At 41.7% G+C, this 288,358-nt stretch overlaps 3 protein-coding genes across 9 annotated transcripts in view; 1 reads left to right on the top strand and 2 right to left on the bottom strand.

The window, feature by feature from the left end:
* Musk (muscle associated receptor tyrosine kinase) overlaps positions 1–80,425 on the top strand; it is a 95,684-nt gene extending 15,259 nt beyond the window's left edge. Inside the window, 13 exon segments of the mRNA XM_037202632.1 lie at positions 1,168–1,295; positions 3,777–3,918; positions 34,790–34,914; positions 43,465–43,624; positions 52,281–52,287; positions 58,368–58,631; positions 60,238–60,413; positions 61,076–61,099; positions 70,225–70,423; positions 70,866–71,057; positions 72,462–72,610; positions 78,290–78,777; positions 78,779–80,425. Coding sequence (XP_037058527.1) covers positions 1,168–1,295; positions 3,777–3,918; positions 34,790–34,914; positions 43,465–43,624; positions 52,281–52,287; positions 58,368–58,631; positions 60,238–60,413; positions 61,076–61,099; positions 70,225–70,423; positions 70,866–71,057; positions 72,462–72,610; positions 78,290–78,777; positions 78,779–78,973 — 2,249 coding nt within the window. The 3' untranslated portion in view covers positions 78,974–80,425.
* LOC114683464 (histone H1.8-like) lies at positions 76,160–77,746 on the bottom strand. The gene has a single exon (XM_028857784.2). It carries the CDS (start codon positions 77,159–77,161, stop codon positions 76,160–76,162), a length of 1,002 nt encoding a protein of 333 aa, XP_028713617.1. The 5' UTR covers positions 77,162–77,746.
* Positions 80,426–136,873: 56,448 nt separating the features above from the next.
* On the bottom strand, positions 136,874–262,695 carry Lpar1 (lysophosphatidic acid receptor 1). Of its 7 annotated transcripts, none has more exons than XM_028857772.2 (4): positions 262,526–262,695; positions 211,472–211,630; positions 190,992–191,739; positions 136,874–139,294 (listed from the first exon to the last, which is right to left on the bottom strand). In XM_028857772.2, exons 2-4 carry the CDS (start codon positions 211,514–211,516, stop codon positions 138,993–138,995), a joined length of 1,095 nt encoding a protein of 364 aa, XP_028713605.1. In that variant the 5' UTR covers positions 211,517–211,630; positions 262,526–262,695; the 3' UTR covers positions 136,874–138,992. The 7 variants fall into 7 exon arrangements, with proteins under 7 accessions (XP_028713605.1, XP_028713607.1, XP_037058526.1 ...); XM_028857774.2 differs by lacking the exon at positions 262,526–262,695 and adding an exon at positions 261,957–262,046; XM_037202631.1 differs by lacking the exon at positions 262,526–262,695 and adding an exon at positions 261,756–261,780.
* Positions 262,696–288,358: the final 25,663 nt, after the last annotated feature.

Genomic DNA, 288,358 nt, shown 5'->3' with positions numbered 1-288,358 from the left:
TTTTCCTATATAGTATTTTAAGCCTGTCTTGTACTTTTGCTACAGTGTAGAACCATATTAACTGGAAGGGGAAATAAATGCCTTAATTAAAAACCAACAGGCATTTAATCTTTGTAGATATGGCTGACAATGGACACAAAAGGCTCCACAGCCCTCCCATATACTCACATGTGAGGAAAAAGAGAAGTCTATCCCTTGCTTATCTCTATCAAGGTGGCCTAACGCGCGCGCACACACACACACCCTTCAGAAATCTGTCCCACATAGGCACCTCTCTGTTCTGTATCTACTATATGAGATCACTAGGGACACAAGGCCACTTAATTACTTTGAGTACTTTGAGGCATTTGAACTTCTCAGTTCTACATGTTAGATTTAATAACTTCTTTTCAAAGCTTCCTAGTGGAGAATAAAAGTGAACCAATATCACCTGTTTCTTCAGACACACTGGCCTGAGTGCTGGCAGAAGGGTAAACTTCTCTTTGTAGAATTTTGATTCTCCAAAATGTGTCAGAAGCTTTTTCTACCTACTAACATGCTTTCTAGAGGAAGCATCACATTTAGTAGTCAAAATAAGGTGAGAACCAGACCTGGAAACAGACGCAGTTTCAGCACCTGGGAGCAGAGGCAGGAGGATCCCCTCAAAGTTGAGGCCAGTCTCTTCACTACAGTGAGTTCAGGGTCATACAGAGCTATGTATCGAGACCTTAACTCAGAGAAAAGTCAACGAAAAAATGGAAACTAAAGGGAAAGTAGGCCATAATTCAAAATGATATGATTAACTTAGGATAATTTTCAAGTGTTTCACATCTATGGTATAAAGAATACAATATTGAATTATTATGGGGACATTTAATACTGATTGACTTTTTATTAAGTGTCATTAAAATATGGAATACTAAGAAATTTCAGATATCAAATATACTTTATAAATATGAGTTTTGCAAAAGAAAATAGATATTTTAACAAAATGGATCTAGCCATCCTTTAAGGTAGATTTCCATTTAGTACCTACTAATGAACCATCTTAGCCTTTGGCAAACTTTCTAATTCAAGACCCCAAAGATGATTCTTGGAATGAATATCAAGAATTAATTAGAAAGCTAGAAGCCCTATTTCAATATTGATACATTGTCTTTTTATGTTCGACTTTCATTTTCCCCACAGAACCTAAAATAACTCGCCCTCCCATTAATGTAAAAATAATCGAGGGACTGAAAGCAGTATTACCATGCACAACAATGGGCAACCCCAAGCCATCCGTCTCCTGGATCAAGGGGGACAGTGCTCTCAGGGTAAGTGATTAGTGTATTAAAATCTGTGTGTAAGACATCCTTTTTAAAGATGTATGTTTTACTTTTATTCGTGTGTGTGTGTGTGTGTGTGTGTGTGTGTGTGTGTGTGTGCATAAATGGATATGAGTACCCATGGAGGTCAGGAGAGAGTATCAGATCCTTTGGAACTAGAATTGAAGACAGTGTGAGCCACCCAATGTGGGTGCTGGGAACTCAACTCCAGTCTTCTGGAAGAACAGCATGCACTCTTAATGGCTGAGCTCTCATTCCAACCAGTATAAGTCATATTTTAAATATAATTATCTCTAAACATCTACTTACATACTAACAAACTTCTAGTATATATTTTTCTCCATACACATTAGCCAAACTTAAATTATTCGATTACTAATTATGCACCCTTGCTCTAGGGCATTCCAGTACGGACTGTCTTGGAGACAGAAAAGATAGAAATCAGCAGCATTGGAGATGAAATGGGGGCTGAGCCCAAGCAAAGCAAGGCTTGCTTTTCTTTCTCAGCTGAACAGCTTATTACTATTTTTTTTTCACCATCTTGATAATGTAGTTTATTTAAATTTTAACAGGCTTGTAGTTTTGTTTTGTTTTTTTTTTTCTTTTCTTTTTTTTTTTATTTTAAGTAAATTTATTTTACAACATCATTTAGTTCAACATAATAGCCACAGATTCCCCTGTTCTCCCACTCTCGCCCCCCTCCCCCTCCCCCCATCCCACCCCCCATTCCCACCTCCTCCAGATCAAGGTCTCCCCTGAGGACCGGGATCGACCTGGTAGACTCAGTCCAGCCAGGACCAGTCCCCCCCTCCCAGACCGAGCCAAGTGTCCCTGCATAAGTCCCAGGATTCAAACAGCCAACTCATGCAACAAGCCCAGGACCCGGCACCAACACACGGCTGCCTCCCAAACAGATCAAGCCAAATGACTGTCTCACCCGTTCAGGGGGCCTGATGCAGTTGGGGGCCCCTCAGCCTTTATTTTTTAAATTTTATTTTACAATATAATTTAGTTCTACGTATCAGCCACAGATTCCCTTGTTCTCCCCCCTCCCACCCTCCACTATTATTTTTTAACATTGAATGTTTGAGACTTTAGGGATACCAAAGCTGAACCAACACCCAAGTTTTAGAACTGGCAGTTTCTGGAAGGAGAGAGATGAGGATTGGAGGGAAGAAAATGAGAAAACAAAGGCGAGAAATTAGGGCAAGGAGACTGGGAATGATGAGCAGAGGCAAACACATCTCAGCAATGAGAAGTTAAAGCTGTGTCCTTTAGGCTGGAGAGATGGTTTCCCGGGTCAGAGTGCTTGCTGTACATGAGAACTTGAGCTCATATGCATCCACATAAATGTGTGCCTGTAAGCCCAGTGCTTGGGAGGAGGAGACAGGCAGATGGTGGGGTTTGCTGTCCACCAGTCTAGCTCCAAACTCAGTGAAGATCTTGGCTCAAAGGAATGAAGCAGAGAGCAATAGACCACGACATCTGAAATCCACCTCTGGCCACATACATGCACAATAGATGCACACACCTGCACAGGCATGTAGATATACCACATTCACACACACACACACACACACACACACACACACACACACACACACACACAAAAGATGTACTATTTATTGGCTTAGCTTGTAACGCTTCTGTGTATTGTCTTCATGCTTACTAATAAATTATTATTCTGCATCATGATCATCTCAATGACTTTGTCTTACCTAAAAATGAGATTACAGATTCTGTTCCCATCTTACCAGGCCATGCACACTCCATGGGAAATAATACATAGTTGTCAGCATATATCAAATAACTGAAACAAGCTATAAATCTGATGAGCTTTGCCAACTTTAATGACAATATTTACAAACCATGGCTTTCCTTTTGTTATAAGTCTGGATGCATTTTCTACAATAAAAAGCAAAATGACTGACTCTGTCCACCTTACTCAAGTTACAGTGAATTCAAAAAGAGAAGATAAATCTCACATCTGAATTCCAAGGAGTAATTTTGAAATCCTCAAAGGATATGCATTCTCCTAAGGCTACCCTAAGGGTGTATGGTAAAACGTGGTAACTGAAAGCAATGTTTTAAATTTTTGTCTTGCTTCATGTTTTATTCTGGGGGTGAAATCATGGCTGTGTGTATACTAAGCACATTTTCCACCACTGAGCTACACCTCCAGACCAAAGCACAATACTTTCAATCAAACAGACATAAACATGACTTTTGGAAGTCATGATTAGTGTTGTGTTTTAATGAGTTGAGGGGGGTAAAGGATAGATGCAATCTCATGAGATCACTGAGATGGTGAATTTACATTATTTTGCATGGTCTCAGTAGTCTATGTTAACATGCATAGGTAGGATAGAGGCTGATATTTTGGGTATTAAGGACAGTGATAAATCAATGGAATAAGGCAAGTGTGTCTTTGACTGAGGCTGTTTTCAAACATGTCCCTGTCTTTGGCAGGAAAATTCCCGCATTGCAATTCTGGAATCGGGGAGTCTAAGGATCCATAATGTGCAAAAGGAAGATGCAGGACAGTACCGATGTGTGGCAAAGAACAGCCTGGGCACAGCTTATTCCAAACTTGTGAAGTTGGAAGTTGAGGGTAAGAGGCAGCATGCGTCCATCACCGTCTGCTGGGAAGGCTGTGCTCTGGACTAAGAAAGTTGTGACATAAGAAGCTGTGATTCATCAGCTCTGAGGGCAAGACTATGACAATAAAGAAGTCAGAAGACATATCCCTAGCATAAAAGACCAGGTTCTATCTATTGCCCCAGCTGCTGATAAGTTTGACCATTGCAGCAAACAAAATTCATGATAATGATAAAATAACATGGCACCATTTTAGTGTGACTTTTTGGTTTGGACAATTGCCTTATTTATAAATTTGGAGACAGTAATTTTATCTTTTAATACATTTGGATTGATTTCTAAACAATAGAAAAATGGAAAAATCTTTTTCAAATTAGGGCTTCACAAAAGATGAGAAAAATAAGATAATGAATCAAATATATAAAACATGGTCTTAATTCTGTGAACCATGTAGCAATTAATGCTTTCAACATAGTAATTGTTTGTAAAGTGTTTTTTATTAGTTAATTCAATAAATTGGTGGGAAAGATCCTTACTGAGAAACCAGAATCCAAACAAATTTTAGTGTTCTATTCCCTATTCATCTGGTTCTTTACCTAAAATTTTATCGCATTTGGTTAAAAATAGGAACTAGGATCCAGATGGGAGGGGGGGGGGGGAGGAATGGGGAGGAGTAGAGGGAAGAAAAACTGTAATCAGGGTGTATTATGTGAGAAAGTAAATCTATTATCCACAAAGGGGGCAGGGGCGGGGGCGGGGGCGGGGGCGGGGGCAGGGGCGGGGACTGCCAGCAGACCTGGACTGTGTGAGCTTCTCAGGTGTGAAATCCTTTCTAACTTGTCCTGTTCTGAGCCACCGATTCAAGAGCTCTGACATTTTTTCTCCTCTGTAAAATCAAGTTTAAGGAATTAATAAGCTTTTGATTATACCAGCAGTCTGGCCTTGAATGTACTTCACAGACAATGGCTACAGATTTTTCTGCTTTTTTTTTTTTTTTTTTTCTGACTGATGAAATGTTGCATTAGATATACAAGCAGAAACAGTGATTACATCAAGAAAGATTTTGATGGATCCCAGATTTTTGAGCCACCCCATTCTGCTTTGGCTAAAATCTATGCTTTGCTGCAGTTTCTCTTCTGACTCAGGACTTTTATTGAAGTTATTTTTATTTCCTGAGTAGCCCCATGTCCTTTCCTCACAGTGTTAATTATTCCTTTTCCATATCTGTCTCTAGTAGGGGCAACATTTTTATGGAGTCATTACACCAACTGCTCATAAAATTTCCATTAGGAAATGGCAAATAATACATATAATGTATAATATATCTTAGATAAGAACACATATTATAGATATATATCATGACATAGTTCTCAATATAGTCAGTATAATTTAATACCTTCTAAACTATCAATTTTAAGTAAGGATTAGAATGCAATTGACATTTTTTTCCAGTGAAATCTAAATAAACATACAACTGCATTCAGAAACCTACCTCAGATACACTGAATTCCTGCCTAGGTCCAGGATTGTTCGAATGCTCTGTAGAATGGTGTAGAATGAATGTTGTCCATTCACATAAAATTCCACAAAAAGCATCCCTTATCAATCTATCAAATTCGAGCTTCCTGTCTTCCCAGCTATTAAAACAATTTGTTGCAAATTGACTTAGAGAAATTCATCACCAATACTAATTCGCTGCAACCCATTTACACAGTCTGCTCTTTCCCTGCCACTTAATTTTGAAACAATAAGATGGGACACCACGTCTGTCTTCCTAACACTGAAATGATCACGCTTGTTGCTTTGACTGTTAACATATGCTGGAGGTTTTTTAAACCTTCATTGTGGCTGAGAGCACATGCTAACATTTGAAGCTTCTCTAACAGTGGGTAAGACAATCATTTCAGCTCCTATGTCTATTCGACTTCCTTTGTTTCTGATGCCCCCAAAGTGTGGTATACTTATACTAGTAGGTCATAAGCATAGCATAAATGATATCTGTCATAATTTTTATTGCCATTAAGACATAAAAAGACCACAGCAAATCTGTTTTGGCTCAGGAAGTTCCTAAAAGTTGAAGTTGATTTCCTTGTTCACAAAGAGCTGGATATATGCACAAGTTAAGTTCTGACAGAACCTACTCAAGGAAGAGTTGGTTCAACCTACAACTCAAAATGCATGGAAAAGTGATAGCAGGATAGTTGGGAGATGCCTCAAAATGCCTGCAAGTGCCTGCTGGTCCTGAAGAGGTGAGGGCCGAAGGCAAGGCTGGGCCATGTTCGCTTGGAACTGATAAATGTATGTCTCCACCCACTTAATAACTCCATGTTAGTTATGGGATTGCTCGTTGGAAGCAGAACTCCACCCTGCTGTTTGAGGCTGTTTTATGCTAGCTACAGATGGGCATACCACTAGGAGCCTCTAGCCAAAAAAAAAAAAAAAAAAAAAAAAAAAAAAAAAAAATACACCAGGCATATCAACACACTGGGTACAGTGCACTAAGTACATCTTAGCTGCCATAGCAAACCATGAAAGAAATACCTTGTCACATGGGATGTACAACTCTTTTTAAATTACCATCTTCAGGCTTCCAGGTCTCTAAAGTGACAGACAGTAGAGGCAGACAAATAACTACCTCTATTAGTTACTTTACTGTTGCTGTGACAAAACACCATGACCAAAGCAACTCATAAAAGAAGGCATTTGATTTGGCTTAGAGTTTCAGAGAGTTGGAGTCTATAATGATGAAGCAAAGGCATGGCAGTAGGAACAACTGAGAGCTCACATCTTGATTCACAAGCAGAGGCAGAGAAGGAACACTGGGATTGAAATCTCAAAACCTAACCCTCAGTGACACACCTCCTCCAACAAGGCCATACTTCTGAATCCTTCCCAAACAGTTCTGTCAACTGGGAACCATATATTGAAAGATATGAGCCTATTTGGGTCATTCTCACCCAAACCACCATATTACCCTTCTGTCTTATGTCAAAAGATACTACCTGTGACATGCAGAATTCCCGATGAAACTCAAGCTGGTCCAGTGAGTATGCCTTTCAGAAGGGATGGGATGCCTAGAATGTTAAAGTGTCCTGTTGAACTAAATGCTTTACATTGAGGACCTCGTATACTTCTTCTCACTCAGAGCACTTGTCAAAATAAGAAGGTCCTAGGTTGTGCCATTTTAGGAAATCAAGGAACAGTGAGGGTTAAGGACAAGACGGTTCTCCATGATATTGTCTAGAGCAGCACCAGGATGGAAGCGAGAGAAGAAGAATCCAGAATCCTGTAAATGCAGAGAGAAAAAGAGGAGCGGGCAACAAGTTTTTCAATGAGCTTGGCACAAAGAGGCAAGGAGTCAGACTAGGGAGTGGCTAGAAAGACGGAGCATGTTAAAATAGCATAAGAAGGGAAATTTGACCGTACAGAGGAGGGGGGCACGGTCCAAGGAGCATGGTACTTTGGCACACACAGGGGTTACATCCAGGGTTCAGGTGGAACTACAAACTTTATACGACCACATGTCCTGTTTTCCCAGGACAGTTCCGCTTCACACCTGTTGTCCTGGAATAATTATTAATAGAATCCCGCTTTTGCTTTCTGAAGTGACTAGGCTTCCGTGATACATTATACAGCTGCTCTCCTTAGGGGCAAGAAAACTTTCTTCCTTAGAGTAAGAAGGGAAATGGAGACATTTTCCAATATGAATCAGTTTATAAATCAGGCATTTTGGGTTTCAGAAGGCTGTCCTCATGGTCTCTGTTCCCTTTAGGGAGTAGATGGTAGGTTATCCTCTGTAAGGAGGGCATGGGGTGGGGGCAGGGGCAAGGAGAGTGGAAAGATTTTAAAATAGCTGTGGGATGGGAGGATGACTCAGAAGGAAATGTGGGATTGTGGAACAACTTTAAGGTTTTAGCAGAGCACAGGATCATGAATATGGAAGGAGGGGCCTCCTCTGCATGACTGAAGCATGGCCGAATCACGCTCCTCCCCAACAACATGAATTTTGATCTACTCTACATATATGTGTTTAGAAAAAGTATGTTTACATTACGTTTAAAGGCAAGACATGAGTATTGGGATCTTGGCAGAAAGGAGAATAGGGTAAAAGAAAATATCCCCCAAGAGAGTGAAGCTCTGAATCTAGAATCTTTATGCATGAAATTCATGTAGCTTAATATCCAAATGCTAAATCTAGGCAGGGGGGGGGGACACCTGGGCTTAGATCTTAGAGCTCTAGCAATAGGACAGATATGATGACATGAAAGCCTTCCTACTATAACGGTTTAGAAATTCAGGATTAGTGACACAATTCACGGTGATAAATTGTCAATATTTGGACACCAGAAATCATTAGAAATTGAGCAACTTTGTTAGTAAGCTCCCGAGCAGGTTCCCCATTGCTCTGAGGTGGTGGGTGAGGTGCCCGTCTCCATCTCCCCAGTCTTAAGATCCATAGAGATGAGGAGACAAGGTTTGGGACCCCATGAGAAGTAGAAGCAAACACTGAGATCCTTGCTTAGGGCTGAGAAGATTAGTGATGGCAAGAGGGGCCAGGACAATTCATGGTGTGCACAGACAGACAGACACACAGACACACACACACACACACACACACACACACACACACACACACACACGTGCACGCACCCACATTTGTATATCTTTTTCTGAATTTTAATTATGAGAGAGTAAAAGAAAGTCTTCTTAGAAACAAATATTAAACACTCTGAACACAGAGGTATGTAATTAAATTGATACAACAATGCAGTCTGGGATCTCTGGAGGGAGAAGTGAACATAAAGCATAAGTTGTAAGTGAAAAGTTTAACAAGAAAAAATATTGAAAATGGAAGTGCCCTTCCCAGGGGACACAATAGTTTGATGGGTGAAAACACAGTAAGGATGAATTCACAGCATGAATTGTAGCTGTGTGGGAAGGGACTCAAGCAAGTGTGAGTCAGCAAAATGAAAAGGAATTCAGTCAGCAGAATTACATAGTAGGGAACATAAATAAATATGCTCAAGCAATTAAAGACACAAAAAAGCAAAAAAAGAAAAAAAAAAAAAAGTATGTTTCCAGATTAAAATTCCAACCCGGAGGAGAGGGGCTTCTGAAGTCTCATCCCCACAGAGTAGCTATTGGCAGTTGTCACAGCTGTTGGGGAGGGAGAGACACTTTTCTTTTGGGGAGGTCATGCCTCAGTAGGTGACCTCACATCCATGCAAATAAGGACATCATTGATTGGACCCATTGTGAGATAAGAAAATAAATTAATAAGAAGAGGATGTGAAGTGAGGAGTGGGGATATAAATGAGCAAGTTGTATTGTGTGCATGAGGGAAATTTTCAAAGAATAAATTAAACAGTATTTTAGAAAGATGAAAGGCAATTTTGAGCTGGCAGTGGTGGCACACCCCTTTAATCCCAGCACTCATGGAAGCTGAGGCAGGTGAATCTCTGAGTTCGAGGCCAATCTGATCTACTGAGTGAGTTCCAGGAGAGCCAGGGCTACACAGAGAAACCCTGTCTTGAAAAAAAAAGAGAGAAAAGAAAGAAAAAAGAAAAGAAAAGAAAAAGAAAGTGGAAAAGCAATTTTGAGAAAATAATTTTAATAATGAAAAAATATAATGGATGAAATTGAAATCTATGGAAGAGTAATGATAGAGACAAAGAGATCATTAACTCATTTAAGAAACCACTTTAGAATTTAGACACCAGTGCAACTAGATTTAAAAAGATGGAAAAGATTAAATGAGTTTAGAAATAATGAAAAATGTGATAGCAGAAAATTAAAAAACAACAACAAAAACAACCAGTCCTCAAGAGCATGATTGAGAATGTACCAGATGTAATGGAAGACTTAAACCCTCGAGCAGGCCATGAACATCAAGTCCTTATCAGTCACCAGAGTCAGTTTTATCCAGACATATCATAATAAAACAACAAGAACTAGATGTTATTGAAATGTTGAAGAAAAGACAGATTACATGCAAAGAGTAATACACTGAGCAATCACTTTCAAATTAGCTGGTAATTTGGGATAGTTTAGTGGTGGTCTTTTAGGAAAAAAAAAACAATCAACCTTTAAGATTTACACAGATTTGTCAAAATAACTTAAATTCTGACCTGTCTAAATAAAAATATATATAAGTAGCCGGGTGGCAGTGGCACACACCATTAATCCCAGCACTCCGGAGACAGAGCCAGGCAGATCTTTGTGAGTTTGAGGCCAGCCTGGTCTACAGAGTGAGATCCAGGGCAGGCACCAAAACTACACAGAGAAACCCTGTCTCGAAAAACCACACAGACAAAAATTATATAAGTATGTTTGAGATTAGTTGCTACAAAGTTGCATATAATAGCAAAAATTAAAAAGAATTATAATGTATATCAATAAAAAGGGAGACTATGATGAAATTCTATCCAGCCATTAAAAAGGAGTGAAATAGATTTTTATGTCTAAGAATATCCATCACATATATTCTGAGTCTCATTTATTTCTAAAATACAAACAAAACCACCACCTACATCTTAAGTTGCCATGCGCATTGGTTAATACAGGCACATAGTGAACAATACATAATTATTTTCAGGCTATATTATTTTTCTTCTTTAATAAGTCCTTGCACTGGGATTACCACATACTTGAAAAATACCAATTAATTACCTGTATAATTGTTCATAAGTTAAAAAAAAGTTAAACACCATCTCATGTTGTAAGATATGCTAGAGTAAATATATATCAGAGCTAGTAGCCTGCATCTTCCTGTATAGAACTTTGTGAGCAGCTACTTGGATTATACAATTCAAATAGTCCTATGCTTTTTGAACCTTTGTAAAGAGACTTTTGTAATTAGAAACAGTTAATACACATGTTCATGCTTTGAAAAGGTATACCTTCCAAATATTGTACTGCTCTGATAAGATATCATGAGCCTTTCCATTCATCAATGTGATGTGATGTTTTTGCAGACTTGTTCCATGCTGTTCTAGAACAAATTCAAGGATGGGAAAAGTTTAGTCAAAAGCCATCTATCTAGCCTAGAGGTTGACTAGCACTCGCTTTCAGTTGAAGAATATTGGGGTGAAGACCTGGGTGAGCAGAATACAAAGCATGCCCTTCCCTCAGGGAAGGAAATCAATCCAAGAAGCCATCTGCCTGACATTTACAGAGAAAGTAGACAGAGCTTTCTAGATAGAGTAGGTGAAGGGGTCATAGAACAGGTACATGCCTAGATTCTCTGTGCACCTGGCTCCTTTTTGTACTGACAAGCAGAAACCTGAAATTTTTGTTCCCGTTCTCTAGTAGTTTGGAGGCTCCAGCATGAACACTGAGTTTGGGCTCTGATCTTTACGAGTGCTTTCCAGCTTCATTGGCTATGGACTTACAGCAAAAAGGAAAATACTAAACAAATAAAAGTTCCCATAGAATAGAGCAGCACTCTTCTAGGTGAGACCTGAGGAGGTACACTGGTTAGACATTTTCAGGGAGTTTCTGCTGTTTCCCAAATTCTATAGTCATCTGGTCTGCAGAAAAGGGCTGTTAGTCTCATGACTGTGCCCATCCTCCTATGGAAGGTTGACTTTGTCTCTGGGACCTCGGGGACAATGGATTTAGGATAAGTTTCTTGGCAGGATACAACCAGGAAAATCTATTTGACCTCTTACATGAAGTCCAAACTGCTCATTTTTAGTATTTGGCCATATATCTTGGTCACATCATAGAATCTTACAATCATGGGTGGCTATTTTTATCCCTTTACTGTTCACGTCATTTATTTATTTGTTTGTTTGTTTGTTTGGTTGGTTGGTTGGTTTTTCGAGACATGGTTTCTCTGTGTAGTTTTGGTAACTGTCCTAGAATTTGCTCTGTAGACCATGCTGGCCTGGAACTCACAGAGATCCGCCTCGTTCTGCCTCCAGAGTGCTGGGATTAAAGGCATGTGCCACCACTGCCCAGCCACTGTGCATGTCAATTCTTATTGGAATTGATCTTACAGATGCTAAAGGAAGACGTACCTAGACTGTGGTTTTCAGCCTTTAGCTATGGCCATTCCTTAACTATCTCCAAATATGAAAATTAATATCCAGCTATCAGGAATAAGCTAAGCAAGCATGCTAGCTTATAAAGCTGTCTTCTCTTAGACTAGAAATTATCCTTCTCCTAGCCATCACTTATCTTAACCAAGTCCCATAGAAGCAAGAATCCCATTTTCCCCAGTAGAATGGTACCATACAGAGTTTTGCTCCCCAAAGAATTGTTACTCATTATGTTATTTTTGTTAGGTTGAAATCAGAGACAGTAACTTTCCAGTGCTGTAGAGTAGGAATATTTTTCTCAAGGGCAAGTACTACCTATCTAATAGGCTCTACATTTTACTTAGATATGGTTCACATTCAAAGAGTCAGCCAAAGTGTTTTCTTGTGTATCTGAAGGTTTCCCCCCTGGAGCACCTCTAAAGCCAGGGGCAGATACTCAATGGTCCAGGGAAATGACACTGGAAAGTGCTGATGTGAATGGGAAGGCTGGCTTTCAAAGTCGGATGGTCAGTGGGGACAACTCTGTAGGGAAAGATTGAATTTCGTCTCCCATTTTCCCTTTAAACAGATTCATTTTCTTATTTTATGAGTACGTATGTGTGGTTCCTGAGTGTATGTGTGTACATCACATGTTTGCAGGTAACAACAGAGTTGAGAAGAGGGTGTCAGACCCCCCAGAGCTGGAGTTACAATCAATTGAGAGCTACCTGTCCTGGGTGCTAGGAACTGAACCCTGACCCTCTGCAAGAGCAGCAAGTGCTCTTCACCTGTAAGCCATCTCTCCAGCCCCTTTGCTCCTATTCTTAGCCAGTGGCATAAACCTCTTTAAAATATATTTAATAAACAGTAATTAACCCTACAGAACTGAAACATTTTTAGTATGATGTTTTGTTTTTTTTTTTTTTGTTTTTTTTTTTTTTTTTTTTTTTTTTTGTGGTCATATGGGTCTTTGCTATAAGCCTTTTCATCATTGGGAAGAACCCTGCTGCAATGAAAGTTTTTTTAAAAAATTTTGTTTTTGTTTTGTTTTCGTTTCCTTGTGTTCTTGACTTAACCATGGGTGACAGGATTTCTTTATCTGGCACTGAAATTAGATCTTACTACATCATGTAGATATCACATCCACATGAGTCCTGTTAGATGAAGAAAAATGAAATGAGTGGAGAGTTCTCAAGACCCAAATTAAAACAGATTGATGTTGGAATGTGCCAAGATCCCTGGTGATGGCATTATCTCTTACGAGCTGGTTTGCTTCTGGCATTTTAAGCTATGGAGAAATAAAAGTTGGACAGAAAGGAACCTGGAGCTCTCACTGTGTGATGTGGCTTGATCTCTATACAAAAGGGTCACATGAGAGCCAGAGGGGGCTGGAAGCGGACAAGAATGTGTACAGAGTCCTTCTATGTCAAGGGCTGCTGTATGCTTCCCTAACATTTAGCTTCTCCTGTTTCCACGAGGCTTTGAGAAGCAGCATCTTATCTCCACATGAACAGGAATGTTGGCAGCAGGGAGGGAAAGCAAGCAGTGTGGAAATTTTAAGTGGCTCCAGGACATGAGTCTCTGTTCCTAGTCTGGGCACCCGAGAGCTATCAACAGTTTTCCTGCAGTCTGGAAGGCTTTACTTGCATACCCTTGCAGCTGGCCAAGTCTATTTAGAAACTTGTCTCCTCGAGATTTTTTTTCAAACAACCAAGTAGATCCTCCTAAACTAAATAAACAACAATGTCTCTCTGTCTGCCTGTCTGTCTACCTATCTGTCCATCTATCCACCCACCTATCTATCTATCTATCTATCTATCTATCTATCTATCTATCTATCCATCCATCCATCCATCCATCCATCCATCTATCTATCTATCTATCTATCTATCTATCTATCTATCTATCTACAACTTATCCACCCACTTAGTTATCCATCTACCCACCCACCTACCACCTACCTACCTTTCTATCTACCTATTTACCTATCTTCCACTCACATCCATCCATCCATCCATCCATCCATCCAACCAACTATCATCTATCTATGACATTGATCTACTTAGCTACGAGCCCACCAATCTCTTGATCATCTGTCATATTTCTGAAGTTTATATTAATAAACATACATATAATAGATAGCACTGTTTTCACAATCTTAGATTTCTGCCTGCCTCCTCTGTTGGAGATCAGATTTTCCTGTTGCATTTACAAGAGTGGAAGCAATTGTGCAATGTTTATACCACATTTGACTTGCTTTTTCCTTTGTTTATGCTACAGCTCTTAATATGACAAATGCCACAGAGAGAGGTATTTAACCCCATGTGTGCTGTGTCTCAGTGATTGCAGTTTTAATAGATGTGCAGTGGTCCTGTTCTCAGCATCAGGTCTACTTGTTTGATGCCACTAACAGGTTTGCTTTGCTGTCATGAGTAGATCCTGCATTTAAAATGAAACAAAAGAAAAAGGACTAAGCCTCTGATATCCCTAGGAGGTATCTTTGGCAAAACTAAATCTGCATGATTTGATAGGTGCATGCTCCAAGAAGAGTCTGACCTACTGATTTGGATATTCTGTGGGGTTTCCTAGAGTTCTGTAAGACCTTAGGGGAAGAATGTGACAATGGCTCTGTCTTTGTAGGCTTGTGACTAAAGACTCCAAGGAATAGAAGGTATATTAATAATTATAATTAATAATTATAATAATTAATAATTAATAATAACCATGTAAGTCAGAGAGATAGGTAGGCCCTTTTAATCTACTCTAAAGAAAATAGGCTTGAAAACAAGTAAATGGTTTGTTCAATGTTTATTTATTTATTAATTATTTGAAATGAAAAGTAAGTTTGAACAGAAATTGATGGTCTCTAGTTGGAGGAAGTTTTGATTTTCACTTTCTGTGTATTAAAATGGCAGGTCTCATTTTAATACACAGACATACAAATATATAGAATAGGAAACTTTAAAAAAATAATATACCCAACAAACATGACCGATCAATGTTCCAGGTGCTAAGTGATAGATAAAAGTTACTCTGTTTTTTTTTGGGGGGGAGGGCTTAAATTCAAATTGAAAATTCATGTATTTGGATGCAAAGAGACCATGGAAAGCTTTATAAATTCTATGATGAGCAGGAATCCAAGTAATTTTACCTTTAGTTATTTTCCTCAAATACCAAATGTATAGTTTTGAGATTTGAATTAGTATATCTGCCTCCATGAATGAGAGTCTATGTAATGTATGATTCTTGGAGGGAACATACTGTCTGGTTAACAGCATATGCTCCAGATTGTCATGGAAACTGGATGGGCTCCAGAGCCTAGGATAAACTTCCTGAGTTCAAAACCTGGGTCCTCCACTTGCCACTTAAGTAGGGTTAATTAAATATTTTTTACAACCCCAAACAATGATGTTAACACTCATGAAGATGGTAACTGTCCTTTATTTCATGTATCAACTTCATCTTTGAGGCAGAAATAATGCAATTCATCAATGGCAAAACAGAAAATTTTATTTAAAACAGAGATCATTTTTATTGTTTGAGTCTATTAGAATTGTAATCATGACTCTACATCTGGAATGGGGGGGCATAGGAAATACTCAAATAAGTTAATTTGCAGATAATGAAATTTGACACCAAGGTTAGCAATAGAATGCGGTGGCCCTGGTTTGCTAGACCTTCTTCCACCATCCATTTGTGACTCCTTTTTTTACACAGAAGTACATGGATCAGTCCTCTGGAGTGGTTGCATACTAATTGGCTGGACCTGAGTGTTAATCTTGGTTCTGCTTACTAGTTACAAAAGTTTGAATAACTTATTTGACCTTTAAAAGTCTATTCTTCATGTGTAAAGAAAGAGAGGGAGGGATGAGGATACTGAGAGCAGAGTTTTCCAGATGAGAAGAGCAGTGTCCACGGCAGTTTCTTATAAATACTAGCTGTGCTCAAGCATTGTTATAAAGCTCGATGACTTCTATCCAGAGCAAGCTTCTGGTTAGGTTTCTCATATTTCATAAACAGAATGTCAACATTCCCAACTGCTCATCTGGGTTCCAAAGAACATAAATCCACCTTCAATCAGCATTGCCTTGCACCTGCATGCCTGCTGCTTGTTAGAGATTATAGCTTTGCTTTGGCCCCACTGTGATGAGTGGTGTTGGAAAGCTTATGGAAGGAGGTGTATGAAAGAGGAACGTGTCTTTAGTAGCACACCAGAAAGAAGCTATGTGGGGACAACTTCTCTGAAAAAAAGAAAAATATATATAACACGAATACAAGAACAACTTGTGTTTCCCAAGCTTGCATCACTTTTCATTCTTTTTTTTTTTTTTTCAAAACAGAGCTCACTTTGCCCTCCTGACCACAGAGTGCTTGTCTAGTGAATGATTAGGGTGCGCATTTTTCATTCTATAAAACAGATTTTGCCTAAGTAAATAGTTCTATCAAGTTCAATAAATTAAAAAAACTGATTTAAAACCATAGCAACTGAAGGAAATGGACAAAATAGCATGTCTAAGCTCCGTCCAGTAATGTCTCATATGCCTCATCATCTTGCACTGTTTCCAGCTCCCCAACCCCCTCTTCTGGGATGTATCTCAGAATAGGGTTTGCATCTTAGTTGTGTCTAGTAAGCTGAATGGATCAGAAATACTAATTTTTTTTTTTTTTATTTCATGACTGGATTGTACCCATCTCAATGCCTGTATGGAAAAGCTGCCTGTAAAGAGGATTCAGTGTCTGAAAGTACTCACTGCTGCTCTTGGAGAGTACTAAAGTCTGGTCCCAGTACTCACATGAGGTAGCTAATACCCACCTATAAACACAGCTCCAGGAAAGCCAGCACACCTCTTCTGGCTTGCTGGGCCATCTGAAGGTGATCCATGAGCTACATTTTGAGAAACAGTGAGTTGAAGATGTCTACTTCGAATATCACTAATCGTTATGCATCTTAAAAGTCTAAGCAGATAGCTTACCCACAAGTAAGAAGACATATATATCATAATTTAAAATTATTACATTTGTTTAGTGCTTACTATCTTTAATATAATGAGATAGCGTAGAAAGATAAGAAAAAATTAAGATGTGTATCAGTCAGCTTTCTGTTACTGTGACAAAATGCCCAAGACAACCAACTTAAAGGGAGGAAAGGCTTGTTTTGACTAGCAGTTCAGAGGATTTTTGTCAATGGTCACTTAGCCTTGTGGTGGCCTTGAGTCTAGGGCAGCATAATACATTATGTAGGGAATATGTAAGGAAGGAGACTTGTGTCCATTTAAGAATAGCCTGGAAGCAAGACTGGGTTCCATATCTTCTTCAAGGGTGGTTCCAGTGACCTAAATTCTTCCCATCAAGTTCCACCTCCTAAAAGATTCACCACTTCCTATTAGAGAACCTCATAACACATAGGCCATTGGGAGATATTCAAGGTCCAACCTATGACAAATGGGTTCATGTCTTGAATATTTCCAAAAGGAGTGAAAGATCATGAGAACTTCAGAGCTTCAGAAAGGTGGGACCCAACAGGGCTTTGACAATGAACAGCCATCTGTTGTGTGGCTCACACCTCAGTAAGAGAGGAAAAGAAGATGAACAGGGGTGAGGAATGTAGATCTATCGTGCACAGAGAGAGCCTGACTCTGACCCATGCTCAGAGTAGTAAGAAGGGAGAGTTTGGGGCAACATCTATTAGTGGTACCACAAGAGCCACTAAGGCCTGTGACTTGAATCAGGCTCTCACTGAAGTCCTTTTTGATTCAGTTATATATCGAATGTATTTTTTAAATGATGGTGTGAGTGTGGAAATCTACAGTTTGGAGGCAGATGGCCTTATTAGACACCCAGAATCCCACCTAAAAAGTCACAGATATTACCAGCCCAAGTCATTTAGTAAACCAGAATACTGTGGTGCTATTTTAGACTAAGGTGATTAAGGCTGATAGGCTCCTATTTATTTTTCCAGCTAAAAGTTCTAGTTGAAAAATAAAAGAAAATAATTGATTTTCTGAGCTTCAATCAAGAAGAAAATTTGATTGATGACCCAAATTTTTATTTATGCCTGCCATGGCTATATAAGATTAGAAGTTGGGTAGATGACACGTGGAACTTTCTATGTTTGCAAATCTTTTGTGAGTGGAAAATTATTTCAGCTACAGAAGTTTTAGAAGGGTAGCCTTCAAAGGATTTCTCCTCCTGTAATTAACTAGTTCAGCATCTCTTTTTACCAAAGCTGAAGGTGATTTTTCTTTGAAAAAGTACTTTGGAACTGAAGCCCAAGTCTTTATTAGCTGATAGCTAAAGTGAGGTATTTTCAGGACCAACTTAATAAAAGGAAAATTCTTTTTCATCATTGTACGACCTACAGATAAACCTAAGCATCCAACAAGTGAGTTCACTAGGCTCTGCTCTGATCAACTCGGTAAATATTCATTTCTCATGCTTGTTAGTCACCAATCCTATTTATGAGCTAGAAAAATGCTATGATCCTAAAGGCCACGGACATGTCTTCAATGCCAGCTACAACAGAGTCTTGGTCTTATGAGGTGGTAGCTCTTCCTTTGAGGACTCAGTTGCAGAGGCATGGTGAGGATGGGGTTTTCAGTCCACTTCCTCCAGAGATGGAGCCACAGTGGGAACTGCCTCATGCCTGCTCTGCCCTGCTTCAAAAGAGACAGAGAGTAATACCGGGATCCTCTTTTTTTTTGGTTCCAAGGGTCAAAAGGAGAATCCAAGCTTTTTTTTTTTTTTTTAAAGTTTGTTATTATTTCCAGATTTTCTTTTAATAATTGAAAAACAAAAGTGGAATCTGTTGAGAAACAGAGTTCTGTGGAGCCACAGCACAATTCCTCTTCAACCCTCTTTTGTTCAAATAATGAAAAATAAATAAATGAAAACTATTAAAATGATCCCTTAGGCTATTGATAGCATTTGTCTACTAAGAGGCATCTCCTATTCAATGATTCTTAGAAAACAATTCTAGAAGAGATTCAAATGACCTACAGAGATTCACATCCATGATTTAGCATCACTATCTATAGAATCAATTTATCTTTCCACAGAGTAGTTCCTATCTTAGATATTTTAGTTTAGGAATGAATTTGAGAACATGCTTTTAAAAGCTACAAAAAAAAAAAAGTCACACATAACATGATCAATATCCAAGAAACAGTGAGCTAAAGCAGGCCAACGTTAAACATAAAATAAAACCTCTTGTGAAGTCTGTTGAAGGGACAGAACAGCCTTCATGTGTCAGAAGGGTAACCTAGATAGATAGATAGATAGATAGATAGATAGATAGATAGATAGATAGTCAGATAGATGATAATAGACAGATAAACAGATAGATGATAGACAATTGATAGATGATAGATAGATAGATATAGATAGATAGATATAGATATATGATAGATAGATAGATGAAAGGATGGATGGATAGATAGATAGATAGATAGATAGATAGATAGAAGATAGATGATAGATAGATAGATAGATAGATAGATAGATAGATAGATAGAAATCTCACTTCAAACTTTGCCTCTGGTGCTTTGTAGCTGTATCCTCAATCAGTGGTTTATAATTATTTATTATTATTATTATTATTGATTGGTTCATAAAATCCTTCCTTTTTATTTTTAAAAATTAATATTTTATTAATAATTTATCATTAAATTAATAATTTATTCTTTTACAAATTTGTTGTGTTTATAATATATTTTGGTCACCTCACTAAGTCCAGCACTCTCTCACCTCCCTCTCACCTCCACATAGTCCCCTTTCCTCCCATTAAGTTCCTCTCCATATTTTATATCTTTGAAAATATTTTTGAAAAATTTATACATGTGCTCAATGTTTCTTGATTATATGCATACCCCATTCCCTCCCTCAAGCTTCCCCCATTTGCCCCCAAGTATTTCCCATCTTTTTATGATTTTTCAATCTCTACAATTCTGGGTTGGGAGTCAATCACTCTGTTTTTTTCTTCTGGATGAAAAAACTGAAATTTGCAGAAGTCGAGCAAGAACCAGATCAAAAAACCAGCAAGCAGTAAAACTAAAATTAAAATTTTCAGATCCAACACTGGGGTGGTTCCAGGGTATCATATATAAACACAAGGAGATTATTTTAGTCATGAGTACGCTTTCCCAGTTTCTGAGATTGTCCTTAGCAAAATCCCCAGAATTAGGTAAAGCTGTGGTACCAGAGTCAGGATTCTCTGAGGCACTAACTGCAAGGAAAGCTACAAACATCTAAAGGAACTCTACAGAGCAGAGAGATGATCTTCAGAAGAGAGGATCTTTTTAAAAGGCAAATAAAATCCCAGTGTTTTATATGGGTGGGATAATTTTTATTTCTCCTTGACAAACACTTTAGGAATTCTTTTTAATCTTCGTCTTTAATACAATGACCACATGAAATCTCCATGTAACAGGATGGTCAGGACCTCTATTTGGAAGGAGCACGTAGAAGCCAGGGAACCTTGACTTACAGCGTGCTATTTTGAGAAGGGGCTTTGTAACATTCATAATTGTTCTATTTTAGCTTTATGGTCCATAAATTTATACTGTGGCACAAAAGTAAATTGCACTTGGACCAGAGTAGAAGACATAGTTTTCTTTTTCTCCTTCATTTACATTTTTAAAAAATTGTGACTTTCCCTTTTAAAGGTTGCCCTTGTCATCTAAAATAGGTCCCTTAGCCTCACATTGAACAATTAACTCTCAACATGCTCCTGTTAACAGCTTCATTTGATAATGACCTCTCTTAAATTTACCAGTTTGTGTTTTACATGTTTTGAAATTATTTTATTGAATGCATGTACATTATTATTCTAAATCCCCTTTATAAGTTGTGGTTTTAACCTTTGGGCAATGTTGCTCTTGTTCTCTATGATTTTTTTAATCATAAATTCTGTTCTATTTGATATTAATTTTGTTGATACATTTTCACTTGAGGTTTTCTCATTGCTTTGTCATCTTTGATTGCTTCATATCTAACCTTGTTATGATGTAAGCAGAAGACAGCTTGATTTGTAAAAATAATCCAGTCCAAGAGAATTGGTTAGTTTTAGTAGATAAGTTTAGTCATCTATACTTTATTTGAAAACTTATTTCTAATATTTGTTGTTGCTGGAAGGCTTCTCTCCAGGTTCCACTAAGCCCCACAGTCCCACAATCCACGTATAAAATAATCACTCAGACGCTTATATCACTTATAAACTGTATGGCCGTGGCAGGCTTTTTGCTAACTGTTTTTATATCTTAAATTAACCCATTTCTATAAATCTATACCTTGCCACGTGACTGGTGGCTTACCGGCGTCTTTACATGCTGCTTGTCCTGGCGGTGGCTGCAGTGTCTCTCCTTCCTTCTTCCTGTTTCCCCAATTCTCTTCTCTCCTTGTCCCACCTATACTTCCTGTCTGGTCACTGGCCATCAGTGTTTTATTTATATAGAACGATATCCACAGCAATTTGTAGAGTTAAGCAATTAACCAATTAATTAATTTACATGGCCTTTCTAGGTAGCTCAGGCTAGCCTTGAACTTACAATCCTTTTGCTTCAGCCTCAGGATTCTACTTATCTTTACCATGTGTTGATTTTGCTGTTTCTTTTATCTGCTTCCTTTTTATCCCAATCCCTCTCCCTGCTGAATGTATTTTCCCCTCTTTTTTCCCTTCCACACAGATTGCTGATTCTGACATTAGAGTCACCCTTTCTGCTTTGATGGTGACTTTGGCATTTTTAACACAGAGATGGTGCTTTTTGTTCTAACAGTTCTACGTCACAGGATATCACAGTTAATATTCCTGCTAAGATGAAACACCAGGTTCTATACCCACTATTTCTTTCTCATGTTTCTTTTCTCTTTATATGTTCAATTTCTCATTTCTTAAATACAGTCTTCATTAGTTCCTTCCGTGGTAATCTATGGGTACTAGACTTTGTCTTCTTTTATTTCAGATTTTTAAAATGTATTTTATGTATGTAGGTGTTTTGTCTGCATGTCTGTCTGTGTACCACATGCTTGCCTGGTACCTGAAGAGGCTAAAGAGGGCATCAGATCCCCTGGAAATGGAGCTACTGTTGTGAGCTTTCCTGTGGGGGCTGGGAATTGAACCCTGTCCTCTGCAAGGGAGGCTAGCTCTCTTAACCTCTGAGCCATTTCTCCCTGTCTTCTTTTACATGGAATCATTCTTGGTTTACCCTCATTCTTTACATGAGCTTTGAAATGCCAATTGGCAGATGTTTTCTCTCAGTGTTATCCCATGACTTCACATAATAAATGATGGAAAACTCTTGGTCATTCTTGTTCTGTTGTTGGTAAACCGGCTCCGGTTTCTGGTAGCTTTGGCATTTTTCTTTTGATCTTTGACAATCAATGCTTTTATCCTAGCTTGTCATAGGGCCCATGTCAGTTATTTATTAATGTGTAATAATTCACATGAAAACTCAATGGCTAGCCAGGCAGTGGTGGCACACGCCTTTAATCCCAGCATTCAGAAGGCAGAGCCAGGCAGATCTCTGTGAGTTCGAGGCCAGCCTGGTCTACAGAGCAAGATCCAGGACAGGCACCAAAACTACACAGAGAAACTCTGTCTTGAAAAACCAAAAAGAAAAAACTCAGTGGCTAAAGACAACAGACAACATCGTTGCCATGTGTCAGGAATCATGGAGTGATTTTGCTGGGATACTCTGGGTCATATGTACAGTTTAAACGTTGACTACTTCACTGTTTTGAAAGCTTGATAAGTTGGAAGAGCCAGGTCCAACTTGACATGCCCACAGATTAGTTCTAGTTGATTCTGGCTGTGACAATCCTCAGTTCCTTGTTGTGTGGGTCCATGTACAGGGCAGCTTGAGTGTCCTCACAACAACTTACAGCTTTACTTAGTGTTTTCCTGAGACCCACTGGAGAACAGGATGGATTTTCTTTTTCTCTTTAACAGTCCTGACTCAGAAGCCATGCAGTCACTTCTGCCACCTTCTATGTGTTAGAAATGAGTCATTAAATTCAGCGTGCTTCTGAAGGAGAGAAACCAGGCAACTTTCTTTTCCTTAGGGAGGACACAGTTCAAAGCACAAATGTCAGCTTATTTTTTTATTAATCTTCCTACACGCTCATTTCCTAAGTGACTTATAATTCTACTTCTAGTGGGAATGACGAAGACATTTTCAAGTATTTTGGTAAAGAAAGAGCTCTGAGACCGAGGCAAAACCATTGGGCTCCACCATACAGCTTGTATTTCCTGTAGTGTTGTTCTAAGGCCTCACAAGTGATGGTGAGTTTCTGATTTCAACAGCCACAACTTTAGTATTTCTAGCGATCCAGATGTTTGGTGCTTCCAGAGATCCAGTTGTTGCTACAAGTGGAGACAGTTACAACATCATCTCTTCACACACTGCCTCTCTGCCCTTCCTCTCTTCTAAGTCTTTCATGCTCTTGTGATGTCAGGAGACCTTCGAATCTCTTCCACAATCTTCCCAGGTCTTTCATGATCTCCCCTCCCTCTCTGTAAGCACCGAGGGCTTCATGATTTCTTAAGTGTCAACTTCTTTCTCGGTGATTCTTCAGTCGGCTTGTCCAAGTCCAAATTTATTATATGTGTCGTTGGTACATGAATTTTAGCTGTTCTGTTTTTTTCTTTTGAAAGCTTTTATTCTGTTTTGATTTCTAGCATTTGTATTGCTTTCTTCAGTATTACGAATTTGTGCTTGAACTTGGCCTTTCCTCTCATCACTGCCCATTGTTTTTAATGCTATGGCTTATTCACTGAGGTTTGTACTATCTTTTCATAATGCTTTATTTTCTTCCAGAGTGATTTATTACCTAATTACTACTTGCATTGGATTTCTTAGCATTTTTATTCCCAATGTCCTATGAAATTATGGATCATCACTCCTAATTAGTCTTCCTTTAAGATATTTTTTTTCTTTTTCAATAATTGTGAAGGTTGCTCTCAGAAAGTTTCCCAGTTACTTCTTCCTAATAAAGATGTTATAAGTAGAATTTAGGGCCCCAGTCTGTAATGTTCTGGAGTCCAACCCAGAAGTCCCATAGGCACCTGAATTCTGCAATACTGTGGGTGTTCCCCCTTCCTTTCAAATGGAGGGGCATCTCATCCTTGCCTTTGTTTTCAAGCAATGAGCTACTTCCAACCTCAGGTGGAAACTACTTTCTATCTATCTATCTATCTATCTATCTATCTATCTATCTATCTATCTACCTATCTATCTACCTACCTACCTACCTATCATCTAAATCAGACCTCAATTGCTATTGAGAGACTCAAGACTCAACAGTTCCTGCCTATCTATTGTGTTCTGCCTATCTTCTTGTTGGCTGAGATACTAGTTTAGTGTTGACATCCTCTCTACTACTGCTGTGTGTTTGTTCTAATGAGATGATTTTGCACTGTGAACCCAGCACTGCCTTGAACATAGTCTCCATGCAATGTTTATGTATCATTATATACATTTGACCCTAGTGAAAGGGCTGAGATGCAATTCCATCCTCATGGAAATTCTATTTCACAGACTGAGTAAAAAGTGGGGGTGTGTATTATTGTTTGAAAAGAGTAAAGGAAAGTACTGGTTAAAGGTGTGCTTTTTATCCATCTAGAAAACAGGATACTTTAGTTGGCATATGTACAGGTAACGAAAGTACAAGCACACACACACACACACACACACACACACACACACACACACACACACACACTAGCATCTTTTGTAGTAGAAACACCCATTATGAGTCTATTGTACAGCATGGACTTGTAACCAGGAAGCCTAGACCGAGAGGCTGCTTTAACTTCTGTACCGTTGCTATGTGCTGCATCCCTTGCATTGATTGGGTCCTAGTCACTGAGCTAAGAAAAGGACTAGGAGAACTGTAAACTCCGAAATGCTCACGTTCAAAGTAGCATCTCACACACATGTCAGACTCTTTCCTTTCATGATTTCAGGACTTTGCTATTGCTCAAACTTCTCTAAAATACCTAACACTTTCCAATAGAGCTGGCCAGGCCACAACTGGCTTTTCCTCCAAGTGCTCTCTGCCTTCTTTTCATACATCTTTTTTTGTGTGTATGATAATTTCTTCCCAGAAACATGAGGTCTCAGTGCCATCCAACCAGGAAGAGAGAATGTGTGTGTTCAGCTCTCTGAAGCCTCAACTTTACTAGTCGAATTCCTGTTATCTTCTTGGCTCCTCTCACTCTTGTGGCCAGAAAACTTCAGGCTATCCGTGCATTTCAGTCTGCTTTCTTCTGGTTCTTCATTCACTCCACAGGGTCCACATGGCCTTGTGTGATTTTACCATTTGTCCCTTTAGTCTTTTCTCAGGGGATCTTCACTTTTCTTCTTCCTGCATAACATTTGATAACCCTTCCAATTTTCTCCTCATTCCATGAACTGATGAATAATCTTATAAATGCACATGCATAGATGAATTTGGGGAGATACCTTAATAAGTAAAAGAATGAAATTGAGTGGAGGATATTTGCGATCTTCAGTGGCATCGATTGGCTGACTGTATCATACAACTTCAAATAAAAGCATGCAGATTTATATCCACAGACATAAAGTGTGTAGAATGCTTCTTATCCTTAGAGTTACTAGACTCATCATGTATATTAGTGAATTCCAAGTAACTAAAGATAAGAAGAACTAAGGAAGTTCAAAAAATTAACAATCAGATTGAGGAGCTGTGGCTATTACATCTGGAAACATGAAAAAATTCACTGGAAATTTTTTCTCTTGCCCAGTAGGTAGAAGTGGGAAATGGGTCTTATGGGTAGTAATTATAAGGAGACTGATTTAGAGTATATTTCTCTCCTCTTTTTTTAAAAGAGTTGGTCAAAATAGTTTGCTGAAATGATCTTGAGTTCTCTATTAATGAACATACTGAAAATATGTCAACTGATACTGAACTTAGTTGTTGAAATAAAGTGAATAGACCATGTCAGTCAAGGCAGGGACTGGTTGTCCATCCTAACTGCCCTCCTGAACTAGTCTAAGGAAGCAGAAGGCAAGTCATCCCTTAAACAACTGACAAAGAACTTTTAAAAAATGGTAGTATTTTATTTTAAACAGTTCTGTACTTCAAGGAAAAAAATAACAACAGAAGTTTGTTGTTGCCCTGGTTCTAACATTATACCTTCCCCAGAAGATTAAAAACTATTTGGAAGATAAAACAGAGCATAACATGTAAAGCAATTAGATGAGAATTTAAATCAGAATGAAGACCATAAGGTGGGATTTTCAAAATTGGTAGAAAACAAGTTCAGAAGTCACAAGGAAACACTACAGACATCTGGGTCATATGGAGAAATTAGGACTGCAATTTGGCCTTGTAATGGTCACTAAGCTGACTCACAGAGTGCATACAAGCTTCAATAGGTTCTCATAGATTAGCCTTCCATACTTATCTCTAAGATAACCTCAGTTATGTATGCATGTATTTGTGTGTGTGTGTGTGTGTGTGTGTGTGTGTGTGTGTGTGTGTGTTAATGCCAAAGCATGTAAGCCATTTGTGGAGATTTGCATCTATGCATAGGAAGGAGTTTCCATAGTAGACATATGAAAGCAAAACTCCCAGGCTAACCCCTTAAGCTTGCTCTTTGGAAAACAGCAAGTCTCAGACAGTTACATCTCTTCGCCTGGTTTTGTTTAGCTGCAGTATGTGTCTGTCAGGGGCATCCTTTCACAATTTGTCAGACACAATGTGGCCCAAAGATGAACCTCTGTTTATCTCCTCTGGTAATATCTGTGATACACTCAGAGACTCTTCCTAGGTGTGGTGGGGCATACCTAAAGAGCTAGCATTCAGGATGGGAAGACAGGGTTCAGGCAGAGGCTAGGATACTCAGTGAGACCTTGTCCCGAAACAAACCAAACAATAAAAATGCAGCAAAAGCAAAACAGAGACTCCAGTTTCCAAGTACAGAAGAAACAAATGCTTCTTCGGTGCTTTACCTAGCACTGTTAGGAATGCTATAAAAAACCCAATTCTCCATCTAGATTCAAGGTTCATCCTTTAATGTAATTAACATTAATTTATAAATTGTAAGTAGCCTCTAGTCTGGATTTTTAAAGCAAGAAATAAAACTAAATGCCACTGACTTCTTTGGTGAAGGCAGGAGAGTTCAGACAGAGTCAAATCTAATAGGAGATTTTATGCACATTTCACTTTAAGGGGATTGGGTGTGTAGTATGAAATGGAGATGTTTCTATGACACCAAGTTAAAGCAGAGGATGCCATGTCTGAACCTGAATGCAGATGTTGCATTCCTGGTTCTGTCCTGGCAGTAGACCTCTGAGTCTTTTTGTTTTGTTTTGTTTTGTTTTAATTTGTAAAATAGGCCCAGGCAAATCAATAATGTTCACTCATAAGTTTGCTTGCAAAAAAAAAAAAAAAAAGTACAGGCAAGAGCTCAGTGAATGGTGTATGACGTGTACAGAAATATACACCATCTGTGAAGAACCATACTAGGCTATTCCTGTCAAAAAACTGGTTACCAACAGCATCACTATTTTTCCATATACACACATATTACAACTGGCTTATCTAGTTAATTCTTAAAAAGGTATAAATAGATTTGAACAAATGAGCCCTTGGAAAGGAAAATTAGGGTTCTGTGTAGGTGTTTGCATGTGTTTTGGTCATAGTAAACATTTTAGAACAACTAATTTATTTTCTATTTACCCTTGGCTAGAGTTTCTAAAAGTACACAAATTCTCAATTATTTCTAACCAATTCAGAGTTTTGGGTTTTTTTTCCTTCTTTTTTCTTCTTCTTCTTTTTTAAAAATTTTCTCCCAGAGCAATCTTGGCTAATCTGTTCCCAGAATGCTTTGTTCTTCTCTATTCTCTGAGCTGCCTCTGGGGGTTAAATGAGAGCTGCAGATCTTTGTTGGTGGTAGGCTTTGGTTCTGCAGAAACCCCCTAATCCCCTGTTTACCACAACATGAGTCTATTGCCATAGAAATGATAGCTGAGATCCCACAGTCCACACCACTGACTTCACAGCAGGGCCTGGTAAGACGAGAAGCCAAGCTAGCAGAGGAACAGAATTCACTAGAATAGTAGGGACTCTGTTGACTTGAAAGAAAGGAGGAATTGTCCTTGTCCACATTAAAACAAAAATGCATGAGTGAGCTACGTCTTCGGGTATGCTGTAGTTTATTTTCTGTTTAATACTGCCTGACTACAAGTAGTAATTTGGAATCCTATGCCATGGGATAAGTTTGCTTGCAAAAAAAGGTCAGCACTTTCCCTTCATGGCATTTGTTTCTGATTGAAATAAGAAACAAATTGATTCTAATGAGTCGTGCACAGTTGACGTCTAAGATCTCCTTTCTCACGATGCATTGTTTTGTTTGTGTTGTTCTCTGTGTGTCCGTTTTGTCCCGTTCCTATTAACAGAAGACAGTGAACCTGAGCAGGACACTAAAGGTATTTCCCCCCTTATTTCTGCCTTGCCGCCTCTTTTTACATGCACAGTGTATTTCAGTTGCTTATTTTCCTGACCTAAAGTGCTATTATTTTGTCAAGAATTGACAACTGCCCTGTGGGAAGAAGAAGCCGTAGCCTTAAACAGTATACCTGAGGAAGGGCTGCTTCCCTGTAGACTGGGGTTATGGACCAATCACATCTCATAGGAGAACATTGACTCCAGAGACATGTTGGAATCATGCAGTCCAAATTCTAAAATCGCAACATGAAATAAAATAAAAAGAATGGGCAGGAGAATGAACACACACAGGTCGGAGCAGAAGTTTATTTGGGGTGGTGGTGGCTGTGTTAAAATTTTGGAGAACTGTTAAGACTGACATAGGTGTTTGGTTACCAACATTTCAGTCCGATGAGGAGTTTAATGCATTCTCTAAGTCAATAAAAATAAAGTGGTTTTATTTTCATTGACATGGAAATGTACAGTTCGTGAACTATATTCAGGAAGAGAAAGCAGCTGGAAATGAAATTTGTCTGGGAAACTGCTCGTGTACAACAAGTCTCCCATCGTGAGAAGTGCCTGTCTCCCAGTGAGGCTAGGCTTGGCGCTCTTGTCACCCAAACTCTGATAATCTCAGCATACAAACCACAGTCCTCAGCTCATACAGTTTGGTTCTGGGGATCTATCTTAGGCTGCTCTTGTTTAAAACAACGTCTCCTCATTTTACAGACACAAATATAATCGATTAAGTACCCTTTGCTTCAAATGCTTGGGAGCATAAGTGTTTCAGGTTTCAGAGTTTTTCAGATTCTGGACTGTTTGCTCAGACTTGAGCAGCTGGGCATTCTAAATCTGAAGATCTGAATTCGATCTAGCATGCTTCAAAATGGAAACTTGTTGAGAGTCAAGTTGGCATTGCAAAACTTTTAGATTTTAAAATTTCAGATGAGGGACACTGTATTAGCTATTTGCCTCACTGCCATGACAAGATAACTGACCGATGCAGCCTTAAGCAGGAGAGGGTTCACTTGCCTAGAGATCCAGGGGATGCAAATCATCTCCGCAGGGAAGACATCATGGCTGCTGTACTCCATCTGTAGCTGCAAGAGTGTGAGATAACAGCCCCTCACCTCATGGTGGATCAGGAAGCAGAGAGCTTGAACCAGCACCACAAAACGCAGCCTGTCTTCAAGGTCTGCCCCCAGTGACCTAGTTCTGCTAGCTAACCTACATGTCCTTAAGAATCCAGACCCTGGGCCTGAGAGATCGCTCAGTGGTTAAGAGCATGCATTGCTTTTACAGAGGACCCAACTTTCATTCATATTGGGAGGTTCACGACTGCCTCTAGCTCCAGCACCAGGGGATCTGACATCCTTTTCTGGATTCCTCAGGCACCTGCAATCATAGGAGCACATCCTATATACATACCCACACATGTACACATAATTAAAATAAAAAAATACCTCTTCAAAAGAAGAATCCCAAACCTCCCAAAGCAGTATTAGCAGTTGCAGACAAAGGGTTCGATCATGTGAACACGTGGAGGACATTTAGATTTAAACCATAAGAGGTGTTTAATCCATTTTTGAAATGTTTTCCTTTTTCTAGAAACTAGGTTGTTTACAACACAAATCAAGTAAAGGCACCCCACCTGGTACTCTGGGTCAGTTTTTAGTCTTCTCCCTCTTCCCTTTACTCCTGTCAGTCACGGGTGATTTGGAACCTTAAAGCAAAACAAAACAAACAGAAAGCATCTTCAAGGGAGGGTAGGAAATAATACAGAAGGGAAAGAGTAAGAGAAAATAAAACTCATGAGATCTCATTGTATCCTTTGAAAGAACCCTCAGAAATAAAAACAGCCCAAACTTGAGAAATCCTCTTGAACTGCCCTCTACCCAAGAAGGGGCTACACTCTAGCCACTAGGGCATCTGTTATTTCTGGACTTTGTCTAGGTCTCCTGTTCCCTGAGTTTTTCATGGCTTTACAAGAACAATTTTGGACTGTACAATGGCCTTATCTCCGGAATACATATCACCCTTTAAAAGGACAACAATAGGGCTGACTATGGATCTGAAAGTAATTTGAAAAACGGAGGTGGCAGGTGCTCAGGGTGAGGCCAGAAGGACTATAGCTGTGTTTGTTATAAACAACGTGGACATCGCTGGCCCCGTAAGCACAGTTTTGATGGCGAGTTTCCAACCTTCAGATAAGTCCGCAAATTTGCCCAAGAGATATAAAGTCCAAAGCATGTGACTAGTTCCCTAAGAGAAAACCAGGGGTTAAATATTGCCTATGCCTGTTTTTTCATGGAACTGGTGAATAATAGCATACTTGCCCATAGGACGTGAATAAGAAAGAGAGAACTAGTGAGTTGGACAATGATAAATAAGATTATCAGTAGCAAGAGGAGTGGTATAATGTCAGAATACTTACAAAGTTTCCCCAAAATTATTAAATAATTTCAAACTTCTGTTCAGCAGTTTGTTTATATAACAAAACATATTTTCTGACATAAAAATAAACTACAAAATGAAGACATTTGACGTGCATTTTATTGGCTAAGAAACGGATCACATTGTGCTTTGGACAGATGACCTAGAACACATTTCAGCTTGTGGCTACCCACTAAGGCAATGGGATTTGATATCGAACTATATCCAAGTTCATTATCGCAGGGGATGAAGTTAGCCTGACTTGTATTGTTGATTGCAGCTGCTAGGATTGTTGTCAGTGGCTGTTAAATGGTTGAATTTCTCTCAGCCATCTTCACCTTTCACATTTAGAACTGGAAACAAATACAGAAGGGCAAAAACATGTGCGCTTCACTGCTGATAAAGCTGAATTCAAAAACAAAGCTCTCTGGCCCAACTAACAAGGAGACTCACGTAACTTCTGCTTTTCATTCTTACCTTCCCAACCTTTCACATCTCACGTCTTAATGTTTGGATGGAGAAGTCCTGATCTGGTAAGCTTTCAACCGCATGGCAAGCTCTCTCCCTTCATTTAGGTAGGGTACCCAAGAGAATGGTGGTCCAACCGTGCTGAGATGCACATATTATAGAGAACTTCATTTGCCTGATGTCACCAGAAAAGTCACTCACTCACTCACTCGCCTGCTCATTCACTCACTCATCTACTCACTCCCTCATTTAATAAATATTAATTGATTACATATCCTGTCCCAGGGCACATCTGGAGATAGACACAGACTAACATATATATAAGTCAGCCTGCAATAATGAACAAAACAAAACCAGACATTGCTATGTTTCCATTGCATGGAGAGGGACAATCAAAATACACATAAATAAAGGGATCCACAGGTGTCAGTGGTGCTAAGTATATGATGAAACATAAACAGACTGAGGAGGCATGAAGGACAGTATGATAACAAGACATCTCAGTGCAAACCAAAAGACATGAATGGCATTTAGAAGCCCCTTTGGGAGTAGAGGAAAAGGGAAGGGAAGGGTCGAAGCTGTCTGTCAATACTGCAAAGGGAGAGCTGAGTCCTACCTCTCGGAGAGAACCCAAGAGTGTGGCATGGACCTGCTTCACTGTAACCGCCAGCCACTTTCTTCTCTCAGCACACTGCACGGAATGATGAAGCCCACTTTGGAGAAAGCAAATAACTTTATTAGCAGTTTTACATTCATGGAGCTGCTACCTATGTGGCCAACAGCACCCATCACATGTACCCAAATGGAGCCCAGAGAAAGTTGGGGATGAGGCAGTACAGGGAATCAATTAAGTTCAAAATCATGATGAACTGTGCAAGAACAGCTGGCTGGTCTATTCACCATCTCACTTTATGACTAGCTGTGTTGTGCAGTATGGATGGATCATCAAGGGTTTTGCAATGAGCCTAAACGACAATCCACATAATGCATTAGCAGCCAAAAGGAAAAGAAAAGCTGTGAATCAGAACACAATACACCCACCCTGGTTACTGAATTTCCAAGAAGAATTCCAAGTTCCCCCAATTAAAATATTTGCTTCTATAAATCAAAACAGTAGAAGGAATCTAGATTCCCTATTTCTCCATTTTCTTTATTGTCCTAATCTCCATCCAAAAGGCCCTCATTTCAAATCCAAGGGCACAGTCAAGTCATTAGAGTACTTTTCTGGTATGAATGAGACCAAAATGATGCAACTCCAAGTCTCAAGCATCTCCCTGTTTTCAGTGCTCAGAGGCCGTGGACGCCATGTGGTACTGATTACAGTGACTCAACTCAAAAATTGCAGTGCCAATCCCTGCATGCACTACCCCATCCACACGTGACAAATGGGATCAGATGTGGGCCTGGCCTAGGTCTCGATTGCTATCACTAAGAACAAGAAGAGTATGTAGATGCCCCCTGCTAGGATGCCTCTCAGCCTAGGGCTGGCCATCAAAAGCACACAGCCTGTGAACTAGGATTAAGTTCAGCAAACAAGAATTCAAAAGAGCGCTTGGGAAATACTGTCCTTAAACCTCCCTCAGCCTGTAACACATCGCTTTCCTCCTGCTACTTATTGATCGAGGCAACTAAATAATCTACCATTTTAAGTTTTCTGCATTCTGGGTTTGACAGACATGATCTCCAGGGTGTTGTTTCCTGTGTTCCTGAACTCCGATTCTTGTTGCATGTTTAATTAGACCTCAAGACTTTCTAAAGCCAGGGTATTGTTGTATTTGTTGTTGTTGTTATTATTATTATTATTATTATTAGACATCATCTCATGTGGTCCAGGATGGCCTCAAATTCCCCTGTAGCTGAGGAAGACTTTGGACTCCAAATCCTCCTGCCTCCACCTCCCCAGTGACGGGATTACAGACCTGTGCTATTACAGCATCTGGTTTTTATGGTGCTAGGGACTGAACCCAGGGCTTTGTATAGCCTAGGCAATCACTCTACCAGTTGAACTATATCTCTAGCCCTCAATTTTGGTTTTAAGAGTCAGGTTCAACTTCATGCTAAACATTCAACACATTTTTTTGAAACTTCTTATTTCTTAACCACTGTTGTTTTTGAAGATGACACTTTTCTGTTCTCCTCCTGGCTTTTGCATACAACATTTACATATTTAAATAGACCGTCAGAGATTTTGCAATCAGCCCAAATGATGTTATAAATAATGCATGTCTTGGAGTCTTCAATATCAAAAGATAGGAAGCCAAGTTAATTCAATTTTGCACTGAAGACCCATTGTCAAGAAAGATCACATTTTTATACCTTTGAATTATGTAACCTTATAAAGAGTTTATCGAAAGTCAGAAATACTCCTGCCAAGCTCTAGCCTTGCTATTATTGTTCTGTGTGTTTCCTGCCTTGTCCACGCAAACTCCATGGATTTCGGTTAACTAGAAGAACGAAGTTTCAAAGTGCTGTGCTAACTGGGGTTTAGAATCCCTGTCATGCTCTGGGCTCATGCCCTAGAAAACAACAGAAGAGAGCATAAAATATGTTGACAATATAATAGGAAAACAAAAAGATTTCATAATAGTTTAAAAGAACACTGGATTTGACATCAGAAGACCTGAGACCAAGCTTATTACCATCCCTGTTTTTACTCTGAGGAAATAAAATTAATGGGGATTCAGTTTATAAAGAAGAGCAGAAATCTAGCCAATCTTGTATACTGTGCTCTCCAGTTCATTCTGAGTTTCCACCTCTCTCTTTAATTCAAGATAAAACTGCTAAATCCGAAGAACTGATTTTTTTTTTTTAAATCGGCGAAGATTGTAACCTTAAGGAATGCAAATGGCTAATCCTCCTCCTCACATGTATCTAAAATATCCCTTTCCTTTTCTCCAGTATATCATCCAACTCTCTGAAATGTGTGATATATTTGGATTTATCCTCCCTGCTATGCTATGATAGAGTTAAGGGTAAAAAACATTAATCATTTCTTTAATTCACTAAAATAGTGTCCTGTGTTCATTTTGATCCTGAATGCCTCTGGGCACTTAATCCAGTAGTGAACAAAACAGGCTAAGACAATCTAATGTGGGAACTGAAGAACAGATAAGTAGGAACTGACTGAGGGAATATCAGATAGCAGTGGATGTGTAAAGATCATACAATAGAATGACAAAGATGTACTATGTGTTGGATGACTACAGTCTAAAAAAATGTCTTTTAAAATGAGACCTGAGTTATACATATAAGGAACCCATCACATGAAGACATGAGCATGAATGTTCTAGACTGGGAAATAACAAATATACACTTCTATGTTGGAAATAAGCTCAGTGTGGCCTGGGGTGGTGAGAAAAGCAAGATCATAGACCAAAGAGCCTGGAGGCCAAGCCCAGCAACACTGAAGGGTTGATCACGCTCAGGGGCATATCACGTGACTGCAGTTTTGAAAGTCCTATCTTGCTTAACCATTTCATAAGGAACAATCTCTCATGCTCTTTGTCTTCCTAACAGTTTTTGCAAGAATCCTGCGTGCTCCTGAGTCCCACAATGTCACCTTTGGTTCCTTTGTAACCCTACGCTGCACAGCAATAGGCATCCCTGTCCCCACCATCAGCTGGATTGAAAACGGAAATGCTGTGAGTGTCTTGTGCTTGGGATTATTTGGGGAAGACCCACTGGTGATGAATTTATGAACATAGCATGTACCTGTAGTGTGTGGTGATTTCAATGAGAACAGCTCCCATAGCCTCACATGGTTGACTACTTGAGCCCAACTTGAAGGAACTGTTTGAGAAGAATTAGGAGGTGTGGCTTTTTGAGGAAGTGTGTCACCGGGGGCAGGCTTTGGGGTTTCAAAAGGCTATTCCCTCTGTCACTCTCTCTCTCTCTCTCTGCTTCCAACTTGTGAATCAAGATGTAAGTTCAGCTATTCCTAGCATGCTTTTGCTCCACCATCATGGATTCTACCTCTCTGAAACTATAAGCCCCAAGTTAAATGTTATCTTTCATAAACTACCTTTGTCATAGCATTTTTATCACAGCAATAGAAAAGTCACTGTGACTAATGTTACATTTCTATCTATGTCTATATACTTGTACCAGTATTTGAAGCTATTTTCTGTTCCAAAAACCACTGGATTAAACCCTGGGAGTTTGTGTTTTTCCATGTATCATGTAAAAAGCAGAATACTTCCTTTGGTTTTTTTTTTTTTTTTTTTTTTTTTGTATAAAAGAGAAATGCTTACAAGTCCTTCCCACAACTGAAATAATTTTCATAAAATGTACCAGGAAAAGACCAGTTCATTGATGGCGATTACTTTAATAGAAAGTAATGCAGAATTATAACCCATCTATACCAGTTCAATATGTTTTTCTGCATTTTAAACAGTTATAATAATAGCTAATGTGATTACATGATTAATTTGAGCCAGGCCCTCTTCTAAGCACTTTATTAGAATTCACTCATTCATTTTACAAACCCATGTTGAGCATCTGAATATCAAGTACTAGCCTAGGCCCCGTGGAAACAACAAGCAAGCAAAATAGGAGACCTTCCCTGATGTCAAAGAGCTTCCATTCTGGTGAGAAAGGACAGAGAATAAAATCAGAGAGAGAATGTATACTGTGTGTGGACTGTGTCAACTATGACAAAAAAATAATAAACATAAAGCCAGGAATGAGACACAAAGTCGAACCTTAAAAGAAAGATTCCAGTTTGAATAGAGTGGTTGAGTTTAACGGAGACAAAGACAATGGGCAGAGGTCTGGGTATGATGACAGGCGAGGCTATGAAGATACATGCTGGAAGATTACTAGATGAAGTCTCTGAGATGAGGGTGTAGACATGGTCTGTTGGAGGAGCATCAAGGAGGTTAGTGTGAGTACAGATGAGTGAGTGTATAGATAAGGGGTGTGGTGGCCACTGTGAGTCAGAAAGGCCCGCAGAGGTCCCTGAAGCAACTTCTGCTTCCCTTTGTCTAACATGGGACTCAGTTGCAAGGATGCTTCTATTGTCTATTGACCCGTGGGTTTTCTTCATTGTGTGTCTAGTTATCTTTGAGTAACCACTATTCATTGTATTAGAAAGAAGATGTCGAATTTGAGGGCTGGAGGGTGGTACTTTCCTCTGGAAATGATTCTTGCTCCATTCTGTCAGGATCTAAGGACTACCTCTAATCTTGGACCACTTTAGTTTCGAAGCTCCTTGGATACACTCAGTGATTATTGCATGGATGTAATACTTTACATGGACTATTTCACTTACAGCTCACACTAACATGATCCTGATAACTAGCACTTTGAGACATTTCTTTATGATTGTTACATTTTAATTTCTCTTCTCACTCCTTAAAGACAACCAAAGGGAAATCTGAACTTTCTGAAGTTGGGAAGTGTCTCAGGGGAAGTAGAATACTCTAATTTTTTTACCTGTTAAACTTTTTTCTAGAATTTAAATTTCTTTTGAGTATGAAGGTTCGTATATAATAGCTAGTTTATGGTATCTAGAAAGGGAAATTAATCAGAACTATTATTCTCATATATTTTAAACATTGCCTGATGTCTATTTGTGTTTGGTGTAAATATACTTTTTGTTTTATCTTAGTTTGCTTTCTGTTGCTGTGATAAAAATGCTGTGACCAATAGCAACTTGAGTAAGAAAGGTTTTATTTAAGCTGACAGCTTATAGTCCATCATGTCAGGAAGGCAGGAACTCAAGCAGAAACCTGGAGGCAAGAACTGAAGCAGAAGTCATGATGGAATGCTGCTTACTTGCTTACTCTCCATAGCTTGCTCAGTCTGTTTTCTTATACACCCCTGAACTCCTGCCTAGGGATGGTAACACCCACAGTAGGCTGGTCCCTTCCATATCAACTATTAATCAAGAAAATGTCCCCACAGACTTGCCTATAGGCCAATATGATAGAGGCAACTCTTCAATTGAGGTTCACTCCTCCCAGATGCTTGTGTCAATTTGACAAAACAAAAGACAAACCTAAGTAGCACTGTTTTGAGATTGTAATTATGAGGTAAAGAAACGTATTTTCATTGATTTGGTGTAGATGCAATTGAAGTCAGTATAACTCCTCTTCATCAATTGTGTCAATTACTGGAGAGCATGGCATTTCCATAGTGATGGTACCCTTGTGTGGCACCATCCCTTCACTCCCTACAGCACCACTTTTTTGTTTCACTGTGCTGTTTCATCTTGCTCTATTTTCTGTTCTGGATTATTGTATCTATTTTCTAAACTGGGAGCAGCCTGTTCTTTCAGTGAGCTATCAAGATCATGTTCCAAGGTCAATGTTAAGCCAGTCTTATGGAATCGCCTGGCAAGCTTGCGTATTTTTCTTTGGTGCAGGGCCTGAAGTGAAGAGGGTACAATGCAAATCTCTAAAACTCTGAGACACTTACCCTGCTGTACCTTTAAGGATAGTTTCTCTCTCCTCTACATTCTTTCTACTCAGACTCCCAGTCAACAGATTCCTCTCTGTGATGGATAATAATCAGAGTCAACTTGACTAGATTTAGAATCCCTCAGGAGAGTATGGAAACATCAGAATATTAGGATAACTAATATTGAATAACTAAGGATGTTATGCAAAGTGCTCATGGGACTCACGATGGCTAGTCACATTAAACTCCCAACATGGTAATAAGCCTATAACTACAGAAGATGAGACTGTTCCCCATCCCCCATGCAAACTGAAACACTGGACAGCCAGAGACACAAGAGTAGAAGAAAGCCAAGCAATGTTCCTCAACTTGATGAAGACACATCTTCTTTCTTCCCATGGAAATGTTATTTTTTCATGGAAACTTGTAGTCAGATAAACTTGGGCATGACAGATTTGTTTATTTTCTTTTACTATATTGAATATAGTAATTTGATGGGTATAAAGAATAGTTTGCTATTTTAAAAAATGATTTCTTTTTTATTTTAGTTTTTGAGATGGGGTTTCCTCTGTGTAGCCCTGGCTGTCCTGGAATTCACTGTGTAGACCAGGCTGTCCTAGAGCTCACTGAGATCTGCCTGCTTTTGCTGCCCAAGTGCTAGGGTTAATGGCATGTGCCACCATGCCTGGGAGCTTACAATTTTAAAAAAGAAAGTCTTTGTATGTTCTAGAACCAAATTTATTGAAAGTTATTCTAATAAGAACTGTTATATAAACATTTAACTAAAAAATTAGAAAAACTATCTTTCTTGCTTTGTCCAGTACACGAGATTCCTAAAAATTTATAAAAGTTGACATAGTTTTGTTTAAAAAATTTTGTAAAAAAAATAGATAGTACATATATTTTGAAGATTGTGTTTTTAAATATTCTTATAGATAACCATATTTCACCCAGATTTTTAAAGTGACATGATTTTGGTTTCGAGTATGTGAACTTTGGAGTGTTCAGGTGAAGTTATGAAATTACCCAACTATCTATGGCTATAGGTAGATTATCTCAAGATGGCATTGTTAATGGATTAATGATGCATACAAATGCTGTACAGGTATTCATTATCTCAGGTGTTATTATATGATAGAACTTCCTTTTTCAGCTGCCTCTTTCAAAAGTATTTCTCTTAAAAAATTTATTTTAGTTTTCATTCCGTGTATATGTATGTGTGTGTGCTTGTGGGTTTGTGTATGTGTGAGTGCGGTACCCATGGAGTTCAGAAAAGAGCATCAGATTCTCTGGAGCTGAAGTTACAGGCAACTGTATACTGCCCATTGTGCTGTGGGTGCTGAGATCCGAACTCAGGTCTTCTGCAAGAGCACTCCATGCTTCAACCACTGAGCCATTTCTGCAGTTCCCAAATATTTCTCTATTATATTTTTCTGTAATATTTTTAAGGTATAAGAATGATATTTTTATGCCATATGCTTGGTGAAATAATTGCCACAGTCAAGCAAATGAACAGATCCATCTACCTCCTTACAAAAGTCATCACCATCAGAAAGACAGAATGTTCTAGCCAGAGAAGGGAATTCACTCTAGCTTCTTTAGTTAAATAAATCTGAGTGACTTGGCAAAAACATCCTCACTATAAATGCCAGATATAATCACCTGAGTTAAGTCCAGCCAGCCACTGCTTAACGTGGGATAATGGTTCTAGGCCCTCCATGGATAACAAAATACCTTGGATGCTCAAGTCCCTTATGTCCAACGGTGTACTATTTGTGCATATTTTAAATCTTCTCTTGGTACAAATGCTATGGAAATAACTATTACACAATTTTATTTAGGGGATAATGACAGGTTAAAAAAATCTCATACATGTTCAACATAAACATACTTTTGAAAATATTTTCAATACAAAGTTAGTCAGATCCATACAGGCCACGGGTAAACTTGCAAGGCCACTGTACCAGTAGTCCTTGAGCATACCTTGGTAAAAGGTCATGACAATAATCTGAACTCATCCCTTTGATCTTTTAAAACCCAGCAAGGGGGCAAAATGATCCAAATAGAGGGCAGAAGGTTGCTTTTATTTTTAGATCATCAAAAATACTAAACTGTTAGTCGGGGTGAGCGATGAAGAAAGAAAAACAGACTCAAACTATGACTAACAAGGCCTGCTGTGCGTGAGTCACCGAGGGAGTCAAGCGAGGCCTCTGGACGCAGGAGGAAAAGCGCTTAGAAGCCACATCATCCTTGAGCTTTGGATGGTCTGCTCTCTCCACGGAACTATTTCAGCACTTGGAGGGAGCCCCCTGGAGAGGTCAGGCCACTTGAAGAGCCCTTCTTCTTTCTGGGAGGCATGCTTTCACTGACCTCTTGACCTCCGGGAAGTGTTGAGGAATGACATGCTTAGGTGTGAACAGGAAATGCGTTGGCAGCCTAGGCAGCATTGGGGGGCTGTTCATTTCTCAGTGCTGCGATGCCCTGCACAGCTTTTCTTCTCTAAGGAGGGAACCAGCTTGGCAAAGAAGGAAAGAAACAGTTCCCCTCGCTTCACTTCTATAAACTGGAAAGGGATGATCCTCATAAACAAGACAGAAAATGCAAAACACACCCAGCACGCCGACTGACCGTAGAAGTTCAGACTTCAGCCTGTCTCGCATTGCTGTTTTGCAGTAAAATCAGGGAGAGGTTGTGTTTAAAGATGTCCAGCTGCTTAGACCTAACACAGAAACTTATATCTATAAGATGTTGGTCTTCTGAGAAATATGATAACAAAGAATTCAGCAGAAATTCCTGAATGCATACTTCATGTGTGTGGAGAGGGGCAGGAAAGAGAGGCTCAGAGTGTCAATTGTCTAGGCTTCTCCAGTTCTGGAATTACAAGCACACATCAGTTTTTGTTTTTGTTTTTGATTTTGATTTTTGTTTTTTGATGTGTGTGTGTGTGTGTGTGTGTGTGTGTGAGAGAGAGAGAGAGAGAGAGAGAGAGAGAGAGAGAGAGAGAGAGAGAGTTCTGGAGATCAAACTCAGGTTATCACGCTACTAAGCCAAGCTCTTTGCTGGTTGAGCTCTTCTGCTAGTGTGGATGCATACCTCTTAAAGATAGTTCTCTCTGCTTCTTCAGTTTCCATAGAGACCAGGCTACTTACATGAGGGGAATACCATAATGCTTGATCTGACCTGGAAAGTTTTCCCATTGATTGAGACTAGTAATGAGGGTAGAGGATGGCAAGACAGAGGAGATACTTGGACAACATTTTTACGTAATTGCTATGGACAATGTCCAGTGCTAGAGACAGCTAGCCATCACATTTAAGAACACTCATCATAGACTGGGGAAGAGTGTAGCTGAAAAGCACATGGTGTGAGGACAGTTTGGATCCCCAGAACCCACATAAAAGTTGGAAGTGAAAGCTTGCATCTGTAATCCCAGAGCCACTACCGGGAGGTAGGAGGAAGAGATGGACAGTTTCCAAAGCTGCTGTACATAGTAGGCATGAGACGCTGTCTCATACAATGTAGAAAGCAAGGCTAGACATCCAAAGTTGTCCTCTGACCTCCACACATGCACTGTGGCACCCCAGCCTTGCCCATGTACACATACACACATCACAGAGAGTTGGGGGGAGAAGAAGAAGAAGAAGAAGAAGAAGAAGAAGAAGAAGAAGAAGAAGAAGAAGAAGAAGAAGAAGAAGAAGAAGAAGAAGAAGAAAAGAAGAGAGATTTAAGAAGTAAAGAAAGCTGATCACATCTCAGACTTTCCCTGCGGGGACACCCCCCACCCCAACACACACCAATCTAAGAGAGCCTGCATGTGAAATAGTAAGAAAACTCTCTTCAAATTTCCTGTTCTTCACCATATTCACATTGAGGAACTTATTCCATGGAAGCCAAGCTCATGTCACCCTGGGCCCAACATCTAGTCCTCAAAAATAACATTGGCTAATTCTTTAATTTTCCTCAATCATTTGAATTTCCTTCAAACTGGTATTGCTTTCCCCTCACCTAAAGAGTGGTGATGAATGAATAATTTATTGAAAATGTGTCATAGTGCTTAAGAAAACAGAAGAAAGAATTGCCATTTCAAAATTAGCCACAGTCTTTACAATGGCATTTGTTGGTTGATTTGTTAACGTTGTAGAGTTGGCTTGCTGTTGCTGTGACAAGTGCCTGAGAAACACAACATAGCAAGGAAGACAGACTCCTCTCAGCTCATGGTTTCAGAGGTCTGAGGCTACAGTCCTCTGGCCTCCTCTCTTGTGTGTGATTCAGCATACGGATGTCCAGCTGTCAGAGTGTGTGGACGAGGCTGCTCTCCTCAGCTGTGAAGTAGAGAGGAAAAGGCGAGCAAGGGTCCAACATCCCCTTCAAGGCCACATGCTTGATGATGCAACTTCTTCTAGGTTCTACCTCCTAACGCTCCTGTAGCTCCCTAACCTTACCAAGACTTCAACCATCCCTTTCACACATGAGGCTTTGGAAACATTCAAGATTCATGCTATTATGCTTGTTTGATGATGACTCATTTGCTTTCTCTTCAAGGACTAGGGAACATAATGTTTACAAACCATGGGCTTTGGTGTCAGACCAACAGGGGTACAGTTCTAACTCTCAGCTGAATAGAACCTGTAGACAGTCTTGGGTCGGTGGAACGCCAGTTTAGAAGGTAAAGGTGCCTGCCAGTTCAGTCCTTGAGTTCAATAACCTGAGTTCAGTCCTTGAGAGCGACACCATGGAAAGAGAGAGCCAACTCACCCTCTTACCCATGCCATGGCATGAGTGTGCCCACACACTTACACAAAAATAAATAAATGAAATATAATTAAAAATTTAAAAAAAGAAAGTGTAGGCAGTCTTAACTACATAGTTGGAATGATGACTAGTGAATAAGCATTTGTATAATTAATCTTGTCAATTACATGCTAATATATTGATAGTCTGGTTCTTTAAGGACATTTGACTTCTGGTTTAAGGGCCCAGCATAGTTTGTATGAGTGTCTTGGACCCATAAACAACTTTTCTTACTATATATCTATCAATATGATGTCCATTTATAGAGAAGTGATCTGATATAATGAAGTCTAAACCTCTTAATCTTGTCTGCTCCTATCTGCAGAACAGGATAAATCCTGGAGCACCTCCAAAGAGTATCATTGGAGCTCGATTGTTTGTTTCAAAGCTGAGTGAATTAAAACAATAACTGTTAGTGGTCACAAGTCTGTGGGGTCAACTGGATGGTTTTGCTGATTTGAGCTAGGATTGACAAATGCTGGACTAGTCTATTCTTATGACTGGCAGCTGGGGTGGGTCCTGGTTAGTCCAGAATAGCTTTCCTCATGTTTGGTGGCTTGGGGCTTTTACTGGGAGAAAGATGGACCATATTTCTTTCTTCCTCCAGTGTCCTAAGGTTTCTACTGTGAAGAGACACCATGACTACAGCAACTCTTATAAAGGAAAATATTTCATTGGGGCTGGCTTACAGTTCAGAGGTTCAGTCCATTATCATCATGGTGGGGAGCATGGAGGAGTACACACAGACTTGGTGCTGGAGAACGAGCCAAGAGTTCCACATCTTGATTGGCAGGCAGCAGGAATTGGAAGAGACACTGGGCCTGGCTTGAGTATCTGAAGCCTCAAAAGGCCTCGGGGACAGGGAACTTGTGTTTATGTTTGCAGCTCTTTCCTAATGCCTGTTGATCATAACTGAAATGCTTTATCCTTCCAGACTACCAGTGTGGCGTAGGAGGAAAGGGTAATCTAGTTCTGCCTTTTATTTCTCTCATACCCATCAGGTTTCCTCAGGATCCATTCAAGAGAGTGTGAAAGACCGGGTGATTGACTCAAGACTCCAGCTCTTTATCACCAAGCCGGGACTCTACACGTGCATCGCCACCAATAAGCACGGGGAGAAATTCAGTACGGCCAAGGCTGCAGCCACTGTCAGCATAGTAGGTAGGTGCTGCTTGTTTGCACTGCTCCAGGAGAGCGCCACTGGCACTCCACACCATCTGGACTAGAGACAGCCTCTTTTACCACCCCAGTCCCTTTGAGGCTAATTCCTTGTTCATTTTGACGCGCTTGAGTGATGGAGACATAGACTGTAACTTAGTTGTATCAAAAATTAAATCTCAACATTCTTGTTCAAATGATGGATACCAATTTATAGGACCTTATTTTTTCTCTCTTTCTTTCCTTTTTTTCTATTTTCCTTCCCTCTGCCCATCTCCTCCCTGTCCCTATCCGTAAGTCCTCCCTCCCTCTGCTTCTGTCTCCCTCCTTTCCTCTGCCCCATCCCTTCCTCACCCCCCTTCTCCCTTTCTGAGTTCCTTCCATCCTTCCCTCCCTTCTTCCTTTTCACACCTCCTCCCCCACCCTCATCTGGATTAAGCAAACTTCCCAAGGCTCTCAGAAAGGAGAGAGATATTTAACATGGATGAACCAATTTCCACATGGCTGTTTCTTGAAGGCATTTTTACAGTGTGTGTGTGTGTGTGTGTGTGTGTGTGTGTGTGTGTGTGTGTGTCCACTTCCTGTGTTTATCTATGTGACAGCAGGACTTGCAGGTATTTTCATGGGAAACAGCTGACATGCGGGTTTCTAGGCTATCTACATTGTGTTATGAAGGGTTATTTTTAAAAGTTAAATATCTAAAAGGCTTCTAGGCACATTTGTGGAATTCCTAGAGGTGGAAATAATCCTTGTATCAGGAAATGCCAGACATGTTAGACTCATAGCAGTCCTACTGTTCAAGGACCAGTCGAGAGGTAGTTGGCCTGACATGTGAGGCCAGCACTGGAGGACTCAGGGCCAGCTCCTGGAACTTGCTGTTTCTTATTACAGACTATTCCTTTGATCTTCCATGATGGAGAACTTTCCAATAGTGCCTACAATTTTTAATCTAAAATGAGTAGAGGCCAAAGAGTGTAAGTAGCAGTAGACAAGGCTGGACCTTGGGGACATGTCCACAAAGGCAAGAAATAGGCTGCCCATACCATCTCCTAAGAGGATCTGTCTATCTACAGGGTTTTTGGTCAGTCCATCAGTTCAAGGATACCATTTTATCCAGGCAATGACAAGATGCCAAAAAGCGAATTGAATTCAATATGTTAAAGAGAATAATAAAATGATTACCACTTATACTGCACTCTGCTGTTTATAATGGGCTTTATATGCATTGATTAAATATGATGGTTGTGGCCCATTCTGTGGAGAAGAATAGAAACAAAAACTGATTAACAATGGATCTTGCTTTCCAAGGACCAGCATCGAGAAGGGAAGCTTGTCAGCCATGTGCATGCTGGCGCAGACTCTGTTCTGTCCCACAACAGGATAGCAAGAGAGCTCAGAAGGAGAGAGACCATTTAGATGGACATGGCTATGAGATGGAGAGGTTGAAGTGTGTTCAGAAGGCAGCTAGTCATTGTGCTGGAGACCAGGAGGAGGTAGAAAGTAGCAAGACAGATTTGAAATGTAAAGTGCAGCCAGCTTATGAAGAGTCTGCATTGGGTTAATTCATTTCTCCATAAATGGGAAGTCATTTTTTCATTGCAGAGGTGGAAGCAAATGCTCTGGCCAGATACACCCTTCAGCAAATCAGCACGTAGAAAGTGACATGAGGCTGGCGAGCATGCCCAGCCGGAGACTCCTCCATGAGCCTAGAATATAGTAGCAATGATAGGCAATGAGAGAAGAGGAGGGACTATCAGACTAAAATTGAGATTTGCAAGGACTCGAATGTGCCACTGAAGTGGGGGGGTTAGTTAATAAATGCTTGGGATTCCAGTATGTCACGTGGGAAGGAAGAACACATTTACACAGGGGTATTGCAGGTGTATAAGCTGACGGGCTTCGGTTCAGCTTGTTCTTCCACTAGACAGAGATAAACACTAGTGCTGCCAGTCTTCAGAGAGTCTCATTTACACAAGCTCTTGGTTTTGCAGTGATAATTCCTTGCTAGAGTTTCCCCTTCTTCCATCTCTCCCCTGGATGGCAAAGAAGAAAGGGACTTCACACTTCAGGGGTGTCCTCCAATCCTTGGATCTAGACAATCCGAAGCTGGAGAACTTGTGATTCCATCTCTTAGCTGGGTTACAACCCAAACAACTTCCCTGGAATGACTTGCTGCCTTTGGGAACCTTCTAGAGAGTCTTAGCTCTCAGCAGCACGCCATATCCATCATCAAATCCTCATATAGAGTCTGCTCTGTAGCCTTAACAGTGAGGACACCTTGTGTATCTTCACTTCACAAGCGACCTGAAGGCAGGCTTGATGACTCTACTCAGCTGCCTGTGTCCTCCATGGACCTGAAACCACCTCTGTATCTCTTGCAAGGTGTGTAAAATCAAAGTACAATTTAGACTTCGTCACCCAGTCTGTTGCCCGTGCACCCATATCATGCTGTTCCAATGACAGGAGTGCGGTCACCCCATGTCAGGACTTTAGAATTTCAAATGAAAAGTTGAAAAAAAAAAAACACCTCTCTGTCTGTCTCTCTCTCTCTCAGCTTTTTTCCTAATGACTATTTGGTATGTAAAGATTAGGGTCCACAATCTACAAAAATGTATATTCCAATTCTTCACCTCTTTACCTTCCTCTTGTCCACAGCAGATCAGCTGGGAGGACCTCCCCCACCCCAGTGTGGTAATCTTTAATCTATAGCCTCTTCATCATAGATACCAAGATGGTTGTAGAGACAGCACTATGAGCAACAAGGAAAGAACCTAGGAAAACGGCTATTGCTACCCTACCAAAAAAGCACATCCATCCCATGGCATGATCTTGCAGAACCTATAAAGGCTTCTGAGCACAACGGGCACATGTCTTATAGTGTAGAAGCATCTCTCTGTCCCTGTCCTAACCAGCAAGAACCAGATCCAATTCCATTAACAATGGAATATACCAACAGAGAGATGCATAGTCCTAACATGTAGTCATATCTTCTTTTAAAAAATTAAGCAATTATGATTATTTGTGCAGGGGTGGGGTGTGTGGGTGTGCACATGCCATGGTGTACATAGAGGTCACAGGACAACTCTGTGGATTCAGTTCTATATTTCCATCTTCACATGCATTCTGGAGCTGGAACTCAGATTGTCAGTACAGCAAGCACTTTGACCCACTGAACCAACCACCTTGCCCTCCCAGTGGAATCTTTTTGTGGTACAGAGCTCCGTAAGTTATGAGATAGTCAATAGAGAGGGCAATGTCCAGGGGTAAGGGATAGGGATAACCAGCAAGAAAAGACCAGAGTAAACCACAGTGGGACAGGGATGGGAGTGATGCCTAGCTTGGCAGGCAGCAGCAGATAAGGGTTTTCAAACTGCTGTAGCAGCAGAGCTAAATGCAGATGACTGATGAACATCAGTCACCTCGGTAGGACCAATCAATGGCCAGCAAGACTGGTACCAGGGATGATGTCAGTAGCCCATGGCTCTGACAATAAGGTTGTATGGAAGTCACTTTAGAGTTGGGAAGAACAGGTCCCTAGGAATGAGACTTGAAACTATCCTGGAAAGTGTGATCTGTAAGAGCTGGAAAAGGACCATCAAGGTAGAGCACACAGCAGCAGGAAGGGCTTCGTCTATAACCCCATTAAGTCAAGCCCTTCCTGGCTCCACACCTGCCTCTGAACTTCATGAGAAATGTCTGAATCTGTCTCTCTGCATGGCCATAATGTTGCCCAATGTTGGGGTTCAAGCAAAGAAATGTGAGTATAGAGAAAAAACAGAAAAGAAAAAAGAAAAAGACTTAGAAGGACTACAGTGGCCATGGCCAGTGAGAGCCATGCCCAACTGTTGGGGAAATCACTACATATCCTATGCTGTTACCTGCCCTTGTTCCCAGCTCCTCATCTGTCCTCTGGTAGGTGCCACTGATTCTCTGACCTTCCTCCACTCTCCCCCAGGCAGTCCTAATGAGTATCCTTAGTGTGGTTGACTAAGACCTCTCATTTACAGGGCTCTATGGCATTTTCTCCTTAACTCTTTTTAATGGCTTGATGCCTCATAAAGACCTTTCTGGATTCCCAAAGAAACTACCTTCTAACTCTGGAGTTCTGTTTTGCTCATTATTCCAGGGAGGGGAGGTCACTGTGATGAAAAAGAGATCTTTAGCACAACATTAATTCAGGGGTTGGAGAGAGGACGGATTTCTAGCCAGGATGTCCGTACTCTCCTCAGATGTCCAGGAGCGGAATGACACCTGCTCTCCAGACGGTCCTGACTCTGATGGCCTCTCGTGGCATTGCTAGAAGTGGGGCTTCAGTCAGACAGAGTATCTCCTCTTGCTCTCCCGTCAGGGCCCCTCACCTCTGCTCCTGCCGCCTTCTATTTCAGCCTTGCCTCCCCCCATGCCCTGCATTGGTTCCCTGGCACAAGCGTTGTTGCGCTTGGAAGCCTGGTCTCTGTTATTTACTCAGCAGCAGGAAAACGGGATGTGGAAAGACTGGTAACCCATTGTGGTTAGGGTTTTGTCTCATGATATTTCTAGGGTTTGAAGGACAATGAAAAGAAAGATCAGCCTCCACTGTCCCAGCAACCATCCATGTGTTGCCTAGACCCTCACCCGTTGTCTGAGAAATACGTTTATTTCTGGGACATTTACACCTGTTATTAGTCATCAATAGGAGCCATAAAAGTTCCTGAGCCTCTCCCCATGAACCAGGAAACTTAGCTTCCCTTCATCACAACCCCAAAAGGCTCAAGTTATGATTTAAACTCACAGGATGACATGTATTTAGCAAGATGTCTTCTCTTTGTCACTTGACCCTCAATCCTGGGGTAGAGAATAAGACAGCCATGATCCTTGGAATGAGCATGGTCCTGGATCAGCCAGAGACCATCAGAATAATCACAGAGATACACACAGCTGCATTTCCCATGTTCAGTGGCATTAGTAAATCCCTGTTCTAGCTTCATTTCTGGTCATGTGACAAATAGCCTGGCCAAAACAATTTAGGAAAGAAAAGGAAGTTGTTCCCTCTGTTACTGAGGGAAGTCAAGGCAGGAGCTTGCATACAGGCCTGCTTGTCTCTGCATTGGCTCTGACCAGGAACTTACTTCTCAGCCAGGAAGGACAGTGGGAACCATGAAGGACAATGCTTGCTGGCTGAGTCTCCAGCCAGTTATACTCAGTTGCCTTTCTTATACAACCCAGAAACATCTGCCTAAGGATGGTGCTGCCCAGAGTGGGCTGGTCCCTCCTATAAATTAACAATCAAGATAATCTCCCACGGGCCAATCTGCTCTAGGCAATTCCATTATTAGAGATCTCTTCTCAGATGACTCTAGGCTTGTCAAGTTGGCAGTTAGAGCTAACCAGGACCGTCTTTTATATCAGTGAGTTCCAGGGTTCTGAGCCACTTATTCGGTCTCAGAGACACTGGGATGAACCTGTGGCTACTTCTTCCTCCTTCTACCATTCCACACTTCGTACAAACAAGTAGAGAGCATCTTCTTCTACAAAGTGCTCTGGCATTTCATTGTAACATTATCTGGTTTTTAGAGTGACGAAAAGTGCTTTGTGTTTGCCCTTATCAAACAGGGAAAGAATAAATGAACACCAGCCTGCAGCCACACTCAATTGTTAGCAGATGTTCTGCGGTGAGACGTACAAGGCGCAACCAGGAAGCTTTCTGGCATTACAAATGATGTGTGTTTTAGAAGAGGACCATTATTTTACTGATTTTTCAAGATAATTTTAAAAATACTGCAACCATGTTGGAAATTTCAGAAACTGAAAAAAAAAATATAGTTTGGGAAATAAAATAATTTATTATAAAGTACAAGTTTCATGGACTCCATCGCTGGTTCCTTAATCATCCAGATCAGGAAAAAAAAAAAGAGAGAGAGAGAGTGAGAGAGGAAGGAGAGAAAGAGGAAGGAGAAGAGGAGAGGAAAGAAGGGGGTGGAGAGGCACTTCTGTACCTTTGTTACAGAAACACAGGGGCACCCAGTGAGTGAGGGCACCCCCAATTTTCTTAGGGTCACCCTTGAATTGTCATCGCTTCTCTTTGCACACTTGTCCTCGACCTGGAAGTGTCTCAACGGCTTCTCCTCTCAGGTGCTGTGGCTGGGTCCTCTTTGGCATTTGCTCATGCTGTTAAGGACCCCATAGTAATTTAGAGTTGGGGCATCATTACACACGTGACCTCAGGTTCCTCATGGGTCAGTGTCTGCCTGCTCAGCTGCTCGTAGAATCTGCCTCTGTTCTTCCTCATCAGAGCAATTTCCTATTGTCCCCTTCCATATGCTTCTGCCTGTATAGTGAAGAATTGTCGCGAGAACCTTTGGGAGTTTTCGTTCATTCAGGAGTCCCTGCTTGCTTCTCTACAATTCAGTAAAATCTAAATCCTAATTCTTAAGTCAAAATTTGTGGAAAGGATTAGCAAACCCCCTCTTCCTTTTTCCATGTTCCATGTATCTTTTCCTACATGTGTGTAGGTGAACGTGTGTGGATGCACAAACAGTGACTTGAAGTTGATGTTAGGAACTATTCTCGTTGCACATCCTCTGTACAAACTGGAGCAGGGTCTCAAATCTAGCTACACTAATTTAGCTAGTCTTGCTAGCCAGCTTGCTTTGGGGACCCCCTGACTCTGCCTTCTGAGGCTGGGGTTACAGGCAGCCATCACACCCTCTGGGCATTTATGTCGATGTCTAGGGCTCCAAACCTCCTCCACTCTCGTTTGGCAAGTGTTTTAACTGCTGAGCCATCTCCTCAGCCCCAGTGACATCTCTTAAATAAAAATGAGAACCCGTCAGCCTAACCTGCCTAACTCAGCAAAAGACTTAGTAGATTTTATTTTTCAGAATGGATATGAAGTCTGAGGTATTTCTATAATGACTGTCCAGCATAGCACGAATCTTAAAAGTTCTTATTAATAAAATCAAACCTGAATGCTGGAAGATCAGAGAAGCAGAACAAGCCACAGCTTCCTCACCTCACCAATTCCTCAGCTGATCCTGTTTCCTCAGACTGGATGCCTCTCAGCTGAACTGTGCTGCTCAAAAGCCTAAAAGCTTAACAAGCACTAGTTCTTGGGTTTCATGCCTTATATACCTTTCTGCTTCCTGCCATAACTTCCTGGGGTTAAAGGCGTGAGTCATCATGCCTGGTTGTTTCCAGTGGCTTTAAACTCACAGAGATCCGGATGGCTAGGATTAAAGGTGTGTGGGCCACCATTTTCTGGCCTCTGTATCTAGTGGCTGTTCTGTTCTCTGACCCCAGATAAGTTTATTAGGGTGCACAATATTTTGGGGAACATAATATATTACCACAGTCCAGTGACTCCCTAGTGGAATGGATCTCACAGACTTTACATGGCTCTTGGCACTTCTCTCATGGTCTCTCGGGAGCCTGCCAGTTCCCATTACTGGATGTAGTTGGGGATGTGTCCTAAAGGGATCCAGCTCTCCTTAGCACTAGAAGGATGCAGGCTTCTGTCTCTCAGATTGGCAATTCATTAGGAAGGGACAGGTATTTGGAGGTATTTGCTAGCCAGCATCATGATCTGTATTAAAAGTGTGTGTGTGTGTGTGTGTGTGTGTGTGTGTGTGTGTGTGTGTGTGTGTTTATTGTGAATTTCAGAACAAGCTTGAATGGCTCGTAAATTCAAGAGGAAACAGCAAGGTGGCAAAGTCTCAAGATGACATGTGCAACCAGTGTATTGAAATCTAGACTTGACATGCACTTGGTCCCCAGTGACTGGGGACCAAGAAATGATGCTTTCTAAAATCTTCTTTTCCTTTGGGGAACCATATTCATTCCAAGCTTTTAGGCAGATTCTACAACTCTTAGGTGATGTTTAAGAATGAACTATAGCAATCTGCTCTAGTTTAAACTCCAGTCTTATCATCCACTTTGACATTCCTCTGCTTTGTTCCACCCACTGCTAAGCAACCATTCTTTCAGGACCTTGGGGAACAGATGAAATGTGGCCTGCTGCTGTTGTACAGCTAGCTCCCCTTCTTCCTCTGTTCTAGCTCCTTTAAATCAAAAGAGAAGACGACTTCTAGAGGAAAGAGCAAATGGCTTTCCCGAATAGACACTCAGTCCTCTCTGTGCTGCCGCTGCTGCAGTTTCTGTGACGAAGAATACTACAGCTAGTGATTAGAAACCACATCCCAGTGCCAGTAACACCCGTTAACATCTATCATCTGTCTATCCATATCTATCATCTATCTATTATTTATCTATCATCTATCTATCTATGTATCTATCATCTATCTATCTAATCTACTATCATCTGTCTATCTATCTGTCTATCTATCTATCTATCTGTCTATCATCTCTTCTATTTTCCTATCTGCTTGTCTACCTTATTTACTAAATTAATTGCAAAATTTGATGAAATGGGTATTTTCTTTCATGTGTGACTGGTGGTGCCATGGCAGCCACCATCTGAAAAGATTACAGCTTTTGGGGACAGCACTGTCTTAGTCTCCCCCAATTCCACCTGTAGTCTCCCGCCTCCCAGTAGAAGCAGAGAACTTCTCAGAACCTTTGGTTTTAGTGGTTAAACTGTCAGATGAGTGTGTGCTAACTTTCCTCTGTTCTTTTTCTTTGTCTGTGGTTTCCTATGGGCACACACTTCCTTTCCTGTTACCAGAGTGGAGGTAAGAATCCATTATTATTCCACTGTTTCATGTCACTTGGGGTTTTTATTCGATACACCAATGATTTTTCTACTGAGCACTATAAACTTTTTGAACATTTTTAATGTCTAATGCTATTTAATGTTTTATAAGATGATGAAAAAAATAAAGATAAAGGTAGCTAATGTCAACTGAATATTTACTGTGTGTCAGATGCTCTACACAAGTTATTTGCATCCTCGAGATATCCCCATCACATAGGGACCATGATTGTCTCCATTTTAAGAAAAGAAACCAAGAAACTCTTTGCACTGGAAACTCACTCAGGCAGAGATGATGCAAGTTTGAAATGCAACTCAAGACCCACTCCAAAACTCTCCTTCTTGTGTTTTTCCAAAAGATTAAAAAATATCAACTTACAAAAGTTTTTATGTATAGTGTTTTACATTAAATTGACTTTCATAAAAACTCTATGTGGTAACCTGGCATAGAAGTTCATGCCTATAATCCCAGAACCCCAAAGGCTGAGTCAGGAGGATCAGAAGTTTAAGACCAGACTGGGCTGCATAGCATGTCTGAGGACAGCCGGGGCTACATAATGAATTTGAGACCAATCTATACTACATGACACTTTGTCTCAAGACAAGCAAATGAAGGAAAAAAATACCAATCAAACAATTCACCAGGTATGGTGGTGTCTACTTGTCAGACATGGAACACAAAACCAGAAGGATTGGAGTTCAAAACCAGCCTTAGCTTAATGAAACCCTGTCTTGGAAAACCAAAAAACAAGTGATTAAACAAACCTCAATAGCTTTAAAAATTCTATGGCGTAGCATAAGTACAAATGATTAATCCATAATATCAATAATGGTCATTGCAGCTAGTGTTATGATACCTGTTCTCATTTTAACATTATAGGGATTTTAGGGAGAGGTATTATTATTCATACTTTTCCATACAAGGTACCAGATGCAGCAAAGATTGCTAGACACAGGTCACAAAGTGATAGGCCTCCATCAACATTTGGACAGACAGACTCCAGATCTCAGACTCACAACCACTGCACAGCAGTGTCTTACCAAGGAGACTAGAAACTGAGAATATAAAATCTAGGCACTGATTTGAATTCCATGGAGTAAAATAACTTGATGCACAATAACATGTGGTTCCTTCTAAATCTCATCTCTGATATACAGCTCTACCATTCTGCTGTGAGGTGACTTGTTAGTTCTTAAGTGGTTCTCACAGTTCTTAGAGGCAGTAGACTGACCTCTCTCAGCAGCGAAGAACTCAGCAGTGAAGCCCAGTGTCTACTGAAGGGCCATATGATGTGAGCACGGTATGAGTTGAAACACAAGCCATTTGACAATAAGACACACACGCCACCTTTTGTTCCCATGCCTGTTAACGTAACTGTTCTACAGCCTCTTTTAAAACCAAGTACTCTATTCCTGGGAATATATTAGAAATGGAGACACAAAGCCAATTTCACTATCCCATGCCCCTGGAGGATTTATATTTTCCTGCACATAAAAATTAATTGTAAGATAGCATTAATACTGAAATCATAAATTCCAAGGGCTTCAAGAATAGACATAGATCATCTTCATGCAAGTGAATTCAAATAAAGAAGTTTAAGTATGCTGGTAGATAAATAAATGCTAATCAAAGAATAACTTCTAACTGGTGTGGTAACAACACAGGTCATCCCAAGCCTCAGAAGGTTGAGACAGAAGGGTGTGAAGTTTTGAGGCTGGCTAGGCAACAAAGTGAGACCACATCTCAAAAAATAAAATGAACCACCCCATCCACTTTTCTCTTGTGATAATGTAAACACTCTCAAACTCAGATGATAGTGAGAAAAATCATTGGTTTTATAATTTTCAACTTAGAAATTTTTATTAGTCTTAAAATGGTTGTATCTATAGACAAAAACATCCACTTTTAGAAATCTATTCTAATGAAATAATAAGATTTATGAACACTAGTCACAACTGCTGACACTCATGGATATAACATATAAACATTATGTGTATCTACTGATAAAGGAAATTGATTAGAAGCTCTGTTTTTTTTTCTTAAGGCACAGGAAAAAGTTTGTAATATGCTTGAGGCAAAAATGCAGGATGCAAAAATATATTTACAGTTCAATTCTGATATTTCTGTATATAAAGAATATAACCTATTATACACAAATATATGATGTATAAAATACCTGTCTAAAGGACTGGCATTATTCACTTTTAGTTTATAAATATATCTATATTTATTTTTATTTGTTCTTTGAGAATTCCATGTGGTATATTTTTTTATCACATTCTCTCCCTGTTTCCCAGCTCCTCTTAGCTCCTCCCCGACCTCCTTATCCACCCAACCTCATGTTCTTCCTCTCTCTCAGCTTCTGAGAGAGACAAAAATCAATTTTCTCCATTTCTTTGGTTTTTGATAAAAAGTGTTTCTTCTGTATACTCTAGTGCATTTTGTATAGAAAACCGCTCTTAGCTTTTGCTCACAGGAAGCACGAGAGGTCATGTCCTCCTCACTGAGAACATTGCGCTTGGCAGTTCAGCAAAGTGACATTTGATCGGCATACTGCAGCGGAGGTTGGCTAACATTTTCTGTAAAGGGTCAGATATTAATATGTTCACCCAGGGAGCCACACAGACATCGCTGAGGCTGCTCAGCCTGTCGGTTTAGCACCAAACAGCCATGGGAAGTGTATCAAAGACAGTGGCTTCTTTTAGAATAAAACTTGACTTGTGAACAACACTTGACACTCATGCAGTTTTCAAGCATCTAAATATTCTTCTTTCAAGTTTTTACAACCCCTTAAAATGTAGATATCATTCTTAGCTCTCAGGAGAAAATAAAAAGTCTGTAAAACAAAAGTATAAACTTTAAATATGAACAATATGAATTCAGCCATACATAGGAACAGGTTAAAGAGACTTTTCGTAGGACGTGTGGACTAGTGGTAATAACAACGTAGCATTCTTTTTAAAAAATTCACTAAATAGATTTTAAGTGTTCTTACCACAAATGGTAATATGCATCTGAGATAATACATGTTTATTAATTTAACTTAGCCTTTCCATGATATATGCAAATTTCAAAGTATCATGTCGTACACACCATACAAAACTTCTGTCAGTTAAGTGTTAGTTAAAAAGAAAATTTTGCTTAAACAAAAGACTGAAAAATGTCATTTATCTGCTACTTTGAAGAAAGAGTGCCCCTCATGGTACACGTATGTGAACATTTAAATTGGTTTTAAGTACATCTAATTATGAGTAGCTATAGTTGACCACATTCCAAGGTTGTAAAATATTATCAATTTTTGAATCTGGGTGTTTCTTTAAGAATTGAGTCTGACAGGTCTTGAGTTTTCATTTGCTGGTCTCTGCCTTAGCACATGAATCATGTACAGACAACGGGCAGCTGCTTTGAAGACGGAATGGCTCAGAACCTCGGCCATCACCTTTGTAGGGGAAACTCGACAGTTGTTATGTAAGGGAAGATCCGAGGAGAGGGACAGCTATCAGGTGTACCTCCACTCCAGGAGGGCCGTCATAAACCAAACAGGACATAGCTGGGCCTCTGTATATGCCTTTGGACAAAGTTCAAAGGGAAGAGATGGTGCCTCCTTTGTAGAAACGGAAAGGTAGTGTTTCACAATGTGATTCAGACATGCTTTAGTGGAGAGAAAAGGGAGGGAGAATCGCATGAATGTTCCAGTCGACTTCAGGGCCGTCCTTCATAAGAGAAGGCGAAGGAGGGGTCTGGGATCAAATACCCATTCTTGTCACTACAGAAGGTGCGCGACCAGGTTCAGATGGTCGGGAGGTAAAAGAGGAATGGGTGCCATATGCAACATTAACTTGTAAGTTTAAGAGATGGTCTTATATTTTTATTTATTTATTTGTTTGTTTGTTTGTTTGTTTTCGAGACAGGGTTTCTCTGTGTAGCTTTGGTGCCTGTCCTGGATCTCTACCGGAACAGTCCAGAATAATCAGCATTCTGTAAAGGGAGCCCTGTGACCTCTGGCCCACTGTTCAAAAGAGCAGCAGAATCAGCTGCCCATAAGACATCCCTGTCAGTGCAGAAACTGTGCCAGAGACACACAGCTTCAGATAGGCAGGCAAAAGTCCACAGAAAACATGGGGGGTGGGAGGGTGGTCTTTCTATTCACCTCAACTCCCAGTTTTTGCTAGGAGCACCATTCAGCATTTTTATTATTATTACTTAATGATAGATTTAGAAAGTCTCTGGACTAAAGAATTCACTTTGTATCCATTTCTGAGATCTAAAATTTGATAGCTGTGTAAAATTTGAGTTTTATAAATATCTTCAAAAAAAAAGGCAAATATCTTCAAAAAAAAAAAAGGGCAAAAAAGTTAAAATGCCAAAACTGTAACTAGGCAGTTCATAGGTAGGTAGATAGAGGGGTCATCTCTCTCTCTCTCTCTCTCTCTCTCTCTCTTCTCTCTCTCTCTCTCTCTCTCTCTCTCTCTCTTTCCCTCTCTCTTTCTTCCTCCCTCCCTCCCTCCCTCTCTCTCTATGTATATGTATATATGTACATTAATAATATATATCTACATAACAAACATTAGTTTGCTTGGGCTGTGGACCTAATCAAAGCATATTGTGCTATCTACAGCTTTTACTCAAAACCTGTTCAACTCCCCTCTTTTGCTCTTTAATTCTTCGATGACTAATTCCTTATTTCTGAGACCATTTATTGGTTTTCTGTAGTGTCTTTTTCTTTTCCAAAAAGATGTGTTGTCTGTGCAGTCAAAGGAAAAGCACCAATGTGTGTTATATTTCAGTGTTCAGAGAAAAACAAAAATTTGCTTCATTCAGTAATTAACACTCAACATTAGAACCTGGAAGAGTCAGCCTGAGGTCAGAGACATTGTGAGAATTATTCGTCTTTTACAGGGTACAGGGTTTTGTTTTTTCTCCTCTTATTCACTATCTCATTTTACCAAGATGTAACAATATGAGACCCATTGCAAACCAGGATGAGCTACTTCTGGTCATTAGTTATTAGTCTGTTATTTTTGAGCTACAACAACCAAATTTTTTTTTTTTTTTTTTTGTCTTAGTGCCACCACAGACTGCATTTACTAAGTGGGTTATTTTCTTATTCAAGGGTTTTTATTTTAAATATCCCCCATGAATTAAATGGTACATTAGTGATCCTGCTGACTAATTAGTAATTGACCAATCCAAACTGAAACTATCTTGTGAAACATGATTTTATTTGGATTCATTGTGTCTTGTCTAACGGGTTTGTTTCAAAGACCTGACAGTGTTGATTTATAGAGTATCAATTTTTTGAATTCAAATAGTGTTCCCTAACCATTTAAAAGTTCACAAATTTCAGTGTGTTGAATTTCCTTACTCAAAATCTTTTATCCAATGGTAATGAAAAGCTAAGTCTTAATAGTAAATATCTAAAATTAAAAGTATACATTTAAATGGGAAATATGATTGAAGTTTTCCACCCTGTTAGTGACTGAGATCTTATGGAAACCATAAGAATACGGAAGACCATGATGGGACCTACACATGATAAATATTCAATAATTGTCTGTGAGTTTATGAGTTATTATTGTCCCAGTAAACAAGTGGCATGGCCAAGATTGGATTGTATTGACCACTTCGGGTATTTAGCTACGGTAACGTACAAATTGTTCTTAAAGCTGCTGACTTTTTCCATGGGCACAATTGATATGTTCTCTCATCTGTTATCCATCACAATTAATGTCTTTCTTGGAGTATATCAGTTTATGTGCAAGAAGTATGTGATCTGATGGTAGTGAGAACAATCACTCGGTGTACAACATAAAACAAACAAAATGCCCGAATTCATTCAGCCCGTGATCATTTCCAAAGCTTTCCACAGCCTGAGGTATCTAGAAATGACACCGTTGCTGCTGGAAATGGGGAGACTATCTGGATACAATGTTTCAACACGTTTGCCAGGGCAGTTTCTCCCTATTTCCGTGATGCTGACGTGAGGGGTGGTGGAGGCAGAGAGGCTGCCAAGAAATTGCGTCTGACTGACTGGTTATGCGGTTCATCGCTTCTTTCAGTACATCCCAGAGAGAGAGCAAAGGCTACTGCGCCCAGTACAGAGGGGAGGTGTGCGGTACCGTTCTGGCCAAAGATGCGCTTGTCTTTTTCAACACCTCCTACTCGGACCCTGAGGAGGCCCAAGAGCTGCTGATCCACACGGCGTGGAGTGAACTGAAGGCGGTGAGCCCACTGTGCCGGCCCGCCGCCGAGGCTCTGCTCTGTCAGCACCTCTTCCAGGAGTGCGGCCCTGGAGCCGTACCTACTCCCATGCCCGTTTGCAGGTAAAACTTTGAAAACGAGGACGAAATTCCAGTCTTTGTCTGTATGCCAACAGTTTGCAAAAGAAGACACCGTTGTGTGCAGGAGGCCTAGCAAAATTTGCCATTCATCCGAAAGAAGCAATTGAAAGGACGAAATTTCTCCCATTTAAACCATTGACGGCAAACTATGATACTAGCACTCTGAACTTACAGAAAACATTAGAGTCTGGCTCAGTCAAAAGGTGTCTTGCACACCACAAAAAGAGCCCTGTGACACATCTGTGCATATGCACACACACGAACAAAATTCCCTCCTTGATAGGGACATAGGACACCTGTTACATTCTGCGTGTATATGTATGTGTGTATATGTGTGTGAGCGTGCATGCATGCACATTCATGTGCTTGCTACGTAAGCTTGGGCTGTACCCAAGCCCTTATGTATTTTAATTATTTTCCCTCTTAAATTACTTTCTCCTTTTATTATCAGCCCTAACAATCTTCATTTGGAATTACTCAGGTTTGTCTTGAGGCAATTTGTCCTAGTAAGCCTAAACAAAAATGAACTTCCAAATTCCAATTAGTCCAGCCAGCCTTTCTTCAGCTCAACAACTCATTACACAACCTATCCAAACATAACAGTGTCCCACTGGGTCATCCCTCTGGTGTCTCAGGTGGAAGCGGGGATACCCTCAGGGCAGAACTCTGCTTCTCAGGCAAGGGCTGCCAAGAAACCCAGAGTGCTCCTGTAAAATGGTAGTTGGAGCTGCTGCTGGATTCCAGCGAGCAGAGCAAGCAGAAGTTCAGAGTGTGTCCTTTCCCAAGCCCTGCCCATTAGGCCTGAGGTGATGGCCCATGCCCCTTAGTTTGTATGTTCTTTAAACTATCGACCTTGTTTCTGTATCTTTGTTTTTAATTTTTTTTTTTTTTTTTTTTTTTTTTTTTTTTTTTTTTTTTTTTTTTTTTTTTTTTTTTTGGTTTTTCGAGACAGGGTTTCTCTGTGTAGCTTTGCGCCTTTCCTGGAACTCGCTTTGGAGACCAGGCTGGCCTCGAACTCACAGAGATCCGCCTGCCTCTGCCTCCCGAGTGCTGGGATTAAAGGCGTGCGCCACCACCGCCCGGCCTTGTTTTTAATTTTTAAAGGTTTGTTGATTTTATTTTATGTGTAGGAATGTTTTTTCTGCATGCATGTGTGTTCACCATGCCTATTGGCTCCCCTGAAACTACAGTTACAGATGACTGAGCCAGCATATGGCTGCTGGGAACTGAACCTGGATCTTCTGCAATGGCAACAAGTGCTCTTAACCTCTGAGCTATCTCTTCAGCCTCTGTATCTTTATTTTTAATATGAACTTCAAGAGACGATATATCAGGGACTCTTATCTAATTTATTCCAAATTAAAAAAAAAAAAAAAACTAAACAAGATAGTATTACCTCTCACAGTACAGTACACCATATCCTATCATGTCTTGCATTATTTAAGTCAAGAAGAGCTATTTCAAAAATACTTTTGTAAGCAACGACACTACGATGTGATGATGCTTCAAGAATACAAAATTTAAGCCTCACAGCAAATTTCTCCTTAGTAATGATTCATCAAGTCTTGCTCCCCTTTCGACATTTCAGAGAGTACTGCTTGGCAGTAAAGGAGCTTTTCTGTGCAAAAGAATGGCTGGCAATGGAAGGAAAGACCCACCGAGGACTCTACAGCTCAGGGATGCACCTCCTCCCGGTGCCAGACTGCAGCAAGCTTCCCAGCATGCACCGGGACCCCATGGCCTGCACAAGACTGCCATATTTAGGTAACAAAGAATTCCCTCCGGACTTTGGAAGTTAAAGAAAATTTACTGTTTTGAGTAAAGTAAGGTGTGTACTTAAAGCTCCTAACATTTTCAGGCTTTCTAGGCCGTTCTAATGTTTTTCGCTTTGCCAGCTCCACACGCGTAACAGCAGAATCCTAATATTGCCCTGATTATAGAGGTTAGAATAAAGATGCATTTCATTTGTTTTCAAATAAATCAAAGGGCACTGTTAACTGCTGCTTGGATCTTGCTTTATTTCATAGGGGATTCTGTGAGTGTAACATTTTCTGGAATGTATGGGAAAATGGCTAAGAAACATCTCATAGTTTGTCAGCGGAATGGCGTAAAGGAATAAATAATCCTCTTTCTTAGCCAGCGATGCACATTTTTTAAGCATGCAGAAAACAAGCCACATGTTTGAAAACGCTGACCTCACAAAACAAAACCCGAGCCTCTGCATGGTGCTTTGTGAATTTCTTTTGTAAGGACGATGTTCCCCTAACAGCTAGTTTAATTTCAAAGATGCACTCTTCACATTCGAATGCTTTTCTGTCACTCATTTAAACACTGGCAGGGAAAGTCGCATTTCTTAGCGGTAGCTCAAGGGTCTAGGAGATAACTTAACGCTTACTTAAAACCAATTTTTATCCTTTCCCCCTCAGATTATAAAAAGGAAAACATAACAAGTAAGTAATTCCGTTTGTGCCTCTGCAATCTTCTGTGTCTGTCAGTGGATTTGTGCATGTCTATTTACATTACACTTCCCGTATCCAGAACAGAATGTACTGAGCGGCGTCAGCACCCACGCACAGTGGCTGGGCTCATCCCCTCCCTCAGCTTATAGCCGAGGAGAACGTGACAGTCAGTGAATGGAGCAAGTACTATCTCCTTCTTCAAGATGTTGGCCCGTTTTATGCGTCACATGTTTGCAAACTCAGCCAAGTTTAAAGGAAGGCTTTTAATTCTGCAGTGACAATTTTGTGTTATGTAATTAGTTTTGGATGGAAACAAATACTATTTTTTCTCTGTTGAGCTGTTTTGTGATCTTCATTTGTAATGAGTCTTTCTTTTTTTTTTTTTTTTTTTTGAGAATAGGTATGCTGGGTTTTTTTTTTTCTTTTTTCTTAATCTTCTTTTAGTCTGTAAATTTTTATACACAAATTCTATATTATAGAACCTCTTGTCATTTGGGCCAATGGGGAAAAATGAAAAGGAAATAAGTCATCTATAATCCTACTTCTCTGAATATTTTGCTTATCATTCGACTAGTAACAAAGAGAAAATTCTTAGTATGTCATTGGAATCTCGTTTTCTTGTTGTGTTTATTTATTAGTAATTCTTTGAGACTTTTCTACAACATATTCTGATCATGTTCACCCCTATACTCAACTCTTTACCAGATACACCTCCCTCCCCTACCCATCCAACTTTGTGTCCTTTAAAAATCAAACCTTCACAACCAATTTGTTCCATTGTTTTTTCTGAAGAATTAGAAAAGTTCTATCCTTCTGAAAAGGCGCTCAAATATAGTGGAGTTTTTGATGGTGATGGGGAACAAATGACCAACTCAATGCCAGACAAGCATTATGCATCTGAGCTGCAGCATCCTAACTACTGGATTTTTTTTTTTTTTTTTTTTTTTTTTTTTTTTTTGACATGGTCTCTTTAAGTAGCTCAGGCTGGCCTCAAGCTTTCTGGCTTCGATTCTTCTGAAATTGCAGATGTTGGCTCAGAGTGACTCTTCATCCATTCTACACATTGAGATCAACTGGAAAACTTTAGAAAGTATAGCTACCTGGGTTCCCCACATATACATTCTGGGGTATTTGGTGTGGAGTGCAGTCTAGGATTTGAGATTCCACTTAATTTTTTTTTTAACTTGACACATAAAATTGGACATATTTGAAGAGTATTGTGTGATGGTTTCATTTCCTGCCTTACGTTCAAATCCAGATAAGCCTGTCTCCTCATCTACCTATTTATCATTTCTTTGAGGTAAAAAGCCTCAAAATCCTTTCTCTTAACTTCTCTGTAATATAGAATACTGTCCTCTGACTGTGGAGTAGAGCAAGGATTGGTTTTCATTTGGTTGGTTGGTTTTTATTGCTGCTTGCAATGTCAAGCGAAATCATTTTAGGAGGGTCATCAGGAGGGCCAGCAAGACAGCTCAGAGGGTAAAGGCACTTGCTGCCAATCCTGGCGGTCAATCCGGGGACCCACGAAGGAGAAAGAAACTGCTGCAAGTTGAGACACTGAGCAGCACAAACTGGCTACACACACTAATTTCCTTGTCTTCAGAAAATGATTTTGTGAGATCTTGGATACACTGGAGAAAGTTAGCTCCAACTCCTGTAAAAGGATCATTTTCTCTGCACATAGGTGGGGTATGCCTGTCCTCTCTGAGTTAAAAGCAAGGAATCTTCTCTGCTGTCTTATAGAGGGTTAATTCTAGCAAGGAAAGTGTCCTGATTACACACACCAACTCGTGTTCTATGGAAATGCATTAAGCCCTCAAATGTTCCTCATTTTATGATTTCTTTTTTAAAAAAGATCTTATTATATTTATTTACTCTCTCTCTCTCTCTCTCTCTCTCTCTGTGTGTGTGTGTGTGTGTGCGCGCGCGCGCGCGCGCGCGCGCGCGCGTGTGTGTGCGCGTGTGTGTGCAGAGAGGACAACTTATGAGAGTCAGTTTCTACCACTGGGTCTTGGGAATCAAGCTCAGTTCATCAGTCTCGGTGATAAATGCCTTTACACATTGGGCCGTCTTGCTGGCCCTGCTCTATGGCTTCTTAGTAAATTCCAAATATCATTACTAGTTCACTTGAGGGGCAATTGAATTTTTTTTAAAACCCTTCTTTATATTTGCATTATTTTTTACTTGCTCAAACACGGGAACTAGAATTTCAGCAGTTTCTGGGTTTGTTTTATTTTAATGTCGTCTTTTGCTGAAGTGAAATATCTCCTTGAACACGCCATGACTTTGCCATATTTACATTACTGTGTGCTAAGCATAGTGTTTGTCCCTTCTGTGGGATTTCACTTCCAGGCACACTCAGCAGTGAGCCTGCCTTCTGTTTCAGACTTCTGGAGAAAAGAAATGCATTCTGGCTTACTCTGGTAATGGAGAGCTACATCTCTTCCATCCTCTCATCCCTCCAACTTCTCTCCCACCATCTATCACCTGAAGAGTGAATGGCTGTGCACCCCAATCCTGCCAAACTGATTAATGTGGTGGTACACAGTCTCTTGTAAGTTCCCCAACAGCCCTATGAAAGTAGGTGCCATGAGCACGCTCCATTCTCCATACTAGTCAATGTGAGAAACAGACCAACTGACTTTCAACCCCTTCCCCTCTGTGTAGTGTGGGGTTAAACCAGTATTCAAGCCCCAATCTGTCTGACTTTGGCTTCATCTTCAGAGTCTAATTTCTAAATAGAAAATGCTGATGCTTCTCTATTACCTTCTTTTTCAATTTCCCAGACCGACCTCACATGAAAAGTTTGCCTGGTTGTTCTAAAGGAGACATTGACGACTTTTCATGTTCATTATGAGAGACTGTTCTTGAGAAACTCCTCCCACTGACCAAAATATTCCTAATTCTAAATCATCCAGACAACCTGACAATCCTCTTATCAGCAGTTAGATAAATGTATTCTTTGCTTCTAAAATTCACTTTCCATAATAGTCGCTACTATTTTGGCCACCAATGAAGTATGTGTGTGTGAGGGGGGGAGGAGGGAGAGTTATGTAACGCACTAATATTTTAATCATTTAATCATTGAAGTGCTGATTGGGCCTGTCTTGTGAGGGATGAGAAAGCTAGAAAGTCACAGAAACGGAATTGGAAGTGATTTTAACAGTTCTTTCACACAAATTCTCCCACAGGGGGAGAATACCTTCGGCATTGTCTCTGCAGACATTCCCTTTCCTGACTCTAGTTCACTCCGTTAATTGGGAGAACATTTTGGCCATGTTGAACTAAACTTGGTCCTCTGGAGCTCCTAATAGCTGGTGTTTTTTCCATCCCTCTGCCTCACCCTCCATGGCACAGACTTTGAAAATACTTGGAGACACCTGCCCCATCTCCCTGTAGCTTCTTCCTCTTCCCATTAAACATCCCCAGTTTCCAGCTTCTCCTTTTGTGAGCTGAGCTCCAAAGTCCTCACCTTCATGTCTACCCTACGCTGGCATGGAGGATGGAGGATGATGAAACGTGCAGAACGGAATGCAGTAGACAGAACACGATCCGGTGAGATTTAGAATGCGGCCATTTCCTGTGATTAGGCTTGTTCTTTCATTCGTGTTGAGTCAGCTCTTGCTAATTGCCTAGCCATCTCTCTCTTGGGCTTGGCGGGAGGTGGCTCAAATGCAGAGTGCTTGTTGAGCAAGCGCGATGATGTAAGTTCAACGCCGGGAACCCGTGTAAAAGAGAACCGGGATGGCATACACCTGTAGCGCCAGAGCTGGAGAGGCAGAGGCAGGACAGTCCCTAGGACTCATTTTTTACTGACTTTTGGCTAGTTATGTTTCCACTTTTCTATGAAAGCCAGATCTAGCTTTTCCTTCACAGAAGTTCCTCCTTCTGCCCACCACCGAACCGTTACTCTCTAGTGAGACCCCCAGAATGCTTTTCTCTTGTTCTTTGCTTCCCTGGCATCAGGTGCTTCCTTGCAGAACGACTCTCTCTTGAGTCTTATTTAGAGAATTAGACGAAGTTCCCAGTCATGGCATCATTATCTATCTAGGTTAAAAACTATGTATTTTTTATTATTAGTCTTTATTCTTATCTTGAAGTCTCTCAGATTCAGTTGGTCTTGAGTGTGATGTTCTATATATACATCCTAAAAGGAGGTCTTGAGAGTTAATTCTTAAGGTGGTGAACATCACCTAAAAGTCTTCTTTTACCACAATAACTGAGGTGAAATAGCACAATAGGAAGATCTTGAGTGACATCACATTTCTCTAACCAGCCTGTAGATGAAATTGCATATTTTCTAGCTTGGAAAGCACATGGTTTAATGTGCCTGGCTATTTTTCTTGTAATTTTTTTTCCTGTCTGGAAAGAGGCTTTTATACTTTTCTCTTTATTGGTGGTGTGTGTAGTAGAAATCCTGCCCAATGGTGAGCGTCAAACATCTCTTTCTGGCTCCTTACTTAGGAGGTCCTGTTAGGAGCTTGAGATCAGGTCTGGTGGGGATGATGTCATAGAAGTCAGGGGTGCGGCTGAGACATCTTTCTGATGTACAGAGCTGACCAATTGGTGCATGCTTAAAGCCCTCCTGTGGTTTTTCTCCACTTGCTGCAAGGCAAAGGCCAAATAACTCCCCTTGGCACAGGAGACCTTCTTATGACAATCTTAGACCTTCTTATGATAATCTCTGCACTAACTGTAGAAGTTCCCATCTGCAACAACGAAACTGTCAGGTGCACGTGTATTTCTTCGTTGTCAAACCTTGTTTCTTCACTATCACTCCATTCAGCTCTCGGCAGCGCCCCCCACCCCAGCAGGAGTGTTGGTTTGGGGCCTATCAGGATGCAATAACAAAGCACACTAGAGGGAGCAGCTGATAAGCCACAGAAGTCTGCTGGGCGGTGGTGGCGCACGCCTTTAATCTCAGCACTCAGGAGGCAGAACCAGGCAAATCTCTGTGAGTTCAAGGCCAGCCTGGGCTACCAAGTGAGTCCCAGGAAAGGCGCAAAGCTACACAGAGAAACCCTGTCTCGAAAAACCAAAAAAAAAAAAAAAAAAAAAAAAGCCACAGAAGTCTGTTGCTCAGAGTTCTGGAAGTTGGCTGTCCAGGATTAAGGCACAGGTGTATTTGGTGCTAGATGAGGATCATACACATGGCTGCCATAGACATAGCTTCAGACATTGCTATCTTCTCACCATGACTCCACAAAGCAGATGGGAAGGGCTCTCAGACCCCTCTTATAAAGGCATAAGTCACATCTGGCTTTTCAGGAGGCAAATGCTCAGACTAGAGTAGCTTTCTACTGGTGTTGCCTCTTCATTATTTACATCTAATTTAACTTTACATTAGAAGGCCCGCCTAGACCTAACTGGTACTGCCCCTAATTGTTCACAAGTACTTGTTACTGTTCCCACAACGTCCTCTTGCGTTTTGTTGCTAATAATCTTAGCAATTGGTTTGTGCCTCCTTGGCAAGTAAGGCTACAACGCTCCTGTTTCCTAAGAATCATTAACAGTAATCAGTGTATGGATGAGCGAATACTTGGTGATCATAGGGAAAAGATAAAGATATAAAGTTTATTAAAGAAAAATTAAGGATAGAAAGGAAATACAATGGAAATCTGATTGGGTCATTTGGTCCCAGACAAGTGATTGGCACAGCTCTGGAGAAAACCAGAGCAACTTGTTCTTCTGAGCAACAATCAAAGAATCATAATAGAACTATCCAGAAAGGAAGAAATGTTTAAAACCACACAGAAGTACTACTGGTCAAACTATGCAAATTCTTGCATTTAAAAAAAAATCTTATAGAATGATCATGGATTTAAAAAACACCATTAAAATCTACTTTATAATAATTTAGTGTGTGTTTGTGTGTATGTGGGTGTGGATGGGTGAGTGGATGGTTTTTTTTTTGTGTGTGTGTGTGTGTGTATGCACATGTGTTTATGAGTAGATACACCTGTGTGCACATATGTGGAGACTAGACATTGGTTTCTTCATCACTATTCACCTTATTTTTTAAGACAAAGACTCTCAATGATCCAGGTGCTCACTCATTGGCTAGATGGGCCAGTCAGTAAGCTCTGGGACCGAGCTGTCTGTGCCCCTTCCCAGCACTGGGGTTACAAGTGCATGCCACCACATTTCACTTGGGTTCTGGAGATCCAAACTCCCTTCCTCATTCTTTTTTTTTTTGTTTTGTTTTTCGAGACAGGGTTTCTCTGTGTAGCTTTGCGCCTTTCCTGGAACTCACTTGGTAGCCCAGGCTGGCCTCGAACTCACAGAGATCCGCCTGGCTCTGCCTCCCGAGTGCTGGGGTTAAAGGCGTGCGCCACCACCGCCCGGCTCCCTTCCTCATTCTTATGTAGCAAAGGCTTTATCCACTGAACTGATTTTCTGATATTTTTTTGAGAAAAAAATTACTCATATATTTCCTGATTATGTCATATCAACTTTACAAATTATATTATATTATCTCACATGTTATATATAATATGAACAGCTCTTTAAAATCCATGCATAAATAGACATTAATCTGTATCTTTTACTAATGATTCCTTGCCGTATTTAGAATGAGGAGTTTAGCTGACTCTTTTAAGACTTCCTTTGGATTGAAAAAGCTGGGGGTGACTGTGGACCAGTGTTAGAACTGGGAGGCCTAAGCCCACCACTGCTGTGCCTTGATAAAGCACACTATCACCAATCCCATGCAGATGTTTACTGCTGTATTGAATGTTTTCCCGTCCCATATGCCTTCCTGAATCACAGCAGTGACCAAGCTTGACCTCTACAATCCAAAACCACTTGCTTAGTCACCGGTAGACAGGAGTGTTCACTATGCTCACTCCTAGACTAGAACTCATACATCAACACCCCTTATAACCTACACTTTCACGAATGCTGTGTTTCAAATGGCCTCTTGTGTTAAAGGTTTTCTTTTGTTCAGCTGGCAGTAGTGAGCTGTGCCCACTTCAAACTAAGAAGGCAGACGCAGACACTTCTTATAACCATCACTTGAAAAAATGTCCTTTTCCAGTGTTGTTGGCTCCTGTTGAAATATAGTTTTCTTTTGTGTTTTTGATATTTTTATATGAATATCTTCCTGCTTGTGAAACCTGTATTCTCTTACTGTATTGGGATCAGTCAGCAATTGCTCACTTAGGCGCTTCTAAATCTCTGTCAGATAACTGGCGTGGCTTTCTCTTTCATGCTGATATTGCTGGGTTGCACCCTAGCACAGTAGCTTCCTTAATGGGTTAAAAGTGTGTCCTCTAGATGGGACATATTGTGATAACTCGAATTTTACCTCTTCCAAGTCTCAAAGAGTATGTTTGACATTACACAATGTTTTTTTTAAGGGAATTTCTTGGTTACTTATGGTTCTACTCCTGTACATTTTTTATTCATATTTGGTAACTACTGTATTCCTATCATTTTTCTCTGTGATTGCATAATTATGTTCTATGTTGTTTTCATTGATCTTTGAGTCTGTCGAGATAACCCTTCTTAATTGCTACATCTGTGGCTTTCTTGTCTTTTTCCAATTAAAATCCCACTCGTCAAACCATGTTCTAAATATTTAAACAACTGGGACCTTGACTCATCTCTGTCATTGTGGTGTGTGTAGTCTCACTGAGTGGCTTCTGCTTGCATATGGGCATCGCTGTGTCCCGTTTCCCTTTGTTCTCAAGAGTTACTGTTGCTCGTCTAAAGTCTCACATTCCAGTCACTCTCTTCCTCGTGTGAAACAGGAAAAGATAAAACCGTGAGTTTATCAATGAATACAACTTTAGCCAGATTTCATACATGCCATTAAGACTTTTGTTTTCTGACCTATGCCAATGGTTACTTCTAACTTTTAAACCAAAAAAAGTTACAGATCTTTCTTTTTCTTAGTAGTCCTGTTGCATTTTATGTAATCTCTCGCTATATGCATTTTGGGTGAGAGAACAGAGCTCTATAATTTATGCTTTTGAAATTTATTGAGGTTTATCTTTGTGGCCTAACATCAGCCACGTCTGTCAGTCTTTCCCAGATATTTGTTTGTTTGCTTGTTTGTTTTTTAAGGATGTATTTATGTATTATGTATACAGTGTTCTGCCTGCATGTATGCCTGCAAGCCAGAAGAGGGCACCAGATCTCATTACAGATGGTTGTGAGCCACCATGTGGGTGCTGGGAATTGAACTCAGGACCTCTGCAAGAGCAGCCAATGCTCTTAACCTCTGAGCCATCTCTCCAGCCCGTTCCCCAGATATTTGAAGAAATGATCTTCTCTTTTTAGGCTACAAAGTTGATTCTTAGCTGTCAAGACTGTTTTTGGTTATGCATAAAACATTGTTTCCGTGTTTTTTTGTTTCTGTTTTTGTCTTTACTCACTCTACAAAGAAGGTTTCAAGGTATTCATAATAAGGTTGTTTATCTATGTCCACCATGGACTTGCAAGCTGCATGCAGAGCAACACAGGTGTAGCATCTGCTGGTTTCCAGCACAAATGCAGATTTGACTTGTTTTTTTAATCCCGTTGGCATTTTTACATGGGAGTTTAATGAGAATTCAAGTTTTAGACGAATTGACTTCTGCTCCTTTATGTTCCAGTGGTTTCATTTTTCATCTTTTCCCATTACTTTTTATTATTTGCAAATCCACTACACACACACACACACACACACACACACACACACACACACACCTCTCTCTCTCTCTCTCTCTCTCTCTCTCTCTCTCTCACACACACACACACACACACACACACACACACACACACCACAAAGACACAAGCTCAGCTCAGATGTTCCCACCTTCAGTCTCATTATGTGAAAATATTTTTAGTGCATAATTTAGTGCATATTTTGAGTGCTGTCAATCACAGATAGGACATAAGGAACCTAAGCCTGGGATTTGTATTTCTTTCAGAAAAGCATATTTCTCCACTGAGTGTCCTCTTCCTTGCAAATGGACCTTATTGGATTCTTAATACTGGACTTTATAGACAGATAACCAAGGAGATCCTGATACACCATCATATTCTTAATGCTGTGGTAGTGAGTGCATCAGCTCAAAAAATGATTCTTAAAGTTTCCAAAATAAGCAAAACGAATGATTGTTCCCTTGCAGCATTCCCACCAATCACGTCCTCCAAGCCAAGTGTGGACATTCCAAACCTGCCTTCCTCCACCTCGTCCTTCGCCGTCTCTCCCGCATACTCCATGACGGTCATCATCTCCATCATGTCCAGCTTTGCCCTCTTTGCTCTTCTTACCATCGCGACTCTTTACTGCTGCCGAAGAAGGAAAGAGTGGAAAAATAAGAAAAGGTGAGATTCGAGTTGAAGCCCATCACGTAAAGTCATGCCTTGAAACCACACACTCAACTCTGGAATTGGGGGTTAGAAGAGGAGTGAGGAGTGTCTGCCACACCACCCTTGCCTTACTAACATCCATGCCCTGGCTTTAAAATCAGACACCCCTACCTTGAGCTTTAAAAAGGTCCCATGTACCAAAGTCAGTTTTAACAACAGAAAGAACTTAATCATTCGGCTGAAAATGGCTACTCCTGTATCCTGCCTTCTCCCACCACTGCTGCTGATATGGATGGTGATAAAAGGTGCCTCTTGACTGGAGACCAAGCCACATACTTCATTGTTCTCAAGCCCAAGAGTCCTCAGCTAACTCAGTATTATATACTCTATGTATTTCTAACTGTCTTGAAGGATCTAGGTCAAAGGCCATTGTTGATCTCACCTCTCTCACCTGCAGAGAGTCAACAGCGGTGACCCTCACCACACTGCCTTCCGAGCTCCTACTGGACAGACTCCATCCCAACCCCATGTACCAGAGGATGCCGCTCCTTCTGAATCCCAAGTTGCTCAGCCTGGAGTATCCCAGGAATAACATTGAGTATGTCAGAGACATCGGAGAGGGAGCATTTGGAAGGGTCTTTCAAGCAAGGTAAAATCAACCATGAGGGGAAGGGAGGAGTCTCTGTTGAAAAATTACAGCATCATTAGACTGATCTACTCTGTCTAAAATTGTTATCAAGTTACTTAATTCTTTATATCATTTGTTTGTATTGAATGCTATTTTTGAAGGTTTTTTAATTTTTTAATTTACATGGGTTGGTGTTTTGCCTGCATGTATGTATGTGCATCATGTGGGTGCAGTGCCCTCAGAGACCAGAGGAGGATGTTGGATGCCCTGGAACTGGAGTTACAGATGGGTGTGAGCCACTGTGTGGGTCCTCAAAGCAGTCAGTGTTCTGAGCCATCTCTACTACCACATGCTTTATTGTGATTCTTACTATCCCTCCCAGTCTTTACTGGGAAATAGTATACCTAGAAAGAATGTAGTTTGCTGCATTTAAATTCGTAATTTATAGGAAATTTAATATATATTAATTATATATTATATAAATTTAAAATCAATAAGCAGTTTACAAGAAGTTGCTAGTAATTCAATCATATTTCCTTTCTAGAAAATTATTTCCTATACATTTTAGCCATAATTTCTTCCGTTGTTTTGGTAATAATCCCTATTTACTTCCTTTTCTTCTTTCTACTGTCATTCTCTGCTTCATTTAAAGTTCCCTTTGAATTACTGTTTCAAAACTCAGAATCTGACTTCTGTAGACGTTAAATAGACATTCAGAGAGTAACAAAACAGAAAGGGAAAATGTAAATATTCAAAAATCAGTGAGTTCAGGAAAGGGTTGTATATTATAGTCAATCATAGCCCATTTCTTGACTTGGTGTGAAATGGAATAAAATACCCACGCTGTGTGGACGCAGCTCCACAGACACATAGCTGGGCAACAGGATGTAGAGTTGGATTTAGTCACCAGTTGTCAGTCTTGTCCTTAAGCAGGCATAGCCCTGCTTCCATTTAAAGTAGCTTTGATATCGAGGTTTCATTTAAAGTGAAAAGTCTTACAAACTTACTGTGAGATTTGGCAAGAAGCAACTTTAGACTGTATGGGGAACATAAAAGCAGTCAGTCGTGACTCCACCCTCAAGGAATTTAGATTCAGGCTAATCAGTAGGGGATCACAAAGGACATGTTAAGTCTGTGTGTGTGTGTGTGTGTGTGTGTGTGTGTGTGTGTGTCCTCTAGTTGTTAAATAATATATTTAACATGTATGTTAAATTTTATATATTAACATAATTTATTTAAATAATCTATGTTGAAAATAACTAATGAATTTCCTAATTGGCATAATGAAGTTTAAGCCTGACTTACTTTCATCTTCCTTCGGTTTGGGCTCCAGAAAAGGCTGCGTAAGCATGGTGGGGGGACTCTATAAATCTGAGTAAATATAATCATGGGGATAAACATTCCTGCCTTGGGTTTATCTCTCAGGGCTCCTGGCTTACTGCCTTACGAACCTTTCACTATGGTGGCCGTGAAGATGCTTAAGGAGGAGGCCTCTGCGGACATGCAAGCAGACTTTCAGAGGGAGGCAGCCCTCATGGCCGAGTTTGACAACCCCAACATCGTGAAGCTCTTAGGTATGAAAATATGACTGAAGGAAAACTGTTCCTCAGCAAGGAGGCTTTCTGAGCTTTCCTTCCTTGGTATCTCACTTATTTAGTCTGCTGTCTTTCTCGCCAATCAGTGGGACCTGGCTCTCTCCTCCTTCCCTAGTTCGGCCTCTTCCCCTCCTTTCTGACGTTCCTTCTACCCCAGCTCTCAGGACGCTGTGCCTCACAGATACCTTTAACCCCATCACTTCCGACTGTCTCATCCCTGCTGTCTCTTCTCTGGTTAGAAAGTTTTCAAGTGTCTCCACATAAAATAAATTCCCTTGACACTAATTCACCATCACAGAATTTATTAAGGCCGAAAAGTATGTATAGCTCATTTGCCCATTTCACTTTTTCCTTAAACTAGAACATCATGATTTAAATCGTATTTTGTTCATTGTTGTGCCCCCATTTCATCATAAATTTAACAAGTATTCACTGAATAGTTTAAATACTTACTTAGAAATAAATAAACCTTTAACATTATCTGGCCTTGTGCAGCTTACATTCTTTTTGGGAGACAGCAGAAGTAAACATGTGTAAATGTGGCTTATATGCTTCTGATTTGTTTTAAAACTCCAAGTAAAGGGAAACTTTTTGGAACATGAGCTTTGAAGACATCAGTGTGCAGGTGATATTTGTGTACGGACTTAGCCGAGATAAGAGAATGGCAGTGTGGATAGATTGGAGAATGAGCCGCTCCTGCACAGGTCTCATGGCGAGCTTGGCTAGTGCTTAAAGAACACCAGACAGGGCTGGGAAGAGGGTGTGCTGTAAATAGTGTCCACTGTGCCAACATGAAGGCCTGCGTTTGGATTCCCTGAACCCACAGAAAGGCTGGGTATGGTGACACATGCCTGTGAATCCCAACACTAGGGAAGTAGAGAGGGGAGGATCCCTGGGACTTGAAGGCAGCTCACCTAGAGGGATTGGCAAGTGTAGTGATATATTATGTACCCTAATAAACTTGCCTGGGGATCAGAGGACAGAGCCAGCCACTAGATTAGACATAGAGGCCAGGCAGTGGTGGCACACATTCTTAATCCTACCACTCGGGAGACAGAGAGCCATCTGGACCTCTGTGAGTTCAAGGCCACACTGGAAACAGAGCCAGGCAGTGGTGGCACACACCTTTAATCTCAGTACTGGGAAGCACACATGCCTTTAATTCCAGAAAGTGACATGGCTGGGCAGGGAAAGGTATATACAGTGTGAGGAAGTAGAAACTAAGACAGTTCAGCTGAGACCCTTTTGGATGAGGACTCGGAAACTTTCAGTCTGAGGAAACAGCATTGGCTGAGGAGTTGACGAGGTGAGGTTGGCTGTGGCTTGTTCTGTTTCTCTGATCTTTCAGCTTTCACCCCAGTATCTGGCTCTGGTTTTTTATATTAAAAGACTACCTAAGATTCGAGCAACAGGCGAGCTCCAGGATCAGTGAGAGACTCTGTCTCGGGAAAATAAGGTCAGCAGCAATTAAGGAAGACACTTGACATTGGTGTCTATATGCCATACACATCCATGTGCACACATCCTACCCACATGTACCCTTACACACAAACAGAAACATGTGTACATACACACAGAGAGAGAATAGAGAATAATAAGGTGATGGGGAGGGTTTGAGAGAGTTGTGTAAGACTAGATTCCATAGTAAATGCAGTGGGGTAGTTGGAAGATCCTGCAAGACCTTCACACAAAGAACTAAAGAATACTGAGACTGGAGAAATAGTCTTCCTTAGGAAAGAGCTCACCAACTCTTATCTAATACCAGATGTTCGGCCCTGACAATATACATACAAGTAACATTATACAGATAAGACAGACCAGGTTGTATTTAGGAATATATATAAATATATAAATATATATATTCATATGCATGTAATAACAATTAATGAAAAGAGGCCATAAATTTGAAATGAATATATTTGAAAGTAAGAAGAGGGAAATGATGTAATTACAGTATGATCTCAAAAATTAAAGAAAAACCCCTGACTTTTACTGTAAGTAAAATGGGAATCACATGGAAAGTCTGAGCCGAGCAGTGCCAAGACATGGCATGATGTGATTCACATTTTCCCCCAGAAGGCCTCTGTCTGGTTTGTTGAGTGGAGTTGCAGAGGAGGCAGTGAAAACATGGAGACAGTGAATGGGGTCTTTCAGTATGCAAAAAAAAAAAGAAGATGTGGCACAGGGTCAGGGAGATGTGGTGGGGTAATGAGAAGGTGTAGTCGGAGGGTTTCTCTGGTCCCACCAGACCCCTGAAGTCCCATGGCCCACTTATAAAATAATCACTCAGAAGCTTATATTAATTATAACTACTCTGCCATTAGCTCAGACTTATTACTGACTAGCTCTTACACTTAAATTAACCCACAATTCTTATTTATGTTTAGCCACGTGGCTTGGTACCTTTTCTCAGTTCTGCCTTGTCATCTTGCTTCCTCTGGCGTCTCCTGACTCAGCCCTTCCTCTTCCAAGAATTCTCCTTGTCTGCTTATCCCACCTATACTTCCCGCCTGGCTACTGGCCAATCAGTATTTTATTTATCAACCAACCAGAGCAACGCACATTCACAGCATACAGAACGACATTCCACAGCAAGAAGAGATGGGGGTCTGTGTGCAATTCGAAGGCAGAACCAAATAATTCCTAGAGAGAGCGAATGTGAATTGTGCAACAAGGAAGGGAGCTGAGGAGAAGACCGCATGCTTTGTTTAGGTTTTGCTGAACTCTGGAGTGAGGATAGCAATGGGACATTCAAGTGTGGTGAGCTAGAACCATGCGCAAGAGCTGAGAATACATGTGGAAAGCCAGATCCCTCCTACTGCGTTGGTCTAAACTTCCTGCTCAACACTGATCAGGCTCAGAAAACATAGCAATAGAGCTATAGTGAGGTACTCAGAAGAGAAAGATGGCATTTTTTGCTTTTTAAATTTTGTATAACTTGAAAGCCTTTGACAATGATCCACAATGAGAACCGAACTGAGACACTTTTTTGTTGTTGTTGCAAACTAATTTGAACTATTCCTTAAAGTCTGGCTGTATTCATATGTGTGTCTGCAATTTTACAGCATTCTCTGTTCCTGGGGTTGATTCTGACTCAAGCCAGGTACAACACACTGACCCATGGTTACTGGGAAATGTGTTTCTTCATCACCAATAAGAGTTTCTTACCCAACAAGAACTAAGATTCACACTGCCTATAATAATTGGAGGTAGAAGAAGGATCAAGATTTCAAAGTCACAGTTGGCTCAAAGTGGATCTGAGGACAGCCACAAGACTATGTAACACACATGTGCGCGTGCTTGTGACAGCGCACTGTGACAGCGCACGCGTGCGTGCGCGCGTACACAAACACACACAATTTTTTTTCTTGAGAGGCATATGTTATCTTGAGCTTCCTAATGTAAGAATTCTTTTTTTTTGTGTGTGAACAGAAAGAAGTCTTTATTGATAAATAAATTATGATTAAACATTGTGACAGTTAGGGAATAAAAAAAGCTCAGAGTTGCCCTCTCCTCAATCCTGCCCCCCTAGCTACCAGCCTCGGCCTTCTTGCTAGGCACCTTGAATGAGGTCTTGGGGGGTAACCCAGGCCTTTTGGAGTTCTCGGGGGTCTTTGTTCTCCTGACCCTGTGTGTGGGTTGTGCTTTGCACCCCATGTCCTGGGGAGGAGCAGGTGCTTTGGTCTTGTGTACCATCCTAGCCCCCTGAACAGCTGTTTCAGTGTGGGCCGTGGCTGCCATCTTCCTTTTGGCAAGGGAAGCACCACTATTCTGGACCTTGCTGGCCGAGGGCTCTGATTTCTCACACACATCTTTGGTTTTCCTATAGGCCTCTGCTTCTTGCCTGCTCCCACTGCGTCTGACCTTCTGGCCTATCTGGTTGGCAGTGGGAGGGACCCGTGTGGCTTTGTCTGGTTTTAGGGGGGTCTTTCTGACCTCTCCCAGTTTTGCCTTGCTGGGTTTCTTAGGTGCCTTCTCCAAGGTGGCTGCTGGGTAGGAACAAGCCTTCGTCTTCGGTCCTGGTTTTAGAACCACGTTTTCTGTCTTGGTATTGCCAGCATGGTCTGTCTTCAGCTCCGTAGCTTTCTTGGGACCTGTCTTCTTGGCATCTGTGGCTCCCCTTCGGGCTATTGAGGAACAGGTTCTCTTTTTCTTGGACTTGGGAACTAGTTTGAAACTGCCAGTGGCACCCTTGGCCTTGGAGTTGGCCGGCCTGGTGAGGAGGCCTCGGCGCATGCCAGTGTCCAGGGCCTGCTTCAACAGGTACTTGAAGCGGGCGACATCCACCGTGGGGTACTTATGTAGGATGTAGAGCTTGATGGCTACAACGGACGTGCCCTGGCGCTTCTCCCTGGCCTGCAGAGCCTCCAGCACCATGCGGAGCATTGTCGGTTTCCGTCGGCCTACTAGGACTCTCCTGGGGTTTGGACCTGGTTTGTGAGTCTCGTGGAGCTCAGGTGACCCAGAAGGTGATGTGTCCCTAGAGGGAGAGGAGGAGAAAGAAGAACTGGAGACACTTCCTGGAGCCATGGCACAGGCAGCGGTCTTGGTGGCTGGAGAGACAGCCGTGGTGCTGGGAACCAAACTCTTATATTTTTGGTTGTGAGCCTAGCTTTAACGGCTGAGCCATCTCTCCAGCCCAAGAATTCTTTCAAAACCAATTTAACTAGCATAACCACAGAAAAGCCACCTGATGATACATGTAAATGATTGTTGACAAGGACCCAAAGAAGATCGTGTAGGAGGGACAGTGAAATGTGACTGACATTTGATTTCCTCTTTAATGTATACACTGTCAGCTAAAATCCTTTGAATTACAAAAGTAACTAGAAAAGGCCCTATTCCTTATTTCTCTTCTTTCTCTCAAACTGAAACTTCTACTCTTTCCCTGAAAAACATAACAAATCTGACAATCTGTTTTTGTTGTGATGTGAAATTATGCCCATCAGATTTAATGGTACAAGCTCAGACATTTATTTCTCATGTATAGTAAGATGTTGAGGGTTTTCCAATGTCTTCCTGACACCGTGTGTAAAACTCTGTGTGTATGAACATTACTTTCTTTATAGAATGCAGATCAAATGATAAAAATTTCAAACTCCTTTACTACAGCCACCTAAAGAGTTCCTCCTAGAATTTTGGATTATTTTCATGTTCTTCCTAATTGTGGTAGATGTTTCTTGTTCTCATTCTTCAGAGAACTAAACAGAATGATTATATCACACATTCTCAGCAAACACCCATTCCTGAACCCACTTACCGTATGTTACCTTGTACTGCTCTCCAGATACCTGGTCAGTCTGAGGGATTTAAAGAAACAGGACATAGTCTCTCCATTCCAAGAGATGAAATGTTTGGGAAACATCTCTAAAATAATGAATGTGTACGAAGTAAGGTGGTAGGTACTATGCATGAAGATAACAGAGGGAAAATGTAAGAATCAAGGGGTCAGGAACTGAGACACCCTAGAAAGAGAAGAAATACATCAAAATTTACCAGGTAACAGGAGATGTTTAAGAAAAGAAGTGGGGGATCACACTGTGACTCCTGCTGTCCCTAAAAAGTGGGACCCCACTTTTCTGGTCTGGTCCTTTGATTTTGGAGTACTCTTTCCTTGTGGAAAGACTCAGCCTAACAAAGATATTATTTTGATTGCAGGCGTATGTGCAGTAGGAAAGCCCATGTGCCTGCTCTTTGAATACATGGCCTACGGTGACCTCAATGAGTTCCTCCGAAGCATGTCCCCTCACACCATGTGCAGCCTCAGCCGCAGCGACCTGTCCACGAAGGCTCGGATGTCCAGTCCCGGTCCTCCACCCCTGTCCTGTGCGGAACAGCTCTGCATTGCCAGGCAAGTGGCAGCCGGCATGGCCTACCTGTCGGAGCGCAAGTTTGTCCACCGGGACTTAGCCACCAGGAACTGCCTGGTGGGGGAGAACATGGTGGTGAAGATTGCAGACTTTGGCCTCTCCAGGAACATCTACTCCGCCGATTACTACAAAGCTAATGAAAATGACGCCATCCCCATCCGTTGGATGCCACCCGAGTCCATCTTCTACAACCGCTACACCACGGAGTCGGATGTGTGGGCCTATGGTGTGGTCCTCTGGGAGATCTTCTCCTACGGCCTGCAGCCCTACTATGGCAATGGCCCATGAGGAGGTCATTTACTATGTGAGAGATGGCAACATCCTCGCCTGCCCTGAGAACTGCCCCTTGGAACTGTACAACCTCATGCGCCTGTGTTGGAGCAAGCTGCCATCCGACAGACCCAGCTTCTGCAGTATCCACCGGATCCTGCAGCGCATGTGCGAGAGAGCAGAGGGAACGGTGGGAGTCTAGAGTTGACTGTGCTCAAACAACACCCAGTAGGCTCTTTTCAGACTGTGAGCTGGAGGATTCCTACGGCAGAGGTCGGGTAGGAACGGACAGGAAAGAGTTTAATGTAGACATCATGAACCAGCTGCTTGTTTGCCACAAGAAACAGATCGTGAAAAACCCGCGGTGTAGAAGAGTCTCGTTGAAATAGGAGGTTGGAGACACGAGCTAGGCGAAGAAGGATGATTGCAGGTAGCTCTTTTCTCTCGCAGGGCAGTTCCTAATACATACTGTATAATGAGATTACCTCTGGTTCTGTTCCTGTATCACCCACCCCCACCCCCAGAGGGAGACTGCTGTGCTCGGTTGAATCCAAAGCTGATGTGCAGCTTCGTTTTTTTTGTTTTTTTATTTTTCAGCTTCATTTTTGATGGAAGACATCCTGTCCATTGCAAAAACAGCGTGTCTCTGTGTACATTTAGGGGAGGACAGAAATCTAAAGACAAGAACCGTTCTTTCATCACTCAAGACACACGATAGGTCCTTTCTGTGGCTTACTTTTTCTTGCCTTGAGTGTGTAGTCACGCATTTGCATTCTAGAGTTGCGCATTTATTTTACAGATGGGTGGAAAACCCACAAGCTCTTTGCTGACCGCACTTCCCGGCTTCTTTTCTGTCTGACCTCCACCAGAAGCCCTTCCTTGGTGTTCACTCATCACAGAGGTGATTCGCCTCATTCCTCCTGGTTCTCTAGAAAAAAAGAAATTTCATAACTTACCAGTCTATCCTTTTTTGAGAACTATATTGGCACATTTTCCTTGAAATAACATAGACAGATAACATTTTACATCTCTGTCAAGTATGATCCCCTTCTTTTCTATGTGCTCTTGAATTTGCCATACAGTAATTATGTTGCCACTGGCCACTAAATATTGTAAAGCATGAGGCATTATATCAGATACCACGAAATGCTTTGTGGTTCCAAGCTATTTCACAAGAAATGTTTTTTGTGCATTCTGGCATATTATCTTTTAGAAGGCATTTTGATTGATTGGTTCTATGATTAGTAGAGCTTTGCTTCATAACTTCTGCACAGTGGATCAAACCATCTTGTTACTTACTATGATTTTTTTTTAACTTCCTGGACTCGGGTCCTCCAGTGCCTAAGGTCTCTCAGTGGAGACCTACAGAAGTACATAAGGACATGTGAAGGTGATTTGTCATCTGTGTGAGGTTTCAAAGCCTACACTACATGCCTTGCTATTGTTTTCCTATGTGTCTTCAATGACTAGAAGGAAAGCCTATTTTAGTATTATCAATTTAAACCGATCTAAACATCCAATAGGATGGCATGTTTGTCTCAGCATGAGTTTTAATTGCACTTTTGAGCTAAAACCACTAAGTTATTTCACTGGTAGCTGGTTAGAATGTGGTGTTGTGAAGGAACAGGGGTCCAGTACAGCAATTTAAAAAAAAGGGAGACATGCTACCAGCTGCAGGATGATATCAACAAGTCTATGTAAATGTCCAGGCACCAAACACAGCAAAAGTACCAGGTCATTTTGCACATGGTGCCAAAACATGTTTTCTGGAATTAGGATAGAGCAGAAAAAGAAAACTTTCCATCACTTCATAGTTTACTATGAATCTATTACATGTCATTATTATTCTAAAAACTAATGTAATTTTTGAATAATATCAATTTTATGGGTATCTCATAAGTCAATCTTAGACTTTTGAACATGTGACATTCTCCTAATTTTCATCATCACAAACAGTATTGTGATCACCTCCATTTTTACACATCCCTAAATATCTCTATGCAAAACACACGGCATGCACTATACTATAACTTTTGCTATGGGGCCTGAAGAGATGGCTCAGCAGTTAAGAGTGCATACTGCTCTCACAAGGACTGGAGTTCAGTTCTCAGCATCCACCTTGCAACTACCTGTAATTCCAGGTCCCAGGGGTTCCAAGGCCTCTGGCCTCTGAGGGCACCTGAACTCATGTGCACATACATACACACAGATACCCACAAAACACATAATAAAAATAATAATAAAAATAAAACTTTCATTGTGCATTGTTATGGTCTCTAGAAATGTTATTATAGCTGCATTGTACAAGATAACTCATAACACTAAGCACTTGCTATGATAGAAAATTAATACTCTTTTATCAATTTTGTGTGTGAGGGTGCATGAGCGTGTACACACGTGAGTGTGGGGGTGTACAATGTCACAGTCACATGGAGAGATCAGAGGACAACTTCTCTAGTGCTGGTCATCTTCTGCCTTGTTTGAAATAAGTTCTCTTGCTGTTTGACACTGGCCTGAGAGCTCCTGGGGATTCTCCTGTCTCCACCTCCATCATGCTATAGAAGCTTGGAGGTTACAGCAGAGGTTCCTACATCTGGATTGATGTGGGTTCTGGAGACCTGAACTCCAGTCCATCCTTGTGTGGCAAGGAGTTTACCCAATCGATGCTCTCTTTTTAAATAAAAAAGAGAATGGCATTTGAATTTTAAACTCTGGGGAAATTGAACTGGTCATGGCAGAACAGCTTCAATTCTAGCACTTGGGAGCCTGAGTCATAAAGGTCACAAATTCCAGGCCAGCTTTGACTACATAGTAGCAAAACTCAGTCTCAAAAAGCATAAGTAAGAATTGAAATTTTCTTTTTTCTAATTACCTGCAGTCTAATTTTCTATTGTGTTCATTTTAGAATTGATATGTAAGGTTTATTTTATAAAAAGCATATTATGCTTCTATTATACTTTATATGAAGAGAAAATAGATGTATATTTTACCTAAAAGTAAATGTTCATTTCTTATGAAAAGGAGAAAATAATAAGCAACATACATTAATAACATATACTTTACAATAATAATAAAAAACAATTGTAGTAATGAAGAAACAACAACTGTTGCTTATTAATTTTAATATCACAAGAATATTCTTCCATCATTTATCAATAAGTAGGTAGGGAGGTAGATGGCAGATATAAGATAGATAGATAGATAGATAGATAGATAGATAGATAGAAGATAATTTAAAGTAAAACAGACAGACTGATACTGCTACACAGATAAGAGCTCTGTTCTTATCATCTAATATGTTCTAACATATTCTGTACCAAAAAATATTCATGTACAGCATCACTTGTAATGATTGCATATATGAATTTATTATAGTTTTTATAATGTAGTAGTTCATTGTTGGAATTAGGCTTATATCTATTTTTCATAATAAAATATAATCTTTCATAATCTTTGTTCCTGGATATTGTGAACATTTTTCTTAAGTAATTTCTTTAGATACCAATCTTGGAAGTGGAATTTATAGATTAAAGGGCACTTGCACTTTTAGTGCATTTGAACATATTGACAAGTACATTTCTTTATTAACCTGTCCATGCATATATCTTTCAGAAAAATGACAGAGAGCATTTCTACATTTCTTTTAGCCTCACCAATTCTAAGTACATTAGCATTGTGACCACTGTCAACATAGTAACTTAGAATTTTTCATTTTGAAGCTTGCACTTACAGTTATTTAAATACTGATTATTTTAAATATTTCTCAATGTTTTGAGGACAGTTGACTTAGAATTTGTGTGATACTAATATTTTCTGTTGAGTGCACCTCTTTCTCATTGCTTCATAAAAGCATTTTACATATTAAAGCATTGAATTTTGTTATACACATTTGAACCACTGCTATCACATTGAAATATACACAGTAGATTTTCTTGTGTCTTTGTTCTAAGTTTTTATTTGTTGAAAAATGATGCTGAATTTCAACATATTCAAATGACTATTTTCCCTAATTGATATGTTAATAATGTACAATCATGTAAAATTACTTCCTAACATTGAAACAACCTTGTATTCTGAGAATAAACATTTTTCAGATGTCAATCTTATATTTAAATTCTGATCTATTAAGGTTTTGCATCAACATTTCTAAGTTGAAAATTCATCATTTTCCTCTCTGTTACAGTTTTATCTGCCGAGTGATAGTTTCATAAACTTAAGAGATTTTTTTTCTGTATGATATTGGCTAATACTATGGTTTGGCTATGGTTTGGATGTATCCCAGGGTGGCAGTGCTGAGAAGCACTGTAACTGTTATAAGACCGGAGGCAGGTGGTCTGGTCACATGCGACTAAGGCATTGCAGGCACCACCCTCAGAAGAGATTAGTGCTGCTGTCTTAGAGTGAGGTGGTCCTCATTAGAGTGGGTGGTTACAAAGCGGGGTCACTTCTTCTGCATGTGCCCTACTGTGTGTTCCAGCTTCCTCTGTATTTCCTGGACATGTAATAGTCAGCAACCCAGCACTCTCCAGCCATCAGAATTGTAAGCCAAATAAAAGTTTCAGCCTCGGGCACTTGGTTATAGCCAAAGGAAATGGAGTAATATATAAATGCAAAAGGCCTCAGACCTTAGTAGGCCCCTAGACCTTAGCACAAAAGATGCTGTCCATGATGGAAGTACCATTCAGGCTGTATAACTCAGCACATAGACAGCACCACCTGCCCAAACTAAAACAAAGACCCGATCCATCAAAGTGCATAGTTCTGGGAAAAGTCTCTAAATGTAATAACCTTTCTTTTTGTCTTCTGTAGTTCTGCTTCTGGCTAACTGTTCTTATTAACTGAAGTATGTCAACCCAGAATTTTTTGTTTGTTTGTTTGTTTTTGTTTGTTTGTTTGGTGTGTGGTTAAAAGCTCACCCTGAGAAAGGCTCAGGGTTACACTAGGATCCTGGACACCCAGTGTGGTTACTGGCTTATAAAAATTTTATATTGTTTTAAACCCATGTCTTAGTAGTCTTCTCTGGTGGATATCCCACAACAATAAGTATATTTTAAACTATGTGTTTACAGAGGTAACAAATCTAAGGGAAAGCAACAACAACAAAACCTCTCTTTAACCAGGGACAGATGAAGAAAACCCAAATCCCTTCTTGCTCTTTACCTCTAGTCCAAGCTGCTGTACTGAAAACTTTGCTATTGTTAGTCTTAGCTTTTTGTGGTGCTGGGCACCGCAGTTCTAACAAACATGCTCATTTGTCTCTTCTGAACTGATCAATTTAAGAAGGTATATAGTATCTCCTCATGATGGCTATTCATTTGGAATTAACTAAAATCCCCAAATGAGGCACACCTGTGAGGGGTTTTTGCTGATTTGAAGAAGGAAGCTCCACTTCTAATCTGGATCTTTGAGGTGTGAAGACAGGCCTTTAATACATATCTTTTGAGGGGGAAAGACCAGCCTCTAAACTGGGCCACATCTTCTGCTGGAAGTCTCTATAAGGACGCAGAAGGAGGAAGTTTTTGTTCTTTGCCTGCTTGTTCTCACCTTGTTAGCAAGTTCATTTCTTCTATAGCATTAGAGCCGACTTCTTCAGGGTTTGAGCATATACTGAAGATCAGCTGAGACATCCAGCCTTGTAGACTGAACAACTACTGGTTTCTTGGACCTTTCATTCATAGGCAGCCATTGTTGAATTAGCTGGACCACAGCCTGTAAATCACTCCAATAAAATCCCCTTTATATATATCATAAGTTTTGTTACTCTAGAGAATCTTAACTAATACACCATTCATTAAAAACAGGCAGTTTAGAGAACTTTTACTCAAGTCTCTCCTCATCCTGAGCTGTAGTGGGTAGCCATTCCAGCTTTGATCTGGAAGTTCCAAACCCCATTGAGACTTCGGCAACTGTCACGCCTACAAGGCAGGGCCAAGAGAGGCGCCTGGAGACCCGAGATCTGGATGGGCCAGCACCCTCTCTGTTTTAACTGTTTCCAGTGTCTTCATGTGTTCCCATTGCAGATGGCAGAACTTCCCCAGCTACCTACAGTTTGTCTCTGTTTTGCAGCATGATGTGGATGCTTCTTTTAAAAAAAATGGTCTGGGTGTTGCTCCATGAAAATTGAAGAAAAAAAAAACTTGACAACGTGGTAACTATACCATTTTAAGCTGAGGCTTCCATATGCCAGGAAAAATGATGCCTTGGCTTCATAGCTGGAGTATTTCAGACTGCTTGCTTATTAACTTGCTTCATATACACAGTCACCAGAATATGGGTACTTATAAAGTTTCACTTTGACCTAGATCACCATATAAACCATGTACTACTCATATGGCTTCTGGTATTGAGTCACTACACATTGGGACAGCCAAAATCTATGTTGATAGGGAAAAAATTCACAGGTGTGAGAGTCTGATTTAAAAAAAAAAAAAAAGACCAAAATTCCCCAGCTGGAACACTTATAAAAGCACTCTGAAGCTCATGGAACATCCTGGAAGAGGGCCTGGGAAGAATGCAAGAGCCGGAGGAAGGAGAGGAGACGAGAATTGTGGAACACTCTCTTCCAGGCATGATCCAGCCACTGTACTCTGGATCTCTTAGCAACTGTTGCAAGTGTTACAGCTTGGAAGGGAAAGGTATCCTGACTGTCGGGAGCCAGGCTATTACTATAGCTGCGTTCTGGTGGGGGATGGTTTCTCCACAGGAATGTAGTAATTCTGCTCCTTTCCGAGAGAGCCCTTACAGTTCAGCTCTGCTCCACTCTGCTAAGAGTTTCCCAGCAGAGATTTCCATTGCTTCTCTTCAAGTTGTCACCGTTCTGCTTCTCTCTGCTAAGGGAGAAACCTCTGCAGAAATGTAGCGGCTTGCTCCTGCGCTGGCAAAAATTGTTACTTCTCTGCTACACTCCACTAAGGGAGTTTCCCAGCAGAGATGTCTGTTGCTTCTCGGCTCCACTCTACTCCAGCAAAAGAAGGTCTTCACCCAAAACTCATTCAAGAGATTCATTGGTAGGGAGAAATCCAGGAAAGTGCCTGCCTCTGCCTCTGCCTCTGCCTCTGTCAGGGTGGAAAAAAGGCAGCTCTCAACTGAACAGGCACCTGGCTTATATAGGGCTTCTTAAGGGTAGAGTTTTTCCAGAGTGAAGATTTTCAGGGTGGGAATTGGTCAGATTTCAATCCCTGAGCTTGGATAAGTGCAGAGATTGGCTGCATTTCATGCTCAGGGATTGGTTGGTTTTTGTGCTGAGTTAGTCAGGGACTAAGAGTGTGTTTCTTTAGCTCTGGTTTGAGAATCAAAGTGTGTTTCTTTTTAACTTTTTAGCTCTGGTTTCATGGGCCAGGGTGTGTTTCTTTCACCAGCTCTGGTTTCAGAACCAAAGTGTGTTTCTTTAGCTCTGGTTTCAGGATCAGAGTGTGTTTCCTTGGCTCTGGTTTCAGGTCACAGTGTGTTTCTTTGGCTCTGGTTTCAGGATCAGAGTGTGTTTCTTTGGCTCTGGTTTCAGGGTCACAGTGTGTTTCCTTGGCTCTGGTTTCAGGGTCACAGTGTGTTTCCTTGGCTGACCCTTTTACCCTATAGCTATCATTCTTTGCATAACACCTGCCCAGAGTTTGGACCAATCTACAGCTCATCATGGATGAATGAGGAGATCATGAGTCTCCGCCCATCTCTGAGGACCGACAGGCAGATAACAGTTGCTGGTAGAAAGACATTTTTCTTGGTGGTGTGGCTAGTGGTGAGTTATCCATACTCTTACAAATAACCTCTTATAAATAACCAGGCTTCTTTAAGGAACTGCGATGAAATTCATTGATGTACACACACATACATACATACACACACAAAACACAGGAGAGCAGAATGGGGATTGGTAAGATGAAGGGAATCATGGGAAATGAGAAGGGACAAGAAAGGGTATATGGGAATCAACATGATCAAAATTTATGAGAAGACTAGTGTCCATTATACCACTGTTAAAATAAAAAGATGTATGTACATATGTCCAGATGTTCTCCTGGTCTTCTAAAGGAAGATGTATCATATAAAAGATTATGCCATCTGAATATGATGCACAATAAAAGGAATTGTCCAATCACTTCTAAACCTTTGCATACCTTCCTTATTGGGTCCCTCTTAATTAAAAAATGTCTTTCAAAAAAGATAGTTTTGCTATCAATGGCATCACCACACCTGTCATTAGCAACTGTTCATTGTTACCCTTCCTCAAAGCACAGCCTCCTGGGAAGTACACACTCCATTTAGATTTTTGTTCCTGAAAAGAGGAACTCATCTTTAGTATCTAAAGTTAAGTCAGACAGATGTCACCCACAGAAAACGCCATGCTTTGATATACACTGTCACTTTCTGGGTGTTCTTGTTAGTCTTTAGAGCAGTGACTAAAATGAGAAATGTTGTCATGATGCTGCTTCCTGTGATTTTGTGTTTTGCGATGTTGGCAATATGGCAGTTACCACAAAGCTCTTTCTTATCTCACCTGATGCCTTATCCACGTATGTTAAAGTTAACACTACTTTTCCTATAGCTGTTTGTTTGTTTGTTTGTTTTAATGATTGGAATGGATTGCGTTGAAGAATCTTAGAAAAACAGGTTGAGTGCCCTTACATTTGTTTTGTCTTCACTGGCTCCACTCACCTGCCTCAGAGACTACCTTCTCAGAGGACTCCAGCTCCTTATGTCTCAGGTTGCTCTGTTAAGTTGCTTTGAAAGGGGAACCACCTTGACTACAGTCCATCCCCCGCGACTGTTCCCAGAAGCAGCAGTCGGTGAAGAATGAAGGAACTAGAGATGAGAGAGACTTACCTGGCAATGATGCCCAGAGAGGGGAAAACCAACAAATCCTATTTTCAACAGAAAGGCTAGCACCAGGAAATGAATATATACATTTGTAAACAATCAGCCTCTAACAGGCAAGAGAAAACAGCTTCTTCTTGGTTTCAAGAGCTGATAGACACAATATACAACCACAGGGTCCACCTTGTAGAACAATGTGAAAAGATTTGAATTGTATATGCTTAATATAATTTTGGAAAAAGGAGACATTTGTGTACAGAAGTCTGGGGAAATTTGGAGAAAAGTCGGCATCTCTTATTAAAAACCTCTTGTCTTATCACAGCAAATATAAATTTATCTGGCACTTGAAAAAACTAATATTTTGAGCACAACTGAAAAGATTACTCTAGAACAGTGATTATCAACCTGAGTCGTGACCCGTTTGGGGCTCGAATGACCCTTTTACAAGGGTTTTATATCAGATAGGCTTCATATAAGGTATTTGCATTATGATTCATAACAATAGTAAAATTACAGTTATGAAGTAGCAATGAAGATAGTTTTATGGCTGGGGATCACCATCACAACAACTGTATTAAAGGGTTGCAGTGTCAGGAAGGTTGAGAACCAGTGCTCTAGAATAACACAGCTCTGAAGGGACCACTGCTAGTGTGATGTGAATCTTTTACATTTAGAGTCTGTAGTTTTGAAACCTGCCCTTGGGTCTTTTTTTCCAAGATGGTCTTGATTATATACTAACCTGAGTTTTCTACTAACCATAAACTTAGAATATGAAAACTCGTAACCATTTACAGCATGATTTTAGTGACTTTGCAATAAATCCCTCTATTAACATAGCATGTTTGATCAAAACTGACAGTAGACAGTAATGAGATAAATATCAGGACTCGGGAGCTGATTCAGATCCCAATTAATGCAATCCCTCTCTGTTTTACTTTTTCTTATTGATAAAGTTCACAAGGTATCTTAAGTTAATTGTTTCTCAAGTCAAAAGTGCTTAGGGAAGTAGCTGAAACAGTCAAAATCTCGGCGGTTTTGTTAATACAAATTTGTTTACTTTCTTCTATTGCAAAGTAAGCTTCAATAAAATGTACTATAGTTCCATTATTATCCTGTCCTCTTCTTATTCCTTTAGTACCTTAAAGTGAGGGGAACAATTAATCATATTCAAGACACATGAGTAGGAACACATGCACACATTGCAGAATCTTACAGAAATCTCTAGAAAATCTTACAACGGTTTTCACAACCACCATTGGCCTGTACCACTTCTTATACTGCGGCTAACTTAGAATATCATCAGATTTAATTTACAGTCAGTTTGATACTGGAGAAATCGTGTCCTTCTGGCATTCATTTCAGGGATTTGGAATAATGTTTTGTTTTGTTTTGTTTTGTTAAAAACTTTTCAAAATCGTTTAGGGGTTTGACTTTGTATACAGTATCAATTTGCATTTTTCTTCTGACTGTTCATCATCTCTAGCCTCATTTTTTTTAAATTCCAGAACAACGTACATTCCAGTTCTGTTCTCGGCAGCCATCGGTCATTATTTTTCTTCTCAGTGCTTTAATCTCATGTTATTTTTTTCTGAGATAAGGCTAATTTCCTGATCTAATATTTCATCTCTTTCCCATCTCCTATCTACTTTTTGCGGTTTCTACTGCAACATCCTGATTTTTATTTATTTTAGTGGGTCATGTGTTCACTGGGTCAACATTCGAGTATTACACAAATGCTCTCACCAGACTTCTCCCAGGAAGATGAAGTAGACATGTTTCCCCCTTCCTGACACTAAATACAACAAAATCCCAGGATGTTACAGACAAGAAGCCACAAAATGGTGTCGAAAAGGTGGAGAATGAGGCTTTCACCAAGGGGGTGTGGGAGATGAACCCATGGTCAATATGCTGGTGAGCTCTCTAGGTTTCCTTTGTGCCATAAGTAACACAGACTTGAACTTAGAGAAATTGGAAACAATGAAAGGCCAACAGGCAAGCACCAAAAAAAGCCTGAAGAAAGCCCGCTATTTTTAGCAGATCTGTGGAAAGGGCAAGCTAGTGGGATAGAGAACTTTCAGACAAAAAATGGGTCTTCTCAAGACAAACACACCACAGGAAAAGGTCTTCCCTCCACCCACGCCCGGAAGCCCAACTGGGAAGCCCACACATCTCCCTCACCAGGATGTAATGAGGGGCTCAGACGCTCCACAGGCCGGGAAGTCGGTCTTCAGAGGCACTGACTTCCCTGCCTCATGTCTGGGCTAGAAATGTGTGGAGAAGAAATAATTTAGGCAACAGTATTATAATCAGAGAAGGCTAAAGGAACTGCAAAATGTCATTTCTACACACACACACACACACACACACACACACACACACGCGCGCACACACACACACACACGCACACACGCACGCAAGCACACACGCACACAAGCACACATGCATGCACATCATCATTAACAAAGCAATTCATAGAGACAAACCTATATGCACTACCTATAAATCAAAACAGAATTCTAAACGGGGTTCAGGTAACCCACAGGGAGTCAGAAAAAGGAGAAAACGAGGATAAACAGTAACCAACAAACACATGGGCAGGTTTTGAGTCCTGACCTAGCAATACTTACATTAAATATAGTTACTCAGAATTTCACGTGCTTGAAAGGATGTCCATTCATGATAGGGAGAAAGCAGCGCACCTTCCTCAGCAGCTGGGGTCTCATCGACTGACCATCTGAATACATTTCTGTGAGATAGGAAAGAGATGGACTCCGCTAACAAGCAGCAGAGCACAATAAAATAAAATAAAACAAAACAAAACATAGAGATGGAGAGCACCCTGTTGGGCCATATCTCTCAGAGGCTAGAGACTGCTTCTGCATATCTACTAAGCAGGGTGCTGTTTCACTGGCAGGAAGGACTGCCCATCTTACAGAGGGTGAGTGTTCTGTTGGTGTCTGGGACATGGAAGTAAGTGTCTTAACTGCCATTTACTAGAATCAACCTTTGTTTCATTTCTTCTTTCCTTGAAACCACACAGTAACTTTTGTTGCTTTATGTTTTGAGATAGGATGTCACACTGTGACCCAGGATGGCCTAGGACTTGTGTACAGATGAGGCTGTCCTAGAACTTGCAATGCCTCTCCTGTCTCCTCTCCCAAGTGCTGGGGTTATAGGTATGCACCAACAGGCTTGGTCAGCCATTAGCTCTCTCTTTTTCCTCCTCCTTCTTCCTCTCTCTCTCTTCTCCTCTCATGTGTTTGTGAGAGTACATGTTCATGTGTGTGCATGTGTAAGTCAGAGGTTGGCATAGGACATCTCCCTCAATCATTCTCTTCCTTATTTTTGAGATAGCATCTCTCACTGAACCTGGAGGTCACTGATGAAGGTAGTCTGGCTGGCCAGCCAACTCGGGGAATCCTCCTGCCTTCACATACCATAGGCATGACTTTAATGGCTATCTTTTTACCTGGGTTCTATGGATCCAGATTCTGATTCTTCTGCTTATGGAGCAAGCACTTTTCCACCTAAACCGTCACCTGCAGCCCTCATCTGTTAACTTTGATTCATCCTTTTGGCCAGTAGCACTGATGAGTTACTAAACACTGTCATGGATCCTGGGAAAGCTTTAGTGCAATGATAGATACAGAAGTTGGTAGTGTTTCAAGGAGGAAAAAAATACATATCCAGAAATATCAAGGACCAATCCAAATAGTACTTTGAAAGCAAAGACATCATACAAGTTAGTGCACATTTCTGTCTGCTCACATAAATTTATCAATCACACTACTACAACACACCATGGGCTGTCAATATTCCACCTACTTCTAGAGATGATCTGACATCGGAATCCTATCCTTAGAGGATGCTTCCCAGGACCACTCCTGGGGCACTGTAGACGCCAAAGCTAGGTTGATTCACACTTCCTGTGAAAGTAATGGAGGCTGTGCTGTGGGGATGTTCATGAGAGGGAGAAAGAAGCCTGAATGGAGTAAGAAGGAGCTAAGCAGTATAGGCTGTCAGCTGTCCCCGCCAGGAGATCTAGAGTGTGACTTGCATCCTGGAGAATAACCTTCCCCAGACGATGGAGACTGAACAGTTATACTTCTGTTCAGGCCTTGGGGGCAGCCACCCTAGGTGGTTTGGGAGAGGCTGTGGAGGATCAGGCACCACATAAGGCTGCTCCTACCACTCCAGAGCAGTTTGCTTGACTGGGGTGTTGCTGTGAAGTATTAGTACTAAAACCTGAAGTAGCTGAAGATGGGCTTCTGGGCCTGGGAAGACTGGAGTGGCGCTCCCCTCTTTAGGCCTGACATTCTGAGTTAAAGGAGTCGACAGAATTCTGCTGTGTCGTTATTTTCTATCTGCTCTCTAGGCAGCTCTCTCTTATGTGTCCAAATCCAGATTCACCTATTATCTGGCTGAAAGATCCTCAGATCTTCTGACATCTTCATGACACCCTCGCCTAGTTTCCACTGCTGAGACAAGTTCTCTCTTAGCAGGTGTCTTGATATATGCCCTTGGAATTTGGAACAGGTGTACACAGGCTGAAATCACCATCTTGGATTCAAAAGCTTGAGTTTCTTGACTTCCAAACTTTTGATTCATCAAGATTTGACAGACAAAGTCATTTTATTAAAGAATAGTGACACAGTGGCCAGATGTGGTGACACATGCCTATACTTCGAACATTTGAGTGGCTGTGGCAAGAGTAGTATGAGTTTGAGGCCAGCCTGGAGAATGAGGGAGTAGGGATTGTACAGTGAAGACCCCCCTTAACATGACACATATGCAAGAGTAATAAAGTTAAGTCTTTGGGGTGCTTCAGGACCCCACCTTCCTTTCTTATTAAAGAAGCAACTGAACTTCCAAAGAAATGTGTTTGGATGGGAAATGTCCCCCAGAGGCTCATGTGTTTGAACACTAGGTCCCAGCTGGAGCTGAAGTGAAGCTCATTGGCTCTCCAGGAAGCAGTTAGGAAAGACTTGAGATTGTATGACCTGGCCCTATTCTCCATCTGTCTCTGCTTTCTGACTACTGACTCGATGGGATTAGACACCAGAGGTTCCGGCCATGCCTTCCCCACGAGGATGGATTTTATCTACTTCAACTGTAAACCACGATAAACCCTTGGCCCCTTAAGTTGCTTCTCGTTGGATATTTGTTCCCAGTCACTGATCAGGAAGAAGCATAATTTGTAAGTTTGGGCTACAAAATGAATGAGAAAGAAATTTCCCATTTTACCTTTCTTGCTACACAACAGTAACACTACACAGTTAACCCCATAAGTCATCACTACGAGAAAGCTACTGCAGGGCATGAGTGGTAGGATGTGTGTATGTCTCCTTGGAGTTCTGAAAGTGTTACAGATGCTCAGAGCAGACGAAGAAGGAAAATGGAGGAGGAGGAAGAGGACAAGGGGGTGATGATTCCAACCATCTATCCCCTTCCATATTTACATAATCTTGGCCAGCCCTAAGTCCTCTCGATTGCGCAGTCTGGGTTCTCAGAATTTCAGAAGAAACTGATGTTTTTCACCAACTCTGATGAAGAACATTCCTGGAGGGTTATGTCTCTGTGTGCTGGAAATGACAAAGGGGAAGTATCCCAGCTACGGTTTGGTGAACCATAATTCTTCCTGTTGTCAAGCACGGAACATGTTCACTCACACTTGGGAAAGTTCTCCAAGCAGATCTGACAATACTTCACAAAGACCACAAAAGGAATTGTTCAGTGAAGAAAAAGCCAAGCTTGGCACTAAAAATTCAGTCTAGCAACTGTTGCCAGTGAGTCTCACTTGGTATAAAGAATCCACAGCAGCAACCAGCACCAAATTCAGGGCCTGAACAAGAGGTACCCTAACATGGGCCCTTGGATAAAGCAAACTTCACCAGGTTCTTCTCTAGCCTGGATTGTCCTCAGGAAGTGAGAGGCCCCAGGGGACAAGCAGACAGGCCTTTCCAGAGCCTGTCTCTTTCCTTATGAACCACATCACAGTTGCCAGGAATCCCAGAATCTCAGCTCCAGCAAACACCTTTCTTGCAGCTTTGGGTACCCTGGAGTAGACTATGCCCTGGTGTACATGCGTAGACCAGGGCTTGGATAAAAGGCAACTGTAATGAAAAGATTAAACATCTGTGTCCTTCATGTGCTGGGCAGACCCAAGGATGGAAAAGAAATGAGAAGGATCTGAGTCCACAGCTCAGCTCTTCCACATTGTATTCCAGCAAAGTACACTAAAGATTGCAGATGTCACTCCTCACTATAACTGAAGAGCTGACGAGAAGCAACTTAGGCGAAGAAAGATTTATCTTAAGCAAGAATTTCCCAGGGGTAGCGGACCTGGGGGCTGGTGGGTGAGGCTCCGCCTGTGGGAACAGGAGCTGGCAGTATAGTTTGTTACAGTTCTGTAGATCAGGAAGCGAAGAGGGAAGCAAGCAAATCCAGCCTCAAGGCCTGTCCCTAGCAACCCAGCCTCCAGCTCATCTCACCTGCTAAACTTTCCACGGTCTTCCAAACCAACTCTACCAGCTGGAGACCAAGTGTTGAGGCGTATGAGCCTGGAGGAATATTTTATATCAGGTTCTCTCATATGCACACATGTACGCTCTCATTCTCATATGTGTGTGTGTGTGTGTGTGTGTGTGTGTGTGTGTGTGTGTGTGTATTCAGTTTTATCTTAACCTTATAGGACATATGCTTCTAGGAGTTAGGTAACCTACATCAGGTCATACAGTAAGCAATGGGTCCATGAATGTTCCCCATGTGATAAGGTTTCAAAGCCCACACCATTTTACCATCCCGATATGACTTTACATCCTTGGAGAAATCTGGAATGCACCTGATCTTCTGTGGAATCAGTATTTTAAAAATCAGTATTTGACTGAAGAAAAATAAGCTTGCTTAATTATAACAAGAGAATGGACGAGGTACTAGTGGACAGTTGGCTTGCTGTAAGAACATTCAGGGAAGGGAAGTCAACTCTAAGTCATGGGGTTGGGGAGGGCTTTGTGAGGTGAATGAGGCTTCATTTAAATCCTAAAGGATAGATCCTAAATAGGCCAGTGAGAAGAGAAGGGACATCTACCCCAGCTTCCCACAGCAGAATAGACAAAGCCAGATCAAGGCAGGCCCTTCCCGGGGTGAGCATCTCTCTGCAGACACAGGGAAGACGCAAAGCTGAAGGGCCTGTTATGTCTCTAAGCATGTGGAGTTTACTCTAAAAAAAATCTCCCCTGAAAATGTATCCGAAGGCAAAGAAGGACCTATACCAGTCCTCTGCAGGGTTAGATATTTTTGAATATTCAAACACGGGCTTGTAGGAATGCATAATCTTACTTTATGAGCAGGAAAACTGGCTATAAAAGTGAAAGGATCAGTAGTTGGCAAATAGACGATATCTTGACTCAAAGCAGAAATGCATTTCTGTTCTTGATCATTTTCAGGCCTTTAGGGAAAGACTCCGAGAGCTTATGCAGGACACAGTGTTTAGGGAGGATGGCCTAGGATTTGACTTGCACTGGCCACCACTGGCATACCCATAACTCCAATCCATGGAATCACTTAAATGTGAGAGCTCAGCCCCTTTCCTGTGACACACATGAGTTTTTAAATTTTTATAAACCTAGTCTAGGAACTCAAGTATCTAAAGCCTGCCTCTTTAAGTGCTTTGAGCACCTAGCATCCTCAGGAGTCTTTCCATTTTAATAGGCTATCCAGAGAGTAAATGCCTCTTAGCACTCAACCCCAAAGATCTCTGTTCTCTTGTTGCCCAGGAGAATCTTCTTCAATTTCCAATGCTTTATCAATACACATCTCCACAGGAGGTACTGGCTTTACCCTCCCCTCTGCTCTGAGTGTTCAATATAATCTCTCCAACTGGTTTTCTAGATATTTCCAATTGGATCAGTGATTCCATCCTCTGTCCTTCAGAGTGGGATCTAGACAAGTGGCAAAAGGATCTTGTGACCTTGCAACAGCAGGGAAATGTCATCTGGGCATCCACAATGATGTGCAATGCCACTGAATCCCAAAGCTTCTCTGTATATGTCCTGGATTGTGAGCACTGTGGCTGAACTGCTCACATCATAGGTTATTCAGCTTTAGACCACAACATTTCTACATCTGTTGTAATAAGATAGCTCAGTTGAAATGAAGTAGCTTAGCTGGAGATAACCCAAATGTTGAGAAACACTTAGGACACTAGAGCAGGCACTATAGGATTTCACTTGTAATGTGAGTGTGAACATCTGACGGATTTAACGCAGGCTTCTTACTTTGAAAAGGTACTGGTTAGTCAAAGTCAAGACAATCCAAAATAATGCCAATTATTTTTTTTTAAGTTCTAGGAGTTATATGCCTTTCATAAGTCAAAGATCAAATGAAATCCCAGCCAATAAGTTTTCCATTACCCTGAATGGGCTGAGAACATCAACAATGATACTATGTGCAGGGTCTAGAATTGCTTTTCAAAGCTCCAAGCCTGGACAAAGGGAGAAGCCTCCCACCAAGCCTTGAAGACAAAGGGATAAAACAGTCATTCACCGGCCCTAAATCTTAAGCTCAGAGATGCTAATGAAGAGCTTTGGGCTCCAGGCTTTGGACCAACACTACAGGGTGGGCATTTGCCTGAAATAGTTGTGAGATCTTTAAGGCTGGATCATCCTTTTGAGAACAGTTTATCTCCAGGACATTTCTTCTCTGGGAACAGGTGGGAGGGGTAGTGTGAGGGCTACTGTCTGGAGATGATTTACGTTGAGAACTTCCCTTTATATCTAAATATGTCTTTCCCAAAGTGATTGTAGAAATGCTGAGAGGGCTAGAACAGGCTTAGGGGCAAGACTATCCATTTAATGTTGTCTGTCGATGCTGTGAGCAATTTGCTTCTAGACTTGGTAACACCGACAGCTGCCCCGAATGGATTTGATGGGTGTGCACCTTTTGAAGGGAGATATTTTAAACTGATGCTCTTTTTTGGTTGTTGTCATTATGCTACAAAGGAAAAAGTAATAAGAGGCCATAAGTGTAGTGGGATTGACAATATTAAATATAAATGGAGTTACTTCTATTCCTGAACTGGAGGATTTCATGTTTGGTGGTTTTCTTTGCTGGTGCTGTGGGGGAGGGGTGGTAGTGGTGGGGTTTCCTGTGTAAGTTTTAAATCACTTCCAGTTCAAGACAGAAGAGGAAGAAATATATGTGTTTATCTCCTCATGAAAGCTTCAGTTGGCCATCAGTTCAGAAATGGCAAGTGGGAGGGGCCCACTGGTAGATAAAGTGATCACAAATAAATGTGGAAAGGAGGTAATGTAAGTGGGAACCATCCTTCCTGGCTGAACCTTGGTTGGGTTCTGCCCAGAAAGAAGCAGAGGGACAGTGGAAGGCAAAGGTGGACCAGGGATCTCCTGCACCGACGACTTCCTCTAGCCATTCGCTCCGTTCCCGGGGCCTGACCTAATGACTGGCTCTAACTCAACCACAAATCAGATGTATCATCAATTGTCTGAAACACCACATGATTTATCTGGACTGGTCAGAAGTATGCTGGTGCATCCTGGTACCTGCAGGTGAAACAATCCTCGTTTGGGTATTTGTCTATATAGTCATTGCTTCTACCATCTAAATTAATCACTGCTGAGTAAGTCAAGGCTGCTCTCATTAGCGAACCTATTCAAGTGAGGCCCGTTGGAGGAAAGAACTCACAGCAACACTTGATATTGGCTGGTCCAGACCTTCACAAATGGAAGACACCTCAACACAGAAGACATCTGAAATGAGCCATAGCACCAAGAGAGGGCTCAAATGAACAAACAGCAGCAGTAAGAAGGCACCCAAAGGAAAAGCACTTTCTGCAGATGTGAGGTCTACAAAGCTCTAACCCTTATTCTCAGAGAAGCTTGAGAAGATGCTAAGATGTTGTATCCAAAGCCAAGAATAGCCTCCTGTAGAAAAAGAAGGAAAATGAGCCTTAAGTCACTTTTATTATTTTAGTAGAAAGCAAAAATAAAAATCAGTTGAAGTATATGGTTGGTTGACTGTGCGGATGATATCATTTCTCCATCTCTCACTTCCTCTAGGTCCCTTCCATCTCACTTTGGGGCACCTCTTTTCTCTGCCCCAGGTCTGTCCACATGATTTGTTTTAGTCAGTCACGGCAGAACCTGGGAAGGTGTGCTCCTTCTTCTTTACTTTGGTAGTCACCATAGAGATCTCCTGAGTCAGGTTTCTAGACAGGGATGTAGAGAGCCAGAGGCAGTCTGACAATTTGTGGATACAGTATCTAAGGAACACTAGATTATTATTCAACTCTCTGGGAAATGTTCTTTTTGGGGGGCATGTCCTATTACAATGGCCTTATTACCATTATACTACTGCATAACACCTCTCTCTTATCTATCTATCTATCTATCTATCTATCTATCTATCTATCTATCTACCTACCTACCCACCTATATTATCTTGCTGTAGTTGGAAGTTTTCCTATGTCCCACCCAGCCTTCGGTCGGGACAAATCTCTCTCATTCAAAGTACCGAAGCTGCTTATAAAATAATCACTCAGAAGCTCTTATTAATTTTAATTGATTGGCCATTAGCTCAGGCTTATTACTGACTAGCTCTTACACTTAATTTAACCCATAATTCTTGTTTATGTTTAGCCATATGACTTGATACCTTTTCTCAGTTCTGTTTTGTCATCTTGCTCCTTCTGTGTCTGGCTAGTGACTTTCCTGTCTCAGCCTTCCTTCTCATCTGCTTGCCCTGCCTTTACTTCCTGCCTGGCTACTAGCCAATCAGCATTTTATTAAACCAGTGTACAAAAGCATTATCCCACAGCAGTCTTGCTATATAGTTCACCTTAAAATAATGATCCACCTGCCTCAGCTTCCTGAATGGTAGTGTCATGGGAACGCTCCATCATGCCTAACTCATAGCAACCCATGACTAAAGAAATCATCTTGTTTATATTTGTCCACGAACACTGTTAGTTCTCTCTACTAGAAGGAAATGGACCTTGACTGTTTTATTAATGAATGTGTTTCTGGCATCTGCAACAATGACTTTTATTATGCAGTATTTGCTGAATAAATAAATTTAAAAAGAGTGAATTCTTTGGTTTGGGAAAGATTGGTAGTATGATTGATGACCAAAATATGTGCTAAATAGTTAACAATTATGAAATATCAATAAACTCTGAAAAATGTTTAAGATGTCCCACATCCTGCAATATCAGATGTTCAGCCATCATTCAACCATTTATTTAAAAATAAACCAGCCTATCCAATGCATTGCTATGAAAATTGCTTTCATCTTTAATAAATGGTAAACTTAGATGTATACCAAAGAATTGCTTTAAAGTATATGTATCAGGAGATCTTTGATGTATGTACCTATTTTATATACCAGCACACCCAAGTTGCATAAAATTCTTCTGGCTGGGGTGGCAAGGTGGCTTGGAGAGTAAAGGTGCTTGACACCAAGCCTGGTGACCCGGAACAGACAAGGCAGAAAGAGACAACTCCTGAAGGTTTTCATCTTACCTCTACATGTGTGCCATGGTACACACCTGCACATGTGCGTGCGTGCATGCGTGCGTGCGTGCGCACGCGTATACATATGTACACACACACACACACACACACACACACATACACACAAATGTGAAAGAGTAATGACATGGTGAAAAGTAAAGGAAGCCTGCTCTATAACACCCTTTAGTGCTCCTAGTTGCAATTTTTGGATCTCAGGGCGTTCTCAAGGCTATGTCAGAAGAGGACTGATCGGCTTGAGTATCAGGCTCTCAGACATCATTCTTGCCTTACGGGGCTGAAGTCAACTAAGGAAAGGAGTGAGATCACTTGTATGGCTCCAAAACAGAGGCTGTCCAAGCTCCACACTGCTCCCACCCACATTTCTCTGAAGTCAGCGAGGTACCACTTCTGCTTGGCAACAGAGAAGCCGCCTCTCTGATTTCCCAATGTCCCCCTTCTTTGCCAAGATAATATTTCCCAGACAGGGATATTCAGGAGGAATAGAAGTCTCCAGAAATGGGGAGGTGTGGGGGATGGGGGGGGGATTCACATAGAAAAGGACCTGGCAGCACTCAGTTGGATGATTCAACGCTTGGCTAGAGACCAGCAGCTGAAAAGCATATGAGAGGAGCAGCAGCTTTCGAGTTGACTAGTTGCCCACAACAGAACAAAAGTGGACACTTTCAGGCTTTTGGGGGAGAAAGCCCCTTGAAAGAATAAAGCAATTAATTTTCCACACAAGTTATCTGTTAACCACAATCGGCAAGTTCTCTCTCCAAAGTTACCAGGGTTACAAAACTTCCCTCACTTGGTGAAGGGGGGTGGGGGGTGGAGACTACTAGTCAGAGCTCAATTTTGAAAGAGGAGGGTGATTTGTTCCTGTAAAGGCTGTTTAAGTGAAAAAGCTCTACTAACTATTAACAGTCTCCAGAAAACTTCAGGATGAATGAGAAATCTCTCTCTCTCTCTCTCTCTCTCTCTCTCTCTCTCTCTCTCTCTCTCTCTCTCTCTCTCTCTCTCTGTGTGTGTGTGTGTGTGTGTGTGTGTGTAGTGTGGAGGGGTACATATGAATGTGTATATGTGCAGGTGGAGCCCAGACACAGACTCTGGTATTGTTCTCCAGGCTCCACCCATCTTTTTTTCTTGAAATCTCACACTGGCCTGGAATCTCTAGTCCTAAGCTGGTTGGCTAGCAAGCTTCAGGGATCCACCTGTCTTTACCTGCCAAGTACTAGGATTAAAAAACGTGCAAACACACCCAGCTTTTTAAACACAGGTTCTGAGTATTGAACCTGTGTCTTTATATTTGTAAGACAAGCACCTAGCTGACTACGCCATCTCCCAAGCCTGGAGATACTTTCTGAATGACACCAGACTGCTACCTTCAGTGACTTCAGGCATGCTGACAAGTGGGTGGTCATCACTGTATTATCTTTAAACAGGAATTGACCACTGGGTAAGGGCAGCAGATCTTTCAGGAAACATCCACCTCACCAAATACCCCTTTCCCTACCTGAAGCCCAAGAAGTTTCTAAACTCTCCTCTAGCACGGCTCCCCACATACTCCCTCCCCTAACCATTAACATGCCATCACAGACTGAAAAACAGCCTCTCTACATTTCATAGAGAGCAAAAACACTCCCCGTAAAGCCAGGAAAATGGAACGAGGTGATGCTAGCAATAAGGTGAAAACAAATATATCTTGACTCAACCTGACCTCTTCCAAACTGGTGTAGAGTTAACCAATGGCCTCATAATAACAACAGACAACAATGAACAATAGAGCTGTGTAGTGGATGTGCATAGACAGGGTGGGAGGTGCCCAGGATGACTAAACTTATTAAATGTAAGTACTATACTTCATTCCATAGTTTGGGTTAACTCACTGCTTTATAAACCCTCAAGCTGAGTCACTGTAGTTGGAAGCCAAGAGAGCTGAAGTGGGAGCGCCAGCTAGACTACATCTTCACGGTCCTGACTGAGGACCACACCCCCAAATTTGAATGAACAAGCCCTCCTCCTCTTCCAAGCAGATGCCATACCAAAAACCAGTTTGCACTTTCCACTGTCACACCTACCCTAAATACAGAGGGTGTCCATAAACTATGCTGAGAATTGATTCATATTACAAAAAACAACTTTGAAAAGCCTTCCTATCGAAGCAGTTTCAGACACCTCACTTGGTGATAAAAATGTCAGATGTGGCCCATTTGCAAAGAAGAAACAAAGCACCAAAGAAGATCAGATAGCTGAGAGAAGAACAAGAAGAGGGGGAGAAAGACAGACAGACAGACAGAATGTAAATGCTGAGTGAAAACTGAGGACACACCAAAGCAAAAACTCTGGAGTACAGAAAAGCACACAGCCATCGAAAGTGTCTACACAAAAGGGTCCGTGAGGGACTCGGGAGGACAAAGCAATAGAATTCGGGAGAAAAAAAAAATGGTACATACTAGAAGCCACACATCTTTCTGCCTTAAAGAACCAAGCTTGCCGGGTGGTGGTGGTGGTGGCGGCGGCGGCGGCAGCGGCGGCGGCGGCGGCGGCGGCGGCGGCGGCGGCGGTGGTGGTGGCACAAGCCTTTAATCCCAGCACTCGGAAGGCAGAGGCAGGCAGATCTCTATGAGTTCGAGGCCAGCTTGGGCTACAGAGTGAGTTCCAGGAAAGGCGCAAAGCTACACAGAGAAACCCTGTCTCGAAAAACCAAAAAAAAAAAAAAAAAAAAAACAGAAAAAAAAAAAAACCAAGCTCTACAGCAACAGAAAACAAGAACCTTAGGCAAAGTACAGATAAAAGAAGGTCGAAGAGATGCACCCTTTAAGGCCCAGCAGATACTCTGCCTCAGGCTGCCTCAAGTATCTCCCTTACCATCATAGTAAAAATCTCAACCAGTTTTCCTCATGTTACTTCCTGTTATTTGTGCCACAGAATGTGCATTAGCATATCATACATATGCATACTATATAGATGCTGAAGCATGTTGCCAACTTGTTCTTCAGAAGAAGCATAGTTTCATTTAGCCAAAATTGGAGACTTTTTTCCTCTACTCAGAATATCGACTCTAGGTATTTCCATTCCTTTGAATCATTACGAATTCTCAGGTATGTCCCAATGGCTGGTAGTACTGAAATGTAACATTCATACACTATGGGCTAACACACACACACACACACACACACACACACACACACACACACACAAACAAACAACAGAAGGAATAAATACTAGGAAGAGATTTTAATACAGAGAACAGAGGCGCCTATTGATAAATTTTGTTCACTTCCATTGGGGAAATGATGAGATCATTTGTAACTAAATATGGAATAAAAGATCACAGCAAGCCATTGAAGCTTTGAAGGAATGAACAGAGGATGGGTGGGTGTGTGCTGTGTCTCAGTCAAAGAGGAACAGAACATGGTAGACACACCTGGGTCTCCTTGAGACTGCTAGGTACATAAGGATTTCCTCTTCTCAAGATCCTTCTGATGAACAATGTTGATGCATCAGAAGGATGCCTGGTCAACTGTACTAGAGTAATTATCACTTCACTCAATGAGATGGGTGTAACTACAATGGAGGAAGTGCTCATTTAAAATGTTTAAATATTAATGTTTATTTTATGTATATAGGTGTTTCCCTGCATGTATGTCTAAGTATCACATGAGTACCTGGTACCCTAGGAGGCCAGAAGAGGGCATAAGGTCCCTTGCAACTAGATGTACAGATGGTTGTGAGCCACCATGTGAGTGCAGAGAATCAAATATAAATCCTCTGGAAAAGCAGCCAGTGCTCTTAACCACTGAACCCCAGAAGTGATCAGTTTATAGATAAAACTTACCCCTTTGATAACCCAGGAGAACCTAAAAGTATAGCTCTTGAAAGTATTGCAATGTTTTACAAATAAACATAAGTCCTCAATGACACTCATTGAAAGGCATCACTTGAAAAGTATAAGTCTCAGAAATAGCATGCAAATCCTGTGTAAAGTATGTATAAAGTGCAGCAAGAACAAAACCATGAATCATAACTATGGAACAATTGCTTAAATGAAGAGGTATGTTTGGAGATGAGCCAATACACGTTATTTACTGAATTCAATTTAAACACAACCAAGACATATTTAGAATATTATAGCAAAGTGCTCATCTCATAGAAAAGCCCATTGGTTCTAGGAAAGTGTTGGATGAATTAATTGGGAAGAGGGCATTTACCCAAACACATATTAAAAATTATCATAGCAGTGGTGGCACATGCCTTTAATCCCAGCACTCAGGAGGCAGAGCCAGGCAGATCTTTGTGAGTTTGAGGCCAGCCTGGTCTACAGAGTGAGATCCAGGAAAGGCACCAAAACTACACAGAGAAACCCTATTTCAAAAACAACAACAACAACAAAATTACCATAAAAGTACAATAGTTAAAAATGGCATAGATTATATGAGGATAGAAGGGGATGATGGTGTTAGGAAAGAGAGTTCTGGTTGGTGGGGGGTATAAGAGGAGACAGGAGGTAAATATGAGCAAAATATAGTGTGCATATGTAAGGAATTGTCAAAGGATGAATAAAAAGCAACATCAAAAGTAAAATAATATTGTGTCGGAAATAGAACAAATAAGAAGAAATCAGTTTAACAATTTCAAATACATAAGGATTTGACATGTGAATCAAAGTCACATTTGAAATCAGCAGTTAGATGATAAATCAGCTAGTGAATTGTATTTTGGAAAATTAAAGTTAGAACCATTGAGTATCTGTCACATTCAGTTACAGAAGCTCAGTGTCTTCACTAGCAAGTTTAAGCAGAAAGGAATTTATTGCATGGAACTAAGGGGTTACAGAACCATGAAGAGGGCATGGGAGCAGGACAAGGAAGGACAGCAGTGTCACCAGGTATGACACCCAAAGCCATGGGGCAAGTCTTGGCAAAGAGGCTTGATTTATTGGTAAGCTGCTCCTCCTACGCTTCCCGCATGAGAGCTCAGTACCTTTGCTAGTTTCTGCCGCAGTGGATGGACACCTTTCACTTTCTGTGTCTGCCTTGCAAGCCAAGTCTCACAAAGTCTCAGTCAACAAAACCCAAAATAAATACATACAATAAATATGTATTTGTTTTACATACGTGTGGAATCTGTAGGCTCTAACTTTCTAGTCTGGAGAGAGAGAGAGAGAGAGAGAGAGAGAGAGAGAGAAGAGAGAGAGAGAGAGAGAGAGAGCCATTAGAAGAGGGAGAATAACCCTCCAACAATTCACACATAAAAAACCTAATGGGGGCCGGGTGGTGGTGGCACACACCTTTAATCTCAGCACTCGGGAGGCAGAGCCAGGCGGATCTCTGTGAGTTCGAGGCCAGCCTGGTCTACAGAGTGAGATCCAGGAAAGGCGCAAAGCTATACAGAGAAACCCTGTCTCAAAAAACCAAAAAAAGAAAAAGAAAAAGAAAAACCTAATGTGAGACATAGGGAGCTGGCTCAGTGGGTAGAGGTACCTGTGTCCAAGCCTCATGATGACCTGATGACCTGAGTTTACTTCTAGAACCAACATGGTGAAGGAGAGAACCAGACATGGTTCTCAGAAGCAGCCTGGGCTTGGATGGCACCCATGGCCCCAGGGTGGCATCACCCTCCCTGCAGGGTGTCCCTCTGTCCCCAACACTGCCCCAGGTGGGGGCCCACATCCTGGGCATCCACATGAACCCTGATGGTGACAAGTGCCATGGACATCAACACAGACCCTGGTCATGGTGTTGTCCATGCTAAGGCTTCTGCTGAGGGCCATGTCTGGGTCCATGGCCCTATAGCAGCCAAGGTTTGTGTTGGAGTCTGTGGCTCCTGGTGCCGTCAAGGGCCACACTGATGCTGGGATCTGAACCATGGTGGTGTTCAAGGGTCATGTTGCCTTGGAGGGCATGATGATTTGGGTGCTATGTGCTGCCACCTGGGTCCATGGTGACATCCAGGACTGGGCTGCTGCTGGGGAACATGACTGGGTCCATAGTACTACCACAGCCAGGGTCTGTGTTGATGTCCATGGACCATGATGACATCAAAGGCTACACAGATGCCTGGGGTCTAGACCACAACCTGTAACCTTGGTGCCTAAGGGCTGTGCCGCCATCAGGGCCATGCCAGTCTGGGTGGGCTGTGCTGCCACACAGGATCATGATGTCATCCAGGCCCAGGCTGCTGTCTAGGGCCATGTCTGGGTCCATGGCCCAGCAACAGCCAGGGTCCTGGTTCATGTCTGGGGTTTCTATTACCACGGAGGGCTGTGCAGATGCTGAGGGTCTGGACAGCCACCTGAGACCATATTGGTGTTCAAGGGCCTTGTTATTGCCAGGGTCATACTGATCTGGGTGGCCTGTCCTGTCACTGGAGCCATGGTGACATCTGGCCAGAGTTGCTGCTGAGGGCCAAGTTTGGATCCATGTTCCTGCTGCAGCTGGGGTCTATGATGAAGTCCATGGCCAGTATTGCCAACAGAGGGGTCATAGAAACAATGCATGTTGAAATCTGACGGCCATGCTGAGCTTGCCCTGCCCCTCACTGTCCCTGGGATGGCTGGCCCTGCCCTTTACTGGACTCTATAGCAGGAGGTCTGACCCCACCCCCTCATGGCTGGCTCTGCCCCTTGCCAGAGGGGGCAGTCCCAGTGGCCTGGACCAACCAGCTCAGCTACCACCCAGACCCACATCCTGGGCCTTGGGGTGGCCCGCCCTAATATCTACCCATCTATGACCTGCTGGAGTATGTTCCTGTGGAATGATAACTCTAGAATCTCCGTGACTCGGGGCAACAGCAGGGTATCCGAGAGGAGTTTCGGTGAGGGTCCAGTGATGATGGTGTGCCAGAGGCCTTGAACCAGACCAATGATTCATTGCAATGATCATTTTGCAGGTGGGGCTGATTGGACAAAAGGATACACTACGTGACACACCAAAGCACCCAATGTCGTTAGGATGAATGAAGAATAATCCAAGAAATCAAATTTAAAAAAAAAATAAGAGGATGGGGCTGGAGAGATGGCTCAGCAAATAACAGCTCTGGCTGCTCTTCCAGAGGTCCTGTGTTCGAATCTCAGCACTCACATGGAGCAGCTGTGCAACTCCAGTTCCGAGGAATCCCATGCCCATTTCTGGCCTCCAAAAGCACTGCATGTACAAGATGTACAGACATACACAGAGGCAAAACAGCCAAACACATAAAATTAAAATTCAAAAAATTTTAAAAACAAGAAGATAAATATGTGTGGAGGCAGACGTGGCAATGTGGAGGCAGGAGGTCTCGGGTTAGAGCACAAATCTATCTCTCAGGCTGAATGGCCCCCATAATCTTGAAATTAGTAAGTCTTGTTTCATCTCCCAAGAATGCATACCAGTTAAAATTCTTTACATTCTTTTCCCTTGCCTATTATGCCTGGAAAAATACTTGAAACCACAATGCAGGATGGAGGAATTATTTTTGTGCGTCAATATGCCAGTATTTTCACTGGAAGGAAGGGGAGATGGTTTTCATAGATCCTTAAGTTATGGTGATTTGACATTTTTACTTACAGGATTTATCGCTAATGCAGAAAAGGGGAAATCTTTTGCAAAAGAACAGTTGCAAAACTAAGCCAATTTTATGGATTCCTCTCTTCCTTGACCTACTAGTTAAAACTTCCTGTTTTGTGAAGTAAACAGAAGGGACCCCAGAGTGCTTTGAAGTCTGTGGCTTTGAGGAAATGACAGAGTACAGAGTATCCCTGTCATAGAACGTCATATAGGACGCTGTCACTAGGGTCCTGTTCTGAAGGGATTCTTAAGCTTTGCACAGCCAGGAGCTCCAATGCCTCTGTTCAATTAGGGGTTATCAGTATCCCAAGAACCTGGACCTAACATACTTACTGATCATTAATGAATCATCTACTCTCGTGTCTTTACTAGCCTCCCTCACACGGAGGCTTTCATGGCTAAGATGTTAGCTTATTGGTTGATCTTTAGACCTAGACAAGCTTCTGGGGTGTTCCATATAAAAAATGGACCGAGAGTCAGAAACATTGGTCTTGGCCTCAAATTAACCCACATGGATATCAGTGTGTGATTTCGGCCAAGCCACTTACCCATTAACCTCTACAGTCAGCCTCATCAATGTTCCTAATCACCTGCTGGCTTCCGAGTCCAATGGCCTTTTCTGTTACAGGCTTATTGACTACTCTGCACTTTTGGTTTCCCTACCACCTGTCGGCAGCTTATTATGACAGGTTCATGCATCTACATAATGTATTCTGATCACATACAACCTGTTGCCTCGTCCTGTCCCCCACTCCGCTTTCCCTAAAGTTCTCCTCCTGCTTTCATGGGTTTATGTTTCTCAAGTCATCTGATCTTATATTCACTAGTCCACCTATAACATTTAGTATCTGCATCGAGAACACAGTTATTTAGATTTAAGATCACTTTCCCTACACAGCCTCACCCAAGGTGACACACTCAAGTCCCAGGCGTTCATCCTCAGACTCAGACTAGAGACTTCATATTTAAACCCAGCGAAAGCCCAGAAATGTAATCTAACAGGCCCCAGGCTCAATGCCTGCCATGTCTCCTCACACTTCCCAGACCAGGAAATCAAGCTAATGTTTTGGGTGGAGCTGATGTTACTAGTTTATGATTGATGGTTTAAGTAGTAATCACTAAACCCTTCTTCTCTTGCCCCCACCCTCTGAACTGATCCCTTTTGACCCACCAACGTCTCTTCTACGCTCCTCCCACAGAGGCCTTTTGTCAAAGAGTTTGGGGGTCTCACCTGGCTCCCTGTGTTTGTAAGGCTGTTTAAGCTCTTCTGTTTGTGCATGAGACCCTTTATGATCTGGCCTCATCCTGTCTCTACACTCTCACCTCCAGCTTCTTCCCACCTCTCTGGCTCTCTGATTATGTCTTTCATTTTCCCCAAATACAACATGTTGACCCATGTATCTTTCCTTCCTGATATAGTTCTTTCTGATGGGATGCCATTCTAAACCCCAATATAGTTTTTGGTTTGTTTGTTTGTTTTCTGATCCTGCTAGGATCAAGTTCTCTGGTCCTTCTTGCAAGTTATCTCCTACCCCCAGTGTGATAGATGGCATTAGTGACTACAACAATTCACAACAGTGCTGTACTTACATTTTTAAATATATCTTTAATTATGTATATTTATGTGGGGATGGATATAGGTGCAGGTGAATGCAAATGCCAGGAGATTTTGCACTTTGGCAGAGGCTAGAAGAGGCTGTTAGATCACCTGCAGCCAGAGTTACAGGTGGTTGTGAGATGACCAACATGGATATTGGGAGCCAAACTCAGACCTTCTGCATGAGCAGTGTTTGCTCTTAACTAATGAGCCATATTTTCAGCCGTTGCATTTATATTTTTTGCTGCGACCTCACCATAATCAAAGTATACTTCCTTATATCTTCACTTTGCAGTTGGCTAATTCCTTGCTTCATAGAAACTCAGAAATAGAGATGATAATATACCACTTCTAAGCCCTTTAAACTCAGATCTATTCTTTTCATAGAGTTTGTTTAAAGGGGCTTAGAAGTGATATATCATCATCTCTATTTCTGAGTTTCTATGAAGCAAGGAATTAGCCAACTGCATCTCTATGAAAAGAATAGGTCTGAGTTTATCCCAGAAAAAGAAAGAGATTACCTGGACCAGAACTTCTCCAATGAGATGACGTAACTGAGTATAGCCTCAATCAGTTGACCTTCTGATGTGAATGCTCACTTATTATATGAAACTGAGATTGATGGTTATTCAGTTAATTGCAGCAATAGCTGAGCTGGTCTCTTAGGTAGGGTTCCTATTGCTGTGATGAAACACTGTGACCAAAAGCAACTTAGGGAGGAAAGCATTTATTTGGCTTACTATCCTGAATGGCAGTCCATTGAGGGAAGTCAAAACAAAAACTCAAACCCAGTGGAAATCTGGAGGCAGAGCTGATGCAGAGGCCATGGAAGGGGGCTGCTTACTGGTTTGCTCCTCACGGCTTGCTCAGCCTGCTTTCTTACAGAACCCAGGACCACCAGCTCAGGTATATCCCTACCCATCAATGCAGAGGTCTGAAGGTCCCATCAATGGCTCTCCCCCATCAATCACTAATTAAGAAATGTGTTATGGGAGAGAGGAATGGTTCATTTCTGTAGTGGGTAGCCATTCCAGCTTTGATCTGGAAATTCCAACCCCCATTGAGGCTTCGGCAACTGTCACGCCTACAAGGCGGGGCCAAGGGAGACACGGAGAGACCTGAGATCTGGATGAGCCAATGCGCTCTCTCTGTGCCGGGACCCTAGACAGTGGAGGTGGACCGAGCAGAGCTCCAGAGAACACCGCTGGACTTCGATACACCTTCCCCAGACCCCACGACCTACCTTTCCCTTTTTTGTAAGTTACCCACTAAATAAATCTTCCTTTTTACTACGTGGAGTGGCCATAAAAATTTCACCAATACATTTCCTGTGGACAGAGCCATATCTGAAATGCTGAAAGTGGTGAGGAGTGGGCTGAGGGGGGTGGTTTGACCCCCACACAGGGCCATGGTGATGTCTGGGCCTGGACTGCTGCCGGGGCCAATGTCTAGGTTCATGGTCCCAATGTAGCCACAGTCCATGTTGATGTCCAAGGCTCCTGATACCACCACAGGCAAAGAGGATAAGGCTGTACAGAGTTACATACACACACACACACACACACACACACACGCGCACACACACACACACACACACACACACACACACACACACACTGGCTGCAACACTGGGGAGAACTGGTCCTGCCCCTCACTGGTTGAAGCACTCAGGAGAGAGGGTCCTACACCTCATCTGCACAGCACCACAGAGCTGACCCTGTTCTCGGGGCCATGTGCAAGCTGGCCCTGAAGGCGTGGAAATGAGAGAGCAGGCCCTGCCCCTCTCATCTGCCATGTGGTGGCAAGGGTCAGGGAAAGATGCCCTCCTCCTCTCACCTCACCTCCACTAGCAGGTGGGATGTCTGACGCAACCCTTCACCGGCTGCAGCACTCGGGAGAACAGGTCCTGCTCCTTGCCTGGGCAGCACAACAGAGCCAACTTTGTTGGCAGAGGTGTGGGTGAGCCAGCCCCATACTGGTGAGGGTGGGAGAGTTGTCCTCACTACTGTCTGTCATGTGGCAGTGTGGGATGGGAGAGCTGCTCGCCTTTCCCCTTGCCTCTCATTGTCTGACACAGACAAGGGAGCTGATCTTCCCTCTTCCCAGCTGCAGCACTCAGGAAAGCTGGCCCTGCTCTGAGCCTGGGCAGCACAGTGGAGCTGACCCTGGTGGCAGAGGCACAGGTGAGCTGGCCCCGAGGGTGTGAGAGTGGAAGAGCTGGTTACATCACCCTCATCTGCCATGTGGGGGTGAGGACGAGGGAAAATGGACCCTGCACTTCACCTGGGCAGCACAGCAGAGCTGACCCTATTGAACCTATTGATGGGGATGCAGGTGAACCGCCCAGAAAACTTGAGCATGGGAGATCTGGCCCCATCCCTCATCTACCATGTGGGGGTGAGGGCAGAGGAGAGATACCCTCACCCATCACTGCCTGTAGCCGGTGGGAGAGCTGGCCCTGATGGCCGACCAACCCTGCAACTACCCAGGCCCAGAACCAGGGTTATGAGTTGGCTCACCCCAACATCTACCCCGTCTGTGATCTGGAGCATGTGAAGGGACTGATCCTGCAGACCCAAAGCTGCAGGATCTCCATGACACAGGGCAACAACAGGTTATCCAAGAAGGGTTCCAGTGAGGGTCCAGCATGGACAGTGTAGCAGAAACCAGAGGCCTCGAACCAGACCAGTGACTCTTTGCAATGAACATTTGTACATAAAGATATATGGACAAAAAGGGTTTACTGGGTGACTCACTGTGTCACACTACAGCTTCCATGACTTTTCCTTTTTTTTTCTTTATTTTCTTTTTTTTCTCTTAAATTTTATTATTTGTTTATTTGAGTGGGGAGGTTGCAAGGGCAGAGGGCAGATATGAAGGGATGGGAAATGAATAGGGCTGAGATGCATGATGTGAAAGACACAAAGAATAAATAAAAGAAAGTTTAAATTTTTTTTAAATATGCTTACATCATTCCCCCCTTTCTGTTTCCTCTCTCCAACCCTTTCCATAGCCCTTAACTCCATCTCAAATTCATGGCCTCTTTTTCTTTAATTGTTATTGTTCCATATATATGTGTATATATGTGTGTGCATGTATGTATCTATGTATACACATATACATATATATTCATAAATATGCAAATATAGCCCACTGAGTCCATTTGGTATTGCTTGTATTATATGATTTCAGAACTGACCACTTGGTATTGGATAACCAATTGCTTTTCTATTTTTAACTTATTTCACATAAAATCACAACTTTACTATGAAAATAGTAACTGTCTTGTACAAAACAATATCCTCACATAAAGATGGGAAATTAATAAAGAATGCTTTCTCCGAGAGTACTGAACCCAAATGAAACAGTGGAGAAAAGCCTACCAAACAAACAAACAGAAACCTCACTGGACCATTCCAGTGGGGAGTAACTACCTCTTCCAGGCACTTGTGGCCTCCTTTCTGCACTAGGTTGGAGATTAATGACTCTCTCCCTCTCTGGCTCCGGATCTCTAAGCTCCACGGAGACTAGTGTCCTTCTGATGCAGATCCATTTAACATTGCTGTTTCCTGCAGCCATGTGCCAGAACCGTGTTTCTAACCCATTCCTCAATTAAACAAGAGGCTGTATACCATACACAGTCTTTTGCTAAAGAACTTGAACTCTTTCATCAGCAACTGTACCTTATTTTAAGTTTGTTTTTATTATTACTTTTTCCTCTCTGTGCATGTGTGTGAGGTAAGTCTTCATGAGTATATATGCATAATGTGTGTACAGGAGCCCACGCAGGCTCTCCAGGACGCCTGGAACTGGGGTTACAGGTAGATGCAAGCCACTATGTGGAAGCGGGAAACCAAACACTGGTCCTCAGCAACAATATCAGCAAATAGTACCTGGTTCAAAGTCCTTGTCTCCTTCCATATGACTGACTGCATATGGATCTCTGCCTTCTAGTCTCCCAAAGTAAATTAGAAATATATTTTCTTGGGAGAGGTGCAATGTTAAATGATTTATATAGATTAAAAAGGCCTTTTGCTACGTTTCCCTTCTCCTCTAGCCAAAATTAAACTCCACCACACAACAACACACACACACACACACACACACACACACACTCATACTCACACACACAAAAACTCTTAGATATGTGGGGAGCCCAGAAAGTCATTTACAGTCTTGTTTCCTGATGTCTTTTATACGGGCTATTTGTCACTGCCTTTGTGACTCTGCCTCCAGGTAACTTCATAGTGGAGAACCACAGTCCCTCCTTCCTAAACTTGAGGCTGAGGCGTGGCCAAATTCTTGGGAAGGAATGTACTATTTAACAGCCTGTCACTTCAGGAGGTCTCAGATTTGGAGGCCTGAAGCTGTGTTCCTAAGAGGCCTCCTGATTGCAAACTACCACTAGATGTCCCTCTTCCCCTCGACCTTCACCAAGAACGAGCCTCTGTCCCTCACCCCCACCCCCACCCAGGCGCTGCCACTAGCAGGGCAGGTGAACACCTGGGTGGGCAGAGGGCTCCCTTGGGTTATAACCCTTTGATTCTTAGCTGGCACACGGCAGCCTTGGAGAAGTCCACCAGCATCTTGCTGGCTTCTGAAGCATAAACATTTTCCTCTGCGTTCTACCCCATCATTAAGTTCATTTCATCAGGGAAGTAAATCCTGCAACCAAAAATTTTTGCGTGCAGATTTTTTTCCTCCTTAACTCTCTTTTTCTTCCTCCATGGACTTAAAGGGTCTCCAGAGACAAGTAAATCCTGAACATAAGTCTTTGGACCTTCAATTTTTACTCTTGGAGCATGGCCTCTACAACATAAGCAGAAGCCAGATCAATATTATAACTGATTATAGACTAGCCTGAGACCAGTCACTCCCATGTAGGTAGAAGATACAGAAAAGTCAGCCATGACTATGTCCATGGTAAGTTCTACTGAGAGTCCCATCAGATCTCCTCATAAAATACCAGCGTTTCTCTACCTATGACCTTGACTTTCCTTATCCATTTCTGTGGTGCATGCTAACCTCACTGCTACATATCTGTGAGGCTATGAATGGTTATACCAAAAACCTTTGGTGGCGATTGACCAGTTCCAGTATTTCCAAAGTCTGATGAACTACAAGCCCATGTATGAGTATCAGGGGTGGGGAAAGTGGATACAACTAACTCTTCTGGACAAAGGCAGGCTGAAACCTTCAACTAGCCAAGGCAGGACAAAACACAACTCACATTGGCTGAAAAAAACCTTTCACAGATGAAATTTTGTGGCCAAAATTTTGTGTCCTCCAATGTTCCAAGAATGTAAAACTATCATAATTACCAAATTTAAAAAATAATGAAGACAATAATGATAGAAGAGATAGTTCCAAAAACCCTAAAGTGAAACACTCAGAAAGCCACATATAAAAATGCACCCCTGGTTCCCTAAAACATCTCTGAGCACGATTTTCACTGTCTCTTCCAAATTCAACAGAACTTGGAAATTGAGGGAGAGGACATTGTATCTCTTGGATTTGGGAGAGATCAAAGGGGCTCATTTTGTCAGAAGCTGAAAAAGAAAGCAAAGCAAAGATACAAAGGTTATGTGGGAGTAGCCTACCCACGAAGAGTTGGACTGAGAACTTCACCATGGGTTAAAAGAGGGCTGCAGACCTCCCAGAAATCCAGTGATGGTTGGCTTGACTCATCCTACATGGCTGAAATGGGGCACGGCACTTCGGAGAGATGGAATATGTACTTTCACTGTAATTTAAGAAATGATAGGAGAAATTTTGTTTGAGCTCACAGAGGTTTACATCAAAAGGACGCACTGAGTCTTCAGCAGAAACTGTTCAAAGGAAATGAGCTTTAATAATTTCAAATTTTAAAGTGTTTTAACTTAAAAGTTATTCCTTTTGTTATTTATTTATTTTAGTTTTTTTTTTTTTTTTTTTTTTTGAGACAGGGTTTCTCTGTGTAGCCCTGGCTGTCCTAAAACTTGCTCTGTAGCCCAGGCTGGCCTTGAACTCATAGAGATCTGCCTGACTCTACCTCTTGAGTGCTGGGATTAAAGGCGTGCGCCACTGCCACCCAGCTAAATGGTATTTTTAAATATAGTGTCTTCGTTACTGTTCTACTGCTGTGATGAAACACCATGTGTGGTAGTTCGAATGTATTTGGCCCCCATAAGCTCATAGGGAGTGTCACTATTAGGAGATGTGGCTTTGTTGGAGTAGATGCGGCCTTGCTGGAAGAAGTGTGTCACTGTGGAGGTGGACTTTGAGGTCTCTTTTGCTTAAGCTTTGCTCAGTGTCACAGTTGATTTCTTGTTGCCTGCAAAGTACAGGACTCTCAGCTCCTTCTCCAAGCAGTGTGTCTGCCTGCACACCACCATGCTCCCCACTGTGATGATAATGGACTAAACCTCTGAAACTGTAAGTTAAATGCTTTCCATTGTAAGAGTTGTCATGGTCATGGTGTCTCTTCATAGTAATGAAACCCTAACTATAGACACCATGATCATGGCAACTTTTAAAAGAAAGCATTTAACTGGGGGCTTGTTTACAGTCTCAGAGGGTTAGTGCATGACCACTGTGGCACAGAGGTGGGAGGCAGGCAGGCAGGCATGGCACTGGAGCAGTAGCTGAGAGCAGTAGCTGGTCTGTAAGTTGCAGGCAGAAAGAGAGTGAGATTGGGCCTTTTGTGGGCTTTTGACACCTCAAAGCTCACCCTCAGTGACATACCTACTCCAACAAGGCCACATCTCCTAATTCTCCCCAACAGTTTCACTAGCTGGGGACCAAGCATTCAAACATAGGAGCCTATTGGGGGCCATTCTCATTCAATCCGCCACAGATAGCCACATATCCTCTGCCCTTGACTAATTGTGCCCCAGACAAAATCTCATGCAGGAATGGGGATGTAGGCATGAAATCCCACTCCTAGCTGAGGAGTTATTGGCAATTACTAGATGCTGTGAGAGGGAGAGTCCATTTTCTTTAAAAGTGTGGACCTACCAGGTGTTTGACCGTGCTCTAGTGGATGACCACATATGGTCACATGGACTATGTGAGCAATATAAATTGGACTTGATGGATTTAAACAAACAAACAAAAAACCATTTTGGTCTAGTAGAGAAGGAGTAATGGATCTGGGAGGTGTTGGAGGCTAGAAGAGAATAAGATTAAAATACATTGTATAAAATCTCAAAGCACTACAAAAAGAAAAATAGCGAATCAAATTAAACTAACTAGAAAGAATATTTTAAACATGGATATTTCTAACAAAATAGAATAGATAATGCAGAAATTCAGACCCTCCCCCAAGGAAACAATGCACTGTCAAAACAGGAGACCTCACTCTGCTTTTCTCAATCAATGGCGGAAAGGCAAGAGAACAGCAGGGATTTTCAGACACAATCGACATGATCAGTCTAATGAAAAGACAGAATTTTGCACTCAACTCTGGAAGGATGCTAGCTCTACCTAACCATGTAACTACACTCAGAAGAGGGATATCAATGCAGTCTTTATTTCTGATTTCCAGAATAAAGAGAAAGTATGGACTGGATTACCATTCTTTATCAGCCTTAAATACATAGGCTGGAGGTGACTGAGCTGTGTCTTAACATTTCTTAAGAAAAATAGTATGCTCAAAACTACAAAAGAAAGATGAAACGTGTCACACATATAAACTGTCACAAAGTCTATTTTCTTGCATTGGTGATGGAGTCATTGGGGGAGCCAGAATAATAATAATAATAATAATAATAATAATAATAATAATAATAATAATTTTACCTAAAGATGCAAAGGAAAGAGAAGATGAGATTTGAGATTTTTAAATAAACAAACAGACAAACACAAACCATTCCTACATCACTGACCAGCAGCGAAGTTATCTTAGGGCTCACTGGCAGACATTAGCAAAAACCCTTCAAAGCAAAATTAAACTATGGAAAATAAGGACTGGGGAATAAATTGGCAAATCATTTTAATGAATGAAGAATGCTGAAGAAAGGGGTGGGAAGGAAGTAAATTGGTGAATCAGTAGCAAATTACTGAATTGGAAAAGGGGAAACACATGGATTTGCACTGACAGACGTTAAAAAGTTTCTGAAAGCCATCTTTTAAATGCACAAAACTTCAAAGTAACTGAACAAATAGTTTCAAGATGGCAAATTAGAATGAAGAAAGGGAGGCACACATGCATAATAAGGAGAAATAAAGAGAGACAATTAAATAATCATAATATGCAAAGGCTTGTGGAATGAAGGGCAAAAGAAAACAAAAATGTCTACTGTTTGTAAGATACATTCCCCATGTAACAAGAATTAAAAATGGGCTAATGAGTGAGCAGAATCTTAGAAATGCTGATGTTTAAAGAAATGTGAATTCAAACAAATAAGCAAAAAATTTGGTTGAATAAGGACACGTTCACTCATTCACAATATCTAAGAAAGATCAATAAGTTGATAAATAAATTGCTTCAGATTAAAAAAAAAACACAACCAACTTATAAAAATAGACAAAGGCTGTATAATGGAAAAAGTAATTTCTGAAAAACTGTCAGTGTTGTCAATGAGGAAAGAAATTAAAATTAAAAGTGAGAAATAAATACATGCCAATTTGGCAAAAATCAAAGAGTTGCTTCCTAATTAGTACTGATGGGGAGAATGGGCTTTCACAGAACTGGAAATCCTGACGGACAGCCAAAAGTGGGAAGAATTGAATGCATGTACTGAACTGGCAGTTTGCTTCCTGAATCTTACCCGAGGGAAGCTAATATGAAGATCTGAGATTCTGAAGAGACTGGAGAGCTGGCTCGGTGCTTAAGAGCACAGACTACTCTTCCACAGGATCAAAGTTCTCTTCCCAGCATCCACAAGGGGCAGCTCCTAACACTTCCAACACCAGCTCCAGGGGACCCCAATACCCTCTTCTGGCCTCATAAAGGTGACAGGCAAACTGTTTCATAACTTAGTCTATTGAACATTATCATGGCACTCCTGCTCAATTTACTCCATAAGCCAGTGTGTACTCCAGAGTGACTCTTATTTCCCCCAGACTGATATTTGCTCACTTACGTTGCCCACGTGCTTCTGCGTGGATGAAGAAACCCGAGAATGTCTGACATGTGCACAGAAGAATTACCATCATTGCAGACCTTGTGATTCTCAGTATGAAAATCTTGAGTAGCAGACTTTTGATGTTATTACGAACCAGTGTTTTCTTTCTTTTTTGAATTATCTCTTGATTATTACTTACATAATTACCATTTCTTCTGGAAACAGACTCCTATCCATGTCGTGTCCTGCTCTGATTCCCTGAAGTCTGGGCATTGTGATGTGATCTAAAACATGTCTTAATGGAATCTAAATCTTGACCAAAACTCATGAGAATTCACTCATTTCAGCTAAGTCCAGATTGCTCCTGTGAGAGGAGAGTTCCTGCAAATACTCCTTCGTAGCCCCGGACCCGTTGATTCCCAAACCTGATTTCTTAAAAGTCTAATTTTATAAAACTTTAAATTTCCTTTCAACTAATTTCTCTTTTAACTTTGCCAAGGTAAGATTTTTACAACAACAAAAAACCCTAACTGATGTTCTAAGATGACAAATTACAAGGTTTGTTCAAAGATTTTTATTAAAAAAAATATGTATGTGTGTTGGGGGTGCACATAAGTGCAGTGCCAAAAGGAGGCATCAGATCCCCTGGAGTTTCAGTATTGTGAGCTGCCCAATGTGGGGTGCTGAGATCTGAACTCTGGTCTTTTGTGCATGTTTAACCATTGAGTCAGCTCTCCAGCTTTCCTCTTTCTTTCTTTCTTTCTTTCTTTCTTTCTTTCTTTCTTTCTTTCTTTCTTTCTTTCTTTCTTTCTTTCTTTCCTTTCTTCTTTCTCTCTCTCTTTCTTTTTGTTTTAGAATGTTTAGGATGGTTATTAATTATAAATGAACATATAGAAATTAGTGTTTTTTTCTAATAGTAGTAACCAGCTAAAATATAAAGAAGAAACATTCCATTCATGTTTTTCTTTACAAATTTAATACATTTTAATTAAAATATAATTATATTACTTCCCCATTTTCCTTTCCTCCCTCCAGTCCCTTCCATGTCTCTTCCTCCAACCTTTTCCATGTCACCCTCAATCTCAAATTGAACCTTCTTTTTCTTTTAATATTATTTTTACATGTGCACAAATATATAGACACACCCTTCTGAATCTCGCTGTGGATATGTTCTATATGCTGTGAATGTGTTGCTCTGATTGGTTGACAAATAAAAATGCTGATTGGCCAGTAGCCAGTCAGGAAGTATAGATGGGACAAGCAGAGAAGAGAATTCTGGGAGGTGGAAGGCTGAGTGAGGAGACGCTGCCAGACACTGCCACCATAAGTAGCAAGATGTAAAAGTACTGGTAATCCACAAGCCATGTGGCAGCTTATAGATTAATAGAAATTGGTTAATTTAAGATATAAGAACTAGATAGCAAGAAGCCTGCCACAGCTACACAGTTTGTAAGTAATATAAATCTCCATGTGTTTACTTGGGTCTGAGCAGCTGTGGGCCTGACCAGGACTGGAGAAAACTCCAGCTACAGGATCTGTTTTTGTTTTTTGTGTGAATATGGTATCAAGGTTGACCACTCTGTCTTGGACAGCCAATATGGGGGCTCATTCCTGGGAGAAGCTAAGTCTCCTTCTCCCAGGAGCCATTAGTTGCCTGGTGTTCTTTGTCTAGGGGTGGGACCCCAAGAGATTTCCCTCTGTCAACATTAGCACATCTGTTGCTATTGCCATCATTCTGATCTGGTTTATGCTGCCCTTTCTAAGAGAGGCAACCACACCACAGACTTTCTGGGATTCTGGCTCTTACAATCTTTCTACCCACTCTTCTGTGACGTTCAGGAGCTGTGCTGCAAAAATATCCATTTGAGCTGGGCTCCCCATGATCCACTGACCCCTGCTTTGTGTCCAGTTGTGCTTTTCTGTAATGGTCTCCATTTGTTCTAAAGAGAAGTTCCTTTGATGGGGTGGGGGTAGCTACGCCCCTCATCTGTGTTGTAAGAATAACATTTAGAATGTAGCTAGGAATTATGCTGGTCTATCGAGGTGGCAGCAGTAGATCTAAGTAGATTCTAAGATCCATGGAATCGTTAGCCCTGGGTAGTTCACTGGGTTTCTAGCACCTGGCAAGAATTTCTTCCTGTTGAGTAGGTCTTAAGTCCAATTAGACAGATGTTGGTTGCCTCATACATGTGAGTGCCACTTGCTGTACCTTTGCTTTGCTATGTTGGTCATTGTTGTGGTTCATAAATGTCATAGCTGTGGGACTGCTAATTTCTTCCTTCCCTTAGTAGCTGTTAATAAAGTATAAAGTACATAGATATAAACATGTGAAAAATGGCTAAGAACAACATTAAAGACCCTACAATGTAACTGGAAGACTTAAAAGTTGGAAAGACCGAAATATTCCAAGTGTTTGAATGCTCATTCTCGTTAAATTTTTCCCCTACACATTCTGATTGATATATTCCTCTTTTAACCCTTTTTATTCCCATAAATGTTAGCATTTCTCCAGGATGTTAGCATCCTCTACAGATGTGTCCCTATCCTGACAAATATGCGTGCTTCCCTGAGCAATTAGAAGCACTCATGTTTCCTAGAGCCATCTGTTTGCCAGTGAATTGCTGGTCATCATCTCTGATGTTGCTCTTCTAAGCAAGAGCAGTGTCCTATTCTAAGATGCTCTTGCTGAACATCTCAGAGGCAAGCACTGTCTAAATCTACATGTGAACTTGTTCTTCCCCTACTCTTAGCCTAAATCTGTTTTTCTCTGAAATTTCATCTCAGTAAATGACCCCAGCATTCAAGCAGGTGGTTAAACCAGAGGAAGAAGGGCTTTCCGTCATCGTCTCATTTGCCTGTGGTACCACAGCCCACTCACCACTCTCCTTGGCTTTGTTTTACCTCTTGTTAAAATATGACCATTATCTGGAGGCAGATACAGAGATCCACGGCCAGGCACCAGGCTGAGCTCCAGAAATCCAATTGATGAGAGAGAGGAGAGATACTGCAGGCGAGGGACGTCGAGATCATGATGGGAGGACGCGCAGAGATGACAGGCCACACTAATGGAAGCTCATGAACTGTGGACTGGTGGCTGTGGAGCCCCATGAGACTGGACTAGGCCCTCTGGATACGGAAGACAGTTGTTTGACTCGAACTATTTGGGGGGCACACAGGCAGGGGGATTGGAATCTGTCTCTGGTCTATGGGCAGGCTTCTGGAACCCAGTGTCTGTGGTGTGACACCTTGCACAGCCTTGGTGCAGTGGGAAGAGGCTTGGACGTGCCTAGGCTCAGTGTGCTGGGCTCTGCTGATTCCCCATGGGAGACCTTGATTTGGGGCATGTGGAGATGCAGGGTGGCTTGGGGAAAAGGGCTGGGGGTGGGAGGAGGAAGGAGGAGGATCTGTGGATAGTATGTGGAGTAGAAAATTTCTTAATAAAGAGAAATGAAAGAAAAAAAAAAACATGACCATCATCTAAGCTACTTCATTTCTCCCGCTCAGACACATTGGTGGCACTCTGTTGCTCTCCCTTATCCATTCATATGCCCATTCACACGATGACACCATCAGCAATCTTAGAAACTGCGTATGTCACCATTTCCTCCCCAGTCTTGAAACCTTCGGCAGCTTCTTCCTTAGAATAAAGAGAAACGTCTTTAGCGTAAATCACAGGGTTTGTCTTAATGCAGTTCCTGACAATTATCCCAGTGCTCTTCCTGTTCCATGTATATAATCTTGCAGGTCTTTAAGTATAGGCTTTTAAATCTTACACGACATTCCCTCAGCTTTCCTGCACTCCCAAGTTCACCTAGATCATTTCTAAATAGTCGTCAGCTACCAAATTTAAAGGTACTTTCTCAGAAAAGCCTTATTCACAACACAGACTCATCCTTGGAAAAATGCCTCACATAACAGTTCCTCTTCTGATGGCTGTCTTCCATAAGTTCTGTAAAGGTGTTGAAATGTATTTACTTTCTTTCTCAATTATTCCAAGTGCGTCTAGCAGCCCCAAAAATTGAAAAGAAGTTTTCAAAAAAGGTGAAATTTTATTTCTAAAATAAGAGTAAAGACAGATAGGATCTACAAACATATAAATAGAAAGGAACTCAGCTGTGATTGATGGAAAACACATATACGTTCTTAACTGAAGAATTGTAGGGGAGGTGCCAGACGTTGAGGTCCAGATAAACTTATTTTTGCAGTTTTTACAAATTATTTATTTATTACCTTCTTTTTTATTTTTATGTTTATGAGTGTTTTCCCTGCATGCCATATTTGTGCACTGCCCACAGAGACCAGAAGAGGATGATGGATCTCCTGGAACTGGAGTTAAAGATGGCTGTGAGCTACCCTATGGGTGCTGGAAACTAAACCTGGGTCCTCTGCAGAGTAACAAGTTCTCTTAACTACTTGGCCATCTCTCCAGCCCCCAAGAGAGACTTCTTGAAGCACACAGTAGTTTTTCCTCTACCCTATCCACTGCTGAGAGCCAGACCATGACCTAAGACCCGTCTATATTGTGCAATGACTAAGAATCAAGAAGAGATCAGCAAAGAATCTTTCCAGAAGGAAAGAAAAAAAAAAAGCAGATAAATGCAAGGCAGATGAAGAATCGCTGGAATAGAACTGCTAGGAAGCTATGGGTGGTGTCCCTAGCCTGATGACAGAGACAGGGCCTCAAAGAAGACATCAGACAACAAAGGTGAGGAAACATGAACCATCAGTGCTCAGGAGAAGTGCGGAGTTAACACATCACAGATGAAGGTCCTGCTGACAACAGAATAAAGGTCCATGTGAAAGCTAAGCAGCGTCAGGGAAGACAATACATGCATGATGCATCCCTTCTTCAGGAGCAGTTTTAGCATCACAGCAAAACTGATGAAGAGAGAGCAAAGTTCTCAGATCTCCTCAGAACCTCTCCACATGCAGGAACTCCCACACTGCTGACATCCTGCACTTATTATAATCAGTGAACAAGCGTTGGTGCGTCCTTACAGCTCACTTCCGGGGGTTACACCTGCTGTGGGTTTGGAGAAGTGCATCCAATATGTTCACACCACCATACAGAATAGCTTCCTTAAGTCATTGTAGGTGAGACATACTGGAAGCTGATAGTCCCTACAGCAGGCCTGCCTGCTCTCCTCACCAACTTCCCTATTCCGTCAAGGCACCCTTCCTTCCTCTCTAAGCCTTGGTGAGCACCGATCTTTTTACTGCCTCCACAGTTTTGTATTTCCAGAATGTCTTGTGGTTGGAATTCTGCAGTTTGCAGTTTTTTTGGTCCAGCCTCTTACTTAGGAACGTGCTGCTGAGGTTTCTCAATGTGTCTTCTCGGATTAGTTGCTCACGTCTTCTGAATGCTAAATAACATTCCTAGGTCAAGCTGTGCCATGATTTATTTATACATTCACCTGCTGAAGATCATGTTAGCTGCTTCCAAGTTTGGGCAGCTATAAATAAAACCTCTATAAGAATTCATGTGCAGCCTTTATGTGGAAGGAACATTTAAAATCATTTGGGTAAATACCAACGGTCATGACATCTGGATCACATTTAGAATATGTTTACTTTTATGAGGGATTGTCTAACTGTCTTCCAAAGTTACTACACCACTGTGTGTCTCTATCAGCAATGAATGAGAGTTTCCATTGTTCCACATCCTCACCAGCATTTGGTGTTATCAGTATTTTGGGGTTTTGCTGCTGTCTATTACTGCTTTCTGTGATAGTCTTAATTGTCAACTTGACATAATTTAGAATCACCTGGAAAGAGTTTGTCACTGAAGGATTGTTTAGATCAGGTTGGCCTGTGGACATGACTGTGGGGGACTGTCTTCATATAATGTCAATTGATGTGGGACAACAGCCCAGTATGGGTGGTACCATCCCTGGGCTTTGGTCCTGGACTATAAAAAAGTGATAATGTGAGTTGGGCATTGGTACACATGTACTCACTTCTCTCTGCTCTCAACTGTGGATGTGATGTGACCAGCTTTTTAAGTTCCTGCTACCTTGACTTCCTTACTATGATGGAGATAACCTAGGAGTGTGAGCTAAAACAAATCCTTTCTCTTTCAAGTTGCTTTGTGTCAGGGTATTTTAATCACTGCAATAGAAAAGAAACCAAGATAATGACCGTCGATAACTAACTATAGGAGGGGTTTTTATCAGTTTCTTTAGATTTCCTATGTGGACTACTATACCATATACAGAGAAGTTGATTTTAATTATATGCTCTTTATAACCTTTTCTTCTCATATTGTATTAGCTAAGACTTCCATGATCACATTGATAAGGAGTGATGAGGGGAAATAGTTTTGTCTTCCTCCAGATCATAAGGAAAAAGCTTCTAACTCCTAGCTTCTCAATGGTGAGTGCTTTGTGGGGAGGAAGAGCAGGATAGCTGGCCCTGTGTCACTTTTTGCTGAATGGAATATAGGTCTTGTCTCACCTAGAATGACACAATTTTATGAAGCAACAATTTCGATCTGAGTTAACCTATTTTGAGTATAAGCATTGAGAAAGAATGACTTTCATCTGTTTATCCAAGTAAATAACCTCATCTGCACACCAAAAGAGACTAACTGATTTATCTGTGCCAATAAACGGCACCTGGTAAGTATATAAGAAACAGCAGTCCTCTGAGTACTGCTGTGGAACAATCATTATACATAGTAAATAGGTATTGCTCTTATCATTAAGAAGAAGCCAATAGATAGCGAGGCAGGATTTTCAGGGCAAAGAGAATGCTAGGGAAGAGGATGGAGTCAGAGGAGATGCAGAGGCAGCAAGACATGCTTGAGGGCAGGTAAAGCCATGAGCCATGTGGCAATACATATATTAATAGAAATGGGCCAATTTAAGTTGTAAGAGCTAGTTAGTAATAAGCCTGAGCTATTGACCAAGCATTTATAATTAATATTAAATCTCTGAATGGTTATTTGGGAGCAGCTGCCAGGACAGAAAAACTCCACCTACATATGCCATTCCAACCTGACACACCTACATCTACATAAGACCTGAGGAAGCTTTAAAAAAGTTCTGAACACACAAAAATGGAACCAAACATGGATTCCTAGTCTCATGTCTCTCATGCCAGCTCCAGTACCGAAAGGCGTGTTACAGAGAGGCGTCTCCCAGCTGCCACCTGTGGGCTTGAGCCACCAATGCAAATCCTGCCAACATGATGCATAGTGAGTTTGAGGTTTTGCTCATGTAGACAGAAAAGGTTACAGATGCTCAGTAAAGACAGATTCAGACAGGGAAAACATCTTACAGTGTGTTTATATATATATATATGTATATATATACATATATATATATGTATATATATATGCTTGGGAGAGAAAAGATAAAAGAAAAAAATACAGTTGTAATTTTAAAAGTTTAAAATAATAAAATAAAGTCCTTAAAAAGGAAGCAAAGTAGTATTTTAAAAAGCCACATAAAGATGAAAAATACACAGAGACTCTGTATCCTGTATGTTATTATGTTGTCTTTATTTTTTTTTCGCTGCTAAGAGACACTGGATTATGAAAGCTGCTAGATTAAACCAATTTATATATTTTAAAAATATCTTGACTTCAAAATGAAAGTCAAAAAGTTTGTTGCTTTGGGGGAGAGGTTATACTTTTATTCCACATGAAATGAGAGGCTATGGATACATTCTAGATTGATATGAATCAGGTTTGATCAGGGAAGACTCCCTCAAAATCCTGACTACAGACATAAAGAAATAAACCTAGAAAAACTACAAAACATGTAGCATATATTTTACCTGCTTAAATATAAAATAAAAAATCATGTTTAACTGACTTGTGCACACCACATATCAAATACTTGTAATGTATATTATCTTTAAATGTTTATGTATTTTCAGAACAAGGAGACCAGACACCAATAAAAATGGATGGCCCAGGTGATCCAGCATCTCAAAATGCTTCTGTTACAGTCTCCTTAGAATTCTTCATCCAAAACAGCCTCAAGGCTGCTGGCTGAGATGGTCCAGCCTCACAAACTATTCCAGCCAAGACCTAACAGTTATCCTGATTTTCTGAAGGTTTCTCCAAAGATAATAGCACCCAGAGACAACAGGAAGTAGTCAAGAGAATGATGCCCCCATTCCCAAAAGATGGGTTATGGATGTTTGTTATCATTTAAGGGGGTTGGTTACAAGTTGTTTTTGGTAATAGTCATGAAAAAAGCTGAACAAAGGAGATTAGATTCAGGGATCTCAGTCTGAAAAGAAAAAGAGGGGATATAGAAATGATAAGAAAATATATAAAAGGGTAGATTATTGAATCTAATTTTAAAGCAAAAAAGCAACTACTAGTCTTAAATGTTTTACATTAGTGTGGATTTTTTTTGTATATTGATACAAATTTAAGGTTATTTTTATTATACTGTATATATGTTTTTACTCTTTTTTTTTCCTGGAGCTGAGGACTAAACCCAGGGCCTTGTGCTTGCTAGGCAAGCACTCTACCACTGAGCTAAATCCCCAACCCGTTTTTTACTCTTATTTAAGGTATTTCTGTATATTGATATAAATTTAAGGTTATTTTTGTTAGAATATACAGCACATACATTTCTACTCATTTAAGGTATTGTACCTATGGAGCTCATTTAACAATGTAATGCAAATTTCTAGTCCTTGAAAGTTATTATTACAAACTATTTAGGATAATAAAGAAATATAGGTTGGTAGTTAGTCACCTATTACATTCAAACTTATAGTCATGTTAGGTATGTTTCAAGATCAAACAGATATATCTTAGATAGGTAGGTGGTCTTCAAACACTTCAGAGATCTACAGAATATAACATTTAAAATGTTTTAATAATATAAGACTTTTTATGACAGTGAGACATGTCTGCTCCTGACAGCACCAATTTACTTCAAAGAAGATGACAGGCATCGAAGAAGCTCCATATGGAGTTTACTTTCTTTATGGCAAAAGTTAGTCATTTGGGCAAAGAAAGTACCTTTGTATTGATTGCTGACAGTATACTTTCCAAACTGGACCAGTAGGATGCAAAAGAAAGCAACTACCAAACTTTGCCGAGACAACGTAGGACAGTCTTTCGAAATTCCCTGCTTCTCAAAAAAGTCTGTCAGATATTCTAGGCCTGTAGGCCAAAGATGGATGCCCCAACATTACAGAAGAACTCCTGTTGCTGTCCAGGAAGCCAGATGTCCCTGTTTTTAGGTAACATTTCACCCTTCTGGGGACTTTGATAGAATCTTTGAAGACTAGATAGTATAGTTAAAGTTTTCCTTAGTTATGATAAAAGGTAAATTAGATATAAAACTTTAAACTCACAAAGATAAAATAAATAATAAAGTATTTTCTCCAATTTTGATAAATACAAATGGACTGTATATTATAACTGTAATTCTTACTTGATAACTGTTTTGTTATATATAATTTTACTATGTTAAGGTTAAAACCTTCCTTTTTAATTAGACAAAAAGGGGGAATGCTGTGGAACAATCTTTGTACACTTTAAAAATGTATTGCTCTCATTATTAATAAAAAGCAGATTGGCCAATGGCTAGGCAGGATTTTGGGGGCAGAGAGAATGCTGGGAAGAAGATGGGCAGAGTCAGAGGAGTTGCAAGGAGACACAGAGGCAGCAAGACATGCTAGAGGACAGGTAAAGCATGAGCCATGTGGCAATACATATATTAATAGAAATGGGTTAATTTAAGTTGTAAGAGCTAGTTATTTAATAAGTTATTTAATAATTCTATCAGCCAATCATTTAGATCAATATTAAGTCTCTAAATGGTTATTTAGGAGTGCTGTTCCAGGACAGGAAAACTCCACATACAGAGTACTATCACATCTGTCAGAATCCCTCACTGGGACTATAATATAAGGGATACTCCAAGACCAAAAATGTTACAGGCTCTCTGACTAGCTATCCAATCACTCATCACAAACCCCATCTAGGAAAATTGGCACTGTAAATGGAGTACTGTTTCTATCCCCAGGTGCCAGTGCAAATACAACTGTCTCCTGCCTGTGACAGTCAGCTCTCTTCACCTGGATCTGACAGCTGTCACCTGTCGGATGACCTGCCACCTGTACCTGGATCTGACAGCTCTGTGCCTGCACAGATAGCTCAGACCTGTGGTTCATAGGGCTTCTCATCTGGCCACTATAGACTCTCCCTCTGAGCCTATATCCATTCTCTGCCTGAACTTCAGGATGGCCTCTGTGAACTGCAAACTTTTTAATAATTTCATAGCTATTCTATAATATGCATGTTTGTGTATTATGGTGTGATCTGTAAGAAATAAAATTTAGAAGAAAACAACCTCTGATTACCACTGGCCATTTCTCAAGGAAAATCATAAACACTTGGAAAATTGCAGTCAAAGAAACCAGTGTGGTCTGCAAACTTACTGGGTATTTGATAGATCAGATTCTGACACTCTGGAAAGATACAAACGTGTCCATCTGTTTCAGACACAACAAGTCATGATGATTACCTGTAAGTTTTCTTTATTTTTTATTTTTATTTTTTGGTTTTTAGAGACAGGGTTTCTCTGTGTAGCTTTGTGCCTTTCCTGGAACTCACTCTGTAGCCCAGGCTGGCCTTGAACTCACAGAGATCTTTCCCACCTCTGCCTCCCGAGTGCTGGGGTTAAAGGCATGCACCACTACCAACCGGCTACCTGTAAGTTTTCGTATAGCTGTTGTTTATCATGCTGAGAAAACTCCTCCTCCTTAATTTGCTGAGATGGCATGAGTGAGTGAGTGCCAGATTTGCATTTCTGGATTGCAGCTATTTGGTCATTCTGTATAATATATATTCTTTGAACAAATTTGTTAATATGTTGTTGATTTTTGCATCAAAAAATACAGTAATTTTCCTTTTGTATGAGACAGTCTGATTCTGGAATAGAGTAATATTGGCCTCTTAGGATGAATTAGAAAGTATTCTCTCTCCTAATTTTAAAAAGGAGATCATAGAGAATTGGTACAGTTTTCTGTTTCTAGAAACAGTGAGGGAATGATGTCTTCTGTTTTGGAAGATTATTATTTGTTCAGTGTTTTTAACAGATAGAATCATACCAAGATTGTCTATTTCTTTTTGTCTCTGTTTTGCAGAGTGTCTTTTGAGAAAATTAGACCACTGAAACTCAGTTCTCAAATTTGTGGGCAAAGTTGCTAATTATATTGTTATTACTCTTTTAGTGTCCATGTGATCTGTAGTGATGCCTCATTTTTCTTTTCTGATACTAATAATTTGTGCTTTATTAGTTTAGCTAGCTAAGTGTTCATTCATTTTATTGATTTTTCCCCAAAAGAACCAATTTTCAGTTTAATTAATTTTCCCCCAGTGGTGTATCCTATATCAATTTTATTGATTTCTACTTGCTTTGGATTTAATTTGCTTTTCATTTTTCTAGTTTCTTAAGATGGAGACTTAAAGTGTAGATTCATGAAAATTCAATATGTGAATCGCTGCTGTGAGTTCCCTCCTAGCCCTGAACTCCTTGTCACACACACGTTGTGGTAAGTTGTGTTTTCATTTCATAAAATGCTGTTAAGATTTCTTCTCTGATTTGTGTCTTTTGAAAATGTGGCTGCTTGTTAGGTAACATGCAGCAGATTGTGGTCTGGCTTCCATCCTGCAAGGGAGACTTCTTTTTACTTTATTTATCTCTGTGTCTCTGTGTATATAAATACACATATATCTGATTGTATGTTTATGTAGCCTCCCTCTGGGCTATGTGTAATCTGTTGTAGAGTCTATTTTTTATTTCTATATATTTATCAAGGGTCTTAAATAACCTAACCTTAGGAAAGTATCAGTTCTTCATCCTGAAATTATTGTTACTCAGAAGTACTATGAACTTCTATGTGAAAACATTGTTGAAATGTAAATGAGGAACCACGGGTGTTAGGTGTCAGAATGGAAAGGTAGAAGGGTGTGGCTCTGACCTGCATCAAGAGAGATTTTGTGCTGGTGTGGCTTTTCTATCTCTGGATTGTATCTCTGTCCTCATTCTGATTGTAACGTTAAATCATGACTTTGAAAGCCAGCATCATTCAGAGGAACTAGGTAGAGGATGCAGAGAATCTTTTCGTATTTGTTTTCTCTTTTTTCTCTTTCTTTTGTTTTTGAGGAGGAGAGTTGAGACAATGTCCCACATAGCCCAGGTTGGGATTGGATTCCTGATAGACCTGCCTCTGCCTTCTTGACTGTTGGGATTACAGGTGTGTCCCAAGCCTGGCCACATGTTATCTTTAAACTGCATGTGGATCTATAAACATTTTAAAAGACAAGTATCAAATGAGAAATTATAGTAACATTGTCATCTACTGTATAATAGGAAGCCATGAATCTATAGTAATATAAATAAATGAATATCTGGGAAAAGAAAGAACTTTTATTCCCTCACAGCGACTACTAAGAAATAAAGAGAATTAAAACTTCATTGTTTTTTAGTTTGAAGATTTCCAAGCCCATTAATCATTAGAAAAACCCAGCAATTTATGGAATTTGTAGCCATGAAATTCTCAGAGTTGAGCAGTACTCGGCCATTGGTAATGGCTTCATCCATGAGGATGAATGCTGAAATCAGAAGTTAAAATTCAATGAAAAGGGAGCTGGGGAAGTGACTCAATGGGCCAGCATGAAAACCTGAGTTTGGATACCCAACATCCACATACAAGCTGGGCATGTGTCTGTAATGTTAGTGTTGTAGGTAGGAGGGTGGAGATAGATGGACCTCAGAGCTTGGTGGCCAACTAGCCTGGCCAATCAGTGCATTCTGAGCTCAGTGAGAGACCCTGTCTCAAAATCTAAGGTAGATGAAGACACCCAACACCAACCGCTGGCTTCCAAATACATGTGCACACATACAAATCAGGAACTCACTGCACTACATACAATGGATACACAATTTTTTTTTTATGAAAGACGAAGTGTTTACATAGTCTTGACATACCTCTCTATATAATGCTAGTTATAAAGAGGAGAAGTAATTTTTCTTCCCAGCAGAGAAGCCTGACAAACACCACCCCAATCATGTTGTCATGGCTGACATCACCACCGACTGCTCAAGGACACCCTTGAGCATTTGCTGCTTTGTGGTGTGCAACAAGGACCACAGCAGTAACTCTGCATTATCTAATAATGTGAATCAAACTCAGCTTGGGAGAGTTTTAAGTAATGACCTATGATCTTAGGTGCCAGACCATGGGGGTCAAGAAAAGATGAAGAGGTGGCTCAAGATGGAAGAAGACTCAGGTCAGTTGATAACTGACTATAACCTGGGGCCCTGGAATTGATTCTTTTGCTTTGATGGACATCATTAGACTGTTGGCGAAGCTCAGATTTGGCTTGTGGATTAAATGGCAGGTTCTGTGTTCACATCAGTTTCCTGGTGGTGATTTAGGGATGTCCGGACATTATGTTGATAACTTACCAATGGCTCAGAAATTCTGAACTTTTTAGGATTTTATAGATACAAGTTCTATATATTTGACAAGCTTTTCTAATAACTAGTTAAGTATCAGATTTCAAAATAAAAATTACCTTTAATGAAAAGTTTCAACTGAAGGTTGTCTATGTGGACTGGAGCTGGAATAAGACATAGTGTGTAAAACTGTCCATCGTTCTTTCAATAAATTTCATAGTCCAATTAGGGTAAGATGACTGAAAATGGAATCTTCTAGAATTAAGTGGTTATTGTTATTTTGTTTTCTTTCTTTATCTGGTTTTCTTTTCCTTTTTAATTTTTTTAAACAGGTCTGTGGTGGTTCTTGTCAACTCAATGAGGTCTAAAAGCACCTGAGATATGGGCCTTTGGTCATGCCTGTGCAGAACTATCTTGATTAGGTTAATAGAACTGGAAAGACTTACTCACCGTGGGGCGGGCACCATTCGCTGGACTGGAATCTTATACTACACAAAAGGAGAAAGTGAGCTGAACACAGGTCTTCATTGCTCTGCTTCTGGACACCCACCCAACAAAGCCAAGGTCAGACACCAGCACCTAAAATGACAGTCTTCCCAAATGCAGATTCCTAGGTGCCAGTGTAAAAACACAATCAATAACAGCCGGGACAATATGTCTCCACTAGAGCCCAGCAACCCTGCCATAGCAGGCCCTGAGTATTGCAACAGCTGAATCACAGACCTTAAAATAGCCTGAGTGAATATGGTAGCGGTCTTTAAAAAGGAAATGAATAAATCTCTTAAATCAATGAAAACCCAAACAAACAGTGGAAGGGGATGAATAAAGCAGTTCAAGACCTGAAAGTGGAGCAAGAATTAATAAATCCCAAATTGAGGGAAATCGGAAACGAAAAATGAAGGAACTTGAACAGGAACCTAAGAGGCAAGCTTCACCAACAGAATGCAAGAGATGGGAGAGCTAATCTCAGACACTGAAGATGTTGTAGAAGAAACAGATATTTCAGTGAAAGAAAATGTTAAATCTAAGAAACTCCTGGTACAAAACATCCAGGAAATCTGAGACACTATGAAAAGACTAAATCTAAGAATAATGGGAATAGAGGAAAGAGAACTAGGAAAGAAAGTCTACTCAGGACACTAGCAAATCAAAAGAAGGGAAACACACACCACCACCACCTCAACATCAATGGTCTCAATTTCCCCAATAAAAATATTCAAACTAACAGAATGGATTTGAAAACAGGATACATCCTTCTGCTATGTCAAGGATCCAAGGATCCATATCTTCAAATTAAGGATGAATATCACCCCAGAGTAAAAGGATAGAAAAGAATATTCCCAACAAATAGACCTATGAAGCAAGCTGGTGTAGCCACTTTAATATCTGACAAAATAGGCTTCAAGCCAAAACTAATCAGAAGAGATAGGGAAGGACACTACATACTCATCAAAGTAAAACTCCACTGAGAGGACACTGCAGTTCTTAACATCTATGCACCAAACACATGGCACCCAAGCTCATAAAGGAGACACTACTACAGTTTAAATCACATATTGACCTGCACACTCTGACAGTGGGACGCTTCTAGACTGGTCATCCAGACGAAAGCTAACAGAGAAATGCTGGAGCTAACTAATGTTAAAAAAAATAAATGGAGCAAATATATCTACGGACTATTTCACCCAAACACAAAACAATATACCTTGTTCCCTGTACCTCATGGATCTTTCTCCAAAACTGACAAAGCAACTCTAAAAGATACAAGAAAGTTGAAAGAACAACCTACATCCTATCTGACCACCACAGATTAAAGCTGTATACCAACATCAGAAAGTTTGAAAACTCATGGAAACTGAACCACTCACTACTAAATGAAAAATAGATCAAGGAAGGAGTGAAAGACTTTCTAGAATTGAATGAAAATGAATACACACCATACCCAAACATATGGGACACAAGGAAGGAGGTTCTAAGAGGCAGGTTCACAGCACTAAGCACCTACATAAAAAAGTTGGAGACATCTCATACCAGTAATTTAACAGCACACATGAAAGCTCTAGGACAAGAAGAAGAAATCACACCCAGAAAGAGTAGATGGCAAGAAATAATCAAACTTGGGGCTGAAAATAATAAAATAGAAACAAGCAAACAACAGCACAATGATACAAAGAATCAATAAAACAAGCTGGTTCTTTAAGAAAAAGCAATAAGATTGACAAACACTTATCCAAATTAACTAATAGGCAGAGAGAGAATATCTAAATGAGCAAAATTAGAAATGAAATGGAGACATAACAACAGACACCAAAGAAATCAAGAAAATCCTAAAGATATACTTTAAAAACCTACACTCCATCAAATTAGAAGATCTAAAAGAAATGGGTAATTTTCTTGATATATACCACTTACAAAGTTATATCAAAATCAGATAAGCAGCTTAAACAAGCCTATAAGCCCTAATGAAATAGAAGCAATAATTAAAAGTCTCCCAACTATCAAAAGCCCAGGGCTACATGGTTTTAGCACAGAACTATACAAGACTTTTAAAGAAGAGTTGATGCCAATACTCTTCAAATCATTCCACAAAATGAAAACAGAAGAAACATTGTCCAATTCATTTTATGAGGCCAGTTACCCTGACACCCAAACCACCTAAAGACCCAACAAAGAGAGAGAATTACAGACCAATTTCCCTTGTGAACATAGATGTGAAAATTCTCAATAAAGTACTTGCAAACAGAATCCAAGAACACATAAGGAAAAGTTTATCTGCCATGATCAAGCAGACTACATCCCAGAGATGTAGGGGTGGTTGAACACACCCATCAATAAATGTATTCCACCATATAAAAAAACTGAAAGACAAAAACCACATGATTATTTTATTAGATGCTTAAAAGGCCTTTAACAAAATCCAACACCTCTTCATGATAAATGAAGAGATTAGGGACACAAGGAATATACCTCAACATAATAAAGGTAGTTTACTGAAAGCCCATAGCCAACATCAACTTAAATGGAGAGAAACTCAAAGCAATTCCACTAAAATCAGGAACAAGACAAGGTTGTCCACTCTTTTCATATCTATTCAATATTGTCCTTGATATCTTAGCTAGATCAAGCATACAACTAAAAGAGATCAAGGAATACAAATTGGAAAGGAAGAAGTCAAAGTATCTTTATTTGTAGATGATATGATAGTATGCATAAGGGACCCAAAGAGTTCCCCCCGGGAAACTCCTATAGCTGATAAATAATTTTAGCAAAGTAGCTGAATACAAAATTAACTCACAAAAATCAGTAGCCCTCCTATATACAAATGACAAATGGACTGAGAAAGAAATCTTGGAAATAAAATCTTTCACAATAGCCTCAAATAATATCAAATATCTTGGGGTACTTCTACCAAGCAAGTAAAGAGCTATATATGTGATAAAAACTTTAAGACATCAAAAGAAAGGCAAGAAAGAAAGAAAGGAAGAAAGAAAGAAAGAAAGAAAAGGAGGGAGGGAGGGAGGGAGGGGAGGGAGGGAGGGAGGGAGGGAGGGAGGGAGGGAGGAAGGAAGGAAAAAAAGAACTGAAAAAGATTTCAGAAGATGGAGAGATCTCCCATGCTCATGGATCAGTAAGATTAATAAAGTAAAAATGGCCACCCCACCAAAAGCTATCTACAGATTCAGTGCAATCTCTATCAATAATCCAACATAATTCTTCACAGATTTTGAAAGGAGAGTTTCCAGCTTCACGTGAAAACATAACAAACCCAGGATCACCAGAAGAGTCTTGAATAATAAAAGAACTGCTGGAGGTATCACCATCCCTGATTTCAAGTTGTACATCAAAGCTATAGTAATAAAAACGGGATAGTATGGAAACAGAAACAGAGATGTTGATCAATGAAATCAAATTGAAGACCCAGACATAAATCCACACACCTATGTACACCTGAGCTTTGACTGAAAAAAAAAAGCCAGAAATACACACTGGAAAAAAAGGCACTTCAACAAATGGTGCTGGTCACACTGGATGCCTGCATGTAGAAGAATACAAATAGATCCATACTTATCACACTGCACAAAATTCAATTCCAACTGGATCAAAGACCCCAACAGAAAACTAGAAACACTGACCCTGACAGAAGAGAAAGTGTAAGAATAGCCTTGAATTCACTGGCACAGAAGACTTTCTGAACAGAACACCATTAGCACAGGAACTATGATCAATAATTAATAAATGGGACCTCATGAAACTGAGAAGCTTCTGCACAGCAAGCGACACTGCCATTCAGACAGAGTGGCAACCTACAGAGTGGGGAAAGATTTTTACAAACTACATATCTGATATAGGGCTAATATCCAAAATATATAAAGAATTCAAATAATTAGATATCAAGAAAACAAATAACCCAACTGAAAATTGGGGTACATACCTAAACAGAATTCTCAAAGGAGGAAACTCAGATGACTGTGGAACACTCAAAGAAATGTTCAACATCATCTTTAGTTGTCAGAGAAATACAAATCAAAACTACTCTGAGATTTCATCTTACACCCATCAGAATGGCTAAGACCAATAAAACAAGTGATGGTTCATGGATGTGTAGTAAGGGGAACACTCATCCATTGATGGCAGGAGTGCAAACTTGTATGGCCACTGCAGTATGGAAACCAGTGTGGCAGTTCTTCAGGAAGATGGGAATCCATCTACCTCAAGATCCAGCTCTACCACTCTTGGGCAGATACCCAAAGGTCGCTTCATCCTACCACAGAGACACATGCTCAACCATGTTCATTGCTGCTCTATTCATACTAGCTAAAAATGGGAAAGAATGTAGATGTCCCTCCATAGAAGAATAGATAAAGAAAATACGGTACATTTACACAGTGGTACATTTATTCAGTCATTAAAAAAATAAAATCCAAAGGTAAATGGATGGGACTAGAAAAAAAAAAATCCTGAGTGACATATCCCAAACCCAGTGGATTAGCTCTTAAGTCAATAATAACCAAGCTATAATCCATAGAACCACAGAGGTTTGGTATAGAGTTAGTAATGGGGGGGGCAAGCACAGATAGATGTCATTAGGAAAGGGAAATAGAGTACAGTTATGGATGTATGGGGAGTGAAATGGGAAGATCAAATGGTGAGGGGAGACTGGGAAAATGAGGGAGGGAATATGGGGAAAGACAGCTAAAATTAAGGGCTGTTTGAGGAGTGGTATGGAAACCTAATATGGTAGAAGCTTACTAAAATATATACATAGATGAAAGCAACCTAAATGAAATCACCAAACAACGACTATCTCTTGTCACCAATGAAGCTATCAATTTTGGAATTAAGCTACATCTAATTGAGTTGTTGGACTAAGGGGTCCCATAGCAATTCCCAAACAACCCAGGATATTGCCAAGTCTATAGGTTGCTCTCCAAAAACTGACACCAAGGCCTCATTGCTAAAGCCAATACCTACCCAACTCACTGAACATGGAGAAGTTGAGAGTGAGAGACCTTGGAGCACTCAGCCCCAAACAGGAGGTCTCCATCAAATCCCTCACCTCAGGGATCAGGGAACCCTGCAGAGGAGGAGGCAGAAAGAGTGTGAGAGCCAGGAGTAATGGAGAAGACAAGGCCCTCTAAATCAACATGATCAAAGCTCATATGAACTCACAGAGGCTGGAGCAGCCTGCACAGGACCTGCAAGAGTCTGCACCAGGACCTTTACACATACGTTATGGTAGCTCCCAGTATAGTATTTGTATGGGATTCCTGAGTGTGCGAACAAGTGGGTCTCTGTTTCTTGTGCCTTCTCTTGGGATCTTTTCCTTGTGTTTATTTGTTTTGTTCAATTCTGATACTTTTAGTTTTTGTTTTATCCTACTATATTGTGTTTATTTTATTTAAAATAAATAAATAATAAAAAAAAATCTCTTGGAAACGCCTCGCTCTAGCAGCCACCCTGTTGGAGTAGCACGTCCTTCATGGATCTCATGGGACAGGAACCCGTCTCTCAGCTGGAGGAACAGTTGCTGCTTCACCTCAGACTGTTAAGTTAAAGAAGGTTGGAGAGGGAAGACATCATGGGACAAGCCAGAAGTTTTCTGAACAACAGAAACAGCACTGACAAGAACCACACATTGCCAAACACTGATTGAGAATGATTTATTAGGGTCCAATTAGTATGCATTTCAATTCAAATAATCCTTATCGCCCCCAAAAAATGGCATTAATAAAAGTCCAAGTTCATTTCACTCATTTCCAGAATAAAACTTCTGCATTTTGTGTAAACTCTGAGCGAAATCTTTTTCCTGCTAACTGGCTCTCCACCTACTTTTTTTTTGTTCACCAGACACATTTCATGGGCCTTCCCTCTGTGCAGACAAGGGCCACACTTCCCCTTCCCCTTCCCTTTCCCTAGAATGCCACCCTCTTCAGGACTTCTTTCTCTCAAACATCCTCCTGACCTTCCCACACCTGCTTCAGGGCTGTATTTCTTCCTCATTTCTCCTTTCAGCACACCAATAGGGCCACCAGTCACCCGGACAATGTACCAGGCATCTCTGAGGACGATTATCTATTGGGCGATTGCTGGAGATACACACACAGCAGCCAGTTGCTAACAGACCCCACCCAGGCTACTTAGTAGAGCAATGCTGGACTCATTTCTGTGATTTCTTTGTGTTTTCTTCAATTCGACGTGACAACCGTGTCTGCCAAGAATGGGGTCACCATTCCCTCAAAACACGAGAGGGAAATCACTAGCTACATTAGGTCATCTTGGTTATTGGGAAACATCTTGTTAAGAAGTCATTCTCAACTTGAGTAACCACTGTGTTTCTTCTGTAAAAAGGTAACTTTAGGGACATTTACACTGCCACTCCTGCAGTTTGAAAGTAGAATGTCCCTTTTTATAAAGTGAAAACACATGAGGACATTTCACATTTTAAAAAGTAGGTCCTTCATGGGAATAGGTCCTAAGTAAATAATCAACGATACTGGCAAAGTTTTATGTACACAAGATTCTTCCAATATTATAATAATGAAAATTTTAAAAAAAATCTAGTCAACAATACAGGAATGGTTAAATAAACTGAGCTGTATCCATTAAATGGAATATTATATGGCTGCTAACACTGTTTTTGTAAAAAAAAAAAAAAAAAAAAAAAAACGTAATAATAATGCCATAGGAAAACCTAGCAATTCTGAAAGAAAAAGTTACAAAAAAATTTACAATATCATTCCAATTATGTAAAAAAAAGTATATAATATATGTCTGTAGGCATACATGCATGAGCTGGTAAAGATGGCTACCTCTGGGTTGTTATATCAGTAATCTTTCTTTTCTTATTCTTTCTCACACAGTTCTGCAATTTTCAAGTTTTCTATATTAAGTATGTATTATTTAATAACTTGGAAAACCACAGGCTTTAAAAAAAAATCTGCTAATGTCCTGGCAATAAGAATGCACTTGGGTGTCTTAACTACACGGTGACAGTACTACCACACTTCATCTTCTCTCAGGTTTTTAGAGTATACACTCTTTGGGTGATAAGCTCACACTCCCTGCCTTTCATGCCTGTTCCAATACCTTAAAAGGTAAAGGAGTGAGGATATTGTTTCTTCCACAGCCCAAATGAATACTGATTTTTACTAGATTCTTCTATCCCCTAGAAGAGTTAAAATATTATCCTTTCATCTTTAAAGAAAAACATACTGTATACACATGCCACATGCTTGCTTTCTAAACAAACACAAAAAAACATTCTAATTTACAGTTTTCCTCCATAGTGGAAAAAAAATTCTCCTATGTCAATTTAACAGTCTTTTCAACCAGAAACACGCTGACAGGAATAAACATACTTATTAAGTGAAATGTATCCTCCAGAGTTTCTTGTTTTGTATTTTAAAGGGGAAGCCTGTATGAAGTCGTGCACTCAATTTGGCAGATTTCTCTTCTGGCTTAGGCCAAACCACACAAAATCTTTTAAGTCTAGCTGGTGAAGGCTACACGGTCACCCCAGAGTCTGTTTCTGAGTTCCACTGCAAGACATACACTTTCTATTTTCCAAAGAAGAAGGAGGGGGGGTGCCACATAGGTTCATCCCCAGGCTATGTCAAGTCTCTTGGGTCTAGGGACAAATACTGCCATTGGTTAGTGTTTAAGTACAGGAGTAGCTTCCTCTCCTCTGGCTCCCCACCTTGCCCTGGCAATAGGGGTGGGGGTTCACAGCTTCACAGAGGCTGGCTGGCTTCCTTCTAAACCACAGAGTGGTCATTGCTGTGAGCTCCAGCCAGAATGGTGTGGTTGAGGGAGGAGGCTGAGCGGTCGGAGCCTTCCGTGGGGCCATTGGCGTTCTCACTGCGCTGGCAGCAGAGGATCTGCCTGAAGGTGGCGCTCATCTCTTTGTCACGGTAGGAGTAGATGATGGGGTTCATGGCGGAGTTGAACTCGGCGAGGAGGAGGAAGAACTTCTCATAGGCCAGGACGTTGCACTGTGGGCAACACACATCCAGCAGTAACAAGACCAGTCCCGGTGTCCAGCAGATAATAAAGGCACCTATGGCGACAGGGGAGGGATCAAGTATTAGAAGGAGAATAATGAATATCATTATGAAATGTGTAACCAAAAGGGACATGATCTCAGGTCTGTGTGCAAATCCTGAGACCAGAGCCACCAATCATGGAGACAACTGAAATGTTTGCTTCGGCAATAGAAGAAATAGTCACCTTAATAATGTGCTGTTGATTCAAGTCCTAGCTAAACCTGAGGGTGTATGACATATGAACACTTTTGAACAGACCACAGAGTTTGATGAATAGCTGTTCCATGAGAAAATGCATTAGGAATATACACTACTACATAAGTTCTTAAAAACTAAAATCTCATACAGGCATGGTTTCGGGGGAGGGGCAAAAGGTAGACATTAATGACACAAGCCTCCAGGTTTATTGAAGATGCAGTTTCTATTTTCTGTTTACCAGTGCACAAATCATTGCTGTCCCTTTTAGGGAACTAGGTGTTTAAGCAAATTGAACTTTTGTCTCATTTTTCTCATCTGAAAAACATACGTGGTCTATTTACCTCTTGGAGTTGGCTATAGAATGTAAAGGAATGCTAAGAAAATAATCACCCAGTGTACATTAACAGCCCCAACAACAACGTTGTTGTTATTCCAAGATCTGTGGCGTGTAAACAGCAGCTTCCAGTGATGAATGTTTTTGTTTTTAACCCAGCAATCAAAGTTCTGGCATACACTTTATAAATGATAACTCACCTAAGCTGCACATATAACAAGCAAACTGAAACCCCACTGTACAAACAGAGAAACTGAGACCCAGAAGGTTTAAATGCCTCACTTAAAAGATCACTGCACTGGAAAGGGGTAAACAAGAGGCAAACCCCAGATTTTCTACTCTTGCTGCCTGGCTCTGGAGTCCACATTCCTGAAAGTACTACATTATCCTTCCACTCTTCTCGACTTGTAAAGTTAAATATTTGTAACCAAATTTTATGTCTCAGCTGTTTTCTAACTTAGATCAACTCTCTGCTTTCTCCCCCGCAACTACTCTGCATTATTAAGATTTTTCTATAGTCACAAGTGGTTTGGAAATTCAGATGGTAAAAGATATGCCATCTTATTTAGTTTCTGAGATCACTTTCCATTTGGAGCTAAGGGAACGTGTAAGTCATGAGATGATTAATTAGCCTTGATCACTATATTATCTTAGCATGTACTGGAGGGTCTTCTACTGAAGGAATATGGTAGCCAGGGGGGCAGTGTATGCTATTATTCGTCAGCTAAGAGGCCCCATGTTGGATAAACAGCTATCTAGTAGACAGAGGGTGAGTCGGGAGAAGCCTCACACGCATTTGGATCTTTATATCCACACAGTTACACAGAGTGGTGCTGGCCTCGGTGGGTGTAAACTTAGACTGGAGTACTCAGCTTGGATCAGTCTCAAGGATTGGTTTTCATAAAAAGTAAAACTAAGTCACAAATGTGACTTAGTCTCCAAACAGCCAGCATTGAATAGGAGCTTGCCTTCCTTCCTTCCTTCCTTCCTTCCTTCCTTCCTTCCTTCCTTCCTTCCTTCCTTCCTTCCTCCCTCCCTCCCTCCCTCCCTCCCTCCTCTCTCTCTCTCTCTCTCTCTCTCTCTCTCTCTCTGAACCTATTCAGCAGGGAAATACAAATAAAGCAAGAAGAAAAGTCCTCCATAAAGCTCTTTGTTCTGTAACACTAGTGTGTATTGGTTTGAAACCGCTGTTCACTTTGAAGACCATCCAAGGTGCTTCATTTTTCTTATAAATTCAATACTCTCGACTCTCCTCAGAGAGTGAAAACAATATTCCAAATATCAGCAGATAATAGCCAGACCACTATCTGAACCTTAATAAAAGTGTTAACAGAGCCTTCATTCCAAGCCCTTGAATTTCCTTTATTGAAAATCACTCAGAAAGCTAAACATGAAGGGAAATCAAAGGAATGCCTCTTGGGTTTCAGAAATAATGCCTTATTCATTGAGAAGCCAGGAAAGAAATTATTCTCAGGGTGGAAAATGCTTGGATGGAAAATCCACGGTCCCTTTATTCATCTACTTGGAACACACACACACACACACACACACACACACACACACACACACACACACACCCGGGAATGGGAAAGCAATCCTAAAAGTTCCTTTTCCCTTTTCCTTTATTAAAGCTCTATTTGAGCTTACCTGGCTCCAAGCACAGGCAGATACATTTGAAAGAAAACAGCCTCTGTTCCCTGTTGGCAACACAAGGGGAAGCCCTTCGAGTACAGTTGCTCAGTCTGCTTGACTTTGACCAGAAAAGGATTCAAACACAATCACAGGTTGTTTACGGTTCCTCCCAATGCTCAAATTCAAGAAGAGCAGTCTGTTTAGGAAGGAGATGGCTCTAGAAATGAGACTTTGCACTTAACTTTTAGACAAAAAAAAAAAAAAAAAAAAAAAAAGTCAGGCAGTGGTGGCACATGTCTTTAATTCCAGCACTTGGCAGGCAAAGGCAGGCAGATCTCTGAGTTAGAGACAAGCCTAGTCTCCAGGACAGCCAAGGCTGCATAGAGAGAGACCCTGTCTTGAAAAAAATCAAAAAACAAAAAACAAAACAAAAAAAAAAAAAAACAAAAACAAACAAACAAAAAAAGCACCCTGTTAGATTTGGCCACAGGAAGTGGGAAATGCCACAGCCTGACAGGAGCCAGCTATGTGAACACTTTGTGAGGAAACTCAGAGTCCTCTTCATTCTTCACAGGAAGGGACTGGTTTTAGAACTGTGATTAGGCCTGACCACATTGTCTCAGAGTCTTCAAGACTCAATCAAGTGTCTTCATGATACACAGTTGACAGCCTCAGAAATCCACATTGAAAACCAGTCAGAGGGACCTTTCCCACCCTCCTTCCCTTCTCTTTCTCAGGGGTGTCTTGATCAAGCTGACCTAAAGACAACAGTATATTCTAGAAGGGGAACAGGGGGCCTGGAAAAGTCCAAGGTGACTGAGCTCCTAAGTCATAGTGAATGGTAGTTTGAAATCAAATTTGCTCAAGTGACAAGTTTACCTCTGTGCTTCTAAGAACGAAAGCCTCATCCATTTTTATTTCCTTTTTTAAAATAAGTAGACAACTCTAACTGAGTTGGGTCATCCAGCTCCATGTGTGCATGATGGACCACATCCAGTCTGCAGATTTGGATGTGCACACACAAGCACATGTGTAGAGATGTGCTGATGAGTTGAACAGAACCCCCATGTCGGTATCTGTAAAGCAGAGAAGCAGCAGCTCTCTTCCTACCCCACAGGGCACGAGGAGCAATGGGCAAATGTCCCTTCCACTGTCCGCCTCCCAGTTTTTGAGTGTCGCAGATGAGGAAGCTTGTGCATACGGCTCTGGGGTAGATCCTCAGCACAGAAGAACATGAAAGCATGATATGAGCCATGAAGAGCTGGGGTTTACAGAGCTACCCACATTGCCAGATAGTCCCAGGACTCACAGTTAGGCATGGAAGGAAACGAAGAAGGAAGAGAGAGAGGGAGCAGAAGGGAGCCACTCAGCTGTAGGTGGCTCTGCGGCTTCTCAGCTCCATACTTCACCGCATGGGAAATAAAAATAATATAGAATTCCCGTGGCAAGGCTGCTTTTGGTGTTCTCTTTATTTGGCATATCTCTGACGGCAGATTCTCTACAGACCAAGGCACACAACCAAAGAATGGTATTCAACAGTATGAAAGAGAGGAAGTACAAATAGTTTGTGGTTACATATTGTAAAACCAGAAGTGGCAGAAGATAAGGTGTCCAAGGCCAGGAAAACCCTGTGTATCTGGCTAAGACGTTCATTTTCCAGCTTAGCACTGGTTCTCAGCCTGAATGGCATATAATAATAATGCAGATGGGAACTTGTAAGGAATAATGACCTTCATTTTAATCTCATTGGCCTCAACTGCCAGATTTTCATTTCAAAAACAGATTGGTGACAGTGGAAGAAGAACATGACCAAGATAAGTAGAATGTGTGTGTGTGTGTGTGTGTGTGTGTGTGTGTATGTGCACACACGCACATGTGCATATATATGTATGTATATATACTCGGTTATTTCTAGTTTCTAAAATAGGAGTAAGTAGAGCCCAAATCAGGGCAGCAACACCGGGAAAGCAGTGTAGACTGGGAAAGTATTTGTGAGGCTGTCCTCCACCTGATGGTGAGGAAGAGGGAGAGTCTGCCATGACTTCTGGGTTTTCAACTTGAATGAAGCATGAACAGTACCTTTTGTGGAGGGAGGAAACGAGAGAAAGTGCTAGGTTGGCGTTCTGTTGGTGGAAGTGGGGAGCAACAGTTGACAGTCTCGGTAGTCTCGTGTGGTGTGTTTTGTCTGAGGCGCCTGAAGGATATCAGAGGGGATGCCTTCAAGTCACCCCGCTAAGCTCCTGGGAGACTGAGTCTGGGGAGCCTTGACTCAGTGTGCAGAAAGATCCCCCTGACTGGTCTCGGTCACGAGGAAGATGGGGGTGGGAGGCTATTCAAAAAATGTCTGAGGGTTGCCTTTCCCTGGACAAGCTGCAATTCCTTCTTACACATCTGTCAAAGCAATCCTGGAGGGCCTGGTGCCCACATAAATGGAAAGAGAGGTGCTGGAATGTTGGTCCAAGAGGCAGGGAGGGAGGGGCAGCTTTGGAACAACAGGTCACAGCTGCAGACCACGGTCCTATAACCACACCATGCCTCCGACCACACAACCCACCAGACCCACCTGCGGCACGAAGCTCACCACCTGCTCTCCCAATCAGCTGCTTCTCTGCAGTGGCTCTCTCCTAACCAGTTGATCTTCGATTCTTTGCTTTCATATGGAGCACAAAAACCAAAGCTAAAGAAAAATCAGGCAGCAGGGGCCAGAGAAGACCCCTAGAAAGAGAGCCCAAGATTTTGGATGAGCAAAGCAGAAAGCATTACCAGTCTGGGCTGGCAAAATTGTGTTTTCATAAAAAATTCAGGAATTCCACAGGTCTGGACAAGTCAAGGTAAATCAATTCTACAGCAGCCCTGCACCCAAGTTAACCTCTCCGTGACTTTATTCTTTTCATTTCTCTAACAGGGACTTCAAACATTTTTTTCTTTCTCCTAGTGCCATTGAATTTGTGTATTCCCTTGGGGAAGCCCAGTTAGATCCCAGAATCCATTCCAATTTCAGTTCATCTCTGAAGGTCCATTGTGATTCTGCTGTAACAGTTCTTATCTAACATGTCTTAAAAGAATCTCAGGTACTTCTGGGATGTTTTGATCACACTATGATACTCTCAAGACTGCTAGTAAAGTTTACTTTGAATCAGTGGGTGGAGCTAGCCACTAGCTGACTAAAATTAACCATAGAGGTTTTGGAGGACCCAGAACATGTATAGCAACTCAGGAAGTAGTGGGGAGGGGCTAAGAAAGATTCTCAGCCTTTTAGATGGAGGACTGAGAGAGAGGAGGTCTCTGGTTGCTTCTCCATGGCTTCTTTGATCATTCAAGTTCTTACCCTGACTCCTGAGTTTTTATTGATAAAGAATACTTAGATTAATTAGATAAACGCTTCAGGTAGTGAATCTTAGACATAATAAAGCTTATTCCTCTGTCCAGTAGCTAAGGGGTCATTATGATGTAACTATATGGGGTATGTTTAGGCAGTAATGGGGACTGAACCCAGAGCCTCATGCATGCTAAGCAAATGCTTTACAGTGAGATAGACCCCAACGCCTTTCAACATTATTTTGAGAGTGACTCTTACCAGGCTGCCCAGGAGGACCCTGAGCTAGAATAATCTAGCCTAAGTGGGTCTTGAACTTGCAATCTTCCTACCTCAGCCTCCCGGTTGTTGGGATTCCAGGTTTGTGCCACCAGTCCCAGCTTGTGATGGCCTTTGGAGATGAAAGCTTTTTCTAGAAGACTAACCTAGACTGTCATATATTGTTTTTCCTGTCCACTGAAAAGAATTAATTCATATGTTTTATGTCTGCCCTTTATAAAAAGATTTTGTTTTTAATCATGGGCATGCTTGTCTGTGTGAATGGATGCCATGTTTGTGGGTACCTATGGAAGCCAGGTGTTGAATCCCCTGGAGCTTGAGTTACAGGCTGTTGTGAGCTGCCTGACGTGGCTGCTGGGAATGAAAACCAGCTCCCTTGTGAGAATCATCTATGTTCTTACCCACTGGGCCAGCTCGCCAGCCCTGTGTCGTGACATCTATCTTAATACCAATTTCACTCCACCTAGTCAGTGTCAACATTTCCACTTCTGTTTTGTAACCATTGTGCATGTTTGTGTGTGTGCATGTATGTGTGTGTGTGCGCGCGTGCGTGTGTGTGTGCGCGCGTGCGTGTGTGTGTGTGTGTGTGTGTGTGTGTGTGTCGGTGTGTGTGTGTGTGTCTGTGTGTCTGTGTGTGTTCTTATGTGTGAAGGTGGTTGCAGCCGTGCCATATTGCATGTATGGAAGTCAAAGGAGTGTGTGTGTGTGTGTGTGTGTCTGTGTGTGTGTGTGTTCTTATGTATGAAGGTGGCTGCAGCTGTGCATGTATGGAAGTCAGAGGACCATCTCAGGCATTGGTCCTCACCTCCTACCTTGTTTGAGGCAGGGCCTCTCTTGTTCACTGCTGCATGTACCCAGCTAGCTGGCAGAGTGGGAGTTACTAGATGTATTGCTGTTACTAGATGTCTAGATGTGGAATGCTATAGTCTAGATCTGGGCTGCCTCCCAAAGGTCCATGTGGTAAATAAAGGCTTAGTTGCCATGGCATTATGGAATTCTTGTCTTTTCCCTCCCCCATTTGCAAGAGTCCATGTAACCACTTTCTTCCTAGAAAGTGTGCATGAGCTGGCAGGTGTTTTCTCTCAGGGCACGGTGCTCGAGAATGGAGCACTGCAGGCATGACACCTGATGGCACTTCCTCTCTATTTGCTGATACATGGCCTTCTTTCCTTCTCAACCGTCACGTGGCACTGACTTCCTGCTTCCTAGACACAACACCTTCTCAGCGGCCGTTAGTGCGCCACTGCCCGTCCCATTCCCAGTTACCCACCCCTCCGTCCATCTGACTCCCACTCAGTCTCCAGCTGTCACTGCTTTCAGGGCGCCTCCCACCATGAAGTCAAAACCCCTTTCCTCAGTTCTCAGCACTCTGCGACCCTCAATGGTGAAGCATCACACTTGTCATTCCGTGTTTACAGGATCGATATTGGTTACAATTTCCCCTGCCACCAGGCCATCTCTGCTCTCCACTGGACAGTATCCTGTAAAGATTTACTGAATGAATCTTCTTTTCTAAAATCAGTAAATAAAGAACATGCATCATCCCACAAGAAAGTCTGCTTATCAAACTCTTTTCTTACACATGCCTATGTGAAATGTCAATTTATTTACTTTCACTCAGGAAATCACTAACGTTACCAGGGAACATCGATTCAGATATACTGTCTTTGTTCAAAGTTGTTGTTTGGCTCTTAGTGGGCGGTTTTATTAAGAAGTATTCCATTTTTATTCTGAGTGACTTTCTAGCTATTCTTTTTGTTCCTTGGGGATGACTTTTATAATAGATACTGGATATTTTTAGAATCTACATTCAAGTATGACTGATTCCTTACTTTTCTTTTGTATTTTCACATCTTGCTTTTTACTTGGCAACTAGGAAGGCATGCTGGACTTCCTTTCCAGGATCAATATTGGGTCTTTAGCTGTTGTTTGTCTATTTTGTTGCTGGGTAATTCAGGCTTTTTGTCAGTGATGGGGAATAGAAAACTAATTTATTTTTCATTTTAAGGGATGATTTCTTTTTTTGTGAGCAGTATTTTCATATAGTAATGCATCCTAACTTAGTCAATAAAATAGTGTCCTCCATCTTTTATAGATGTCAACTAGAACCCATTAGAAGCCAGTTTGTTTCTTATACTAACACGACTTCTATGTAAGCTGTCACTTTATCTTCAGCTGCACTGGAGGGCACCATGCTTTGGGGAGTGACTTCCCATTGGGGGAAAAATGTCTACATAGAGGACTGCTTATTTGGAGAGGATGGTATAATGAACTGCCACCAAAGCTGGTATTTTGCCTATACCTATATATCCAGTGATGGCAATCTGGTGTGTAGGCAAATGCAGTTAGATAACCACCTGAAGAGAGGAGAACAGGAAACACACATACACAATAATTAAGTCAGAGAGAAGCAGCATGGCCATCTGGTCAGCTCCAGGATACACAGGGCCATACATCTTTTAAGCACACACACACACACTACTTCCACCAGCAGCTAAGACACTCAGGAATAGAACATGACATTTGAGGTCTCTGTGAGCACACAAAACAGGAAATTATTGAATTTACCTTCAACAGAACAAACTGTACAGTAGTCTAAACCATGTTAAGAGGGGTCACCACCTGTCCCCTCCTCCCTGTATATACTTTCTCAAGTATATCCACCTCCGTCTCAAAGTAAAGATGTAGCAGGAGTTGAGGCTACAGACTTACCAGAGTGTAATTGCCCACCAATAACCAAACATTAATGCCACCCTACAGCCTTACAAAAGATTTTTCTAAAAACTCTTAGATCTCCCAGGAAAATTATTGTTGTCAATTCTAGACGGACATCAGCTAACTTCAAAAGTAGCACTAAAGTTACAGCATGACTATAGCCCAGCTGTTACCAAGGTGATTTGAATAATATTTATCCCGTTCAAGGGATAAATGAACTCCCCAAAATCTTTCCCTTGCAAAAGTTCAACACGAAACAGGAAGTTTATAATTGGTTTTGCAACATATTTAATTTTTAGCTATAAATTAAGAGTCTTCCAAATGATGCGCATCTAAACAAGTACTGAAATTTGGCTGAAAATGCTCATAGATTATAGCGAGGGACAAAATCCAATGGATTTTAATCTTGTACTTCATGAACTACTTGCATGGACCAACACGACATGTACTACTTAGAGGGAAATTTCAAAGGCACAGAAACGTAATGGAAATTTCACTTACTTGTCTTTTTACTGCCAAAGGGGGGAAAAACAGAGTTTGGTCCAAAAGCAAATATTTTGTGTGTTCTTTGCAACCTAAAAATGTTTATTACTTGTATTCTTTTCCTAGTGTCCAAAAGACATGAAAAGAAGAATGGCTGAAACTGTCAATGTGATTGTTTTTTTGGAGATCTGTTGAGTCTCCTCTGGCTGCCAGAAGTCCTGGGTTGACCTTTCCAAAGCACAGATTCCTGGCAGAGTGGGAGGGAGGTACTGTCTGTTCTGCTACAATATGATAGCTGTGTGCTGAAGATATCTCCTGTTATCAAAAATGTTTGAATCTTTTTAAAGGACAGGTTTAAAAAATGTAAAAAGAAAGACTTATGAAAAGCAATTATTCAAATGAGAAGTGGGTGTTAGGGGTGTTCATGATCAAGATTTTCATATCTATGACTATAAGTAATTTTTTGGCATGAACATCAGTTATTTAATTACAGGTGTTGAATGAAACCCAGAGGCTCAGCCCTGACAAAAGCAACTTTCAATGCAATCCAGTAAATTCTCATAGCACAGAAAACCTAAGCAACATCACTCTTTTCTAAATGCTTTAAAGATAAACTGTTGGGCTGGAGAGGTAGCTTGGGGATTAAGAAAACTACTGACTGCTCTTCCAGAGGACCAGGGTTCAATTTCCAGTGCCCACGTGGTGTCTCACAACTGTCTGTAACTCCAGTTCCAGGGGATCCGACAGCCTCTTCTGGCCTCCTCTAGAACCAGGCATGGATGTGGAACACATACATGCAGACAGAACATTCATACAGACAAAATAAATACACTTTAAGACATAGGTTGCAGCAATATCATTTCTGAGAATTTATCCTATAAATGCATCCACCTACTGTACAAGTCATGTATAATTCAGGAATTATTTGAAATACTGTTTATTCAAAAGATTAAGAATAACACACTGCCATAGAAAATAAAACAAATCACATTGTAGATAAAAAGTGGACTCATTCAATTTCTAAGAGCCGGATACTCTGTCTTTATTGCTACCAAATGAGCTCAAAAAATTGCATTAGTGAAAAAGAACACAATGTAAAATATGTATAATTTGCCACCAACTCTCTCTGACAGGAGCATCAGCCAAGAACTGTACAACATGGGCCTCAATTTAGACTAAGAGTCAACTCATTTGAGAATGTTCAGAACATCATAAAGACGATACACTAGACGTGCTACTCAACTTGAAAAGCAACACCTGTGTGCATGTGCCAATCCTTTGAAACACAGCCCGGGCTTTCTATCTGAGCGTGGGTCTTTCGACTGAGGCCCCATGTCTTCTTCCAAGAAAAAGCCACCACAAGTCACTGCCAACTTGGTTCCTCCAATACGGAGTCAGCACTTAAGACTTTCTCTTGTCTTCTTCATTTTTGTTTTAGAATGTTGTTGTTGTTTTAATCACATTTACATTTTTATTGTGTGTGTGTTTATGTCTGTGAACGCACACGTGCACTGGTGTGCATGTGGAGGTGAGAGGGTAACATCCTCCTCCTCTTCTCCCACTATGTGGGAGTCGGGGATTGAACTCAGGTCATCAGGCTTGGTGGCAGGAGCCTTTGCCTACTAAGCTGTCCCACCCTCGTATTTTTGTTTTTGAGACATGGTTATTAACTCCCTAACTCTAGCTGTGAACTTGTGATCCAGTCTGCCTCCCAAAGGTTGAGATTTGTGGGTGAGCACCTCCATGCTCGGCTTACAAGTCTTCCAAAGCAACCTGACTGCAAAGGCCTTGCGGCTAGTTCACGGCTTCCCTTTTCAATTTGCTTTCACTTAATATTAGGAGAATATTCACCTCATTTACACATATATGTTTTCTTTGTTTGCATTTATGATTTATCAGACAGTATAAATTATGTAATTATGATAGTTTGGTATAAAGTTTTAGGAACAAAAACCAATGTGGTTATGGGTAACTGTCAGGAGTTAAATTACTAGCCTTACAGTGATATTGTACCAATTTTTCTGTTTTTTTTAACTCATGCAAACATGAATATTTGTTATATATCAAGTGTTTTTCGAGGTAGTAGGGATATATCAGTGAATCAAAGAGGAAAACAAAATCCTCTGCCCTCATTGACCCCAGGTTCTAAAATGGGTAAGAAAAGTACCTAAGAAAGTAAGCACAGTGCCTTTTAGAAGGAGCTGGTACCCGGAGACTGAGCAACAGAAACCCGAGGAGCCCCCTGCAGTAGTGATCCCAGGGGCTACTCGGTATGATTACAAGGGATGCTGCTGCCTTTGAACACAGGAAGGTGACATTTTCATGGTCCCAGTGATATGATTTGCTGATTGGATTTGAGAGGGAAAGAGGAGTCAAGTGGATTTAACGACAGGAAGGCCGCTGATGGTGGTTAAGTGGCGTTCTGAGAACAGAAGCCTCATTGGGACAGGTTCAAGAGAGGAAAGAAAATGGGCACCGAAAGAAAATGGGCACCACAAGTAAAGACAAATTGGGCGCAATTTTACTGTAGTAGAAAGAAAAGTGGTTGAGGCATGAAGTGTTACGGTTTACAAAGTTACGGTTTACATCAAGTTGGTGGAGAGGCGATTAAGAACAAATGTGTGGGCTGGAAATGGAGAATGCTTGCTTAGTATGAACAAATCCATAGGTTTAAGCCCCAGTACTGTGTGAATCAGGCATGATGGGCACGTGTTTGACAGGAGGATCATCAATTCAAGGTCATTGTGGCTACATAGTGGGTTTGAGGCTAGCCTGGGCTACATGAGACCTTGTCTTCTCCTCTTCCCCTTAAAGAAAGAATAATAGTGTGAATACAAAGGCATGCATACCTGTGTACCTATATATCCTCATACACATAGAGTCTATTTTTAGAAAGCTATGTCAAAGATGGGTTATTGCCATGACTAAGCGTTGCCATGAGAACAATGCTTCCCCGTCAATTTCTCTTTACTGGTGTTTTTACCATAATCACTATTTAAAAATTAACTCTAAAATCATATAGAGCTCACCATTGCCACCATTAACATACTTAGTGGTGAATTTAACTGCCAGAAGTCACTACACCTCAGTTAATTTGCACTAGAATAGGTATTTCGATAATGAATTCCTCATATAACCCAAGCAAGTGACTGTATTATATCCAAGGCAGATTTTTTAATAACTCAATAGGCCTGCCTGATGCCACTCAGCTCAGGCAGGTGGAAGCCACCCACAGGCCAGCCTGGATCCTCCAGGCCCGGGATGGCTGAAGACATCCATGGGCCCTACCTGGCACCACAGGGCACTGGGCGGGAGGGTGCCATTATGGTGAACAAATGTATAGTGGAGAAATGGGAGAGAGAGAGAGGCAAAATGGCTGATGTCCTGTGGAAAGAGATAGAATGGCTAAAGTGAAGGCAGGGAGGAGCAAGATGACATGGGTAGCCTGCTTGCCACCTGGTGCCATGGCGACCCTGGACCCTGGGCTGCTGCTGAAGGCCATGTCTGGGTCCATGGTCCTATTGCAGCTGGGGTCTGTGTTGACATCCATGGCCCATGTTGCTACCAAAGACCACAAGGATGCCCAGTGTCTGGGCTGCTACCTGTGGCTATCTATGCAGATGTCAGAAGTCAGTGCTGCCAGGGCCTTACCAGTCTGAGTGGCCTGCACTGCAACTCTGTGTCATGGCGATGTCCAGGACCAAGCTGCAGCTGAGAGCCATGTCTGGATTCGTGGCCCTACTGCAGCCAGGGTCTGAGTTGATGTCCTTGGTTCTATTACCGCCAAAGGCCATGGGAATGCCTAGGGTCTAGCCTGCCTCCTGAGGCCATGTTGGTGTCCAAGAGCCATGCTGCAGCTGTGCCATGCTGATCTGGGTGGCCTACACTGCTACCCAGGACCATGGTGACCTCCAGGCCCAGGCTGCTGCCAAGGACCATATCTGGGTCTGTGATCCTACAGCAACCAGGGTCTGGGTTGAAGTCTGTGCCTGTGTTGTCACCAAAGGCCACACAGATGCCCGGTCTCTTGACCACAACCTTGACCACAGCCTTACTGGTGTCCAAGGACCATGCTGCTGCTGGTGCCATACTGATGTGAGTGGCCTGAGCTGCCACCTGGGGACGTGGTGTCATCTAGACCCACACTGCTGCCTAGGGCCATGTCTGGGCCTGTGGCCCTACAGCAACTGGGGTCTGTGTTGAAGTCTGTGGCCCCTGTTACCACTAAAGACCTTGTAGATGCCTAGGGTCTAGTCAGCTACCTGAGACCATGATGGTATCCGAGAGCCATGCTGTGACCAGAGCCATGCTGATCTGGGTGGCCTCAGCTGCCACAGGGCCATGGTGATGTCCAGGCCTGAGCTGCTGCCAAGGGCCGTGTCTGGGTCCGTGGTCCTGCTGTGACTGGGGTCTGTGTTGATGTCTGCGGTCCACAGTACCACAGGGAACTGTGAGAACCATGCATGATGAAATCCGAGGGCCAGGCTGAGCCCCTTGCTGGACACTGCCATAAGAGATCTAGCCCCAACTCTCATGAAAGAGCTGCATTAAGGAGAGGCCCCAGGCTTCGCCATGGGTGTGGGACATCTGGCTCTGATGGTGTGGGTTTAGGAGAGTTGGCTACACCCCGCACCTGACAGGGGCAGCCACAACAGCCAGATCTGACCAGCTCAACTACCACCCAGGCCCACATCCAGAACCTTGAGTTGGCCCACCCTAACATCCACCCCATCTATGACCTACTGGAACATATGAAGGGAATGATACCCAGAGGATCTCCACGACTCGGGGTGGCCATGGGATATCCAAGAGGAGTTTCGGTGAGGGTCTAGTGATGATGATACCAGAAACCAGAGGCCTTGAACCAGGCCAATGACTCATTGAAATGAACATTTGCTAGCAAAGCTGTTTGGGCAAAGGGGTCTACTTCGTGATACACCACTACGATGAAAGAATACGTGATGGAGAGGCTGGAAAGATGGAGGAGCGAAATGGGTGTTGTTGTTGTTGTTGTTGTTATTGTGTTTGGGGTGGGGAAGGCCACAAGGGTGGAAGGATTGGGAAATGAGTGGAATTGTGGTGCATGATAGGAAATTCCCAAAGAATCAATAAAAATAATTGTGTTTAAAAAAACTCAATCAATAGGATAAAGACTGTCTAGGATAGTTCAGAAAGCCCTAAATTAACTTCCATGATAACATCAGTCTTGCATTCAGAGGCTGCCATAAATGAGTAAAGATAAATGAAAGGACTCGTGCATGTCCACCATGAATTTATGAGTGGACTTCCTCCAAAAGAAAAAAAAAGTGATTAAAATACAAATGTTGCTCAAATAGGAAATTTTAAGAAACTTGTTCAAAATCAACAAAACACATTTCTTTTTAAGAATTTTAAGATTTATTGTTATTTTCACTTATGTGTATGTGCACATGAGAGCATTCCATGAGTATGTAGTGCTCACAGAATCCAGAATAGAGCTTTAGATCCCCTACAGTGCCAAAGCTTTCGTCTTAGCAATCTGCCTCTAATTTTTGTTTTGTTCATGTGTACTCAAGGTGAGGCATGTCAAGTTGCAGAATGCTTAGTGACAGCATTAACTAAACCCAGCATTGGTCCCAACAGTTTAAAACAATTCTTCAGTCTCTTCCCATTAGCTGCTCTTGAGAGTCAAAGCTGGTGGGTTCTAAAATAGGGAGGCTTGTCTAGCATGCATTCAGTTCCCAGAACCAAAAAGAAAAAAATCACAAGCCTCCTAGGAGATGCAGAGTCCAGGGAACTTTTGAGTTTAATGTGTTCAAGATTCTTCTAACTGTCCTTAAAAAAGCCAGTTTCTCAGCCTGGCAGTGGTGGTACACACCTTAATCCCAGCACTCAGGAGGCAGAGCTGGGAGGATCTCTGTGAGTTCAAGGCCTGCCTGGTCTACAGAGTGAGATCCAGGACAGGCACCAAAACTACACAGAGAAACCCTGTCAAAAAAAAAAAAAAAAGAAAAAAGAAAAGAAAAGAAAAGCCAGTTTCTCCAGGTTTGAGAAGTTGGGCTTGGTGGGCAGGGAAAGGAGAAGTGGTGGTCTGAGGATGGGAAGACTCGCTGACTCACCTGGCCACAGCAAGAGTGGCAAGCTAAAACTGGGTCTTTCATCAGCTTTCCTTCTTCACTCCTAAAGACACAGCACCTCCGCCCATGAAGCCCACAGGCCCCGAGGAATCACAGAGCAGGAGGAAGGCAAAGAGAAGGGACAACCATGGCTTTGTCAGTTTCTACAAGGCTTCTGTGGGCACGGCAACCTTTGACATGGATGAAAGACAGCATCACGAATAAAAGGCACGCTTAAAGACCGCACAGCCCACGCACCAGAAAAGTTCCATAATATTGTAAACGTCACAAGTGTGTGGTGGATGGTGTTCATAGCTAGTCTTGGCCATGTGTGATGGGAAGCAGCCCATGGGCCACAGGTTGGACACCCCTGGTAAATGACTTTTTTGGGAAGAAAAAAAAAAAAAGCCACTACCAAACACATGTTTTTTCTATTATGAGTAGTCTTAAGACTTCCCAACCCCTAAAGACCTAGTCCCTGGGTCTAGTTTAGACAAGGCAGTATAGGCTTTCTCCCTGGTCCTCCCAGATACATACAAACCCTGGGAAGAAAGACAAAGAGAACACTAGGGTACAAGGATGAAGATGAACTGGGATGTGATCCCAGAGCTAGAGGAATACACAAACTCTGGATGCCCAAGCAGGCAGCCCAGGCAGGCTCACTCCTTTCCTCCTCTCACTCCATATCATACAGGAATTCTCCAAACAATACCAGGGAGCCAGAGCATTAGCAAAGGGAAGGGTCATAATCCCTCTTCAGTAAGAAGACTGTGACCAGGGAAAGCATGGACCCCGATTAGTAGGTCTAAAACTCTTCTTTCTCAGTGAGAAAGCAGGTGACTGGCCTTCCCAGCAAAGGGCTCCATTGAGGGGCTGCACTCGGTTGGGGAAGGGCATCAGAAGTGTTGGGCAGTAGGAACTCTACTTGTCTTTCCCCTCTTACATAGGTGGCATCAGAAAGCCCTGCCTAGAGCCCCTCTCCCACCAGCTAACACCTACCAGGGATCGGTAGAACCCAACTAGGTTCAAATACACCAACCAGACCAAAATAGCCGCACAGAGTCCCAGAAAATGATGTCATCAATGGAAGCACATCCGATAGGTTAGGACTTGTATGCTAAGACCAACAGAGATAAAAGTCTGCTGACAGGAAATATTAAATGAGACTGTGAGTCTCTGAACACAGCACCCAAGTGTCCAGGATACAGCAAAAGTCCACCGATTGTATGAAACCTGGGAATATCACAATATGGTGGGGAAATGACAAAGAACCAGCACTAACACGGAGGTACACAAAGTGGTGCAGTGATTAGCGATAATTTAAAGCAGCTGCTATACAAACATTTCTGAGAGTAATTTCACATTCTTTAGAAACAATTGAAAGAACTAAAAACCATTTTATTTTTTAAAAAGTGGAAATTACAAAACCAGTAATGAAAATTAGCTTAATGGGTCCAATAGCAAAGTGCCAATGACAGACACACAGTGTTGTAGAATTCACTCAGTCTGAACAACAGAGGAGAAAAGATTAAAATCAGGTGCAAAGCAGAGCCTCAGGACTTGGGATACAGTAACAAAATAGATAACAGTTACAGCATTGGAGTCCCAGAAGACAACAACAAACATAGGTGTGGAAAATTATTAGAAGTGATTACTTAGAAATTTCTAAATTTGAGTGTGTATGTTTTATATGTGTGTATGAGTGTATACAAACACATATAGGATTAAGAAGCTATATGAATGCTAAATAGGACAACTCCTCTCAAATTAATTTCATAATTAATGTTTTGAAAATCAGTATGGGAACATATATTTTAAAAGCATCCAGAAAGAACTGATGCATTATCCTTCGAGTGTTAGCAAAACGAAAATCGAATTTGTCATCTGAAACCATGGGCACCAAAGGAAATGGGCCACTTTCCAAAAGATAAAAACAAGAACCATGGTCTTCAGATTCTATATTCAGAAAAACTAACTCCTAGAGATGTAGGGGAAATAAAGACATTATCAGATGCGGGGAGACGGCTTGCTGGTAGACCCATCCTTATGGAACAGCTTTAAAAAGTAACCTTTTTTCAAACAGGAAGAACTGGTACAAGAAGGAATCTTGAGAGAAAGCATCCAGTAAAAGGAAAGAGAAGAAAGGGAGCAGAAACCTGGTCACCTCTCTAGACGGCCCCTCAGGAGCGAGCGCTGCAGAGCCGATGACTAGAATACTCTTCAAACACCACCAGATGCACCAGACAAAATATTTAAACACTGGGAAGGTAAAGAGACGCTGCGTCTACACTTCAAAATGATAAAAGCACCAGCATTGCCTTGCTGTGATAAACACCATCTGTTTGTCCGTTTATCTGTAGTAACAGGAGAGCAACCTGGAGCTATAAACAAAGACTGCAGGGGTTGGGTTGGAGATCCTGGGCCTCAGTGATTTAACCACGAGTACACTGCTCCCAATCAAGCTAATAAGCTCTGCCTGTGCTCATGCAGATGACTGCAATTAGATGCAGTCAGTCACAAAAAAATATGTTTGAAGACTTGAGAGCAGGCTGGGACCTGGGAAGAAGGGATTTTGTTGGAGATGAATAAGAGGGTATAATGGTGTGTCAAACTGATCAAAGAACACTGTGTCTGTACGAAATTGTGGAAAAATAAATAAAAATTTAAAAGAGAGCAGCCAATAAGAAAACTATGCAAGAAGACACACTTAAAAATAAATTAAGGTGCAATTCTAAAAAGCCCCAGTGTTTATTTAGGATTCTGTCCATTTGGTGATTCGATGTAAATAAAAGCATACAGCCGTCCAGGAAAGTGTGGAGCTGGTCCTGGGAGATGGCCCAGTCAGCAAAGTGCTCACTGTGCACAAAGACCTGAGTTTGATCCCTAAAACATAGATTTCCAAACAAAACAAGTATGGCAGCACAAACTTGTAATCCCAGCACTCAGAAGGAAACCTAGTCTACTGGGCAAGCTCTAGGCCAGTGAGAACCTTGTCTCTAAATAAATAAATAAATAAATAAATAAATAAATAAAAAAACTTAAAAAAAAATCAAGACTGACAGTGCCTGACAGATAACACCCAAGATTATTTTTTGGTCTCTTCATGCATGTACACACACATGTACACACATCTGCACACACATGAACATTCACACAAAAAGAAGAGTCTAAAACTCGGTGCTACGTCACTCTGGGAGAAATCCAATTCTAACTAGGGATGTAGGCTACTAGAACTTTCTGGGCCTCAGCATACTGCCTTCCAAGGAGGAGTGATCCTGAAGGCAGATCAGTAAGACATCTTCCAGAACTAATCCTGTCCATTCCTCCAAACATCTCTTCTACAGCCATCCTACATTGTTACATGTGATGCACATTCTTGTGAAAATGGACTGAAAACCACAGAACCCATCCAGTTTCCCATGCAAAGACAACACACTCGGTGCTTTCAGGGGTCCCGAAGAATTGAGGAGAGACTCAGAGGACTATGTAACAGACACACTGAGGCACGGACCATTTTCACACAGAGGGATGTTCCTTTCTCACTGGCAGAGGAAAGCCAACTAGACAGAGTTAACTACCTCCTGCTGCTCACTTAGCCCTGCCTGTAGATCCGCCCTGAAATCCACAGATAAAGGAACTGAAAGCTATACTGACTGTGGTCCACCGACTCAACATTAACACACCTGCAGCTTTTCTTCATCAGCTCATGCTTCCACCCTTCCTGTCTGCAGAGGTCAATCAGAGATCATTTACCTTTGGGAAGTCACGGGTCATCATGGAGAGCTTCACACATTAGACAAAGAAAGGCACTTGAGACAAAAACAGGTCACCACTGTGTTTTGTAAATAAGTATGGACACCTCGGTTTTATTATGACAGTACTGAGGTCTTTCTTTTCTTATTCACAGTATGTAAGATTCAAAAGACTTCGTTTTTCCCTCAATCTCTATTTTCTGTTGTGAAATGGAATTCTATTTCCTAGATAGAAACAGATGGAGTGTCTCAAGAATGCACCAAGCTAGTGGTTAAGGCTCAGGTTTTGGTGTCAGATGCGCCTGGGCTAAAAGGCTCTGTCCGGTTTGTGTACTGGTTGGCAGGGTCCCAGCTCACCACCCTGGGCCTCAGTTTCTTCATTTATAAAAAGCTCATGACAATCCCCACTTTAAAGGATTGCTAGCAGAACCAAATCGACTTATACATTTAAAGTACTTGGCATGAAAGAGACATTCCACAGTAGCTGCTATAATCCAGGACATGCCTTTAGCAAGAAACTTTGTTATCAAAGGCAGCAATAGCTTTAGATAAAATTTCAGGAAGTCAGCTCAGTGAGGATCAGGGAACAAGAACAAAAAAAAGACATCAAGTTCTATGTTTGGGACGTGGAGAGGGGGGACTCTCAGATCAAACACACTGCCACATTCCATGATGGGAGAGTATCAGCCCTTCCCACCCATGGTATAATGTGTTCCATTAAACAGAGTAAGCTCCACTTGTGTGTGTGTTTGTGTGAATGTTTGTTTGAGTGTGCTGTAAGTGAGACATGGACGTTTTCTTTAAAAGCCTATTTCGAGCTGTGTATTCTTTTCCCAAGTAGCAAACTTCTAGGTAAAGCCATGCAATTACTAAGAACACCAGCACCACCACATTCTAGCCTGTGTTAGAGACCAAGTTTCTTTATTCTTTGTAAACATCAACCCAACATTTGCCAACATGGCTGCCTCAAAAAATCGTAAGTACAACATTCCTATCATTCTGTGGTAGGGTTTTCTCATGTTTAGATCTTTTCCTTGGGTTGACTCTCACAAGGAGGAGGATGAAGTGCTTGACAGCGACACAGTTATTAGAGGAGACAGCCCACGATCACAGCCCTTTGCAAACGGTCCTTCCTCCATGTCCCTTCAGGAAAAACTCTTTGAATGAAAATGCTTTCCTGTATAAAATGTACAAATATGCTCAGCAAAAAAAAACAGAAAACAAAAACAAAAAAAAACCCTTAGCCTACATAACAAATATATTCTGTGAAATTTGTGAATTATGTATTTTATCAAAACCCAATTTTAATAGTGATCTTAGATATATTTTTTAAGAGTCAACTAAAAGGATAAAGGAATTTCTAAGAATTATGATATAAAGAAAGCTTTCATGGATGAACAATAATTTTCCAGACAAATCTAGACATAGCAATAAAACCCTATCTATGAATGCCTATGCATTTTCTGGTATTGCCATGTATCTATTATAAAAATTAAACACATTGAAATGTAAGACTCACTAATCATGCTGTTTTAACAAGGAGGAGGAAGAGGTAATAACTGATCTGAATAAAGCACTAAATTGTAAAGACTTTGATAGCTGATGCCACAGTTTGGTTATTATGATGTATGTTGCCGTAAACGCTGGACACGCACATACAAACGCAAAGAGGAACACCATCCAGCCACAAAGAGCAGGAAATGCTAATAGTTACAGCAACATGGATGGACGTGGAAGATGCGTTGACTGAAATGAGATATGAACGGTGAGTCTCACACTTGATCTTACGTTTGGAAAGGAAAAAGTCGATCCTATAAAATAATGACAGAGTCATTGAGGACTGGGAGGAGCAGGTACCGGAAACAAAGATTGAAAATAAGTTAAACACACGCACTGAACACAGAGGAAGGGTTGGTTCTGGTTTTCCATAGCACAGCAGGGAAATGCTAGTCTATCGACAATAATCTGGCATATTTCATGTAAGTAGGATATGAACAGAAACAAATGAACTTTTGAAGGTGGATTTGGTTGTTATATATTATGTGTGCACTGAATCATGCAAATTGCACTTTGCATGTATACACAGGATGCCTTGATTCTAAGTCAGGAATTCACATTACTGAAGACAAAACTAACCCAAACCCAACCCAATAGCCGAGTTTCTCATCTCTTGTTCTTGGGACTGAGAAGTATATTTTTCACTTAAGCACATTTTTGGAACTTTTTTCCATTTAAACTAAGAATTAAATCACTATCAACTTAAATTACTGATTTAAATATTTAGAGTTAAAATATTTTAACTTTTATAATTTTTAAAACATTGGTTTAGATAAATCTGTACTAAATTATTAATCCTTAATGGAATTTTTAGTAAGCTATTTTTAATATGGCTATTTTACTGAGACAGTATAAATAAACTGAATTATAATGGTTTTGACTTTAATCGTAAATGTTTTAAATCAGAAAATTCTGAGTTAAATTAATGACATCATATCTTTGAAACAAAGCTAACCAATTATAAAGTAGAATGATAGCTTGAAAGAATAAATAGATTTTAGTAAATACACTGAATAGAACACTCTAATCTCTCGGAAAAGATTCACTAGGCAGTGCAATTAAGTAGACATTACAAAGATATGCCTTTTTCTCTGTAGACAAAAAAAAAAAAAAAAAAAACCTGATATGAATGAAGCTTCCCAGAAACTTCCTTTGCAAACTCCAAGGGATAGCTTGTAGGGGTGTTGGCAAAACTAGGCACCAGAAAGAACCACACTGAAGGAAAAGGGCAAGCATGCCTAGCACCGTTTGGACATGAGTGTTCTCACAGAAAGCACATGTGTTGAAGATCTGTTCTCCAGTTGCTGGATCCAGGTGACTGGATCAAAGGACTCTGACCTAACTGACAGATTAACTCACTGCCTAGTTCATCAGATTGTGGCATCGTTGAGAAGAGCATGAAGTAGGAGGTGGCATCTGCTCAGAGAAGCAAGTCAGCAGGGTGTGACTTTGAAAGCTAGATCTTGTCATCACCTGACTCAAGAAGCTTCCTGTTTCTCTCTGCTTCCTGGATGGCATGGAGTGAGCAGCTTGTAACACACCCTCCCATCATAATTTATTTCCTCATGCCTGGTTCAGACACACAGAGCCAAACCATGATGTGCTAATTACCTCTGAAATCATTAGCTAACTTAAATTTTTTTCCCTTAAGTTTTTGCCTCAGCTATCTTGTTACAGTGGCAAACAGCTATTTAACACATGTAGCATCCTTTGAGAAGTCTATATCCTCACACATAACAAGGAGACTTTTGAGTTTCCATTTCAGAAAGGACAAGAGAATTACCAATCAGAGAGTAAACGTTTGATGCTCCTACAACTTCCTACATCTTTCCCATGTCTTCACTACTTTGTGTTTCTCAGTTGAGATCTGAATGAATACTTAAAATCCACAGAAAGGCTAGGAGAGTCATGAAGAAGAAAGGCAACAGAACACCGAAAACCTAATGGGCAGGAAACCTCTAGTGATGGAGGAAGCTGAGAAAAAAGACTGTAGAAAGGAGGAAGGACGCACAAGAGCAACGGGAAATAAAGGCATAAATCATAGCTTCTAAATACTTAATAATAGAAACTGGAAAGAAAAATACAGCTGCTTCCCACACACACCCAACATCTGACCACCCAGAAGGCCAAGTCACTTCACTATGACCCTTTTCACCACAAAAGTGACCAGAACTGTCCACCACAAAGTCATGCTGAACCTGGAAGCTCAAGTATTACTAGAACTTTCCATCCCAAAAGGCTCTCACTCTTCACAAGCACAGACATTTCATCTCTGACTCAGAGATAGAACATCAAACTGTGAAAAAAGAAACTCTTGCCTTTTAATCACACACACACACACACACACACACACACACACACACACACACATACACACACACACTTAATAATAAAAAGACTTATTATGGGACAAAGACCTTTTGCCAACTACTGAGTTCTCATTTAATTATTTTTTTTTCCTCTTTTTAGAAACAGAAGAGGAAACATAAAGGAGAATTTCCTTCCACCATAAAACCCATCCTTAGACATTGGCTATTCAAAGAGCATTGGAATTTCATAACAGAGTCAGTGTTTGGCTATTCAACTGTGCATTAGACTACAGAAGATGGCATAATCTAAATTGGAACCAACTATTAAAATCCAGTCCCATGTTTCTTAAAGAAGACAGTATCTCAACAATGAGTTTCTTCATGGCTCTACTGTGTGCAGGCAGAAGGGCTCAAAGTTCCATTTTAAATGTCACCAGGACACTCTGTCCTTCCTTATTCACAACCCCCACCCCACCCCGCCCACACACACTCAATGAAAAAGTTCACTCTCAGTTCACATGATGCTAAGTCGTGCCTCTCTTGGGACAACCAGGGTGAGTGAAAGACCTCAGGAAAAAAGCAAGTGGGAAACCAGGGAAGGTCTTCTGGTCAGCCTCAGGAGTTCAGCACAGGAAGGAGGTAGGGAGGCTGATGACCCTGACTGAGGAGTCCATTGTCATTTACTCTTCCACAAAGCACCTGAAGATGAATGTTTATGCTATTCCCAAGGTAAAGAATCTAAAACTAAAATGCTAAAATAAAATCACTCATCTCACTACCATGCAAGCAGAAGTCTGTTTAAATCTAGAGCTTCTGTTATGTTCTCTGACCTAGAATTCATCTTATATATACTAAGTTCCTTCTCTCTATATATTTATCTATCTATATTTTCTGTATACCTAGCATATATCTATCTGCATATGTATCTATAGCTATATAATGGAAATATTGAATTGCACTGCACTCTATCATCTACCCATCTACCTACCTGCCTACCTACCTATCTACCTACCTACCTACCTATCTACCTACCTACCTACCTATCTACCTAGCTAGCTAGCTATCAATCATCTATCTATTTTCTACCAGCATATGTATCTATAGCTCTATAATGAAAGTGTTGAATTGTGTTGGAACAGAGGAAATTTAGCATTAGATCACACTACATGAAAAATATTTACTTTTACTGATGCACTGAGAATGAAGGAAGCCATGTACTCATCTGTGTACCCACTGATGAACCCACCAGGCTCCAGTGGCTAATTTCAATTCTATGGTTACACAGACAGCCTGATCAAACCAAGAAGGACACAGACAAAAAGATGTGACTGTGGAAAAGAGATTAGTAGGGAGGAGGTGGACAGAGGAAGTAGAAAGATAAGAGGTATGAATGACAGCAGTCAGAATGCACCATATACATGTACAAAATTGTTGAAAGAATGAACTTAATTAGTAAAAATAAATAAATAAATAAGGAACGTATAGACTTTTAGAGCAAAGTAGAATTCAAAAGTAAATTCAAAAGTAAAATTCAAAGTAGATTTCTGAAGGAGCTAGTTACCACTTCAGTATCAACCCTATAATAAAGTCAGAAATGTCCATTCTCTTACCAAATGAAAATCAGCACCCTCTATCATTCTACATGGTGAAATTTGATTGATTTTAAGAGTCTCCCAGTCAAAAGTCTAAAATACATTAATAGATGGTGTTAAATGTGTGTGCGCATATATATTCATTTGTATATTTTAATTATGGAATCATAATTACATCATTTCCTCCCTTTCCCTTTCCTCTTTCCAAAACCTCCCATATACCCTTGCTCTTTCAAATTCATGGCCTCTTTCTTCATTAATTGTTGTTACATACATATATGTATCTGTATATGCCTATATATTCTTAAATACATAAATATAGCCTGCTCAGTCTGTATAATGCTACTCATATATATGTTTTCAGGAATGACCACTTGGTATTGCATAACCAGTTGGTGTGCTCTTCTTTGGAGAACATTATCTTAATAAATGTGTCCATTATGGCTTTAGATATATACACCTCTGTGTTACAGTGCAGAACAGAGACAAGAATATGATATGCTTAAGGAATAATAAACCCATTTTAGACGGAGCAGAATAAGTGAGTCTGACTTAAAGTCTGAAGGACAGACTACAATATGATTTTGGAAGGATAACAATGTTAGATTTCAGCTTTCTTAGACAGTGGGGATCCATCTAAAAGACTAATCGGGAGACTCAAGGTGGATGAGGGAGAACAGGATGTTGAAAGAGGAGAGAACGGTTAAGCAGTTTAACTGGGTACCTACTGCCTTCCTCCAAAGAAAGGACCGCTCGTTGTTGTTGTTATATTTACTATATTGTTGTTGTTATATTTACTATATTGTTGTTGTTACATTTACTGTGTCCAGGTTTGAGAAGTACCACTTCCCTTTACCTTCAGCAGGAGACATGGCTTCTTCCCCATGATTATTTCTCCAAAAGGTTGTCAGTCTCTCTGAGGTTTATCAGTCCCCTGGAACACAAGCTCCACACACCCAAGGGTGGGGGTCCACACACCTGGGGATGGGAGTCCACACACTCGGGGATGGGGGTCCACACACCCAGGGATGGGGTTCTAACTGCAATCCCCAGTGCTTTCTTTCCATCTACATGATGTCTTTAGCATGGTGTGCCATAAGCTTCTCGCCCCATCCTGAGTTCCTTCTTCCCCAGATGGATAGTCTTTTGAAGAGTGACAGACACTGATACCTACATGGAAAGTAATTAAGAAAGTATGTAAGACAGGACCCCTCACCTCCTTCCACTTCCTGTCTTCCTTAAGACCCAGAAGCAGAGAATGGAGAGTGGGGGGAAGGATGGGGGTGGGAGGAATGGGGGTGGGAGGGATGGGGGGTGGGGTGTCTCGTTATATTTTGCTCCCTGAGATGGTACTGCTTGGCTTCACTTCTCCCTACAAAGAAATGTTTTGGTTCCCAGGCTAATCCCATCCTTAACAATGAGAACAGAGCCTAGCCACCTGGCTTGCCCAGGAAGTTGAGGGACACACAGATCTCACAAACTGAAAAAGAAAACAAAACCAAAACAGGATAAAAACCAGTGTTTGGGGATGACAAGCATTCCTTTGTTCAAGCTTGCATTGAGTTGTAATATAAAAGTCATTAACTGAACAGGTTGACTTTGGACTCAAGGAGTTTTTAAACTCACTGTACAATTACACTTTTGAACTGTGGTTATGATTTGATTCTTTTTCTTTATCTTTTTAGAAATAGCATTAAAATGAAACATACAAAATATTTATCTATAATACAACCTCTGGAATCTGACCTGTGGACATCTTATATGAAATGTACACACAATATGAACATACACACATGAACACACACATATGCACACACACATACAATCACACATACCTTTAAACATATTTTTCCTAAATTTTAAAGGTACAAGGGAGTAAAGGATGTGAACAGGTTAAACTCTTTAGATGTGTCTTTTCACTCTTGCTATCAGCAAAGAAATGGCAACTGACTTCATAAGGAAGAGAAGCTGGGGCTTGATGAGGCAAGATTGCTCAGTGGGTAAGAACGCTTGCTTTTTAGCCGGGCGGCCTGAGTTCAGTCTCAGAAACCGGCTCCTGCAAGTTGTCCTGTTACCTCCATACACACACTGTGACCATGCAGGAACTAAAGGTAATGAAATCTTTAAGGCAAAAAAGAAGTGTAGTAAGCTCATCATCTTTTACTTTTTCCTACTTATTTTTGAGCATCTGACTCCATAATTTAATAAGTTATCGGAATGTCGACTTTAATGTTATGGTAAAAACAGCACCAGTGAGTAAAGAGCAAACTGCTCTGTCTAGAGCAATAGGACTTTCTGATGCAAAGTCAGACTTCAGATTTAAAATAAAGGAAATGGCACTGGAGGTGACATCAATTCTCTCTCTCTCTCTCTCTCTCTCTCTCTCTCTCTCTCACACACACACACACACACACACACACACACACACACACACACACCCCAAGGCCTGTAGAAAATCATAGGAAACAGGATTCTCTCAACTTTATAAATGAGGAAACCTATATGCTTATTTCTGCATTTTTTTTAAAGAAATGGCATTGGATATGATTTACTTCATAACCAGGACTAAGTGAGAGAAGTCAGTACTGCACACAGACTTTGTGACTCAGCCATGAGGCCCCGAGCCAGAGGACACCCATTATTATAATTGGGTGACCTTTGGCCTGCCCTAGAGTCTCCTTTCCTCTCCTTGTAGGTGAGGTACAAAAGTCCTCTAATGAGGCAGATGTGTCTTAAGCTCCTCAAGGATTAGGGGATGCTAATTACCCACCCTCTGCTTGCAGCGACTTCAAACATGTTACACATAGTGAGATATACATTTGTTAAGTCCACCCAGATTTCAAGAAAGACATTTGGAAAAAATAACTTGGAGAAAAAAATTATAACACACATGGCAAACTCAAGATTCTATTCTTTCAAATTAGGTAAAATAAAGATGTGACTTTCTTCCTCTTTGAAAGCTGTTGCCAGGGGTGTTACTAAAATAGCTGAGGAGACACACGGAAGTAACCTTCACAGAGCCATTCCTTCTCACAGATGCACTAGATAAAAAACTGCCTCAAGAATGTGGGTACCAGAAAAACTAGTCATGCTTAGATTGTCTTAACTGCAGGGAAAGATATGTCTATCTGACCCCATTACTGTATTATATTTATTTTCCCTTTTCTTGGTAAATAATTATGTGTGTGCGCACACATGCATTTACTAGTGCAGATTCAGAGAGGCAAGCAGATGGTGTGGCTACCCTCCTCTATGAGTCTGTAGTCATTTCTTGTAGGTGGAGTCTCTCTCTGAACTGGAAGTCCACTTTTCCTTGGCTGGGCTGGAAGTCAGCAGGCCCCAGGGATTTCCTTGCCTCTGCCTGACTCAGAGCTGGACTTATAGGCATGGGTCAGATGCCTGACTTTACCATGGGTGCTGGGATCTAAGTACCTGTTTTCATGATAACAAAGTAAGTGCTCTTAACTGCTGAGCCATATGCAGCTCCCTTTGTCCTCTGATATATATATATTATACACACACATACACACACACACACACACACACACACACACACACACACATATATATATATATATATATATGTTTAAGCTGTCCTGAACTCGTTTGTTATAAGAGTTTAGGTATAAACACAGGCCAATCTATACTCTGCAAAGAACTCTAAGAATGTTTATATAACAGTGCTATTTGGACATTAAAATTACCTATATAAATGACACCAGAATGTCTCTGATAGACTCTGAAGAATCTGCTCTGTTTTAACAGGGAGTATAAGATCTGTCACCCACAGCCATGCTGCAGACATGCAGACTACACCGTGACTTCAGCACTGAACTCTTCAGGCTTACCTGCAGGGTCACAGTTACATCATATTATGTGTTCCCATGCCACTGTTCCTTTGAACTACCCTTGTAGTGAGTGATCCAAGGCCAGAGAGGTAGCATTTCAAAAACCAACAAGAGGAGAGTGAAAAGGAAGTACCAGACAAGGCATGGTCAGATAGGAGCTCAGAGAAGCAATGCCAAAAGAAGGGAAAATATGCTCGGAGATGCACTCTTTCAGGGAAGACACATATTCTTGGTGCAAACAAAACAACAACAAAAACTTGGCATGGATTTAAATAGGTTACATCCCGTGCTTTCAATGTAAGACAATGATCCTTTCTGAAATAACACAGTTGAAGAGCAACTTTCTCTTCTGCAGTACTCAAACACCCTGAACATAATAATAGAAACATCTAAGGTGACCTCCCACCCTGCCTAGCTCCCTCTTCCCACAGATGTGAGTAGACCCGTAACATGATGATGATGATGATGATGATCTTGGTTTAGTTTGGTTTTTCTGTGGTTTTGGAGCCTGGACCTCACACATGCTTACAATTTGCTTCCCACAAATAGAATATGGCACTGTCCACAGGCTGTCACTCCCTTGATTAGGCTCTGTTAAATGGCAAAGATGAAGAGGTTTTTGCAGATGGCATTAAATTCTCTTTAAGATGATCAATGGGCAGATTAATCCTGGGTCAACTGGACTTAATTAGTGAGTATACAGACGGACAGGTAAAGGTCAGACACTGGAAGCATCAGAGAAGGACCCTGTTGCTGACCTTTAAAAAGAAAGCTACCATGACTGTACAGACACAAGGAATCAATTCTGCTAGCAAGCTAAGCAAACTGGAAACAGGGGCTCCCTGTCAGGTCTCCATAAGAGAAGGTAGCTCAGCCATTGTGTGCACTTCACCTACCAGACCCTGAGCACTTAACTAGCTAAGACAAATCTTAGCTTCTAACCTATAGAAGGCAGGCAATACTAGATAGCTTGTAACTAGAGTTTTCCTGCCTTGCCCACAGTCAGGACAAATCTTTGTCACCCGCCAGTCCCACAGCCACTCAGACCCAACCAAGTAAACACAGAGACTTATACTGCTTACAAACTGTATGGCTGTGGCAGGCTTCTTGCTAACTGTTCTTACAGCTTAAATTAATCCATTTCCATAAATCAATACCATGCCATGTGGCTCGTGGCTTACTGGCGTCTTCACATGCTTCTTGTCACGGCGGCGGCTGGCAGTGTCTCCTTCTGCCTTCCTGTCCTCTCAATTCTCCTCTCTGTTAGTCCCGCCTATACTTCCTGCCTGACCACTGACCAATCAGTGTTTTATTTATTGACCAATCGGAGCATTTGACATACAGACCATCCCACAGCAATAGCTATTTGAAAACCTACAGATTTGGAGTGTTTTGCTATACAGCAAAGAAAACCAATGCAACATCTAAAAAGAATGAGGATCAATTTATATAAGTATTGCCTTCTATTAACTAAGAAGAAAATGCCTGGAACCTAAGATTCCCACATTCTACTTGGCCAAGCTCTCCCACAAGAGAGTTCCTGGTATTTCATTGATATGAATGCCTCCATTTTTGAGGTGCTGCACTAAAGAACCAAGGCCATTCAGAGAATATCAGTGCTTACTCATTCAAGAATACCTGCCTCAATAAGCCAGGCAATGTTGAACCTGGCCACTCTGTGGCTTCCACAGTTTCTCACTCAGTCACATTCTTAGGTTGTGAGTGACTCAGCAACATCGCGATCTAAAGTCACCATTCCAGTAACTCAAGTCAAGGCCTCCAACCGCAATTGACCCAAAGATTGGCTCTCCCTTCGCCTGCTACTCGGTTACGAAAATCGCCAACAGGCACCCGACCAGGACCAGAAACTTCCTAACAGACCTGAGTGGAAGAGACAATGTTCCATTCCCATTTTTAACACAGAGTCCAAAACACAGTCTACAGCCAAGCTGTTCAGCTGAGCCCCTGCTCCATAATAGCATGTTCTCTGTGCTCTGCACAAAATTACACCCTGATGATGTCTTTCCATGTGGCTGTGCCCAGAAAGTGGTCAGGAGGCAGCAGCACTCCTGTGGGTGACAGATGAGGTATGTGACCATTTAAAGGAAAGAGAAATGGGGAATGATTATCTGTTTTTTCAGAATCATTCATTTGTCCACCTATTGGAAACCAAGCTTAGATAGTCTTCTTTTATATTTTCCTGAACTATGAATATAATGCTTTTGATATGCAGTCTAATTAAGGTCTGCAAAAAATTGTTAGTTTCTAATAGAAAACACTGGCATTTTCTTCCAATTGCCTTAATTCTTAAATATCAATTAAAATCACGGTAACACTTGAAGGTACCAGACAAAACAGAATAGCAAATTTTTAGAGCTTAGAAAAATTAAAGAATAAACATCTTTTGCTTTTTTGTTTCTTCCTTTCTTCAGCCCCTCCTCTTACATTTTTAACTCCTGAAATAATGAAGCCAGAAACATAGCAAGTAAGAAGCCAACAAAGGCTGAGTTAGGGTTTGTGGTCCAGTAAGTGTTAAATTATCTTTAGCAATCCACATGGCCTCTTGAAGCCTTGGGGATTTTCATTTGTTAGCTTGTTTTGATTTTTATTTTTGTTGTTGTTTAGTGTGTATGAGTGTTTTGCCTACAACTATGCATGTGCACCACATATGTGCATTGTCCATGGAGGCCAGAAGAGGGCATCAGGTTCCCTGGAACAGGAGTTACAAATGGGTTGAGCCACCATGTGAGTGCTGGGAACTGAACCAGGGTCCTCTGGAAGAGCAGCAAGTGCTCTTAACCACTGAGCCATCTCTCCAGGGAGCAGAGCCTCAGTCTTATCTCCAAAACCACAATGTCTCAAGAATTATAAGAAATGGTGACATTTGACATCCACCCTCAGAGCTGCTAGCCCGAGGTGGTTCCAGTTTCAGCATCAGATAGCCACATCGATGGCATCATGCCTTTGCCAAGAGGAGGCCAGCTGAAAATCCACAAGGGAATCTGAATGAGATGGAAATGGAAACTCAGTGTGAAACAAGAAAAGAAGATGGCAGTATCCCACCTGAGTCTGGGTTTTAAGAGAATGTGCATTCCCCAACAGGAAAGCTCAGGGCACAGCAAAGAGATTTAAAATAACATTCTTTTAAGTTAGGCACTTACATTTCATTTTATAAAATAGCTACTACTTGATTAGGACCTATACGCTTACTAAACTGATTTAATCCTTTAAATGAAACTGGGAAGGATTGCAAAAGGGCACTGAAAAATTGTGGAGCATTAAGAACACTGAACTGACAAGGGACGGGAGCATCATCCAGGGATTACATATGCCTGGGAAGACAGTTCAGCAAAGGCTCTTCCAAGTGAGCTGCGCATCTGCTCCCCGAGTCTTAGGCACCTCTGACAGTGCCACGGTCCAGTCCAGGGAGACACAGCTCAAGGAGCTGCAGAAACAAACCTGGTCCCTCCTCCAGGCTGAGCTTTCTCACAGTGTGATGGCCATCTGCCACAGCAAGGGAAAGGATGGGGCTTTGGGGTTTCAGGCGAGAAATCCAGTCACTGGACGAAAGCATAGAGTTACATGGTTTGTACTGACATCCTCGGCATCTCACCCAGTGATCTAACCTCTTGAGTTTCTGCCCTCCTGCTTACTTTACAGAAAGAAACTGAATACTATGCCCAAGTTGACTCCCTTGGTATGAGGATCAGGATCCAGGCAGTAACAGTTAACTACCATGCTAGACTGCGCTCAGCTCTTAGGTTCCAGGATTTGGAAGAAGTAAATTTAGACTTTATATGGCATGAAGTATTTCCAAGTGGTACATATATTTGAAGCATGACCAGATGTATTCCTGTTTCTATTTATTCACAATTTCTAAATCATGGCTGTGTCCACCCTTTTTTTAAGGAGGGTGTTTGCTAATGTTTATTCTCATGAATGATAGTAGTTACAAAGTAAAGAACATTAAGAAAAATCAGCCATTTGATTTGGACATAGAGGCAGCAAGACAGCTTGTTCCTGTACGGCAAGCAGCGAATTGACACGAACTTACACACAGTCATTTAAGAATAGGTAGAAGAAGTCATAATCTCACAGTAAACGACTACTTACATTCCATATTCATCTCAATTCTATTTATATCAGCAAAGGGAAAAGAGGGAAAATTTAAATACCCAGTAAGTGTACAATATTCTATCATATTTATGTATTAAAATGTTGAGAAGGATACATGTTTTCATAGATTCCTTAATGACATATGAAATATTCCTTACTTTAAAAAAGCATTCAGTAAACTACATACAGTACATGACTTCGCTTGTACTGATTTGCATGAAGAAGTCTAAACAGTATATATGTTTTAATGCTTAGATTTGTCCATAAGAAATAAAATTCTAGATTATTTAAATGATTTCATTGGTTTTCTTTTATTTCCAAATCAGAATGCACTGTAATTTTAAAAATAACTGTTACTGAAACAGGATTCAGTACTTAAAGGGGTAAAAGTGATCCACAGATTACCTGAGTCCCCAAACTTTGCCTGCCCTGTCAAGGCCAAGTTAATAGATCATTTGCATACAGTGAGGCCACCTCTAACAGAGTCTCTGTCCTGGATCCCCTTCCAGCTTCCTCTGTAGCTCTTCTGTGGTAGTTTCCTCACCGCTTGCCTTCCATGCTAACACCTGTTCCTGCATAGCACCCTCCCCACGTCTCTGCAGGCTTTTGAACAGCAGGGCTCCCTCCAACTCATACATGCATCTGCGGCAGACTTTCTACCACTCCCTCTCATTGCTTATTCAGATTTTTAGAGAGGTGAAAGATACTTCAACATCTACCTTCCCCACAGAAAGAAGTCACGTCGCTTTAACTAAATGGTGTGTACACAGTTGCAGTGTTCTTGACGGCAGAGAGGAAACAGAAGCAGATCCGGCAGATGGCATTCCCAAACATATTAGTCATTCTTTCCTAGATTTGGGATTGTGGTGGTGTGAATGAGAAGGCCCCCCCCATAGGCTCAGATACTGGAATACTTGGTCCCCAGTTGGTGGCCCTCTTTGGGGAGGTGCTGCAGTCTTGCTGGAGGAAGTATAATATCATTGGGGTGGGTTTGAAGGGTTCACAGCCTTGGACCAGTTCCCGTTCACTCTGTGCTTTGTGCTGAGGTGAGGATGTGCTCTATCAGCTCCTGTTCCTCCCCACACCTGTCACTTGCTGCCATGCCTCCCTGTTGTGATGGACGCTCACCCTTCTCTCCCAATAAGCCAAAGTAAACTCTTTCTTATATAAGCTATCATGGTTATGGTATTTTATCACAGCAACAGAAAAATAACTAATACACACATGCATATGTGTATACACACATGTATGTATATCTCCACGTATCAGAAGCCTGACCCCTTTATATACATAAATTATATATAATTATATATATATATATATATATATATATATATATATATATATATATATAAAACACATGCATATGGATCACACACTTATTCCAGGAAGACAGACAGACAGACAGACACACACACACACACACACACACACACACACACACACACACCTCTATATATAATTGCTACTATACAGACAAATCAAGCCTGGCTTTCAAAAAGCATACAAATACCATAATCCTTGCAGTTCCATCCCAACACCAAACTATTGAGAGTCTACACTAGTTGGTAATGAGTGATGAAAGATAACGCTATAATGGATAAATGAAAAACTAAAATGAAACTAATAGGTTGGATCCATATACAAAGCCCCTGGTTCCCAGAGAGTGGAAAGGTGCCACTCATCATCACAGAAGCCTGGAAAAGAGGTTAGATTGCTCCAAAGAAGAGCATTCTGGGAAAGCAGTTCCAACCAACTGCAGCAGGACAAAGATGGTACCTTCATGTCTGTGAGTCAGAGGGAAGGCAGGAGAAAGTCATGTTCAATGTGTGCCAGGCACTGTGAGAAGCATTTTGTTGCATTTTCCCATTGGCAGGAAAGTGCTATGGTGGGCTGGATGAGAAATGTTCCCATAGGTTCATGTATTTGAACACTTAGTCCCAACCAGGTTCATGGCGTTGTTTGGGAAGGTAACAGAACTGTTAGGAGGTAGAGCCTTCCCAGGGAAGAATGTCCCTGGGGATGGACTTTGAGGACATACAGCCTGTCCCTACTTTCTGTCCCTGAATGCAATGGGGTCCTCTAGCTTCCTGCTACCCGCCCTCCGCTGCGATGGACTTCACCCTCTGTAACTATGAGCCACAACAAACCTTTCCCTTCCTAAGCTGCTTTTTGTCATGGCAACAGAAAAAAGTAACCAATCCAGTGTCCTCTGTATTAGACGGGCAACAGAAACTCCAGGAAGAGCAGGTCCATTACCTGTCACAGGGTTCATGTGTAAGTATAAGTGGGACTTTAAACCCAAGTCTCAAACTCTACACCATATGGACCTGAGAAAAGGAAGAGGGATGGTCCCCTCCTGGGAAAGAGTAAAGTCAGTGTTCCCTCCTCAACGAAAGTCCTCACACAGACACACGCAACTGTTCCTGGACTGATACGACACCAGGCATTGTGTTCCATCTCTTCTCCTGAGGGGAAGAAAGCGCCCTAGAGCAGCATCAGACCTCATGCCTTTATGAACTATGCTTACAGATTGTGACTTCTGAAGGTCCCGCTGTAACCATGTGCACTCTTCAGTCATGAAGCTGCATGTGACGCACTTTCCTAGGGTATTGTAACTGGAGTCGTCATTTCAAAGACTTTTGAGAGCAAGCAATCTGTATAAAAATATCCATTTTCATTGATAGGAAGTTCTCCAGGACTCAAGAATTTTATCTTTGCAGTTTCAAGCTTTGTCTAGAAACTCTTCAGCCCTTTCCAGTTTTCTCTCCTCATCCTCTCTCACATAACACATGCATGCAAACGGATTAGCTGGGGATTAGACTGTCCTGAGTACTCAATATTTAAAGGGAACCAAAAAATTTTTTTTTTTTTTTTTGCCAAGTGTGGTGGAAAAGGTGAAAGGTAGAATTTAAAACTGAACAAAAACAAGTTGACTACCAGGTCATTTAAAGCAAAGCTAGAGACTGGTGGCACTGTCGGGCCGGTGTGCCTGACGTATTCATGTCTGGATGCCAACACAAAAATCCACTACAGTAGGTCTGGGCAGAGACCCAATACGATTTAACGAGCATCCCAGGTGACTCACGCGCAGGTGGTCCTTGGACCACACTTGACAAAACATTGACAAGGAATAGATAGGAAGTTGTCACAAGGGTTAAGTGGACAACCCAACATCACCCCCAGCTGGCAAGCAGCTAACCTGGAGCTAGACTAGCTAGCCTTTCACACTACGGCATGTTCTCATGTGGTGTGCCTAACATCTTTAAAATTTGGGGTCACTGCCCTATAAATTGTAAGCTATATATATAAGCAGCTGTAAAAGCCTCCAAGCTTGACACATGGACGGTGCTTCCTATAAAAAGCTCTTTCTTGACCATCACATATGACCATTAAGAAAGTATTTCCTGTGTTCAACTGATAAACGGACAGAATTTCAAAGAGATTAATATTCTTGCTCAAAACTGGACTCGATAATTTTGGGCTTTTTTTAAAAATGATGACACAGAGTTGGGTGGGTAAGGGAGGGGGTGGACCTGGGAGGAATGGGGAGTGGTGGGTGAATGTAATAAAAATACATTGCAGGAAACTCTCAAAGAACTAGAATACAAAGGGAAGAATTCTTGGTCAAAACCTTACCCAGGACTCAATGAGTTCTGATCATTAGTGAGCACCTAACACTAGCCATCACCATCAACATATGTTTATAGAAACTCTCTTAAGACTAAAAAGACTGACCCAGCAAAATTTAAAATTGGATGGGGGGCAGGGGAGTAAAAATAAAACTGAAATCAGCCAAGTACTATATACTTCACTATGATATATATTGAAAATTTAAGTAAAAATAAAAATTCATAGTGGAAAATGATTTAGTTGTCAGAACTTATATTAAAACGAATAACATTTTAAAAATTAAGTCTGTGTAACTTATTTGAAAAGATTTAACACTGCAAATTTTTCAGTTAAATCAAAAAGAGAAGCACACTGAAGACGTTCTAAGTATGTTTATGTGTTAAACTACTGAAAAGATGGAAGTCAGCTAACAATACACAGTTCAGAAAATGACCTCAACAAAATCCAACCTCACGTGGATTAGCATTCAAATATCCACAGTTATGAAGATAGGGAAAAAAAAACTGTAATCAGAATCTAATCAAAACAATGGGTCAAATTGTTGTATGATACAATTAGCCACATAGAAAGAGAACTACATGCTTGACCATAATAACAGTTAGGAGTCAGTGACTGCCAAGCGATAGCATAGTTACTCTATGACAGCACCAAGCAGTTATGTCATGTGCTGCAGACAGAGCAAAGCACACACTTGGAAATATATTTTCTGCCCCATTTCCAACCTCAGTATGCATTGCTTCATGCACAGATGCATTAGTGACAGATTCCTTGCTTCAGAGGTAGGAAAATCTAGGTTAAACTAAATTAAAGCACTAGAAAATTCTAGCGCAGAACTTCATTGGTCTTCCTGCTGTACCACATTGGCACAGTAATCTATAGCACAGCGGTGTTACTGTCACACTGTCTCTACTGCATCTGCTCCCATTCTAAGTAACCATTCTCAGTTATTAGAGGTTTTAAATACTGTGGGATACATGCATGGAGACTTAGAAAGTGTTTGCCATGAAAACATCTCCCCTTTTACTAAATCAGGGCTTCATCTCCACAACATTTTTTATTTAATCACTACACCACACACACACACACACACACACACACACACACACACACATGTACATACACCACATACACTCTTTGCAGGATGTCTATGGCTTCTCCATTTTTGTTCAGAAACCCACTGAGTGCAGTGTGGGCCACAGCATAGCCTTTCCTTCGGAACCAGGCCAGCACATGAAAGGGCCACGCTGCACACCACAGGATCAGCAAGGTCAGCTGGGCAAATCACTTCACAACTAAACGGTGACTCATCAGCTATAAGCACAACATTTTGTTCCCAGGTCTCTGTTGTGGGTCCTTTAAGGTTAGGCTCCTTTATACCTAATTGCACTTTTCTAAGGAGGAAAAAAAAAATAGCTCCAGTAAATGAATCCACACTTGCCACATAGAGAAGCTTTCTGAGGTACAGACATGCCCATTTAGAATGAACTCATGGAAGCCTACTTAACATGCAGCGCTCTTTGTGTCAACAAAAGTCTACTTAGGCAGGGTAAATAGGTGAAGCCATGAATTTCCAGCCTCCTGATGCCAAATTAAATCCCACTTCTTCAAAAAGACCCTGTTATTGCTGTGTCACCCTGTGAGAACTCCGTGTTTGCTTTGGACCATTATGATATGTCCTCTATTGATGAAGGAGACCTGCCAGGGTTTAAGTAAAGCTGTGACCACATTCAGTCTAGACTCTATCATCTTCGAGCAAATACATGAATAAAAAGCTTCTCAGAGGCGTAGGCTGTAGCTTAGACCACAAAGAAAAAATACCCAAGTTATAATAAACACAAGAAAACAAATCTTTTACTAGCCTGGCATGGCAGATCACATGTATGATCCCAACCTAAGAAAGGCTGAAGCAGGGCTGTTATGAGTTCAAGGCCAACCTAGACTACATGGTGAATTCCAAGCCTTTGAATAGTATAAGACCCTATCTCAAAAATGTAAAAAATAAGTTTGCTTATGTGACAAGCAAATGTTAAAATGCTTCTTTTCAAATAGTAGGACAAAGAATGCATAAAAGAAGAAAATAATTCCATTTTGACCCAGGGGTGGAAAACCATTTGTTCACAAAAAGGTGCATGTGTAATTTCTGATAAGCAACCATACAGTTCTTTCATTAGAAAGGATCCTTTATTTATTTCCAGACAACTCTAAGTAAAAATTAGAAATAGTAAATAAGTATATTAGTTACCTTCTGTTGCTGTGATAAGCCACCATGACAAAAAGCAAGTTATGGAAGAAAGAGTTTATTTTGGCTTATGGTTCCAGGCGAGAGTCCATGAAGACAGTTGAGGCAAGAAGCTGAGTGCTCATGTCCTCAGCGTAGACTCAGAGTTCAGACATGCTGTAGAGGGAGGCTATGAAATCTGAAAGCTTACACCACCCCCTACCACCCCATAGCTATTTTCTCCAGCAACAGTGTACCATTTCATCAAACAGCACACCAACTAGGGGCCAAGTGTTCAAGACCTAAGCCTATAGGACACATTCCTCACTGAAACCACTATAATAAGTTAAGCCCTTTCTGGGCTTAAATTTATCATCAGGTAATATGGAAACACAAAGAAAAAAAAATGTACTCAACAGAATAGGTTCCCATCTAATGTGTTATTTCCTGTGCACATCAAGATTGCTTTATAAAAAAAAAACCAATGAAATTTCATTAAATTTGATGTCCAATTGAATTTTAAAAGATGGATAACAAATGTTACCTTTTACAACAGCCATGTGCTAACAGCAGACTTCTCAGAACATATCCCCATCATTAAACCACATGCTTGTACAAGTACCTCATATGCAATAATTGTATTTACTAAATTAGAAAATCCAGGTATATGAGCATGTGTACATGCATGTGTGTATGTACCCCAGGTGCATACATATTGAGTCTATCTGTATCAGAAAATCAGACATTATGTTTAGTGTTCCAAAGATCTGAAATAAACCTCTAAGAATAGGACTGTGCATCTCTAGATATAACAGCTTTCCTGAAATTCTCTTGTTGTAATAATGATAAGGAAAATCAATTACTGACATTCTAAAATCCACAGTCCCACACAGCCACAACAGCCTGTAAGGTACCACAGTAAACTATGTTCCTATCATGCTTCAGATGTAGGTGTCAAGTTTTCACAGTAATGATCTTCCTGGCCATAAAACACAGAGGTCACTATAGAGCCCTTCCTATTCTCTATAGGATATTAACTTGCTCATGTAGAAAGTCATCCCAGGGGCTGGAGAGACGGCTCGGCAGTTAGGAGCACTTGCTGCTCTTGCAGAGGATCCAGGTTCAGCTTCTAGAACTCAGATGGCAGCTCCAAACCACCCTAGCTCCAGTACCAATGGATCCACTGCCCTCTTCTGGCTTCCATGAGCATGAGGCTTGAGCATGGTACACATGCCTACATGCAGGCAAATGCTCATACACATAACATTCAAATTTTAAAATCTTCAAAAAAGAAAGCTATTTCATTTCTTCTAGACTAGTACTCATTCAAAATCCACCTACTTCATAACTATTTGATACTAATCTACTTAGAGTCTAATATGTATTACATTAAGAGAGAATAGGTTATAGTAGTGCAAAATATGATGATTTCAAGATACTGAGTATTCATGATAGACAGATAGATAAATAGATGATAGATAGATAGATAGATAGATAGATAGATAGATAGATAGATATAGAGAGATAGAGAGATAGATACAGAGAGAAAATACTTTACACAAGTGTAACATATAGGTAACATGAGAATAAAAAATATTATTTGACCACTATGGAAGATTCAAATTACATCTCCAAAAATTTATATGGAGAGTCATAACCCTAATAAAGTTTATTGTCATATGCAAATGATAAAATAATTACATTCTCAGGGAAATGATTGTATTTGTTTTTTTTTATTAAACTCAATATGTAAAGAATATCTAACAGAAATAATTCCTTCCCCTACATGTGCTTGGTAAGTCTGTAGGCTTCATATAAGATGTAATTCCAACTCTATTTATACCTTTCCAGACACTGCCCAGGTGCAATGTGACATTCCTACAGTCCTTGTACATGTTACCACATTATACTGCTTTATTTGCTATATTATTATTATTGAAATTACTGAAATGGGAGTCTGTGAGAACAGGTTCTATTTTTACTGGCCTCTTTCTTAACAGAGGGCTTAGAAGACCTTCAGTTCATGTGTAAAAATAAAATATTATAAACAATTGCGAACTGGGTCTTAGCCTAACAAATATCCTCGGCAGTCAGAATATGGAACTGCTTTGTGAGAACCACCTTCTGACAAATGTCCCTTGAGTAGGCAATGAAACCACATTGAGTCTCAGGCTACACAGATACATTTCTATTGTAATGAACCAATCTATGCATGTGCCCCGAGTCAGGGTTTATTCTATCATCCTGCAGTTCTGTAGGGTTTCATGGTATGAGACCTCATCTACACGATACCATCATGAAATGTCCAAAGTGAGACTCAAAGGAGAGTGTGAGGTTCTGGAAAGCAGACAGGCTTAATCCTTTTCTCCCTAGAATAGTGACAGAAACCACATTAAAGGTCCCATAGGTGGTCACACTGTGAAGTTGGGAGCAGCTGAGGACGGCCCAAGGTCTCCTGATCCTATCTGTAGTGCTTTGGGCGAGAAACATCCCCCAGTGTCTCGGGCATTTGAACTCTTCTTGATCCTCAGATGGAGGGACTGTTTGGGAGAGGTTTGGGGGGTGGGGGTTAGGAGGTTTAGGTTTAGCCTTCTGGAAGAAATACATCACCAAGGGTGGACTTTGATTAAAAAAAAAAAAAAAGCCTTGCCTTCTTCCAGTTACTTTCTCTCTCTCTGTTTGTGCTTGGGATTGAGACGTGAGCTCTCAGCTTCCTGCTCCTGCTCTGCCATGACATCCACTCTGCCACCACCTGAGAACTCTTAACCCTCTGTCACAACAGCCGAAAGAAACTCTTTCTTCTTTACGTTGTCTTCAGCCACAGTGCTTTAGCCAGCCCCAGAAAAGTAAGCGATACACTGTAAGTCACATATCTGACAGGTTGTCCACGTACTCCAGACTTTCGTCACTTCTACCACTCATCAACAGGAAAGAGAAAGGAGTTAGTTCTGCATGGCTTCTGGGCTGCTGGCTGCACCTTAAATGTTTCAGATCCACCTACAGAAGACAATGGCATTCAAATAGATACTGGTTAAGTGGAATCTTTCACTCCCAAACATTTCTTAACAGTCAATCCCATTTAAATTTACCTATGGAGAGTGAAGCAGATCAAAACTGTCATTTCCTTGGCGTGGGAAAGGCAAAGACATTCACAATGAGATGTACAACCTACTCCAGAGCCAGCTGCTAAATAAAACACAATGGTCTTTTATACTGTGTCAGAGAGATGAAACACCACCATTGTGTGCAATCTTGGGTTTGGTGTGTGGGTAGTTGTGGACATGAGTGTGTCTGGAAAAGATGGAGGGACAGTTGCTTGTGTGGCTACGACTCACTAGCCTGGGACACCTTCTTTCCTATAGTAAGTGTTCTCTGAGACAAGCTGAACAATGTGCTTCACATAAAGAAATCAGTTCCTATAACCCTAATTCAAAACAGAGGTTAAGGGAAGTTAAAGTCATTTTTTTTCTTAGGTCCTGGGAGCTTGTGGTGAGAAGCCAAGATTCAAACTGTCCCATCTCACTCCAAATCTAAGTTTATAACCCCTGGAAACAGTGATTCCCACCTTCCTCAAAATCACCAAAGTAAAGGAATATGCGCATCTTTTATTCCATTTAAGGATGGGAAGGAATGACCTTAGTTAGCATTCAGTGTCTCAGCTTAAGAGGCCTGAGTCACTCCTACAGACCTAAAATAAGAAAGAGCTCCATGAAGGATGGTCTGTCCACACCTCAAAAGGAACTCTGTTGGGTCCATGTGGTCTGGGGGTTTTGTTTCTGTTTGAATGTTTCTTTGGAATAAAAATATTTGAATGGAGATGGGCAACAAAGAATACACGGAGCTGCCGTCGCAAAGGTGTTTTCTCTGGGGCTTGGGGCTTGGGGCTGGGGCAGCGTTACGTCTGCAGAGTGTCTCTCCTGGCCACCACTCATAGGGCCAAGCCAACCCAGGGACTAGCCAAACAATCAAGGCTCTCATGAATGATCCCTCAGATTCTTCTTCAAAGAGGCCTTCACAGGGATGCCACTGGGACCCAAGGACACTTGAGGTAGCTTTAATTCCCTTCCACAGTGCAGGATGTGCATGCAGCTCGGTCACCTGTGGCCAGGAAAGAAGAGACTCTGTGTCTGTTCCCTTCTCTGAGCAGCAGGACCAACTGGGAAGTCCTCCTTCACTGCCACCCAGGTTTCCATAAGAAAATAAAATTTCAAAACTGACTTCTAAGAGACGATGGTCAATAAAGGCGCCACAGCGTTTAATGTTCAACAGAGCATCATAGTATGAATCACTGAGAAGGAGGCACTTTGTACAAAGAACAGAGTCTATGTTTTTGTTCTGATGCCCTTTCTAAGTTTTCCACTAGAAAGATCTACAGGATGGTCATCCTATCCTTAACAATCTTATTCATAAAATTAATAGAACCTTAAGGTACCTCGAAAATCAAATTGGCCAACATCTTATGGGCAAAGGTAGAAAGACATGAATGAACACAGAGAGGATGTAATTTGCCCATCATCACCCAGATAATCAATGCCAGCATGAGGATCTGAGGCAACCAAGCTAGTGAATAAAAGTGAGAACACACACACCTGAATAAAACCATTCATGCCACATTGTTGCTAAGAAAGTCAACATAATTGTAACATATGTCAGAGCTACAAAATAAGCAAGCAATTCAGTTCTGAATGTCATGTGTCAAAGCCTCAGGTCAGAGAATACCAGCTAGTTACAATGAGGCCAAATTCAAAGAAGCCCTTCCCATGGGCACTTGCTACCTTCACAGCCACAATCATTAGAGCCAGCTCCAGTTAGCTACACAAATACAGGCTGGTGTTCAGAAAGAAGGAAAGGACAGAAAATGTGGGTGGAACTGGGGTGCAGAAAACAACACACCTATCAGTACACTGGACCCTGGTTTGGTTATGTGCCAACTCAGCAGGAAATTATTCAATGTGAGAGCTTCACACTCTTCATTTGAAAGATGAAGGAGGTAAATGGAATGGTTTTTTAAAGACTCTCTAAACTCTGAAATTCCAAATAAGGACAGACATTTGTCTTCAAAAATAATAATAATAATTCTTCCTATCATTTTATGTAGTGGAACAAAACTGGTATGGACCTTCACACTTGAAAAGCAAAGAACAGGAAGCCAGGAAAATATGCACATGAAAAAAAAACAAACAACATATGTGCCTAGTCTCCTAAGGATGTGTGGGGTTGTACCTGTGGTACCAACCAGCCAGTGTCTGCTTTTGCTACCATAAGTGTCTTTGTTTGGATCACAGTTTGTGTACTGCCCCCCCTATAAGACCTGATGCTCATTTTTACTTGCACTTTAGCATTTCTTATCTCTCACTCTAAAGCCCAAACTCCATAGCATGTTTTGAAGGTTTCCATCATCTGGTCAATACTCTATCCAGCATATCCACGGCATGCAAATCATACCTGACTGCTTTTAGTTTCCCAAGGGTGATAACCATTGCTCACACTATCCCCTGCCCCCCACCAGTCCCCCACCCCAGGCCTCCACAACGACCATAAGACAAACTCCTCTTCTACACCCATCAAGAACCCACTCAAGGTAAAGTGCATGGCGCATAAACATGAGGATGTGAGCTTTGATCCCTGGTGCCCATGAAAAGGCCCAGTGTGGAGTCACATCCCTATGATCTCAGTGCTGATGAGGCTGAAGATGCAGAACTCAGGGGAATGAACCTTGGGCTTGCTGGCCAGCAAATCTAGCTAGTCATAAAGCTCTGGGCTCAGAAATCCTGTCTCAAAACATAAGGTGAGGAAGCAATTGAGGGAGACACACACTGTCAAACTGTGGCCTGTGTATGCACATACATTTATACACATACAGAGAGAGAGACAGAGACAGAGAGATGGAGAGAGAGAGAGACAGAGACAGAGAGAGACAGAGACAGAGACTATGAATCTACTCAATATTGTCTCTTCTGAGAGTCCTGCCCTCCCTTCACTCAGAGTCCCCCTATCCCTACCAAAACAAGGAGCCAACTGCTTTTCAGCACGTTCTTAGCTTCCCCAACATAAGCACTGCAAAGGATTGCCCTCACTGGTCTGCTTACCACTTAATGTGTTATTAGCACTCATCAGATTCACTGAATTAAACTGAAAGAACCCAAGGTCAGCACCCTGTGGTGGAAGTGCAGGGAATCCATCCCTACAGCTGAATTCCACTTTGCCACTTACAAAGAGAAAGACCTTCCACAAATTGCTCACCATATACTAACTAGGCACTTCAAGGTAAAATCGGGGGAAAATGAAACTTTCTCTAATAGTCCAAACAACACTTAAAAGTGGTGGTGAGTGTTGACTCTGGCACAAAGTACCTATATAATAATGGGTAATTTATCCTTACTGGTGACCACTGGCTATTGAAATGGACCAAACTAGAAAAAAAAAAAAAAAGTATTCATTTTGCCAAGAGAGATGACCCCGATGCCCTACATTTATTCTACTTTATATGCCTCTCTGGGATCAGATGTCAAAGCCTCCACACCATCCCCAGGATTTTCCTTCCTGAATTCTGGTTCTCCTCTTGGCTAATTGTCCTCAGTAGAAGTGTCACCACAAATAACAGAGCAAGAAAGGAAAGGACTCACATCCTAAGACAGCCTGTGGTCAAATAAGGAAGAACGCCTCCTCTGCCTGAGTCACTGGGGGAGCCCACTCAAGGAATTCTTGGTAAAATGTCAAGCAGATGGAAGCCTGACCTGGCAAGTGGGGGAGAGGCGCTCCCTAGCTTCACACTGAGACAGGGAATGGGGAGTCAACTACCCCTTGAACAAAAGGTTCCCTCGCTGAGAAGCAGCTGGTTTATGGATGTTGCAATACCAAACTAACCAAACTACAGGAAACAGTGGACGACATGTGACTCCTGAGGGTCATTAGAAGAAAGAGAAAGAAAAAGAATGCAACTTCAAGTCTTTGCCTCTGGAAACAAGGCAAAGGTGGAGTTTAGCAGTATCAAGGGAGCGTATTAGGATCAACACAAAAAGCCCATTGGCCTGCAAACTCTCCTAGAAGACATGGGATAGTTTTACTCTTGAAAGGCAGCATGATATGGAGGTAAAACACACATAGATCACGGAGCCCAAGTCATGAATCATATGGAATTCTAGCTCCTAGCTACATAGAGTCCCTAGACTTCCATTTCACCACCTGGGGAAAAGATAGCAAAGTGATCATGGTACTCATGTTCTGTAGGGTTGTCATTTCCAAATCCAAACCTCCAAGGTAGTCTGAGTGCTTGACGAGCAAGTAATGCTGCACACATTTGAAATAAAATTCTTACTAAGACCTAGTACTCACTCAGAAGCAGCTATCTACACACTTATGCTTCCCAGCCGATGCTGCCGTTGTAAGACTCCAAGATGTATCTTCTCAGTTGTGGACCAAGAAATGCTTGTTTGAACATGAACACTGAACAGGTCTAAATGCCATAGACCATTCTCATGCAGCAAAACCAAAGGCTTTTCCACACAAGTCATAAGTCATAGCCAGTCCAGAATGAATCAAAATAAAATTGATTTGCTATTAACTGAACACCCCAGTAGCTAGTCATTTTCTAAGTTGTTCATATTCTAATTAGAAGTCATGAACTCTTAGCCAGTTGTGGTGGGGCAGGTCTTTAACTGAAGCACTCAGGATGATGAGGCAGAAGAATCATGAATTCAAGGCTATCCTGGACTACATAGTGAGACCCTGTTTTAAATAAAAGCTGGCTTTATTTTAAACTTATGGAACATAATAGAAATATAGGCAGGTGTGTCTCCCATTATAGTTGACTAAAGTGATATGATAGTGAATTCACTGAGGCTCTCTCTTCTCTTCCATCTTGAAAGCTCAGGAAGTTGCTTTTCCTACCATATCCATCCATTCATTCATTCAACAATTGTTTGTTCAGTACCTACGTTGACCCAGACAGCTATAAAAGACTACATAGAGCATTTGACAGAACAAAGCCTTCGATCCCGCTGGCCTTCCCCAGGCTAAAAATCTTCATAAATCACAGTTTTCAGATATTAAAAAACATTTGTGCAAAAACCAAAGTCAAAAATCCAGATTATCAGTCAATTAATTTATATCAGATGATTGCCAGGCCAATGACAATGCTCATTTCTACAAGATGAACCCAAGTTTTCCAAATAACCAGACCCACCCCTTCTAGCAGGAGAGTGAATGGGACAACAGACATTGGGCATCACTGTGACAAAAACCGGACTCTTCTGGGCTGTGAATTCCCTATTCTGAGCTTTCTACCATTCCCCCATGCATATCCCATACTTCTTCTCACTCTCTCTACTTTTCTCAAAAAAGGTTGTTATTCATTTACTGAACTCTATTCCCTAAATTACAATCATATTCCCATCTTGCCTCAAGTTATTTTCACTCATCATTCTGACTGGAGTTTTCCATGTTCTAAAATGTCTTCCATTCCCTGGCCACAGAATGATTATTATTTATTCCAGAGAAAGGTAACTACATTTGGTCTTTGTGGAGACTGACAGTAAGACTCAATGCCACTACTTCTGTTACACACACATTGGAAATCTGTGTGATGGGTGGTGGTGGTGTTGCTTATGGTGGAGGAAAAACAACCCAATGAGGCACAAATGTTAATTTTATGTGAATCATTAATTGCAGTACATGATGTGGATATGCTGGATCTTATGCAAAGGTCAAGATTAAAGCAAGAACTTGGTGGGTTCATAGTCCAAATACCACAGTCATTTAGTGCTCTGTGAACTAAGCAGTGACATTAAAATAGAAGAGACACACACCCATGTCACAGTGACCATCAACATTTAGATGGCCAGCAAACAAATGTCTGAGTCAAGACGGAAGCAAAATGTAGCAGGTTATACATTGCATCTCACACACAGACCGTATCCATGGTAAACTGGAATGTGTTTACTTCAGATCAGGTGAAGCTGGTAGTATAGAGATGCTCAAAAGCTTTGCTGGAATTAAAGAAGAAAGAAGCTGTTCTTGTGCTCACTGAACTTTGGATGGAATCAGACATCTCATGTCTGAGGTGATGGTGTCCCCAGTGAGGATGCTTCTTGAATGTTCAGTTAGTTAGACAGGGGTTCAGGTGGGCTGTTGAGTCTGTGACCTAAATCTCATTCTCACAGGTCTACAGCTCACACTCAATACAGCCATAGAGGATCATCATGACATGCTTGCCCTGACCCAAAAGAACAGGGTGGAGGCTTTTTCAGGGACGCTAACTTACTTAAGGGTAATCTGTGCTCCATCTCCTTCCATGGACTAAAATGAGTGAGAACCACAGTTTCAGAGATGCCACATAATCCCAGGTTATTTACCCCACTGTGCTTTCCAGAGAGCAGAGGATTACAGAACTTTTCCACTCAACTTCTGTAGCAAAGGTGAAACCAAGTTTGTTTGTCTGTGTGTTGCATTGTTAGGGATCTAATCTGGGGTCTTAAACCTGCTAGAAAAACAATCTACCTCTAGACACCAAATGAAACTCTCAGTACCAGGAATGGGTTATCTCTGATTGGGTTGTTAACCAAGGGGGCCCCATGGAAATTCCCAAACAACCCAACATATTGCCAAGACTATTGGTTGATTTCACAAACTGATAGTAAGTCCCTATTGCTGAAAACAACATCTACACAACTCACTCAATAGGGAGATGTTGAGCTGGTGCCTTCCTGTGGTGACATTTTATTTGCGCACCCCAATAAAGCTTATCCTTGGATCAGAGGGAAAAGCCAGCCACTATATTAAACATAGAGGTCAGGCAGTGGTAGCACATGCCTCTAATCCTAGCATTCAGAAGGCAGAGATCCATCTGGATCTCTGTGAGTTCAAGGCCACACTGGGAACAGAGCCAGGTGTGGTGGCACATACCTTTAATCCCAGTGCTAGTTAACCATAGAGGTCTAGAGATCTGTGCAGACAGACAGGAGGTGATAGAGCTGGGTGGAAAGGAAGTGATGTAGCTGGGTGGAGAGAGGAAGTAAGACGGCAGAGCACAGAAAGCTATATAGGCATGAGTATATATATATAGGAAGTAGCTCTCTCTGGAGGCTGAGGAGTTGATAGGGTGAGGTTGGCTGTGGCTTGTTCTATTTGTCTGATCTCTCAGTTTTCACCCCAATATCTGGCTCTGGTTTTTTTTATTTATGACCGTTTAGCAATTCATCTTACACCTACCCAGAGCTTTCATTCCTACTGACTAGTGTTCGTGGTACTGAAAGGTCCTCAGCATGCTAGTAGAGGAGAAAGGAAACCACCAAGCCAGCTACAAGCCCTTCAATCTACAATTATCATCTGCCTACAAGACATGCTGATGCAATAGTGGCACAAAAGTTGTGGGAGTAACCAACAACTATCTGATTGGAGTTAAGACCCACTCCATAAGATGGAACCCATGCCTGACAATACTCAGGTGCCCAAGAGCCCTAAACTAGATAGGCCATGGACCTAGGGGAAAACCATGTACTCCTGTTCTGCTAAGGAAGTGCAGCCATAAAATGACTCCTAATGACATTCTGATACACTCATAGATCAGTGATCATGAGAGAAGCTTCCTCCTGCAGTAGATGGGAACAAATAAAGAGGTCCACAACTGGACAATGTGCAGAGAATGAGAGACCTCAGAACACTCCATCTTAAATGAGATGTCTCCACTAAATCCCTCCCCTCAGGGTTCAGGGAACTTTGTAGAAAAGAAGGTGGAAAAGTTGAAAAAGCCAGTGGGGATGGAGAACACCAAGAAAACAAGGCCTTCTAGACACAACACACAATATGACCTCCTGGAGACTGAGGCAGCATGCACAGGACCTGTACAGGTCTAAGCCAGATGGGGTCCCAGTGCTGAGAGGGGAAGTGGACACAAGCCCCATCCCTTACCCAGAGACTATCTCCAGTTGACAACTGCTCACTACGGAAAAGTTAAGTTTTCTCCAGCAAAGTCTCACTGGGGGTACAAACCACACTTAAGGGCAGGCCCCGTGCCCAGAAGCAGATGGCCAACACAAAATTAACTCAATAGTATTTTTGGAGTGTTGTTGTCTCATAATTCTGTATCTGGGCTTTTGTTTGTTTGTTTGTTTGTTTGTTTTCATCTTACAGGTCTTTTGCTTACGTACTATGGTTTCCCAGTTATGTTTTTATGAGATTTCTGTGTGTGCAAGTGTGTGTGTGCATCTGCATCTCTACATGCTTCATGTGCTGTCACTTTGGCTCCATTCTTTTCTGTTTGTTTTCTCCTATTCTTTTTTGGTTTTTAGTTGCCTGTTTATTTTCTGATGACAGAATGAAAGGCTGTGGATTTGGGCAGGGGGAGAGGCGGGAAGGGTCTGGGAGGAACTAGAGAAGGGGAAATGACCAGAATATACTATATGAAAAAATATATTTTCAATTTAAAAAAAGCAAAGGAAAAAAGAAGAGAAAAGTTACTCTACCACACAACTATATCCCCAGCCACTAAAGAAGCTATGGTTTGTTTTTCTTACAAGGATTTTGTTGGTGGCATGTTTTGTTTATATGGGTGTGCTTTAAGATTAATAAATGTGATCAAACATTAACCTCAATACAGTCTATGAATAAGATGTGATTCAATTAGATAATTATTTAAACAAATTATCACCAAGTGAAACTTTTAGTTTCTCTATATTCCAAAAGACATGTTCTCCAAATGTCTTTTAGGTGGGTATATCTCCAGGTGCCATCCCAGTTCCTAGAACTTATTAGGTTTCTATAATTATTTTCTGAGCATGTAAATATATACATATATTCATACTGATCACCACCATGAGTTTTTTTTTAAATCTAGGAAAACTTAAACTTTAAACTTAGTTTAAAGTGAAAGTTATTTCAGTTTAAAACTGGGTATGGTAATTCATGCCTATAATCCCAGCACTCAGGAGAGTGAGGCAGGAGTCTACAAGATAAGGTCAGTTTGAGCTATATATAGTGAGTTCAAGGTTAGCCTGTCTCAAAAACTGCTGAGAGTGAGAGAAATAATTTTCTTCAAGGATGAGTTCCCTAATGGGTTATACAGTACTAAGTGGTCATAAAATGATATACATACAAGAAACATTAAAGGGACTGAACAGGTTATATTAATATATTTAGGCATAGAAAGATAGACGAGAGAGAGAGAGAGAGAGAGAGAGAGAGAGAGAGAGAGAGAGAGAGAGAGAGAGAGATGGAAGAGGAACATGGGACAGACTGCAGGGAGGAAAGAGGGAGAAATGATATATTTTAATTTTAAAATCAACAACAAAAAAATTATATGAATTTATAGAAAGAAAAACATTTTAATCTTTATCTTGAATTGTGAGTTAATGTCTATTAATATGAATAGAAAATTAATTTTCCAAAACTAATTTTCATAAAGATTACTGCCATAGATTTCCATAAAACTTTGGTCTATTTGCCTACAATTTGATAAGAGTTACAGAGAGTCTGCCCAGCTTCTGGACCAACAGACCCAGGCTGCTCTCCACCGTGGTCAGAGAAACTTCTTTCCACAGTGGACAGCAGTCAATGGAGAGATGCAGAGCTGGTCCCAGTGCTGAGAATGAGATCCTGATGCTCAGCCCTAAATAGGACATCTACCTTCACCACCAAGGCTGAGGGAACATCACAGACGAGGAGGCAGACAGAAAGTAAGAGACAGAGAATAGAGATGGCTGCTGAGGCATGCTGCCTCAGCACATGACAGAGCTATCTAGAGCATGACCTCACAGCAGCAGTGGTTACCTGCACAAGACCTTCACAAGGTCAAGACAGCCAAAAGAGTCACAAGATCATCCTGGCATAGATGGGTAGATGATCTTCAGGAGCCACTCCATACTGAAGAGTTATTGCTCATGGATAGTTGCCAGGGGATGAAGAAACTTTGTCTATGGAGGAACTGAATACTGGTAGGTTTCCCATGCCCCACATCGATGCACACTGGACTTAGTGGGTTATCATAAAATTAAAATAAATAAACAACAACAAAATCAAAGACATGAAGTTAGGAGGGGCATGTTGGGGAGATATAGGGAGAACTGGAGGCAGAGATACGTACGATTATATTTCATTGTATACATGGATCAAATTCTCAAAAAAAATAAAAAACGTAATTACAGCATATAAACATGGACTAATAAATAACTATGTAGGAAAGCATAAAAGATGTTCATATCATATAAAGTACCATCCATTTGAATATCTGTAAAACAAAGACCTCAGGGCAAGAGTCTTATGATGTGGACTCTAATAAAATCTTTTTAAAGCTCAATGAAACCAGTCATTCTGAGGCTTATGTTTGCTTTGATCTTGGTGGTTTGGGGCTTTGAATGTTATGGAATTCTCAATTCTAGGGAAAAAAAATCTTCTATGGTATCTTTCATTTCATCATTTACAGAACAGCACTGAGACCAGTATTTAGCTGGCTATAACTGTAGAAAGAATGGTAAGCTGGCATTGCCATAGACATTCAAAATGAAATTTCCCTGTTCTTTCATAATGCTGCATATATACCTGGTAAATATTCACACTCTGGTTTAGCACTATCATAAATTAGTGTGGCTATATGACAACTAGGAATCTATAAAGAAGACAACAGTCAAGACAGAACTCACCAAGCACAATGACCACAGTCTTCAGAAGGCTCATCATGGTGTCCCGATTCCTCCTGGGTCCAGAACTATGCCGGGACATTCTCATAGTCCTCTGGCGAACATAGCCAAAGATGTGAGCATAGAGAACCACCATGACCACAAAGGTCACTAGGTTGAAAATGGCCCAGAAGACTAAGTAGGAGTCACTGTAGAGGGGTGCCATGTTGGAACAATGATCAATATCACAGATACAGTTCCAGCCCACACTGGGTATGGCACCCATCACAATGGCCATGGTCCAGATGACCACGATCACCACCACCACACGCCTGTTGCTCATTCGTGTATGGAGCTGCATGCGGAAAACCGTGATGTGCCTCTCAATGGCAATAGCCAGCAGGTTGGCCACAGAGGCCGTGAGGCTGGTGTCGATGAGGCCCTGCCGGAGGAGCCACGTGCTAACAGTCAGTCTCCGAGTATTGGGTCCTGTGTTGAACATCAGGTAGAAGTAGGCCAATCCAGCGAAGAAGTCTGCAGCAGCCAGGTTGGCCATCAAATAATAAATAGGGAAATGGAAGCGGCGGTTGACGTAGATTGCCACCATGACCAGGAGGTTGGCCAGCATGATGAACACACAGACTGTGATCCCCAGTCCCATCACCAGCTTGCTCACCGTGTTCCATTCTGTGGCAAGATATTTCCCACTCCGGTTATAAAAGAAGGCAATAGACTCGTTGTAGAAGCACTGTGGTTCGTTCATGGCTGTGAACTGAAAAAGAAGATGAATGAATGAGTAAAAGAAACCCCGGATCCAAATTTAAAGATGGGCGGACAACACAAGACTCCGATAACATTTGCAAATGAAGAACTAAAATAAAAGCAAAGAATCTGAAAATCTGACGCAGAATAATATCAACAGCTATACTGGTCACTTAGTACTCAAGATTAAAGATGGTGAGACAAATAAATGACAAGGTCTCTGCTTGGTGGTTGTGTGTCATTGAAGTTTACAAGAAAAACCACATGGCACACATACAAAAAAAAATCTTCCTTAAAAGGCTCAATACAGCCAAAAATCTTACAGAACTTTGCAATTGAAGTATTTATCCTATGGAAGTCTACTCTGCCCTGTTATTTAGTAAGCAGAGGTAATTTCTGGATATGGTATCATTGGCCAATTAGTCTGCATTTCTCGCCTCACACAGTGATTTTGACCTGTGACAGATATTATGTAACACAAGCTCCCAGAAGGACCATCAAGCCCAACATTTCAAAGGTCATACTATGCATCAAAGACTCTTTAGTCAAAGCCAGCATGTACTGTTCAACATTCCTGTGGTTAGCACAACCCACCCCCAGGACTCTTCATCCCCAGAATAGCATCCATCTACCAATCTGTGACTCTTGAGAACTTTCTTCCCCCTTGGAAGGCTTAATGTAAGCAGTTGATACCTGACACTGCTCCACAAGAAATAAAATATAATTAGTTCAGAGGACATTATATGCCTTCCAGTGTAGAGTGATGGTGCTTTATAATGTGTTTACTTAATCTTTTTTTCTTCTAATCAAAGACAGTTGGAATATACTTGCATACTATTTATACTCACACTCTAGTCCAGAAAGGTTTGAGGTGGTCTAAATAGAATATAGGTAATCAATAAATAGTAGAGAAAAGTTATAAAATAAAAGATAATGAAGACTACAATGGGGGGGATACATATCAAGTAGAAAAAGGGGGGAAAAATCTCTTCCTGAGACCTTCAGTTCATTGGAAAGTTCTATAATTAGAAACTATTCCCTAAAGACATTTCATATTCTTCTTCCTCTTCTCATGATGTGATTCTTAAATCACTAAGAAAATATGACAATTTGTGTGTGTTTGTGTGTGTGTGTGTGTGTGTGTAAATGTGTATGTGTGTGTGTGTGTGTGTGTGTGTGTGTGTGTGTGTGTATGTATTAGGAATTAGACCTAGGACTTTTAACTGCAATTGCAGGCCTGCACATCCAGGCCCACCTTAATCAATACTTTTGATTAATTGGTCTACTAAATACCCATAGGTTGTACATGAATGTTTACAAAACACTAAATAATTTTTAAACAACAGTATGAAATGCCTGAGCAATTAGTTTTTTGACTTATGACGACAACAACCACAGTGTTTTTTATCCCAACATTTCAAGTCACATTGCTGTTAGTGCATGTGCTGTATGATTATCTCTTGGTCCCTCTCTTCATCAAAGAGATCACACTCCATGACCTTGTCTTACATCTCTTGGCATCTTCTATACAGTCCACAGTGTCTCCCTCACTGCAAATCAGAGAAGTTGCCCTATGGTGTTCCATTCCACCCCAAATCTTGCCCTTATTCTAGGTAATTCATTGACTTTTCCTGCCTGTCATTTCCTGTGGAATGACTCATCCCTAACAGGATTGAGGGCCAGATGACCCAAAGCAGTAAAAAAGATACTTTCTGAGAGCCAACCTGGATCTGCTTAAGGGCCTTAGCAACAGCAGCTAAGACATGATTTGGAGATGACCTGGATCAATGAGAGGCAGCCATGTCACACCAGCAGATGCATATTCATCAGACTTCCCCCCAGGGTGAGGTGGAGGGTATATAAGGCTTGCCTCTTCCTGAATAAACTAAGCTTGTTGTTTCAACATTCTCCCAGAGTCTGTGTCATTGACTCTGCGCCTACTTGGCCCCCTCCCCCAAAGGGGACAACAGCATAGAACCCTGTCACAATTTCCTTGACTTCATCTTCAGTGACCTATTCCATTACAGCCCAGTTGCCCACACCCATGATCACACATACAAGACTTTTTCAACCAGCCAGAACTGCCTGCTTTTGGAAATACTTAAGACATTCTAATTACTCGTCATAATTTCTCATTTTTCAATTTTTCTCATGTGATGCCTAGCACCTCTGTCTTTTGAAGGCATCCATTTTCTTGATCCTTCTATTTGTTTTTCCAATGGATTACCCTCCCTATTTTCCAGTTTCTCTTTCATCCAGCTCAGGCTCCATAGTAATTGATTTACTTCCTTTTTTGTGAACACAGGAACACAGTCTCTTCCCGAAGACCTCAAGAAATTTCTGATTACATGAGCAACAGCTACCATGTTAATTATTTCTCTTACTGCTGTAACAAAATATCTGGCCAAAGTCAGTTAAGGATGGGAGGGTTTCTTTTTGGCTCACGGTGTGAAAGTATGGTCCAGTCTATCAGGGAAATCCTGCCAGCAGAGTGTGGAGCAGCGACTGAAACACACTCAGGATGCAGGGAGTGAGGAACGCTCTATTCAGCTGGCTTTTTCCTTCATAGTCGCTCTAGGGCTCCAGTCTACAGAATGTCCCAACACACATACACACAGTTAGGGTAGGTCTTCTCACCTTAATCAACTCAATCTAGAAACTCCCTCACAGACATGCTCAGACACTTGTAAACATTTCTCAAGTGTACAAAGGGGTTGTGAGCAGAACATTTTAAAGAAGCCTGAATCTATGATTATCTCTTCATTTCAAATCTCTTAACAAAATCATTTCTAAAAAATCCCCTCTGACCACTAAGGTCACTCATTCAGGGGTCCTGTGGGTTGAGTAATGGTTGTCTTTGGAAGCCATGATTGTACCTATCAAACAGAACACAATGACGAATAATTTCCAAATACAAAAAAACAAAGTAGAGAGAGCAGTGGTGGTACATGACTTTAATCCCAGCACAGGGCGGGGCGGGTGGGGGGGGCAGGCAAATCTCTATGAGTTCCAGGCCAGCTTGGTCTACAGAGTGATTCCAGGCCAACCAGGGCTTCACAGAAAAACTCTGTCTCAAAAAAAATCATAAACAAAAAACAATATATATATAATATATATTATATTTATATATTATATATATAATTCCTAGAGAATAGAAATGCCAAATAAAATAAAAGATGTAAGTTAGCCACTCAGCACGAGAGGGTCAGCAACAACATGAAGGAAATGGAGGATTAAAACAAATACCCAGTCATTCCAAAGATCCCAGGACTGGAGTGCAGCTGGAGAGGCAGAGCCCCAAACAAGGAAAAGCCACTGAATATGAAGACACATTCAGTACTGGTTCGTGTTTACATCAATTACAAAGCAATGTTCAAAGATGTTCAGTTTCCTATAGCTTAATGACATTTGGGAATCTCAAGGGTAAAGAGAGGTTCTAGAAGCATAAAGGGAAACTAAGGAAAAAGCAAGCTCACCAAATGTCTAAGGTAGAAAGAACAGAATAACCCCAGGGTTTCTAATGTGAGAACCTTTAGAGAGATGTTCTCAACCTGTGGGTCATGACCCCTTTGGGGGGTCAAATAACCCTTTCATGGGAGGTTGTATATCAGATATCCTGCATATCAGATTTTACATTACAATTTCCTACCTATCAGATTTTTACATTACAATCCATAACAGCAGCAAAATTACAACTATAAAGTAACAACAAAAATAATTTTATGGCTGGGGGGTCGCTACAACATGAGGAACTGTATTAAAGGGTCACAACATTAGGAAGGTTGAGAACCCCTGCTTTAGGACAAAACCGAAGGCATGAAAAACGTTGCTGTATAAGAGAAAACCTTTAGGTAGGATACTTGAACTCCACAGCACAGATGACCTCACAGGAAACCTCCCCACAGGCTCAGGGGTTTGGACACTTGGTCTTCAGCGGGTGGTGCTCTTTTGAAAAGTCATAGAATCTTTTGGATATGAGGCCTAGCTGGCTCACACAAGGCTGTAGGAGTGGAGCCAGGGAGTTAAAGGCCTGGTCAGCTTTAAGTCAGAGCTCTCTGCTTCTCTATGACGGGCCCACTTTATACCCCTGCCAATGTGCCTTTCAGTCATGATGAACTGTGACCTTTGAACTGTGAACCAGTCCTCCCTTGAGTTGTTTCTGTTAGGAACTCTACCACAATGACAAGAAAATAACTAATAAACACAAACGCCTGCGCACGCACGCGCACAAACACACACACAGTCAAAACCACTGGTGCATAAAACTCCCAAGACATACGATTGTTTTCAAATGGTCAAAAACCTAAACATAAAAATAACTCTTGAAACCAATTACATGAGATATAATTTAATAATATTGGCATAAATCTATCATTGTACCAAAAAGTACTTGAGCTGGGGGAGTAGAATGTAAATGTCTATTTGTGGTCTCTTATTGTTCAGGTAAGAATCATGTAAGGGAGAGAAGAGGAGAAGGAGAAGGAAGAAATCAAGACATATTAAACATACTGTTTAAATTGTGACAATCTGCAAAAATTACCCGAATGTGCGGGGGCAAACAGTAATTTGGGTGATTACTGAAGTAAGGTCACTTTCCACACTGAAGAAAACATGTGAGCGTTTGGTCTCCAGCTGGTTGTACTGAAGGAAAGGGCAAAAGGCAAAGACTGAGATTCCCCAGTGTATCTACAGAAGATCATAAACAGTTTCCTTTTTACTTTGAGAAAAGAAACCAATACTCACTGTCAGAATCATAGGGACAATACTAATATGTACTCAGACAAAATTCAGTAAATACTTTTAAATGAAAGCTATCACTCTACAGTCTAAATCATTACAACTAGAAATCCTTGTGGAGTAAGAAGCTGCCAAATGTTGCCCTGGAGAGGGAATAAATACGCAGATCAGATAAAATTATCTTTAAATGAAATGTCCCTCCACGGCAGAAAGTCTGCATTCACGCCCTCCCTTTCCTCCGGCACTGCTCACTGCACCCCAGAAGCCAAGCGTGGGGTGGCGGTGGGACCCCAGTGGCTACTCTGCGAAGCAGATGCTCACCTTAGAAATTTCCTCACCCTATCTGTGATCTTCAAAGTCACAAGAGCCTGCCAAGGCTGAACTCTAGGGGTGCTGTTCTGGAGCTGTCTGAGGTCTCTCTGTCCTTCACTGACTCATCTCCCCTTCCCAGGCATTTATGGAATGTTAGCCATGGATGCAGCTCAACACTGAGTGCCTGCTGAAGTCACTTCCTGTCCATCTGACATGCCTTTCAATCTCCCACAAGGCAATTACGCACTCATTAGCCAAAAGGAAAAACAAACACCTGGCATAAAGCTCTCAAAGCACTAATTAGACCTGTGTGCTTTAGCAGGGAATCCGATAAGAATGTAAATACGTACTCCACTGACATGCTTTAAGGGCATCTGAATCTACGCTGGGTAAAGTACCAGCAATATGATATAAACAAAGTCAACTTGCTTCCCACTTCTGTGTATGCATTTTATGTGCAAATAGATCTGTGTGTGTCGGTGCACATGCACAGTGTGTGTGTGCACATGTAGAAGCCAGAGATCAACCTTGGGTATTGTTTTTCATTCACCTTGGCTATTGAGACAGGATCTCTCATTGGCCTGGATTTGGCTGAATAGACTAGGCTGGGTGGCCCATGAGCTCTGAGGAGTCACCTGTCTCCATCTCCTTGGGATCATATGGTTCCATTTCTATTAACACAGTGGAATGTGTGAGGATATGTGCTTCTCGAAGCAGGTCTCTTCCTGATTCTAATGTCCACCAGTTAACATGTTCAATATGACAGGTAATGGCTCCGAGTCCCAGTTCTCTCATTTTGAAATGGAAGCATAAAAGATATCTATGACCTTTTCATTTCTAGTTATTAAATCTAAAATAGCAAACGGTCTACACTTGTCTCTCAATAAGAGTAGAAAAAGAGGCAGCATGGAATTTATTCAAATGTGATTAAGTTTACTACCGGGAAAATAATCCCATCCTTCTTTGAGCCTCAAATTAAAAAGAAGAAAAATGGCATGATTTCCCATTAGAATTCAAGATCACAAAACAATACTGACACAAACTACAAGATGGCTTAACTCTAGTTCCCTAGGATGCTGAAGAACGTGCATAATGAAATGCTTTAGAAATTCACCTAAAATAGTACAACCAGTGATGTTTACATTGTGTAAAGAACCCGTGGACAGCAGCAAACTGTGAGTCAGTGAGAATACATCATGAGAGCCTTCTCAGGAAGGCTCTTCTCTACCAGGCTGAAGAAAGAGGAACATCATCACATTGGCAGATTTCCAGAGAAGTCTGAGTTGTCCCGAAGAGGAGGAATGATAAAAGCCACTAAAAATACAGAAGACACGCAGGCTTAAATATAGCAAGTCTTGTAGACGCTTCTCTGAGTGAGCCAATTAAGAACTGCACACCAAGGTTAATGGGCTACACCCACAGTAGATTATCATGGTCAGGGAGAACAAGGTTTTAAATGGAACCAGAAAGCAGACATGGCTTTGTCTGAGGCAGTAAGTTTGAACTAAAGGCCACTAATAGTGCTACAAGTCTTAAAAATTTCCATATTAGTAAAATAATGGATCAGAAGAAAGTATCAATTCACACACAGTGCAGGTAACAAGAAGGGTAGCTTCACATTGGGAAAAACAATTAGAGGAATAAGGACTTGCCCAACCAGGAATGGTGGCATGGGCCAGTAATCCCAGTACTCAGGAGGCCAAAGTGGAAAATGCAAGTTCAAGGTTAGCACAGACATGCATGAAAAACCACTGGAACTGGCCAGAGAGACCAAAACACACATATGGCAGCTTGATAGAGTAGCAAGGCTTTATCCATCTGTTGTGGAATATTATTTTAAGATGTGTTACATTTGTTTATGCCGTGGAACATTTTTTTCATGATGCAAAAAATGTATTGCATTCGTTTATGTTGCATTTGTTTAACTCTGTAAAGTTGTGTTACTTTGCCTATCTAAAACACCTGATTAGTCTAATAAAGAGCTGAAAGGCCAATAGCAAGGCAGGGGAAAGGATAGGCAGGGGTAGCAGGTAGAGAGAATAAATAGGAGGAGAAATCTGGTGGGGGGAAGATCAAGGAATGAGAAAAGGAGGACCCCAGGGCACAGCTGCCCAACTACACAGTAACTCACAGAGTAAGAAGTAAAGAAAGGTATACAGAAATAGATAAAAGCCCAGAGGCAAAAGATAGACAGGCTGATTTAAGCTAAGAAAAGTTGACAAGAAACAAGCCAAGCTAAGGTCAAACATTTACAAGTAATAATAAGACTCCGTGTGTATTTATTTGGGAGCTGGGTGGTAGGTCCCACAAAAGAGTCAAAGAGTAAAAACAACCAACTACACCCATCAACTCTTCATTTATTTAAAAATATTAACCTATGTCATGCACAGAAACTCATTTCAGGCTGTATAAACCACTATCATACACAAAACCCCATTTGGGCCAATGTGATGTGATATATATATATATATATATGTGTGTGTGTGTGTGTGTACGTGTGTGTATATATATATGTGTATGTGTATGTGTGTATATATATGTGTGTGTGTGTGTGTGTAGTATGTATATATATATACATATTTACTATATATATATTATGTTTATTATATATATATTTTACTATATTATATATTATTGTGTTGTATTTATTATATAACCTATAAATAGTGGGAAGATTTTTCCAAATGAAACCAAAACATTGACCAAATTTAGTTAATCAAAAAATTTAAGAATTCAGTACTGTAAAAAAAAAAAAAAAACCATAATAAATGGGAGGAGACGTGCTGTGGGATGGTCTGTATGGCAAATTGCTCTGATTGGTCAATAAATAAAACACTGATGGCCAGTGACCAGACAGGAAGTAGGTTGCCAGGCAGGAAGTAGGTGGGACAAGAAGAGAGGAGATTTCTGGAAAGCGAAAGGCTGAGGAGGGAGACACTGCAGCCACCGCCAGGACAAGCAGCACATAAAGATGCCGGTAAGCCACCAGCCACATGGCAAGGTATAGATTTATAAAAATGGGTTAATTTAAGATAAAAGAACAGTTAACAAGAAGCCTGCCATGGCCATACATTTTATAAGTATTATAAGCATCTAAGTGATTATTTTATATGTGGATTGTGGGACTGTGGGGCTTGGTGGAAGCTGGAGAGAAGCCCTCCAGCAACAGAGACGCTTGTATGAAATTTGGCCATTTATATGTATAAGATTCTCTTTACAGTGAAGAGTAAAGATTTCTTACCAAAAGAAACTAAATGATTCAACAGAAAAAACATGGGCAAAGACATGGCAGACAGTTCCCAGGAGAAGACCATAACAGTCAATAGGCACATGAAAATCCTCATCACCAGGAGCCAGATAAGGCTGAGCAGCATCTGCAGAAAGGTCCAGGTTTTTCCATCACAGCAAAATTAACTTGTCTGAAAATATCACGGCCAGTGAGGACAGTCATACAATGCTAGAGAATGGAAACTCAGTACAACAGCTTTGAAAAATGGTTTCGAGAAAATGACTCAAATTCACATAATCAGACGCTGGACTCTAGGGAGGGAAAATCACAAATGTGCCTAAGGAGATTCAATATATATATAATTTTAAATAAAGAAGCAGCAGAAATACTGAACCACCAGAGAAGGAATAAATTACAATATAGTCAAGAGGCTATACTAAAAAGAAATTAAATAAACCCAGTTCACAGACACGAACCATGAAAGCAAGCTGCACAGGTAAACATGTGGTACATCATTCTTACATTTAAAAATTATAGAAATGGATTATAATTATTCATATTTCTCTCACAGATACATACAGAGAGAATAATTATCATCAATTTCTGATCTGGATGAAAAAATTAACAGCATTGGGAAAGGAGTACAAAGGACTTCAATAACCATTTATTTATTTATTCATTAAATAAATAATTCATTTCCTTTATTTATTAAAACACAAAAGATTGAGAAATTGCATCACAATGTTAACATTTTATGAAGCAAATTAATGGATACATTCCTGTACATTTCACATTTGTATTTAGATGAGCATAGTTCATCTAAGAAAATAATTCAATCTAAGCCATTAAAAGAAAGAGATGGGGATGGGGCATCACAGCTAAGGCTGTAAAGTGCTTGCCATAGACTCATGAGGACCTCGGTTGAGACCCCCAGCAACCATGTATAAATACCATGCTGGGTGCCCCTGTAACTCCGGTGCTGGGGAGGCAGACAGGAAGACCCCTGGGGCCTGCTAGTCAGCTACTCTAGCTGAATCAGGGGCCTCAAATCCAGTAAGAGACCCTGTCTCAAAAGATAAGGTGGATGCAATTGAAGACAACTGGGATCAACCTCTGACCTTCACCAGCACATGCACTCATGAGGAGGAGAGAGTATAATTTCTTCATCTGAAAACTGGAGAGGAAAATGTCACCTTTTTGACGGGGGTATGGGGACTCACTATGCAATTCTGGCTAGCCTGCAACTCCTTATGCAGACCAGGCTGTCCCTCCCTGACTCTCACAGAGACATCTACCTGCCTCCGCCTCCTGAGTCCTAGGATTAAAGGCATGGGCCACCACGCTCAACCTAAACCCACCTTCCTTTATGACTGAGCATCAGTTACTCATTTCTGTGACATCTGTTCTGCTGACATGTAAACCCAAACCCACAGGGAATGAGCCTCCATGGGCCACAGGCAATGTGTGAAATGCTGTTGTAATGAACGGATGGGCCCAAACTACATAGTCAGTGTGCATTAAGTTTTCTGCAGCCTATTCTACTTACAGCCTGTTCTGTTTCCATTTTCAAACAGAAGCCGCAAACACTTATTCCTTCTAGTTTTTACCATCATCTACTACTTTCTCTTGCCGTTCCTTAGAGTAAAAACTGCTCTGTGAAACTGCTTTTGCTATGAGTGGACCAAGAATTGTAATAAAATATCCAATAAAAAGCAGCTTCTCCTCTTTTACATATCAAGAGAAAATTTAAATAATTTTAAGAGAAAACGTGAACAAAAAGTACTTATAAGAATCCTGGGGCTGGTGAGATGGCTCAGCAGACTATGGCATCTGCAGCCAAGCCTCACTACATGAGTTCAATCCCTAGGACCACCTAGTAGATGGAGATGACAGACTCTATCAAGTTGTCCTCTGACTTCCATGTATGTGCCATGGCATGTGCATGCGCGCGCGCACGCGCGCGCACACACACACACACACACACACACACACACACACACACACACACGGGGACCATGAAATGAATAAATAAAGTGACATCATTTTTAGTTGTTTTTGAGACAAGGTCTTATTGTGTAGCCCTGCCTGGCCTAAAACTCCATAATGTAGACACGCTGAGCTGGCCTTGAACTCACAGAGATCTGCCTGCCTCTGCCTCCGGAGTGCTAAGATTAAAGGTATATGTCACCACTGAGGCCAAAATGATAATTAAAAAAAAAAATTCCGATTAAGCCAGGTATTGTGGCTTATATCTGTTATCCCAGCACACAAGAGGTTGGGGTAAAACTAGGAGGTGATAGCTCACGCCTTTAATCCCAGCACTTGGGAGGCAGTAGCAGGTAGATCTCTGTGAGTTTGGGGCCAGCCTGGTCTACAAAGTGAGTTCCAGAATAGCCAGAGCTGTTACATAAAGAAACCCTGTCTCAAAAGGAAAAAAAAAAAAAAAAGCGGGGAAGGGGATAGGTAAATTACCACAAGTTCAAGGCTATGTTGGACTATGGTGTGAAATTCTGTCTTACCAAACAATTGTTTTCAATTCTAACTAAACGCACACTGTCCAACGTGTCTGCTGACTGTAATCCTCACATCAGCGGCCCACCCTCTCATTATCTGCTTCTTCTCCACTGCCAGGGAGGTGAATTCCCACATGCAGCCTCGGTGGCACCTTAGGGCTCCAAGCTACTCATGAAAGTGTGATACAGCAGATGAGTCCCTCCATATGGACATGTCTCACAGAGGTGAGATACCTGACCACGTCATCTCTACACAACCCAGCTTATCCCTCCAATTTAGCCCTGAACTATGACCTGTGCCACTAAGCTACGGAGCTGCAATGCTCCTGGGTCCACTCCTCTATTACTTTTGCCGGGTGACTCTATTGCCTTACCAAGCACAGTTAAGGTACTGCTAAGCAAAGTTCTGGAGCAATGTGCTCAGAGTTGGGGCTCATGCATGAATCCAGTGAACAATCTCCAATCTGGGCCTGAACTTAGACTTCAAAACCCCCCTTTGCTGGCTGATGCAGACTCTTCTAACGTTAGTGTGTGGAGATTACCCTCTGGACATTCTGACCGTGGAGTCACGCAGCTCTTGTTCATCCACAACCATGCACCCTGTCCTTCTAGCTGCCAGACTTCAAAGCTCTGCTACAGGCTGAATGCATCTTTGAAAGTTGCTCTACGGCAGCTTCAGAGACGAAGCTGCACCACAGCCACAGCTCATGCTAAGAAACACGCAGAAGAAACACACCTTCCCTTCTTGATAGCCTGACTACAACTGTGATTTACCTCAGGGCAGTGTTGAAGTGACACTCTGCACCTATAGTGTGGCAGGGTCATCACCCAGCAAATTCAGGCTGATTTCTTTCACGATAGTCTCATGACAGCAAGGTTCAGAGCTCAAAGACGACAACCCCTGGACCCTATGGTTATAAACACAGGACATCGTGACACTTTGACATCTATGCTGACTCTGTAACAAAAGTCTGAGTATCAGGAGACCCTAGAATATAAAACTGGCACACCCCAGAGTGGGTGCGAAAAAGAAAGCCGCAGGCCCTTTAAGGACAGAGAAGCGGCTTCACGAACCATTCCAGACCAAACCAATTAAAAGGACATATTAGAAAGATAAATAAGCAAACTCCATAGGTATCTTTTGTGGTTTACCCTCGGCTCCCCACCACCGCCCATGTGATTTTATCTTAGGAAAGAAAAATTGAAAATGAACTCTCAGATTCCAAAATAAGATACCCTCCCAAACTTGCTGAGTTTATAAACACAGAAGGAGCATAAATGAATTTAAATAGCAATATAAGAAGAAATTTAACTTCTAATCGAAACACAGATCAAGATGGAATAAGTCAGAAATCTCCATGTTTATCTCCACATGCATTTATTCCTGGCAATACATGGGACTTTTCCATAGAGTGTTTATCTAACTTGCTTTCCTCTGATGGGTCTTCTGGCATAAGACAAATGCACATCACATACACAAACAGTTACGCAGTAACCACTTTCTCCCTGTAAAGGACTCTCACAACCACAATGGGGGACATGGTGAGAGCTAACATCTGCCTGGTATCTATTAAAGACGCCACAAGGCACTCAGCGGATGCCTTCCCATTTATACTCTCAAGAATGGTGCACATGGTTTTAATCCTACAACATGAAAAATAAAGCCACAAGAAAAACCTGTCCTGAAAGGTCACTTAGCTGTGGTACACAATAGCTTAGACTTGCACACTCTATATGGATCTAAGCCTATGAACGCTCTCTCTCAGGCCCATGTGTGTGAAGCCAGATCACACTCTGCCTTCATTGTGTGGCACAGGGAACATCACATTGCAATCAATGGTTCATACTAAAATAGTATTTCACACAACTATTAATTATTTATGATTTAGGGTAATAAAAAATCATGCATGACTCCTTGGCAATCCAATTTTACATGCAACTATTGCCTTGACTTCCTTACACGGGACACTCCAGTGTGCATCTCTTTTTTGTAGCCTTTGTTGGTGAAGCAGTCTGGTTATCATTTCCGTGTTCTTCAGTGAGTAAAGAGGAAAATGAAACTGTCTTTTTAAACGATGTGAGTTCATGGGATGGATTAATAACCGAAGAGTGAGTGGATCAGTCTGCGGGCTTCCAAGACGACATAACTGAGTACAATGCGATGTCAGCAGTTGCTTTCAGTTCCTAAGTGTGATAATGGAATTGTGGTTCTATAAACAAACGATACCCGGCAGATGAATAGTGAGATGTGTGGACTGATAAGAGATGGAGAAAAGCTGGGGCTTAAAGTGGTTCATCTTCCCACAAGTGAAGCGAGTGGGCCAAATGTTGGTAACTGGTGCCTCTGGGTTGTTGTGGAAGGAGCCTATGTTCATTCTCGAGAATGTTTGAAAACCTCCTGACCACGGGATTCTACAATAACACACACACACACACACACACACACACACACACACATACACGAGGAAGAAAACGAGGGAGGGAGAAGTGAGGAGAGAGATTTTCTGAACTCAGAGTAACATATCCAGTGTTGCAATGCAATTTAATGGCTTTCACTGAACTCAAAGTAAAAGCTTCTAAGAAGCAGGCTTTGAAAACACAAAGGCTTTTAAACAGTTCCAGACCTCAGATGAGAACTGGGGCAACAATCGGCTCCAACACTGAAAATCAACACAATCATACACCTTTAAGGAAAACAAACAAAATCACTTAAAGGGATCAAAATCTCTCCGTGCTACTAGTGTGAGCACAAATGTCATCACACACTTGACAGGCAGAAGGGAACAGAGTCCACAACACGGAAGGCAAAGGTTCCTTCCTTATTGGAACCCCAGGGATGGCAGCCAAGCACCTTGTACGTACTCAGACACCCATCTGGAGGCTCTATCGCCAGGGTGTATCACCGAATGACACACTCTGGTATTGAACTACTGGCCCTTCCATTAACATCGAAAATAAAACTGAAATCCAAGTTTTCCCATTCGACTCCCTGGAACCTCATCAACCACAATGAAATAAATGTTTAGCTGAGTTCTAGAAACAGAAGACAGCAACTACCCCACACCCTCAGCATCCACAGGATAGGAACACATGACCAAACCCTATGGTTCCTGTCTACAAATACATCTCCTCAGGTTCCCTTGGCTATGGATGTTTTCTATCAACTCCGGACTAGGGTAGCTATAAATCAGTTGAGGCAGCTCCCTCTGGCTGTCAGTCCAGCCATCCTGGGACTCACCTTAGTGATGTCAGGACTGGGGGCCGGCCCAGCACAAGAAAACAAGCCTGCATCTTGGAGATCAGGCAGGAGCAAAGCAGAGGACACAGACTTGTCTCACTTCAAAACACAAGGCCCATGCCTGGCTGAGTAAACAGAGAGCCCTGGGCTGAGTGACAATGAGCGCTTTCTTCCCTATTGTTGTTTGAAACAATTGCAGGCTATTTGTTCATATTAATTAGTTTATGTCTGGTGTTGGGCAGCCTTCCCTCGAAGAAAAACGTTCTTTGTTACCAGATGAATAGAAAAACCAACAAAAAAAACCACAGCCTTTTCTTTTTCTTCCAATTGTTGCCTTTGCCTAGGAATGGGTTTTTCAGGCCTTTCCCACTTGAATGTGAGTTTATCTTCATACCGGACAGTCGGTTCACTTTTCAGAAGAATGTAAGTTCTCTGGCTAGATAATGTCAGAGTAAGGGGATTGCACTGTGAGAGCTGCTCATTATGTGCTACCTAAAGAGATGCCGCCTTCATATAATTCAAGCCTTCTGCACCAGGAGACAATAGGTAATAGGAGAGAAGACATCAGCACAGGCTGAGACACACAGCCAAGGCTGCCTTGAAGGAAATCATGACTGTACAAAGCCCAGAGGAAGAGTTGGCCTATAATCAGGAGGCTGGCTCATCATGACCTAGAGCCAGAATCCTAGAGCCAGGAGACCCAAAGGTCTACATCTCTCCTGAAAAATAAACTGACTTGCTCTGTGATCTAGTCATCCCAGCTTGCTGCTGACTCCTCCCAAGTGGCTCAATTCCCAAATAACAAAGACTATTACCATGGCCAGCATGGGGTGAGAATGGGACTTGCTTACTCTGATGGGTATTGCTATAGAATTTGCCCCAGAACATTGTCAAGTCAGGGTTCAAACACAGGTCTAAGACTCCAAGGCCTGCGTAACAATCATGAAACTATACAGGCTGTGTCTATGTGTGTGTGTGTGTGTGTGTGTGTGTGTGTGTGTGTGTATGTGTGTTACTATAGAATGAACCCAGGGCCTTCCATATGCTAGGCAAGCAGTCTACCACCACAGGCTTCATTAAGATATTGTTCATTTCCTTAATATGGCTTTCAAAGTCCTGTAAAATCCCAAACTTGATAACCCACCCATTCTAAAACTAAAGGCTTGCCAATTTGTACAGTGTAACTACTACACCATGACCGATTTCAACCAGCTCACCAAATGCTGGGTTTGCTTTGGTTTGGTTTTTAAAAAGATTTATTTTATATTGTGTGTGTGTGTGTGTGTGTGTGTGTGTGTGTGTGTGTGTGTGTGTTTATGCACACACATGAGTACAGGTGCCCTCAGAGGCCAAAAGAGAGCATTGGGTCCTCTGAAGCTGGAGTCACAGACCTCTGAGCCTCCTAGTATGGATGCTGGGAATCAAACACAGGTCCTCTGCAAGAACAGTTCACACTCTGAACCACTGCGCCCTGCACAGAATTCTTCAGTCCAACCATCAGACCTTGTGGTATGGTAGAGGAGCTTCTGGGGACAAGCCCGTGTCCCATGTCCCAGTGCTCACTGAACTAACCCCATGCTGTGCGCTTCTCACATCAGGCATTTGCACGTGCTCTTTCTCCTCCCCTGTCAAAGAGCTCATATCCGTGCACAGGCCCCTTGTCTGGTGGTCTTCTTTCGACAAGCCTGAGTGCTGGTTCCCAGAACAGCCATACTTCCAGTGTCACAGTAATGGTGACACAGCATTTGAACTTGTCATTTCCTTATCTGTCCATCTTCCACCACGTTTCAAACTCTATCAAGGCAACAACCTTACTTATCTTATTTATTCTTGCCTGTAGAGGCCTGTCCTATTGCTGATCAGTAACAATAATACATGCCAACATGCATGGACAATAAGGCACGAGCCGTTGTTCTGAGCTGAATGCACATGACGTTTTTCAAACAATGCCAGCAGGCTGGCTTCTTTACTGTTCTGTTTATTTGGCAAGCGGGACATGGAGGCAATGAGAGGGTGAACACATTCCCTCGGGCTCAGCACTAAGTGTCAGAGCCAGGATCAACTCAAGCAGTGTGACTACAGGGCCCGTGTGCATGCTTCCGAAAAGCAGTGTTTCATGCCATTTTTATTTATTTTTCAATAATGATCCTCAAGGAGAAAATTTTAATTAAATTTAAATTCTCCCTAATGAAAGAAGTCAAACGCTACAAAATGCAGTTCGTTAGGGTAGGGTTGAGCTTTGGAGGGATTTATCATCTCCCCAGATCCAATTTGGACCCTCTGGGGGGCAATAGAATTCTATTGAAAATGTATGTGCTGGCTTTTTCCCTCTGCAGTTCTGTTTATGAGCCATATGTTTGTCCTTAAGAAACACATGGTCTTGTTTTATTGTTTTAATGATCTCTTCCTGTGAGGATTATTCTATGCCTTGCTTTCTTTTCCCTTTATAAGGTGTCTTATGACAATACAGCCATGTTGAAATGCTCATGTTTTAACTGCTATACGGCATTAAATCATATCCATATACCTGATTTTTAGTATCAGGAACTTTGAACTTTTTGGTGTGACTATCTTTTTACACTCTTCCTTGGTCTCGTGTGTTTAGACACCAGTATGAATGCAAAGGTACCCAACTTTATTAAATACTGCCTCATCAGTATTTATTTATTTATTTATTACTGATTAATACCCACCCCCTTAAGTCACTGTACCAATTTAACCCCACAGAAAGTTTTCAAGAGTATCTATTTCCCTAGGTGTTTATATTAAATAGGATCCATTTCTACTTTAGACAGTGATGAACATTTTGATGAGTCGGTTAAAAGCATTTATATTACTCACCGACCCACAGTAGTTTACATAACAGGGAAGATGGGGTGTAAATCAACGTTATGGGGAAGGCTGACAGATGACAGTGACGGATGCTGAAATGCCCGAACTAGGGCCTAATTCACTTCACAAAAAAAGGCCAAGAATAGACACTCGCAGGAACAGCTGCCTTGAGCTTTGAAATGGTAACACAAAGTCACACAAACTAAATCTCTTGATCTATACTCTAAGTCCCTACAGTACAAAACTCTACAGGGGCTCAAAGAAGCAAGACACCCAAGTAATCAAGTGTGGAAACCCTGATGGCCCAGCTAACAAAACAGAAATAACATGATGGAAAAGAAACTAAGCTTCAAACATCCCCCAAAAAACCCTGAAAGATTTAAAGAACAGCAAGGACTTTATTCATAGTGAAAACCCCCCAAGTTAATCTATAGCAGTGGTTCTCAACCTTCCTGCTGCAGAATAGTTGTCTATACTATGAAGAGTGTCTTTGTCAAGGAGCCTTCTGATTGGCTTAATAAACAGCTGAATAGCCAATAACTAGGCAGGAAGAGGTTAGGCGGGACTTCCAGGTACCAAGAGGACTCTGGGAAGAAGAAAGGTGTTGACACCAAGAAGACACAGAGGGAGTTGGACATACAAAATGAAAGAAAGTCACATGGCAAAAGGTAGATTAATAGAAGCAGGTTAATTTACACTATAAGAGCTAGTGAGACAAGTCTAAGCTAAAGCCGAACTTTCATAATTAAAAGTAAGTCTCTATATCATTATTTGGGGGTTGACAATCCAAAGATAGTCCGATGAGAAAGACTCAGACTCATTACACCTTCCTAATGCTGCAACCCTTTAATACAGTTCCTCATGTTGTGACCCCCAACCATAAAATTTTCATTGCTACTTGATAACTGTAATTTTGCCACTGTTATGAATCATAATGTAAATATCTGTGTTTTCCGATTGGTCTAGGTGATCCCTGTGAAGGGGTCATTCAACTCCCCCCAAGGGGTCACAACCCAGTTGAGAACTGCTGATCTACAGGAAATGAAGAACGACCCTTCTTCTTCCTCCCTCTTTATTGACTCTTTCTTAAAAAAACAAAACCAGATATCCTTATTTTAAATATGCACAAAATATAATAGCCTTCTAAATGAGACAGAAAAAAAAAAAGGATAAAGCAGCATCTTGTGTCATCAAGATTTAAATTTCAATCAATGTGACTGGTCCTCAGGGAACCCTTATATTATACACTCTGTGTGTGTGTGTGTGTCTGTGTGTGTGTGTGTGTGTGTGTGTGTGTGAGAGAGAGAGAGAGAGAGAGACATGGAAGTAAGAGCAAGACTGTGAGGGAGGGGAGAGGAGCCTAAAGAGATGGGGAGGGGCAGCGGGACTGTGTGATGGGGGTGGGGGAAGAAAGACAGAAGACTGCAGGTCCCTCACATACAGAAGCTAGATTTAAAAGCTATGCCCCTGTGGTAGTTTGAGTGAGGATGTCTCCCGTAGGCTCATGTATTTGAACACTTGGACCCAATCTGGTGGCGCTGTTTGGGAAATTCAGGAGGTGTGGCTTTGCAGGAGGAAGCATGTCCCTGGAGGTGGGCCACTTCCAGATCACTCTCTGCTTCTGCTTGTGTTGCAAGCTGTGAGCTCTGGGCTGCCTGCTCCAGAGGCCATGCCTGCTGCTTTTCCATGACAATGATGGACTCTTAGACATTTGAACCAGAAGCCCAAATAAACACCCATTCTCTAAGTTGCCTTGTACATGGTGGTTTAGAGTAACAAATCAGTCCATATATGTGACGTGGAAACAGAACAGGGCATCTGGATGGGGTGGGAGGAGACGTGTAAGAGGGACAGAGGCAGAAGAAGAGATGTGAGAGAAAATGAGCAAAGTACAATGATACATATTGTGAAAATGTCATAATGAAACGCAGTAATTTGTGCACTATAAGCATTTAAAATGCCTCTTATTCAAAGGTACCTATTTTTTCTTAAACCTTTGCCTAAAGTCGACTCATAAGTGAGAAGCCACACTGGACACAGACAAGTCACAACAAATGGAGAATAGGAAATCATACTGCTCTTGAGTGCTCTGCATACAAGCTACTGTTTTATCCACTGAAATGCTGGTGAAGGATAACAACGTTTGGAGTTTGAAGCTGGGGCAGGCAGGGAAGCACCAGTCCAAGGCACACTGGTGAGTCCATGTCTGTTTCCCTCCCATTGAACCACACTGCCTGCAGAGACTAAAGGGCAGCATATACTCAAAGCAGCAGGTTACACCGTAATCTAAACAAAGAAGGCGTCCTTGCAGAATTTCTGCTCCCCATGTACAGCCAAAGCACTTCACAGGACTACTGCTCAGAAGTTTCTAGAACTCCATTTTGTTTTCAAATTTCCCAGAATGGGCCAAGGCAAAATAATAATTACAGGAAAAGAACAATGAAGCAGCCTTGGAGGGCTTGTTATAAGATTAGATCAAACTGAGAAATACTTGTACCATCACCCTCCCCCGAAAAGAAAGCAGAAATAAGAGAAGCAGAATCTGACTTGTCTTACTTTGGAGTTTAATGACAATATCAACAGTTGGGCATCCTCATCTGAGTGTGGTAAACCTGTCGTGTGTGTGTGTGTGTGTGTGTGTGTGTGTGTGTGTGTGTGTGTGTGTCCCCTCCTCCCCATGAACAGAGGCCAGTTCATTCTTCCAGCTGCTCCCTCAACTACACAGCCTCTCTTTCTCCAAAGCACCCATCTAAGTACCCACCAAGTGACAATGAGAGGTGGGTTTGACCCAGAGAAAGGCATACTTCCTTAAAACTCAGTTTAACTACTGCACAAAGCTATGATTAACAACAACAAAAATCTACCCAGTCACATCACTTACCTGGAGCTGTGAAATTACAGGGCTGGAAGTAGAGGCAGCCGCCATGACAGCGCCGTAGTTTGGAGTGAGGAAATGGCCCCAGCACTGCAATGCCAGGCACAAGAGACAACGATTGGGTTGGCCGATCAGATCTCGGTCATACTAGGAGGAAATGTAAGCCTGCAAAAGACATAAGGAAGCCCAGAATGAGTAGGAGGGGACTTGCATGGGCCAGGGAAGAGTCACCGGCTAGATCTAGAGGCAAAAATCCCTCCCAAGAACCATTAGCTGAATGAACACAGGGGCCTGCTGAGGTAGATCTACCATCAGAAGCCATGACTCTCTTGCCACCTGCCCACACTAGATGCTCTGGGGAGACAGCAACAAGTTGGGGACACAGGGAGATTGCACCAAGAAGAGAAGCCACCTTGTCATTAAATAATGCTTTCTTAAAGCCTACATTTGAGATCTGGTCATCTATATACAAAGGGTGAAGAGCAGCTCCACCACCAAGCTAGAGAGAACTACAGTTCAGCCTTAGCCCTCCCTACCCTTTTGCGGAAACAAAACCAAAAGCAACCCTGAGGCTTGGAGAAGGGAGTCTAGAGAATTGTACGTTTTTGTTGAGACATAAGAGCGGGATGAGATTCCATATTTACATTTCTTCAAAGAACATGGTGAACATTTTAAAGATTTAAGGCCAAGTACCCCAGCATCACGTGAGTAAGTGACAAAAGAGATCAGGAACTCAGGGAGGTGGGGTGCTCCATAAATCAGACTGCCTGCCTCCAGGTAAGGGAAAGGGGATCCCTAAAATCCTTTGACATTCTCAAGGAGAGGGTGCTAAACAACCACAAAGTAAAACGCATGCTTTTCTCATGTATATGTTCACTAAGAAAACTCAAAAAATGCTTAAGTCCCAGCAGTAAGCTAGGACCTTGATCCTGTCCAAAGATTGGCCAGGGGTGGTGCCCCACACTTTTAATCCCAGTACTCAAGAGGCAGAGGCAAGCAGATATTTGTGAGTTCAAGGCCATCCTGGTCTACAAAGTGGGTTCCAGGCTAGCTAGAGTTACACAGTGAGGCCCCGTCTCAAAAATATAGGGAGAGGGTGTTATCAGCCATGATCACATGAGCATTGCAATTTAGTCCATAAAGGGAAAATTTTCACCTGAAGAAGTTATGAACATCCCCTTCTTCTAAGTAAACATTGAGTTTCCAGTAGCTTTTATCTCACCTAGCAATCCCTCAAAAGAGATTTATCAAGGAAGGCATTCTAATCTCAGCACTCAGGAGGCAGAAGCAGGAAGACTCTGTGCTAGCCTGGACTATATAGTAAGAACCCAGTGATGAAAAGATAAAGAAAAACAAAGGAAGAAGAGAGATGGGGGAGAGGAAGAGAGGGGAGAGGGAGAGGGAATAAGAGAGAAGGGAGTTGAAGAGGGAAAAAAGAAAACTGACAGAAGGGGAGGGGCGGGAGAGGAGAGAGGGAAGGGGAGGGGACGACACATGGATTTACTGAGCACCTATAGGAAACTAGGAACATATAGGACTGAGGCAGCCCCTGCTGCAAATATACCTTCTAATTTCACCAGTGTGCAGGAGATGCCTGAATACTGTTCAACTCTTGGAGAATGACAGTTTCCCTAATAATACAAGTCACAATCCAAGGGCCCAAGGAGGAGCCCTGTGCAGTAGGAGCAGTGAAGCTGGACAGTTAATCCCAGTCCTTGGATCCCACAGTGTGCTGTACCTACTGACTCCAAGCTGCTGAGCCTCTGTAAGAAATGCCCTGGCCACACAGCAACTCCTGTGGCTTGCAAGATTTCATTTTTATTCTTGCACAAGTATCAGGCCTTCACATCGTAGTTTGAATCACATCACATTTTACTTGTTTTAAATGCAGGGCACTCCCTTTATGAACAAAGCACAGCAAGCAAGCTTTGAGAGCTATCTTGGCCCAGCATCAGCATGGGATCCCACAGCTACCCTGAGCCAATGCTGATATCCTCCTCAGCTCTACCTTTAGGAGGAAGAAAGGGACACTGATAATTTAAATGGAAGGCCCAGGGGAAAGGGCAATGGCTTTCTTTACAACAGCCTCCAGAGAGTGGATTCTACCCTAGGAAAATCACAGGACCCCACAGTGCACTGCTTTATACTAACACATGACCCTGTGCTCACCCCTACTTTCACTTCTCTACTTTCCTTATGCATTTATAATTCATATCATCTTTCCGTATTCACAAATGAAGACAAAAAAGAGCACGATAATAACAAAAAGCCAGTAAATGGGAGTCTAAAAGACTCATACTGCATATTCAGATCCATCTCATTTTAGCTCTAGATAACTTTCATTGCTACAGTATAAAGACCGTCCAGAGGGGAACACAAGCACCTAGCCTATAACAATAAAAGGATATACCCCCCCCCCGAAACCAAGCTGTCATATGTCATATTACTGACAAGAGAGAAAGGAGAGGGGCCAGGGATTAAGGAAAACCTCTGCACACCAAGCTCAGTAGAGTCATTCTACAGGGTCTCGGTTGGATGCTGTTCGCTCATGTCACAAGAGAGACTTCTGAGACTTCAAAATGTTACATGACCAGTCACAGCCACAAAGCCAGGCAGAGCTCTAAACCTGAACCAGGACCAGCCTGATGCCAGCGCCCAGGTTCTTTCCTCAGGCCAACCCTCCAACTGGAAGGGTCCTGGAGGACTGGGCAGATAGCTCATTTAGTAAAGTGGTTACCTTGTAAGTATGAGGACATGAGTCTGAGCCCCAGTACCCACACAAAACTCGAGGTGTGGTCGCACGGGTCTGTAAGCCCAGCACTAGGGAGGTGCAGACAGGAGGGTCTCTGGGGTTCACAGACTGTCCAGCCTAATCAGTGACTGCCAGATCAATAAGAGACCCTGTCTCAAGGAGGTAGACACCATTCCCAGGGATAATACCCAAGATTATTCTCTGACCCTCCACATGCATAGGCACATGTACACATACATAAAGACACACAGAAGGAGAGAATTGGGGGAGGAATCCTATGATCCCAGTTCCGGGGAGGAAGAGATGGGAGGATCCCTGGGTTCACTGTTCAAACAATCTAGCTAAATGGTTGAGCTCCTCATCTGAAGAAATGTGGAATATTCCTTTATACTGTGTCAATATATGTTGCTGTGATTGGTTTAATAAAGAAGCTGACTGGCCAATAGCTGAAGAGGATAAAGTTAGGCAAGAGAGTCAAACTCAGACTGCTCGGGGGAAGAAGGGTGAAGTCTAGAGTTGCTAGGAAACACAGAGGGTGCAAGACATGCTGGAGGACATGTAAAGCCATGAGCCATGTGACAATACATAGATTAATAGAAATGGGTTAATTTACATTGTAAGAGCTAGTCAGTAATAAGCCTGAACTATCGGCTGAGCATTTACAATTAATATTAAGTTTCTGAGTGATTATTTAGGAGTAGCCACTGGCACAGGAAAACTCCGCCTACAAAGAAATGAGGTGTTAAGCCATTGAGAAAGACATCTGGCCTCCAGAAGCCAACACAGCAAGTTAACCCCTGGCTACCACATGCATGCAAATACATGTGACACGCACGAACACATATTCACCTACGCACCACACACACAAAATAAGTTTTTTTTAATTTAAAAAAGGATTATGAATATAAACAGTAAGGAATGACATGGAAGCTACTTCTGATATAAGAAAGCAAAATGGAAAACCATATATAGACTCTCATCCAAAGAACAGAAACATTATACAAATTGAAATGGAGTCTCAAGGATCATGAGCAATTAAATATCATTTTAGGAGAAAACTAAAGTTTTCCAATAAGAAATATACACAGGCTCATTCCTCATGATAGATTACCAGATTGATTGATGATGGTAGAAACATTATGAATCAGCCCTAGAAACTGCTTATACCTCCAAACACATGTGCTGGAGAGAACAGACATGGACGGTCCACAATGAGCTAAGGCACAACACCCTCTTCATGAGGTTTCTGGTTCCAAGTGCAAGTACAGAAAATAAGCCAATGAGAATCCAGCAGACCTGAAAGTGTGTCCAGCAGTGGGAGGGCACCAGGCCTGGGAGAGCTGGGGTGCATTTGAAACACACTAGCTCTTTCAAGAGAGCCTTTGACTCCAGAGGCCAACAAAGCAAGTCAACTCTGGCTGCGCTAACTCCTGATTTACATCAGCTATGAAGATTTCACCAGAAAACTGTGAGAAAAGAATGCCACTAGCTGGCCACTGAGGGGGGCAGCCACGCCAAATGACAATGGCAACACGGATTAGTGAATGCCACACCAAATACCTAAAAGAAAAACTCTAGTTGGAAGCTTCCATCTGACTGCTTCAACTGAAGCTGGCTCCCTCCCCAGGCCTCACAGGGAGATAAACCTCTAATTGGCAAATTAATCTACTACAAGCCTAACCTTTTTCCTTATACTGGATTTCGGTCAAGTAGTGACTCATACAAGTCTCTTGAAAAAACACAGGGTAGATCCCCGGCAAAGAAAGGGGGATGGGAAGAGAAGAAAAACTTTGAGTAGACACTAGCTTCTCTCTCTGAGAATAAGCAACAGAGAAATGTTCAAATGCACCAGGCCCATAAGACACGCTGTTAGAGTTTCAAGTAAAGGGGTTCCAGAATTAGAGCCGATACTTACTTAAGCAGTAAGTATACTTCTTAAAGGAGAAACTTCTTGTTCATGTCAGTAAGATTCCTGAGGACACGGTGGTTACATCTTTGAACACAGAGCAAGCATGTCACCATGATAGAAAAGCAAGGTCAGAAAAGCATTTATATTAACCAAAGGAACAAAGAAAGGTAAGTCTGGATTTTGAACTTAAACAAAGGCAATCAAGGAAATAGAAAACAGAAAATAAACAGTGATGAGAAGACAAACCAGATCTTTAAGATGGGAAAACCTGTACTTAAAGGCTCTAACCCCTGCACAGGACAGGCAAACACAAGTCCCAGAAGGAAGAAAGCTGTAAATGATGGCACATGCCCATAATCCCGAGCTCAGGAGGTACAGACAGGAGGATCAGAAGTTCAAGGTCATTCTCAGCTAATGGCAAATTTGGTGTTAGCCTGGATTACATGAGATTCTGTATAAAAGAAACTTATTTTTACATGAAAGAATGACGTTGTCATCATTTCTGAAACCAGGAAGGTATAAAATTATGCCCCAATTTTTAGAAAACTGTTACACAGTTACACACCTGAGATGAAATGGGAAAAATTCAGACTTTATATCTGTGTATTGTATTGTATAACAAGCTTGACAGTCTGGCAGAAACTCAGTAGAAAATTTCTGGACCCAAGACCTAGAGCATCAAGGAGATGAGGCACAGGCCAGCCAGCTTGTCTTAGTGTCTGTCCCCATCTGTCCCCGACCAGAACAAGACAGCGCCTGCCACCAGACTTACCTCCCCCAAAGCATGAGACAGAAAGGCATATCCTCCAGAATCTCTGATCAGAAGGAAAGGATTTAACAACAGTAAGTCTCAGAAGGAGATACTGCACTCGCCAGAACAAAAACAGGATGCTTTAAAAGCAATCATTCCAAGTTTAAAAGGATTAGAATGTGAACGTAAGAAAGCTGGACAGAATTTTCGAATAAAATGGGAGAAGAGAGCAAAGGAGTAGAGAATGAGAGCAGAGACCCTGAGAGATTAGTCAGAAGAATAAAGGAGTAAAGGAATGCAAGCCAGGGCAGGAGGGTTGCAAGACAAAGCGCAGCCTGGGCAACTTCAGGAGACCCTGTCTCAAGACAAGATAAAAAAATGGAAAATGGAGGATCTATAATTCTTGGGGTGTAGACCAGTGTCAGAGTACTTGACTAGCACACACATGGCCCTAGGTTCAGGAAAGAAAGAGAAGGGGGAAAAGACCTCAAAACAGTCCCTAAAACGGAACGTCATTTTTGTAGAGTGAAAGGTCCACAAGGACCTGACTACCTCAGTGGACTTGGATAGGATCGCATTAATCAGAGCTTTAAGAGGCAGGGGAAGAGCTACAAAGGCTGCAGCTTAGTGGTAGAGTGCATGTTGAGCATGCATGCCGCAGTGGGACTGAAGGCCAGAACTGCAGAAACTAACACTACAAAGGCTGCAACAGCAACATGCAATTGAATTAAAAATCCTGAATGACCTCAGAAAGAGGCAGGGGAACTCATAAACCAATAGATGGGAATCCAAGTGCCTTTGGACGATTAAATAAGATCCCTAGATGCAATAAGACAGCGGAACAATGAATGATGAGGGAAGTAATTAACAGAAGGATCCTTCCAGAGGATGTGGTTCTAGAGACAGGAAGGAAAAGGAAGAAATGGGAGGTGACAGCGAGGACAGTAAGTGCCAAAACAGAGAGACCCAAAAGACATTAACTGTGAAGAGCAATCCCTGGGAGATGCACACAGGGGTTGAGAAGGTATCCTTGGTAGACCAGCTGTCCATCTGGACATACTGAGAGCAGGTTTCTAATACTAAGAGAGCCTGGTATTACATGAAGAGTTCATAATGTCGAAAACTAACTCAGCATTAAAAAGATGATGAACTAAAAACAGACCCAAAAGTGTTTTCCAGAAAAGGATCCACACATTTTCACAATGATGGTAAGTAGGTCCCCATCACCAAGGACTGGAGATAAACCTAAGCCATAGAGCACTTGCCTAGCATGTGCCAGTCCACAGGTTCAAAGCCTCAAATTCAACCCCCAGTGCGACAATAGGTGGGTATGAATACTGACCCAATTGAAACAAAGACTAACCTACATTGGAACAACAGGGAAATCCGATAAAAAGGGCTCAGTTTCCTTAGCAAGCTTCATGGGACTAACACTTTACAAATATCTATAACTGATCCATTTTTTCAAAAATGAAATGCAAAGAACATGACCCAAAGTCCAAAACTTTAGAACCATCCATAAAAGGTAAGTGTCAATGCAGAAATCCAAGGTGATACCATGGAAGGCCATTGTAGGGAGAACAACACAAGTGTTTATGGTAATAGAATGTCATATTTGTTAGAAATTGTGGCTCAGAGGATAGAAAATATTCAAATAAGGATAACCAGCACACTTGAGGAAAACAAATGGAACAGAGACGATTTATCAGGGAAAGTCATTTTCTTAGATCAAGAACAAACAATGTGATAAGGATAGGCGGAGGGGCAGAGTAACTACTTCCTTAAAGGACCTGTGTAGGTGGACAGAAAACAGCCAAAGCGAAACTCCACAGCACTGACTACTAGGAAGACTCAAAGCAAAACTACAGTGCAGGGTCATGTTGAGGATGTGAAAGATTGGAACCCTCGTATGAAGTTGGCAGGAATGTGAAATGCTGTAGTCAACACAGAAGCAGTATGGAGGAGTCTCAGAAAACTCAAAATATAAGCCAGTAATCCCACTTTGAACACATTTCTGAAATAATTAAGATGGGATCTTTAGGAGCTAATCACATACCTGTGTTCATATAACATAGATAGAGTGGCTTAGAGATAGAAGAAACCCAAGTGTCCAGTAACGGATACACACACATAAATAAACTGATAGGTACGTACAATGAGATATTATTATGGATTAAAAAGGAAACAAGCCCTGACATAGGCACCAATAAAGGTGTACCTTAGTGACATTCTGCTGAGAGAAATAAGCTGGTCACATACTGTGTTGCCAGACAACCAGAAGAAAGAATGGGCCAGAGGGTAATGTTTAATGAGCATAGAATTACAATTTCATAATATGGAAAGAGTTCTGGAGACTGGCTGTATGCTACGTACGGTTTGACGTGACCTTTTAAAGTTTGTGTGTTGAGGCTGGAGAGGTTACTCAATAGTTAAGAGCATGTCTTGCTCTTGCAATGGTCCCTGGTTTGGTTCCCAGCACTGACACCCACACAGAAGCTCACAACCATCCATAGCTATGGTTCCAGGGGATACAGTACCTCCTCCTAACCTTCTTGGGCACCAGGAACACATGTGGTGCACGGACATACATGCACGTAAAACACTCACGCAAATTAAACAAAATAAATAAATCTAAAAAAAATTTTGAGTTTATGCATTGGAGATTCAATCTCCATGTTCACCATTTACATCAATGGTTCTTGGAAGTGGAGCCAGATGATGAGGTCATGAGTGTGGGGCTCCGACAATGGCACTAGAACTTTAAAGAAGAGGAAGAAAAGCTCCTGCACTTGGGAGGCTGAAGCAGGAGGATCACAAGTTTGAGGCTAGCTCGAGAGGTGGGGGAAGGGGGATGCATAAGCTAGCTTACCAAGTGAAGAAACAAGATAAAACTGCATTAACCAACTTAGTATCTTGATTTAAAAACTGGATGGACAGGCATAAATTTGCCATTCCAGACACGTTCCCAGTGGGGGGGGAAATGCTGTGGAATATAAAACATAATTATGAAATGGCCCCAAACCTATGGTCACTACAATAGTGATGGATACGCTGTCCAAATACATAGTCTCAGACTCAAACTAGTGTGCTTTATTATGCTTAGAAAAATTGGAGAATCTCTATTTGGAAACATTGTCAGGAATGAGCCATAACTGTGAATTTCTGAGGTAAGGGAAAATGAACTCAAGTAAGTGCGGTCAGTCATGACAGAGCTCAAGAAAGGTGGGACCTGTGTCTTGAGGAGGAATGGAAGGAAGGAAGACTGAGATGATCTTGAAAAGCAGGAAAACTAAATTCCATTTTTGGGTAAGAGGCAGATTTAACACAACACTGTGTCTTCTCATAGCCCAAAGGCACAATGTCCAAACCCTTCATCTTAGTGAGTGTCCCACACATAGACCCAGAATAGTACAGGGATGGATGTAATCAGGACCTCTGCCTTTAGGGACAGGAGACTGGGTGTGTTTTCATTGTAGGCTGTTAGGAAGGGAGCCACTGAGCTGGGGTGGTTTCAGTTCAAAGTCTGCCGAGAATGACAAACTCCATATGCATATCCCAGACAAGCTCAAATTCCAACAACAACTGATGGATGGGTCATGGAAGATGCTTCCTCCTAAGAACACAGAAGTAGTTCTCAAGTGGTCTAAATTAAGAAATATGAGTATATAAGCGGATTGGGGGAAGTGGGGGGAAGGAACAAAAGGAAGAAGTCAGGGTAAGTTGGGGAGAGGACCAATAATCCTAATGTAGAAGTCTGTGATTGCGTCAGTAAGAGTGATTCAGCCCCACAACAGCTTCTCAGTGGTGGAGGATTCTGTTGAAAAGGCATTATCCATCATCGAAGATTCAAAGGAGCTGACATTCAACCGTCTTTGGAAGAATACATCGACATCAATTCTGAGTGTTTAGAATAACAATAACAAAAAAAGGTGTTTTAAACAAGTATACTTCAACATAAAAAAGTTATGCTTAAAAGATACTTGTCTGGTAGATTTGTGAACAGCCACCTAAAAATATACCTAGTGTGGATGCAACTAACTGTTCACCCCTCTTCTGGAATCCATTATGGACAGGCATGTGTATACATGGAATATATCAGAATCCTAATACTATTTTGAGTCCGAAGCTACGTGACTCTATAGTATACTGGAATGAATATTACATGCAGATATTTAGCTCTGAGAATGCTTAATACAAAATCATATGACAGAAAAATTGAAATGATCTGAACATCCAATAATATAGTAATTATTGACTATGTTATTAAAGATATATTTACATTCAAACCAGTTGTATCTAACCAATAAAATTAAACTGTGTTCAAATATCTTTCTCCTATGTGGGGAAACACACAGAGAAATATGTAATACTTAAACAAGTTTTGTTCTCTGAGGTGGTTTGTGTACTTAACTTTTCTGCTAAAAAAGAATGTGCTCAAGGGAAGTAACATGGACCAGATGAGAAAGCTCATCTAATAATAATAATAGAAATGATAAGAGATAAGAAGGTCAATTGAAGCCGGGCGGTGGTGGTGCACGCCTTTAATCCCAGCACTCGGGAGGCAGAGCCAGGCGGATCTCTGTGAGTTCGAGGCCAGCCTGGGCTACCAAGTGAGTTCCAGGAAAGGCTCAAAGCTACACAGAGAAACCCTGTCTCAAAAAACCAAAAAAAAAAAAAAAAAAAAAAAAAAAAGAATGGCAATTGAGACAAATCAATTTAAAACCACAAGGAACTACTACTAAGTATGTACTAAAATGGGTAACATTTAAAAGACCACCCATAGTAAGTATTGGCAAGGGTATGAAATAGTGCAGCCCGAATTGCTATAGGAATGTGAGTCTGGAAATAACTGGACCATTTCTATACAAGTTAAACATACTCTTGCTATCCAACCCAGTCATCTCACACCTAGTTACCTACTTGAGAGAAAAGAAAGTGTGCCTATGCCAAAGACCTGAGGACAAGTGCAGGTAGTAGCATCATCTGTGACATCCAAACCCTAGACAATTCAACAACACAGTACTTGTTAGTAAAACCAATGCGCTGCTGGTATGCACAACCCCGCCTCTCATTCTCACAATAATTAAGGCAAGTGAAAGAAGTCACATGAAACTCAGCATCCACTGTATGATTCTATAAAAGTATAGGAAGTACAAACTAATCTGTAAATATCATAAGTGGCTGCCTTAGACTATAAGGCAGGTTAACGTGGGGAAGCATTTCAAAAGGACAGGAAGAAATTCAGTCAGTAATGGATACTGCTCCTCTTGATTGCAGTGTAAGACAAAGCAAATGCCACTCTTTATGTCTAGATACATCCTTCACTTTACCAAAGAAAAGCATTTGTCTCACCATTTTAAAATGATATCTCATGGATTTAAAAAAAAATAATGGGGGGTGGGTTGCGGGGAAGGCTGAGGGACAAGAGGATGAAGGAGAGGGGAATCTGTCGTTGATATGTAAAATGAATAGAAAATTTCTTAATAATAAAAAAAATTAAAACATTTTACTTAAAGTGGGAAACCCTGCCTTGTGAAATAATATGGCAAGTAATTTAAAATTGTTTAACTGTAACAAAGCAAGGGAAGTGGAATATAGGGTGGCAGAGATGGGTAAGAAGGTCATCTCCATAAAAAGGCAGCCATGAGCACATTCTGAAACCTAAAAGGCAAGGGTACAAACAATAGAGAAGAAACGAGAGATGTAGACTCTGGTTTATCAGTATCAGTCGAACCAAGGATGGGTGTATTAGGAGAGATAGAAGTGCTGGGGATAAAACTCAGGTCCTCACACTTACTAGGCAAATACTCTCCCACTTGAGCTACATCCTCAGCCAAGGATAAGTACAAATGTGTCCACACAATGAGAATGCTGGGAGACATCCTATGTCAAAAACAAGAAGCACATTTGATGTGGGGGGAACTTAAATACTATTCTCTACTGAAAGAAGAACTGTCTTGTTCCAGGGAAGTAAGTACATGATGCTCAAGCATCAATCATCAAGGAAGCCATTAGCTTTGTTCCACCAAATCTGACCATTGCTCAAGTAGGCAGAAGATTTTGGCATCATCCAGGTGATCCTGGTTTTGCAATCAAGTAGAATGTAAGAGTTAGGGGCTTTCACCAAGATTTCAGAGGAAGGCCTGGGAGGACAGACAATGTGAAACAAGGTTGGTTACCATGTGCAGCCCTTGAGTATTCCATATCAAAGAGACTAAGCAGAGTTGGGGCAGGTGTATACAGCACGAGGTTATGAACTGAACTCTTAGCTGCCAAGGATGTAGGTGTGGTGATATGAAAACACATGAATGGGATGTGAAAATCAGAAAACAGTACAAATCTTGATGGATTTGGATAGGTGTTTTGTGGCTATATGGGAGAATGCCCTCATTTGTGAGAATTACCTTATAAAGTACTTGAAGCTCAGCATTGAATATTAATATAAGCAGTTCACTCTCAACCAACTGCTGAGATAAAGGTTCTTCCTACTCAGTGCTGTAATTGCAACTTTCCTATAGGCTCGAGAGAGAAATGGAATCAGGAGTGAGGAAAAAAGACCAGGAGAGATCCTTTTACTACAGAAACAGCTGTGATAAAAAAAAATGTTTGTAAATGCAAGTGTTCATATTTTGTTATACCACCCATAAGAATAGACAAAGCCATGAATAAACTTCATTTTGTAATTTTCAAACTGGGAAGAAGTTATTGTTAAAAATTACATTACCCTCCTAGACACACATGTGCCTGCCTGGTCTTAGAGAAGACAAGAAAAAGTCTCAGATGAATCAAAACTTAAGAGCATGTTGCCAGACTCAAATAGGATTCCCAGAAATGGAGCAGTCTAGACTCAGAGGAAAGGAGAGGCAACCCCAGACCACTACATTTGGCTCTGTTTTCAAAAGCCACAGAAATCCTTAGTGTTAGATGTATTTACGGCCGATACACAACCAAGAGAAGATGATCCAGCAACATGACCCTCAGGACTTCCGTTTCAAAGCTCTAGAAGCAATGGGACAAGGTGCTGTGTTCTTTGAAGACAGTAGATGATGAGATTTCTTCTGCCTACCAGGAGAATAACCTCTTCCAGATGTCGGTCAGCCCACAATGTGCTATTCAAAAACATGAAAGTCCTGTTTATTTTCAAAGTTCTAGAGCCTAGTTCCCTGAATAGCCTCCCATCAAACTGGAGATAAAAGGTAGCTTTAAAGGAAATCGGTATGCATCTACATCTAAGACACACATACGCCAAAAGTTTCATTAAAAAAAAAATGTAGAATACAAACCTAGTATCTACCTCAGCCCTGGAAAAATAACGAGGCACTTAATTTCATTTCCCTTCCTGCTCCCAGGATGCACCACTCCACCTCAGTGAACTCCCTTTACAAGTAGAGAGGAGAAGCTAATAAAACCGAGCATTGTGCTGAAGGGTAATGATTCCCAGCCGGGTGTAACATATATGAATATTCCCATTTCCTGAGGATTCACATACATGATATTACCAGCTTAAAGGATCAGTGAGGACAGCCTGCCCTGGTCTCATTTTGTATGTGTATATGTGTGAGTGTGTATGTGTGTGTGTGTGTGTGTGTGTGTGTGTGTGTGTGTGTGTGTGTGTGCACTCGCACACACGTGCATTTGGAAGCTGGCAGACAACCTCAGCTGTTGTTCCCCAGACACTGTCCACGTTTTTTTGTTGTTGTTGTTGAGACAGGTTTTCTCCTTGGCCTGGAATTCGCCACTAAGAGTAGGCTGGCTGGCCAGCACACCTCAGGGACCTGCCTGCCTCTACCACCACAGAGCTGGGTTATAAAGACTTGCCACACCTGGCTTCTTTATGTAGGTTCTGGGGGGTCAAATTCAAGTCCCCTTCTTGCAAGGCAAGTGCTTTGCAGCTGAGCTCTCTCCTTAACTGGCATCATTTCTTCATAGAGCCATCCTGCGGACTGTACTTCAACCACTCTGCTCAAGAAACAAAGGAACAGCTACAGAGAAAATTAAGTGAGTCTTATCTGTTCACAGTGAGTTTAGAAACTATGAGGACAAATGTAAAAAAAAAAAAAAAATGTGAGGCCTAACTCACAGGGATAGCACCCCAGCACCTCCCACCCTCTCTGATCTACAGTTCTATTGTATCTAATGGTGATATCTTTTTAAGATAACTGTTAAAGCTCTCCATCAAGAAAGCCTCAAAAAATGCAAAGGAAGAGCCTCCCTTTCTTTATCTAAACAGACTGTGAAGAGATTAGTAAAGCCCCTGAGAAATCACCCGGCCAGCCTCCGTCCATCCGCTCACCGCATCATCTGCAGACCAAAGGAGACCTAAAATCTGAAAGGCTTCCAACCACGGCATCATTAGCCAGAAAGATACCATCCTGTGTGGCCAGAAAGCCGCAGGAGGCGAGTGCAAACACACAGTAAGTGTCACAGGGAACCTTCTAACTGGCACGCTGGTGGCCACTCAGAAGAAGGGCTTTTGCATTGTGACAGTAGGGATGCAGCCTGAAGTGGGGGGAAGGTGTTTTTGCGAGCTGGGGTTACAGCTCATGGGGATAGAGCACTTGCCTAACCCTGCAAGGCCCTGGGGTCAAACCCTAGTCTATCTGGGGAGAGGTGTGCCCAACCTGATAAACTATCATCTTGGGAAAGGCTCTTTCTCCCTGACCAACACTTCCCTGAGGCTGCAGAAGGGAGCGGTGTGTGTCAGGGCCAGGGTGAGTGTGCCTGCTGCTTGAAGCCAAGTGAGGAGAGATTTAAAAAGAGCGGGCACAAAGCTGAAAATGCCTTGTATCCCAGAGTTCCCTATTTGGTAGATACAGGTGCAGTGTGTTCGGTGTTCCGGGGCTGAGGAAGGGGTGGTTTTTTTGTTTTGTTTTGTTTTGTTTTGTTTTTTAATTAAAAAAAAAAAAAAGCCACCTCTTCAAAACAGCCACTCAGTTTCTTTGGATTGGTGGCTAGGGAGGCAACCAGCCCAGTGTGACAAGCTAGGACTGGGCTCCTGCTGGGACCTAATGACTTCGAGATGGAGCCTGCCCTCCAATCCATGATACATGAACTCCTCTCGGCTGGAGTTCGGAGCACCACACTGGTTTCTTTTGGCTCGCAGCCTGCCCTGCAGCTGGTTGTACTTACTTGAGGTATGGTTTATTTTGAAACAAAATGAACCAGATTTTCCCCACTGCCTATGTGTTTGCTTGGTATTGGAAAGCATTAACCCTGTCAGAGCCAGGCTAACAGTGCTCACAGTGCAGCCAATCGGATGGAAGGAAACAATGAAAGACACCAGCTGATACAAGCTCACCAAACAGAAAACACATTTCGAAGTAAAAAGCAGACATTCCACCAATCACTTAATTTTGAGACCCCAGCAATCCCCAGCCAGAATACAGAAATACAGAGATAGATAGATAGATAGATAGATAGATAGATAGATAGATAGATAGATAGATAGATAGATATTCTTTTGGAGAGATGGCTCAGCAGTTAAGGGCACTTACTGCTCTTGCCGAGGAACAGAATTTAGTTCCCAGAACCCACATCGGGCAGCTCACAACCATCCCTAACTCCAGTTGTAGGGCATCCAATGGTACTAAGGGCACCTGTATGCATGTAATATATATACACTCACACAGGCATACATATATACATAAAAATAAATTAATAAGTATTTTTTTAAAGTAAGATTTTACTCTGTGCCCTCTGGGGGCTAAATCAAAAGAAGAAACTAGTTGTATATTATTGAGAAAGAGGAAAGCTACAGAGAGACCATTTTCTCTTATTAAATCTTAGTAAGAGTCATCCCATGATACAAAATACATAAAGATATTAATATGGCAGTATCTTCTAGCAACCTTCAATAAATTCTAAAGAAAAAAAACACATGATTCTCAGATAGTAGACTATCCTTTTTTTTTTTTTGTTTTTTTGAGACAGGGTTTCTCTGTGTAGCTTTGCGCCTTTCCTGGAACTCACTTGGTAGCCCAGGCTGACCTTGAACTCACAGAGATCCGCCTGCTTCTGCCTCCCAAGTGCTGGGATCAAAGGCGTGCACCACCACCGCCCGGCCAATGGTAGACTACCTTAACAAAACTTAAACACTAAGCAGATTTAACCATAATTTAATGAGGGGTTTTAATTTAGTAGAACCTAGATATTCTTAGATGCCTATATTTCTGAAATCTCCTTAAGTAGTTCTGAAATAAACCTTAGATTATTTGTAACCTGAATTCTTTAAAAATATCTAATAGGAATAAGTTGTTATAATCTACATGGAGAGCTCCTGAGTGATAAGTAGGATAAAGGGGCAAATGGAGTAAGCTTTTCCACCAAATAGAAAACACTAATTCCTGGACCCCACCAAGTCCTCCTGATCCCTCTGTGGGCAGGACAAAGAATCCATGTTTTAATAAGCTCCAGTAAGCTTACCCCAAAAGCCAAACGTGCATTCAACCAGTTCTTAAACCACATGCAGTCATGAGTGCTCCCTGGAAAGCTGTTCAGAAACAGATAACAGGCCTCAAGTCACAGTCTCTGACTCAGTAGGGATGGGCTGGGTCAAGGAACTTGAATTTACCAAATTCCCAGACATGCTGTTGCTGGGGCACCTGAGTTCACACAGGGCACTACTCACTCCACTGTCCATTTCATAGAGCAAGACTTCCACCCGGCCTTGCACAGACCTGAAAGTAGGTAACTCAAGACTGTGCACTAAAAACAATTGTACGTGTTTTTAATACCCAGCCTAAGAGACAAAATGGGCATTTTCTCTTAATAACTAAAACAACCTAGACTTTAATCCAAACTGAGGGCCATTTCACATGTTCAGTTATAAAGACTGGCAGAAAATGTCTTCTGACTCATTCAGTAAAGATGTTAGTTGAAATCGGATGGATCAGGGAGGCACTGTTCTGAGAGTAGGTGTTGCCATTTCTAACTCTTGGACACAAAAACTCTCAGCCAAGAGCCTAACAGCACATTGCTTTTTAATAGAGCTTAATCAGAAGAGCGTGGCCCCACAATGCCATGGGGTTGGCCTATAGGACAAAGCCGCTGGCTGCTGAGCATCTTCCTGGGAGAGGCAGCTGCCAAAAGCAGCAGCTTTAGTTTAGACAAAGTCAATGGCAGGCTCTCCTCAGCTAAATGAGCTGGCCAAAAGGTCTGAGATCTCCTACATTCATATCCTGTTCATGAGCCTGCGATCATATCACAGCTTGCCTGGAAAGGCAATTCTAATTTATACAAAGGCCTTTTTAAAAAGTTATTAGATGGCAATATTAAAGGCAGAAGAATGTGGATGTGGGTAGCTTTTTTGTCATTTGCCGATGAAATGTGATCCTTCAAAAGATCGTTCCTACACACTGCATTCTTCCTGGAGCAGCTCCATCAGCCCTTAAGAAACATTAAAATCTAACATCTTTCACACCAACTCAACCCAGAGCTAGTACATTAGCATCAACAGCTGTAGTTAATCAATAAGGCCTGCAAATGATCATAAGGTAACTTCTGAGTAAAGATGACATCATCCCCAATTTGCCATAGGGCACACCCAACTTCCAGTTAAAATACAGATAAACAGAAACAAAAAGACAAAAACCTCCAAACAGCTCAGAAGCCAAGAACGGCGACTGAGAGGATTTCAACATAGGAATCCAAGAGATGGGGAGCACAAACATTAGACCCTGGTACCACTATTCCCCCCTTCTCCGACCTCTTTCAGACATCTGCTCATAGATCAGTTATCAGAAGAAAGAATCCACTGGCTGGTCCATAGCCTCCTGAACATGGCGGGCTATGCACAAGTAGTCTCAGTGATGACTTGTAACTCCAGGACAATGGGGCCCACTTTGATTAGAGGCCTTCTTAGGGAGACAGGGTCAGGGTTCTCTCCTGGTTTAGTAGTCAGGCTACTGAGCCTGAACGCTGTTTGCTGTCCAAGGCCACCAGCCTAAGTGTGAGAGGCAGGTCTATGACCCCAGAGGGTCTGCATCACTCCCACAGGGTGGGGCTCTACAGCCAGCATGCATGCATGGCTTGAACTCCAAACCGCACAGCTGCAATGCCCCCTGTGATGCCCACTCACCTGAGAAGACTGCAGACACACCGGAAGGTTGCCCGCAGAAGCATGTGAGTGGTAGAAAGCTCTGGCACTTCTGAGTGTGAAGGTGAACTTAATTCCCCCAAGGAAAGCAGTCTTGAGAGAGCTACCATTTCAGAATCAAAACCAATTCTAGCTTAAATGTATGAAAGGATGATGTAATCATGAAGCGGTTTCTTTCAGCAGATTAACCTCGTTGAGTGCGTTTGCTAATTTTCTACAGTTAAAACCAAACATGTGGCCTCGGACTATTCCGAATAATTCCCATTGAAAATGGATAGATTTGGCAACAGAAGCAGTTTTGTTAATGACAGAAGAATAACAAAACAGGAATCCCGTTACTGTACTTACAATTGAACATAGCTCTTAACAGCATAGTTGATTCATTCAACAATAACTCAATTGGCTTACCAGGAGTAGAAAAGTCAAACCATCCTTTACAATCAAAATGACTGTTTATATTCAAAATCTAGGAGAGACTACTGCAAACCCAATCTGACCTTCCATGGAGAGTCTGAGAACCAAATTATCCATGGAGGCCGATAAGGATTGTCAACATCACAGCATCTAGGATCACCTAGAAGACAAATCTCTCTCCATGTCTGAAGGGAGTTTCTAGATTGGATTAAATGGAGGGAGAAGATGCATCCCACATGGAGGACCCAGGGGCTGAGGTCCTAGACTGGATAAAAAGGAGAAAACAAAGCTTTGTAATAAAGATATGATACGTGCTTAGAACCAGGCACACACAAGAACATGGAGTCTACAGATGTTCACACGGGCATAAAGAGACTTGACTAAAATGGTTCTTGGGCAGCAGAGGCTAAAAATGTATCTATCCTGGGATGGTTCATCTCTGTGGTCAACTTGACTGGACTGAGAAATGTCATGGATTAGTGAAGACCCCAGGTGTGTCCATCGTGTTTCCAGAAAGGACTGATATGTAGGACAGTGCCTGAGTGGGGAAGCTCCCCTGAATGCATGCTGCAGCATCCATCAGGATGGGAGGATAGATGAAAGAGAAGGGGAAAAGAAGGGAGCCAGCTCACGGTGGGAGCCCCATTCTGGTGGAACAAGGTCCCTTGTCACTGGTACCACCAATCAAGAACACGAGACAACAACTTCTTCAGCCTTTCCCATGCAGTTGACACCAGGGAGATTCCAAAGCTTCAGCATCAGACTGGGGACTTCGGAGTTTATAGACATATACATACAGAATTTATATACGCATGCATATATGTTCTCTTCTTCTACATTCTGACTGAATTCTGACTGACGCTTAAGCAGACCCCAAAATCACATCACACACAGAACTAAACCCCGGGTGGCTTACAGCCCTTAGCATGACTGACCTACCTAGGAAAATGCCAAGGTCATGCTTAACAAGCTCACATTTTCCTTTTAGCTCCAACTCCTCTTTGTTCTATTCTCTCTTTGGGATTGAACCCAGGGCCTCGGGCATGTGAGGCAATCACTTTGTTACTGAGCTACACCTAGCTCCATTCCTGAATCCTTGTTATCTGTGCTAAGACTCGTGGAGGAAAAGCTGAAGTTTCAGGAAACAGGACAGAGATGGGAATCTTAAACCACAATTGCACTTGAAGGTCTTTTTGATCCTAAGAACTAACCACTGTCTTCCTCGCACACCAAAGAAAGTCATGGTAAGCTCCTGACTCAGTCAACACATTTGTAAAAGCCCATTTAGAATCCAGTTTTGAAGATAAACTTCATAGCTTCTCAAAGAATGTATGAGTAATTGAAGTCCACTGGACAGAAATGCCCACATGAGAATCCCTATGAAGGACACCTTTCGTGGTAGAGTAAGAATTCACCTTTACTAGAAGTTCATCTTGTCTCAAAATCAAATAGCTTACATGGAAGTAACAGTGTGGTTTTCTTTTCTATCTTAGAACTTCCTTTCTTCTAGGTTAACAGCTGTCTTTACTGATACTGTTGTTTCAGCTGATTAAAAACAGTAACAAACCACTGTAAGGATATTCATTTCCAAGGCCAATTTTAGTGAGGTTGCTAATAAAATGACAGCTATTCTAACAAAGCTGTTTACTTTCTTATTTTAAAAGGAACAGGGTTTTAACTTTATACTCATCTCCCTACTTGCAAAACCATCTCACATGAGAAACCAATTTGATACTCACCTTAATCTGTCTGCTAATTGAATCACAGCAACACATCTGTGTATTCTAGCTATCTGGGGGACAAAATAATCACTTTATGTTACCAAACATTACTCATGACATGCCAAGTTCATCACACAAACCCACCTGACATGGGAAAATTATGAAAGAACGTTTCAAAAATGGGGAAACTATCCCACAATGAAACTAGCAGAGGGAGCTGGGGAGGGTGAGCATGCAACAGTGTCCACTGCTTTTGAGAGCAGAAAGGAGGGTGGTAATAAATCTTGATTGAACTTAGGATAAGTAGGAACCTAATATCATAAACAGAGATAGGATTTCTCCTGCTAAGGTTAATAGAACAAAGCAATGTAATTTGTCTATGGGAGACCTAATTTGCATACCCAGATGAGTTACTCTGGGAATCACGGCAGATCATAGGATCCCATTTAAAATGGACATTTCTTGTCTAAGAGAGTCTATTGGAAAATATTTAAACCAGAGAGATTGAGGCTTAGGAAAGGAAAGATTATGACCAGCCCAATCCCTGGAGCTTAGTAGGCTCCAGTATAAGATCCCAGTACAAGATCCCAACCCAGTTCACTGGTGCACATTCCCATCTCAAGCAAAGAGTGGCACAAAAATAATCATAGAACCCACCATCTGGCGATACTTTATGTAATTCACCAATAGAAGGACCCACAAACCCAAAGAGAAAGGGCTATCTGATGCTAATAGATTTACAAAAACACAAATGTCTCTGAGGATGCCTTAGGAGTTTTTCTGGTTGAAAAGAAAAATCTCCTTCCTTTCAGAAGAAAAAGGATGTGGTGGCTCAAATAAGAATTGTCCCTCATAGTCGCATGTATTTGAACACTTGGTCCCTAGTGGGTGGGGAGGTTATGGCATCTTCAACCCTGTTGAAGGAAGTATGCCACTAGAGACAAGCTTTGAGGGTTTATAGCCTCACTTCTACTTTTTATATTCTCTCTCTCTCTCTCTCTCTCTCTCTCTCTCTCTCTCTCTCTCTCTCTCTCTCTCTCTCTCTCTCTCTCTCCCTTCCTGTGTCTGGACAAAATATGACCCATCAGTTTCCTGCTCTAGCCACATGGAGCCATGCCTCCCCAGCCGTTATGGTCTCTCCCTCCAGACCTGACAGGCAAAGTAAACTCTTTCTTTCTCATTGTTTTGGTCACAGTGTTTATCCCAGCAATAGAAAAGCAACCAGTAAAGAGGATAAGTAAAGTGAACAAATATTTTAGGATTCAGAGATGGATAATGGTGGTAGCCACAGCATGGGCAGAGTGACCCAAGGTCCAATGCAGTGTGGTAGGGCCAGGAGCATCACTCTCCTAGTTCTTTTTTTGTTTGTTTGTTTTTGTTTTTGTTTTTCAAGACAGGGTTTCTCTGTGCAGCTTTGCACCTTTCCTGGAACTCTCTTTGGAGACCAGGCTGGCCTCGAACTCACAGAGATACGCCTGCCTCTGCCTCCCGAGTGCTGGGATTAAAGGTGTGTGCCACCACCGCCCGGCAGTATTCTCCTAGTTCATAGACACAAAGCGTGATGGAACAAGGAACAGACTTAGAAGTGACTGTGGGGGAACCAGCCCCCACTTTTACAGCCAGGTTACTCTTGAGCAGGGAGAAGTGAGGAATATGTAGATATAAAGAGATACCTAGACAACAAGAGGAAAGACAGAAACACAGAATAACCTTGGGAGGGCCTGGGTCAAAACCCACCAGCCCAGAACTTTATTCAAAAGGGTCTTTTATAACGATGCCAAGGGGTGAGGCAAGAAGACCTCCCCCTGCAACCAAGTGTAGACCCTTCCAAATACCTGGTAACCAGGCCCATGGCCCAATCATCCTCCTATGCAGCCCTGCTGGGTAAAGCCACTAGGAAAGCTAGGTGGCGCCAACAAGTGACACTGTAATAGTAACATGTTCTTTACATTCCTTTTGACCACTGTTTCTAGTGATGTGTAATTGTCATAGAATGTTAGTACTGGAGCCACATTAATTAGCTTAATGTGATCCTAACAGTGGGAGAGAACACCCAAGAAACTGCTCCATGAAGATGAATGAAGTCAAGGCTCTAGCGTCCACCAGGCACAGCAGCCATAGTTCTCTATGTCATAAACATTCGCTAAATACTGGTCTCACAAACCCTGACCTCCCCGTGATCATCAGAGTCACCAATTTTGGCCAACATTGACTTCACAAGATGTTTCTCCCATCGATCCCAGCTTCCAATTAACAATGTTTGACTTTTATTTCATTTCATTCTCTTTTGTGACTTCAACCTTATTTTCTCCTCAGCCCCAGAAAACAAACATGCTAAAATTCCTGTTAAAAAACAAGAAGAGAAGAAAAGAAAAATGCTCTCCTGATGTCAACTTCTTTGTCTCCCCCTTTTCACCCCTCTCCCCAACCCTCCATTTCAAAGCCACTAAAGAAACTGGGTTTATTGCTTATGTGTCCCTGCACATGCACTATGGTTTACCCCCACCCCCCAAAAAAACTTTGAGAAAAGACCATTTGCCTTTAAATAAGGACATTTTTCTGTTCTTATCTTACTTGACCCTTCAATGGCAGGGTACATTGTTAATTATTCTCCTTTCAAACTTGCCTTACTCATGACACCATGTTCCCTTGATCCCTACCCAACTCCTCAGATGCTTTCTCAGGCATCTTTGCAAAGACCAGGAAAAGTTGGTCCACCCTTACTTCTTTCCTTACCTTTTCCTCGACTATCTCTATCCACTCTTCCTCTGTTCATCTTAAATACATCAATGAACTCGACATTTAGACAATCTTAGGATAATGACTCTTAAACATGTATACTCATGCCAGGACATTCTCTACTATTTCAACTGACCTGTCTATCACTTAAGAGCTTCAAATATAAAAAAAAATACTCCAAATAGAAGTTGGTATTTTCTTGTGACAAATACATCACTAGATCTTGCCATTTCTACTTCTCAATAGGTTTAAATCCATTCTCTCTCCCACAGCATTCACATTCACTTAGTTCAAGTCACCGCCCCTGGACAAGTACAAGGCTGTTTAATCTTATTTTGTTTCTCTGCCCCTCTCCAATTTAACCTCCCATGATCTAATACAAAACCATGGAAATTCTTTCTACTGTCAAGGATCTGAAGGGAAGAGGCCAACAAGATGTTCCCTGATTTGGAATCTGCCTCAGTTTCTAGCAAGTTTTCTACTGTTGTCCAACAGAACTACTCAGTTTCTAGAAAACACCAGGCTATTTCGTGTCTTTTTGCATCCTGTTTCACTGATTAGAATGGCCCTTTCCATTCCCTATCCACAAAGTCAACTCTTTTATCTTTCAATCTTCCAGTGAGGGTCAAAGTCCCAGAAGTCTCCTCTTTCCTCATTCCCACACACACCCATCACCCTTGGCACGGAGTTGGCTGTACTATTCTGTATGCCAACACCTCTGCACCTTGTACATAACAGCATTAATCACACTGACTTCTATCGTCTGGGCATCAACAGTTGGACCTTGAACATCTTAGAGATGGAGAGATCACCATAATTAACCTTTTCAACCAGATGCTCAGGGCTGGCACACTAACAGGACTCGGGCAAGATTGCTAACTAACTAAGAAGAGGGATGAAGACATGTGACCATCAGAAGTAAAAGAATGAACTAAACTGGCTTAGCCACAAACCAATATTTAAACGTAACTGTTGCCTGGAATGATGGCACACATGTCTCTAATCTTAGCACTTAGGAGGATCATGAGTTTGAGGCCAGCCTGGGCTATACATCTCCAGTTCCAGTTTAGCCTGAGCAACATAGTAAGATTCTGCCTCCAAATTTAAAGATAAACAAAATGACCCACTACTATTTCCTGACCAGTGAATGGCCCAGCATTCATGCCTGCGAAGTATCACATCACACAAGGAGCAAAGGGTTGGCAGTGTGGTCGCCAAGCTTCCGCAAGTCACTGGCAATGCAAGAACCTGTCTGGTCAACCCGAGGTGCTCCATTTCCAATGCTCACCAGGAAGAAAAGGGAAGCCACAAATCACTGGGAAGGTGACTCTAAAAATGACTCTGCAGCCACCTTCCTCCCTAGCACATCCCCTACTTCAGCTGTTCTCCTGTGGCAAACCTGCCCTCCTCATCATAAAGTCTTCCTTGCCTGTATCCACATCCACAGTACCCACCCCAGGCCAGGGCAGCTCCAAACTCAAAAGCTACCTCAACACACACACACACACACACACACACACACACACACACACACACACACACACTTCCCCCAAATTATCTGGCTATATATAAATCATACCACCAAACTGGTACCTAAGCAAGCAACTTAAACAAATGTTCCATTCACTAGAACTAGAACTGGATATGACTTTAAAAAAAAAAGTCTTAAATGATCCAAACAAAAATTAAAGGCTTATAACATCTTAGAATAGGAAGAGTATATTTTATCATAATGCAAAACATTTAAAAAGAAGGTTAATAAAATAAACCACACAAACAGATAAAGCAACTTTCTATTTAAAGGGAAGGACAGAAGGAAAGGAACACACAATAAGGAACGTGCTTTGTATCTTAGATAAACTACTAATATCTTGAAAGTTGTAAAAACAAGAGCTATATTATTAAATATACAAGCTAAACAAAAACAAGCTGTAAAATGATAATCCTAATTGAAAAATTGATAAGCACAAACAAGAAATATATGTGAAATACAAATGGTCAATAAAACCAGAAAAATGTGCTTTTTGATTGATCAACAGAATCTAAATCTAAACTTAAATCTAAAGTGAAATTTCTCCCAATCTATTGATTTTTCTTATCAATTTATCCAATAATGTGAGGAAGGATTCTGTGAGACAGAGTTCTTTCATTCCTTCAGGCTAATTCTGGCACTGTCTACCAAGAATCAGCCAGCTACACCCTTGGACCTCCCAATTCTGCTTCAAGATATTTCCTGCGGGAGATAATCAGCCATCTACGCTGGCATATCTAGATAAGGGCATTGTTACAAAACTGACCATGAAACCAAAGGCAACGTGACAGTCTGAAGAACAGGATTATTTGGTAAATAAAAATATTTATATATTCCAGACACTGGAGAGATAGTTCAGTGGTTACAAGTACTCACTGCTCCTCTAGGGGACCTAGATTCGGTTCCCAGCACTCACATGGCGATTCAAAACTAGAACTCCAGTCCCAGGGGATCTGATGCCCTCTTCTGACCAACACGGGCTCCTGTACACATTTAGTGTGTATAAACTCATGCAGCCATATACATACACACATAAAAATAAATCTTTTTACCAAATGCATTCAGAGGATAAAATACGTCCTGTTATTTTAAGAACTGACACTGTAGATGTCTTTCCAGGAATATTAAGGGCCAAATCCTTCCAGCATTAGAGCATCTGAACTTACTGAGTGCACATGCGCATATGAAAACCCACAAGCAGGTACCTGTGCAGTTTTCAGTCAGCAAAAGTAGCGAGTCTCTGAGGAAACAAAGTATGTCAGCCCATCAGCTGAGGTAAAAGAAGGCTGAATGTGGCCAATGTCAGGATCCCAATCCCAGTAGTTAACTTTTAGTTCTGGTGTTTACAGGCAGAAACCAGGACAGTCGAGTCAGATCAAAGATCCCTGCAACAAGCCGGGTGTCAACAAGTGAAGCAGAGAGGTAAACACAGATGTGTGTCACAAGGGATGGGGCACAGAAGTGTGACTGCCTCGGGACTCAGATGAAAGTCACAAAGAATTCCCTGAGAACTTACAGCCAGACATCTGCTATTAATTAATCGGAGACTGGAAACGAATCTTATTCGTCTGGCCCACAAAAAACTCAAAGTGAAAATTGAAACTGTAGCGCCCATGGGTTGAAGCAAAAGCAAAGGCATATTCTTTCCAAACTGATTTACCTTAAGTTTTCTATGCCCAGAGGGGGAAAAAAATCGCATAAGCTTATACAGACATGGAACAGGGTCAGAGGCAGGAAAGAGGAAGGCGTTGGGACTGGAGGGGCACAAAACATTTGGAAACAAGCCAGCACATACTGAAGTCATCAAAGCCAATACACGCAAAGTCTATACATACTGGAGTTGTCAGAAATGGTTTATAAAATGATCATGTAAAAGAAGACAATATCTTAATAATTATTAATAGGATGATAGATTTAAAATGATTCCATTTGAAAACGGGCCATCAAGATGGCTGGACAACATAAAGCTGCTTGCTAAGCTGATGACGTGAGTTTGATCACCTGAGCCCACCTAGTGGAGAGAAGCAATTCCTGACTCCCGCAGGTTGTCCCTGACCTCCCAAAGCATGCATGGCCACCCCTTACACACAAATAAGTAAATAATAATGTTGAAAAACTGAGAGTGACTCAGAGTTTCCAGAGATAGAAAGTATCACATTTATGTGGGGAAACTCAGCAGAGAATAATACATGCAACGAGAGCAGCTGAAGAGGGAATTAATGGTCTAGAGTTTTACTGAGAAGAAATTATACAGAGCAGAGAAAAAAATCTGAAAGCGAAGTGCAAAGGCCGAAGTGCTGCAGCCTCAGAAACATCTAAGCAGAGACCCAACCTACAGAAGCAACAAGAGTAAAGAAATAATTTAAAAAAAAAAAAAATTCCAGAGACCATGCACAGCTCATGCCTGTAATCCCAGCACTAGGGAGGCGGAAGCAGAAAGACTTCCATGAGTTTGAGGCCAGTCTGGGATACATAGAGTTCAAAGCTAGCCTGGGATACAGGATGAGATATGTCTTTAAAAATAAATAAATAAGGCCGGGCAGTGGTGGTGCACGCCTTTAATCCCAGCACTTGGGAGGCAGAGACAGGCAGATCTCTGTGAGTTTGAGGCCAGCCTGGACTACCAAGTGAGCTCCAGGAAAGGCGCAAAACTACACAGAGAAACCCTCTTTCAAAAAACATAAATAAATAAATAAATAAATAAATAAATAAATAAGCAAACAAAGTCCCAGAATTAGAAGAAGACATGAGTCCTCAGAATCAGAAAATAGAAACATTAAAGTAATGCAGAAAGAAAGAAAAAAAATACAGAATTTTCTAGACCACTGGTTAACACAATATGCTCACCTGTGGGTGTGAGCATTCTCAAGCCCCAACAACAGGCCTGTAGGCCTCACAAATGGCCTGCTGCTAGTGTTCACAGTGGCTGCCCCTGCTGTCTGAGTGTCCTTCTTACGTTGGTATTTGGGGAGCAGGGAGGGGACTGGGAGAACAAGAAAGCCAGTCAGGGATTCTGGACGTTGACACACATCTGGCATCAATTTTGACTCTTGGGAACCCAAGCAGTGGAAGCATCAAGACCGGAAATCAAGGTAAGAGCTGAGACCACCTGTCTTAAAGCACATTCAGATTTACAACCCCTGGCAGTCACAGAGGCAAAGTCAACGGTTACCAGTGCCTTTCAAGACAGGCCAGAGAACTAGAAAAGGGCAGAGCTGAAAACATTTGCCTGCTGGTTCTCTTTTTAATGATATCAAAACTGCATCAGATATAAAACGGTTTGGTATGATAGCCTTGAACTTTCTGGAAGCCACAGATCTTAATCACCAATTTAGTCGGGAGTAAAAACACAGACCACAGACAGCAGGCTTTCATGTGACCTTCGATACATGTTATTATCTAATGATAGAAAACCTCTCTGCCTACTTGAGCTCACACAAAATATCGTGACTTCCCTTCATCTTCCAGAAGCAGACCTCTGGAGGTTGATCCCCAGCCAAGAACAAGAGCACCAAAACGCAGAAGAAAACTTAAATGTCTCTGTCCAGTATTTGTCTGGTCTTTAAAGGAATGGCTTTGGGGTTCTGTCCAAAGTCACAGAGGACACAACAAGAAAAGACCAGGTCATCAAAGACAGTTGGAAAGCACTTCACTCCTAGAAACACCACAGTCTGCAAACAGTAAACTTCAAAGGCAATGCAGAGCTCTCCTGGCATTTGCCATGTGTTCGTAAGTGGGTGAAGGGTGTGTCTATGTTTGCTTTTAATGATCAGTCGACAGACTGTAGTTTAACTAGTCTTACTTCAGCTTTAGTTTCTTGGAGAGTGTTCTTAAAGTAGTTTGTGCATGGTGTTTATTAAAAAATGTACTGCAACATCTCTCACAACTGGAAAGAAACTTTTAGCGTTATCTAGCCCCACCTCCCATCCAGTGTTTCCATTGAAGAGAACATCTGTTGTGGAATCTCTGGTCAATCCTTCGGTTACAGGAAGCTCACTACCTTCCAAGGCCGGTGGTGAAGCCCTTGGGCAAGCCACATAGTACAAATTCTCTCTTAAGTATAGTTCAAACCATGGTACCTAAAAAGCCCATCAAGATGGGGAGGGGATGCAGCTCGGCGATGTGATACTTGCCTATGATGTGCAAAGCCCTGGGTTCAATCCCCACTACCACAAAAAAATAATAATAATAAATTAAAAGCCCACCAAAGGCAACTAGCTGCTCTTCTGCAACCAAACTGGATCCATCAAACAGTCCAGGCTTATCAAGAAATGAAGTCAAAGACAATCTCCTTCTTGCTTCTTACTCATAGTCCCTACCTCTACTTCACAGATGTTTCCAACTCCTTTCCACTCTCACAGTACAAATATTATTTCTTCAACAAGTATGCACATCTGTGTACTCAAACACACAGCCTCCTGTAAGTCTAGCAGACATGAATGACCAGGAGTGCCCTGTGGTTGTGGCTGATTGGATGATTGAGAGCAGAGCAGACGTCTCATAAATCTTACTTCCAATCCAAGGCTGTCATCTAAAACAGGGCCCTGTTTCCAAGTGTGACCCCAGGTACACAGGTGTATAACGCAGGCATACAAATCAAGTGTTTCATGGATAACAAATCATAAAGAATATACATGTCAATACTGAGAATGCCTTGTTAAACAAATGCATAGTGCAAAATATAAATGTATATTTTGGGTCATTTCAGAAATTGCAGAAGAATCTGTCTTAATCTCAAGCCGAAATTCAATGGGTCATTTTGGAAGGAATTCAAGCCAGCAATTCAAACTAATTTTTTAAAAATCCAGCCTTCTGAAACAACAGAATTCAAAGACATATTAATTTGATAGTTACAAGCTGAAGACTTGACAGATAGGAAACACTAAATGTTTGCTCTCCATGATTAAGCCACTATGATTCCATGAGAAAACTTGATATGTATAGAAAAACAAAAAACAAAAGCCTACTGCCATCCATAACATACCATAGTCTTAAATCTGAGTTGAGGCGTTTGGGGCAGCTTTGGGGACCCATGCAATGCAAGCTGTGTGTTTGCAGAACTGTGGCTGCACTGGGGTCTGTGACACAATCAATATCTGATTCCATGGAGGGCCACGATCTACTGTTGGAAGCTGGGTCAAGAAGACAGTGTCTCCGGGGTGGGAGGGTGGGGGCAGGGTGGTGAATTCGATGGGGCTGAATTGCTGGGAATAAAGCCACCTAGCCTGAGTGTTCTCTCACACTTGATCACTTTACTCTGTGATGAAAGTCTGGAGGAATCTTTCAAGAGAGAGAAAGAGAGGAAAAAGAGGGAGAAGAAAAGAAGGAAAGAAACTCCAGCCACAGAACAAGGACTTCCTCCCACTGCACCAGACAGCCAGGAGATTCGGCCTGCATCCTTGCTGAAGTCCAGAATGTCATCCTTTCAAGTTCAAATTTCAAATGTTTCTTGTATCAGCCTTGTGTGGTTAACACAGCAATCTCCAAAATTAAGCAAGCTCAAACTCAAAGTAGTTGATGGTTGGAACAACAATAATAATAAATCCTAAAGGGTCATTTTTCTATGTCCCAGGATGAGGACTGGATTTTCTTCTTCGCCATCAAGATCATATTCAAATATCAAATACAAAATGTACTCATAGAGTTCTTTCTGTCACTTGGGGTCCTAGTTTTCAAGCCTGCACTCCATTTGAGTTCCAAATACAGATATAAACTTCAAACAAAACATCCAACCACAAAACTCGTTTTGAAAATGCTCAGAGCCGTCCACTCCACGTCCATTTCCAAGAGGTGAAATGCCAAACCTCAAAACAACAAATGTAATAACCATGTGGCAAAAGATGAATCCAATTAATGTTACCTTAAAATAACTTCAGCAACTCTTCGCTTTCCAGCCCTAATTGCCCATCGTAGGACTTCAGAAGTCAGTGTGTGGTGGGAGACAAAAAAAAAAAAAAAAAAAAAACAACAACAACACTTCCTGACCATTGTACTCCTTGACCCCGAGTGAACCCAGTGAAACCTGCACTAATGGATCCTAAGGCCTTTACAGAGGCCATAATCTGTCAAACATTTACAATTACAAGGAGCTCAATAAAAATGGGATTGCTAAATAGTTTTTTTTTTTTTTTTTGGTTTTTTGTTTTTTGTTTTGTTTTATTTTTCAGTTTGCTCTAGTCTTTTGATTAAAAGAAAAATATGTATTCCCCTTGAATTCTCCTTCCCCTTGAAGGGAAGGAAAAGCAGTGCCCCCCCCCACACACACACACACCCCAAGTGAAGTTCTGTGGAAAAAAATTCTAAGACTGGAAGGGACTTTGTGTTGTCCTTCTCTTCTCCAGATACATCAGTCACCAGGCATATCACTGTCAAGGGCAGTTTCAACCAAGCCGACAACTTCTCAGTATTTCCTTGAGAGACCGACTATTGAGCTTAGTCCCTTTTCACCAAGAATGTCCTGTGACACCTCAAAACCCCCCTTTCTAACCGGAACTGAACATCCCACAGCTGCTTGCCCCCAATGCACCGTCTCTTGCCCTTCAACATCAAATTACCCAGCTTCCTGGTCCCTCCGTGTTCCTCACCTTTGTCCAGCCTCACATCTCCCTATGTCAGGTCTCAGCGCATGCTCAGTCCTTGAGCTCCCCTCCGCCAGCCTGCTGCCTCCCACAGTCCTTTCTGCCCGTCTGCCCTTTGACACTATCGCCCTGGTTAAAATCCACACTGCTGCTCTGTTCTCATTCACAATCACCAGAGACTCCGTGGAGAAAACCAGAGACGAGATAAGGCTGTCGCTATGAATTGATGCATTCTAATCCCAGCTGAGCCCTAAAGCTGTCATGTCTCTCTGCTCTCTCCATTCCTCATATTGCCTCGTCCCTCAAAGAAAGCCCACAGCATGCAGGTCCATCGTGGAGAAAACAGAGGCTGTTACTCAAGAAGCTCCATGGCACTCTACTCCACCCCTCCCTCTCCCTGCTACCTCCCACTACATGAATGATCTGGGCTGTTCCTCTAGCTCTCCTCTCTAGTCTGTGTACCCCACTCATCTGCTCCACCTCAGACACACAGAACTGCCAGGTGCTGCCTCGGCCTCTAGATTGTCAAGTGGTCTGAAGTGAGGATCTCACACATGTTATTTTGCAAAAGCTTGCCACCACATGATTTATAAAGTAATCAATAGTTGCTATATCTGGCCAGGATAGCCTTACCAGTCCTATGATGTGATCCTCCTGCCTCTGACTCTTCAGCATATCCTACTGTGGTCATAGGCTGACCCTTATTGATGCTTGTCCTCAGTGGAGCCGAGGCTGGAAGCACACAGATCCACACAGAACTTGACCACAAGGAAAGGGTGCACTGTGGGATCGCTTAAGCTTGAACTTGCTTACATTCAGCAACTATCAAACGTATGATTTTGTGCAAAGTAGTATTTATAGGCAATATCCTGAAAGCTGCCAGCCCATCATTCCGCAAGGAATGTGGAATATGCAGCATCTCCCTCAGACTTAGGCAGCAGAGCTACTTGTCTGAACTGTCTCCCCTTGGCTCACAGTTGCTCTCCTAAGATAAGCTTTGGCACTCTGCCACAGACCTGGACTAAATGTGGCTCTTTCGAAACTCTACTGTTGGACTCACAGGAAAGACAGTGTTTGGAATCAGGCATTGTGGCTCGTGCATGTACTCTCAACCCATGAGGGACTGAGACAGGAGGATTGCTGTCACTTCAAGGCTTTCTTGGGCTACTGTGTAAGACCTTTTCTCCCAGAATAATAATAATTATTATTATTATTATTATTATTATTGTATTATTAAAATTGTGCTTAGAGACACTGACCACTATTTTCACTGTCTACGGTTTGACAAACTACAGAGAATATCTTGTCTCCTCCCCACACTGTGAAGAGTCATGCCTCTTAGTCAGTTTTCATGCACTCAGGCGCTCTGGATCACATACTGATTGTTCTGTCTCTGTGTCAGCTACCTAGAAGGCTAGACCAAATGTATGTTCCTTTTCAAACAGATGGCTCAGACCCTGAGACAGACTCTCAGTGTTCATCTCTGCTTAAATTTACACTTTCACTTCCTCATTCCACCTTTCCTTCCTGTGCTCACTAAATGTCATCACAGTCAGTAGTAAAATATGTACACAGCTGATTTCAAATATCTCAAGTATTTCATAGTATTTTCACATAGTTCTCAACTCCGGCTGTCTTTGAGTTCATAGAGACAGTTTATCTTATCAACTTTGTCTGTCCAAGGTTTAATAACTGATCATTTATTGGATGTCAAGTTTGTGTTACCTGTGACTACTTCTGACAGTGGACGAAATGAAGTACTTTAGAGAGGCTCATTTGATCTTCCCAAGATGCAAAGGAGGCTGCAGTATGGCTGACTCCCGCAGGAAAATGAAGCTGAATCACGTAACATGGAGAATACGCACCGAACACGCGCAGGCACAAACGCTTTAGACTCTTCAGTATTTGATTAGGGTGCTTGTCGAATTTTTCAACAACTAATCCATTATGTCACAGAAACACACTCATGAGGAATATTCCACCATCAGCTGATAAATGAATCCAGCTAGATATCATCAGACTTGTCGTGGCTGATTAAAGTCCGGGAGTTCAAAAGGCACAAGACCAAAAGAAGGCTGAGGACGTTCTCAGTCAGGACGCAAATCAGTAGGGTACCACAGCAGAGCATCTACCAGTGAGGTTGAGGCACCTTCCCTCAGTGCCATCCAAAGACACAATACTAATAAAATTTCCTGTTGCCTCAATCATTTTTCAAGTTCTAGGTGCACATTCTGCTCACACCAACTTCTGTTTTTACTCTGGCTGTGCTGTATGAGGTATGAAGTGTGGGCATTGTTTTGGACATCGGTTTCATTATCACTATCACTGGCTAGTAAAAAAATGTCTTTGTAGTTTGAGACAGCAAATTATGTCACCAGGAATGCACTCAAAAGGCAGTCACTTGAGAGGTTATAAAGATAGCTCATCAAGAAAGTGTTCCCCTTGCCAGCACAAGCATGAGTTTGGTCCCCAGAAGCAGCATTTTATTGGATTAGCAGACCAATCATTAAGGGCAAGTGCCTGTAATCTCAGGGCTCAGGCAGAGGCAGGCAGTCCAGCCTAACCTGATTGGTGAGTTCCAGACTAGTGAGAGACCCAGTCTCAAAATAAAAGTGTGGCACCTGAGAAAAAAACACCCAAGGTTCTTGCACTGACCTCCACATACTTGTGTGCACACCACACACACACACACACACACACACACACACACACACACACACACACACTCGCAAAGAAAACCACCTGAAAAACAGAAAAAGCTTCCCATATTTAAGTGTTCCCTGCAGCCACTGAGTCAAAGTAAGGTCCCTTCTACTTGTCACTGTGCTGAGGGGGCAGAAGGACACACCTAGAAAAGATTTGAACTAGAGATACCTTAGAAGAAAACATCCCATGAACTTGACAATGGCTGTCTCTCAATAAGAAGGATTATGGCTTCCTTTTCCTTATTATACTTTTTATTTTCTACAGTGAGTTAAAAAGTTCAAGGATATTTTTGTCTACTTGAAAACTAAGCACTACTGTTCTCAAGTGTAAAGAAATTACACGAAAAGCTGTGGCTAAAACTTTAAGATACTAAAGAAATGGAAAATACAACTCCCTTCCAAAAGTAAGATAATGGCTGTCTTAGTATTGCTGGGGTACAACACCATGACCATAGCAACTTGGGGAGGAAAGGGTTTATTTGGCTTATGCTTTCATATCACTGTTCATCATCAAAGGAAGAAGCCTGGACAGGAACTCAAAGAGGGCAGAGCCTGGAGACAGGCGCTCATGCAGAGGCCATGGAGGGAAGCTGCCTATTGCCTTGCTCCCCATGGCTTGCTCAGCCTGCTTTCTTATAGAAACCAGGACTTCCATCCCAGAGATGGCTGGCACCAACAATAAGCTGACCCTCCCACATCAATCACTAATTAAGAAAATGCCCTACAGCCTGATCTTATGGAGACATTTTCTCAGTTGAGGCTCCCTCCTCTCTGTGACTCTAGCTTGTGTTAAGCTGACTTAAAACTAGAAAGCACAATTGTTAGATGAACTATTGAATAACTTAATGGCTTATTATCAAGCTATTAAAATTCAACTCCAAACATGTTACCATATACAACAATGATTTAAAAATATGGCCTGTAGAAACAAAACACACATTCACTACCTCTAAAAAGAAGCAGACCATAAAACAGGCCATTATGGCAAAAGGTCATAAAAGAAAAGAAAAAAAAAACAGGATTGAATGATGATAATTCTACTCATTATGGAACTGCAAATATGATTGGGTTTGTTGTTTATATTGTTTCAAAAATGTTTTAGTATTTTGATCAGTATTTCATGTAAAAACAATTTCAAAGGAGGGGTAGTTTTTACATATTTGACACTTGTTTAGTGAAAAATTTTACCTATTGGGTTATTTTGTCACTAAAATGAGATGAAAAGATGGGAAAGGTGAGGCAGAGAAGCAATGTGCATTATTTGTGTGTGAGAACAAGCTCAAAGCCAGCCACCAGCATCCACCAGGACAATTACTGACCAGAGTTAATACTTTCCTCCCAGTCAAAATCAATGGAGACTATGTCAGTCAGCTTAGCCTGCTGTTGCGGAATATTTGTGTACACTGTGAAGATGTGTCTCTGCCTAAGGCAATTTCTGATTGGTTTAATAAAGAGTTGAATGACAAGCTAGGCAGGAGAGGATAGGTGGAATTTCTGGGGACAGGAGGAAGAGGAGGAGGAATCTGGGCACATGATTTCACCAGCAGACTCAGAGTAAGTCAGATGTGCCATACTAAGAAGAACATAGATTAAAAAAAATTATGCATTAATTAAGTTATAAGAGCTAGTTGAGAAAAAATAAACTAAGTTCAAGCTTTCATAATTAATAATAAGTCTCCAGGTTATTGTTTGTAGGCTGATAGGCCAAAGATAGCCCATTAAGAAAGCTTGTTATAGCCTGCCATAGCATATTATCATTGATTATGGGGTGAGTGACAGACATGTATTTTTTACAAAGATCCAGGGCCTGGAAATTGGAGATCAGGGTAGAGCATGTCTGATTGTGATGTTGGCTTTCATGTGGGCTTGGGTCTCACCTTCTTGTACATACAGCCTTTCCTCAGTGCACCTCTATGTAGAGAGCTCCACTCATCTCATAGGACCTCTCTCAATGCCAGCCAGTCCCTAAAGGCCTATCCCCACACAGATATATTCGGGGTTCAAGCTTCAATCCTATTGGTGGGAGAGAAACTCTGTCCAAACCAAAGAATGATTTACATTTTACTATACATCTCTCTTGTGGTAGTAATGTGTCGAAGCACAAAAGCTCCAATTCCTATTCCTAGAAAAATATTACTCATTCAGATGAGGATTTGAGACCTGTGGCCCTCTTCTTGGAAACCGCCAAATGGTTGAGTAGCTGGGACTTCCACGAGTATCCACCACCTAACACATGCTTCAGTGTTGAGATCACTTGGAACCAAGACATTCACCTGCTGCTTCCCATTCTGAAAATGACGTTTTTCAAGGAAGCTTTAGTCTTTCACCCACACTGCTTTTCTCCCAGGCATATACAGAAGGCCTTGCTCAGAATCTTCACAGTACATGGGAGTGCCTTGTATTCCTTCCGGGTCTGCCTTAAGTCTGAACTAACCACATGACTCTACCCGGCACTGGACCAACCTATCTCTGTTATTAGCCTGAAGCAACACCCATGCCGATTACCTGCCTGGACCAACGCCTCCTCTAATCCCAAACATTGTCTGTACCTGTGTTTCAGATTGAGAGCCTGGAGACCTGTCTGGTTTCCATGTATCAGTCACACTTAAGGGAAAGAATTCAACAGCAAACAGGGATTTAGGCGGATGCATCAAGCCCAAACACACATTAAATCCTCAGTTGCCTGGACTTCCAGGATAAATATTGATTATAAATGAGGAATTAGGTATAGTTTAAAAATAGAGGGCTTATGCCTTGTTTTCCCTTCAATTTCTAAACAACAAAAGAGAAATATAAGGAAATATTCATATTGAAATTTGTGAGTGTGGAAAACGGAATGATTTGAACGACAAAAATGTTTAGGCATATTTTAAATCAGTTGATTTAACACATGGGTAAGAAAAGCTGCCCTGGCGGGGGAAGTGGGGAAATGGTGGCCAGGGGCTACCAAGCATTGGTTATGAAATGGCAAAGTTCTGTTGACCAGATGGGCAACACAGTGACCACGACTATACCATCTTATAAGTGAGCACGGGAGTACATGCCTGTAATACCAGCACCTGGGAGGTAGAGACTGGAGAATCAGGAGTTCCATGTCATCCTTACCTAAACAGTGAGTTCAAGACTAGTCTGGGCCATACGAGACCCTGTCTCAAAATAATGATAATAATAATAATAATAATAATAATAATGTCTTATATATTTCAAATTTGTTCAAAAATGGGCCATAGGTGCTCTAACCCCTCCCACCCAAAAAAAAACCAAACAAATAAATGATTAGTTAAATGTTGGATATGTTAACTAGCTTGACAGACTGAGTGACCATTTCACATCAAGTTGTCAAGTATAACTCTTTAAACACAATTATACTTCATTATAGTTGTCAGCTTCAACACAATAAAGCTAATTAGGGAAAATGAAAGACCAATTTTCCAGATACCTTTTACCTGCTTCTAAACATAGCTCATCCCTCTGAAACATTACCAAAACTTGGGCTAGTCATTAACCGTGAAAGTGGTCCCCCTCCCCAGCTCCTCAGCTCTGTCACACTTCTCTGGGAAGTGGCAACACCCACTCCTTGATGGTTTTACAAAATGTCAATAATTCACAATTTAGATACTCACATGTTTCTAAAGCAAGCATCCACAGATAAATCTAAGATAATCATACTTTACCATCTTCACTGAACCTCAGCAATTAAAAGAAAATCGCTTTTTAAATCCAGTGGTCAAGCTAAAGTCACTGGAGAATTACCTTCCCAAAACACAGAAGGATTTAAAAAACAAAACAAAACACAGAAGTCTCCAGCTTTAGCTAGAGCTTCTTGGGTAAGATTGCCTAAACAGTACAGAGCCAAGTCTTTAAAATTAAGTAGCAAGAACAAAACAAAATCACAGAGTCACCAAACAATAACCCTGAGGAATGATTTGTTCAAATGAGACTCGAACCCTCTAAGTTGAGAAGGGCAAGGCCTGGGAAGGCTGGGGCATGGCCGTGTGGGCAGCAGTAGGGAGCTGGCACTCAGGTCTTGATTTCCCATCTCACAGACTCAAATTTGCTTTACAGATTTCCAGTGTATATAATATTTCAATTCTTGACACAGCTTCTTTGAAAGTGGTAAAAAAAAAAAAAAGTTTCCACGGCAAAACAGTGTAAATACGAAATGAACAGCCTAGCAGGACAATAATTCTTTGCACAATGAAAATCACCAAGAAGCTATACACTAGCCAACCACTTCACTAATCAAAAACTTCCTTTGGTGTTCTAATCTCCTATGGATTATGGAAAATTATTAAATTGGTAACTACTCTATATAGTAGTGTTTTTACTCCAACCAGGGTTACTTTGTACCACATGGCTTTGCAAAGCCTTGTCCAGCCGCTCACAGAGCAGGCCGTCCATACATGCTGGCTATTACTTAGCAGTGTGCTAAAGGGCTACCGTGCAAGCCTGTTTCAACAAACAGCTACAATCACCTCAAAAAAACCAAAAGCCATTTCTATTTCTATTTGAAATTTGCTAAGGGATAGAGGGAGAGTTACAAACAGGAACTTCACCAAGTAGCACCAAAAAAAAAAAAAAAAAAGGACAACTCATCAAACCAAAGATTACCTTCACCCGCCATTACTTCTGTGTTCCTTCCCTTGTTCTTATCTCCCAGGCCTGTGCAGTCCCAGGCACATGCAGCAGCTTAGCCCTTTGCAGAGTCAACCCATCTCATTCTGCAGACATAGCACTCCCCCAGGAACTCCTGAATCACTCTAACGTCAAATGAGGTTCCGCATGCAATCTCGTCTGTGCTTACCATCATGGCACTGACGACATCGTCTCTTATACACTGTAAGCCAGTGGCCAGCATTCCTCTTCCCACCAGACTCTAGGCTTCAGCCTACAGGGATAATGACCTCTTTCCTCACCACCACCACCCCCACTACAACCAACTACAGCGATACTCACAAAATTGCTGCTATACACCATGGCGAAATAGAAATCTAATATTCACTAGCAACTCACTATGTCCACCTCACTATGCTGCAGATGTTCAGAACAAACAAGACGTGGGAAAAGACAAAAACAAAAGGAAGAAAAGGCCAAGAACTACAACATTAGGCGGAACCATATGAAATTGTCTTTTTTACAAGGTAAGATCAAGTACAAGCCATTTTATGTGATTTAGCCCATCGACAGTGACAACTGTAATGGCGGCGAATATACTAACACGGCCGGTTCTCTTATTTGGCCACTTCTTCATGTCTAACTCATGCCTGAGGCTGATCACCAAGGTCCAACTAACAAAACACCAAGATCCTGCAATCAAAATTCACTATTTGGCTACACTGGCTAACATGTCCAATCAGGAGTTTACCAACTCATACCTAACCAGACTTCTCCCTTTCTCCTTAAAAAAACCACTCCTGCAGAGACACCTGCTGTTGCCTTTGTCCAAACCAGAGGCAGTACCCCACCCCCTTGTCCCCTCGGGGTATTAAATCTCCTTTGTGCTGAGAATTTGGTGTCTGGGTATGTCCTGTGCCAACCAGAGGTTCCTTCATCCATTATAACAATAAACACAAAAGCAATGTTCCCTTATTCAGAGGTATCTCAGAACAAAATCCAGTTCAATCTTGCTGACAGGCAAATATATGATAAAATAACATGAAAAGTTTAAAATCAGACCAGGAAATAAAGGCATCTCAGATACAAACAACAGAAAGAATTAACAACATTAACTTGAGCAAAAAGAAAGTTCCTAATGCAGAGGGTTGTTTTACACTGTATCTCACATTATGTATTTAACACAGAAATTATCAGAAAGTAGTTGACATTAGAGAGAGAGACAGAGACAGAGAGATAGGGAGCCACTTGTAGAGACACACTAAGGGGGCATTATTGGTCTATAACAGCTCAAGTATGGTTAACAGAATCTAGAATTTATGAATATTATTAGTATCATGACTGAACCAATAAGCACTTATTGAACTTATCACCCAGAGAAAACCAGGCTCCTCTTAAGTATTCAGGAAACAGAAATTCTAATCCACAAGAAGAACAAACTATAAAATCTATATTCACATTCACTTACAAGAATCAACCAATCTAATCATGGGAAGTCCACAGGCATAAGCATCTCCAATAAAGTCATCTTCAAGTGCATCCTGCTGAGCCTCCCAAAGCAACCTCTATGAATACAAGTGCCAACAAGGACATTTATCCTCCCAGTACTATGTTAAATTTCACAGGAAACAGCATTAGCATAAAACAAAGAACTTAGGCTTACAGTCCACAGAGCCATCACCTACCTACAGAATTTAAGCTACTTCCATGTGCTGGAATTCCCACTTTCAAATGGAAGATCCCTACTCCCTCAAGAATGAGCAAAATTTAAAATAAAAATACTGCTGATGATTTCCAAAGTATTTAAAATGAAGCTCTGGTCATCAAAAATACTAATAAGTATGACAAATGCCTATCCTTACGTAATTTCATCATTTGGAACAAATGACTTCATTTCAACTCAAGAAACAAAAAGATGACTTCCATTTTCTCTTTCAGGAACCAACTTTTCTTTGTTTTCATCAACCTCCCCTTCCTCTCCCATCCCCACATCTCATTTTCAGTTCATTTAGCTCACCCTTCAAGTCACAGACACATTTTCCTCCATCTCAGAAACAATGTCAGCCTTGCCTCTTCCACTGGGTTTTGTAAATACCATGAAACCAAGACTATATCCGATTTATTCGAGCATACTCAAAAATACATTTCTTTATTTATTCAGGCATCTATCATAATTTAATTCACTCATTCAATTCTTTTATTCAAAAAAAGTTTCTGCCATGTGTAGTGTATTGTACTGAGCACTGGAGAAACATCAGGAAACAACATGAGAAATTTTTTTTAGAAGTATTTTCCTCATCTAAGAAGTCAGAAATAAATGAAGAAGGGACTGTGGGGCAAGCTGGACACACAGGAAAGATCCTTCAGTTTTACAGGCAGGAGCTAGAGAAGGTGTGCTGAGAAGGTGGTGACCTTTGAGTGAAGACCTGGGGAGAAAACTTCTAGGCAGAGAAAACAGTCAACAGGAAGGCCTTGTGTAGGTAAGCTCGGTGTAGAGCTTGTTTAGAGTAGGGATAAAGGAGCCATCAGCATGTAACAATGGACCAGGCAGCACAGGCCCAGGAGAAGAGCAGCAAGCAGAGATAAGAGGTGGTGATTAAATCTGGAGCATGTCACAGGCAGTGATTGTGCCTGTCGTTAGACATTTCGTATAAAACATTGTAATGGCTTGCCTAGACAGTTTAGCTATAACGCAAAACGTTATGAAATATTCAGTAGACCTTAATAGTTGAAGACCTGCAAGGAATTATTCCAAAATTCGATAAAGAAGTTTGGATTTGGGGTTGGGGATTTAGCTCAGTGGTAGAGCACTTGCCTAGGAAGCGCAAGGCCCTGGGTTCGGTCCTCAGCTCTGAAAAAAAAAAAAAAAACAAAAAGACAGGAAGTTTGGTTTTGATTTGGGTTTTGAAGACAGCCCAGGCTGGGCTCAGATTTGCCATGTAGCTGCAGATGACCTTGAGCCCCTGATCCTCCTGCCTCCACCTCCCAAGAGCCAGGATTATTGGTGTGAGCCACCATGCCCAGCTTCAGGAAGACATTAAAGAGTGCTGAGACTCCAGATGAGTCTCCTCTCCATCCCAAATATTCCGAGATGTGTGTCCTGTTTTTCACTACCAAGTGTCATAAGCACATGCCTGAAGTATCATAACAGTTTTACAAAGTAAAGAATTGATCTTCTCTATCAAACAGTGTAGAAGACATGACAATATAATTATCTAAAGTAGAAATAAAATCTTAATCAGAAAAAGGTTATTTTTTTTTTAATCCAGATAAAAAAACAGAGTTGGACTGACTGTTTACCTCAATCAATCGGTTCGCTAGATTTTTCTCGAACCTCCATGGGAGCCTGCTGGAGTTTCTCTGGGTGTTCTTTAGGCTCTTGGGGTTTAGAAGTTCCTCCGAGGATTCAGTTTACCCTTTATTCGCTGTGATAACAATGAGTCCCACAGCAAGCTCTCCCGCTAACTAAAACTCTTTGTTTCTTCCTTTAGCCCCAAAATCACCACTAATCTCTCAACAATTTTAAGAGTATTTTTCAGACAACCATAACTGGAAAGGACCACTGGGGGTGGGTATTCTGTTCACCACAGAAGATCATGCCAAAATCCACACCATTTCCTGTTTGGGGTTTGGGTTTGGTTGGCTTGGGGTGGTGCCTAAAACTGACCAGGCGAATGCTCTACCTCTGAGCTACACCCTTGATCCTCTGAACTTTTTGTGAGACTCATCTAAGTTGCCTAGGCTAGCTTTGAACTCACTCCATCATTTGAACTGTATCCCATCCTTAGAAATTTAATATGAAATATTTTATTTTCAGGGCCTAGACAGGCCCTGAACTTGTGATCCTCCTGCTTCAGCCTCCCAAGCAGCTGGGATTACAGGCCTAAGACATCAACCCAGAGTCATCCCATCAAGAGAAGCCATAATGGATTCTCAAAGAATGCCTGGTTGAGTTCAGTTCTCTGCTAGAGAAAAAACACTTAAAGACCAAAATTATATCTTGTCCTTGTTAAACCACTATTTCGGATTTTCTTTTTCCAGACCAAGTCTCATGCAGGCCAGGCTGACCTTGAACTCTCGCCTACATCTACCTTCACACGCACCACCACACTTCAGCTTGTGCAACAGCAGGGATCAAACCCAGAGTTTCGTGTGTCTTCAGCAAGCACTTTACCAACGGAGGCACATTCCGGTTGTGAATAGACCCTTCAATTTTGAAAGTTCTCACTAGCTTTCTGCACACATTTCAATAGTGTGTCCATACAATGACGTTCTCTGTATCGTGAGGATCCCTAAACACTGCAAGCTCTATCTTCTAAACTTTGACTCAGATGTCCAGCTACCAGGAGAACACATCTGCCTCTATAGTTTTAGACAGGTCTAGAACTAACAAACCCCAGTGCAGTCCTCTCCTACCCTGCTGTCTCACCTGGTAATGGCATCATAGCAACCACGGTAATCCGGTGCCCTCTACAACCTTCAAGACAGGCCCCATGCACACCAGCACGATTTGCCAGAAGCCGCATATCCCAGGCATCTTCCCCAAGCCTGCCTCTCACGTGCATTCCTTCTGGGCCGTCCTTCTTATTCTTAGGCATGGAATAAACTTAGCCAGGGGCCTGACACCAGCACCCAGCTGCCATGCCAATCACTCATCTACTCCCAGGCAGGGGAAGCTCTCCCTCCACCCTCAGAAGCGTGCAGAGCATTCTGTTTAAACTTTGGTTTGGAGTATTTATCACTGGCTGCCTGAGCTGAGTCATCTTTGGCTGTGTCTTTCCATGTTTATAAGCGAATCGCAAGCAAGACCCATGCTTTTTTTGTCCGCCGTTGAATTTTTCTTTCTAAGTGTTCTCAGCCATGCACGAGGATCCAAAATCCTCTAAGATATCAGATGCATGGAAATTAACTGACAGGATCTCAGATAAAAATGACTAGAAAGCAGATGTTGCTGAATCCAGAAAAGTCAGTCGGACTGCCCTGGCCTTTGAACCTTTCTGTCGGTGTCTACTCAGCAAGGAAGGCAAGGAGCTAGCTCTCTGTGGAACTGCAAAGAACAGTGGATCAGAATGAATGCTTCATTTTCTTGACATGACAATAATCCTTTTCCCAACAAATCATAGTCAGAGAGGCAAGCGACCCCTTAACAAAAGGCAATTCTGCTTTAGCTGTGCTGGGTTGCTCCGTTCTGAGACCGCACCACCCTTATCATCCCCTGATTAGACTTCTAAGGAGGTGGGGGAGGAGTCCTCATTTAATGCTCCCACAGTGAAACCTGCCTATAATGAATAACTGCACCTGTCTCCGTTCCACAAGTGGTTCCAGACCTTCCCCTGGTACTTGGTTTTCCACCTAACAAAAGGCTCACACACAGATGCCTAGCACTTGCTCCCAGATGCCCTCCCCACTCCCCCGCCCCCCCCTTGCCTGAGACCCGGGGGCAGCAGAGCCCTTGTGGAAAGAACACACCCTGGATTGGCATTATCCATCTTGAATGTCACAGGGCTGGAAATGGTTTTCTGTTTCCCCCTTCAGAACAGTCATTCACATCACCGACAAGAACTCTACTGAATGAAGTCAGGCTGCAGTCCAGAAGAGTCCATGCAGGCAGGCTCTTCTGGCTTGTCCTTGTTGCCTTTGATGGCAACCTTGGGTACAGCCTAGCTAAGACCGGGGGAGCAGAGACAAATGGAAACATGCTGACATGATGACACACAAATGCATAAAAACATACACACACACACACACACACACACACACACACACACACACACACGCCAACAAGCGAATACAGGGATCGAGGCTTGGTCGACCAAAGGCCAAGAACAGAAGGCCGTAGGGCAAATCGACGATGACAACATCTTTTACTCTAGACAAATGTGTACGGCTTGGATTACTACAAAACAGTCTACATTTACAAATAAATACAGTGCCTCTCTTCCGGTTGGACCCTTTCTATAACGTTTGTATCCTTGGATGATCTCAACAAGACCACCCAAGTTAAACACCAGACTCAGAATCTTCTAGGAAGACGCCATAAACTGGGCATAGAAACTCAAACACAAATTCAGTCAAAAATAGGAACATCCAGAAGGAAAGGGAAGCAAGCCAAGGCTACAGACAAGACATGCTGGGTCTGGCTCCATGTTTTCACAACTCACAGGTAAATCTCGGTGAATTGTTTTAAGTTTATAAAACGAAGGCCTGGATACCAGGCTCCGACTTCTTCACCTAAGGGAAACACTGAGAGGGCTTTGAAGAAGCTGCTGAAACGGAAGAATCACTCAAAAGTCATTCCTCTGCATTTGAAGGCATTTCAGAAAAGCTTCAGTTGGTCACATGATTCGACAGAGAGAAAGAAGGAGGCATGGTGGTGTCTGACTGTGTTCCCAGTGCTTAGGAACCAGAGACAGAAAAACTGCCCGTTGAAGGCCAGCCTGAGCTACACAGGTGTGAGTGGTGTGAGTGTGTGGGGGTGGGTGGGTGGTGTGTGTGTGTGTGTGTGTGAGAGAGAGAGAGAGAGAGAGAGAGAGAGACAGAGACAGAGAGAGACAGAGAGACAGAGAGACAGAGAGACAGAGAGAGAGAACGTGATGGAATGCCATCTCCATGACAGAAGAGACCTTACTTACATGGCTTGTTTCCAACTGCTGCCCAAGGGCAGATGGACATTTAACAAACACCCACTGAACATGGAAGGACTGAGAGATCCACATGCGGGATTACACGAAGAACAGGAACTAGACTTGGGAAACCCATACTACCAGTGCGTGTTCCTAGTTCACAGACGTAGAAATAAAAGCCCTTTGACTTACCAGACACAGCGGAGCTTGCTCTAGAGGCCTTGTGACTCCCTCTAGCTTGATCGCTTTTGTTCCCTCTCCGGCTTGGTTTATCTCCCAGGGTCCTTCCAGATTCTAATCTTCCATGGCTCCTCCCCCAGCTTCAGCATTTCCACTTCCCCTGCCTTGACCCTTGACTCAGAAGGTCAGGGGTCCCCTGCCCCTTTGCCTTTGGTGTTCTCAGAGCACCGGGAACCCATGATTGGGAACCCTCACCAGACTCTTGACTGGGCATGGGGGGGGGGGCTTGCGTTGTTCATTTCTGCCCATCCCTGGTACTCTACACAAGGCAGATTGGCACCAGCAGTCAGTTACACTCCTCTGGGCTCGAGCAGATCTCACCTCCTCTGGCCCACATCTACCTCGCTCCAAAGAGCCAGCCAGGCCTACCCTTTATTGGGGTAGAAATTCAACGAAGAGTTGGGCGAGTCACTGGGACCCAGGGAAAGAAACCTGAGCGTAGAGAACTGACAGGAAGACCAATCCAATCCAGTGTTTCCAACTTAGATAATGAAAAACAACAACAACAACAAAAAAAAAGGAAATTCAGGTGTGGTGGTGGGTCCTCCAAACCCTTGGGGTGTTGTTGAGGCAGAAATGGTTGCTGAGTCAGAGGCCAGGCTGGGTCTCATAGCTCAGGCTCGTCTGAGTGAGCTACAGTAGGAGACCCTGTCACAAAAGCAGGAAAGGGAGGGGTCTGGAGTAAATGAAAAGGCAGGCGGCGAACTATAAAGAGAATAGTTCACCATAACCCCCCCACACACACACACAGACACACCGGGGAAACTTGCATCTCTAGAAGCGTGGGCCCACAGAATGTCCACAGCCGACAAAATGCCCTTTAAGTGACAGTTTCAACCTTTGGATTCAGAGGTCCGAGCTTTGTTTTTCTCTTCTAGAGGAAGACACTGGCTTTGAAAGCATTTTCTTTTATTTCTAGGCTACCACAAGCACACCCTGACCTCCCCCCGCTCAGGCTCGGACATGTTTGCTTTAGCACTGGACTACAGTGAAGAGTCTGCCCTGTCATTACATCACTTTTTTAAAACGGTACCACAAAAAGAAAATAAATTATAACCCAAATCCATGGGTGCATCAAAATAGTTCCCTTTCATTTTCAGAAGGGGAGAAAAAAGCCCTGACTTTTATGTGAACTTCAGGGTTAAAGTCTCCACGGTAGTGGAGGGTAGTGGGTGGTGGGTGGTGGCAGAGAATGTCCAGGTCTTAGCACAATTCCCTTGGCCCTGTGCCAGCAAGCAGGTACTGTAAGAATAAAGGCTGCACTGAAGTCACACGGACTTACTAAAACAAAGAGCCAAGAAATTTCAATCCCCCACTCACTTAAAAAAAAAAAAAAAAAAAAAAAGTGACCTTTTAAGAACCCTAAAGGAAAGTACGTCAGCCTTCAACTTATTCAAATTAATTAACTAGTTGATTTTTTTTAATCATGACAAACCTAAATCCCCACACCAAGCCTTGCCCAAGATTTAAAAAGATTAGTAAATAAACAAATTAATTAAAAGCTACTGAGAGGACCATGCATTCAAATTGTATCCAGAAGACAACAAAATGCTAACCTAATCTTTTTTAATGATCTGTCTCCTTAGCCGCCTACCATTCTAGACTCAAGGGTAATTCAAAGTCTTTACCCAAATCAGCTTGACGTGCAGCTGAAAACTCATTCATTCTCACGAGAAGCACAAAGGCGGAGGGCACAGAGGGTCCTGCATTCTCCTAAAGGAATTCCACGAAGAGTCCCCTGAGATATCACTCGCTAACTCATTCAGAGATGAAAAAACAAAATCCACGCACATTACTCTACAAGACTGAGCAAGGCACTTCCATAGGAGTTTTGGAAATTAAACTCCATAAAGGACTCATAGGGCTCTATTCCCAGTCTTTTAAAAGAGACATTAGCCCTATTTCTGCACTAATGAAAATCCTCTCTCGTCTGTTCTACACATAGTCCACACTGTGGTTAAGATACTATGTGTAATACAAACAGGGTCAAGAATGCCAGTGTGGAGAAGAGTCGTGTTTAAATGAGCTTTAACCAGCAAGCTGTTCCCCAAACAGAAAAAGGAAAGCATGGATGCTCAGCTTTCTGTCTGCAAAGGGGCTTTAGAACACATGTTCAAAAGGCCCCACGGGGCCCTGTGCAACCCAGGAGCCTCATCCATTTGGAATAAATTAAGTTTCCCAAAAGGAAGCTATCATTTGGAGGGGATAAGAGGGAAGAAATGACATGCAGAATGTTCTAGAAGCTTTAGATAATAACATTAAATAAATTGGCAGTGGTGCCACACAACTTACTAGCCACAAGTACACAATCATCTCTCAAACACTTCACTTCCACTCTGCCGACAAGCAGTATGACTCGGGGTCTTCATGCATCTTAGGATTAAATAATGCCATGGCACAGCTCCTTAAGGTAACATCCAGGCCACCTTCATCACCAAGGACCCAGACCACACCACCTCTGAGAGGTCCTCACTCTCCCCATTGAGTTTTCAAGGCACGGGCCATTCTTCAAGCTGTCTGTCTCCCCACCACAGTTAGACTTTCAGGTTCTGCTCCCCAGCCCGTCAAGGTTCTTAAGACTTCTCCGTTACCACACAGTGAAGCAATATGGCACACACACCCTCTTCACTATCTCCAGCACAGTTATCTGTATCCCCACCTTCTGTACTGCGGCTCTTTCTAGAACTTCCTTTCCATCTTCTTCGTATCTGTTGCAACAAGAATCCCATGGTTGCTTGTTTAATTAAATCCTTCTCCTTCTCTCTCAACAGTCTAACACACCCATAACAGATACTTAAATGCTAACGTGACCGAGACTTGGAATTATCCTGCTTTGCAAAGGGTAAGAAGCCAGACAGAAGTTAAGATGCTGACTGAGTTGGCAAAGGCAGAGCCGGCTTGTGTGTCAGTGTTCGGGACAGCACACCCACCTTCAAAGGAAATCATGTTCCCCACATGTGTAGACATGATGGTACCAAGGAAAGAAGAGAGGAAGGGAAGAGGGAAGGAAGGGAGGGAGGGGAGGAGGGAAGAATTGGGGGTAGGAGAAGGAGAGAGGAGGAGGGGGAGAGAAGGGGAGATGCTGAGGGTAGGTGGCCACACATTAATCACAGACATTAAAAAACTGACTTTAAACTAAACTCCTAAAGACATTATGAGTCGAAGTCAGCATAGTGCAATCTGTTCAGAGTACAAATTTTCATACCAAGCATCTGAAAAGATCCTTTTTTTCCTAAAAATCACAAATTTCAGATTGTTATTGTACACTCAACGTTGACTCAGCAGCTAGGATTTACTCTTCCCTTGACTATCCCACTAGGTCAAACAGAACAGATTCTGTAAAAAACTGTCATCTATGATACAATCTGAAAAACAAAATCAAGCTGCATTCTGGAAAATACTAGCTTTGAATGAAAACAGGAGTTTCTAAAGTGCTGCCACTTAAATTCTCCCTTCTGTGACTTCTTACCCATCACTCACAGGGATGCTGAGCTCTGGAGGATGCAAAGAGCAAGATGGGCAGGTGATCGCCTAGATCTGATGTCACTTTTAAGCAGACTCACCGGGTTGTAATAATAAGGAGAAAGTATGGCTGGTTCCCTCGTGGGCAAAAAAAAGAAAGAACTAGAGAAAGTCAGCTCCCCGCTTATTCCTTACCTCAAGCACTCCTTCTGATGGGTTTCTTTCTTTATTCTTTTTTTTTTTTTTCGTTTTCTTTCTGTTGTCCTCGCATTTCCCCACTTGACTAAATCTTTCCCATTTCCCTTCCTCAACTGTTCTATCCTGGAGAAGTCACTCACCACCAGCTCCCGGTTATTGGAAAGATAGAACAGCCAAGATCATGGCACCCATTCATTTTCCTGAGAGGACACCAAGACCAGGAGCTCAGAACAGGCTCGGGTTGCGCCGCTAGGGGACGCTGTGTACAAGGGGGCTCCGATGCCGAGGCCCAGTTCTGCAGCCTCACTTCTCAGCCTTTCTGCCTCAAGAGGCTTCCCTCTCTTTCTGCAATTTTTTTCCCTGAAATTAACACTCAAGACCAAAGAAAGGGGAAATAAAAGTAAAAAAAAAAAATACGGCTTTCATGTACTTAGAGCCCTGGTGATTATTATTCATAATATTGCATCTGGACAACCAAGGGCAGAAACGCGGTGCTATTACAGCTGTGTGTTCATGTAGTTCACTGTAGTGCACATGGCCTTAAGCCTAATTGACTCCTCTTCCTTGGTATTCACTCTCTCTGACAAAAGAGTATGTTCTTCCGTTTTCCAAGACTTTGAAACTCAGACCTGTGACTTCACAGTCACGTTAAGTAAGCAAAGGACACTTACACAAAAGGACAGCCGCACACCCCTGCCGGGAAGCCTAGAGGATTCTGTTTTAATTAACCTCCTTCTAGTTGAGGTCCGCAGTAGGTATCTATGACGCTGGGTAGAGATAGTTTAAGAGTGAAACTTTCACACGCCAGCACTCGCTGGAAACCCACATGGAAGAAATCTGTAGGTTTCAACTAAAGAGAAAAAGAAGAAGAAAGTCGAGCGAAAGGGAGAAAGAAAGAAAAAGGGAGGAGAAGAGAAGAGGACAGAGAAAAGACAGCCCCAGCCTGGAAGCAGCAACAAACCCTGGATGCCTCACATCAAAGGCCAAATGGCAGGAAAGGGGAGGAAAAAAGCCTAAAGTTTAAAGCCATCCACGGTAAACTCTCCCTACAGGAGCCAACACACAACGGATCAACCTATTCAGGCAAAGCCAGGTCCCTCCCCTGCCTTGCATTTCCCAGGTACTAGCTAAGCCTCGGGCGGCTTCACGGAAAGTTTAAATTCCTTAGACTCATGGGACGACAAAGTCATCAAGGAGCAGGGAACTGAGCGCGGGGCGCTGGGACACTCGGCCATCTAAGTCCTCGGGGATGCCGCACCGAGGAACTTGGAGCGCCCCCCACGCCAGCCCTCTCGCGCCCCCAACCCGACCCAGGTAACCAACCGGAGGCCACCTACGTGTCCCTCGGACGGACCCTGGGGCGCACTGACCTGGCCAAAGGGCAGGAGGGCCGCCGGACGGCTGCAGCGACTTCCCTCCCGGGCTGGGTTCCACCGGCTGGTGCGGGAGGCCAGGGCAGCCTCGCCTCCTGCAGGCGGCCTCACACACACGCGCGCACACCCACCCACTCCGGGCCCGCGGGCGCGCGCACACCCAGGCGCTCACGCGCACGGCTACAAAGCCGCGGGTGGTGGGACCGTGCGAGCTGATCGCGCCGATGGGAGGCGGGGCCGTCGCCACCCGCGCCGGGGGACACCCGGCCGCCAGCGCCTTTACCTGCTGGGTCCAGCTCCGCAGTCCCCGCAGCCCCGGGGCCAGCCCAGCCCAAGCCTCACCCGGGCACGGCCCGGGAGGTTACGGGGTAGCGCGTTGCGCTCGGGAACAAGGCTCCTGGGGCGTCACTGCCGCCGTGTCCCGACTTCCCCAGCTCCGCGAGCAAGCGGGCGGCCGGGAAAGAAGCGCGGGTGCCAGCTTTCTTTCCTCTCCCTCCGCCTTCTGGCGCTTTCTGCCCCGTCCACGTTGCACAAATTAGCAACTCCCCGCACCCCCCAGGCGCCTTTCCTCTGCAGCTACCCTTACCTGCGTGGCACCCCCAGCGCCCCTGACGCCTGTGGTTCCCCTCCCCCAGTCATTCACAGAACTTCCCGAGCTGCTGTGGGTAGGGGGGGTGGCGGGTGAGGGGAGCCTAAGCCTCCCATTCAGTACCTTCCTGGCGCTCTCCTGCAATCCCCCACATCGGACACACCCACCCGGGTCACCTCTGCCCCCTCCCGCGCTCACCCCAGCGCCTGGCCGCTTGCAGAGCTTTGGTTGACTCCCTGCACGGTGCATTTTTGTCTTGTTGCTTTCCCCTCCTCATTTGAAAAGCCCTGGAAAACATCGCAGAGTCAAAAAAAGAAAGAAAAAAGGCAAAAACAAACAAACAAACAAAAGACTTGGTGTATGGCCTCCTCCTAGCTGACTTTCTAAACTTTTCAGACAGGGCAAAGTTTCAACCAGCGCGGCCCTGGACTACATACAGGCCGTAAAGAAAGGGTTGGCTTTGCCGCTTAAAAAAACAAAAAATGGTGTGTGAGTCTCTCCGTCTTTACAACTGCAAATCAAAGCGACTGTGGCTTCGTGCCCCTGGCTCTGATTATAAATTTCTCTTCCGCTCTCCCAGGGTAACTTTGTAAGGGCAAACTGTGGTTTTCACGGAGTAATTAAGGGCGGGGAAAGCACACCTGTGGGTGTGGGCGGGAGCAGGGCCTGAGAATCATTTTCGGGAGAGCACCAGCCCAGAAGCCTTACCATCACTCAGTAGATAGAGCTGAAGAGGGAAGACTTCCCAGCCCTGCCATCACACCCACCTCCAAGCCCTCCAGGCCCTCAGGGTTTCCAGAATCTTCAGAAGTCTCTGCTTCTAGCCATCGCTGAGTCCTCCACGCATCAAAAGCAGACGCCTGGGAGTCAAGGCCTGACCATCTCTAGTCAGAGGGACATCTAGGGTTGTCAGACCACAGTCAAGTGGGACTAACTGATGGGACTGTAGCTGATGGGGAATGAAAGACGATGAGGAAACGGATCGCCACCCCCTTGCTTTGTAGAAAGAGGTCACTGCCAACAGTGATGGGCAGAGCCGATAAGACACGGGGGGGGGGGGGGGGGGGCGTGGAAAGTTTTCAAGCCTTCAGCAGGTTGTGACTTGAAGGGACCACGACCATTTCCTGTCTGTGGTTTTTCACAGTGCTCAAAGCTGAACTCTAAAGCTGGTCATTTATTATGCAAAGCTGTTTACTTTTAAAAATTATTGTTCAAGCTACACAGGCATGGTGCCGCCCACTTGTAATCTCAGCCCAGGAGAGCTTGGAACGGGATGGAGTGTTTCAGGCCAGCCTGTACTAACTACATGGCCAGCCAGGGCTATACAGCAAGACCCTCTCTCTAATAAACCAAAGGAGAAAACTGTTCAAATCTCTTTTTAAAAGACTTTGCTTTCCAAACTCCTTTTCTACCAATTGGAAACTTATTTTATAATTATCTACTTAAAATAGAAAAAGTACTCCCAATTATTGCTAATATAGTCATACTCAGCACTAGCTTTGCTCTTGACAACAAGCAGAAACTCATCCAATAGGGTAGCAGGCAGTAGTCGGAGGTACAGTGCTGGCCTAGCAAGTACAAGGCCCTGGGCTTGAGCCCCAGCACCACAAAAATACATAATAAATAATCCTGTAAATATAAACCCCTTCCTATCACAAATACTGATGGCTGATCTTAAACTATGAGCAAGTTGGGATGAACACGAAACCATCAAGTCTTATGCATATATATTAAAGAAAATAATACATTGAGAGGGGATTTCCCTTAACTATAGCACTACTAAATTCAGAATAATTCTATTTATTGCTTAATTTTCTCTCTTTTCCTACTCCACCTGTTTTGTTTCTTCAACACCAATACTTCTCTAGTTAATGAAAAGAATATTTTAAAGGGATTACCATGGTTACCCATTCCTCACTGGTTAAAGGCACAAGATAAACAGGCTTCTCTGAGCTGGCGCTCATGTTGATGAGCTGGTTTCATCTCTTGCCTTTTTGAGAAATGTATTGACTATGTATCAACTATGTATTGACTACTTTTAGTACTCTGTGGTCCTTCCCCAAATGGGGATGTCTGTCCTCATTAAACACATATACGTTAGGGGTGAAAAGATGTACCTCAGGAGTAGATTGCTAGCCTAGCATGCACTGGTTTTGATCTCTACCACACACACACACACACACACACACACACACACACACATGCACATATACACATATACATATATACACAAACCTATATGCACATACGTATACACACATATACACATGCACACACATACACAATAAACACACACACACATGCATGCACATATACACATATGCATATATACACAAACCTATATGCACATACGTATACACACATATACACATGCACGCACATACACACATAAACACACACACACACATGCATGCACATACACACATATGCATATATACACAAACCTATATGCACATACGTATACACACATATACACATGCACGCACATACACACATAAACACACACACACACTGAGTTACTTGCTTTATCTCTTCCTTATTCCATCTACCACAGCCAAAAATGAAATAAGCAAGAGGTCTGCCTGGACAGACCTGTCTTGCTGACAAGCAAAGGCCTGTCTGGACGAGACTGCTCTGCAGCCAGCTTTAGGTCAACAGCCAGAAGTAGGTTAGGTGTCCGGCACAAAAGAGAGACAGTGAGATACAACACAACAGTAGTGCCAAACCTAGATTAAACCAGTTCAAAGAGGGCCAAGTCTGTAACCCAAGATGGCAACTGAGCCCTGTATTTCACAGAATTCCATGTTGTCTGGTTTGGGGTTTGCATGTTGTTTAGATGTACAGTCTCACAATGAGGCCCAGGCTGACCTGGGAGGCACTGTGTAACCAAGGCTGACTGGTCTCAAACTTTCAGCAACCTTTCAGCCTCCCTCGTGGTGCTGACGCCACAGGCGTGAGCCATGCTCTTAAGTTGTCTTTATCCAGGACAATGTATTTGAACGAGTTCCTTATAATCCTAACATCTATGCCGTTGTCTGGATGTTGTCTGGATGTGATTAGAAGAGGGTGCCTAGACACACTTTATTTATGTCTGTCTGGAGCCCTCCTGTCATTCAGACTTAGTCCCCCCACTTCCTTTGGGTGGTCACTCTAATGTTCTCCCATATGCTTTGCAAGGCACCATGTCTCTGAATGTGCTTCTTCAGCTGACCTCAGCAGAGGCGGCGGGGGAGCCTAGCTGCTCCTGCTGTCAAGCATGAGGCAAAGCACCCAAAGCAACACTGGAGGATTGCTGGGACTTGCAGATTCAATGAAAGACAGGATTTGAGGGCAGCGACAGAGTAGGGCACCTGATGTCCTGTGGCCTCCACATGTACGGGTGCCTGTGCACACGCCATGCACAAACACATACACACAAAACATCTTCAGGTACACAGATTACCTGGTGGTCCAAAGCTTGTAAACGGGGGAGCGTTGGCTGGGGTTGGAAAAGCCATCTGTCATTTCCGTGGATGCTGTCATTTGTTCAGAAGGGTTTGCTGGTTCTTCCTCCTTCGCTCTCCTCGCTGAGTTCCCTTCCCTCTGCAGGAAAAAAAAAAAAAAAAAAAACTACGAGCGAGCAACCGAAACTATCAGCTCAAAGATCTGCTGGAACTTTCCCTCCCTTCTTTAATGGAGAAATTGATCCAAGAATATATTTGGGGAAATGGCATTCTTTGAGGTTTCAGCCTGCTTGACAAAGGGACCTACCTTTTCCTTCTCCCAGTATTCGGCCTCTCTCTAGTGTTTTTCCCTGGGGATGGGGTTTATCCCTAAGGACATTTTCTATTTTAAAAGGCCAGAGGCAAAGGTGGGTGGTGAAATCCAACTTACTTTTAAAAAAGGAAAGGAAGAAAAAGTAACCCTCTTTAGGAAAACAATGGCCTGAGGACACTCAGGGATGGGCTCTAGAAGCTGGAGCCGCCTCTGTAGCTTCCTGGTGTCACTGGGGCGGTAAGAAACCAGAGCCCGAAGCTGAGTGACAGACCTTTGCCTGTGTCTTATCACACATCTCTACGTGAATAACTCAGGTAAGGATGGCGGCGGCAGACCAGGGTGGTAGTTCCTTCTCCCTACCTAGCTGAAAGAGCCGAGATTCAGTGGCCAGGGAAGGCAAAGAGGGTGAGACCACAGGTGCATGTGTTGTGCATACAATTTTAGAGCTAAAAATAGACATAACTACAAAGGAGTGGTCGGAAAAGTGGACACAACAAAATATTACTGCACAAAACCGGCAAGAGGATAGGAATGTTTCTGGTAAAATGGACTAAAAAGAAAAGAAGTAACTATGAATGTGAAGATTCCAATTACAATTTTAGTAGAATTCTTTGAACTAAAAATAGGGTGATCGTTAAAAATCTCAAATCAAAGCCCAGTGATGGTGGCGCACACCTTTAATCCCCGCACTCCGGAGGCAAAGGCAGGCAGATCTCTGTGAGTTCGAGACCAGCTGGATCTACAGAGCTAGTTCCAGGACAGCCAGGGCTACACAGACAGACCCTGTCTCGAAAAACCAAACCAAACCAAACAAAAACACAAAAAGAGAAAGAAAATAAAATCTCAAATCAAAAATTGAAAATATTAGTATATTTAATTAACTATTAAATAATTTGAATTATAACTTTAAATTTTACCTACATAAAAGATCAAAATTTTTGGTGACTATGATTGACCAAATATTCACATACAGATAACCTCAAAGGATTTCAAAGAGCTAAGTCTGGTGGTGCATGCCTGCTACCCCAGCACTCAGGAACCTTAATCAGGAAGATCACAAGTCCAAGGTCAGCCTAGACGATGTAGTGAAACCTAGTCTCAAAAGAAAAAAAAAGTTTCAAAGAACAGAAAAAAAGAAGAACATCTCAATAATTTTATGAGCTAATAAATCTTATTGCTAAAATTAAACAGACATAAAAATGGACCAATGTCATAAAGAATGAAACTAAATTCTGCACACCATGTTGTCAAAGCAAGTTCAGAAATGGGTTTTAACATAAACATATGATGTTAACACCATAAATGTAAAGCTGGCTGGTTGGTTGGCTTTTGTAGTGAGGGGGATCAAGCCTAAGGCTTGGTGCATACTAGGCCAGTACTCTACCACTGAACTATCACCCAGTTTGTGAGAATGGTTTAATATTAGAAAATGTAAAATAATTCACTATTCATTTCTGAAAATGTTCTCAAACAAAAACAGGGAGGAATTTCCCAAGCAAAATAAAGCATCGCTCCCAACAAGCTGTCCAGAGGCATTACTCTTAGTGATACTTAGAAATCTTCTTATTAAGGTTAGTAACCAAGATAGCTTCTATCATGTACATTCAATAGTGAACAAAGGAAGGCAGGAAAAAGAAATTAGATGATAGAAAGGTTAAAACAAAGGGCCATCATTTATGGATAACGTAGTGTCATCATAAGAAATCTAAACAAGTTTTATCAAGTAGTACATTAAATATAGTGATATTCAAAACTGTTTAACCTAAGAACAACACAAGAGAAGGCCCCAGCACATTAGAGATGAGTTTTGAATGGTCCCATTCACAGCTGCAACAGGTCTTTATGACAGCTTGGACTAAAGCTAATACAAAATGCTTACATGAATAGTACTATAGAGCTCTATTAAGATAATTTTCACAGACCTTGACAAAACGATTACCATGGTTTGAAAGAAAATGGCCCCCATATGGAGCGTCACTATTAGAAGGTGTGGCTTTGTTGGAGTAGGTGTGGCCTTGTTGGAGGAAGTGTGTCACTGTGGGAGGGGGCAGGCTTTGAGGTCTCCTGTGCTCAAACTATGCTCAGTGTGACACACAGCTGCTTCTGCTGCCTGTGGATCAAGATGTAGAACTCTTAGCTCCTTCTCCAGCACCATGCCTGCCTGCATGCCTCATGTCCTGCCATAATGATAATGAACTAAAACTCTGAAACTGTAAGGCACCCTCAATTAAATAATTTCCTTTATAAGAATTGCTGTGATCCAAGAAAACTCACAGAATCAACTAACTTGGGCTCATGGGGGCTCGCAGAGACTGAACCAACAACCAAGGAACCTGTACAGGACTGACCTGGCCCCCTGCATACATGTTATGGTTGTGTAGTTTGGTCTTCTTGTGGGGCTCCTAGCAGTGGGGGCAGGGGCTGTCTCTGGCTCTTTTGCTGGCTTTTGGAACCCTATTCCTCTTCCTGGGTCTCCTTGGAGGTACTCAGTCTTACTGTAACTTGATATGCCATGTCTTCTTGATATCTGCGGGAGGCCTGACCTTTTCTGAATAGAAATGGAGGGGGAGTTGGGGGGCAGGTGCAGAGGGGAGGAGGAAGGGGAAACTGAGACCAAGATGTAAAAAAGGAAGTGGGGTGGGGAGAAGATGAAAGAAAGAGGGGAGGGATGAGGAAGGAAGAAGGAAGGAAGGAAGGAAGAAGGAAGGAAGGAAGGAAGGAAGGAAGGAAGAAATATATATATATTTTAAAGTTGCCATGGTCATGGTGTCTCTTCACAGCAATAGAAACCCTGACTAAGATAGACGTTGGTACCAGGGACTGGCGTATTGCTGTGATAGGCTAGACAATGTTTTTGTTTGAAGAGATACTGACTTTGGGACTGTAGATTAGAAAAGCAGTTGAACACTTTAAGTGGGGTTTAATGGGCATTTAGTAGGAGCATGGAAGACAGTGGTGCTGAGGGTGATTTGAACTGTGGGGCCTGGCGCCAGAGGTTTCAGAGAAGAAAAATGTTAGTATGTGGCCTAGAGACTGACTGGTCTTGTGATATTTTGGTGAAGAAAGAGGCTGTTTTTTTTTCCCTTCTCAGAAGAGTCTGCCTGAAACTAAAGTCAAGAGTTTGGGTTAATTCCCTTGGCAGAGGAAATCTCAGAATAGTCTAGTGTAGACCCTGTCATATGGTTACTAGTGTTAACTCTAATGAAGATTTATAATGAAAAGGAGCAAGCTGAGCAAGGGAAAATACAAAATGTACAGATTGAGAAAAGGGGCACCAGGAAGTGGAATGGAGCTAAATCCTGTGTTCAAGGAGATTAAACAGATTAAGAAATGGAATAAAGGGAGTGGTGACCTCAAGGCAAGATTCCATCCAGCTAAGTTTCCAACTTGTGAAAAGGAATTAAAGACAAACTTAGAGCTAGATGTGGTGGTGAAGACCTTTAATCCCAGCAAGTCAGAAGTAGAGGCTGGCAGATCTCTGTGAGTTCCAAGACAGCCAAACAGAAAGCTGGTGAAGATGTAATTGAATGAGGGAGCCATGTTCCAGCCCTAGCAAGTGAGAGAACCAAGCAGATGCCATAACAGGCTGCTCAGTCTTCTCTCAGAGATCAGGCTCAATTTCAGTTTCTTGAGACTGAACAAGTAGTTTCTGAGAGAGCCACAAACAAAGGGCAGTTAATCACTGGTGCCCCTGACAACAGGAACAAGGGAGATGGAACACACCAAGCCTGGGCCACTGAGCCAGCCCCCACAGTCAGTACATACTAGGCCAGCCAGACTCCACAGCAGCTCAAGGACAGGGCCTGGGACTTGTCCAGGCCTGCCCCAAAATGGAAAACTATAGCCCTGACCAGCCCCTGTGTAGCCCTGGCCAATTAGAATGTACTAATATGACTGCCACTTTACTTAAGCCAATCATATCAAAGTGACCTAATAGCCCTAGGACCTTCCCTTGGCTGTGCTTAAAAGGAGCCTATACATCCCTCTGGGGCGAGGAGTGGGTCTTAACCATTTTTCCTTTGTATGAGATGGCAGGCCCCAGCATGCTGGAATAAAAACACTCTTGCTGATGGCATACATGGATGGTGATCTTTTTGGGACTTCTCTAGGACCCTAACGGCAAGCAGCAGAACTTGGCAGCTTCAGCCACATGATTCTGGATTTAGAGTCAAGGATTGAAGAAAGGGGCTATGGAGTCTTCCTCTTCAACTAAGGAAAGCTACTGAGGTCAGGTATGTGTTGGAGTGTCCCTGAATGGAGGCCTAAAAAACCATTGTGTGAAGCTGTGAAGGTGAAGCCTGGATTGCCTTAGAGACTCCAAGATGTTGGAGATGCCAGAGCTGTGGGATACCTGCTGAGGACAGCTGCTAACAGGGAGTGGAACCAGCCTGAGAGAAAGAAATGTGTTTCAGTCAACAAAGCTGAAAGGAGTTGGAGATCTGAAGAACATTTTTATATTAGACATGGAGATACAGAGTTTGAAGTTCAGGCAGCTGGTTGTCAGTCTTGCTTTGGTCCAATATTTCCTCATTCCTCTTCCTTCCCTATGTTTTGGAATTGTAATATATATCTGTGCTGTTATATGTTGGAAGTATGTGATCTGTTTTGGTTTTTTTTTTTTTTTTTTTTTTTTTGGTTTTACAGGGGTTACAGTTAACAGATTGCCATTAGTCTCTGAAGAGACTTTTTGGATTTTGGACTTTTTAAACAGGGTTGGGACTGTTAAAGACTATGAGGACCTTCTGAAGTTGTACTAAATGCATTTTGTGTTATGATATGTCTACAAGCATATGGGGTCCAGGAAGTAGAATGTGGTGATTTGAATAAAAATGCCCCCTATAGACTCATAGGGAGTGGCATTATTAGAGGTGTGGCCTTGTTGGAGGAAGTGTGTCATTGGGGGTAGCTTTGAGTTTTCAGAAGCTCAAGCCAGGCTCAGTGGCTCACTATCTCTTCCTGCTGCCTGTGGATCCAGATGCAGAACTCTCCGGCACCATGTCTGCCTGCATGCCATCATGTCCCAACCATAATGATAATGGACTAAACCTCTGAAACTGTATCAGTGAAATGTTTTCCTTTATAAGAGTTGCTGCGGTCATGGTGTCTCTTCACAGCAATAGAAACCCTAACTAAGACAATGACTCTTAACTTCACGTGACTAATTGAAGAATATAAGGGGCTTGGAATAATCAAGAGAATCTTAAGAAAAGGAACTGGTCCAGTGGCTGATAGACACTGAATTAAAAAAAGAACTATGAGTCAGTGGCACTTAATGCTAGGATGGCTGGCACTTTGTATAATGAAAACAATAGCTCCCTTCCTTGTACCAACTTCACAAGCATTTTGAGACGCTGTTTGTATTTTATATGTTTGAGTGTCTTGCTTACATGTATGTCTATGTACCACATGTGTGCCTAGTGCTGGCAGAGGTTAGAAGAGGGTGTGGAGCTAGAGTTGTGGATGGCTGTGTGGTGACAATGAGGAGCCACCATGTGGGTGCTGGGAACAGAACCTTGTCTTCTCTTGCCCACCGAGACATCTCTCCAGCCCTGTTTTCACACATTTTTAATAAATTAAAAACCTAAATTTTCAAAGCAAAAGTTTTCAAAGTTTAGATTCTTATCACCACAGAGCAGAAAATGTTTCACATGACATAAAAAAGTACAAGCCCCATGAAATAATATGGCCCTTTCTTTCAGATAATATGTGGCCATTATACTGTGCTAGGTTTTCTTGAGCTCAGGTAGTTGTTTGGATATCTGTGCCAAGTCACACAATGGGAACGTTCTGAGAACTGTGAGTGGCATTGGGCCACCCTGTGCAACAGTGGGAAAGAGGGATTTTCTGTACTGCGAGTCTTTTCTGTCATTTCCATTGTTCTGTCTTGTTGGCCTCTTATACCTTCTGGAGCAAGGTGAAAACAATAATGCTAACAGTCCCTCAACCAGAAGCTCTGAAGCTGTTCTGGGTATAGACCCAACCTTTGAGAACCTAATCAAAGCTGTGAAACTTCTATACACATAAACACACTCATTTTGATTTATGAGAGATATCTTAGCTATAGTATGTTCTTGGGCACCCAGCTGTGGAAGACTAGCTCCCATTTTTCCCCCAGGGTACTCTTGAGGAGAGAGGGATAAAAGATATTAGGTAGAAGGATAGAGGGGAGAAAAACAGATAGAAACACAGGATCGCCTTGGGAGGGCCTGGATTAATATCCATCGGCCCCTTTTGTCTGCTAAAGGGCTTTTTATAGGAATGCCAAGGAGTGGGGCAAAAGACCTCCCCCTAGCATAACCAAGTGCAAACTCTTCCAATCACCTGCTAACCACACATGTGGCCAAGCAGTCCTCTAATGTAACCCTGCTGGATAAAGCAAGCTCAGATCTCACTAGGAAACCTTTGTGGGCCTCCACACCCAGCTAGTCTAGACTTCTTAAACTCTCTAGTGGTTAGTTAAGGCAATTGCATTAATAAGATTGTATCTCGTAGCTAAAATATTGGAAAGAAGCAGCCTAAGAAGGAAGAGGCTGTTTTGGCTCATGTAGAGAGGATTCCAGTCCATCCTTTAGGCAAGGCATAGAGGAGTGACCCGGTTAACAGCAGCAGGCATGTGGCAGAGGCAGTTCACAACCTAGTGGACCAGGAAGCAGAATACCAAGCCACAATCATGGACTGGGCTATAATATTCAAAGGTCCATCCCTAGTAACCTGTGACCACTGGCCAGGCCTCATGCCCAAAGGTTGGGCAGCTTCTTGATGTATCTCCACAACATAATGGCAAAGCACTAAAACACAAGCTAGGGGGACCATTAAGGATTCAAACTGTAACAGTTTCAGACCCAATTTCTCCCCAACAGAATACAACACAAAAGGCTTCTTTTAACTGTAGGACCATCTGTAAAATCCTCCAACACATGCTTCTTCAAGCCTTTCTGTCCACTATGGCTCTCTGAGGAGGTAATACCTACACCAGCTTTGGAGGGTATGGATTAAAGATGATTGGCAGCCATAGTCCTGACACCTAAGTGACCACATGGAAAAAGGTCCCTTGTTTTGTCTTCTTATTTGTCTTGTTTGTTTTCTTATTTCATATTTTATTTTATTTTGAGACAGCATTTCACTATGTAGCCCTGGCTTGCCTGTAACTCACTAGTTAGACTAGCCTGGCCTCCAACTGACAGATCTGCCTGCCTCTACCTTCCGAGTTCTGTGGTGCAGGGCACTACACCAAGCCTCCAGAAGCCCATTTCTGCCAACACAAACACCCTGTTTGGATTTTCATTTTACAAAAAAAAAAAAAAATCTTGTTCTCTGTGACACTAACTGGGGAATCTGCCTATTGCCTTAGCTTAACTTGGGTGTATATTAAAGACATTCTGAATGTTGGTTCAGAGCCTCTGTGGGACTCATCATCCAAGTCTGTGGATGAGTCAGAGAAAATGAGAGACACTAGTATATTGCCCTGAGATTGAATCTCACTAAAAGAGAGCCAGATAGAAAGATGTTACACCTTTGTACAAATGCTACCTGATTAAGCATTGATTATGTCTGCTGACTCACTCTGCCAACCCCCTGCATTTCTCAGAGACTGACCAAAGGCAAAAGCAGAGGACCTTCCAGAGTTAAGATACACACACACACACACACACACACACACACACACACACACACACACAACATACACGATATTGGCAATACTGGGTACAAGTTATTGATATACCTGCCCCAAATGGATAAAACTCATGCTGAGGACAGCAAGATGGCTCAGTGGACTTGTCACCAAGCCTGACAAGTTCCATCCCCAGCATCTACACAGTAGAAAGGGAGACTTTCTGACCTTCGCATGCTCACCATGGCAGGTGCACCCCCACAACACACAAGACACCATGTACAAATAGATACATAAATGTAAAACAATGTTGAGCAAAAGGTAACAGACACAAAATACTGCATTCTATATGATTATATAAGGGTTTAAAATGGGTGAAATTAATCAATTACAATAGAGACAAAACAGTGGTTGCCTAAGGAATGGAAAGAGACTCAAAGGCTTACAAGGAAAGTTTCTATGGCAGAGAAATGTCTCATAGCTTTTTTGGTGTGGTAGTTACAGAGTGTATATAATTATCCTAACTCATCAAACCAAATACTTAATATTAATAAAATGTATTGTTTGTCACCTTCACCCCAGTTATTCATTAATTCATGTAATATGAGAAAGGACTATGGAGCCCAGACTAGGCTCAAACTCATGATTCTCCTATCTCCACCTCCAGACTGTTGGAATTACAAGCATGTGCCACCACACCTGGCTCAATAATACACTTTTAAGTGAAAATGAAATTATGTGGATTTATTGAAAACAAATTAGTGGTGTAATAATGTTCAACCATAAGACCCTTTGGGGCTATCATTGCCACTGCTACATAACCTTAGAACACCCAAGAGCAAAAACTGATCATGTAACTGTGTAAAACAGACCTGTCACAATCACACCCTGAGACAAGTAGCTTTATAGGAAATATATTTAGTTTGTTTCTGTGCAAAACTATGACTTCCCATTGCCAACACCCTAATTCAAAACAGACATAAAATATGCTTCTGTGGACAGTGGTATACTAAATGCTCTGAGATCAGTAAGCTATAATAATTATGAGATGGACTCATCTTTTGAGAGTTTTGTTCCATATCGTCTTCTCCCTGAATTTGTTACTCAGGCATGTATGTGACCAGACAGAAAACAGAAGAGCCGAAAGTATTCACAGAATGATGAGAGGTCATTCACAGAGTGATGTGGCTAGACCTGACGGGAAAACGTGTTAGGTGTGGGACAGTAACAGAGTGAGGTCTGTGTGTTCTGAAAGCAGTGGGCCCCTGCTTCCTGAAGTGGTGTTAGAGGTCAGGCTGACCTCAGAAGGGAAAATGCTGCAAAGAACATACAGGTAGAAGTGGCAAAGCTACCCTCTGGGGACCAGGGCTCCAACTCACCCCACAGAAAAGGAGGATGAAGAGGCAAGGGATGCAGTGTTAGTAAAATCTGAAGGTCAAGATTGTCCTTGGCTACACGGTATATTCAAAGTCAGCATGGACCACATGAGACCCTATATCAAGACAACAATAAAATAAAAATGAAATGTATAATTAAACAAGGGAAGTTATAAAAACTGAGCCTTAACAGATTTCACTGATGATGCTAATTGAGCTCCCATGTCCATGAAGACACCCAGAAAAGGAATACAGTCCTCCTGATAGTCCTTTCATGGACTTCAGGTTTCTGAAAGATTAACAATAAAAACAACAGAACTTCTTCTCCAAGAGAGATCTGTACTGGTGTGTAGACATTTAGATAATATAAGATAGACTTGACCCTGTAGTAGCAAGTCTTGTCAGGTGCAAATGAAATGCTCATAATCCACTCCAAAGTGGACTAGAGGGGACACAATCTTCCCATAATTCTTACTGTAAAGAAGAGTTCAGGAGTGCAAGGCCTGTTCATTTCCACATACAGGGAGGCTGAACCAGTCTGGGTCAGTCTGACCCCATAAAACAGATGAATAAGTTGGCCATCAAAGAAGAGAGGGAGAATACATGCAGGCTTGGCACTGTAGACTCTGTCTTAGTTACTTTCCTCATTACTGGGGCAAAACACCTAACAAAATCAACTTAAGGAAGTTACGAAGGCACACAGTTTGAGGGGACAGTCTATCATGACCAGGAAGGATAGGAGAGATAGTTGCTCTAGCTATGGCACAAGTGTGAAGGAACTGGCCACACTGTGTCCACGGTCAGGAGACAGAGAAGTGAATGTTAATGCTCAGCTTAGTTTTTTCCTTTTTGTTCTTTTTGATTCAGTCTAGGACCCCAGCCTATGGGCTAATGCCTCCTGTATTCAGGTTTAATCTTCCCTCCACAGTTAAGCTTCTTTGGAAATTCCAATGATGACAAAACATACACACATCATACATAGCACACACACATCACACACACACACACACACACACACACACACACACACACACACACACACTACTAGTCAGCAACATATGCCCCAGAGGTGTATCTCCTAGGTGACTCCAAATCCAAAGCAAGTTGATAATGAAGATTACTCATCATACTCTCCTACCTACCAAATCAAGTCTACCAAATGCTGTTTCTGAATGTGCAAGCTGCCAGATACAGAAGCCAACATTAAATCCCTAGAGTGTATTATTACTAGAGGGGATCTGTTGGCAGCTTGCTGCAAATTGACTAGATTAGGCTTCTTCCATCTTGGAAAGATTACTGGTTCCTATTCTGGATGTATCATTTTATTTCCTATCCTTGGAGCCCTATCCTGATGCCTTTCAAAAGATGTAGCTAGCCAGTGTTTAGCACCTGGACAGCCCTCCATGTCTTTTGAGATAGAATTTGATTTTCCTCAGCATGTTCTTTCAGCCTAGGATGAGCAAAGTAGTGATAGGCAAGATGACTCTTCCCACCGTGGACTATGGTCAGTAATGACTAAGGAAGGTTAGGCCTAGCCATTTCTGTCTAAAGGGAGACATCTCTGATGGGCCATCTTTGCTTCCAAGGCCCACACTGGGCTAGCAAAGGTTTTGCAGGGGTGGGGGAAGACTACATGATGGTTTGGTGGCATCCTCCTCCCCATACTGCTTATCTACCTCTTCCTTTCACAGATGTCGCTCTCTGATAGATGCACTTCTCTTTTGTTTGTTTGTTTTTAGAGTCAGAGTTTGTCTGTGTAGCCCTGGTTATCCTGGAACTCTGTAGACCAGGCTGGCCTGGAACTCAGAAATCTGGTTGCCTCTGCCTCCTGAGTACTGAGATTAAAGGTGTGCTTAGAAGGTACACATTACGGGTAGTGCTTCCTAGAAATCAGCCAGTGGGGCTGAGTTAGAAGTACATCTATCAGCTCAGCCTCACTACCTGATTTCTAGGAAGCACTAACCATAATGTGTACCTTCTACAAGTGACCTAGCTGTCTTACTATTTATCTTTAAATAAATTTCACATGACAGTCTTTCAGTTGATACTTTCTAATTTCCTGACTGGAAACTGTTATATCTCCTTACTATGTCTTAGCCCTTTGTCTGTGTTACCATTGTAGATTTAGCAGCTTATAATCATTTGCATTACTAAAGGTTGCTTCATCCTTACAAAGGCAGAGCTAGATTTATCATGCTCCTTGATTGCTATGTTGTTGCTGTAGAATTTCTCTCCAACTCCCAAGTCCCACCAGTCCCAGAGCCCACTTATAAAATAAAGATACAGACTCTTACATTATTTAAACTGCTTGGCCATTAGCTCAGGCCTATCATTGTCTAGCTCTCACTCTTATATTTAGCCCTTTTCTACTAATCTATACTTTGTCACGTGGCTCAGCTTACTGGTACCTTACATCTTGCTTGTCCTGGCGGCGGCTCCAGGCAGTCTCCCCTCTCCTTCCTCCTACCTCAATTTTCCTCTCTGTTAGTCCCGCCTATACTTCCTGTCTGGCTATCCGCCAATCAGATTTATTTACATAAAGCGATATCCACAGCACTATGTATCTCATTAGATGTTTTATTTATAGTCATACCCTTCATATTGACTTCCTTGGATTCACTTTGTCACTCTCTTTAGTTTCTAGTACTAAATTGTTGTGGAATATTAGTTTAAGATGTGCTACATTCGTTTATGCTGCGGAATATTTGTTTAATGATGCAAGATGTATTGCATTTTTTTTTAGTGTTGCATTTTGTTTAACTTTGTAAAACTGTGTTACTTTGCCTGTTTAAAATACCTGATTGGTCTAATAGCTAGGCAGGAGAGAGAAATAGGTGGGGCTTCCAGGCAGAGAGAATTGTAGCAGGATCTTAAAAGTTCTTATTAATAAAATCAAACCTGAGGCGAGTTATTGGGGTCCATGCTGGTAGATCAGAGAGACAGAACAAACCACAGCTATCTCACCTCGCTAGATCCTCAGCTGGTCTTGTCTCCTCAGACTGGAGGCCTCTGAGTCCTCATCCGGAATGGGTCTCAGCTGAATTACTGCTCAAAAGCCAAAAGCTTAACCAGCCAAATGCCTCTAGTTTCTGGTCCTCACGCCTTATATATCTTCTTTCTACCACCACTCCCTGGGATTAAAGCCTGGCTTTCTGGGATTAAAGGCGTGTGTCACCATGCTTGGCTATTTCCAATGTGGCCTTGAATTCACAGAGATCCAGAGGGATTTCTGTCTCTGGAATGCTAGGATTAAAGGCGTATGCTATCACTGCCTAACCAGTGGCTTGTCTGTTCTCTGACCCCAGATAAGTTTATTAAGGTACACAATATTTTGGGGAACACAATACCACCACAGAGAATAAATAGAAGGAGAGGAAGGGAGGAGCAAGAAGAGGAAAAAGAGAAGAGAATGGCAGGGCCCCCAAGAGCAAAAAGTTAAAAACAAAACAAGAAAAACCCAACTACATTTTGGCATACCAAAGTGAGGCTTGAATATCCACCTAGAACCTGAGAAAGCTGAAGAAAACAAAAACAAAAAAATAGAGACAGCTCCTTTAAGAGTTTCTGCCTTTATAGCAAGCCCTTGAGCAGTCGGTATGCTAAGTTAAAAAATTAAAAAGCTAAGTAATCAAACAAACAAACCAAAATGTCTGTTGAGGGGCAAGGATTAGCATTCTAGAGCTCTGGGGGATGAATGCGGTTTCTGATCAAACACACCTCTGACCCTACCTTTAGGCTTGGCTCTCACTGCCTGAGAAACAGGTAGAGCCAGCTGCCAAAGCCACAGTGGAGGTCCTAGCTGTGCTGCTTAGCAGTGTAAAGGATCATGCAGTCAATAAAGACTAGAGATATGCAGTAAAGACAGATCCAGATGGAAAAGACTTCTAAACAGGTTACAGTGTGTTTAACAATGTGCATAGGCTTAAGAAAAGAGAACAGTTATAGATAGTCATAGGGAAAAAAAAGTAAGTAGTTTAATAAAGTTTTTAAAGAGAAAGTAATATGTACATACAAAATAGCCAGGTAGAGATGGGAAATAAACAGGGAGTCTGGATCCTGTATGTTGCTGTATTGACTTTGAATTTTTTATTACTGAAAAGGAAATGACAGTTGCTAAGAGACATAGGATCAAGAGAAGGATTGCTGACATAAACCAGCCTATACACTTTAGGAATGCCTTAACTTTAAAATGGAACTCAAAAAATGCATTGCTTTGGAGAAGAGGTCTTGCTTTTATTTCCATAGGAAAAGAGAGGCTGTGGAATCCTTTAGGGTTGATATGGATCAGGTTTGATCATGGGAGACCTCCTGAAATTCGACAGGTGATATATATCAACAAAGTTTACAGCTGGTCTTCCCAAGGACTTGGCCATTATCTCAGTTTTCTCAAGGACCCCTAAAGATGCCTCTGCCCACAGATAACAGAAAGCAGTCTGCAGAACACTATGCCCACATTCCCAAGAGATAGATTGGGTGGTTATTGGTTATTTGGTGAGTTATGGATGTTATCATTTAGGAAAATATAGGAATATAGGGTAAAAAAGGCAACTATTAATCTCAGATATTTTACATTGGCATGAATCTTGGTATTAATACAAATTTAAAGTTATTTTTGTTATATTGTATATATTGTATATTTGTTATATTGTATATGTATTTCTACTCTTGTTTGGGATATTGTGCTTATGCAGCTCATTTAAAAATGCAGTGTATAATTAAGAAATGAGGTTAGTAATTAATCTATAATAATCAAACTTGTAGTCACATTAGGCATGTTTTCAACATCATAAAGAGATATATTTTAGATAGACAGACTTCAAAGACCTATAGAATATGGCATTTAAATTTTTTGTTAACATAGGGTTTTTCATGACAATGAGACACATCTGCTCTGGTAGCACCAATTTACTTCAGAAAAGATGATGGGCATTAAAAAAACTCCTTGTGGAGTTTGCATTCATTGTGGCAATGTTAGCCACTGGGCAAAGAAACTGTTCTTGCCTTGACTCTGACAATATACAAACTGGACATGCAGGACACACAGGGAAGCAACTATCAAACTTTGCCAATACAAGGACAGTCCTTCAATTTTCCTGCTTCACTGAAAAGTCTGCCAGATATTCTAGGCCTGTAGGCCAAAGATGGATGCCCCAACATTGCAGAGGAACTTTGGGTGACTGTCCAGGAAGCCAAATGTCTCTGTTGTTAGGTAACATTACACCCTTCTGGAGTCTTTGATGGAGTTAAAGACTAAATAATTAGAGTTATAGTTTTCCTTAGTTATGATAGAAAGTAAGTTAGATATAAAACTTTGGAATCACTAAGATGAAATAAATAATGGAGTCTTTTCTCTGAATTTGCTAAATACAAATAGACTGAACATTGTAAATGTAATTCTTACTTGATAACTCTTTTGTTGTATATAGTTTTGCTATGTTAAAGTTAAAATCTTTCATTTTTATTTAGACAAGAACAGGAAATGTGGAATATTAGTTTAAGATGTGTTACACTCATTTATGCTGTGGAATATTTGTTTAATGATGCAAAGATGTGTTGCATTCTTTTATGTTGCATTAGTTTAAATCTGTAAAGCTGTGCTACCTTACCTATCTAAAACACCTGATTGGTCTAATAAAAAGCTGAACAGAAAGTAGCTAAGCGGGGAGAGAAATAGGTGGGGCTGGTAGGCAGAGAGAATAAAGAGAGAAAGAAGGAGGAGGAGTGAGGAAAAAGGAAAGGGAGAAAGGACACCAGGGGCCAGCCACCCAGCCACACAATCAGCTAAGATGGAAAGAAAGGAATATAGAATAGAGAAATGTAAAAGCCCAAAGGCAAAAGGTAGACAGGATAAGTCACGTTAGGAAAATCTAACTAGAAATAAGCCAAGCTAAGGCCAGACATAAGTAAGAATGAATCTCTAAGTATTTATTTGGGAGCTGGGTGGTGGACCTCCAAAAACAAACAAACAAACAAAAAAACAAAAAAAAACCCACTAAATACTCTGTTTATTTTATTCTTTGTTGTGGAGTAATCTTTTTGTATACTGTGAAGATGTGTCTTTGTCAAGGTGCCTTCTGATTGGTTTAATAAAGAGCTGAATGACAAAAAGCTAGGCAGAAGGTCTAGCTGGGACATCTGGACAGAGAGAGCTCTGGGAAGGAGAAAGGCAGAGTCACCAACTGGGCTCAGAGGAATCAAGACATGCAGAATGAGAGGTAAAAGCCATGAGTCACATGGCAACACATAGATGAATAGAAATGGGTTAATTTAAGTTATAAGAGCTAGTGGCACAAGCCTAATTTCATAATTAATAATAAGTCTCTGTGTCATTTTGTGTGTGTGTGTGTGAGCTGGCAGCCCAAAGAAAAATCTGTCTGCAAGTCTTTCCCTTTAATGATTTTTTAAACTGCTCTGCAACTGACATATCACTTTATTCTTTTTAAAAGGGCTTTGTGGCTGATTTCCAGGCTCTAAATATTTGTGTCCCACTCAGATTCATATGCTAAGTCCTAATGATGAGGGTGAGAGTGTAAGAAGGAGGGGGTATAAGAGATGGCTAGATGGTGAGGATTCTCTGGTCATGAGTAAGATAAATGAGCTTATGGATTACAAGCCCCTGAAGACATCAACTACATAAGAAATGAGCCCTCACCAGACACAAATTTACCAGTGTCTTGACCTTGGACATTCTAACTTTAGAACTATGCTCTATGAATTTCTTTTGTTTAAAATTTGCCCATGCCCTATAATGTAGACAATTATTATTTGTCAATTTAAGTCTTCTTTCACAGGTGCTGGAGTTTGAACCTAGGCCTTTGCACGTACTGAGCAAGTCCTATACCACTTAGCTACATCCCAAAAGAAAATAAAATCGACTAGCCAGTTTACTGTGTTTTATCACAGTAATATAAATGGTCCACATCATTGTATGTATTTCAATCCTTGCACATATTAGATTTTTCTGTCCTTTTCAGAAGGAAGGAAAGGAAGGGAAGGAGGGAAGGGGAGAAAGAGAGAGGAAAGGAGAGACAGTGAGAGACAGGGTGTGGGGGGGCTGCTGATGAAACCTAAACCCTCATCAAAGTGTTCAAAACTAGGTACCACTCCTGTCCCACCCCTGTTCTGTGTACTGAACCCAGGGCCTCAGGAATGCTAGGCAAACGCTCCACCACTGAGCTATATCCCAAGTTAAAAACAGTTCTTCGATGTGGGTTTATAAACCTTAACCAAACAGGCTGGAGAAAGTTTATCTGTGTAATTGATACTGTTGCTTCATTAGCTCTGCCTCCTTTGGGGTCAGCTCTACCCCTGCACTGACTCCATTAGCATTTGGCTACTTTGTTGTCATTTTTTGTTTCTTTGTCTTTCCCATTGTTTTAGTTACTGTTCTATTGCTGTGAAGAGACACCAGGACTAAGGGAATTCTTTAAAGAAAGCATTTCATTGGGGGCTTGCTTACAGTTTTAGAGGGTCAATTCATGATCATCATGGTGGGAATCAAATACTCATGGCACTAGAGCAGTAGCTAAGAACTGGTCCCCGAGTTGCAGGCAAAGAGAAAGAGACACTGGGCCTGATGTGGACTTTTGTTTTATGGGATTTTTTTTTTATTTTGTTCTTTTCAGCATAATAATTTTATTGATTCTTTGGGGGTGTCACATCATACACCTGGATCACACTCATTTCCCAGTTCTTCTGTGTTCAGTGCCCTCCCACCATTGTGACCTCCCCCACTCAACAAAATAAAAATAGAAAGAATAAAAACACAAGTCCATTTGTGTTATCTATATACTCACTGGAGCACGGTTAAACTCTTGATTTGGGCTTTTGAAACCTCAAAGCCCACTCTCAGGGACTTTCAAAGCCCACTCTCATCCTCCAACAAGGCCACATCTCCTAATCCTTTCAAATAATTCCACTGAGGACCAAGCATTCTACAGTAGCCATTCTCATTCAAACCACCACAGCCCCCAGATCCCAGGACAGTGCTGAGACTGTGGAATCCACATTCCAGTCCTGTTAGCCGCTGAGGTTTTCTTTTCAATCTCGCCAGTGTATATTTCATTCACATTTTCTTTAAATTGTCTCACAAGTCTCTCTTCTGTTTTCCAGCTTCGTTTTCCTCTTTTCCTGGTTGAAAAAGGAAAGCCTATCACACTACTACCATTTTATAGCAATATTCCCTTTTCATAACACAGCTGTCCCAATAGTTCTAAACCACCCCTTATAGTCCACTAAATAAGTAACTCTAACTTAGTACCCAGCCTGTAGTAGCTCAGCAAATACTTGTTACATTAATTATTGTAAATGAACAAATGTTCCTTTAACTATATGTCAAGTTCCACACTGTAGGAAAAAGATAAAATGCTAACAAAATGACAGTTTAAACCAAAGAAATTAGAAATATCAAGTGTCTGTGTTCCAAGTTTTCCAAAATTAGTTTTAACATGACCTAAGATGATCAATATTTAATTTAGATCCATTTAGAAGAGACAACTATCGTTGAAACTGTGTTCGGCCTGCATAAAAGGGTGGGCCCTTTGTTTCTTAAAAATTGCCTCAAAGAGCACTTTTACTTATGAAACGTTGAAACCTCCCTGCCTTGAACTCCACAGATGCGTTCGACGGCCCCTTTTGTGGGCTCTTGAAGAAAGATCAAGGAAGTGGGGGGAGGAAGCTTCTTCTGGCAATACTAACCAGCCACAAGTGACCAGAGAAAGCTTCCTGCATGAAAGTCACTTGCCTAGAGGTGGGCTGGGTCATAGCTCGCCTGTGCGATCACCACCCCCAAAACAACATATGAATGCCAGATGGTTGGAACGGCTCCACCGAGACACTGATGTGTTCATTGTTTGGAACTTGGTTTTGTAGCTTTCTCTACGCAGTGATTTGATTGCAGCATTTAGGAAGTTGGAGAGTGTTCCCGTAAATGATTCCACCCTTCAAATGTGAAGCTGGGGTAGGCCTCTTAGCCTGTTTTTCCATTAGTATGTCATTCCCACTTTCTTACTCAGAGGTGGATAATTCAGACAAGGTTCATAAAAAGCAAATGTGGGTTCTGTGCTTCAGGATTTTTACCCAACTTTGGGGAACTTGCTACTGAACAATACTTCCCTCACTTTGTTCATGAAGTATTTACATATGAATTTACATGGAAAAATTATAACACTAGCAAAGGTGTTATTACACAGTTATATGACTCTTGTGTGTAACTTTCTTAGATCTTAAATCATTTTAAACATTATATATATATATAGACTCATCTCAGCATCACATCAATGCTGTGAAGTGAGTACTATTATTTCTATTTTGAGAAACTAAGGCATAGTGAGGTCAGGTTACTTACCTAAACCTAGGTAAGTAGTAAATGGTAAAATTGATTTTAGCCCAGAGTCTGTGTTATTAACCACCTCACCACACACTAAACTGTTCTAAGTGCCAACCAATCTATCTCACTCTAAGGATGTAGCAGCAACAGTTGGTTCTCTGCGACCTATCCAATTAGTCCTCTCTCTCTTGATTTTTTTTTTTTTTTTTTGAGACAGGATCTCATATAGCTCAGGTTGGCCTCATATTAACTAGCTGAGGGTGACCTTTTAATCCCCCTGCCAGTATCTTCCAAATCCTGGAATCACAAGCAGGTTCCACCATGCGCAGCTTCCTGGTCCTCATTGATGTGAATGGTCTCAGCTTCCTGGTCCTCATTGATGTGAATGGTCTCAGCTTCCTGGCCCTCATTGATGTGAATGGTCTCAGCTTCCTGGTCCTCATTGATGTGAATGGTCTCAGCTTCCTGGCCCTCATTGATGTGAATGGTCTTGCTATTACTGTGGTACATATCTTGTCAATTGCGAACCTGGGATAATATCCCAGGACGTCTAACCACCTGTCAACAAAACTAACTTCTTGCTGAATCATGGAAAAATACACTTGTGTATTCAAGCAATAGAGGTTTGATTTCCCACAGTCTGACTGAGGATGCTCTACTCTTGATAGCCTCCATTATACCAGAGCACATGAGAGGCAGGAAGTGCATGGAGTTACAAAAGACAGAAGTGGGCTATAAAGTCAGAGCTTTGAAAAGCACTGGGGTGTTGTGAATACCGTGATGTAACACACCAAAGTCCGTAGGATCACTGGGTCTCAGTGGGTCAACATATGCCTGTCCTCAAGTGAATGGGCATGGAGATAGGTGTGGTGCTATTGTGTCCCCCAGTATATTGTGTACCCTGATAAACTTGTCTGGGGTCAGAGAACAGAACAGTCACTAGGCAGACATAGAGGCCAGAAAATGGTGGCACACACACCTTTAATCCTGGCATTCTGGAGGCAGAGATCCATCTGTCACACTGGAAACAGCCAGGCATGGTGGCACACATCCTTAATCCCAGGAAGTGATGGCAGAAGCAGAAAGGTATATAAGGCATAAGGACCGGGAACTAGAGCCTTTTTGGGCTTTTAAGCTTTTAGCAGCAGTTCAGCTGAGATCCATTCAGATGAGGACACAGAGGCTTCTAGTTTGAGGAAACAAGATCAGCTGAAGATTTGGTAAGGTAAGGTTGGCTGTGGCTTGTTCTGTTTCTCTGATCTTTCAGCGTTCACCCCAATACCTGGCTCTGGGTTTGTTTTTATTAATAAGACCCTAATTATAAGATTCGTGCTACAGATAGGATCACTAAAAACAAGCATTTGAAGTTTGACACTGCCAGAGGACTTCTCAGGCAAGTGAGCAGTCAGAGGCTTTAGGGAATGGCTTTAGTCAAAGGCTGGTGAGTTAGCTCCATGGATGAAAGTACTTCTCACCAAACCTAACAACCTGAGTTCTATTCTACAGAGTTCAATCCCCAAGACCCACATGGTGAGGAAAGAGAACTGGCAATCAAGTCATCCTCTGATTTCCACATGTACCATGAGGGGCCTGGGCACACATGCCCAATCCACATCTACACATTTAAAATGTAATTCAATGCATTGAAGAAGGTTACTGTTTACGTCACTATAAAATTACTTCAGGTGTTATAACTTCGCAAGCAAACGAACTAGTAGAGCTGTGTTCCCATTGCCTGCCTTCCTTGCTCACACGGGCTCACAGCAGTACACCTCTCCAGTCTAGCATTTAGTGAGTTTCTGCTTTTGCCCTTGCGGCAGGATTGTGTGTGTTCCTAAAGCATCCAGAGCACAGAGTTCCTCATCACATTGATTAATTAAATGAGTCAGGATGCTGGCCAGAGTCAAGCTCTGTAGTAGTGATCTTGTGACTCTTGCAGGCACTAATAAAAAAGGAAATATTGGATTTCCTCTGGAATGGAAGCTTACAGTGTCAGAGACCACTATGAATAAGAACTTGGAATGGGGTAAGTCAGCACTCAGACCTTTATCTTGAGGTTGTATTTTGACACCTGAGTTCAAGATGCACACACACTCCATCCCTGAACTTTTACATCCCATAAGTCAACAGATGCCAATATTTATTTCAGCTTTTTGCATTCTCCCTTTCTTTCCAAGGAGTTTTAAAAGGAGAAACCCATTTAAAGAGAGTTTGTGAGAGAAAACAGTGGAGCATTTGAAGAAGGTCCTGGAAAGAACAAGACAGGATTTTAGAATAGCCCTGAGCTGAACTAATCTTTCAGGGCCTTAAAGTAGAGGACCTACACTGCTCCTTTAAGAAAAAGAAAGAAAATATTCTGCCTTTTAACACAGAATCCTCGAGGTGAGTAGGAAATGACTCCAACCAATGACTCCAGCAATTGAGAAGCAGTGAGTTTTATGGTGGCAGGTAAGAGGTTCCACTTGGGTCATTGTCGTGTGATTTCAGAGGCTGACCTTCTGGCCTGTGAGCCACAGGTGGCTTTGAGTGCTTTGGAAAACGAGGCTGGCCTGGATTTCCACACTCCTCCAGTGAGCAGGATGCAAGTGGTCACCAGAAATACCCTCTTCTCTTATTCCCTGGCAGTCAACTTTTAGCTGGGTGTATGGATGCTTCCCTGGAGCTTCCATTTTGCCAGACTACTTTGTAGCAGATAAGGTCATGTGAATCATACACATCAGCAGAAAGGAAGAGGTATAGGCAGCCTTCTGTATCATAAGGAAATAGCTTAAACTCCATCTCTGTGCTTTCTCCTTCTAGCTTAATCTAATTTCAACCAACAAATGAAACTCCTAGGAATTGAAGAAGTAAGATCAAACAGTGTTCCTGAATGACTAACTCAAAGCAAGGGAGCTATCCAATGAGCCTGGACTACTTAATAGATTGTTTCTTGACACAGGGAAGAAAAAAATATATATATTTATATATTACTTAAGCACCTGTATTTGGGCCCCTTTTTCCAGCAGCCCAACACGTATTCTAACACCTTTATTTTCAGCATCTTGAAGCACAGTCTTGTCTACCTTCTCCTAACAGATCATTTCCATCCCATAATTCCCTTAAACTACACTGTCTTAGTTAGGGTTTCTATTGCTGTGAAGAGACACCATGACCACGGCAACTCTTACAAAGGAAAACATTTAATTGTGGCTTATAGTTCAGAGACTCAGTCCATTATCATTACCTCATGGTGATGATATGGTGCTGGAGCTGACAGTCCTACATCTTGACACAGCAGGCAACAGGGAAATGGTCTATCTCACTGGGTGTTGCTTGAGCATATGAGACCTCAAAGCCTGCCTTCACAGTGGCACACTTCTTCCAATAAGACCACACCTACTCCAACAAAGTCACTCCTCCTGAGAGTGCCACTCCCTTTGGGGGCCACTTTCTTTCAGACCACACACACACACACACACACACACATACACACACACACACACACACACACACGCACACACAGCACGCACGCACGCACGCACGCACGCACACACACGCCTTGTCTCACTATGGTCTTCCAGTCAACTTCCATAAGTTGCTGCAACAACCACTCAATGACTTTCCCTCTGACAACCAAACCGAAACTTCCATCAAACGATACTGAGAAAATATCTCTGCTCAGTGGAAACTTCATATCAAGCAGGAGCCCCTATGCTGTCGGAATTGGATTTTATTCATTTCCAAAAGCCTCCCCTGTTTGAATTACATGAGGGGAATGTGGTGTCATTCTCCATCATCTGGAAGTCTTTCTCTGCTTGCCTAGTCATTCTCATGGGATATTTCTAAACAAAATACTACATTTCGTGTTGTAATTAGGTGCAACAAATAGGAGGAATGAAAATTGAAAGTATTTTTCTCCATAAAATAGATGAAATGTTTCTATTTTTCTTGCCTTCAAAATTATGCACAGCTTGATGAACAAGAACTCGGTTTTCCCCTCCACCCAAAGTTAGAGAGTCTAACTGTCCACCATCCTGAGACTACCTGCACCCTGCTGCTCTGCCCTGAGTGAGCCCGTGGAGAATTGCCTGACTGTCTAAGGGCAGCAGGTAAACCATGCTCACTTCAGCACATCTGTGATTCAATTCATATCCCAGTTTCTATTCACCCTGTTTACTGCTGTCAGTGAAATTTGCACATCTTAACTATGAGGCTTTTATTCAAGTGACGTGTTTTCTTCTCCACAATCTGAGCTTGCTTGGGATCCTTGACCTCAAGACTCCTCTCTGTGTATTCTTTATTTCCTGGTTTTCTTGTCTCTCTCTGTCTCTGTCTCTCTGTCTCTGTCTTTGTCTCTGTCTCTCTCTCTCTCAGTCTTGCTCTCCCTCTCTCTCTGTCTCTCTGTCTCTTTCTCCTCCCTCCCCACCTCTTCTCTTTCTCTCTGTCTCTGTCCTATTTCTCTCTGTCATTGTGTGTGTCTCTCTCTGTGCCTCTCTGTGTCTCTCTCTGTGCCTCTCTTTGTCTCTGTGTGTGCCTCTCTCCATTTCAT

Source organism: Peromyscus leucopus, chromosome 2 (genome assembly GCF_004664715.2).
Source record: "Peromyscus leucopus breed LL Stock chromosome 2, UCI_PerLeu_2.1, whole genome shotgun sequence".
NCBI lineage: Eukaryota > Metazoa > Chordata > Mammalia > Rodentia > Cricetidae > Peromyscus > Peromyscus leucopus.
This window is presented reverse-complemented; position numbering and strand designations above follow the sequence as displayed.

Bases quoted from the DNA above. Each gene is read 5' to 3' on its own strand.
- Lpar1 (XM_028857772.2), bottom strand. From the start codon at position 211,516: ATGGCGGCTGCCTCTACTTCCAGCCCTGTAATTTCACAGCTCCAG. The intron at 191,740-211,471 runs GTAAGTGATGTG...CTTCTTTTTCAG, and splicing joins CTGTAATTTCACAGCTCCAG to TTCACAGCCATGAACGAACC. The intron at 139,295-190,991 runs GTGAGTTCTGTC...CTGTCGCCATAG, and splicing joins GACTGTGGTCATTGTGCTTG to GTGCCTTTATTATCTGCTGG.
- LOC114683464 (XM_028857784.2), bottom strand. From the start codon at position 77,161: ATGGCTCCAGGAAGTGTCTCCAGTTCTTCTTTCTCCTCCTCTCCCTCT.